We start from the raw sequence: 288,358 nt of genomic DNA on the forward strand, positions 1-288,358 counted from the left end.
TTAGCTACTTTGCAACTAAACTCAGCAAAACAGGATCCCTGTCTAACCAAGATAATTTGTAAAAATTCAAAGATCTTCATTGTAAAGGGTTTTAAAACTTTCCCATGCTTGTTCAATGAACCATAAACAATTAATGAAGATGCACCTGTGGAACGGTCGTTAAGACACTAACAGCTTACAGATGGTGGGCAATTAAGGTCACAGTTATGAAAACTTAGGACACTAAAGAGGCCTTTCTACTGACTCTGAAAAACACCAAAAGAAAGATGCCCAGGGTCCCTGGTCATCTGTGTGAATGTGCCTTAGGCATGCTGAAAGGAGGCATGAGGACTGCAGATATGGCCAGGGCAATAAATTGCAATGTCCATACTGTGAGACGCATAAGTCAGCACTACAGAGAGACAGGACAGACAGCTGATCGTCCTCGCAGTGGCAGACCACGTGTAACAACACCTGCACAGGATCGGTACATCCGAACATCACACCTGCGGGACAGGTACAGGACGGCAACAACAACTGCCTAAATTACAACGGGAATGCACAATCCCTCCATCAGTACTCAGACCGTCCGCAATAGGCTGAGAGAGGCTGGACTGAGGGCTTGTAGGCCTTTTGTAAGGCAGGGCCTCGCCAGATATCACTGGTAACAACGACGCCTATGGGCACAAACCCACCGTTGCTGGACCAGACAGGACTGGCAAAAAGTAATCTTCACTGAGGAGTCACAGTTTTGTCTCACCAGGGATTTGCGTTAGTCGAAGAAGGAATCAGCATTACACAGAGGCCTGTACTCTGGAGTGGGATCGATTTGGAGGTGAAGGGTCCATCATGGTCTGGGGCGGTGTGTCACAGCATCATCTGACTGAGCTTGCTGTCATTGCAGGCAATCTCAACACTGTGTGTTACAGGGAAGACATCCTCCTCCCTCATGTGGTACCCTTCCTGCAGGCTCATCCTGACATGACCCTCCAGCATGACTCGATAGCCATTTCACACCAGTTACATTCACCCCCCTTTTGACCTCCTCCTTTTCTGCAGCAACCAGTGTTCTGGGTCACGGCACCAATGTAACAGTATAGCTTCCATCCCTCTCCTCGCTCCTACCTGGGCTCGAACCAGGGACCCTCTGCACACATCAACAACAGCCACCCTCGAAGCATCGTTACCCATCGCGGCCCTTGCAGAGCAAGGGGAACAACTACTCCAAGGTCTCAGAGCGAGTGACATCAACGATTGAAACACTATTAGCGCGCACCCCGCTAACTAGCTAAGCTAGCCTTTTCACACCGGTTACATGTAAATTCGTAACATATTGTACAAATTGCAATTCATAACATATTGTACAAAGGTTGCAGGTATGCATTAAGGTGACATACCTCAAGGACATTTAGGTGCAGTAAACTCGGGAGAACAAGGTCTCTGTAAGTCTACGTTTCCTTTTGAGGTAGGTTATTGAAAGTGCTGCTTGTGCCAATGAAAAGCATTTGAGTATATTTGGAAGAGGGTGAAACTACTGTAGACGGTATCCTTGCAATGTGAACTATTGTGTCTAACAGTTTAGTCTGATCTGTGGTTTGTGAAAGTTTCAGTAGTGAATCACAATGTTGAGGTAAAGGAAGAGCGGAGTGAGGGAGTTCACTGCTTTGTCAATAGGGAAAATGACAGACAATGGCACATGTATTTTTTATTTCGTGAATGTAAAGTTCCCCAGCAAAAGAAGATAGAAGATACGATGCTGTAATAACATGATGCAAGAGTTCTGTATGGATTGGTAAAAAAGACATGCCTGGCGAAACTGAATGTATGATCTATTTAAGTGATAATACCCTCGAAGCCGGTGTTTGGAGCATATATTGCCGGCCCTTGACTTCGTCTCAGGCCTAACAACACCTGTGCCGATATATCTTTCAAACACCTGCTTCTCTGGCATTATCTCTTAAGTTGAAACTGGCTAAACTGAATGCAAAGTTAATATTAAAGAACAGACTAAATGTGTACTGGGAACGTTCTTGCAACATCAGGCAAATGTTTTTACTCAGCATTGGGAACATTAATATCCACATCAAAGCCTTTTGTAACACTCACAATCAAAGAGCATCAGAAATGGAACTTTTCTTGGATTCCTTTTGAAATAGTAAGAACAAATGCATTGAGCAAAAGTTTTGAGCTTTTATATAAAACTGCCGCGGCTCAAACAGACAAATGCCCGCAGAGTATGTCCTGGTGGTTGATAGTCTTTTAAGGGTTATTCTAGTGGTATTTTTTACCAATCCATACAGAACTCTTGCATCATGTTATCTCAGAACCTCATTTCAATTGGAACTCATTGGGTTTCAAACCACTACAGTATGGCTGGAAGCGGGGACCAGTAGCCAACTCACATATTTTTACATACTGAGCAGGCGGTCATGTTCAGCTTCAGGGTTCGCTAATGACAGAATGTGGAGCCATTGACCCCCGCGTCAATTACAGTACAAATAAGAAGCCAGCAGCCAGTATATCATCTTTGGTGTGAGTGCTGATCCTTGTTGTCTATAGGCTATGATCAGGAACAAGAGGGTAAGGCTTACAACAGAAGGGCCTACAAAAGGACCAGCTGGGTTCAAATCACATGTCTGCATACCAACACAGATCCCCCGTTGTTATCTTACAAAACCGGTAAGTTCAATGTTGATAGATTTTGGAATGATTGGATCCTTTTCATACCTTAAGAAGGATTAATAACTTCGGGCTACATTAGACAGGCATGGTATAACTGATGGACGGGCGGTGATGTGACACGAAGTAATGATTTATACTCCATTTCATTAAAATCTCATTAAAGCCATGTTCATTCCTACAATAATTCAATCATTCTTTACAGTTGCCTCTGTAAATGTTGATATATTGATAATTCTTTAGAAGGCTTGGTCCCATTACATCACATAGCCCTATTGGGGTGTGTCCCAAATGGCTCTCTATTCCTATATTTCCCTTGTCTAAAGTAGTGCACTATAAAGGGAATACGGTACCATTTGGGAGGCACATTAGATGCATGGCAGTGGTTTAACCCTAGTAAAACTGACTATCCTACCGATCCTCGACTTCGGCGATGTCATCTACAAAATCGCTTCCAACACTCTACTCAGCAAACTGGATGCAGTTTATCACAGTGCCATCCGTTTTGTCACTAAAGCACCTTATACTACCCACCACTGCGACTTGTATGCTCTAGTCACCTGGCCCTCGCTACATATTCGTCGCCAGACCCACTGGCTCCAGGTCATCTACAAGGCCATGCTAGGTAAAGCTCCGCCTTATCTCAGTTCACTGGTCACGATGGCAACACCCATCCGTAGCACGTGCTCCAGCAGGTGTATCTCACTGATCATCCCTAAAGCCAACACCTCATTCGGCCGCCTTTCGTTCCAGTACTCTGCTGCCTGTGACTGGAACGAATTGCAAAAATCGCTGAAGTTGGAGACTTTTATCTCCCTCACCAACTTCAAACATCAGCTATCTGAGCAGCTAACCGATTGCTGCAGCTGTACATAATCTACTGGTAAATAGCCCACCCATTTTCACCTACCTCATTCCCATACTGTTTTTATACTGTTTTTATTTATTTACTTTTCTGCTCTTTTGCACACCAATATCTCTACCTGTACATGATCATCTGATCATTTATCACTCCAGTGCTAATCTGCAATATTGTAATTATTCACCTACCTCCTCATGCCTTTTGCACACATTGTATATAGACTCCCTTTTTTTCTACTGTGTTATTGACTTGTTAATTGTTTACTCCATGTGTAACTCTGTGTTGTCTGTTCACACTGGTATGCTTTATCTTGGCCAGGTCGCAGTTGCAAATGAGAACTTGTTCTCAACTAGCCTACCTGGTTAAATAAAGGTGAAATAAAAACAATTAAAAATAAAAATTAACGTGAAATTGGCATTTTTTCATCCCCAGCAAATGTTCAATCACTGCATCCCAAATGGCACTCTGTTCCCTATATAGTGCACTACACTCTTAGAAGTAAAGGTGCCTGGTATAACTTTTTGGGTTGCCACACTGGCGGAACTTTTGCAGTTGAAAAACAATCCTCAAGGAACCCCTCTGAAAAGAGTCTTCAAGGAACCCCTGTGTAAAGCTTAAAATCTGAATGATTTTGTAATGGGAGGGGTTCAATTTTGAATATATTGTAGAGGTGGTAGCCTATCAGATCGAAGGTGTGGCTTATTGGAGGAGTCGCTTTAAGATAGTTATTTTATGGACACATCTGATGGGACTTCAATAAATGCAGAAAATAGCATTGACAATGTTATTTTTGTGAAGCCTATTTGATTCTGAGTTCAGACATACAATACCTCAGGAAAGTATTCAGACCCCATGACTTATTCCACATTTTGTTACGTTACAGCCTTATTCTTAACCTCTCTAGGATAGGTGACATGCTCACATCCCACCAGGCCAACATCCAGGGAAACTGCAGAGCTAACATTACACCATTCGTTGTTTTAAACATTCTTGTAAATACATGTATCTTACATAATTTAAAAGATAAACGTCTCATTAATCCAGCCGCTGCGTCAGATTTCAGAAAGCCGTTACTGTGAAAGCAAACATGCTATTTTCTGAGGATGACGCCACGCACACACAAGTATTGCTAGCATTTTCCAACAAAGCATTAGCTTCATGAAAGTCAGAAATAACAATAAAATAAATTGCTTACCATTGAAGATCTTCCTCTGGTGGCAATGCCAAGTGTCCTAACTACACAGTGAATGTTCGTTTTGTTTGATAAAATCTATTTTTATAGCCTAACATTAAACATTTGTAAACCGCTTGCTTCATGATTTCCTTCTCATTCAACTTTGGAAGATGCATTCGTGGTAATTACACACACTAAACAAACATTTATCCAGTCATGGTTGGTTTCATTGCAATCCTCTGGTTGTTACTAACACAACCATAATTGATGGGTCTTTTCCCGGGACACATATACCGATTTGAAGACACCAATCAATGACATCATTGCGCACCAATGGTAGGACAGGTCTATCGTTGATTGACTGTATTTTGACCCAATGACCACTGTTCATCTTGAAATCTAGCTTGGAAGATAGCCAATGAGCTGAGGTAAATGGCAATATGTAATGGTTATACGTTTGAAGACCAGCCTTTGTCGTAAACTCTGGCGTAAAAGAAGTTCATTCACCATTGCAAATCCTACTTGACGGAGCCACGGGTGTTACGCATAGCAGTACATATTTAATAGCATTTTCAACAAGTTTATATATTTAAAATATAAATCAGGAAAAGCTACAACAAAATCTAGGTATACGGATTTAACCCAAATTATAGAGGAAGGACTACAACAAGAGCATGGGAGGTGTGGACCTGTCAGACGTGCTGATAGAATACTACAATGTTCTCCACAAGACCATGAAATGGTACAAGACATTTTTCTATCATTTCATTGACATTGCTGTGGTGAATGCCTTCATCCTCCAGAAGGAAATGGCTAAGCTCTGTGGACAGCCCCCCATCTCACAGCTAGCCTTCAGGGAGCTGCTCATCCAGGAGCTTGCTAGCTACAGCAAGTCCACTGTAGCACCTTCTGTCCCCTCTACCTCTGTTCCTTCTGCTCCAACCAGTGGTGTTCACCTGCCCAGATTCAACTCTGCAGGCATGAATGTGCCTCAGGTCAAAAAGGGCACAGTAGGGAGACGTCGCTGTTCCCTTTGTCACAGGAAATGCCCCATCAAAAACGCCTTTGCTTTACACCAGAAAGAGACTGCTATGGGCCATGGCAACAGCAGCACAATATTGTCTAGAGGACGGAGGTCTTCACAATATTGTAAATAGAAAATATGTAAATAGTTACCCTTGCTAATTGTTTGTATTATTATTTTTTAAATATATATATATTGTGTTAGAATAGCATTTATGTATTTTGTATATAATTATTTCCTTCAAAATGTATCACTGTACCAATTCGGCCACTTGGGTACATTTGGGTACATTTGTGTGGGACACCTGGGTGACTTCATGCTCAATATCATGTAGCTCGCTCATTTTTAAAGTTATCTGTCCAAAGCTTTGCTCAGATATTGTTGCCATCTTATGTTCTTCATTCAAATCATCCACAGCATCCCATCTGTATGTTTGGCTGTTGTTGGTCATTTGAAAGATTATGCAACAACAATAAAAAACAGAAAATGTATGTTTATTTCCTTGTATTTTCTTCTACCAAATCTATTGTGTTATATTCTCCTACATTCAATTCACATTTCCACAACATTCAGAGTGTTTCCTTTTAAATTATACCAATAATATGCATATCCTTGCCTCTGGGCCTGAGCTACAGGCAGTTAGATTAGGGTATGTCTTTAGGCGGAAATTGTGAAGAAGGGGGGGTACCCCAAAGAGGTTAAATTGATTAAATAAATAAAAATCCTCATAAATCTGCACACAATACCCCATAATGACAAAGTAAAAACAGTTATTTTTAGAAATGTTTGCAAATAAAAAATTTAAAAAATACAGAAATACCTTATTTACATAAGTATGCAGACGCTTTGCTATGAGAATCAAAATTGAGCTCAGGTGCATCCTGTTTCCATTGATGATCCTTGAGATGTTTCTTCAACTTGATTGGAGTCCCCCTTTGGTAAATTCAATTGATTGGACATAATTTGGAAAGGCACACACTTGTCTATATAAGGTCCCACAGTTGACAGTGCATGTCAGAGCAAAAACCAAGTCATGAGGTCAAAGGACCTTTGCTTCATACAGTTATACATATGCTTTATTACACAATTTAATTTATGGATTTTGGCAATGACATTTCAGCTCGAGCTTTTGTTGCGAGTGGCATGTTAATGACTGATCGGTATCTCAATTCATTCTTATCTCAATTCATTCAGTGTGCAGACCTCCACAATCAATCTGATACCCCAAATAAACAACTTTGGATATGCCTAAATGAATTATGGGCATGGTTGACCACTCCCTTCCCTCCCGGCACTCATTCTTCTGGCATTCAGTTTGTCCTCCCAATCACACATGTTCAAAGTGAATGGCCCTTGATAATGTCTCTCCCTGAACCATCACTGTTGTTCTTTACAGTCTATTATGTCTTGTCCATTTTCCTACCAGTACACCAGCAACATGAAAAAGCTTGGACGGGATCTCTCTCCACACTCACTCTAATGGACTCATGTCGCACTTCTGAGAGAAATGGTGAAGGACCAAACTGAAAACCATTGTTGACATTACTTCAGCCACTGAGTGGTTTACATTGGGTTCTTCAGTACATTTCTTACCAAGAGAATTTGCATGTGTGCAACCAAAACTTGGACATTAAGATACCTCACATTTTAATTTGTGTGCCCTTTAAAGTGCATCCATTCCTCAGGAAGTCTTTCAAAGGGGAGAGATACAGAATCATTATTAAACATGTCAACAAGAGAAACGTGGTAGCGGACATTCCATAAGTCCTGGAAGAAAGAAAACAAACATCTTAATCTTTTTAACGTGTTGCATTGACATGTGTTCCTTTGGCAACTAGCCAACATATGAAACCTGTTGTTTAAAGAATTTGATAGTATCTTCAAAAAGTTGCTGCTTGATTAACAGCTCAATAGTCAGGACTAAAACATGTACTTGGATCTACTTCAATTCTGGAAATAGTTCTACATAACGGAAACAGATTTTTTTTTAGATGACATTACCGTCTTACTTAATTCAATGGTGCTACTCAAACTATAGCATTGAGTTTTAGTCATTGGAAATTGTCAAAAACATCTCTTACCCTTATCATTCATACCTCTGTCCCAAATTTCCCCACTGTGTCCTATATCTCTAACCCAAACACCAGATGGCAGCCTTTAATTTAATATCAGTACCAATGCTCAATCCCTCTGTTCGTCATGTGACCTTATATTGAAACATTTACTTCTTCAAATCACTAAGACATTGCATAATTAGAGAACTATCTGAAAGCCAATTACTATTCACTTTGTTACTTCACACTTATTACATGTCTATAAGATTCATATGTAATGCTTTGGAGCATTAGTGAGGTCAAGCTCTGACGTTGGGCGATTTGGCCTGGCTTGCATTTGGCATTCCAATTCATCCAAAAGGTGTTCAATGAGGTTGAGGTCAGGGCGATGTGCAAGCCAAGCAAGTTCTTCCACACCAATCTTGACTAATTATTTCTGTATGGACCTCGCTTTGTGCACATGGGCATTGTCATGCTAAAACAGGAAAGGGACTTCCCCTAACTGTTGCCACAAAGTTGGAAGCACAGAATTGTCTAGACTATGATTGTATGCTGTAGCGTAAATATGTCCCTTCACTGGAACTAAGGGTCCTAGCTCGAACCATCAAAAACAGCCCCAGACCATTATTCTTCCTACACCAAACTTTACAGTTGGCTCTATGCATTTGGGCAGATAGAGTGCCTTGCGAAAGTATTCACCCTCTTGGCATTTTTCCTATTTTGTTGCCTTACAACCTGGAATTAAAATAGATGTTAGGGGGGTTTGTATCATTTGATTCACACAACATGCCTACCACTTTGAAGATGGAAAATGTTTGTTGTTGTCGTGAAACAAACAAGAAATTAGACAAAACAAAACAGAACTTGAGCATGCATAACTATTCACCCCCCAAATTATAGAAATTATAGCTGCAAGTCTCTTGGGATATGACTCTATAAGCTTGGCACATCTAGCAACTGGGATTTTTGCCCATTCTTCAAGGCAAAACTGCTCCAGCTCCTTCAAGTTGGATGGGTTCCTGCTGGTGTACAGCAATCTTTAAGTCATGCCACAGATTCTCAATTGGATTGAGGTCTGGGCTTTGACTAGGCTATTCCAAGACATTTAAATGTTTCACCTTAAACCACACCACTCGAGTGTTGCTTTAGCAGTATGCTTAGGGTCATTGTCCTGCTGGAAGGTGGATCTCCGTCCCAGTCTCAAATCTCTGGAAGACTGGACCTCAGTCCCAGTTTCCCAGTCCCTGCTGAAGACAAATACCCTCACAGCATGATTCTGCCACCACCATAACTTCACTCTGGGGATGTTGTTCTCGGGGTGATGAGAGGTGTTGGGTTTGTGCCAGATATAGCGTTTTCCTTGATGTCTAAACAGGACACCAAGCGACCACCTGGTAGATGTAGTCTCTTATGGTCAATCTTCCAATGATATGCCTACAAATACGTCACAATGCTGTCGACACCTTGGGGAAGCGACAGAAAGCCTAAGCTCATTCATGGCCCATTCACAGCCATATAAGGAGTCATTGGCATGAGGCGGTTTCAAAAAATGCGGCACTTCCTGATTGGATTTTTATCTGGGTTTTTTCTGTAACATCAGTTCTGTGGCACTCACAAACAATATCTTTGCAGTTTTGTAACGTCAGAGTGTTTTCTTTCAAAAGCTGTCAATTATATGCATAGTCGAGCATCTTTTCGTGACAAAATATCTTGTTTAAAACGGGAACGTTTTTCCATCCCAAAATAAAAATAGCACCCCCTATATCCAAGAAGTTAACAAAGGGCCCCACTGGACTGAGGGGCAGCTCCGGACGGAGGGACAGCTCGGGACTGAGGTAGCTCGGGACTGAGGGGTAGCTCGGGACTGAGGGGTAGCTCAAGACTGAGGGGTAGCTCAAGACTGGGGGCTAGCTCAAGACTGGGGGCTAGCTCAAGACTGAGGGGTAGCTCAAGACTGAGGGGTAGCTGAAGACTGAGAGGTAGCTCAGGACTGAGAGTAGCCCAAGACTAAGAGCTCTGGTGGCTCTGGCAGACCCTGGCTGACTGGCGGCTCTGGCAGATCCTGGCTGACTGGCGGCTCTGGCAGATTCTGGCTGACTGGCGGCTCTGGCAGATCCTGGCAGACTGGCGACTCTGGCTGACCCTGGCTGACTGGCGGCTCTGGCGGCTCTATGCAGACTGGCAGCTCTGGTGGCTCCTTGCAGACTGGCGGCTCTGGCGGCTCCTTGCAGACTGGCGGCTCTGGCGGCTCCTTGCAGACTGGCAGCTCTGGCGGCTCCTTGCAGACTGCCGGCTCTGGCGGGTCATGACAGACTGGTGACTCTGGCGGCTCATGACAGACGGGAGACTCTGGCGGCTCATGAAAGACGAGAGACTCTGGCGGCTCATGACAGACGGGAGACTCTGGCGGCTCATGACAGACGGGAGACTCTGGCGGCTCATGACAGACGGGAGACTCTGGCAGCTCATGACAGACGGGAGACTCTGGCGGCTCATGACAGACGGGAGACTCTGGCGGCTCATGACAGACGGGAGACTCTGGCGACTCATTACAGACGGGAGACTCTGGGGGCTCATGACAGACGGGAGACTCTGGCGGCTCATGACAGACGGGAGACTCTGGCGGCTCATGACAGACGGGAGACTCTGGCAGCTAATGACAGACAGGCAGCTCAGGCGGCGCTGGGCAGACAAGCAGCTCAGGCGATGCTGGAGAGGAGGAAGGCTCTGACAGCGCTGGACAGGCGAGGCGCACTGCAGGCATGGTACGTGGTGTCGACACTGGTGGTACTAGGCCAAGGACACGCACAGGAAGCCTGGTGCGAGGGGCTGCCACCGGAGGGCTGGTGCATGGAGGTGGCACTGGATAGACCGGACCGTGCAGGCGCACTGGGGCTCTTGAGAGCAGGGCTGGCACCAACCACCCTGGCTGGATCTTCAGCCTAGCCCGGCAGATGTGGGGAACTGGGATGTAGCATACCGGGCTAAGCACGCGTACTGAGGACACTGTGCGTTCCACCGCATAACACGGTGCCTGACCAGTACCACACCTGCTACGGTTAGCACTGCTAGGAGCACTGTAGCGCTGAGCTGGCACAGGACGTGCAAGGCTAGGGATGTGCACAGGAGGCCTGGTGCGTGAGGCTGGCACAGTATTCACCAGACGACTAGCACGCACCTCAGGACGAGTATGGAGAGCTGACCCAGGTGCCATCAAATCCCCGAAAATGCTCCGTCGGGTGAATGCCGTGCCTCATGCACCAACACAGCAACTCCCTCATAACTCTCTCCTCCAATTTCCCCATTAACTCCTTCACGGTCTCTGCTTAGTTCACCTCCAACACCAGCTCTGGTTCTGGTTTCCTCCTTGGCTCCTTACGATAAGTTGGCTCAGGTCTGACTCCTGACTCTGCCACACTCTCCCTGTGCCCTGTAATAAAGACAAAAATGTAAACACTATACAAATACAAAATAAGAAAACGTGGCAAAACCGAAACAGTCCTAACTGGTACCAGAGAACACAGAGACAGGAAACAACCACCCACCAGATACCTAAAGAATATGGCTGCCTAAATATGGTTCCCAATCAGAGACAACGATAAACACCTGCCTCTGATTGAGAACTACTCCAGGCAACCATAGACTTACCTAGAACACTCAACTGAACACAACCCCATAGACAACAAAGCCCCTAGACAAAACAAGACACATAAATCACCCATGTCACACCCTGGCCTAACCAACATAATAAAGAAAACACAGAATACTAAGGCCAGGGTGTGACACTTGGTCTTCATGGTGTTGCTTCCTTGGTGGTGCCCCTTGCTTAGTGGTGTTGCAGACTCTGGGGCCTTTCAGAGCACGTGTATATATACTGAGATCATGTGACAGATCATGTGACACTTAGATTGCACACAGGTGGACTTTATTTTATTAATGATGTGACTTCTGAAGGTACTTGTTGCAACAGATCTTATTTAGCTGCTTCATATCAATGGGGGTGAACACATATACACACACCACTTTTCTGTTGTTTCTTTCTTTGAATTTTTTGAAACACGTTTTTTTTTTTCATTTCACTTCACCATTTTGGACTATTTTGTGTAGGTCCATTACAGGAAATCCAAATAAAAATAAATTACAGGTTGTAATGCAAGAAAATAGGAAAAATGCCAAGGGGGCTTGAAAACTTTTGCAAGGCACTGTAGCGTTCTCCTGAATTGTAGGCTTGTGTGCTTGCGGTTGCTCGGCCATGGAAACCCATTTCATGAAGCTGAGCCATGTGTTGTTCCTAGACGTTTCAAATTCACAATAACTGCACTTACAGTTGACTGGAGCAGCTCTAGCAGTGCAGAAATTTGATGATGCGACTTGTTGAAAAGGTGGCATCCTATGACGGTGGCACGTTGAAAATCACTGAGCTCGTCAGTAACGCCATTCTACTGCCTATGTTTGTCTATGGAGATTGTATTGCTTTGTGCTCTATTTCATGCACCTACTGTATCAGCAATGGGTGTGGCTAAATTAGCCAAATCCACTCATTTGAAGGGGTGTCCACATACTTTGTATATACAGTATAGAGTTTATCTTAAAGCCATGCCCCTACTAAGCCACACCTCCACTCTAGGGTTCCTCCAGGAACCCATTGCTACATTGAACCATTAAATGTTCCCCCAAGAAGCCCTGAACTAACTGAAGGTGCAAATATGAACCATTGAGTAGTAATGGTTCCTTGAGGATCTCCAGGGTTCCTCGAGTCATCAATAGTTCTAAGAGTGAATGTTTGACAAGAACCCTATGCTAATAGGGTGTCATCTGAGGCACAACTTTGGTTATTTTCTATAGGGCTTGGAGCCCTTTGGAGGGGCAGTGGTTTTAGCCATCTTGACCACAACAATACCACAATATATTCAAGTTTGGAGGTCATTGGAGGTCATAGAACCTGTGGATACTGTCTTATTCTCCCATCCACTGCTAATTTATTATAGATATAGGACATTCTGCATATTTCTGTGTCTTAGGGTTTTCTGTGATGTAGGCTTGTCTCTAAAATAAATTGGTAGGCTGCATTCAATTTTGAAATGTTCAATGTGTTATAATTTTTCATCTTTTGGCTGCTTCTTAAGACTTGGGTTGATAAACACCTGGTGTCTTTTTTCAAATCTCAAACATCCATCCATCCCTCCCTATCCTCCTCCTCCCGCTCCCTTTATCCATCCCTCTCCACCAGACTCTCTCCTCTTGGCGCTGGTTGTGTTTTCCCACTGGGAATAGCGTAACTCCCTGCCAAATCCGCCCAATTCATCCTATTGATTCAACCCTGGGCCTTCTCTGCACGCACACTAGAGCTCCATTTGAATGCCCCAGCCCAGTACAGCACTCTGCCGTCAGACTCGACTCAGCCGCCAGCTATATGCCATCAGACTCGACTCAGCTGCGGAGCGGCTCGTTCAGATCTAGTCGCGTCTGTTTCATGTTGGCTGTCATGAGACAAATGAGACATAAATGAAACTGATGATAAGGTTGTTTCATTCTTGGGCATGCAGCGATGCAAGCATTGCGCACAGGTCTACAACATAGACCTATAACAAGCCACACCTCAAACTGCTATCTCCGACAGACAGTTTAAAATATGCTTTCTTTTTCTTGACAGAGGATGATGTCTGGATCAGCGGACGAGCTGGCCAATCAGTGGTCTATTCACATGAATTATTTTCATGACCAGTATACGCCACACAGTTCTGCTTTTGTTGTATGCCAACACCATTCCAACAAAGAAACATAGGCCATTCAAATAAATCGAAGGAGAACTATTTCAGTCATATTGTAATTGTAATTTCATGGAAATCTGGAAACACTGGACGGTTACTTTAACACCTTTTCTCAAATAACAACACGTTAATAACTGCACAATTTATTTAATGTTCTGATTGTACAAACATTATTTTTCTTCGGCTGCTGATCTTTAAAAAAGACCATTGCTTTATTGCGCTAATAATTCCCTCTGTGTGCATATTAACCTTTATGTCATGGCATAATGGAACGTCTAATTGGCAAGAGTCTAAGGTGTCAGAGCACCCGCTACAAGTGATTTAGATGCATTTCAGGAAATACGGTTTGCTTTGGACAGGAGTACATTAAAAACCGATTACTTTGATTCGGGTTAATAAAAATAATGAGTTCTGAAGCACTGTGAAGAATATAATGTGTGGGAAATCCTGGTCCATAATCACATCAAGCATCGTTATACAATGACACCATTGATTTGACTTTGATATGAACATCGTCAAAGGTTATCTCTCTGCTGAAAGCTAAGTTGAATAGGTCTTTATCGGTCATATCATATTCGATTATTAGTGGGCTTTCACAACCAGTGTGAAAGCCACCGCGCATCTCTCTCTCTCGCTCTCTCTCCCGTTCTCGGCTCTCGCTCTCGTCTCTCTCTTGCGTTCGCGTTCTCTCACAGTATTCCTCTCATCCGGGCGCACATTCGGCAGCTCGGCTTCGATACAGCTCCTCTCCTATGTGGTGGCTCCCGCGACCAGCTCCTTGAACGTGAACAGTTTAGCCGAAGGGCGCTTTTCCAAATACCACGAAATTCTCATCGACTTCGGGGGGAGTTGGTCCTCGGTTGGATAAGGTTTCGCCGTTCCGTGCGTTGGACCCAAATCTCTAACTATACCAGCAATGGATACTTGGCTTGGCTTCTGCCCAGGTTTGCACTTAACTCTGTGTACCTGGTTTCTGATCTCCGCTCATACCCAGCTAAATGCCAAGGCGGAGATAACTTGCGCATTGTGCCAATCGCCGGTCCAGCTACACCTGGAGGAATTACAGCTGGATACCGGTACGCACGCGGCTGAAGGTACGAGGCATGCGGCCAAAGCTTTGGAACAGGTCCGACTGGAGTACCAGCTACTCGGAGTTACTGACAAAAATACTGGAGTACCAAGCGACACCCAACAGGCAGGTGTTCTCGTGGATGAGCCGAGATTCACTGACGATGGAGTTACCCCAAAAGTCGCTCTGGAAGATTTAACCGGGTCTAGTGAAAACGAAGAAAGGTACCGTGGTGAATATAATATTGGGGTGGATGATTTGGGTAAGGTCAAGGATGGTGCTGAGGATGTTGCGTTACGGAGAGCGAAGCGAAGCGGTCCCGAACCCCCCGAGTTTAGGGAGAGCCTTAATACATCGGATGAGAGAAGGAGTCCTGGTCCGTTACTGGACGGACACAGACTGGGCCGATCCGAATTCAAGTGGAACAGGGACGAGGGTCGAGGGACTTCCAGAGGAGATGAACCCAAACTAAGCAGCACTACTTTCGCCTTGACCGGGGACTCAGCGCATAACCACGCAGTGGTTTACTGGTCGGGGCAAAACAGCAGCGTAAGTGATGATTATTCACCATTTGTCATGTGTATTTGTTTTTCACAAAATAAACAATGTTATATGATGAAGCACTACGTTTCGTCAATGACTGTAAAGGCCTATTATATCCAAACTGTGCTGCGCACAGAAATATTCGCTTGCTTTAGCGAGTTGTTTGGCCACTGTAACAGGTGCAGCGGTTCAGTTGCGCACAGCAGGGCACTATATCCCACATAGGTTTCAGCACCTCCAGAAGCATTCGGGGTCCGGTTGGACTGGTTTTGGCTATTGCACACGGAGATATGCTTGATTGCAGCAGACTCCGTGCCCGTGCCATACCGATAGCAGCATTGCTTCACATAGCGGTTTGAAAACACTCACTATACTTGGGCATATAGGTTACTCTGACAGGTGAATTCCAATAGTTTTAGTTTATTTATATGGAATGAATACGACTGAAATAAATTATAATCGTTAACGTGTCCTGTATTTTGCAATATGTTTTGTTGCAGGTCTTGTATACGTAGCTTTGGATTTTTTTCATGCAATATAGGCTAATTGATTGGGCAGATTTGTAAATATTTTTTAGGGTATATAAATTGTTTGAATTCTTTAATTGTAATAACGAAATTTCGCATCGAATGAAAGCAAGCCTATGTGGTCCTCTGAATTGCTGGCTTGTTCCTGTTGCTTCTATGTTCACAATTCGTTTACAATAGGCATACATTTAATAGGCCTAGTTTAATAACTATATTCTATACCTACGAATTATGTGGACTTTATATGCATGTTTACCATTTATATGGATTTAAAAAAAAAAATTAATCTGCCAACTATCATCATGGCAGAGTAAATTATATTCAGAATAATGCCTCGCTCCCCAAATTAGTAATCGGTGCACTTGTTACCTGCACTTACACAGACACTCCAAAGGGTGGCGTACAATGTACGAGAGACTATCATTATGCCTCTTAAAAGCAGCATCTGCAATTGTGTATTATTGTAGGGATACAGAGTCTGAGACAATGGTGTCTCATGGAATCAGGGGCAATGAAATCATCCAGGGAAGGGCCCTTGTGAAGCCTCAATATTCCTAGCAAACATTCACAGCACTTAGAACACTGTTCTTAATATGCCTTGGCCTATGCGATCAATACCTATGGTGATGGTCAATAATACAATTTCATTGATTGGCAGGCTATGAGCCTGTAATAGCAGCTTTACAACCGCACAGAGGAGAACTGGTAGGTCATGTATCATTTTGGTCTATGAATGTTGCTCTGCCACCAAAGTCTGTCCGTCTACAAAAGGGTATTCATTGGTGATGCAATACAACCTGTCTCATCCTCTGTGAGTGAAGACAGCTTGTACTTTAACTGAGGTCACAATGGAACGTGTAGGTCATGTTAATGATAAGACATGTCCTTGTTCTGGCTAATACCTCAGGCTACTAATACATGAATGGCTGTTATGACACAGATGAATCATTTTCATGTAGCAGCCAGATCATTCCATCCCAATCTTATTTTGAAACGGCTGGAATACTGACATGATTTCATCCCCCCCCCCCCGAAAAGGGCTTAGAGTCCTTCATTTGAAACAGAATAATATGGTGAAATGAATAAAAGCAATTTCCACAACCATGCAGACTCAGAGCAGAGAAAGCCACTGGGCTCTTTTTTTGTAATTATTCTTACATGTTTCTTTTGTTGTTGTGGCTGCCTCTTTTTTGCTTGATTTCATTTGGATGAGAAAAAAAAATGAATCCCTCAGTTTCAATCCTCTGTCTGAAGTTATTATGACACGCTGCATGAACTTGTTTTTTTAACTCGCAGTGATGGCTGCGGCGGTTTGGGGACGTTTGTGTATGTGTGTGTGTGTGAGTGTGTGTGTATGTGCTTGGCTCTGTGTGTGTGAGACAGGTTTTCTGGGTGTATTGTCTACCTCAGCCAGCCCAACTCCATGTCTCCGTTTCCCCCTAGCTGTACATCTGTAAGAATGATCTTGAAGACGGAAACAGGTATCCATTTTGAAATATTCTCTTCTTGCCACATGAGGGGGATTGACTGCCTACTCAAGCATGTTTTCTCCAGCTCTCAGACACTAGTACTGGACTACTTTATCTTCATTGGGCTTTAGCTCCTGATTGTATGGGTGATGAATTAAGCCCTCAAGGACGGCCTGATGGAGCCTGAAGTGCTCTAACTCTAATTTAACCACAGCAGTTGGGGTTGGTGTGTGTGTGTGTGTGGCGGGGGTGGGTGGCTGAACGAGTCTACTCTGGCCTCACCCATGCATTCACTCACATGTCGTTGTGCCACCACACTCCCTTTCCTTCTTTATTTTTACATTTTTTAATATATATTTTTTTACTTCTACCCAGAATGCTATGCGTGTGTTGCCTCAGCCGCGTTGTGCCCTGTGCCACTACTCTAGGATGACATGGGTAGAAGTGGTGTTACGTTCCCCAAGGCAGGTTGTACCCTCTGAGGCGTGTAGAGAAGGCTAATGTGGTCTCTTCTCTATTCCTGTCTGCCTGCCTGCCTGCTGTCTGCCTGCCTGCCTGCCTGCCTGTCTGTCTGTCTGTCTGTCTGTCTGTCTGTCTGTCTGTCTGTCTGTCTGTCTGTCTGTCTGTCTGTCTGTCTGTCTGTCTGTCTGTCTGTCTGTCTGTCTGTCTGTCTGTCTGTCTGTCTGTCTGTCTGTCTGTCTGTCTGTCTGTCTGTCTGTCTGTCTGTCTGTCTGTCTGTGTGCCTGAGCACTGGGTGGATATTAGCCTAGCCTAGACTCCCTATGGGCAGAGTGTCGAGTTTCTCAGTCTCAGTGGTGTTTATGAATATAATGGCAGGGTTCCTTCTTCTTGCCAATGTGGATACAAAATGGCCGCCATTATTGTGCATGCTGATCATTACTATCATAAAAGCCACTTTCGTAAGTGATTTTCAAACATGATAATGTATTTCATCCATCCACTCGCTTTTGATGTCGATGCTTCCAGTAATGCACTTTGCTGGTAGTAAATATCTACATATACGTCAATAGTGCAGGAAAGTCTGCCAGCCTTGGCAGGATCTATGGGCATTTTTTAATCTTGATGTTTTTTCTTCATGATGCAATACATGGTTTTCTCTTTGTTCTTCATACATCCAGTGGGGGAAATCTAAATATGCATTTGCTTAAGATGCAGAGTGGGACTCTGTGAGTGGTCTTTAATGGAAGAAGAGTTCATTATAAATCTGGCAGGTTATCAACGTAGTGAGCTGATCTTTTGAGATGCCTACATCTTTTTCAGAGAGCTTATAGGCAAAACACACACACACACACACACACACACACACACACACACACACACACACACACACACACACACACACACACACACACACACACACACACACACACACACACACACACACACACACACACACACACACACACACACACACACACACACACACACACTAAATTGTATAAGAGACCCATTTTGTAAGGCTACAGTAATGTACTGTACAAGTGGAAGTATTTCATAAACAATTAGTAACCGTACTGTAGGCATATCGTACAGACCATAATTCGAGACATTTAATTTCTTCAATATTTGCAGTACATTTAGTAGACTCAAGCACCTGACTCTTCAACCTGAACACAGGAATACACATGGATTCTTCCCCTCGAAATAAACTGAACTAAACTGAAATGAATTGAACTGAAATAAAATGAACAAAACTGAAATTAACTGAACTCAACTAAACTGTAATTAACAGAACTCAACTGAAATTAATTTTACTAAACTGAATTTAATTGAACTGAAATGAACTTCATTATTCAACAACATCCGCTCATCTTGAAGAATATGGTTGTTCGCCAACCCCCTTACTGCACTCACCAACAGTGAGGAGAGGGTGGCGTAGTTGGTTGGCATAGCTGAACACAGCTCTGGCATCCATGCATTGGCTTGGAACATGATTTAGGAGGTACACAGGGGGCTTGTTCCTAGCCCTGTCTGTGTCTCGTCTCACCCCTTGTTCCTAGACCTGTCTGTGTCTCGTCTCACCCCTTGTTCCTAGCCCTGTCTGTGTCTCGTCTCACCCCTTGTTCCTAGCCCTGTCTGTGTCTCGTCTCACCCCTTGTTCCTAGCCCTGTCTGTGTCTCGTCACACCCCTTGTTCCTAGCCCTGTCTGTGTCTCGTCTCACCCCTTGTTCCTAGCCCTGTCTGTGTCTCGTCTCACCCCTTGGATGGCTTCCCTTCCGTTTAGTGATGCTAATGGCTTGTAAAGTGCCACCATTTTGCTACCTACCGCTATGGAGGAACTAACTGCTCTGGAGGAAGAAGGGAAGAGAGGAGGATAGGGTGTCATAAATAATGCCCTCTTCCAAAGGCACTCTTCCTCTTTTCATACCTCCATCCCCTCTCCTCTTCGTCTACTTTGTGTTTACAAATGTGTTTTCCCAGCCCCTGTTTCCTCTCCGCAGTGGAAATAGTGAAGCTTGGTGGCAAGAAGCCATGCGCCGCCACGACTAGACGGAGGATACATCTTGACTTGAGCTAACTTGGCCCGACCTTTTCAGGCTAGCGCCGAGCTGTGTGTTCGTGTTTAGCTCCTTGTTTAGTTGCTTTATCAAGATTGACTACATGCTTGTCATTTATTATTTAGTTAATGGACTGGATTGAGAGAAACATGTGAAAGGAGATGGAATAATAACTAGGGTCCTCGTTTTACCCTGGTGAACTTTCCCTGGTTGGGCCAGGTCATGAAACCCCTTGTGAAAACTGCTCTCCAAGACCTACCGATGAAGGTAGTTTAACGTAACTACAGTTGGCTTATCAGCGTTTGATAGCCACACATTTACCCAGTATGCCTGCACTACAACACATTCAGGGTCAATTACAATGTCATTACATAGCACATGCTGTTGTAACAGAGCAACATCTAAAACCACAGAAGTCACTAAAAGCCTTGAGACTCATGTCTCCTGCATGGCTCACCCATTGGATGAAAGGTTCTGAAAGCAGTCAATCATCAAGCTAATGGTCTCATTGTGTTTCCTGTACCATCACCACGGTAGCAGTACTAGACTAGGCCTTGGTGGAAGGATATGTTAAGACTGTTTGACTTGAGTGTAATAATACTCTTGGCCACTGATCCATTTCTGCTGTACAAGGGTGTCGACAGAGCACCGAGCCGCATGTCTGTGTGTGTGTGTGTGTGTGTGTGTGTGAGTTTGTGAGTGTGTGTATTAGAGAGAGTCTGTGTGTAGGTGTTAATAACATTAATATAAAATTGTGTCAAATGTGATTTGGTTTCATCTTCATTCTATTATTAAACCTCTTTTTCCACGGGAGGTATCTCAGAAGAAAGGTATCTCAGGGGCCGACCGTGACATTGTCTCTGGCTCTCTAGCAGCTGATCCCAGTACAGTTTGGATGGTAGTGGTTGGACTGGCGTAGTCTGACTGTCTCTAGTTCTCTAACAGCTGATCTCAGACCAGTTTTGCATGGTAGTGGTTGGACTGCGTGGTGCAGTGTAGTAGGTAGATCGAAGTAGGTGGTATATGCAGCATGCTCCCCCTGGGCATAGAGTCTTGACCTTTACCACCGTTTTTTAGGCAAAGTGGGATACCTTGTAACGTTGATCTCTCTTGGCATTTCCTGAACATTAGCACATTAGGCAGAACGCATTGACTAAGTAATGATGTCAGAGAGGATGTTGAGGGGGGAGATCACCTACCGCTCTCTCTCTCCCTCACACTCACTCGCTCTCTGTCTCTACCACACACGCAAATACTCTTTCCCTCACCCCTTCCTCTTTCTGTCACTCTCTCCCTCTCTTTCTCACTCAGTCGGGTGAATGGTGTCACAGTTTTGAAGGGTTGCCGTTGATGCAGACTAATGATGACATACTGTTTTATACCCCAGGACCCACACTCAATTAACACACTGTCTAATTAAAATGATCTAGCGGTTTATCTATGAAAAAGACTGCGAATGGCCGTAAAACGGGGCCACGCCACATTAACTTCACTATCCCCTTCTCCTTCCCTTTTTATTCCCATTTTGATTTTAATGATAATAACCTGATTAAACACCGGCCATTACCAAACATATTGTGTAAGCATCTTTCATTTAGTGGAGGGAAATAGATGTGGCTGGATGATGGGAGATTTGCTAACGGAGTCAGTCTGGGGAAGCAAGCAGTACGTGACTTTAAACTCCCGTCTCTCCATTGTATTTGCTAAAGGAAGACTATTCCTCTCTCTCTCTCTCTCGCTCTCACTCTCTCTCGCTCTCTCGCTTTCTCGCTCTCTCGCTCTCTCGCTCTCTCTCTCTTCATCTTTGAGCTTGACTATCCTCATGAAAGTAGCCTCTAATGATAGTCACCCCCTCTACGCATTCACACATTTTAATTTGTAATAACGCTTTAAGAAAAGTAAAGACGGTCTTGGTTTGAAATCTAATAATATAACTGTGCTCAGTAAAACAGAGAGAGCGAGTGTTCATAGATATCAATGCATTATTCATTTGCCTTCTTTCTCTTTAGAGGAGTTTTGCTGAGTGGGAGGGGCATCAAAAAATGAGCTAGCTAGGTTTGTTTTTACACAATGTTTTTACACAATGTATGATTGTTATGAATGAAAAGGGCCTGGAGTTATCCCTGACCGGGTATCCCAATCAGGAGATACTTTGGGCCCTTGTGATAGCCTATACTTAGGGCCTGAGGTAAAACTCTCAGCCCAGTATACATGAAGATGGTCTTAAGTTTATCCCTGACCGCGTGACCCAACCAGGAAATACTCTGGGTGCTTGTGATAGCCTATAATAAATAGGGCCCACAGTTTAATCAAGTCAGGAAACGCTCCAGGGCCTAGTCATGAAAACATTTCAACGCTAGACAGGCGTTGTCAATGTGAATCTTATGAAGGCCTTGTGTGGGCAATGCCCTTAGGCAAGGTGTTAATTGCTTCTTAAGCTCTTTGATACAGTATGTAGGCTAGCACCTGTCTGCTCCATTGAACAACAGCCTATTTCTACCTCCAGACAGTTTACTTAAACACAGAGGGGTTGTTACTGCTTTCCTTATGTATCTGGTTATTGGCTGCGTATGGCTGGGTCCCACATGGCACCCAATTCCCTGTGTAGTGCCCATATAGCTCTGGTCAAAAGTAGTGCACTATATAGGGGATATGGTGTCACTTGGGACTCATTCTTGCAGGCGTAAATAAAGAGATGAGGAAATAAAGAGATGAGGAACTTGAAGTTTCCTCAGTCCCCAGATTATGAATAGCTACTACCACTGTCTCTATTGAGATGTGAGGCCATAAGTGGGAAATGATGATGCAACTTTGTCTTAATGAGGGAATGTGATTATACAGCTAAAGCATTACTTAACAAGTTTGGTGGTAAATTGCTGAATGAGAGGTTGGCACAAACACACACACACACACACGCACTGTAACGGTTTTGACTTGAGGTTATTATTTATAGGGGTGCCAGGTAGGTTGTGCCTACCAGAGAAAACATTAGTTTCTCCTTTTAGTTTGGGTGGGAATGAGTCCCATCTGGTCCGTCAAGTCTACACCAATACAAAGGACGTATGTAAAAGTCAGGATGGAAATAAACTTTTCATAAACCCTTAAAACATTGAAAAGAACTTCAAAAACAATTATATTCTGTTGCGTGGGTTGTATTAGCAACAACAATGATTACACACATATATAATAATATCACAATGAGTTCTGGTTCCTCCAGAAATGTCCTGTACCTCGGGCCTAAAAAGAGTCCTGCCCGGTAAAGGAGTTCAGTGAACTCAAGTGACTTTTGTCACGCGATGTTTGTCCGTTCGTTCCGTGTAGCGTAAACCCAGTATTAAACATACAATCAATATAACAATTACTTTACCACAGAACCTTAAAGCGGATCAACTCTTAATTAAGTCCTCAACTACCACTAACTACCCAAATCACAGTATACATCACATCCAAACAAATGAAATACCGTATACAAAAAGGTGGTAGTCAGTCGGTCAGTCAGACAATCCAATCCGCCAATAGATCTCCAGCGGAGAAAGGCCACGAAGAACGGAGAGGTGTAGTCCAGGGACGCAAAGAGTGGATCCGATCCTGGGTAAACTCTCTTAGGCAACAAAACACACGTTTAACGGCAACAAAACAACGGAATAGAGAAGCTTCGGGAACTGAGGGTTGAACACATCCTCAGTCACGTCTCCATCACAACCCCCCCTTTCGTGCAGCTGATGCTGGCTATTTAATTGGGAATTAAAGGGAAAGCGCCCTATTGGAAGGAGCTGCACTGAGACGGTTCAGAAAAATTCAGGGCCGTCACACACCCCCTCCCCTGGAAAAAGCCGACCATTGCCCTGAAAGGCACATCTTGGTCGGGGAAACCGAGAAAGGTCTCCTCATCACTTTCCTCTACAAAAAGATTCATTACTTTTTGGAGCTCACGCTCCTCAGCTGAGGAGTCACAGGCCTTAAGGTGCGAGACTTCTGGGTCTGGGAATCCGAGAAAAGTATCCTCACTATCCTCTTCAAAGATATCCAGGACCTTGCGGCGCTCAATCGCCTCCATTTCCTCAGCCGAGGGGTAACAGGCCTTAAGGCGTGAGACATGAACAACGCGCATATCTTCACCTGTGTCCTCTTTCACCACTCGGTAGTTCAAAGGGCCCATCTGCTCCACAATCCTATATGGTCCTTGCCATTTAGGAGCGAGCTTGGCCGAGAAGAATTGTTCAGCTTTCGAGTAAGGATGAGAGCGAAGCCACACCCGATCACGAAGCTGGAACTGCATGTCTCGTCTGTTCTTATCATAATTTCTCTTCTGCTTGAGTCGAGCCTGGATCATGTTCTTTGAGACAAGAGCTCTCAAGTCATGGAGATGGCCTACCTGGTCATAGCAAGCAGCGTCTGGAGTAAGCTGCTGGGGCTGTAGCACCATATCCAAGGGTCCTCGGAGAGGACGACTTAGGTTCAGCTCTGCAGGTGTGACTCCAGTGGACTCTTGCACAGCAGAATTCAGGGCAAATCGAAACTCATGAAGGTGCTTGTCCCAGTGTTTGTGCTGGGTCCCTACATAGGAAGCAATCATTGTCTTCAAGGTTCGATTTACTCTCTCAGTGAGATTGGTCTGTGGGTGATAGGCCGTGGTCAACTTCTGCCTCAGGTTCCATCTTTGGCAGGTCTCCTCAAAGAGATCAGAGACAAATTGGGAACCTCGATCAGACAGGATGTAATCAGGCACTCCCCAGCGAGTCAGGATCTCTTTCGTAAGGATGTTAGAGACGGTCCTTGCTGTGGCCTGACGCAGGGAAAAGAGTTCCACCCACTTTGAATAGTAATCAACAAAAACAAGTATGTACACATTCTGATTGGAGCTTCTAGGAAATGGACCCATCAAATCCACTCCTAACATTTCCCAAGGTCGGGTAACCACCGTTTGCTGCAACTTGCCAGCAGGCTTTCTACCTTCTGGTTTGTACATTTGACAAACCTGACAATTTTGGATGTGTGACTTCACATCCATGCTCAGATGTGGCCAGTAGAGTAACGCTTGCAACCGCTTGTAGGTTTTGAACCTGCCCAAATGACCAGCTAATGGGTCTTCATGGAAATGTTGAAGCAGTTGTAGGCGTAGAGTGTCCGGTATGTACATTTGGTAGAGTGTTCTGTGAGGTAGTTGTACGACTCGGTAGACTTTATCTTCAATGATGGTCAGCTTTGTGGTAGGATTGACCATCTTTTCTCCATCTTCCAGGATAGTCTGGTACAAAGCCTGTACTTCTGGATCATCCTGTTGAGCTTTCCATATTGCCTCATCAGAGATGGGAAAGTCTGTTTTGGGCAAGTCTCGACTGCTTGACAGGACAGTAGCACATGTAAGATCAGGGCCACCGTTATCACAAGTAGGAGCTCTGGACAAGGCATCTGGCACAGTGTTGTATTTTCCTTTCCTGTATTCCACTGCAAATGTGAACTCTTGCAACCGTAGAGCCCATCTTATGAGTCTGGTGCTTGGTTTGTTGGTCTTGAACACCCACACAAGGGAGGAATGGTCAGTGACCACAGTGAAGTGTCTTCCCTCCAAGTAGTACCTCCACTTTTCCAAAGCCCAGACCACTGCAAGGCACTCTTGCTCTGTTGTGGAGTAGTTCCGTTCTGCTCCATTCAATGTCCGACTGGCGAACGCTAGCACTTCTTCAGTGCCAAGTCCAGTCTGTTGGACTAGGACAGCACCAAGTCCAACATCACTTGCATCAGTGTAAACAACAAAAGGGCAATCAAAGTTGGGATGACCTAAAATGGGAGGTGTGACGAGATGTCGTTTCAGGGTTTCAAAGGAAGTCTGGCACTCTGCCGTCCATTGGAATTTCGCTCCTTTTCGCTTCAACGCGTTGAGGGTTCTGCCACCTGGGAGAAGTTCGACACAAACCGATGGTACCATCCAGCCATACCAAGGAACCGTTGAAGGGCCTTGAGTGTGGTTGGCACAGGGAAGTCTTGTACAGCCTTTGTCTTTTCAGGATCCACATGAATGCCGTCGAAAGACACAATATGGCCAAGGAACTTCAGGGAGGTTTGGCAGAAGTTGCTCTTCTTCATATTTAAGGTCAGACCAGCTTCTCTTAGCTTGTCCAACACTGCTTGAAGATCTTGAAAGTGTCTTTCTCTGTTCTGAGAGTAGATAATTATATCGTCCAGGTAGACGAAACAGATCTTCCCTTTGAGCTCACCTAACGCAATCTCCATGAGTCTTTGGAAAGTGGCAGGGGCATTCTTTAATCCAAAGGGCATCACCTTAAAGGAAAACAAGCCCTCAGCACAGACAAAAGCAGTCTTATCCTTGCTTTCCTGGTCCATCTCAACCTGCCAATAACCACTATTGAGGTCAAGGGTAGTGAACACAACAGCGCCAGACAATGACTCCAGGATCTCATGGATGGTAGGAAGAGGATAGGCATCAGTCTGAGAAACATTGTTGGTCTTCCTATAGTCCACACAAAATCTAAGACCACCAGTCTTTTTTGGGATGAGGACAACAGGAGCAGCCCAGGGAGAGGAGGAACGTTCTATTATATCTTGTGCTAACATATCATTTTTGAGTCCCTTTTGGATGATTAGCTTCGCTGGGGACAAACGATATGGCTTTAGCTTGATCGGCATTTCCTGTGTAAGGAATATTTTGTGCTTCAGGAGCCCGGTGCGTCCTAGCTTTGAAGTACATACATCAGCATTATTCTGCAGCTGTTCCAACAGCCGTAACTCCTCTGGCTGTTCCAGCTGAGCTCTTCTCACAGCCTGTAAAAGGAGATCGTCAGAAGGATTATCAAGGGTTAGTGGTACCGGAGCAACGGCAGAGAAGAGTGCCACATTTGAACCCCAATCATGTAACTTTTTAGCTTCTGATTGGTGCGGTATTAACTGAAAGGAAGGGGATGTCGATGGGGGCGTAGGCAGTGACTCTTGGGGTTTCAGCTCTGGTTAAAGCACCCAGAGAAGGATGGTCATTGCTGCGAAGAGAGTTAGGTGTGTTGGCCTGTTGTGATTTGTGGTTTCTGGAAGGGTTTACTTGATACGGTCTTGGACATCTAGCTGAAGAATGTCCCTTTTGGCTACATCTCCAACAGAACATGAGAGAGGTCTTGGCTGGAGACTCTGGCTGTTGTTGATGGTCTGTCTTGGGCAACTGTTTGGGTGTCTGTTTCTTTCTCTGGTCATATTGCTGTTGGCATTCTCTGTCCTTCTCAAACTGCTGTCCCAAGCGAACCAGTCCATCGACAGTGGTGACTGTAATGGCCTTGTCTTGGCTGTTCAGAGGTGCCAGCTTGGCCCTCAGTGGTCTGAACAGAAGTGGACACCAGAGAAACTCTGTGTAAGGAGTTGTGCCTAATGGAGGCCATGTCCACAGACAAGTCATCCAACATTTTAACACAATTAGAGAGTTCTCTCTGCAAGTGGCCTACAGTGTTAACCATGGGAGAAAAAACAGAATTAACATCCTTGAGGACCTCAGTGTGGTGATGTTGCAGGCGCCATTGGAGAGTGGCAGTGAGTTGGTTTCGTTGGTAGTCAAACTGCCTGTCCATGGCACCAGTAATTTCCCGTCTTCCACTCTCACTGAGCTCTATCAGCATGTGGGTTAGAGTGTTCATTGAGTTTCTGAATTCCATGGCACTCTGTTGTTGCTCTTCCCTTAGACATTTGAAATTATGGTGGATAAGAGTTTGGAGATGTTGTTGAGTCCGACGAATATCAAGGATGTCCTTGAAGTTGTAAAACCAACCTCTGAGACTATTTCTTTTTTTTGACCGTTTACACCTGTTGTTTTGGGTCATCCCTGAAGTTGTGAGATAACCCAGACAATGGAGGAAGGTTGGGTGTCAGAGGGAGGGCTAGCTCAGTACTTCCACACAGATCCATGTCAATAAGTGAGTAACTGGTTAGACCTCCTGTGGCCTGTGGCTCAGACAGAGCATTCAGATTCCCAGGGCTCTGGCCCAAATCAACTCCATTATCTCCATTCACATTATGATTTGTGTTGTCAGCTTGATGGTCAGAATGGCCCTGTGTATTCCCATTGACAGGTATGACATGGATGAGCACATTATCTTGGGGTGAATCAATTGTTTTAATTCCACACAAAATATTTGCTTTGGTTAGTTCTCAATGTTGAGCTGTCCCATCTGGGGTGCCATTTTTTATGTAACGGTTTTGACTTGAGGTTATTATTTATAGGGGTGCCAGGTAGGTTGTGCCTACCAGAGAAAACATTAGTTTCTCCTTTTAGTTTGGGTGGGAATGAGTCCCATCTGGTCCGTCAAGTCTACACCAATACAAAGGACGTATGGAGGGAGTTCTGTCGTCCTGCCGGTGCGTATGTAAAAGTCAGGATGGAAATAAACTTTTCATAAACCCTTAAAACATTGAAAAGAACTTCAAAAACAATTATATTCTGTTGCGTGGGTTGTATTAGCAACAACAATGATTACACACATATATAATAATATCACAATGAGTTCTGGTTCCTCCAGAAATGTCCTGTACCTCGGGCCTAAAAAGAGAGTCCTGCCCGGTAAAGGAGTTCAGTGAACTCAAGTGACTTTTGTCACGCGATGTTTGTCCGTTCGTTCCGTGTAGCGTAAACCCAGTATTAAACATACAATCAATATAACAATTACTTTACCACAGAACCTTAAAGCGGATCAACTCTTAATTAAGTCCTCAACTACCACTAACTACCCAAATCACAGTATACATCACATCCAAACAAATGAAATACCGTATACAAAAAGGTGGTAGTCAGTCGGTCAGTCAGACAATCCAATCCGCCAATAGATCTCCAGCGGAGAAAGGCCACGAAGAACGGAGAGGTGTAGTCCAGGGACGCAAAGAGTGGATCCGATCCTGGGTAAACTCTCTTAGGCAACAAAACACACGTTTAACGGCAACAAAACAACGGAATAGAGAAGCTTCGGGAACTGAGGGTTGAACACATCCTCAGTCACGTCTCCATCACAACCCCCCCTTTCGTGCAGCTGATGCTGGCTATTTAATTGGGAATTAAAGGGAAAGCGCCCTATTGGAAGGAGCTGCACTGAGACGGTTCAGAAAAATTCAGGGCCGTCACAGCACACACGCACACACGCGCACACGCACACGCACGCACGCACGCACGCACACACACACACACACACACACACACACACACACACACACACACACACACACACACACACACACACACACACACACACTAGATAGTTGTCAGCTAGTTAGCCACTGCTAGCGGTCATCAGTCAACTCTCGCCAGTCTGCACAGCGTGACTCAAACCAGAGCAAATCAGACTTATTTTTCTCCATATCTCCGGATTCCTAGCATGCTCTGAACTTTATTTTTTTGTTCACCTGATCATCACAGTTAGCTAGCTGCTATTCGAGTGGCCACTCAAATCAAATCAAATCAAATGTTATTTGTCACATACACATGGTTAGCAGATGTTAATGCGAGTGTAGCGAAATGCTTGTGCTTCTAGTTCCGACAATGCAGTAATAACCAACAAGTAATCTAGCTAACAATTCCAAAACTACTACCTTATAGACACAAGTGTAAGGGGATAAGAATATGTACATAAGGATATATGAGTGAGTGATGGTACAGAGCGGCATAGGCAAGATACAGTAGATGGTATTAAGTGCAGTATATACATATGAGATGAGTATGTAAACAAAGTGGCATAGTTAAAGTGGCTAGTGATACATGTATTGCATAAAGATGCAATAGATGATATAGAGTACAGTATATACATATACATATGAGATGAATAATGTAGGGTATGTAAACATTATATTAGGTAGCATTGTTTAACCTGTTACTCCTACCCCCTACTTTTTCGTACATTCTGTTAAAAATCACGCAACATTTCAGCGCCCTGCTGCTCATGCCAGGAATAAAGTATATGCATATGATTAGTATGTGTGGATAGAAAACACTCAGACGTTTAAAAAACTGGTTAAATCACGGCTGTGACTATAACAGAACGTGCGTTTCATCGAAAAGTGCAGGAAAATCTGATCACTGAAAATGGAAAAATATATCCGTGCGCCACTTCAACCGATTGATAAAGGTGATCCACATTAAATGGGGACGAGGTTGCAATACCTACAGCTTCCACACGATGTCAACAGTCTTGTCATTTGCCTAGGCTTTGTTTCTTGGTCAAACGAAGAAGAGACAGCCCATTTCTTCAGGTCTGCGACCGGATATTTTGGTTGAGATTTACCCGGACATTATTTCCAGACGTACAGCTATAGAATATACATCGCCTCCTGATCAATTTGATCGCTTATTAACATTTACTAATACCTAAAGTTGCATTACAAAAGTATTTTGAAGTGTTTTGTGAAAGTTTATCGTCAACTTTTTTTATTTTAAAAAATGACGTTACGTTATAAAACGCTATTTTTTTCGTTGATCACACAGTCTTCATAGATCGATATCTAGGCTATATATGGACTGATTTAATCGAAAAAAAGACCCAATAGTGTTTATGGGTCATCTAGGAGTGCCAACAAAGAAGATGGTCAAAGGTAATGAATGTTTTATATTTTATTTGTGCGTTTTGTGTAGCACCGACTATGCTAATTATTTTGTTTACGTCCCCTGCAGGTCTTTTGGGGTGTTACATGCTATCAGATAATAGCTTCTCATGCTTTCGCCAAAAAGCATTTAAAAAATCTGGATGCCTGGATTCACAACGAATGTAGCTTTAATTCAATACCCTGCATGTGTATTTTAATGAACGTTTGAGTTTTAACGAGCGCTATTAGCATTTAGCATAGCGCATTTGCATTTCCAGATGTCTAGATGGGACGCCTGCGTGTCAGGTAGGAGCAAGAGGTTAAAGTGGCTAGTGATATATTCTACATCATTTCCCATCAATTCACATTATTAAAGTGGCTGGAGCTGAGTCAGTGTGTTGGCAGCAGCCACTCAATGTTAGTGGTGGCTGTTTTAACAGTCTGATGGCCTTGAGATAGAAGCTGTTTTTCAGTCTCTCGCTCCCAGCTTTGATGCACCTGTACTAACCTCGCCTTCTGGATGATAGCGGGGTGAACAGGCAGTGGCTCGGGTGGTTGTTGTCCTTGATGATCTTTATGGCCTTCCTGTGACATCGGGTGGTGTAGGTGTCCTGGAGGGCAGGTACTTTGCCCCCGGTGATGCGTTGTGCAGACCTCACTACCCTCTGGAGAGCCTTACGGTTGTGGGCGGAGCAGTTGCCGTACCAGGTGGTGATACAGCCCGACAGGATGCTCTCGATTGTGCATCTGTAGAAGTTTGCTTTTGGTGTCAAGCAAATTTCTTCAGCCTCCTGAGGTTGAAGAGGCGCTGCTGCGCCTTCTTCACGATGCTGTCTGTGTGGGTGGACCAATTCAGTTTGACTGTGATGTGTACGCCGAGGAACTTAAAACTTACTACCCTCTCCACTGCTGTCCCATCAATATGGATAGGGGGTGTTCCCTCTGCTGTTTCCTGAAGTCCAAAATCATCTCCTTAGTTTTGTTGACGTTGAGTGTGAGGTTATTTTCTTGACACCACACTCCGAGGGCCCTCACCTACTCCCTGTAGGCCGTCTCGTCGTTGTTGGTAATCAAGCCTACTGTTGTGTCGTCCGCAAACTTGATGATTGAGTTGGAGGCGTCCGTGGCCACGCAGTCGTGGGTGAACAGGGAGTACAGGAGAGGGCTCAGAACGCACCCTTGTGGGGCTCCAGTGTTGAGGATCAGCAGGGTGGAAATGTTGTTGCCTACCCTTACCACCTGGGGGCGGCCCGTCAGGAAGTCCAGTACCCAGTTGCACAGGGCGGGGTCAAAACCCAGGGTTTCGAGCTTGATGACGAGCTTGGAGGGCACTATGGTGTTAAATGCCGAGCTGTAGTCGATGAACAGCATTCTCACATAGGTATTCCTCTTGTCCAGATGGGTTAGGGCAGTGTGCAGTGTGGTTGAGATTGCATCGTCTATGGACCTATTTGGGCGGTAAGCAAATTGGAGTGGGTCTAGGGCAGGGGTCCCCAAACTTTTTCCTGTGAGGGCCACATAACTTTTCCCTTCTCTGAAGGGGGGCCGGTGTCAGTTTGTAACAGAAAAAGTGACGATCATAGGGGAGCTTAAAATTTTTATTGTTTTCCAGAAAGCCACACATAACCAAATAACCCTTTCCAGGTTCTTTACAGAAAAAAAGTCAGGAAACAAATAATAACACTATTAATGAAATAAATAATAACTAAATAACCCTCTCTGAGTTCTTCACAGAAAAAACAGGAAATAAATAATAACTAAATAACTCTCTCTGGGTTCTTCATCGAAAAAAAAGCCATGGAACATTAACTTTCTGTCGTGCCATGCACAATCTTAACAGATAAAAGTTCAGCTCAGTTGTCAGAGCAGAATCTCTCTGACACATATGAGCAGTCTCTTAAAGTTCTTGTGTTCCTTCCTTATAATCCTTTTGTAGGTTCCAGTAGGCTTGTAGACACCGCTGTTTGCAGCTCTCTCTCATCAACTTCCCTGTGAAAACCACAAAAGAAGCAGGTTGAGAAACTGAACTAAGTGATACAGCACCTACACAGCACAATACATTTCACTACCAGTATGGTTGTAAAGATGGATTTTATCCCAGTAGATTTTATTATGATTATATTTGTTTATGCTCAGAATGACTTTTTTTTGCGCTTTTTCACTTGTTCCAAAAGCAGCGCTAATTTCACCTCAAATGCTTTTATGTGTGAATACATGTCGCAAATGAGTTTCCCCTCACCTTGTAGCTGCAAGTTAAGGCTGTTAAGTATTTCTGTCACGTCTGTTAAAAATGCGAGGTGCCATTTCCATTCTGGGTCGATCAGCTCTGGGACAGTTTTGTCTTTTAAATGAAGAAATGCGTTAATTTCGGGTAGCAGCTCGTAAAAACGCCTCAAAACTCTGCCCCGGCTCAGCCATCGGACCTCTGTGTAGTACAGCACATCTCCGTGCGTAGACTCCAGTTCAGACAGGAATTCTTGGAACTGCCTGTGTTTAAGTCCCTTTGCTCTGATGAAGTTTATGCACGACACCACAACCTTCATTACAGAATTCAACGCGTCTGGTGATTGTACTCGCCGACAGACTTACGGCATTAAATGCATCTTTCTTCTCGGGACACACCTCCTCCGCGACAGCATCCATACATTTCTTAACAAACTCACCGTCAGTGAAACGGATGCCTGGTTCAGCTGAGCTTGGCGTACAAATGTATTCTGCTGAGATAGTAGTCCACTTTTTAGCTTTGAGAGTTTGTCTGCTCGTATTTGGCCTTGCAAGCTATCGTACTTGTCTTTGTGACGGGATTCATAGTGTCGGCGAAGATTGTATTCTTTGAATACCGCCACCGTCTCTTGACTAATGAGACAAACAGCCTTTTCTTTGCATTGAACAAAAAAAATTATCGTTTGTCCACTGCAGGTTAAATACCCTGCATTCTGAATCAATTTTTCTCTTACCTAACCTTTTCGCCATTATTCCGTTCTCTCTTTGACAGGGCCGGGCCTAGGATTTTTTTCTGGAGGCCAAATAGGAAAAAAATTTGATAGCGTCTCTGGTATTGTTCAGAGGGCCGGGCCAAATGTGCTGACGGGCCGTATCCGGCCCGCGGGCCGTAGTTTGGTGACCACTGGTCTAGGGTGTCAGGTAGGGTGGAGGTGATATGGTCCTTGACTAGTCTCTCAAAGCACTTCATGATGACGGAAGTGAGTGCTACTCCTGGCTAACGTCACTGTCCCGAAGCAAGAACCAATTAACCTGGAGCTAGCCTTGCTAGGCCCATCTCCCGGCTAGCCAAAGAGGTCCATCAGCCACAATACCTATTTGCCAACTGGCCTGAACCCCCGCCGACCCATCACGACTGTTCCATCGACGTGATTCGCCCGATGGGGTTTTCTCAACTGGCTCTGCCGTCGCGTCGTCCCCTGAATGCCCATCCGCTAGCATGCTAGCCGCGGCCCGCTAGCTGTCCAGGGCACAGTTAGCTGAAGAGGCCCACCGGGCAAATTATTTGGCCACTATACCTATTTTGCCAATTGGCCTGGTTTACCACACGGAGCCCTGCTGATCCGTCTGCTAACGTAATAGCACGAGGGGGCCACAAAATACTTTTTCCGTAGCGACGTCCCTCCAAGGCCCTTCTGTTAGCTTGCTAGCCCCGGCCCGCTAGCTGCCTGAAGTCACTCACTGGACTCCTATGATCACTCTGCTACGCATGCCTCTCGCTTACGTCAATATGCCTTGTCCATGGCTGTTTTGGTTAGTAATTATTGCCTTATTTCACTGTAGAGCCTCTAGCCCAGCTCAATACGCCTTATTTAACACTTTAGTTCCGCCTAGCACACATGCGGTGACATCACCTGGTTAAATTATATTTCTAGAGACAATATCTCTTTCATCGTCACTCTATGCACATGTTTACCCCCACTGTATTCACATCCTACTATACCTTTGTCTGTACATTATGCCTTAAATCTATTCTACCTTGCCCAGAAATCTGATGACCAGTTATTTTAGCCTTTAGCCGTACCCTTATCCTACTCCTCCTCTGTTCCTCTGGTGATGTGGAGGTTAATCCAGGCCCTGCAGTACCTTGCTACTGTCACGCCCTGACCTTAGAGATCCCTGTTTATTCTCTATATTTTGGGTAGATCACGGTGTGACTAGGGTGGGTACTCTAGTTTTGGTATCTCTATGTTTTATTTTTCGTTGTTGGCCGAGTATGGTTCGCAATCAGAGGCAGCTGTCTATAGTTGTCTCTGATTGGGGATCATACTTAGGCAGCCCTTTTTCCCACCTTCAGTTGTGGGATCTTGTCTTTGTTTGGTTGCATGTATTTTTGCACGATGAAGCATTTTGTTGGATGTATTGTTTATTGTTTTTTTGCTGGTTCACATTTCAATAAAATATGATGAACTCAAATCACGCTGCGCCTTGGTCTAACCTTAACAACGAACGTTACAGCTACACTCGCATTCCCCAGGATGCTATCATTTGTTGACTTCTGTAACCGTAAAAGCCTTGGTTTCATGCATGTTAACATTAGAAGCCTTCTCCCTAAGTTTGTTTTATTCACTGCCCTAGCACACACTGCCAAGTTGTCCTAGTTGTGTCTGAATTCTTTCTCAGGAAAACCACCAAAGACCCTGAAATTTCCACCCCTAACTCTAACATTTTCCGACAGGATAGAACTGCCAAAGGCGGTGGTGTTGCAATCTACTGCAGAGATAGCCTGCAGAGTTCTGTCTTACTATCCAGGTCTGTACCCAAACAATTCAAGCTTCTACTTTTAAAAATCCACCTTTCCAGAAATACGTTTCTCACCTTTTCTGCTTGCTACAGACCACCTTCTGCCCCCAGCTGTGTCCTGGACACCATATGTGAACTGATTGCCCCCATCTAATATAATATAATAATATATGCCATTTAGCAGACGCTTTTATCCAAAGCGACTTACAGTCATGTGTGCATACATTCTACGTATGGGTGGTCCTGGGAATCGAACCCACTACCCTGGCGTTACAAGCGCCATGCTCTAACTATCTTCAGAGCTTGTGCTGCTAGGTGACCTAAACTGGGACATGCTTCACACCTCAGCCATCCTACAATCTAAGCTTGATGCCCACAATCTCTCACAAATGATCAATGAACCCACCAGGTACCATCCCAAATCGTTAAACACGAGCACCCTCATAGATATCATCCTAACCAACTTGCCCTCCAAATAGACCTCTGATGTTTTCAACCAAGATCTCAGCGATCACTGCCTCATTGCCTGCATCCATAATGGGTCTGCGGTGAAACGACCACCCCTCATCACTATCAAACGCTCCCTAAAACACTTCAGCGAGTAGGTCTTTCTAATCAACCTGGCCCGGGTATCCTGGAAGGATATTGCCCTCATCCCGTCAGTAGAGGATGCCTGGTCATTCTTTAAAAGTGCTTTCCTCACCATCTTAAACAAGTATGCCCTTTTCAAAAAAAATTGAACCAGGAACAGATATAGCCCTTGGTTATCTCCAGACCTGAATGCCCTTGACCAGCGCAAAAACATCCTGTGGTGTTCTGCATTAGCATCAAATAGCCCCTGTGATTTGCAACTTTTCAGGGAAGTTAGGAACCTTAGCATGCCAGTATGTCTACTTGCACATTCATATTCTGCACATCTACCATTCCAGTGTTTAATTGCTATATTGTAGTTACTTCGCCACCATGGCCTATTTATTGCCTTACCTCCATTGTATTACTTAATTTGCATTCACTGTTCTAGACTTTTCTTTTTTTCTACTGTATTATTGACCGTATGTTTGTTTATTCCATGTGTAACTCTGTGGTGTTGTATGTGTCGAACTGCTGTGCTTTATCTTGGCCAGGTCGCAGTTGTAAATGAGAACATGTTCTCAACTAGCCTACCTGGTTAAATAATGGTGAAGAAAACACGCAGAAAAACAAATAAACACACACCTCTCCCCCTGTTAATTAAAGTATGTAAAAATTGTTACACACAGACTCTCTTCCTCTCTCTCTCTAATCTAATCTCTTCTTTCTTTTTCTCTCTCTCTTTCTCTCTTTCTCTTTCTCGCTGTTACTGTATTATAAAGCCTGAGTTCAGACAGAGTTGAGCTGAACACCTGCAGTAATGTTGAGTGATGAATGGTAACAAGCGTGTAACTAAAATAAATACTTACCCCGACACATTTCAGGTGTTTCAGCTTACACACTACTTTTTGCTCTTCTGGCTGCTACGGCGACAACACAGCAATTTTCTGCAGCGAGGCCCATAGAGCTGAACACAGCACATCAACAGATCCTGGCTATGGTTCTCTCTCTCTCTCTCTCTCTCTCTCTCTCTCTCTCTCTCTCTCTCTCTCTCTCTCTCTCTCTCTCTCTCTCTGTCTCTCTGTCTCTCTCTCTGTCTCTCTGTCTCTCTCTGTCTCTCTCTGTCTCTCTCTCTCTCTCTCTCTCTCTCTCTCTCTCTCTCTCTCTCTCTCTCTCTCTCTCTCTCTCTCTCTCTCTCTCTCTCTCTCTCTCTCTCTCTCTCTCTCTCTCTCTCTCTACTCTCTCTCTCTCTCTCTCCCCTGCTCTCTCTCTCTTTCTCTGCTCTCTCTCTCCCCCCTCTCTCTCTTTCTCAACTGTTTTTGGAGGGGGGCTCTTGAAAAATAAATGGGGCATCTCAAGAGATTTCATCCTGCAGACTATCAAATAAATAAATGCATCTCTCTCTCTCTTCTTGACATAGCTTTTATTGTTTCCCTCTCTTTATGTCTCTAATATATCTATTTTATCACCCTCACTATGGAAAGGTTTTAATACGCAGGAGGAACACTAGGGCAAGAAGTCTGCTTTATTTCATTGTTATCCTGTGTCCCAACAATGATACTCTTGATACCTGGATAACAGTAAATAACAGTAAATAAGGAAATACTGAAAGCCTTTACGTTCCTCTTCCCCACTGAGGTATAGCTAGCTATCAGTTACAGTCACACCTACCAACAGCTACAGTTGCCTGCTAGTGATCTTGGCTAATGCTATTGTAAGCCTCAAACAACATGGGTAACATACTTAAAAATAATATGTGTATGAATGCCTTTGTGTCTGTGTAACATTGTTTCACTTAAAATCCAAAGTGCTGTAGTACAGAGCCAAAACAACAAAACATGTTTCACTGTCCAAATACTTTTGGACCTCACTGTACATAAACTCATTACGTCTCCAAATGTGAGATGACAGCTAAGTTCCTAGTGTGTTCAGGGATTCCCTTGCACTCTCTTTAACAGTGAAAGTAAGTCGATTTTATAAAACATATGAAACATTTGAAAGAAAATCATTTTATTTGTCCATTAAAATAACATCAAATTGATCAGAAATACAGTCTAGACATTGTTAATGTTGTAAATGACTATAGCTACAGCTATAGCTGGAAATATGGAATATCTACGTAGGCGTACAGAGGCCCATTATCAGCAACCATCACTCTAGTGTTCCAATGGCACATTGTGTTAGCTAATCCAAGTTTATCATTTTGAAAGGATAATTGATCATTAGAAAACCCTTTTGCAATAATGTAAACACTGCTGAAAACTGTTGTACTGATTAAAAAAGCAATAAAACTGGCCTTCTTTAGACTAGTTGAGTATCTGGAGCATCGGCATTTGCTGGTTTGATTACAGGTTCAAAATAGCCAGAAACAAAGACTTTTCTTATGAAACTCGTCAGTCTATTCTTCTGAGAAATGAAGGCAATTCCATGTGAGAAATTACCAAGAAACTGAATCCCTTCACAGAACAGCACAAACTGTCTCTAACCAGAATAGTAAGAGGAGTGGGAGGCCCCGGTGCACAACTGGGCAAGAGGACAAGTAAATCAGAGTGTCTAGTTTGAGAAACAGACGCATCACAACTCTTCAACAGGCAGCTTCATTAAATAGTACCTTCAAAACACCAGTCTCAACGTCACCATTGAAGAGGCAACTCCTGGATGCTGGCCTTCTAGCCAGAGTTGCAAAGATAAAGCCATATCTCAGACTGGCCAATAAAAATGATAGATTAAGATGGGCAAAAGAACACAGACCCTGGACAGAGGAAGTCTGCCTAGAAGGCCAGCATCCCGGGAATCATTCTTCATCCATCGTTCTTAAATGGAAGAAGTTTGGAACCACCAATATGCTTCTAAGAGCTGGCCGCCCAGACAAACTGAGCAATCGGAGGAGAAGGGCCTTGCTCATGGAGGTGACCAAGAACCCAATGGTGACCCTGACAAAGCCCCAGAGTTCCTCTGTGGAGCTGGGAGAACCTTCCAGAAGGACAGACATCTCTGCAGCACACCACCAATCAGGCCATTATGGTAGACTGGCCAAACTGAAGCCACACCTCAGTAAAAGGCACTTGACAGCACGCTTGAAGTTTGCTAAAAGGCATCTAAAGGACTCGTATACCATGAGAAACAAGATTATCTGCTCTGATGAAACCAAGATTGAACTCTTTGGCCTGAATTCCAAACGTCATGAATCCAGGCACCATCCCTACCGGGAATATGGTCATAGCAGCATCATGCTGTGGGGATGTTTTTCACAGGGAGACTAGTCAGGATTGAGGGAAAGTAAACAGAGCAAAGTAAATAACCTGCTCTAGAGCCCTCAGGACCTCAGACTGGGGCGAAGGTTTACCTTCCAACAGAACAATGACCCTAAGCCAAGACAATGCAGGAGTCTCTGAATGTCCTTGAGTGGCCAAGACTTGAGCCCGGATTTGAACCCCATCAAACATCTCTGGAGAGACTTGAAAATAGCTGAGCAGCGACGCTCCCCATCCAACCTGATAGAGCTTGAGAGTATCTGTAGAGCAGAAGGGTAGGAACTCCCCAAATAAAGGTGTGCCAAGCTTGTGGAAGCTTGTGGAAGACTCAAGGCTGTAATCTCTGCCAAAGGTGCTTCAACAAAGTACTGAGTAAAGGTTCAGAAAACGTACGTAAATGTGGTATTTAGTTATTTTAAAACACTTTTTTAAACTTAAATACATATGCAAAAATGTCTAAAAACCTGTTTTTGCTTTGTCATTATGGGGTATTGTGTGTAGATTGATGAGGGGGAAAAAACATTTAATCCATTTAAGAATAAGGCTGTGACGTAAACAACAGGTTGAACAAGTCAAGGCGTCTGAATATTTTCTGAAAAGTATGTGTTTGCGTGTGTTTGGGGGTGTGTGTGAAATTAAGCCTAGCCAGTTTTGAAGGGAAACCTGCGTGTGGTGGATTGCGTCAGCTGATATCGCACCAATTGGATTCACACTCTAATTACATACGGCCTATTTAGTTGACCAGTTCTACACGTGCTTCCTCGATGCCGGATGTCACAGTTAGCAGTGGGAACAGCACATTATCACATACATTCTTGCCGGTGAGGGCAGTCTCTTTGAGTATGTTGTGGATGGCCACATTCACAGTGCCTGTTGGCTCTTCCTCAGCAACTGCCTGTGTCCATCACTAGAGGGAGTGTTCAGTATGGGGAAGATTAATACTAACATGGGTCAACTAACAGGATGAGTAGATGGAGCTGGATTGGTCTGAGACAGGGAGAGAGAGGGTGAGGAAAGAGGTTGGGAGGAGAGAGAGAGACAAACAGAGAGAGATAGAGACACACACACAGACACACACACACAAACATACACACACACACACACACATACACACAGACACACACAGACAAGCACACACACAGTTCTCATCAACATGTATAGTATAATCACTCATACTGTACTGTACTGTGAAGGTTCTAGTTCTCATCAACATGTATAGTATAATCACTCATACTGTACAGTACTGTGAGGGTTCTAGTTCTCATTAACATGTATAGTATAATCACTCATACTGTACAGTACTGTGAGGGTTCTAGTTCTCATCAACATGTATAGTATAATCACTCATACTGTACAGTACTGTGAGGGTTCTAGTTCTCATTAACATGTATAGTATAATCACTCATACTGTACAGTACTGTGAGGGTTCTAGTTCTCATCAACATGTATAGTATAATCACTCACACTGTACAGTACTGTGAGGGTTCTAGTTCTCATTAACATGTATAGTATAATCACTCATACTGTACAGTACTGTGAAGGTTCTAGTTCTCATCAACATGTATAGTATAATCACTCATACTCTACAGCACTGTGAGGGTTCTAGTTCTCCCTCTCTCCTGCATTTGGCCACAAGTTCTCATCAACATCACATCTCATGTCTTCTCTGGCGATGCATCTTGGAAAGTATTGTCTGGAGTGTCTAATCCAACCCTGCCACTCTTCTTTCCTTACCAACCTCTCTTGATCCATGTTTCCAAACTAAATCATTCCGAAGCCATCCACTTTTGTCTGGTTGCCATCTAGACTAAGGACACTTGGGTCGGCTTTCAGTTGAAATTCAATCTGCTGTGTTTGGAATGATTAAATAATCTGCTGAAATGTTCTATTTGTTTCAATCTGGTTACTGCAGTAATGCACCACATTTGCCATCATTCTGTTTTGAATGTGTTTTTAACAGTTGTGGAAACAGTGTGTTAGCATTTGAAAACATGCTGCAAATATATGGTTTTGCAGGTGGTGGAATATGAATGAGAAAAGAGTTCATGGATTTCAGAGAATGTGGTCATTGAATGCATTTTGTGTGAATGCAATGAAAAAATGATTCACAGTTTGGTCCACATACACTTCTGTTTTGCTAACTGTGTGAAGGGTTTTGACAATATGACTTCAGTTTTGACCAATGCATGTGTCACGACTTCCGCCAAATCGGCCCCTCTCCTTGTTCGGGCGGCGTTCGGCGGTCGACGACATCGGCCTTTTCATCCACTTTTCATTTTCCATTTGTTTTGTCTGTGTCTTACACACCGGGCTTCACTTACCTAATTACTTGTTTATTATTTAACCCTCTGTTCCCCATTGTTCTTTGTATATCGGTCTGCTATTTTGGGCTCGTATATTTGCCTTGTATTTTTGTATTTTGAGTAAAGTACCATTGATTACTAATTTCTGCTGTCCTGCGCCTGACTCTCAACACCAGCTTCACACAGGACCCCATTACAGCATGTTAGCAATTGAAAAAAACTGTAATATCCCTAGTCTGACTTGCCTACTTAAATTAAAAATAGTCTCTACCACCACCGTCTCAGTCTCGGCCTCAGTCTCTGTTTAAATAGCTTTCTCTTTCTCTCTCCTGTCTCAGTCTCAGTCTCGGCCTCAGTCTCTATTTAAATAGCTTTCTCTTTCTCTTTCCTGTCTCAGTCTCAGTCTCGGCCTCAGTCTCTATTTAAATAGCTTTCTCTTTCTCTCTCCTGTCTCAGTCTCAGTCTCGGCCTCAGTCTCTATTTAAATAGCTTTCTCTTTCTCTCTCCTGTCTCAGTCTCAGTCTCGGCCTCAGTCTCTATTTAAATAGCTTTCTCTTTCTCTCTCCTGTCTCAGTCTCAGTCTCGGCCTCAGTCTCTATTTAAATAGCTTTCTCTTTCTCTCTCCTGTCTCAGTCTCAGTCTCGGCCTCAGTCTCTATTTAAATAGCTTTCTCTTACTCTCTCCTGTCTCAGTCTCAGTCTCGGCCGAGGTTGTTCGATACCATTCCCGTTCACAGCTCGCTTGCCACACGTGAAAATGTTTATGTGGGCCTAATTGAATTTAGTGATACATGGCTTGACAGATAAGGAAGCATTTGTAGAGCAGGTCAGCTATGAAAGATAATGTAATCTAACCGGTGAACTCTCTGTATTTTTCATTCATATTGTAAGCAGTGTTTCAGCAAGTGCAGTTTGAATGGATTTGGTTTGTTTTTGAATCTGTATTGCCGTGTGATTATAGAAACACAGCAGGCTCTCTCTCTCTCTCTCTCTCTCTCTCTCTCTCTCTCTCTCTCTCTCTCTCTCTCTCTCTCTCTCTCTCTCTCTCTCTCTCTCTCTACCGCACCTGCGATCTTGACCTCTGGATGCTCGGCTATGAAATGCCAACTGACATTTACTCTTGAGGTGCTGACCTGTTGCACCCTCTACAACCACTGTGATTATTATTTGACCCTGCAGGTCATTTATGAACGATCTGACCTTATTGGCCATGTAATCTTATAATGTCTACCCAGCACAGCCAGAAGAGGACTGGCCACCCCTCAGAGCCTGGTTCCACTTTAGGCGTCTTGCCTTTCTAGGGAGTTTTTCCTAGCCACCATGATTCCACAACTGCATTACTTGCTGTTTGGGGTTTTCGGCTGGGTTTCTGTATAAGCACTTTGTGACACCTGCTGATGTAAAAAGGGCTTTGTAAAAACATTTGATTTGATTATAAGAACACAGCAGGCTTTGTGTGATTGAACAAACTGCAGACATTTGTTAGTATGACAGCATGGCTATAGTGTGTCTATGCTTGACTTAACCTGTATGTAATGTAAATGTACTACATGTACTATACATACATGCAAAAGTCAAGCTACACTTAATATTAACACTGCCTGACATTTGACAAGCACCCTGTAGAATAGAGATTAGTCAAAGCAGCTATGATTGAAACAAAAAAACGATTCTGCTACTGTAACGACTCAAGATTAACCTAGCAGAAGACAGAGGTATCTACCTTTTCTTATTAGTCAACAGGAAAGGCATTCAAATATCTTCCTTCCTGAGATTAAATTAATATAATATTTTATGTCATCGCCATGCCAGCTGCAATATTCATGAAATGTATGAGCCGCCATTGCTGCAACTTGAGCGTGTCCGAAGTTGTCAACAACATTTTAATTGAAAAAATGTTTGTTGTTGTAATTTTACCCCTTTTTCTGTCCCAGTTTCGTGATATACAATTGCGATCCATTTGTGGTCTTGTCTCATCGCTGCAACTCCCCAACAGGCTCGGGAGAGGCGAAGGTTGAGTCATGCGTCCTCCGAAGCTGCTTCTTAACACCCGCTTGTTTAACTCTCCACACCAATTTGTCGGAGGAAACACCGTCCAACTGACGACCGAGGTCAGCATGCAGGCACCCGGGCCTCCACAAGGAGTTCCTCGAACGCGAGGAGCCAAGTAAAGCCCCCTGACCAAACCCTCTCCAAACCTGGACACAATGGACCAATTGTGCGCCGCCCTATGAGACTCCTGGTCACGGCCGGTTGTGACACACCCTGGGATCGAACCCTCAGCTGTAGTGACGCCGCAACACTGCGATGCAGTGCCTTAGACCGCTGCGTTACTCGGGAGGCCCGGGAACGACAGTTACCCCCGTCCCCAAGCTAAGAGAGATGGGCACCAAAGAGCTGCTGTGATGTCAAACCATTCACTGACATGTCGAGAGGGGTTGGGAGCATCACAGTGTAGAAAACCTCAGGAGTGTGTCTAATACTAAAGGCTGGCTATTATAAATACTGAGCTATATCGTATGCTAAAAACTATTAAACTATATTAAAATTACATTATTCTATACAAAATACAAATGCTCAGAGAAATACATTTTGTTTAACTAATAATTACATTTTAATCATAAAGGTAAGGGGTAAACATTTTTGAAACCCCTAAAGATTCTTATAAATAAAGTAGTCAAGAGTTTAATATTTGGTCCTATATTCCTGGCACAAAATGACTACATCGAGCTTGTGACTCTACAAACTTGTTGGAAGCAATTGCAGTTAATTTTGGTTGTGTTGCAGATTAATTTTGTGCCCAATAGAAATTAATCGTAAATAATGCATAGTGCCATTTTGGATTTAATTGTATTGTAAATAAGATTAGAGTTAGTTTCTAAACACTTGTGGATGCGACCATGATTACGGATAATCCCGAATGAAGCGTGAATAATGATAATTGAGAAAGTTAAATAGGGTCAAAGATCAAAGAGAGACATGTTAACCTCCCCCTATTGTAATGGTGAGAGGTTAGCATGTCTTGGGGGAATGATCTTTGACCCTCTGTAACTTTCATATTTGTTAAAGTGGTTAGGACAGTTATTTGATTTTTTATGAAAGTCTTAATCTATAATCTGCGGATACACAATTATACAATTAGGGTGCCCGTCCAAGGTGTTATGATGCTGTTGTAGGCCTGCTGTAGGACTTCATAGAAATTGATTCTAGTGTGTTTTATTGCTACAAAGACGTAACGCTGAACACGGTCGATACAGAAGTCTAACTAGCAAACATTTATAGTCAAGCCAGTTTAACAGAAAAACTGAAAAACTAAACATTTCAAACCAACAACAGCCCCCCTCATAGAGCTCACAGAGCATCCGATGCTTACATTTGATCAAAATAACTTTTTTTTTAAACAGTCAAAGAGAGAACTATCTTATTATTTATCTAATGCTTATCAAGAGGGAAGTCTTTGAATCAAAAAACTACTGGTGTCCTGAGGAGGGCTGTGTGGGGCACTCGGACTACACACACACATACAGAGACAGACACACCCACTCACGCACAGACACACACACATATGCACACACATACAGAGATACAGACACACGCACACACACAGACACACGCGCACGCACACACACGCACGCATGCACGCACGCACACACGCACACACACACAGAAACCCCACAATGCCTCAGCCATAATCTACAATTAGATATTAAGTGCTTAAAAGTGACTGATTGGGAAGTAGAGGGAGCTAAGGAAGAACCATGCGGGTTGAATCTAGATGTAGAATCTCTGTAACTACGGTATCTGTCTCAATCATCTCTATTTCTCACATGTCAAACCCATGTGTTGTCTAAATGATCAGTCATATGTGTCTGTCAATACATATGTAGCCTACAGAGTGTGCAGGAATTCAATAGAAACAGTGTCTGATAAAGAATGTTGATGAAATATTACATCCATAGATAATGTAGTCCAATTGGTTCATGTTCCACGGTAATTGGTGTCAATGGATCTCATTATCCTGAAACTTTCATGATCTAAACATGGAATATTGTTTGTCAGTTTCCATAAAACCTTTTAAAAAGCATTTAGAGTAATGCAACAGTTATGTATCATTTTGGGCAGTTGTATCAGTTGATATTTAGAACATTGTCATTAACTGAATAGACAGTCATCTCAGATGTAATGTGTGAATTGCATTTTGAAATGGTAATACTTTGATGTTAAGTTGTGTCATTTTGGACAGGTGATTTTAATTCAATGAACAAAGGATCTTAGCTTTATGTGTATTGTATACAAGCAATTGGAAAAAAGTGTTAGAGTTTTGAAAAATGTGCATTTTGATCATTGGTTGTGAGTTTTGTGTCTAGTGTTTTGAAAATGTGCATTTTGATCATTGGTGGTGTGTGTGTGTGGCCATAACTTAGTGTGTACTTGTGTGTGTGTGTGGCCGTAGCTCAGTGTGTGTGTGTGTCTGCGTGCGTGCATGCGTGTTTGGCCGTGGGTGTGTGTGTGTGTGTGTGTGTGTGTGTGTGTGTGTGTGTGTGTGTGTGTGTGTGTGTGTGTGTGTGTGTGTGTGTGTGTGTGTGTGTGTGTGTGTGTGTGTGTGTGTGTGTGTGTGTGTGTGTGTGTGTGGCTGTAGATCAACGTAGCTTTGAACAGCTTCTGGTCTGAAGTCATTCACTCCCTTCTATCTCTCATTTCAGTGTGGTTCCTGTTGTTGTAAACCTCAACAGACTGTTTTATCAAACTGACTGTCTTTATACCAGATTGTTGAGGGTGGATAGGGAGTTGCAGACAGTGAAGCTATTTGGATTTACTATATTTGAATAGTTCACATGCTGTGCAATGTTCACAGTTCTTGGATCCATTTTTCATTGCATGTTTATTAGATAGCTGTTTGCATAGTTGTCAAATAATACAGGAGTCTGTATGTGACACAAGGGACCAATACGATACTCCTGAATCCATTCCTTTCATGCTGAATTAAGTCAATGATCTCTTCTTGGAAGTAAACATTACAATTAACATTCGTCATGCACAGTCTTCTAACTCTTTCACAAATGCTTGCCAGTATAGCACAGTAGTCTGCCATGTGACAGAAATCCAGAAAGGTTAAGCAGCAGCATATGGTTCCTAAATTGAAAGAGAGAATCTGTGTGAATTGGCTGTACTCTCCAAGTCTCCAGATGGATCCAAGTCTCCAAAAGGACGAGGAACTCAAGGAATTATTGAATTCAATCTAATTTTGCCTCCCTTTCCTTCCTCTCTCCTCCAAGTGTCCCTTCCATCAAATCAAGCAACTCGTCTGAGGGATTCCATCTTTTTCCTGTTTTTCTCTCTCCTTTTATCCTTTTCTTCACTTCACTTCACTTTTTTAACGTGACAGACCGGCGGCCATTTTCTCCCAGGGTATCGTGGGTAAATTAGCTTTCAAAACAAGGACGTATATAACTCCAAATTAAGTACTACAGTAGCCACTAAAAGCCAATGTATTTAGCACCTTGCCTGAGGCTTCTGCTGGCCAATCTTTGCTTTGTGTTTGCCTGTCAAGTTTGTCCTAACGTGTGGCTTGCTTTACCGCACAGTCAACGACAACGCCATCCGATATTATCAATAGCCTTGAAGCAATTGCAATATAGGTAATTCAACTTACGAATTTGAGCCATATTGTGAAATATGCCATATGTGGGAAAATAGGGCCAGAGAGAGAAAGAGAGAGGTTGAGAGACCTGTTGGACAAACCTGTGCCTCAGGTTCTTGTTTCGGTTCATGTCTAACAACATCCATACATGTGGAATAAACATTGCATGCATCGCAAAGTCTATGTTGGGAGCCTCCCCCAGTTCAACAAGTCATTAATCTCTGGTCATTTCTCTTCAGGCCTCTGGCAACTATGTCATCATAAATCCACTATTGGGATGAGAGATGAATGCTACATTAGGGAGCCAAGATGGAGGCGGCTAAGCAGTCTTCCCCCACAATGCATGGGTCATGGGTCCTAAACCTTAAGTTCCAATTAAGATTCCTGTATGGAATACACATCTTCATGTCTAAAATGGAATAAACTGCTTTATTTCTGTGCACCCTTCCCAGAGGGCAAAACTGGTTTTGATTACGTCATTACAACAGTCATTATTACATTTGTTCAACCAGTATTCCATAGTTTTGCCCACTGGGTTTCTTCTAAGAGTGTGGATCCTTTTCTCTATTTAATCAGTTTCCATGTTGTAAACATGTATGACAAAACTGGATTTCTGGACTCCGAGAGAAAGAGAGGGGGACAGAGAAGGAGGAGAGAGAGAGAAAGTCAGGTCACATTAGAAATGCTCTCCAATGGCTGCGTTTACACAGGCAGCCCAATTCTGATTTTCTTTCCCACTAATTGGTCATTTGACCAATCATGTCAGATCTTTTCACATCAGATCATTTTCCAGAGCTGAACTGATATAAAAAAAATATAAGACTTGGACTGCTTGTCTAAATGCAGCCATTGGGGGATCAAATCAAATGAAATTGTATTTGTCACATGCTTCGTAAACAACAGGTGTAGACTAACAATGTAATTACTTACTAACAGATCCTTTGCCAACAATGCAGATCATTTTTCTTTGTTGAAATAATAGAGAAATAATAACAGAGGAATAAATACACAATGAGTAATGATAACTTGGTTATATACAGTACACGGGTTGATGTGCAAGGGTACAAGTTAATTGAGGTATAGTAGATATGTATATATAGGTGGGGATAAAGTGACTAGGCAACAGGATAGATAATAAACAGTAACAGGATGCGGTGTACAATCTGTCTCCGTCCCGGGAGGCTGTAGTGGCGTAGGATACTGGCTTGGGGCATGATCACTGAGGGAGGAGGGAAGATTGTTTTGAACTGTCCTGGTAATTAACCACCATCATACAGAGGAAACCTCTCTCCTTTTCTCTGCTCAGCTCCTCTGATCATCCCTCCCCTCTGATGTCTTTCTCTTTCTCTTCTGTTCTCCTTCTTCTTCTCCACTCTCTTTCTCTTCTGTTCTCCCTCTTCTTCTCCACTCTCTTTCTCTTCTTCTCTTCTGTTCTCCCTCTTCTTCTCCACTCTCTTTCTCTTCTTCTCTTCTGTTCTCCCTCTTCTTCTCCACTCTCTTTCTCTTCTTTTCTTCTGTTCTCCCTCTTCTTCTCCACTCTCTTTCTCTTCTGTTCTCCCTCTTCTTCTCCACTCTCTTTCTCTTCTGTTCTCCCTCTTCTTCTCCACTCTCTTTCTCTTCTGTTCTCCCTCTTCTTCTCCACTCTCTTTCTCTTCTTCTCTTCTGCTTTTGGTCTTTTTAACTTTCTCTCTTTCCCTCACTTTTCCACCCTCTTTCTTTCTCTATTTGTTTCCCCTCACTCTCTCATTCCGCTCTCCCTCTCTTTTTCTAAGTGGGGAAAGAAAAGGAGGCCAAACAAAGGATATTAATCTGGCTTTGTAATTAACGAGGACCTTCAGGTTTTCACTGGTATATTTGATACATCTTCAAATTCAATAAAACTCCTGCTTTTGCATAAAGGTACCTTGCAGTTAATTAGTGCAGGTTAATTATTTTGGAGTTAAACTTCACAATCTTTCGATCAAGGTCAGTGATTGATATATTGGGGATACTGGTGACTTAAATGTCACCACGTTTTTTAATCATGCAGCAATTCCTGCAATTCCTCTACATAATGGTGTGCTGTAGTCAGGGGAATTCGGCCCAGGCATTTTATCCACATCAGCCTACGTCACAATCTGCCCTACCAACTCACAGTGAGTGAGGTGACAATGTAGAATGTGCTCTTTCTACTGTACGTTTATCGGCACCCTTTCAGGTTTAAAATACATGATATTGTCTATCTGACTGATGACAGAGTCGCAGCAGGTCTCTTTGCTGATGCCATGTCACAATTTTGTTTTTTTATATGCCATTTTTTTGTGTGTGTGTCAATTTCAACGAGCCCACCCACCTACAAAATGGTCCAGCCCATTTGGCATTTGGCAGAATTGCTAGATGGCCCTGGCTGTAGTATGTTTACGTGGTATCTTGATGATATTGATGTTGTATTTCGGTTATAGAGTACTGCATGATATCCACATATGTCATGCTTGTTTCTACTGCCTACAACTGACTCTAACAAGATGCATGAATATACGAATCTGAGTATAGGCCTAGATTCTTGTGTTTCGGGCCATAGCTTACAATATGATGCTACATTTTCATGTTATCCAGCCAATGTAGGGAAAAACTGGCATTGCGGCAATATACTCGATCCAGTGATGTTCCCTCCTTGATGCCATAGCAGTACAAGACTGTTGGTACTCAGAACTTCTTCAACTGTACTTATGAAGGAAGGAGAGAGAGGGAAGGAGTAGGAGAGTCCTGTGGGAAATAGCGAGGGAGGTTGTAGCTGATAGTTCCTCTACCCCCCTCGGCTAGCTAGCTAAAGGTCTTCCTGTGGTCAAAGAGAATGCTGACGCACAATGAAACTCCTCTCATCTCCTTTCATGTACCTACTGCTGCTGCCTGCAGTACAGTTACAATGTTGGCAATGTGGCTTTTCACTTCTGTTGTAAACTGTACTGGTCCACATATAACATCTTAGATAAAGGATGATATTACAGGAGATCTTACATTCCGTAAGGGTTTCACTCGGTCTGATCAGTGTTATGTAATCCTGGTCCTGGGGACCCACAGTATGTGCAGGGTTTTGCTCCAGCCGAGCACTAACACACCTGAGCACTAACACACCTGCAATAACATCTAATCATTAATCATCCAACCCTTGTAATGTTGAATCAGGTGGTAGTGCAGGTCTGGAATAATAGTCTGTATGTCCCCATGGCCAGAATGGGACAACATTGATCTAGATAGTACACCATGGTAATATATTCATACATGGAAAGACATTTTGGTATTTGTTCAAAACACCTGGCTGACACTAATGCAGTTTAAACCACACAGATGTTGCATATTTGTGTCATTTGAACCACTGTGGTATTACTCTACGTTAGACTCAGATGTCTATGTGGTATATTGATGATATTGATGTTGTATTTCGGTTATAGAGTACTGCATGATATTCACATATTCCATAAGGGTTCTTTCCGGTCAAAAGTAGTTCACTATGGAATAGGGTGCCATTGGGGACACAGTCACAGTGTGACTAGTTCATCTCTTTCTGAATCAGTGGGCTGATTCATGCGTTTTAGTTGGTAGTTTGAATTGGTTGATGCTGTGACATGAAAAGCCTACGTTAAAGTCCTATGATCTTCAAATTGGCAATATCAACAGTAGGGCAAAGCTTATGCTATATGATGTAAATGCATATGGGTATTGGGCAAGGGCATCTGAATGGACTTGCCCAATGCCACATAAATGATGTGCCAACAAGCATTGTAAAGACCATCTAGTACTTCACACACACAATATGTTTATACTACCGTTCAAAAGTCTGGGATCACTTAGAAATGTCCTTGTTTTTGAAAGAAAAGCAATTTTTTTGTCCATTAAAAAAACATCATATTGATCATAAATACAGTGTAGACAAGGTTAATGTTTTAAATGGCTATTGTAGCTGGAATATCTACACAGGCGTACAGAGGCCCATTATCAGCAACCACTACTCCTGTGTTCCAATGGCCTGTTGTGTTAGCTAATCTAAGTTTACCATTTTAAAAGGTTAATTGATCATTAGAAAACTATTTTGCAATTATGTTAGCACAGCTGAAAGCTGTTGTACTAATTAAAGAAGAAATAAAACTGTCCGCCTTTAGACTAGTTGAGTATCTGGAGCATTAGCATTTGTGGGTTCGATTACAGGCGCAAAATGGCAGAAACAAAGCACTTTCTTCTGAATCTCGTCCTTTACCACTGGCCACATGGCTGTCATCCGCTCCATCATCATCTCCACATGCTCTTCCACGCTGCTTAAGGGGGTCGGCTGGGCTTCCCACACCGTCAGTCTATTCTTGTTCTGGGAAATGAAGGCTATTCCATGTGAGAAATTGCCAAGAAACTTAAGATCTCGCACAATGCTGTGTACTACTCCCTTCACAGAACAGGCCTTCTAGGCAGAGTTGCAAAGAAGAGGCCATATCTCAGATTGGCCAATAAAAATACAAGATTAAGGACACATACACTGGACAGAGGAACTCTGCCTAGAAGGCCAGCATCCCAAAGTCTCCTCTTCACTGTTGACGTTGATACTGGTGTTTTGCGGGTACTATTTAATGAAGTTGCCAGTTGTAGACTTGTGAGGTGTCTGTTTCTCAAACTAGACACCCTAATGTACTTGTCCTCTTTCTATTCTGGTTTGAGCCAGTTTACGCTGAAACATGGAGTTCTACCAAACGAGATCCTGCCAGACCAACGTACTGAGTTTATGTCCCACCTAATGAAAGATTTGTGTACTCTCCTGCAGATCAAGCAGATTCGGTCCTCCGTCTTTCACCCGCAGATGGATGGGCTTGTTGAGCGGTTCAATACAGCGCTCAAATGGAAGGTAATTGAGAAGGACGGGAAGAACTGGGAACCCCACCTAATATTCTCAATCCGAGAAGTACCCCAGTCCTCCACTGGTTTTGCCCCTTTCGGACTCCTTCACGGGAGGAGGCCACGCGGCCTACTGAACCTTGCCAAGAAGGTGTGGGAAGCCCAGCCGACCCCCTTAAGCAGCGTGGAAGAGCATGTGGAGATGATGATGGAGCGGATGACAGCCATGTGGACAGCCATGTGGGTTGACAGCGAACCCCAGCGAACCCCAAGAAATGCAAACTAGGGTTCGAGGAGGTGGAGTACCTGGGGAATTTGATCGGATGGGGGAATGTCCCAGGAGAGAAGGTTCATGCGATACTTGACTGGCCCATTCCATGCACCAAGATACAGGTCCAGTCCTTCCTCAGACTGGCAGGATACTATAGCCGGTTTATCCCCAACTTTGCGGATATAGCTTCCCCCCTCACCGATCTAACCAGGGCCCACCTCCCGAAAACAGTGAAATTGATTTTTTTATTTATTTCACCTTTATTTAACCAGGTAGGCAAGTTGAGAACAAGTTCTCATTTACAATTGCGACCTGGCCAAGATAAAGCAAAGCAGTTCGACAGATACAACGACACAGAGTTACACATGGAGTAAAACAAACATACAGTCAATAATACAGTATAAACAAGTCTATATACAATGTGAGCAAATTAGGTGAGAAGGGAGGTAAAGGCAAAAAAGGCCATGGTGGCAAAGTAAATACAATATAGCAAGTAAAACACTGGAATGGTAGTTTTGCAATGGAAGAATGTGCAAAGTAGAAATAAAAATAATGGGGTGCAAAGGAGCAAAATAAATTAATTAATTAAATACAGCCCGGCCAATAGGAAGGGCTGGTATGTGCCGCTCCTGGCTCTGCATCCGCACTGGAAACACCGCGCGCTCCATAGCATAACACGGTGCCTGCCCAGTCTCTCTAGCCCAACGGTGAGCGCAGGGAGTATGCGCAGGTCTCCTACCTGGCATAACTATTCTCCCTTCTAGCCCCCCCCCCCATTAATTTTTTGGGGCTGCTTTTCCGGCTTCCAACCGCGTCGCCGTGCTGCCTCCTCATACCTGCGCCTCTCCGCTTTAGCTGCGTCTATTTCATCCTTGGGACGGCGATATTCTCCCGGCTGCGCCCAGGGTCCTTTTCCGTCTAATTCCTCCTCCCATGTCCAAATCTCTAAGTGGTGCAGCCTCTCCCACTGCAACTGCTCTTCACGATTAACAGGGAGAGTAGGCTCAGGTCTGACTCCTGACTCAGCCACTCTCTCTCTGCGGTCTCCCCCGTTACTTTCGGTTTTCGCTCTGCGTCGCCGTGTTTTCCTTTTTGACTCCATTAGCCTGTAGCCCTCTTCGCACTGCTGAAGCGAATCCCAGGCGGGCGCCTGCACTCTCTCTGGGTCGGCCGCCCACCTGTCGATTTCTTCCCACGTCTTGCCTGGAGGGTTGTTAACACAGTGTCCAATGGACGAGACCAAAGCGGCGTTCAGGCGCCTGAAGGAAGCGCTGTGCTCCCATCCGATTCTCGTAACGCCCGATTTCCAGGTGCCAATGTTGGTCCAGATGGATGCATGTGACACCGGACTAGGGGCGGTTCTGTCCCAGATACACAATGGGGAGAAGCCCCCGATCATGTACACAAGCTGAAAACTGATACCCAGAGAGAAAAAGTACTCTACTGTTGAGAAAGAGTGTCTAGCGGTGAAGTGGGCGCTAGACACTCTCAAGTATTAATTGTTAGGTACCCACTTCACCCTGGTCACGGACCATGCTCAAGGGACACAAACAATCGGGTCACCAGGTGGTTCTTGTCCCTTCAACGCTTCTCTTTTTCTGTTGTGCACAGGTCAGGGGCGAAGCATGGAAATGCAGATGCCCTATCGAGAAGGGAGACATACATTTCACTGATGACATTACCCTCCCAGACAGAGCTAATGGGGGGTATGTGTGGCGTACAGCAGGTCAGCCAGCAGGGGGAGACTTGTCGAGGTCTGGTAACAGATGGAGTATACATCACGTGGCGATGGCTCCCTCTGCTGGTTGTGTCAGGTCTCAACGGACTCTCCGGCCAGGACTAATTGGAGCTGATTGTGGTTGGTGAGTCATCAAGGGCTGATTGCTCACCAGCTGAATGGGTCCCATAAAGCTGCCAGAAGGGAAGCACACGGAGGAGGGGCTGGGTGAAGAAAGGTTAATCCCTTAGAGTTGGGGACGGTTCCAGAGGTAAAAGGAGGGAGTTCAGTTTTTGTCCCCCACAGGATGCAGCAAGACCTGCAGCACAGAAGACTTCTTTTCTTTTGGTTTGTTTTTCAAATGAACACCCTTGAAACCGATCTAATCCTACTCTGTCCGTGTGTCATCTGTGTAAACATTTTGACCAAACCCCCTGGTCTGCTACAGGGACTGTGTATTTATATGTATTTGTTTTACAAGTACCATGCTTCCTAAACAATGTCTACTGTCATTACTCTTGTTCGGCACAACATAACAGCATGTGAAGCAAAATTACACACCAAAATGCTTTTTAACATTAAACCATTGTTCCTTTGAAACAATAGCCAACAATAACATCCTCTTAATACCTAGAATAATGCTTTTGCCTTTAGCTTTTCCTTTCTTATCCTCTCATTTAATTAAACCTATAAACAACTTTCCTCAAGAGTTCATTCCCCATGTTTACAGATAAATACCCCAAGCAATACAAACTGCATGCAGGCTTTGAGGGAAAAAAGTCTGGTTGGGTAGCTTTACATTGTTGTCCTTTTGTTATGTATACCAAACAAAATGAATGCTCCCAGGAGAACACGCTAGTAACAACAGGGGGATGTCTGCCCTTGGGGACAGAATCCTCATGACTTGGAACTAAATATATCATATAAATGTATATAAATATATAATGTGATCTTTTCATTTATTGTAGCAGGCAGCCTGCAGAGACGAGAGTGTTTCCTCTCACATCGTACCACCGCTGCCACCCTCTCTCTCATCATATGGGAGGAATTTGAGGAAGGAATGGAGGTCTGATGGAGAGGGTGTGTGTGTGTGTGTGTGTGTGTGTGGTAGTAGACTCATTGGCACATTGGCTCATCTCTGGAATGTGTCATTCATCTGGATATTTCTACCTGTTGAAAAGGTTGTTTATTATGCTGTTATGAAGTGTCAGTGTCTGGGGTATTGATTGTAGATACTCTACGGGGTATTGATGGTATATACTGTACTAAATGGGGTATTGATGGTAGATACTGTATGGGGTATGGATGGTGGAGATGCTTTAAAGATGGAAAACGTAGTGACAACATTGGGAAATGTGCAGAGATATACATAGAAAGGTCTAACTCTGCCAACGTCTGCCCTGATTTTCATCGTTCAGCCATTGTTGTCATCAGTCTGACATTGCTGTCATCAGTCTGAAATTGCTGTCATCAGTCTGACATTGCTGTCATCAGTCTGACATTGTTGTCATCACAAAGTGCTCGAAGTTCAGTTGGTGCCCTCTATCTACAGCTAAAGCAGACCATAACACTATCAGTATGATGTACTGTAGCCTAACGGTCTAAGTGACCCAGGTCACACATTCACAAAGCGACTCAAGCACAATGCTGATCTAGCATCAGCTCCCCCCTTAATCATTGTGATTTAAACTGATCCTAGATCAGTACTCATACTCAGTGGTGTAAAGTACAGTACTTAATTAAAAACAATTTAAAGTACTTAGAACATGGTGTAGTTTTTGGGGGTATTGGATTATTAAAAACATAAAAAAATTAAATTAATAATTGTGCTGTCAGGTTATGTTAATTTAAGGAATTTTCAATGATTTATATTTTTAACATTGATTCTAAATGTATAATTTAGAAATATAATTTACTTTTTATACCTAAATATATTTATAACCAAATACTTATAGACTTTTACTCAAGTAGTACTGGGTGACTATTACTTGAGTCATTTTCTATTAATCTCTTACAGGAATCCCTACTTTTTTCAATTTCCGCCTGAAGACATACCCAACTCTAACAGCCTGTAGCTCAGGCACAGAACCAAGGATATGCATATTCTTGGTACCATTTGAAAGGAAAACACTCTGAAGTGTGTGTAAATGTGAAATGAATGTAGGAGAATAACACACAATAGATCTGGTTTAGATAAAACAATGAAAAAAACATACATTTTTTCATTTTATTGTCGCATCATCTTTAAAATGAACAAGACAAAACAAACATTCAGATAGGATGATGGGGACAATTTCGGTGAAAAACACAAGAGGGCAACAGTGCTTGTGAAAAGTTTCAGAATGATACCTTATAAAATGAGTGTGCTACATGACATTTATTATGAAGTCACCCAGGTGTCCCACACAAGTAGCCCAAATGTACCCAAGTGGCCAAAATACCAAAAGGGTAATCTAACACACACACCCCAAAAAAAACAAAATGGAGAAAATACCTGAAGAAAAAAATATATACATTTACAAAATAACACTTTCAATATTTGGAAGACCCTCAGTCCTCTACACAATATTGTGCTGCTGATGTCAGGTGCCATAGCAGTCTCTTTCTGCTTTAAAGCAGAGGGTCACCAAGCATGTGGTGCAGGTGATGGGGGACTTCAGAAGGGACAGAGGTAGAGGAGGGACAGAGGTAGAGGGGCCAGAACGTGGTGCAGTGGTGCTGTGGAGCTGTAGCCAGCAAGCTCCTTGATGAGCAGCTCTCTGAAGGCTAGCTGTGAGATGGGGGGCTTTCCACAGCTCTTAGCCATTTCCTTGTGTAGGATGAATGCATTCACCACAGCAATGTCGATGAAATGATAGAAGAAGGTCTTGTGCTGTTCTTTGCATGACATTTTAATATTTGATTATTAACCAATGATATTAGGCTACTCTTGGCCATGATTACAGACACCTGTGTCTTTTGACACTATATAAACGAGTCATCCCGCAGTGTTTGTGATTATACCCTGATGAAGACAGCTTGGCTGTCAAAATGTTGGTAATTAAATGTTTGCATCTGAGCTCCTAGAGTGTGCGGCTGTCTTTTATTTTCAAGAAGAAGATCTTGTAACATTTTATCGTCTCATGGAGAACATTGTAATAGCCTATCAGCACATCTGACAGGTCCAAACCTCCCATGCTCTTTTGTAGTCCTTTATTGCAGTTGGAATGGGGACATTATTTGCGGTCCATGCCCCAGTAGTGCTGAGACAACAGGTGTCCGGCTGGATGAACCAGCTTCAGTTCATCCATGGACACCTTGGCACTGGGGGTTCCCATTCGGAGTCAGTGTCACTGTGAAAGAAAATGTTCAGTTAGAATAGTTTCACAAATGATCCCTGTATCAACAGGTATAATAAACAGATATATATAGAGTACAGGGAACATAAGGTTGAATATATTATGACAGACCAGCTAGATCTACTTTCTTTATTATATTACAACAGACCAGCTGTATCTACTGTCTCCATTTAAGAAATATGTAACTTTCACACATTAAAACCTCTTAAAGCTAGGGGGCAGAATTTTCACATTTTGATAAATAGCGTGCCCAATTTCAACTTCCTGCTACTCATGCCAAGAATACACAGTAAGATATGCATATTATTCATATACTTGGATAGAATACCCTCTGAAGTTTCTAAAACTGTTTGAATCATGTCTGTGAGTATAACAGAACTTATGTAGCAGGCAAAACCCTGAGGACAAACTGTTAAGATTTTCTTTTAAATTTCCCCCCCTCTCTGTTCACTATACTGTCTTTGCCATTGGATATTTAATAGGAACCGATTTTCATTTCCTACCGCTTCCACACAATGTCGCCAGTCTTTGGAATATGGTTGAGGTTATTCCTTTGTGCTATGAACTAGTAGGCCAACTCGGAACTGGGGACACTTTTGTGAGTTGCACAAGACTTGAAAAGCAGTGCTGGTTTCTTTTTGTTACTGTATTGAATACAGATTTCCCCGTCTACAATTGGATCGATTATTAACATTTTAAAATACCTTGCGTTGTATTACAAAAGTAGTTTGAAATATTTTGGCAAATTTTATAGGCAACTTTTGAAATATTTTGTAGTGACGTTGCGTTTTTGTAAGCTGTTTTTTCTGGATCAAACGCGCTTTATAAATGGACATTTTCGACATATATGGACGGAATTAATCGAACAAAAGGAGCAATTGTGATGTTTATGGGACATAAACAGAGGTTTTAACAAGTCCAATACAGCAAATGAAGGATAAACATCTTGTTAATCTACCCATCGTGTCCAATTTCAAAAATGCTCTACAGCGAAAGCACAACATATGATTATGTTAGATCATAGCCACGTTGAAAAAACAGCCATTTTTCCAGCCAAAGAGAGGAGTCACAAAAAGCAGAAATATAGATAAAATTAATAACTAACCTTTGATGATCTTCATCAGATGACACTCATAGGACATCATGTTACACAATACATGTATGTTTTGTTCAATAATGTGCATATTTATATCCAAAAATCTCAGTTTTATTCCTGTGCTTACAGACACAAAATGCCATACATGTATAATACAATTCTAAGGAAATCTGCTGGAATCGGAAACCGTCTTGGCAAGTTATCTGCTTTTTTCAAGAGAAATCACACTGTGTTTATGAGCGAACTCGGGCTTAGTGGCAAGATTGTTTGATTTTATTTGTTGTTGTTGACCTTGATTGCCATTTATGCTTCTGAAATTGTCCCCTATTAACTATATGGTGCGCAACTTTTTACCATGGCCCAAAGGGATCTGAAAGTAGTGTAGGGAGTCATATAGGGAGTCATTTTTGACACAAACCTTTGACTGAGAACACATTTGTATTTACAGCAACGACCTGGGGAATAGTTACAGGGGAGAGGAGGGGATGAATGAGCCAATTGGAAGCTGGGGATGATTAGGGGGCCTTGATGGTATGAGGGTCAGTTTGGGAATTTAGCCAGTACACCGGGGTTAACACACATACTCTTATGATATCTATAGTGAGAGTCTGAACACCCATTTATGGTCCCATCCGAAGATGGCACCTTACACAGGGCAATGTCACCAATCACTGCCCTGGGGCACAGGGATCTCCTGAGACCAGAGGAAAGAGTGCCTCCTACTGGCCTTCCAACACCAAATCAAGCAGCATCTGGTCTCCAATCCAGGGACCGACAAGGACCAGCTCTGCTTAGATTCAGAGGCAAGCCAACAGTTGGATTACTCAGTAAGTCACCTCAGTGGACTTTTAATTGTCCCATTATGCTTGGCAGTGCAAATGCACACAGAGGACTAACAATGGCATTCCAATGACTCCCCAATTTATTAGCTTGATCATTTAATTCAAATGGAATAATCACCAAAAATAATATGCAATTAAACACAGTATTTTGAAGTACTGTATTTAATTTAAATTTTTAAAAGCTTTTAATTGGTACACAAAAGCAGAATCAGATGTCTAAGCATATGTAGGCAACAGTAACATCATACCATAATTCAAAATACTGCAAACAGATATAGTATCTTAATGTGACCACTTTGTTGTTATTGTTAATTTTGAGCTTTGTGATTTACATAAGCTAATTGAAAATCCACACTAACACATGCTTATATTAACAGTACTTTTCATGCAGCATTCTTTTGGCCAGATTATAGCTAACCACCGATCAAGCAACATTGTGGACTAAACGTTCAAATCCTGTTTATGCAGGATTGGTTTGCTGTGACTGAATATTGGTCAAATTAAGATCCTACATCTGTATGGAATCCTTTGATGACGACATATAGTCTTGATGTTTCTGATACTGCACTAAAGTAGGTTGTAAATGTCTTTACTGAGGCAAAGTTTGTTTGATTCCAACACATCCAGTACATCTAGTATGACACACAGAAAGCTGTAACCTTATAAACCCCTTCTCTTGTCTAAACTCTTGCGCAATCCTCCTCATTAAGCCAACAGCAAGTGGTACATGAGCTGAGTTGGATCAGGCTTTCATTTTGCACCATGTTCTAAGGCAAATCGCTACATCAAGGACTTGATGGTTATATAAGGTGGTTGATGGTTACATTTGCCTTGGCTTGAAAAGTTTGTATTTTTCCCCCATCAGTTTGTAGCTTTTTTATTCAGAGTGGTGGAGGGGTGGGAGGGAATTGTTTAACCCTCTGTTCTTTCGAGTTGCTGCATAGTACACTATATCTGCCATTTTCTGTTTCATTTATGCGTTGCGATGGCTGTAGCGCTAGACATTTTTATTTTATTTTACCTTTATTTAACTAGGCAAGTCAGTTAAGAACAAATTCTTATTTTCAATGACAGCCTAGGAACAGTGGGTTAACTGCCTGTTCAGGGGCAGAACATTGACAGGGGAGAGTATTTTCAGACTGCTCTTGAGGGGCTACAATTGAAGAACTCAACAGAGACAGAGGATAGAAGAAGAGCAAATCATTTACCCTCCTGCGTGCTTGCACGTGGGTCATCCTTTCTTTCTTTCTTTCTTTCTCTCTTATCCTCCTAATCTTCTTTCTTTCCCTCTCTATCTGTCCCCCTCCTTCTACTTCTCTTCTCCTAATTCTATGTGGTTAAAAGGATCATACAGACATTAGCTCCCATGCAGTTTTGACTGAACACTCCCCACTTTGATTGTTTGGCACAGGCCGGGTTCTTTAGAATTATGACAACTTGGCTCATTAAAAGTACGACTAGACGACTAGAAGATATGACTCAACTAGGCTGCAGGTCTGGCCTGGGCTGCAGGTCTCTACTCTAGAGAGAAACATATCTCTATCTCTCTGTATTTCTCACTCTCTGTTTCTGTCAGATCGGCCCTCTCTGCTCCCATTCATCTAGGTACGAAGTAGTTGTGATTATCCTGGACTTTCATGTTTCATCTCCTCCCCCTCTGTAGGCCCGAGGATAAGCCTAGTTTAGAGCTGTGTGAGGTGAATGGTGAAATCTAAATGGTAAATCTAAATATTTTAAAACCAAGAGACAGAGACAGGCACTTCATCATTAGATAACCACTGACGAGGGACTCATGAAATAAAGAGATAGAAATCTAGTTTCCTCCCTCTTTCTAAAATAGTCCAAATGCAGTTCAACCCGAATACTGTTCGGTCCCCAGTACCGATTCAGTTTGTACCCATAGTCAAGCCCTCTGTCGTATATGATATAGGCCTAATGGAGTGGGTATGAAGTTGACATGAAATAAAACAATGGAAGTGGTGGTCATATTGACAACATCATGTTCAAGGATGATGATCTTGCAAATGATGCTTTCTATGAGTTCCTTGCACTTGTATGTTGCGGTTCAGCAATGCTGGACAAAATACTGTCCTTCCTATAGCACCTCATATTCATTAGCTAGTATCAAGCAGAACTAATAAAACCCGGCCATGACCCCAGTCTTCGGGGGTTCCTCAGGGAAAGTGGGATATGCAAAAAACACATTTCCAATCACGTGTATTAATACACTAGTACATGTGTGAAATAGGACGAATATAAACACCCAAATTATTATTATTATTATTATTATTATTATAATATCTTGTAGAATTAGATACACTGTATTCTTAACAGTTTATTCTATTCCTTTCACTGGAGAAAAAAATCCAACTGGCCTTGAAATAAAAATTGATGAGGTGGATATTGAACCGTGGCCTCCCCTGAGAGAGCACAGAGGTCTGAGGATGACTTAAATACCTGCAGTGTATTGATGACTGGATGTAACGGCTCTCCGTCTTCTCTGTCTCCAGGTGAGTACATTAATCTGTCAGGGTTATGATGTGATTTTAACCTCTAGAAATATACCAATTACACCAGACTCAATGCTGACGTACAGTATCAAGTGTAAAACACGTATAGGTGATTATGTTGGTTCAGAAGCACAAGTCGGCACCACAAGAGGAAGTGTTTAGTTATGATGTTGAATTATTTGAAGTACCATAAAGCAGGGTTTCCAAAACGCCCCCTGGATGTTCTGAGGAGAGATATAGTTTGTCTGGTGCATTTCCTCAAATGTTAGTGTTAGTGGGGAAGCATCTGCCCTCTTAGAAGTCATGTAGCTATGTACTTTTGTCACTAACTACTACGTTATTACCCTTCAACTACTATCGAAAGTTTGGAAACCAGATGAGTAGGTGTGCTCACTTAATCTGTTTTTCAGGAGTCATTTCACTGGACAATCTGTGCCGAAGTAGCTATGAACGCCTGAACCTTTGGGATTGGAGCCCAGTTAGTATCCAATTTATATGATTTGACGGTGGAAGGGAAGCTGTACAGAGAGAGAGAGAAAGTCTTGCGGTACAGTTCAGTCCCTGTTGTCAGTTTGTTGTCAGACGTGTCTGTCTGTCTGTCTGTCTGTCTGTCTGTCTGTCTGTCTGTCTGTCTGTCTGTCTGTCTGTCTGTCTGTCTGTCTGTCTGTCTGTCTGTCTGTCTGTCTGTCTGTCTGTCTGTCTGTCTGTCTGTCTGTCTGTCTGTCTGTCTGTCTGTCTGTCTGTCTGTCTGTCTGTCTGTCTCAGTTAATTGCCAAGAAGGGTAGAAAGTGCCTCACAGATTTACACTATCCAGGAGGACCAACTATAATGATGCTGTCCTGTGTCATTGGTCCATGTTTTTCACAGACAGTCATAGAGAATGTTTCATAACATTTCAAATTATACTCCCCCTTGCCCCTCTTCCCCCTAAAAAGCACAAAAAGCATAGCAGTGATCATGTCACCATGTGTCAATGTGCAGTGACAAAAATGTCTAGTAGCCAAGTGTTTAATATACCATCTGATTCCATTCTTATATTGTGAAAGATATTTTGCAAAACATTTTTACGTCCAATGGTTAACTGTACATTTTACGCAGGTGTCACTTGCCATGTAATCACGTTGTCTCTCTTTAATGCTTGCTAAGTAAAAATGCCCCTGAATCACAGTCATTATATTCCATCATTAAACACTATGTGTGACAAAGAGAGAATCGAGACACGAGAAACCGTAAGGTCTCAGACAGTTTACACCATTGTACTGTCATCTTCTCCACCCCTTACAACCCTCTGTGCAACATTATGCAAATTCAAATTCAAAACAATGAATCAAAAGAACACAACACAGCTCTTGATTAGTAGATTTGAAGCAGAACTTTTATTTTGGAATAATATTCAGCAGCATTAATGTACTCCGGGATCTAAGAAGAGTACGCCATGAGAGACAAATCATGCTCCGGTGTTCATTGCCATGTCATGCTAATTGCTAATGTTTTCCAACCATGTGAATTAATTAAACACACACATTAATTGAGCATTAATGGGTGCTTCAATGTTGTATAAGTAAAGCTGTCAGCAAACATTGCAGGTGTCTATGCATGCACTCTCAAAACTAGGGTTATGTTAATTAATGATGGAGGTTTTTAAGCGCACAAGGCTCACCATAGTGGAGACGGCTTCCGTCTTTCCTTTAAACATCTAGCGGTATTATCTCATTACTATGTATCTCATGTGTCGACCGTCCGTGTTTCTTTTAAGCAATTACAAACTGAGAATTAGCCATGTTCAACATTACCTCATCACTTATTGATAATGTCAAAGTGTGTCACAATGAGCTGGAGGAGTGCGTTATGATTGGCTGGCCATCATGGAGAATATGCCAATGAAACCCCTTGCTGACAAGCGGTTGATGAACGCCGTTAGTAAATGAGAGAATTGCAGTGACATTCATCTCCTCACAGCCATTTGTCCACATGTTCATTTTAATATGTTTCCCCACGGAGTCAAAAGACAAGATGCCAAATTATATAGATTATTGAAAACATGATGTCCAGCTGGAATATAACCCAGGAACCAATAAGGACATGAATTATATAATCATCAACTAAATTATTGAGAGACGGTTGACATTACCCTCCTAAGCCTATTACTTCTCTGCTCAAACCTAGAATAAGTCCCACAGGAGGTTTTGAAGGGAAAAACATTAATAGAGAGTGAAGATTTTTATCTTTTAGAAATGTGGTCCTAAGTGGTCAGGACACAATGTTCATGGGCCATTTAGTTGTAAACACATCACTTCTGATGCCATCTGTTCTCCTTCACAAATAAATAAAATCCCACAATGCACTGTAATCAGACATGGGGAGAAAGTCCCCTGCATCGCTTGTGTTTGTGAAAAATAATACATATTAAGATATCCACAGGAGGCCTGTACTCACATGGTATGGGTTCTCATGTCATCCTGTCATCCTGACAGACTTGATCTAAAGGACAAATATTGTCAACAAGTCATTTAGACAACTTTCAAATCTGGCCTACTTCAAATCTGTTTCACAAATCTAGTTTTCCCTAAATCATCCGTGGCTGATCAGCCAGTTGTCAAGTTAATATGTAGATCTGAATAAGCAGTTTCTTTTTCATAGTCAGAGTTTCAGTTCACAATACCAACTATGACTGGTGAAACATGGGGGAAAAATGAATACCAAAAACCCAGCGGAGGGTCAAGGGTTAAAGCGCTGACAGGAAAGAGTCAGTTGAAAATTTTCACAAAGTGGTGCAGGAACGATAATTTCTGTAGCCAAAGAATGTGAATAATAGTCATTGTTGCAGTGAAAGATGAGGAGGAATCATCATCAGAAAGTGAAAAACAAGTGGGGAGAGGGGAAACGGAAGTGGAGGAGGTGGTGGTATAGCGGGGATGAAGGGAAAAGGGGAGGGAGGAGACGGTTGGGGAGATGAGAGAAGAGAACAAATTGGATTGCGCCTCCGACGGGTATTGATGGTTCAGATTGTGTACGAGTTGGGAGAAAGTGTGAGGATTTAAGTGCTATGGTGTTGAGATGTGTGATGAAGGAGGGATGATGAGGGGATCTGGAGAGATGGCAATCAGAACTGAAGGGAGTTCTTTGGATCTCCTGCATTTCGGTTTCAGAGGGAGTGCAGCCAGTCTGCCGGCTTCCAACTGGCTGAGAGTGGGAGCAGGAAACAGAGGTGTGAAAAGCTAAATAAGTATTTTGAGGATGCAGGGAGAAGACCACATTGGCTACGCCAAAAGTGTGAGAACACCAACGGTGAGGATATTTTTTATTTTATTTAACTAGGCAAGTCAGTTAAGAACAAATTCTTATTTTTAATGACGGCCTAGGAACAGTGGGATAATCTGCCTGTCCAGGGGCAGAAGGACAGATTTATACCTTGTCAGCTCGGGGATTTGAACTTGCAACCAACACTATAACCACTAGGCTGATAGGAACAGATATAGAGGGGGAGAGTGGGCTGGGGTTCAAGATGGATACTTGTGGCAAGAAAGTCAATTAAAGTGTTTTGACATTAGAAAAATGTGATGTAACATTGTCTTACTCTGTTGGATGGAGAATGAACTGAAGGAAACAATTAACTTGTTAAAAACAGTACATTACAGATTATGAAGATGCTAAAATAAGAAATGATATAACTCATCAGCCATTGAATGCCTTCACCATATGACCCCGATGGATTTGAATTCACAATACATTTTGATTCCTTCTCTCATCTCCTTTGTACAACCACAAAGTATAGTGCTCTTACACACTGAGAGATAGAATCTTGGGTCTCAGCAGTTGTAACATAAAAGTTTTTTGAACGTAATGGACTCATAATTTTTCTTACTCACATTCAAGCCAAAGGCAATGTTTACTCACTTCGTTAAAATGGGACACAAACGGACAGTCCTGTAGTTTTTTCTCCATTTGACTCTGAGAATTTCAGCTGGCATTGTCCTACTCGAGCTACACTAAAGATCCATTGTCTTTGAGATTCTCTACTCGAGAACAATGTTGATGTGAAATTATCACGACGCATGAGAGAAATAAAGCTAAACAGTTCATATCTACAGTTGAAGTCGGAAGTTTACATACACTTAGGTTGGAGTCATTAAAACTCTTTTTTTCAACCATTCCACAAATGTCTTGTTAGCAAACTATAGTTTTTGCAAGTCGGTTAGGACATCTACTTTGTGCATGACACAAGTAGTTTTTCCAACAATTGTTTACAGACAGATTATTTCACTTTTATAATTCACTGTATCACAATTCTAGTGGGTCAGAAGTTAACATACACTAAGTTGACGGTGCCTTTAACCTCTTGAAGCTAGGGGGCACTATTTTTATTTTTGGAAAAATAACATTCCCAAAGGAAACTGCCTATTTCTTAGGACCCGATGCTAGAATATGCATATAATTGACAGCTTAGGATAGAAAACACTCTAAAGTTTCCAAAACTGTAAAAATATTGTCCGTGAGTATAACAGAACTGATATTGCAGGCAAAGTCCTGGGGGTTCCAAGAGTTTAGACAGCTTGGAAATTTCCAGAAAATGATGTCATGGCTTTTGAAGCTTCTGATAGGCTAATTGACATCATTTGAGTCAATTGGAGGAGTACCTGTGGATGTATTTCAAGGCCTACCTTCAAACCCAGTGCCTCTTTACTTGACATCATGGGAAAATCAAAAGAAATCAGCCAAGACCTCAGAAAAGAATTGTAGATCTCCAAAAGTCTGGTTAATCCTTGGGAACAATTTGCAAATGCCTGACGGTACTACGTCCATCTGTACTATCAATAGTACACAAGTATAAACACCATGGGACCACACAGCCGTCATACCACTCAGGAAGGAGACGCGCTCTGTCTCCTAGAGATTAATGTACTTTGGTGCAAAAAGTGCAAATCAATCCCAGAACAACAGCAAAGGACCTTGTGAATATGCTGGAGGAAAGTCCTATGTTGCCATATCATGAAAGGCCACTCAGCAAGGATAAAGCCACTGCTCCAAAACTGCCATTAAAAAGCCAGACTATGGTTTGCAACTGCACGTGGGGACAAAGATCGTACTTTTGGAGAAATGTCCTCTGGTCTGATGAAACAAAAATAGAACTGTTTGGCCATAATGACCATCATTATGTTTGAAGGAAAAAGTGGGAGGCTTGCAAGCCAAAGAACACCATCCCAACCGTGAAGGACAGGGTGGCAGCATCAGGTTGTGGGGATGCTTTGCTGCCATGAGGGAGGAAAATTATGTGGATGTATTGAAGCAACATTTCAAGATATCAGTCAGGAAGTTAAAGCTTGGTTGCAAATGGGTCTTCCAAATGGATAATGACCCAAAGCATACTTCCAAAGTTGTGGCAAAATGGTTAAGGACAACACAGTCAAGGTATTTGAGTGGCCATCACAAAGTCCTGTCCTCAATCCTATAGAAAATTTGCGGGCAGAACTGAAATGCATGTGCGAGCAAGGAGGCCTACAAACCTGACTTAGTTTCACCAGCTCTGTCAGGGGGAATGGGCCAAAATTCACCACAACTTACTGTGGGAAGCTTGTGGAAGGCTACTCGAAATGTTTGACCCAAGTTAAATTATTTAAAGGCAATGCTACCAAATACTAATTTGGGAATTTGATGAAAGAAATAAAAGCTGAAATAAACAATTCTCTCTACTATTATTCTGACATTTCACATTCTTAAAATAAAGTGGTGATCCTAACTGACCTAAGACAGGGAATTGTTACTAGGATTAAATGTCAGGAATTGTGAAAAATGTAGTTTAATTGAATTTGGCTAAGGTGTATCTTCCGACTTCAACTGTATATGTGGAGAGGGATCTATTGTCTTCAAAATTGTCAACTAAATAACTTAGCTAATATGCTCAATATATGAGTAAACAGCATTACAGTGGCTTGCTTGAGGCTCTTTACTGAATAACTCTGAATGAGTTATTTACAATCATTTACTGAATGATTATTTAAAATAACCACGACTCTCAGCTTATGAAATATTGAGAATGACATGAAAAAGCGTACTTCTGTGTACGCAGAGTTCATTATGTCTCCGACGATTCCACCTTTTCCTATATGTCAGGGAGAAAGGAATGCATTGACATTCCCAGTTCCAACACATTAGTAAACGGCTCACACCATCTGTTCCCAACTCCAATGAATTACCTTTCAGGGGAATGCGTGATGAAGTGCCATGGCTCCCAGTTTTCCAGAGGCACTGCGCATACAAAGCCTTTCTCCCCATGTTCCTGGCATGGTTTGGGCAGGAAGCTGCCAGTGACAGAACGTTGGTGTATGGAAGGGGGGTGGTTTCATATCTCTCTCTGAGAGAATTACTCTCAGACTATCAGATTGGATTGTGGAATTGTTTTGGGGGTGTGAGGCTGTGTTAGGCCATAGACATGCTTGCTAACTCCGCCCTTGATGTTGTCTCGATGTTAAGTTTATCCTTCTCTGAAGCTTCTCATCATTAAAATAAACATATATTGTGTGTTGTCAAGATGCATCTCAAGAACATCAAATGTATCTGAACTTGTAAAGAGACTTCTAAGAATGTGCATTGATGTGCGTACCACTGGAGAAATATAGAGTGGGTTGAAGGTCATTTTCAACTCTGGATGGAGATATTATTTTGTGATATTTAATGCATTAACACAATATTCACTCTTTGAAATTGTCAAAGGAGTAAAGGGGAAGGGATTAACTACTCAGAGAGGATGTAAATGTTGTTTAATGTGCGAGAGGAAAGCAAGGAGTTGGAGGACACCCTCGGGTGGTTGGCAGAGACTAACAGGAGGAGATGAGTCTGTGATCAGCATGATAGAGCAGAGAAAGGAAAAAATGTGAAGAAGTGCACAAGTATCATCTGCATAGGAGTGATAGGAGGCAACTGGGAAAGGCAGGGAGATGGCCCAGAGAGTGGGCGTCGAGTGAGAAAAGACAGAGGGCTGAGAACAGAGCTCTGGGGTACGCCAGTGTACTGAGGTTAATGAACAGAGCAATACTCTCTAGGAGGCCATAGGAAGTGAATGCCATTGGAAGAGTGGAGAGGAGAGCAGGCCTGCATATAGCTAACTGGCGGGTTCAGAGATCTGCACCACAGTGGGATGTTGAGAGCAAAAAAACAAAAATAGTAATTTTTTAGGTTTTCAAAAGGAACGGAAATATGATTGTACTGTACCCCTTATATGTTCAAAGACATAGGGGTCAATCTCACTCTTGGATATTTCCCCCCAGTATTAAAGTGATGAATGGCAATTGAATCACTGAGATTTCATGACACTACATGTAAATTCATCCACAACAACAACAACAGCAGCAACAAAGGGATGAAAACATGAATTATATTCGTGTTTCACACACAGTTGTGAGTAGGACCTATTTTGCCACAGTTCCGGACTGCTGCTGTAATATACATGCACTGAATGTGTGAAGAAGCATTTGTAAATGAGCCCTGTCAGTCATTTCTTGTTTACTCTGCATGTTCACACAGTGAGTTCATATTGTCATGCTAACATTCCAGCTACATTTAATTTTGCTGTGGTTAAATGTGAGATCAAGTCACCCAGGGTGAGCCATATGAATTGGGTCCCTTTCTTATCTCTTTCTGTCACATTTAACTCATAAACAGTGGTTGGGGAAAGTATTGACCCCCTTGGCATTTTTCCTATTATGTTGCCTTACAACCTAGAATTAAAATATACCTTTTGGGGGTTTGTATCATTTGATTTACACAACATGCCAATCACTTTGAAGATGGAAAATATTTTATTGTGAAACAAACAAGAAATATAACAAAAAACAGAACTTGAGCGTGCATAACTTTTCAACCCCCCAAAATCAATACTTTGTTGAGCCATCTTTGCAGCAATTACAACTGCAAGTCTCTTAGGGTATGTCTCGATAAGCTTGGCACATCTAGTCACTGGGATTTCTGACCATTCTTCAAGGCAAAACTGCTCCAGCTCCTTCAAGTTGGATGGGTTCCTCCTGGTGTACAGCTATCTTTAAGCCGTTCCATAGATTCTCAATTGGATTTAGGTCGAGGCTTTGACTAGGATATTCCAAGACATTTCAATTTCTCCACTTAAACCACTTGATTGTTGCTTTAGCAGTGTGTTTAGCGTCATTGTCCTGCTGGAAGGTCAACCTCCATCCCAGTCTCAAATCTCTGGAAGATTGAAACAGGTATCCCTCAAGAATTTCCCTGTATTTTGCGCCATCCATCATTCCTTCAATTCTGACCAGTTTTCCAGTCCCTGCCGATGGAAAAACATCCCCACAGCATGATGCTGCCACCACCATGCTTCAATGTGGGATGTGGTTCTCGGGGTGATGAGAGATGTTGGGTTTGCTCCAGACATAGCGTTTTCCACGATGGCCAAAAAGCTCATTTTTAGTTTCATCTGAGCACAGTACCTTCTTTCATATGTTTGGGGAGTCTCCCACATGTTCGATAATTTTTATTATTTAATCAATGGCTTTTTCTTGCCACTCTTGTGGTCCTTCTGTAGCTCAGTTGTTAGAGCATGGCACTTGTAACGCCAGGGTAGTGGGTTCAATCCCCGGGACCACCCATACGTAGAATGTATGCACACATGACTGTAAGTCGCTTTGAATAAAAGCGTCTGCTAAATGGCATATATTATTATTATTATATTATATTATCTTCTGTAAAGCCCAGCTCTATGCAGTGTACGGCTTAAAGTTGTCCTATAGACAGATAATCCAATCTCCATTATATCAGGGTTATCTTTGGTTTCTTTGTTCAATCAATCAAATTTTATTTATATAGCCCTTCGTACATCAGCTGATATCTCAAAGTGCTGTACAGAAACCCAGCCTAAAACCCCAAACCTCTCTGATTAATGCCCTCCATGCCTGGTCTGTGAGTTTTGGTGGGCGGCCCTCTCTTGGTAGGTTTGTTGTGGTGCAATATTCTTAAAATATTTTAATAATGGATTTATTCGTGCTCTGTGGGATGTTCAAAGTTTTGGATATTTTTTTATGACCTAACCCTGATCTGTACTTCTCCCCAACTTTGTCACTGACCTGTTTGGAGAGCTCCTTGGTCTTTGTGGTGCCGCTTGCTAGGTGGTACCCCTTGCTAAGTGGTGTTGCAGACTCTGGGGCCTTTCAGAACAGGTGTATATATACTGAGATCATGTGACACTTATATTACAGTTTTTTTGATTGCTAAATGACAGTGGGCACAACTGGAGTCACATGTGCAAAACTCTAACTACAGTCTGCACTACCAACAGTCACCTGAGCTAAACAGTTCACATCACCTGCAAAACTCATTCCAAGCAACACAACTCTTTTAACACTTGGCTCAAAACACGCTCAGTGCAGCCAAACACTATGCACAACCCTCACTGAGATAACACACACTGTCACTCAGAACACACTGAGAGTAAAAACACTAGCATCATTTCAGTGACTTCATACAAAGTAATATTTTCTTCAAAGAAAAGAGTGACATTCTTTCACATGATTTATTCAAATTTTTGGAACATAACAATTCTTTAAGGTAAATGAAAATTAGCAGTTTGCTTCAATAGTCTGTAGTAATTTACGGAATTACAGTAAGGAGAAAAAAAAGGTAGAAACTAAAAGTACATACTGTAAATCGAACAAATAATTGAGGGGCTAATCCTGCCTCTCTCTAGCATCAGGCCACAGGTTTTCTTCAACATCACATCTAATGTTTTCTCTTGCCATGCACCTGGGGAAGAACCTTCTGGAGTGCCTTATCCATCCCTGGCAGTCCTCTGGACTCGTGTCCTTACATCCGGCACGCATGGCTTCCAAAAGAGACATTTGGTCATGTGGGTGGTGACCAAACACTTTCCACCTCCAGGCAGAGAAAAACTCCTCTATTGGGTCGACGAAGGGTGAATATGCAGGCAGGTAAAAAACAATAAATCTGTGATGTGCTGCAAACCAAACTGTGACAGCTGCAGAGTGGTGAAAAGCAACGTTATCGCAAACTATGACAAAAACATAGGGGTTTCTTACTGGCTCCCCCTGTTCTGCTGGCACTAGCTGAGCATAGAGCTGTTCTAGGAAAGTTATAAGCCTTTCTGTGTTGAATGGGCCAATGAGTGGTGTGTTGAGAAGCAAACCATCATTGGCCATTGCAGCACACATGGTGATATTTCCCCCCCTTTGGCCTGGAACCTCCACAGTGGCCCTTTGACCTATAACATTCCTTCCTCTGCGCCGTGTTTTGGCAAGGTTAAATAAATACAAATGAATAAATACAAATGAATAAATACAAATGAATGTGGTCTTTCCAGTGCTTCCACCTCCATTACTCTCTGAAAAACAGTAAGTGCACAGTTTTACTGTAGAAATGCTAGTGTTTTTTTTACTGTAAATATTTTGTATAGCTGTGTACGTAACCTCAGACGTCTTACCTGGACATATTGGTATCTTTGCTCTTTTACCCGTTGACTGTTTCTCTCGAACGGTACAGTGTATAACTGTTTCATTGTAACTTGGTGTTTCTTTAGGACTCGAGCAATAGTTGTTGTGCTGACAGAATTAACATTTTCAAATATATCATTATCAGCCAGCACTCTATCTTGAATCTCCCGCAGTTGTATTGCATTGTTGACAACAACCATGTCAACAATAGCATTTTCCTGCGCATCTGAAAATATTTTTCCTCTTCCCCCTGTTGGGGGCAGCCTTTGGGTCCTGTTGTAAAAATATATTTTACAGTCAAATTTACTGTAATATATATCTGTGTAAATATTCTATAATTGCAATACAAAATAGATTCCTGTAATGTTTTCAGTTACTGTAAGGATGTAACTCTCACCTGTTTGCATGATGGAAAATTTGCATTACAGATGCCACTGTGGATCTTTGCAGATTGGGTTGCACCCTCAACCCTGCCTCTCTCAATGAGAGACCATGGTTCACGACATGGTCTATAATTGTAGCCCTTATTTCATCTGAAATAACAGCTCTTTGTCTTCTTTGTCTTCCTCCACGCATCCGCCCTCTCCCTGCCACCCTTCTCCCTCCACGAACCCATCTTCCCTGTTCCATTTCCAAAATGAGTCTTTCTGAGCTCTACCTATATATACTGTAATATGTGTGTGTGTTCACGAACAAGTCTAAAACAAGACACCTGCTTAACCTTTCAGCTGAAATTGCAATCAGCAGTGTTTGAAAGGCACAAGGCTGAAATCTATTCCGTTTTGAATGTGTGGTTCACAGTTTTGACAGCAGCTGTTTTTTAGCATTTGAACAAAGTGCTGTAAATCCACAGTGTTGTGCAGGTTGTGGTTCAAGTCATGGGATAAGTGTGTAGAGTTTTGAAAACTGTTTTCAAGCAATGAAAAATGAACTAGAGTTTGGTCCACATGAACTGCTGCTGTGCAGACTGTAGTTTTGCACATGTGACTCCAGTTGTGTCCACTGTCATTTAGCAATCGGAAAAAACTGTAAACACAGGTAGACATTATTGAACTAATTATGTGACTTCTGAAGGTAATTGGTTGCACCAGATCTTATTTAGGGGCTTCATAGCAAAAGTAGTGAATACATCAAATCAAAGTTTATTTGTCACATGCGCCAAATACAACAGGTGTAGTAGACCTTACAGTGAAATGCTTACTTACAGGCTCTAACCAATAGTGCAAAAAAGGTGTTTTGTGAACAATAGGTAAATAAAGAAATAAAACAACAGTGATGCTATAAAAGTAGCGAGGCTACATACAGACACCGGTTAGTCATGCTGATTGAGGTAGTATGTACATGTAGATATGGTTAAAGTGACTATGCATATATGATGAACAGAGAGCAGCAGTAGCGTAAAAGAGGGGTTGGTGGGTGGTGGGTGGTGGGACACAATGCAGATAGTCCGGTTAGCCAATGTGCGGGAGCACTGTTTGGTCGGCCCAATTGAGGTAGTATGTACATGATGTATATTTAAAGTGACTATGCATATATGATAAACATTTAGTAGCAGCTGGGTAAAAAGAAGGTTTGGGGGGGTACACATTGCAAATAGTCTGAGTAACCATTTGATGACCTGTTCAGGAGTCTTATGGCTTGGGAGTAAAAACTGTTGAGAAGTCTTTTTATCCTAGACTTGGCACTCCGGTACCGCTTGCCATGCGGTAGTAGAGAGAACAGTCGAATGCTGGGGTGGCTGGGGTCTTTGACAATTTTTAGGGCCTTCCTCTGACACCGCCTGGTGTAGAGGTCCTGGATGGCAGGCAGTTTAGCCCCAGTGATGTATTGGGCGTACGCACTAACCTCTGTAGTGCCTTGTGGTCAGAGGCCGAGCAATTGCCGTCCCAGGCAGTGATGCAAACAGTCTCGATGTTGCAGCTGTAGAACCTTTCGAGGATCTCAGGCCCCTTGCCAAATCTTTTTAGTTTCTTGAGTGGGAATAGGCTTTGTCGTGCCCTCTTCACGACTGTCTTGGTGTGTTTGGACCATTCTAATTTGTTGTTGATGTGGACACCAAGGAACTTGAAGCTCTCAACCTGCTCCACTACAGCCCCATCGATGAGAATGCGGACGTGCTCGGTCCTCCTTTTCCTGTAGTCCACAATCATGTCCTTAGTCTTGGTTACGTTGAGGGATATGTTGTTATTCTTGCACCACACTGCCAGGTCTCTGACCTCCTCCCTATAGGCTGTCTCATCGTTGTCTGTGATCAGGCCTACCACTGTTGTGTCGTCTGCAAACCACTTTTCCATTCAGAAAACAAGTAATTTTTTTAATTTCACTTCACCAATTTGGACTATTTTGTGTATGTCCATTACATGAAATCCAAATAAACATGCATTTAATTACAGGTTGCAATGCAAAAAAATTGGAAAAAATGCCACTGAGGATGAATACTTTTTGAAAGACACTGTAACAATAGACTGGGAAACAAAATAAAAAAAAACACAGTATGGCAAGATGGACAATGTTTTCTCACCCCTTCTTCTGCTCGGTTGCCAAAACAGATAGTTACCAAATTGTTGAAGCATGAAGTGCTCAGGGCTAAGTTCAACCTTTTCACTCTAGAATGGGGAGAGATATCTGTTGAATTCCTCATTGTTTATAGGCCTAGTCAGTGAGGAGATTAACTGGGAGCAATCTGGCTTGGTGGAACAAGGGAGAGCCACAGGGGTGAGAATCTAATTTACTCTGCAGGCAAATCGCCCCATTGTTCCTACCAGCAAAATATTCTGCACAAATAGACCTACTTTTTAGAAAATGAATTGGTCATCAAATGGTCATAAATACATGATATTTGTTCAATTCAACATTTTTATCAGGGCATATTATATTATTGGTCATAATCTTCACAATCTTAAAATGACATTCATTATTTATTTTCCTTTTAACCAGGCACTGATTCAAAGTTAGGGACGGTGCACTGAGGTATGATATCACCATCAACGTCCACATTGAGATGAGAATATGATCAACGCAAATGACTAAATGACAGAGCGGAACATATCCCTTAAACCTCCTGTGGGGACAGGTGTTAGCTTGAGTGACAAGTAACAATTATACACTGACGAACAAGGGACACTCACCCAGAGTAGAGCTAATTCATTCCTGGGAGATATCAGATCAGGTGAAAAGGAATGAAAACCAAACCTAAAACACATTTTATTCTGTGAAAGTCAGTCACTGTTAATGTTAGATGTTAATCACGGTATTGAAAGAGTTTTAGTGGCAACAAAACCTAGACATTACTCTAAAACTCTTCAATCTAATTGAAATACCTGCAGCCTTCAACACACTTTTGTTGCCTTCTGAAAAAACCAGCAAGGTTGTCTCAGGTTGCGATTGCACTCATTGTGATGCAACCAATTCCTATTGATGCAACCAATTCCTATTGATGTCAGCTGACTTGGAAGTGTCGCAGACTCACAGTCACACTTAAGACGCTCCTGTCTTTCTGTCTCTGTCTCGTACACTTGGAAAGCAGGTAATTGACAGCTGTTGGGTCTAGCTAAGTGATGTTAAGAACGCTCCACATGTAACTGCATTCTTCCTCCTCTTCTGAGGAGGAGTAGCGAGAAGGATCGGAGGACAAATGCGCAGTGGGGTAAGTGTCCATAAAGTTTATTTTAAGACATAAACTGAACACTATGAAATACAAAACAATATACGTGAACATGAACGAAAACTGAAACAGTACCGTGTGGCAACAAACACACACACGGAAAACAAACACCCACAAACCAAAAGTGAAACCCAGGCTACCTAAGTATGATTCTCAATCAGAGACAACTAACGACACCTGCCTCTGATTGAGAACCATACTGGGCTGAACTCAAAACCCCAACATAGAAAAACACACAGACTGCCCACCTCAACTCACGCCCTGACCATACTAAATAAAGACAAAACAAAGGAAACAAAGGTCAGAACGTGACACCACATCCTAGTAATGAGGTACATGAGAGGGATTGTGTCCTTCATTTGACTTTAACACAAAAGTATTTGAACAAAACTGTTTTGATTCTGTCTGGGTTTTTCTTTGTTTCTTCGACTTTGAGGCTAAACAGTAGCAAGTGTCTCAGAAAGGTCTCTTAACGTGTTCTTTTTCATTGCCTTTCATCTGTTTCTGGTCTTTTTCATTGCCTTTCATCTGTTTCTGGTCTTTTTCATTGCCTTTCATCTGTTTCTGGTCTTTTTCATTGCCTTTCATCTGTTTCTGGTCTTTTTCATTGACTTTCATCTATTTACCCGTCTGTTTGAATGTACACAATGTGTTTTTCAGTGTACCTTTCTTTGCTGTGTTTCCAGACTAGAAAACCAGTGACATTTAAATTAGGCGATCGTGGGAGATTGAATGGCTGTTTTGTGGATAGTATGGGCTTATGGGTAATGCCATTGACATAAATCTCTGATCCACATCAAAAAGAGAATAATCTATCCGTCATACTGCATAATACACCCTTAGTTATAATAGGTGGAAGTGTCGAGTGCTGTTATAATGTAATGGACATTTAAATAACTAAACAAACTCAACCCTCATCACCAGATCTGTGGTTACGCAACCCTAATTATTCAAATAATTACATTACACATCATTACACTTAGTAATTTGAATCCAACCGGGCATCTACAGTACAACAGATTCTGCTTTGTGGAAGTAAATAAAAACAAACGATAAAAAAACTAAAAAACAATATCAGATTACTGTATCTTGGCTAATCATTGATGGAGCCTGGTTAAGAATGTATGATGATAGAGGAGAGTCCCAGATGGTTTCTTTGTGAAACGGTGATTGTCTGTGACGTATGTAGTCAGATGAGGATACACACTAAGTGGTTTCCAAATATCTCAATGGCTCGTACATTTATGTCACGTTGGTATAAAGGGTTCGGGAGACAGGCGCAGGAATTGCATAATAGGGTTTTTTATTGACCCAAATTACGGCTTGCCGTCTAAGGCACGGGGAAGAAGACCAAACAAACACTAAACAAAACACAAGGTAGAAACCCCCCAAAAAAGAGCGAGGAGTACCTCGAATGAATAACACTCGCGCACAATGATTAACACAGGGGACGAGACCTGTAATCATCTGCTTAATCCACAATGGCACGATAGCCAAAATACGCAGCACAGGTACTCACACTGACCAACGGATATTGTAACAATAATCGACAGCCCAATGGAAACCAGAGGGCACACTTATACAAGTACTAGTCAGTGGAAACAGGGGACAGGTGTGCGTAATGAAAGTTCCAGAGGGATCCGTGGCATTGTAGATGTCAAGGACTAATGACTGAAGGTGATTTAGCTTCAGGCTCTTGAGTAACTAACACTCCCTTACCACTGTTGGTTATTTTAATATCAAATCTATACACTCAGACTTCCTTTAGTATTTGGAGTAATCATTCATTGTTAGTCGTTAAGGGGTTTTAATTATTCATAACGTGACAAACACATGCAAAGAATATTGTTTGAAAATGACATTGAAAGTGATGGAGTTGCCCTTTAACTCTCGATTTATTATCAAAGGCCAAAAGTACAGGGGGAAGGGAGAGAGAGAGAGAAAAGGGGAGATGGAGGAGGATAAGAATAATTATTTTGTTGGGGACACCATATGGCACACACCTAACACGAGTGAACATAAGGTGTATAAAAAACACGTCTTCATGATTTCATTTGTTTTACCGAGAGGTACTGGAGCTTGTTATGTTGTTAATGGTATCCACTCTGGCTCTCTTTGCTCGCGGCGCTGTTTTAGCTGAAGAACAGTTGGAATGATCCATTTAGTACTTGAGGGTGGGTTCACAACCTCATTCCTCGTATAGTCCGGCACTCTCCCCATCAACCGCCCACTGTGGAGTGGTCAAGGTTTGCGGCCTTGGTCAGGGGTCTGTTTTCCTAGCCTCTGGTCCAGCAGAGTGTCCCCGACCGATGGAAGGTTGCCAAATTGGATTTGTCTGAATACCCCTTTTGTGCTGTGCTGGTGGTTTCGGGGCTAGCAGGGAGTTCAAAATAAAGTAAATGACCAGGATGGTTCTGTTACCATGGAGTTCTGCTAGTCTCTGTATTGTGAAGTCTCAGAGGAATTTAAATTGCCTGAGCAGATGGGGGTTATGTAAATTTGTTGGGACTGAGAATCTAAGAATGGAGGTGGAGTTGGAATCAAAATTACAGAGATAGTTTGTTTCTGAAATAGTTTTGTTACCTGCACATAGCCATTATAAATCCATGTTCTGTGATTGGTAGCTGTCTTCAAGTGATAATATACACTTGGGTGAACATAAGGTCATCCATCCCCTCTCTGGTAGGTATTTGAAAACCTTTATAACTCTGAAAACAACATGATTGGGACTCATTGTTAATAAGACTAAATAAAACATTCAGTCTATTCTCTTAAGACTGTGTTAAGACTGTTGTTTAATTAAGCAACGTATTCATAGCTAATTACCGCAGAACACCTCACAAAACAACACGATTGCCATTCAAGTTTAATAAGACTGCCAAACAGATACTGTTTTTTTTAGCCCCATGTTACATGTCCCTAACACTAACTGTTCTGCCGTTGTAACAGTATAACTTTAGACCGTCCCCTCGCCCATACCCGGGCGCAAACCAGGGACCCTCTGCACACATCAAGAACAGTCACCCACGACCCTTGCAGAGCAAGGGGAACTACTACTTCAATGTCTCAGAGCAAGTGAAATCACCGATTGAAACACTATTTAGTGCGCACCGCTAACTAAGCTACCCGTTTCACATCCTTTACACTTTTCATTTTCCATCAGCAGTGATCTGAATTTCACTTTCAGACTAAAGTTCAGCCCAGAAGCTGGTAGGAGCTTGTAGTCCATCAGGCTTGATGAGGTGTCATTAGAGAGAGTTAGAATGATTGATATCTTCAAATGGAAGTGTGGCGGTGAGAAAAGGCAACGTTTCCCCCTCAGACAGACGTCTGTATTAATAAAACATTAGTAGGAATAAATCACCAGCTCTGTCTGTGCCCTCAGAGGGACTTAATGATTGTTGTTTTACCTCACGTAGGTATAAGTGTTCAGATGCAGTACTAGCACTTCTAAAAGTTTTCGAAGGAAAAGCTCCTGTGTCACATTTCAACAAACATCTGTTCCGTCCCTGATTGCTCGGCTACAACACTTCTTCTGTGTACAATTATTTTCCCCCCTACAGCAACTATTTCAAATACAACCATCTGAAATATCAATCATTTGTCACTTGTTTCTAAAACCATGTTCATTAATTTGGTTGTGAGTTAGATCATTATGGTGTTGGGGGAGTTTTGGCCATTACCTGGCGGTGATATTGCGGGAGCTTGTCGTTTTGTTTACCGGGAAGTCATCTGGAGGTAATTAGTAGTGCAAATATTTCCAATTTAATCTACATGCATTGACCTGTCTTTGAATTGCGCCTTTGCATGATAAACACGATGAGGAATTCAATTTTGTCCGCACAGCACCATTCTGAATCTAAAGCAGCTGTAACAATTAAAATGTGAAATTGTCTAAAACGTCTAATTCATGTGTAGGCTACACGTGTAGCCGAGCTATGTTTCCCACACATTACACAGGACCATTTCCTTTCCTCTATGGATAAGGTGGACTGTGTATCCTGTATGATAATGTTTTTAAAGTAATGATCAAGGTACTGTAATAGAGATCCATGTGATTCTAAAGCATTTAATCAAAGGCTACAATAGAAATGGACAGTGTGTACCCTCAACACTCATGGGAGAACATATCTTGATCAGCTAGGAACGTCATGCGAACGGCTACGTTACATTGTAAAGAGGAATGACAACAAAACAAACTCTCTCCTCATCACTCCATTCATTTGGAGCATGTTATACTGTATAATTTTGTCAACATTTGTGTTTATCAGGCCTCTCAAATCCTCGGTGACAGAAAATGACTCCCACTGGTCTCTCTGAAAGGATGATCGTCATCAGAAGTTTATCACAGTGTAATGATGGGGATGAGAGTCGGTACGAGGCAGGGAGGAGGGAAGCCATAATAGAAAGAGATTGGAGTGGTGGCTATGGTGGCAGAGCTCACAGCTTACCGTAATGTAAAAAGGATAATGTTGGAGAACTGCCACCATACATTAAATAAAGTGCAATCCTGTACACACTCACTGAGTGGGTTAAAAAGGCAATCTTCATGAGGAGGGGACCGTGGCAAACCCCCATGTGGGAAAACAATGGGCCTCATTCAAATCCATCCCAATCATAGAAGCCGTAAACCAAACACTCGCTCGCTCGCACACACACACACACAAACACACACACACACAAACACGAACACAGACACAGACACACACACAATCTGAAAAGCCTTGAAATGGCATGTAGCTTTGAGTTTTACCACGCCATTGAAAGGGAGGTGGGATGGTGGAGAGAGAGGGATGGTGGAGGAGAAGGGATGGTGGGAATAAGGACATCTGCCAATTGTACTGCTGGGAATTGCCAGGATAAGGATTTCCATATGGTGCCAATCACTGTCAGTCACTTGGCTAGCGGAGGCTATTCGCCCCTTGTCACAATGTAACGATTCCATTGAGTTAAAACTAATAACAGCTGATATCTACAGTGCATTCTGAAAGTATTCAAACCCCTTGACTTTTTTCACATTTTGTTACATTTACATTTTACATTACATTTAAGTCATTTAGCAGACGCTCTTATCCAGAGCGACTTACAAATTGGTGCATTCACCTTATGACATCCAGTGGAACAGTCACTTTACAATAGTGCATCTAAATCTTAAAGGGGGGGGGTGAGAAGGATTACTTATCCTATCCTAGGTATTCCTTAAAGAGGTGGGGTTTCAGGTGTCTCCGGAAGGTGGTGATTGACTCCGCTGTCCTGGCGTCGTGAGGGAGTTTGTTCCACCATTGGGGGGCCAGAGCAGCGAACAGTTTTGACTGGGCTGAGCGGGAACTGTACTTCCTCAGTGGTAGGGAGGCGAGCAGGCCAGAGGTGGATGAACGCAGTGCCCTTGTTTGGGTGTAGGGCCTGATCAGAGCCTGGAGGTACTGAGGTGCCGTTCCCCTCACAGCTCCGTAGGCAAGCACCATGGTCTTGTAGCGGATGCGAGCTTCAACTGGAAGCCAGTGGAGAGAGTGGAGGAGCGGGATGACGTGAGAGAACTTGGGAAGGTTGAACACCAGACGGGCTGCGGCGTTCTGGATGAGTTGTAGGGGTTTAATGGCACAGGCAGGGAGCCTAGCCAACAGCGAGTTGCAGTAATCCAGACGGGAGATGACAAGTGCCTGGATTAGGACCTGCGCCGCTTCCTGTGTGAGGCAGGGTCGTACTCTGCGGATGTTGTAGAGCATGAACCTACAGGAACGGGCCACCGCCTTGATGTTAGTTGAGAACGACAGGGTGTTGTCCAGGATCACGCCATGGTTCTTAGCGCTCTGGGAGGAGGACACAATGGAGTTGTCAACCGTGATGGCGAGATCATGGAACGGGCAGTCCTTCCCCGGGAGGAAGAGCAGCTCCGTCTTGCCGAGGTTCAGCTTGAGGTGGTGATCCGTCATCCACACTGATATGTCTGCCAGACATGCAGAGATGCGATTACATTACAGCCTTATTCTAAAATGGATTAAATAAACACATCTCATCAATCTACACAAAACCCCATAATGACAAAGCGAACACAGGTTTTTATGTGTTAGCAAATTTATGACAAATAAAAAACAGAAATACCTTATCAAGTTCCTTGGTGTCAACATCACCAACGAACTAACATGGTCCAAACACACCAAGACAGTCGTGAAGATGGCACGACAAAACCTATTCCCCCTCAGGAGACTGAAAAGATTTGGCATGGGTCCTCAGATCCTCAAACGGTTTTATATCTGCACCATCGAGAGCATCCTGGGGCATCCTGGGGGAACATCACCGGGGCCAAGCTTCCTCCCATCAAGGACCTCTATCCCAGGCGGTGTCAGAAAAATTGTCAAAGATTCGAGCCACCCTAGTCATAGACTGTTCTCTCTGCTACCACATGGCAAGCGGAACCAGAGCGCCAAGTCCAGGTCCAAAAGGCTCCTAAATAGATTTCTACCCCCAACCCATAAGACTCCTGAACAGCTAAATGGCTTCCTCTCTGGAACGCTGATGCTACTCTCTGTTATTATCTATGCATAGTCAATTGAATAACTCTACCTACATGTACATATTACCTCAATTACCTCAACACCGGTGCCCCCACAAATTGACTCTGTACCGGTACCTCCTGTATATAGGCCCTCTAGTGTTATTTACTGCTCCTCTTTAATTATTTGTTATTCTTATCTACTACTATTTTTCTTTGGGAGGGGAGGTGTATATTCTTGAAACTACATTGTTGGTTAAGGTCTTGGAAGTAAGCATTTCACAGTAAGGTCTACACCTGTTGTATTTGGCCATGTGACAAATAACATTTGATTTGATTTATTTACACAAGTATTCAGACCCTTTGATATGAGACTCGAAATTGATGTCAGGTGCATCCTGTTTCCATTGATCATCCTTGACATGCTTCTACAACATGATTGTGGAAAATTGATTTAACTGGACATCATTTGAAAAGGCACCTGTTTATATAAGGTCCCACAGTTGACAGTGCATGTCAGAGCGAAAATCAAGCTGTGAGTTCGAAGGAGCTGTCTCAAGGCACAGATCTGGGGAAGGGTACAAAGAAAATTCTGCAGTATTGAAAGTCCTGAAGATCACAGTGGCCTCCATCATTCTTAAATGGAAGAAGTTTGGAACCACCAAGACTCTTCCTAGATTTGGCCGCTTGGCCAAACTGAGTAATCAAGGGATGTGACCAATATCCCGATGGTCACTCTGACAGAGCTCCAGATTTACTCTGTGGAGATGGGAGAACCTTCCAGAAGGACAACCATCTCTTCAGCATTCCACCAATACAATTAAATGTATTTGTCACATACACATGTTTAGCGTATGTTATTGCGGGTGTAGCGAAATTCTACATCTGGTCTTTATGGTAGAGTGACCAGATGGAAGCCAATCCTCAGTAAAAGGCACATGACAGCCCGCTTGGAGTTTGCGAAAGACTCGCAAACTATGCATTCAACATTCTCTTGTTTGATGAAACCAAGATTGAACTCTTTGGCCTGAATGCAAAGTGTCATATCTAGAGGAAACCTGGCACCATCCCTACGGTCAAGCATGGTGGTGGCAGCATATTGCTCTGGGGATGTTTTTCAGCGGAAGAGACTGGGTGACTAGTCAGGATCAAGGGAACGATGAACAGAGAAAAGTACAGAGAGATCCTTGATGACAATTTGCTCCAGAGCGCTCAGGACATTAGACTGGGGTGAAGGTTCACCTTCCAACAGGACAAAAACCCTAAGCACGCAGCCAAGACAACCCAGTAGTAGCTTCGGGACAAGTCTCTGAATGTCCTTGAGTGGCCCAGCCCAATCGGAAATCTCTGGAGAGACCTGAAAATAGATGTGCAGCGATGCTACCCATTCAACCTGATAGAGCATGAGAGGATCTGCAGACAAGAATGAGATAAACTCCCGAAATACAGTAGTTCCAAGCTTATAGCGACATACCCAAGAAGACTTGAGGCTGCAATCACTGCCAAAGGTGCTTCAACAAAGAACTAAGTAGATGGTCTGAATACTTATGTAATGTGATATCTGTTTTTATTTAGTACATTTGCAAAAATTTCTAAAAACCGGTTATTGCTTTGTCATTATGGGGTATTGTGTGTAGATTGATGAGGGAAAAAACTATTTAATCAATATTAGACTAAGCCTGTACCATAACACAGTGTGGAAAGAGCCAAGGGGTCTGAATATTTTCCGAATGCACTATATATACTGTACCATGATTTGGGGCCATGAATGTTTCCTGACCACAAAAAATGCAGCGTCTGCTGTGCTTTGATCTGTAAAATACTATCCACGTCCCTGTGAACACATGGCAATTCCCTCTCTCTATACAGAGCCATCGGAGTATTGCTGTGTCATGAACATTCACATTTATGCTGGAAACATTGACTTCTCACTCTCCAAATGGAAAAGTCTAGGCCTAGTATATCTCTACTGGGGATGGTGAGAACAGCTTGTTGGACACACACACACGTACACACACCAGGGTCCAGTCTATCAGGCCAGTGTCCCCACAGCGATGCTCTATTCTCTCTAGGCTCCTTATCTGAGATAACATCATGCAGTAGATTTGGCACGGCCACAGAGAAGTGTCCCTCACTGTGGGATAAAGAGCGGTGTAGATGAACCTCAATCCACAAAGGAGTTCCTTACTGAGCGTCAATAAAGCGGTTTAAAAGGTCTCTCTTGAGGCTTATAAGGTATTCATTTGGAATATAGGCAGACATTTTACACCGTACCCTAATACGTTGTTTAGTTGTCGTGTTAAGCAGACATTTTACACCGTACCCTAATACGTTGTTTAGTTGTCGTGTTAAGCAGACATTTTATACTGTTAACTTTAAGTGTCAAGGCAACATAAGAGGCCTGTTTGCTATTTTGTTCATACAGCAATTTCTTTAAAGGGCAAATGGGATTAGGTTGAGTAAACACATGTCATTATGCAGTAGTGAGTCAACAGTTTACTGTGGAGGGGCTCCTTGGTGAGCTAACATCACATGACATCACGTCTTAATATAAGAGCCAGAGCAAGATCCTCTAATTAATCTTGACATGTTGTATCAACATGGCTGTGCCTCTGACTCTATCTCTCTCTCTTGCTCTCTCTCACACTCTCACACTTTCTCACTGACTCTCTCTCTCTTGCTCTCTCTCTCACACTCTCTCACTGACTCTCTCTCACACACACACACACACACACACACACAGACACACACACTCACTAGCTCCCACATACAGACTCACACACACACACAAATTAACGCAGGCACATACGCACATACGCACACACACACACACGCACGCACGCACGCACGCACACACACACACACACACACACACATACACACACACACACACACAACAGCACTGCATGCAATCACCAACACACACACACACCTTCTGTGTGTCCAGCTTGACTGCTAAGGAATGATGGAATTACATTCAATTTGACCGACTGCTGGACTGTGAGTGTCCGTTAGCCTTGGTCATCTTTCTAGCCCACAGTGAAATGTGATGGATGGATGGATAGGGGAGCTAAGGGGGACGTATGGAAATACCCAAGAAGAAATTCTATGTCTGGGCCTTTGTTTCACAAACTCACTCAAGGCGAATTGCCTACAACAAAAAAATCTCAGCTTCTATTAGGGATGGGAAAAAACAACCTCAATGAGGTTACCGATTGTTTTCAAAACAGAAAACAGAATCTGGAATCAATCTGGATTTTATCGACTGTGAATCATTTTATAGACTGCAAACCATCTCCTCTTTCCCAAACTGCTCCTTAGGTGTCATTTGTAAAGATTCACTGGCTAAGAAAATACATCGAGATGCAGCTGTGTTAAGAGACATCTGTTCCTCATTTGTAGGCAGAAACAGTACGGATGGTCACCCATGGCGATGAGCGGGGTGGTGTCTGTGATGGCAAGCGGTGGACATTAGGTTTGACAAAGTGGGTCATTGTTTGTGACGAAGTGGCAGCCGGTTGGTCACTGTATTTGCCAACACCATGAGTCAGTTAGATCCATTCAGGAAAATTGATCTGGAGGGTGTGGTGTATTATATGTGTGTGTGTGTGTGTGTTGTTGTGGTGGTAGAGAGCGAGAGAGAGAGAGAGAATACTGCTAATGTCAATGTACACTTGCATACATGTGTCAATGTGAAACTCGGAGTGTGTGAGTTGTGTCCACTACTTCCATGAGATCTGGCTTAAGACAGAGCTAACGTGATGAGCCTACGGTAGTCTTCACATGGCAGGCTGAGGTTAAAAGGGTGACTGGGGGTTGGCGTGTGTTATCCGTCTTCTAAAAAGAACCCTTGACAAGCACTTCTTGGTCGCCTTATCTTTCACATTTCAGATAAAAGGTTCATGCCTCTGTGTTAATCATGAAACCTCAGAAAGAGATTTTATATTTTTAATTGACCAGATAACCTTTGGTGAAGAGATGTGCAGACGAGCTATATCATACAAAGGACATAAGGAAACTGTTGATGGGTCATGGTTTGGGTGTAGATAATCAAATCAAATCAATCTTTATTTGTCATGTGCAACTATTACAACAGGTGTAGACCTTACAGTGAAATGCTTACTTACAGGCTGTAACCAACAGTGCAAAAAAGGTACTAGATGAACAATAGGTAAGTAAAGAAATTAAAACAACAGTAAAAACAACAGTGAAAAATAACAGTAGTGAGGCTATAACAGTAGCGAGGCTATAACAGTAGCGAGGCTATATACAGTAGCGAGGCTATATACAGTAGCGAGGCTATATACAGTATCGAGGCTATAACAGTAGCGAGGCTATTACAGGTACCGGTTAGTCGGGCTGATTGAGGTAGTGTGTACATGTAGATATGGTAAGGTTTGCGGGTGGTGGGTGGCGAGACACAACGCAGATAGTCCGGTTAGCCAATGTGGTGCACTGGTTGGTCGGGCCAAATGAGGTAGTATGTACATGAATGTATGGTTTTAAAGTGACTATGCTTATATGATAAACAGAGAGTAGCCGCAGCGTAAAAGAGGGGTTGGGGGGGCACACAATGCAAACAGTCTGGGTAGCCATTTGATTACAACTATACAAATAGTCCGAGTAGCCATTTGATTGGGGGTAAAAACTGTTGAGAAGTCTTTTTGTCCTAGACTTGGCACTCCGGTACCGCTTGCCATGCGGTAGTAGAGAGAACAATTTATGACTGGGGTAGCTGGGGTCTTTTATGGCATTCCTGTGACACCGCCTGGTATAGAGCACCTGGATGGCAGGCAGCTTAGCCCCAGTGATGTACTGGGCCGTATGCACTACCCTCTGTAGTGCCTTGCGGTCGGAGGCCGAGCAATTGCCATACCAGGCAGTGATGCAACAGTCAGGATTCTCTCAATGTTGCAGCTGTAGAACCTTTTGAGGTTCTCAGGACCCATGCCAAATCTTTTTAGTTTCCTGAGGGAGAATAGGCTTTGTCGTGCCCTCTTCACTACTGTCTTGGTGTGTTTGGACCATTCTAGTTTGTTGTTGATGTGGACACCAAGGAACTTGAATCTCTTAACTTGTTCCACTTCAGCCCCATCGATGAGAATGGGGGCATGCTCGGTCCTCCTTCTCCTGTAGTTCACAATCATCTCCTTAGTCTTGGTTATGTTGAGGGATAGGTTGTTATTCTGGAACCACCTGGCCAGGTCTCTGACCACTTCCCTATAGGCTGACTCATCGTTGCCGGTGATCAGGCCTACCACTGTTGTGTCACCTGCAAACTTAATGATGGTGTTGGATTCGTGGCTGGTCATGCAGTCGTGGGTGAACAGGGAGTACCTGAAGGGACTGAGCACGCAGCCCTGAGAGGCTCCAGCATGGCAGATGTGTTGATACCTACCCTCACCACCTGGGGGCGGCCCGTCAGGAAGTCCAGGATCTAGTTGAGGAGGGAGCTGTTTGATCCCAGGATCCTTAGCTTAGTGATGAGCTTTGAGGGTAATATGGTGTTGAATGCTGAGCTGTAGTCAATGAATAGCATTATCACATAGGTGTTCATTTTGTCCATGTGGGAAAGAGCAGTGTAGTGTGCAATAGAGATTGTATCATCTGTGTATCTGTATGCAAATTAGAGTGGGTCTAGGGTTTCTGGGATAATGGTGTTGATGTGAGCCATTACCAGCCTTTCAAAGCACTTCATGGCTACGGACGTGAGTGCTATGGGTCTGTAGTCATTCAGCCAGGTTGCCTTTGTGTTCTTGGGCACAAGGACTATGGTGGTCTGCTTGAAACATGTTGGTATTACAGACTCAATCAGGGACATGTTGAAAATGTCAGTGAAGACACCTGCCAGTTGGTCAGCACATGCCCTGATCACACGGCCTGGTAATCTGTCTGACCCCGCAGCCTTGTGAATGTTGATCTGTTTAAAGGTCTTACACACGTCGGCTACGAAGAGCGTTATTACACAGTTGTCCAGAACAGCTGATGCTCTCATGCATGCGTCAGCGTTGCTGGCCTCGAAACGAGCATAGAAGTGATTTAGCTCGTCTGGTAGGCTTGTGTCACTGGGCAGCTCGCGGCTGTGCTTCCCTTTGTAGTCTGTAATAGTTTTTGCAAGCCCTGCCACATAAGACGAGCATCGGAGCCGGTATAGTACGATTCAATCTTTGCCTTGTATTGATGCTTTGCCTTTTTGATGGTTCTCACAGGGCATAGCAAGATTTCTTGTAAGCTTCCTAGTTAGAATCCCGCACCTTGAAAGCGGCAGCTCTACCTTTTAACTCAGTGCAAATGTTGCCTCCATGGCTTCTGGTTGTGGAATTTGGGTACAGTCATTGTGGGGATGACGTCCTCGATGCACTTATTGATAAAGCCAGTGTACTCAATGCCATCGGAAGAATCCAGGAACGTGTTCCAGTCTGTGATAGCAAAACAGTCCTGTAGTTTAGCATCTGATCATCTGACCACTTTTTTATAGATTGAGTCTCGTGCTGGTGCTTCCTGCTTTAATTTTTGCTTGTAAGCAGGATTCAGGAGGATATAATATTGGGCAGATTTACCAAATGGAGGTCGAGGGAGAGCTTTGTACGCATCTCTGTGTGTGTAGTACAGGTGATCTAGAATTGTTTTCACCTCTGGTTAAACATTTAACATGTTGATAGAAATGAATTAGAACTGATTTAAGTTTCCCTGCATTAAAGTCTCCGGCCACTAGGAGCGCCGCCTCTGGGTGAGCAGTTTCCTGTTAGCTTATTTCTTTATATAGCTGACTGAGTGCGGTCTTAGTGCCAGCATCTGTCTTTGTTGGTAAATAAACAGCCACGAAAAGTATAGCTGAAAACTCTCTAGGCAAATAGTATGGTCTGCATTTTATCACAAATACTCAACTTCAGGCGAGCAAAATCTAGAGACTTCCTTAGATTTCGTGCACCAGCAGCTGATGTTTTCAAATATGCACAGACCGCCCAACCACGTCTTACCAGAGTGTGCTGTTCATCTTGCCGGTGCAGCGTATATCCTGCTAGCTGAAAATCAATGGCATCATTCAGCCATGATTCCTTGAAACATAAGATATTACAGTTTTTGATGTCCCGTTGGTAGGATATTTGTGATCGTACCTCGTCTAATTTATTGTCCAATGATTGCACGTTGGTGAGTAATATTGATGGTAACGGCAGCTTTCACACTCGCCTTCTGCAGATCCTTACGAGGCACCCCGCTCTGTTTCCTCTGTACCTGCGTCTCTTCCTCTTGCAAATAACTGCGTTGTTGGCCTTGTCGGGTGTTCGCAGAATGTCCTGTGCGTCCTGCTTGTTGAAGAAAAAATCTTTGTCTAGTCCGAGGTGAGTGATCACTGTCCTGTTATCCAGAAGCTCTTTTTTGTCGTAAGGTACGGTTACAGAAACATTAAGTACAAAATAAGTTACAAATAACGCGAAAAACCCCCACATAATAGCACAATTGGTTGGGCGCCCGTAAAACTGCTGCCATTTCTTCCAGCGCCAGAACCTATTGTAATTGGTCAGATGCTCGATTAAATTCCAGATGCTCGGTTAAGTCCATACATGGTACATTTGTGAAATCTTGATTTGTCTAAAAATAACCAGTGGAACAATGGAATCAGGATATTTTCCCACTTCTCAAAGTAAAGACCTGGGTCCATCTTTAATTGACCCCCATAGCTTATGAGGTTTCAAGGTCTTTACCAGATTCATCTAGAAAGTTTGTTAAGATGTGCCTCTGCTGCCTCTGCTCAAAGTAGTTTCTGTAATAATATTGTGAAGTGCATGGATGCACTGTGTTTTGAAAGCCAACTGGGGAGATGGTTGGTGCCCTGCCTTAATGTACCATATAGGAAACAAATAAAGGTTTTATGGTCCTATTATTTTAAACTCTGCCTGGTTTCACTGGCTGGTTTCATGGCTTTGGAATAAGGATGAGGTTGCCTTGCCAAGCGTTATAAGATTATATAAAGTTAATATTTGACTGGTTGCAGTTTTTTTTGTCTGAAATGTAGTCATAGGAGGGACATTTTTAGTATTTTGAGTTTGACCAAAGTATGAAGAAGCAATGATAGCAAAAGCCAACGCTTCCTCACTCCAATATACTGTATAATCTACCAAGATTCCACTCTGCACTCCAACATTGAATAATTGTAAACGCAGTTTTGCTGTTATCAGTAATATGCCGTCTTAAATCCAACACTGATTTTGGTTTCAGTTTATGGGTAAATGAGAATACATATCTGCCATGCTGAGTTTTGTGCTTTTGCAGTTCGTTTCCTCCACACTCCAGTGCTTCTGTTTAATTGATTCCCTCAATGTACATTCATTTATTTTGACTTCCGGCATTCCGGTTGAAACAACAGAAAGGGATGTTGCATCTCCTTCGTCAAACACAGTGAGGTACATGTAAAATGCATTTAAAAAAGGGACCATTTGTCAGGCATATGTGTATAGGTGGCAGGGAAGTCAAGCGCAGGAGAGTCAGACGGAGTGTAAAATGGAGTCTTTTAATAATGTCCTAGTAACATGCTCCATAACACTAAACAGGAAAAAGAACATAAACAAAATATGGGTACGAAGACCCGTCGCGCACCTATACAACAAACAACACTACACTGACAAATAAACAATCTCTGACAAAGACATGAGGGGAAACAGAGGGTTAAATACACAACAGGTAATGAATGGGATTGAAAACAGGTGTGTGGGAAGACAAGCCAAAACAAATGGAAAATGAAAAATGGATCAATGATGGCTAGAAGACGGGTGACGTCGAACGCCGAGCACCGTCCGAACAAGGAGAGGCAACGACTTTGGTAGAAGTCGTGACAGAGTCACAGACCCTTATTTGGGGACAGTATGTGACAGATACATACATGACTCGCTGACTTCCGTTGACTCTCCTTCTAAGGTTGGTCTCCCCTCTCCTAACATTCCTCTGCCTTCTCCCCTGTCATGTTCCCAGTGATAAGAGCAAGCGCAGGACCAAGACGGTAAAGAAGAGCGCTGGGCCCAAGTGGAACCAGACAGTACCCCCCCCCTGATGCGCGGCACCAGCAGCACGTCGACACCGGCCTCGGGGACGACCCAGAGGGCGAGGTGCAGGGCGATCCGGATGGAGACGGTGGAATTCTGATAACATGGAAGGATCTAACACGTCCTCCACCGGAACCCAGCATCTCTCCTCCGGCCTGTACCCCTCCCAGTCCACGAGGTACTGAAGGCCCCTCGCCCGACGTCTCAAATCCAAAATGGATCGAACAGAGTACGCCGGAACCCCCTCGATGTCTAGAAGAGGCGGAGGAACATCACGCACTTCAGCCTCCTGGAGCGGGCCAGCCACCATCGGCCTGAGGAGAGACACATGGAACGAGGGGTCAATACGGTAATTAGTGGGCAGTTGTAACCTATAACATACCTCGTTCACTCTCCTCAGGACTTTAAACGGCCCCACAAACCGCGGACCCAGCTTCCGGCAGAGCAGGTGGAGGGGCAGGTTTCGGGTCGAGAGCCAGACCCTGTCCCCTGGTGCGAACACTGGGGCCTCACTGCGGCGACGGTCTGCGCCAATTTTCTGATGCCTTATGGCACGCTGAAGGTGGAACGTGGGCTGCCTCCCAGGTTTCCTCAGCGTTCCGAAACCAATTGTCCACCGCAGGGGCCTCAGTCTGGCTCTGATGCCAAGGAGCCAGAACCGGCTGATACCCTAATACACATTGAAAAGGAGTAAAGTTAGTGGAGGAGTGACGTAGCGAGTTCTGAGCCATCTCTGCCCAGGGCATGAACTTCGCCCACTCCCCCGGCCGATCCTGGCAATAATACCGCAGAAACCTACCCAGATCTTGGTTAACTCTCTCCACCTGCCCATTACTCTCGGGGTGAAAACCTGAGGTAAGACTAACCGAGATCCCCAGACACTCCATGAACGCCTTCCAGACCCTTGATGTGAACTGGGGACCCCGATCAGACACTATATCCTCAAGCACCCCATAGTGCCGGAAAACGTGTGTAAATAGGGCCTCTGCAGTTTGTATGGCCGTAGGGAGACCGGGCAAAGGGAGGAGACGACAGGACTTTGAAAACCGATCCACAACGACCAGGATCGTGGTGTAACCCTGTGAAGGTGGAAGATCAGTCAAAAAATCCACCAACAGCTTACCTCTGGACAGGTGTCTAGGAGCCTTGCACTGGGCGCACACCGAGCAGGAAGAAACATAAATCCTCACGTCCTTAGCTAAAGTGGGCCACCAGTACCTCCCTTCAAGACAGCGCATCGTCCGACCTATCCCAGGATGACCAGAGGAGGGTGACGTGTGAGCCCAATAGATCAATCGGTCGCGGACAGCAGACGGAGCGTACAGACGACCAGCTGGACACTCAGGGGGAGAGGGCTCTGCACGTGATGCCCGCTCAATGTCCGCGTCCAGCTCCCACACTACAGGCGCCACCAGACACAAAGCTGGGAGTATGGGAGTGGGATCCATGGATCGCTCCTCTCTGTCATACAGCCAAGACAATGCGTCTGCCTTAACGTTCTGGGAGCCTGGTCTGTAAGAAAGAGTAAACACAAAACGAGTGAAAAATATGGCCCACCTTGCCTGGCGAGGATTCAATCTCTTCGCCTGCCGGATGTACTCCAGATTGCGGTGGTCAGTCCAGATGAGAAAAGGGTGTTTAGCCCCCTCAAGCCAATGCCTCCACACCTTCAAGGCTTCTACGACAGCTAACAGCTCTCGGTTCCCCACATCATAGTTTCGCTCCGCCGGGCTGAGCTTCTTCGAAAAGAAAGCACAGGGGCGAAGCTTCAGTGGCGTACCTGAACGCTGAGAGAGCACTGCTCCGATCCCAGCTTCGGATGCATCCACCTCCACTATGAATGGCAAAGAGGGATCCGGATGAGCCAGCAGAGGCACCGAGGTAAACAGAGTCTTCAGGTGCTCAAAAGCCCTGTTGGCCTCAGCCGACCACTGCAAGCGCACCGGGCCCCCCTTTAGCAGTGAGCTAATGGGAGCTGCCACCTGACCAAAACCCCGGATAAACCTCCGGTAGTAATTGGCAAATCCCAAAAAACTGCTGCAACTCCTTTACCGTGGTTGGAGTCGGCCAATTACGCACGGCTGTAATGCGGTCGCTCTCTATCTCCACTCCTGAAGTGGAAATCCGATGCCCTAGGAAGGAGATAGATTGTTGGAAGAACAAGCATTTCTCAGCCTTGACATATAGATCATGCTCCAACAGGCGACCAAGCACCCTGCGCACCAGGAACACATGCTCGGCGCGTGTAGCAGAGTACATCAGAATATCATCGATATACACCACTACACCCTGCCCGTGCAGGTTTTATTTTTTAAATCTATTTTACCTTTATTTAACCAGGCAAGTCAGTTAAGAACACATTTTATTTTCAATGACGGCCTTGGAACAGTGGGTTAACTGCCTGTTCAGGGGCAGAACGACAGATTTGTACCTTGTCAGCTCGGGGGTTTGAACTCGCAACCTTCTGGTTACTAGTCCAACGCTGAGGTCCCTGAAGATCTCATCTACAAATGATTGGAAAACTGATGGAGCATTCATCAACCCATATGGCATGACAAGGTACTCATAATGACCTGAGGTGGTGCTAAATGTCGTCTTCCACTCATCATCCTTCCGAATACGCACCAGATTGTACGAACTCCTGAGATCCTATTTTGTGAAAAAACGTGCCCCGTGCATTAACTCAATAACCGTATTGATCAGAGGTAGCGGGTAACTATATTGCACTGTGATTTTATTAAGACCTCGATAATCAATGCACGGGCATAAACCGCCATCCTTTTTTTTCACAAAAAATAAACTCGAAGAGACGGGTGAAATGGATGGCCGAATGAACCCCTAATGCAGGGATTCAGAGACATATGTCTCCATAGCCTCAGTCTCCGCTTGCGACAGGGGATACACGTGACTCTTGGGATATGCAGCATCTACCAGGAGATCTATCGCACAATCCCCCCGTCGATGAGGTGGTAATTGAGTCGCCTTCTTTTTACAGAATTACAGCCAAATCGGCATACTCGGGGGGAATGCGCACGGTGGAGACCTGGTCTGGACTTTCCACCGTAGTAGCACCAAAGGAAACCCCTAAACACCTACCTGAGCATTCTTGCGACCACCCCGTGAGAGCCCTCTGTGGCCAAGAAACAGTGGGGTTATGGCAAGCTAACCAGGGTAGGCCTAGCACCACAGAATACGCAGGAGAATCAATAAGGAAAATACTAATCTTCTCCTTGTGACCCTCCCGCGTTATCATACACAAAGGTGCGGTTACCTCTCTGATAAACCCTGACCCTAATGGTCGACTATCTAAGGCATGAATAGGGAAAGGCATATCCACAGGAACAATAGGGATCCCTAAACTATGAGCTAGACTTTTATTAATGAAATTCCCAGCCGCACCTGAATCTACTAGCGCCTTATACTGGGAATGCATTGAAAAATCAGGAAAAGAGACCAAGACAAACATTAGTGCAGCAGAGGGCTCTGGTTGAGAATGGTGCCTACTCACCTGGGGTGATGCCAGAATGCCCTGCCTGCCTTCTCTATTCCCAGAGGAACCAACCCGGCACCGACCAGCAGTGTGCCCTCTGCGACCATGAATGGTGCTCGAGCGAGAACCCCCTCCGGTCTCCCTGCGCACCATCCCTCCCAATTCCATAGGTTGCGGGAGGATGGAACCAGACCCCGATCTAGACGTCCACGAGTAGCCAGCATGTTGTCCAGCTTGATGGACATGTCCACCAGCTGGTCGAAGGTGAGGGTGGTGTCTCTACAGGCCAGCTCCCGACGGACGTCCTCGCGTAGACTACAACGGTAATGGTCGATCAGGGCCCTGTCTCTCCATCCATCCGGCAGCCAAGGTCCTAAACTCCAAAGCAAACTCCTGTGCACTCCTCGTCTCCTGCCTCAGATGATAGAGGAGCTCCCCCGCTGCTTTGCCTTCAGGTGGATGATCGAATACTATCCGGAATTGGCGGGTGAACTCCTCAAAATGGTCCAACGCCGCATCCTCCCTTCTACACACAGCACTGGCCCATTCCAGGGCTTTCCCGGTGAGGCATGAGACGAGGGTGTAACTCTTCTCACGGTCAGATGGTACTGGGGAGGCCGTGGCTAGATATAAGTTCAGCTTAAGGAGGAAACCCTGGCAGCCGAATAGGACAAAACGTTCAAGGGAGATTCCGGTTGTGGTGGTGGTGGCGCTGGAGAAACTACCTGTCTTTCCCAGCGATCCATATTCTGGACAATGCGATCCATGACGGAGCTTATACAGTCAAGCTCCCTCGCTTGTTCCTGAACGCGTTCCTCCAGCTCCATGAACATAGTGTCCTCTCCTGCTGACTTCATATAGTAGGGTCAGAGATTCTGTCAGGCATATGTGTATAGGTGGCAGGGAAGTCAGACGCAAGAGAGTCAAACGGAGTGTAAAATGGAGTCTTTTAATAATGCCCGAGTAGTGTTACGCTTGACAAAAAAGTCATTACTCAAATGTATTTAAACATCTCTTTTCTTCCATGTATCCTATTTCAACAAATCTTCCCTAAAGTGTAGATGATATTGTCTTAACAACACTGCAATGGATTTAGAGTTATACAGTTATTTAGATCTGAAACTTCAGTCAGACAGAACCAACCTGGTTAGAGCGTCGTGCCTGTAACCCGGAAGGTGGCTGGATCGAATACCCGAGCTGACAAGGTCAAAATCTGTCATTCTGAGCAAGGCGGTTAACCCACTGTTCCCTCGGAGCTGAAGACGTGGATGTCGATTATGGCAGAGGGGTTGGGTTAAATGTGGAATACACATTTCAGTTGAATACATTCAGTTGGACAACTGACTAGGTATCCCCCTTTCCCTTTCAGACCTGGGAACTGAACCGTTTTTTGCATTTTGCATCTGAAAATATCTGCAGTGGCAAGAACCAAATTCACCTTCCAGAGCCAAAGGCTGGAGCAGAAGAGATGGGAAAGAAAACAAACAGGAATCCACTAAAGCAGCTTGTGCCAAGACTACGGGTCACCTTTTAAATGTTGATGATCATTGAATAATTAGGACGAGGTGACAATGCCAATTTGTGTACGTGCCTTTTACACTCTACGGATGCACTGCACTTTCAGCACCAACTGTTAGTAATAAGGTTGTTGTCAGGATAACTTGTTTGGTTTTAGTTGTTCAATAGATGACAAATATGAGAGCCTAATGATGTTGTCGGCAATTCCTGAGAGTAAAGTATGACGCACACACTAAATAGGTATTTTTCTGTCTTTTTCAACCAGGGAGTTGTCTGAAATGTCCGAATTTTACAAGATAATCAAAGTATAATACAAAACGCCAACATTGTATTTCTTAACATTGCAGCAGGTGACACTGAATGAATGAAATCTCTTTATTAACAGTGTATCCAACACATCACAAGGCTACCAGCTACCTGTACTCCACAGAAGAGCACCCACCCACTCTCAATTTACAGACTGTAACCCTTGACACTCTGAAGGCAAGGTGCCAGTTCTAATTCACTGCAGTCTGCAAACCGTCTGATTGGTTGAGAGAGAGAGCGAGAGAGAGAGAGAGAGCGAGAGAGAGAGAGCGAGAGAGAGAGCGAGAGAGAGAGGGCGAGAGAGCGAGAGAGCGAGAGCGAGCGAGAGAGAGAGAGCGAGGGAGAGAGAGAGAGAGAGAGAGAGAGAGAGAGAGAGAGAGAGAGAGAGAGAGAGAGAGAGAGAGAGAGAGAGAGAGAGAGAGAGAGAGAGAGAGAGAGAGAGAGAGAGAGAGAGAGAGAGAGAGCCCTGGGAACAAAATCACTGAAGAAGGTGTTGATCTTGATGAGTGAGAAGTACAGCAATGTCCTAATTGAGCTGGCTTTGAGCCTCTGCACGGCTAACTTACACCTGAACTGAAAGTTGTCTGAAGGCATGTCAACACTATGCCCACACTCGTGTGCCTCTGCAAAAAGCGTTCAACCCACATGTATTCCTTCCCTGATAGTGAGGCCTTTCCTTGGAATGATGCGTTACCCTTAATGGATACATAGACGTGTTGCCATAGCTGTCATTCTTCAATGTGATTGTGATGCTTTGACAGCTTTATTAACCTGCATGTTTGCCTGAGTTTCTTCTATTTTTAGTCAATGTACCTTAGTAGAAGAGCAGAAGGAGAGGTAGTCAGAGGTGCAGAAATAGTCAGATACTGTACTGTAGCTACAGCAAGACAAGTTAGATTCTTTGCTGTTTCTAACAAATTATTGAAAAAGAGGGCATTATTAATAAGCTGTATAATACTAGACTTCTTTGGTTATGAACAAGGCAATGCCAAGCGTTAGTTGTGTTGTGTTCTCGCTGTTGTCATGAATAAAAATGGCTGCTCATGTAAAAGTTATACATCTTCTTGGCATTTGTGGGATATCCCTGATGTTGGTCTATTCCAAATGGATGTTTTTTCTCTCTCAATAAATCACGCTTTGTGGAGTGCATCCATTGTATTAACAAAGCTTGTTGCGAATGGTGCATAACCCCCGCCATCTTCATCGGATTAAAGGGATTCTTTGGCATTTTAGCAACGAGGCCCTTTATCTACCCATCCAGAGTGAGATGAACTGGTGGATACCATTTGTCTGTCTTTGTGTCCAGTATGAAGGAAGTTAGAGGTAGTTTTGCCAGCCAATGCTAGCCAGCATTAGCGCAATGACTGGAAGTCTATAAGTATCTGCTAGCATGCTAGTGCCAAACTCCTAAAGTATCCATTTAAGAAAATAGGGTTTCATGGAAAGCATTGAGTGCGTCTGACAAAGAGAATAAATGTGCTCCCTAATGTAATGATGACCCAAACCCAGTGGCCTTATCTCTGTAGCATGCTGAAAACCAAGTAGCACAGCACACAGGCCCATGTGGACTGAATCACAGCCACTAATGAGACTTAGTAGTCTTAATTTGCCTCCCTCAATAGGACATCCTTTATTTTCTAGTCCACACTTAGAGCTATAAAGTTGATTAGACCCTCACAACAACAGGAGGCCTGATATTTAGGTATTTTGATGTGTAAATGGAGATAATACCAGCTTGTAGGATTGTGATTTGGGCCGGTTAATTGTCGCAGGCATGTTTTTTACATTTACATTTACATTACAGGTACTGTATATGAATTGTTCTAAAACACAATAAATTCATTCTTCTTTTATTTTTATTCAAAGCTTTATGTGTACTTTGAAAAATATTTCAAAACAAATTGGCAAGATGATTATAGAAAATTAAATGTATTTTTCAAAGTACATATACAGCTTGGAATAAAAATAAAGAATACTGATTTTTCATGTTTTAGAACAATTCATATACAGTACCTGTAATCTTTCGTTATTCAACACTAGTAAACCATACTTTCTCAAATTAGTATTTACGTTCTTTTAGCGCCAATTGTTCTCGTCAGCAAAGTAGAAAATGTCCAAGCTTTTAATTATTACCTAACCTCTGAAATAGTCACATTTTCGTTTTTTAAGTGCTCTATTGAGAATAAAGAAAAGCTACTTAATGTATACACATTGTCAAGATCCTTCAGGGTCCCAATCTGGTTAATAAACCCATGTTCCTCTCCTCTCCACGGCATAAATCTCAGATAGAGAGATGGAGAAGAAAGGAGCAGAGCTCTCACATTGTCTTTTATCATGCTGAATTTAATTGCTCAGTAAAACGTCTGATGATCAAAATTAGAACATGGGCCCATTTCGTTTTTTTCTTTTCCCCTCCAAGGTTGTGACCCTTTAGACTTCTAATTGGTTAATACATTAAGAGTCTCTCTAACACAGAAGCATTGCAACTTCACTAGATGACTGTTCAGTTAAAGTACTGTAAACATACCTGAGGTTCAAATTACCTTAATATAGAGTGCATATGTTCTCTTGTAGGACCAACACTTTGCTAGACAATTCAAGCAACCTTCTGTATCAAGGAAATACATGTTTTAAAATGTTCATAAGACCTTTAGTGCTCATAGGCCTACAGTTTGGGTAACCCCTATCTCCATAGCTCAATGGTGTATGCATATACAGTATACAGTTCAGCTAACCCTATTTTTATTTTGATGCTGTTGTGATGGATCATATATTGAACCTTGGTCATCCGCATGACTCAAGAGCAGACTGCCTAGCCTTTAGCTCCAGGGGCTAACTAATTAGTCTTTACTGGCTGTCCCCACTACACTGTAGGTATAACTGACCTCAAATCTCACCAAATCACCATAGCTCTTTCTGTGAATCTCCATTGTGATTGCCCTACAACCCCGCGAGCGTATCCCAGGCTCAGTCCGCTTTTCTGGGGTGACTCATCGGATGTGCCCTGTGAGGTCGCTGGATGACCATGGATTTCTGAATGAATCATACTATGCAACGGATGGCAGTCATATTTCTTAGGGCTGCCTGAGACAGGGTGATGCCGACTGTATATAAATGACCCATGCCAGACTTGAATTAGCAAATGGATAGGCCTTCAGAGCCCATGTTCAATCATGACAGCTGAAGTGACTTTCTGCATGACAGTTTTTCCATTTTACATCAACTGTATGTATATATTACCTAACATCAAATTGTCACTAATCTACAGTATGCTGTCCTAATAAGGACACCGTAATAATACTCAGTATAATATTTTTGTTTGATTCTGGCTTAGTTGTGTTTTTAAGAAGACAAAACAGCACTCTAATTGAACAATACATTCGATGACTAATATAATTAAATCTCCTAAATCCTAATTAAAAAACATTTTTTCGTTTTCTTATTCTCAACACGCCAAAATTCAACTAATTTATTTAATAATTCCCAGGTCTATTTGAACCAAAAGGGATCTTTTGAATTGTAAATATGGAGTTAGATATTCATTTTCTGGCATTTAAATAACTGACTGATTCGCCTTCAGGACCATGTCTCTCAGCAGCGGAAGATAATGGAAATGAATCTGTGACAGACAGACTATGTTACAGTAAGTGTAAGTGTATTTAACACGCAGTTTTCATCACTTCTGGCTCTGTGAATCGCTGACATCTCTCCTCGTTTACTCTGGAAAAACATCAATCGTAAAAAGTGCAGGGAGCAACAACTTGTTATGCAGGTGAATGAGGACCCAAAAGCGACTTGGCGAAAACAGAGTCTTTAATCCAGTAAAGTAAATCTACAATCATAAAGCATAATTCCACTCGTAATGACGAGAACCGACTGGAGACTCGATCATAACTGCAGGTTGCCTCGGGAAGGCACTTGAACGTAGCAGACTCAGACACCTGCTCACCACGCAGCATCTGAGGGAAACACGACACGACAGGGCGATACACAGACACAGCACGGTGAACAATAGACAAGGATCCGACAGGGCAGAAACGGAAAACAAGGGGAGAAATAGGGACTCTAATCAGGGGGAAAGATAGGGAACAGGTGTGGGGAGACTAAATGATTGATTAGGGGAATAGGAACAGCTGGGAGCAGGAACGGAGCGATAGAGAGAAGAGAGAGAGGGAGGAAGAGAGAAAGAGGGGAACGAACCTAAAAAGACCAGCAGGGGGAAAACGAACAGAGGGAAAAGCAAAATGACAAGACAAAATAAGACAAAACATGACACAACTGCCAAGCGATTCTCCAAAATGGCTGATCAATCATAAAAAGTCCCGCCAGCCACTGGATGGCGTCGTGGCTGGCGGGATGGTGGGAGAGGATTGGCATGGTAACACACACCAGCCGTCTACCACCAAGACACTGCCATATCAGGATGTTAATGCTGGCGGGTGGCCCCCGCCAAGTCGAGCTGCGTTATTGGTGGGCCGTATCACATTGAGCCAATGGATCACTTGGTTGATGGATGACAGCGACCATTCCCCCTGTGTCAACTGCTGAGGGAGAAAGCATATCTCAACGCAGGCCACTAAAAGGACAACATATTGCATTTTTAATTGTACCTGACAGATGTTATGACTCGGCACACTATCTGTAACACTCCATTTTGAAAAGGGTTATCTTCATTTTTTTAACACCTCCTCCTCCATATTGGACACATCAGTCTCCTGCACCAGGAAGGCGAAAGGAAGGTGACTGACAGGAAGATATTATGAGATGCCGCTCAGAGTTAATCAGGTGCTGTCGCCTCATCGTGTCACCTCTGAGGAAGATTCACAATGACACACATTGGTATGCCTGTGGTGAAGAAAGACTCCCTCCATTCTTCTTTCCCTCTCCTCTTCTGACAGGGGGGAAAAAAGAGAAACATACCAGAGCTGTGAAAAAGAGAAAGAAAAAGAGGAGAAGATGAGAAAAGAGTCCAAACTAATTCCTGTCCCTCACTGGATGAATAAAGTAGAATATGTCTCAGTCACCACAAATGGTATGTCAGTGGTTAAATTAAATGGAAAGGGCAAGTGTTTGGGATTTATTGCAGCGGGTAGAGGAGGTGTTCAGTCAGAGAAGATGTTTAGACCATTCACTTATCTTGCTACTTCTATTGTAGTATACTCTCCACTTATGGACCTTGTTCTTAGACACTAGTCTACTTATGTCTTCTACACTGATGAACACTGTGTATTAGACCATACCAAAGCCCCAGTATATCTCCAAACCTGGTCTCACATCACATCATCCTGCATTTTCTCTGTACCCTACTCCTTTACTTTCTCGTATTTTAGTCCTTTACTACTTTTAGTAGTTGTCCAATAATAATGTACAGTACTGTGAGAGACATTGAAGTCTCTGGCCAGAGGTTCACGGTTCAACGCTGAAGAGAGAGAAGAAGGAAGGAGATATCTCACCACTCAAGACTGGAGACAATATGGAGTCAGAGAGAGGGAGAGTGTCTGGGTCCGCCAGGCCTGGCTTGTGCTTTTATCCTTCTTCTTCAGTGTGCACGTTCAAACCCCCGCCAAGGATTCTCCTGGGCAGCCAGATAGCGTTTGATTCGCTTGACTTTCTCCTTGGGCTAGCGCCAGCCTGAGAGACAGTTGCACCATGGGAAGGGAAAAAGGGCAACTGTAATGTAATGCAAGAGAAGGATACTCTGCAGCTTGTGCCCTCACTGGAAATGTCAAACATATAGTGCAGGTATATGGAGCATTGACAGAACACTTTTGATGACACTTTAAATTAGAATTAAATTCACTTTTACAGAGTTCATGTTTGCCAGGGATTAGGGTTGTATTAGTCTGACTCTGATTTTTGGTGCTGTATAGTGAGCTCATATGTTTGTTGTGTTGTTATACCTAGCATTTGATCTATGTCTGTGTCTGATGAGATGCTGATTAATGAAGAGACATATTGGATAGAACATAATTTATGAAACCCTATTATGACAATCCAGCACAAATCATCATGCTTTGGTCCGACATGTCAGACCACCAAATGATGAAAGCATGTCTCCAGTTTGGACGATAGGGTACAAACTGGTCATGGTGACTTTAGTTGTGAGCAACAGCAGCTGTGACCCAGTCTCACCAAACGTCATGGTCTGGAAGAGAGTTGTATCTGTCCTAACACCAGCTGTGCATGGTTAAATGTTACTCTTTGGTTTCCAGAAAATATCCATCCAAAATGGCGCCGGGAAGAATCATTCTGTCCCTGTGAATCTACAGGGACATTGCAGCAATATTTAAGTTGTTATGGTTGCACTCTTCTATCGCTGGACTTTGAAGTTGAAATGGGAAAGTGTTTCTGACAGGTGACTATGAAGTGGAATGCCATCACATAAAGACTTCAGATAAGATAGAAGAATGCCGTATAGGAATGTGCCACATAATGGGAAGATATGGAAACCAGTGCATTTCTGTTGGTGTGAAAAGTAACATCTTCCAAATGTACGAAAAGCAGCAATTTCTCTTTTTTTTTATTTTAATTTTACCCCTTTTTCTCCCCAATTTCGTGGTATCCAATTGTTGTAGTAGCTACTATCTTTTCTCATCGCTACAACTCCCGTACGGGCTCGGGAGAGACGAAGGTTGAAAGTCATGCGTCCTCCGATACACAACCCAACCAAGCCGCACTGCTTCTTAACACAGTGCGCATCCAACCCGGAAGCCAGCCGCACCAATGCGCCGGAGGAAACACCGTGCAACTGGCCACCTTGGCTAGCGCACACTGCACCCAGCCCGTCACAGGAGTCGCTGGTGTGCGATGAGACAAGGACACCCCTACTGACCAAGCCCTCCCTAACCCGGGCGACGCTAGGCCAATTGTGCGTTGCCCCACGGACCTCCCGGTCACGGCCGGTTACTGCAGAGCCTGGGCGCGAACCCAGGGACTCTGATGGCACAGCTGGTGCTGCAGTACAGCACCCTTAACCACTGCACCACCCGTATTGCAAATGTATCTTTTTTTAGTTAAATGAAAATTAATATCGACTGTGTTGTGTATGTTTCAGGTGAATTTGTGTAATAGCCTATGACAGTGGTGTGATCAATCGATCACGTTTTAAAAACCAATAGCTATGATAGGTGAGAACTCTCTCACTGCATTTCATGGAAGGTAATTTCATTCAAAATCCAAACAGATAAGTACCACCTTTCCGGTTTAACGAGCATTCAGTAAATATACATTGATTTGAATTAGGCCTCCTCCTTGGCACTGTATAACTAACTCAACTCCCTTCTGCTGTAGGGAGAGAGAGAGAGAGAGAGAGAAGAGAGAGAGAGATGGCGTGAAGAGAGAGAGAGACAGAGATAGGACACGGAGAGAGAGAGGAGGGGCAGAGAGAGGGGGAGAGTGGAGAGGAGGAGCGAAGAGGGAGTGAGGGCTGTGGAGTGATAGACACAGGTGTCCTTCCTAACTCAGTTGCCAGAGAGGAAGGAAACCACAGGGATTTCACCGTGATGTTAATGGTGACATTAAAACAGTTACAGGGTTTAATAGCTGTGATAGGAGAAAACTGAGGATGGATCAACAACATTGTAATTACTTCACAATACTAACATAATTGACAGAGTGAAAAGAAACAAACCTGTACTTAACCTGTCCAAAACATGCATCCTGTTTACAACAAGGTAATAAAGTAATACTCCCAAAAATGTGCCAAAGCAATTAATATTTTTCCTGAATACAAAGTGTTATGTTTGCATCATGTTATGGGTATGCTTGTAATCGCTAAGGCCTGGGGAGCCTTTCAGGCTAAATAAGTAACTGAATAGATCTTGTGGTGGAATATTATATTCAAGTGAGAGAGACTTTTTCAATATCGATTATTACAGTAATGAAACCATTGAGTTGGGCTGAGAACCTACCCTTTACAGACCACGTGTTCCTTATATACAGTTGAAGTCAGGAAGTTTACATACACCATAGCCAAATACATTTAAACTCAGTTTTTAACAATTCCTGACATGTAATCCTAGTAAAAATTCCCTGTCTTAGGTCAGTTAGGATCACCACTTTATTTTAAGAATGTGAAATGTCAGAATAATGGTAGAGAGAATTATTTATTTGAGCTTTTTTTCTTACATCAGATACCCTGGTTCAGAAGTTTACATACACTCAATTAGTATTTGGTAGCATGTCTTTAAATTGTTTAACTTGGGTCAAACATTTCGGTAGCCTTCCACAAGCTTCCCACAATAAATTGGCTCAATTTTTGCCCATTCCTCCTGACAGAGCTGGTGTAATTGAGTCAGGTTTGTAGGCCTCCTTGCTCGCACACGTTTTTTCATTTCTGCCCACACATTTTCTATGGGATTGAGGTCAGGGCTTTGTGATAGCCACTCCAATACCTTGACTTTGTTGTCCTTATGCCTGCATTCCTTTGTTCTCAATTTCCCGCCTGAAGACATACCCTAATCTAACTGCCAGAGGCAAGGATATGCATATTCTTGGTATCATTAATATATATAAAAAAATATATCTGACATTTCCACCTGAATACATATGAACAGCTTATGGGCGGCAGGGTAGCCTAGTGGTTAGAGCGTTGGACTAGTAACCGAAAGGTCGCAAGTTCAAATCCCCGTGCTGACAAGGTACAAATCTGACATTCTGCCCCTGAACAGGCAGTTAACCCACTGTTCCTAGGCTGTCATTGAAAATAAGAATCTGAGTTGCCTAGTTAAATAAAGGTAAAATAAAATTAGCCTTTCACCCTGTCATCTCAGATTTTGAAAAGATGCTTTACAGCAGGGGTCCCCAAACTTTTTCCTGTGAGGGCCACATAACTTTTCCCTTCTCTGAAGGGGGGCCGGTGTCAGTTTGTAACAGAAAAAGTGACGATCATAGGGGAGCTTAAAATTTTTATTGTTTTCCAGAAAGCCACACATAACCAAATAACCCTTTCCAGGTTCTTTACAGAAAAAAAGTCAGGAAACAAATAATAACACTATTAATGAAATAAATAATAACTAAATAACCCTCTCTGAGTTCTTCACAGAAAAAACAGGAAATAAATAATAACTAAATAACTCTCTCTGGGTTCTTCATCGAAAAAAAAGCCATGGAACATTAACTTTCTGTCGTGCCATGCACAATCTTAACAGATAAAAGTTCAGCTCAGTTGTCAGAGCAGAATCTCTCTGACACATATGAGCAGTCTCTTAAAGTTCTTGTGTTCCTTCCTTATAATCCTTTTGTAGGTTCCAGTAGGCTTGTAGACACCGCTGTTTGCAGCTCTCTCTCATCAACTTCCCTGTGAAAACCACAAAAGAAGCAGGTTGAGAAACTGAACTAAGTGATACAGCACCTACACAGCACAATACATTTCACTACCAGTATGGTTGTAAAGATGGATTTTATCCCAGTAGATTTTATTATGATTATATTTGTTTATGCTCAGAATGACTTTTTTTTGAGCTTTTTCACTTGTTCCAAAAGCAGCGCTAATTTCACCTCAAATGCTTTTATGTGTGAATACATGTCGCAAATGAGTTTCCCCTCACCTTGTAGCTGCAAGTTAAGGCTGTTAAGTATTTCTGTCACGTCTGTTAAAAATGCGAGGTGCCATTTCCATTCTGGGTCGATCAGCTCTGGGACAGTTTTGTCTTTTAAATGAAGAAATGCGTTAATTTCGGGTAGCAGCTCGTAAAAACTCCTCAAAACTCTGCCCCGGCTCAGCCATCGGACCTCTGTGTAGTACAGCACATCTCCGTGCGTAGACTCCAGTTCAGACAGGAATTCTTGGAACTGCCTGTGTTTAAGTCCCTTTGCTCTGATGAAGTTTATGCACGACACCACAACCTTCATTACAGAATTCAACGCGTCTGGTGATTGTACTCGCCGACAGACTTACGGCATTAAATGCATCTTTCTTCTCGGGACACACCTCCTCCGCGACAGCATCCATACATTTCTTAACAAACTCACCGTCAGTGAAACGGATGCCTGGTTCAGCTGAGCTTGGCGTACAAATGTATTCTGCTGAGATAGTAGTCCACTTTTTAGCTTTGAGAGTTTGTCTGCTCGTATTTGGCCTTGCAAGCTATCGTACTTGTCTTTGTGACGGGATTCATAGTGTCGGCGAAGATTGTATTCTTTGAATACCGCCACCGTCTCTTGACAGATGAGACAAACAGCCTTTTCTTTGCATTGAACAAAAAAATTATCGTTTGTCCACTGCAGGTTAAATACCCTGCATTCTGAATCAATTTTTCTCTTACCTAACCTTTTCGCCATTATTCCGTTCTCTCTTTGACAGGGCCGGGCCTAGGATTTTTTTTCTGGAGGCCAAATAGGAAAAAAATTCGATAGCGTCTCTGGTATTGTTCAGAGGGCCGGGCCAAATGTGCTGACGGGCCGTATCCGGCCCGCGGGCCGTAGTTTGGTGACCACTGCTTTACAGCCAAAGCAAGACAAGCATTTGTGTAAGTTTATCGATAGCCTAGCATAGCATTATGCCTAGCTAGCAGCTGGCAACTTGGTCACGAAAATCACAAAAGCAATCAAATTAAATAGTTTACCTTTGATGAGCTTCTGATGTTTTCACTCACGAGACTCCCAGTTAGATATCAAATGTTCCTTTTTTCCATAAAGATTATTTTTGTAGCCGAAATAGCCCCGTTTGTTCTTCACGTTTGGCTGAGAAATCGACCGGAAATTGCTGCCAGGACAAATTAGATCCATAATATTTACAGAAACATGGCAAACTTTTTTGATAATCAATTCTCAAAGTGTTTTTCAAATATCTATTCGATAATGTATCAACCGGGTCAGTTGGCTTCTTAGTAGGAGCGAGAGAAACAATGGCCGCATTTGTCTATTACGCACATATCACTCTGAGAGCCACCAGCTGACCACTGACACAATGTTGTCGCTCACGCTCATTTTTCAAAAATAAAAGCCTAAAACTATGTCGTGACACGAGACACATTAGGGAAGCCATAGAAAAAGGAATCTGGTTGATATCCCTTTCACAGCTCAATAGGGATGCATTGGAACGCAGAGGTTTCTAAATAGGAGTCACTTCCTGATTGGATTTTTCTCAGGCTTTCGCCTGCAATATCAGTTCTGTTATACTCACAGACAATATTTTTACCGTTTTGGAAACTTTAGAGTGTTTTCTATCCTAAACTGTCAATTATATGCATATTCTCTTATCTGGTCCTGAAAAATAGCCCGTTTACTTTGCGAACAATATTTTTCCAAAAATGAAAATAGTGCCCCCTAGTTTCAAGATATTTAACTAATTCAGAGGACGCCCCCTGAGCACAGGCAGGAACCGGCGTCATGGGACAGACCTTTTCTATGTTCCAAATAAAAACCCCACCTGGGTTTTCCCACTTCAGACCAGCTTACCTATATAAACGAGAGGGCTAAGGTTTGAGATCAGAGGGAAATATGGTTTGAGTAGATTGCTAAATCTTTTAACCATCCCAAATGGTTAAACTCTTAGACTATTGATACCGACAGAATAAGAACAAGTCTTTGATATTAATTACTAGTCTGCAGCTAGGAATTCTGTATCATTGAAAGCGAAGACCGACAACCGCCGAAACAACTATTCTATAATGACATTAGCGAATGTTACCCTGAATTATCCATTCTAACCACGGCTGAGAGAAGGAGGACGGACAAACTCTCCAACAGAAACAAACTTTTCAACACACTGAGCGTAAATATATATACATATATATATTGATTGCAATTATTCCCAAATGAGTGAGCGTTCATGTGCCGCCATGCTGGTTTAGCCAACTAGGGCACATTCCCCTATCATTTCTTTGTAACCATATCTATTGTTTGTTATGCATTTCTGTGATTACTTAGTTAGTAAATAAATTATTTTAAGACAATTGATGTATGGATGACTCATAGTGAAGACGGTTTGTGCAGATAACCAACAATTTACGAGGTTTGGAATGAGACTAATGTGAGGTAAAGAATAATTCATTAATCAGAAGACTAAGTGATCAGATATTAAAATATCTGAAAGTTATATTAGGAAAATTATAACTTTGTAATCTGAATATTTTCCTTGGTGCCCTGGCTTCCTAGTTAATTACAGTTACATGTTTAAGTAGTTTAATTACGTAATAATAATTAAAGATAATTTTTGATAAAGATTCATCTTCAGTTTAATGATGCCAAAGACACGACAACACATATGTTTTCTTCTCATTCATTCATCTTCACAGGTTCCATATATGACGTAGGAAATGTTAGGTGCTCACATTAATTAACCCCTCGATGTGCGTTTCCAACAACTCTTGATGCATACACTTCCAGCGGAACTCAAAAATGTTTGTTTTCCTAGACACTGCTCTATAGGTATAATACTCTACACCTATCCTCAACAATTCCTTAGACTTCCAGAAATTATACACTTGCCGGATATTGTTCTAAAATAACATCCCAGTCGCAATACCATCCGTGATATTCTATGATTGGCAGTGATGGACGAAACCCCAAGATACCACTACATATCGAAACGTATTATCCAAATTGAAATCTGCTTATTATACACATTTCTTATCTTATTATCCAAACTCCAGATGAACCCTTTTTCCACACTCACACAACTCTCATTCACATTCATACAGTACTGTTCCCTAAACATACTTAACTAATTAGTTGTTTTCCACAATATTCTTTATAACGTGCAGAAATATTTTCACATTTCTAAGTCCTGAGAAAACACATTTACATCTTACAATACTAACCCATGGTACAGGATCTCATAACCTTAAAACAGAAGTAACTTCACAGTTGCGCCTTACTATTTTATACTATTCATTATAATGCATTCTCTAATGCATTCTCTAATATTTGTATAGCGCTTTTGAGTCCACACAGGGTCTCTCACCCACACAGGGTTTTTAACCCACACAGGGTTGTTGCTTTAGAGTCTAGTTTCCATCTAGCCCACATAGGTTAGGATGTTAATGTCAGCTGGCAGTCGCCTAAAAAAAAAAAAATTGTTTCCAGAAATGTCAGACCCTATTTATCTGTCTCTGTTCGGTCACCATAACCACCTGCCTGACACCCTGCACCAAGGTGGGCCACCAGTATTTTTCAGAGATAGATTGGGCAGTGTGATAAATACCTAGATGTCCAACGACGACAGCTGTGTGTGCCCAAGCCAGCAGCCAATCCCTTATCCCTGTGGGAATGTAGATGCACTCAGGAGAAAAGTTATTGATTGTAGGCTCCCTCTCCAGAGCCTGGCGGATGTCTACATCCATGACCCAGACCACAGGGCCTCTGACTAGTGAGGATGGGATTATAGGTACATTCTGGACACTTTCGCGAATCGTAGAGACTGGACATGGCATCGACCTTGGTGTTCTTTGAACCTTGGCGATAGGTCAGCGTGAAGTCCACCTTGCTTGGCGCATCTTCAGCCTCCTTGCTCTCCGTAGGTACTCCAGGTTCCGATGGTCATTGAGGATGACGAATGAGTCCTTGTCGCCCTCCAGCCAGTGTCTCCACTCCTCTAATGCCTCCTTTGCTGCCAGTAGCTCTCGATCACCGATGTCGTAATTTCTCTCTGCAGGGGACAATTTATTCTAGTAATATGTACACGGATACAATTTCTGTGGACTACCCTATTGTTGAGACAGAATTTCCCCCACGCCCACCTCTGAAGCGTCCACATTCACCCCAAAGGATATAGTGAGATCTGAGGGTGAAACGTCCCTTGAGTAGACGGAAGGCCTCGTCGGCTGCTGGACTCCACACCAACCTACAGGGACCACCCTTGAGGAGATAGGTGAGAGGAGCTGCGACGGAGCTGAAGTTCCTGATGAAACGGCTGTAAAAGTTGGCAAACATCAAAAACTGTTGTAACCCCCTTATGGTGGTTAGGAAGGGCCATGACCTGACCACATCTACCTTCTTGACATCCATTCTCACTCTCTTTGGGCTAATTTGGTAGCTTAGGATGGAGACAGCCTTCTGATGAAACTGGCAGCCTTGACGAACAGGTGGTTAGCCAGGAGGCATTCCAGGACTGCTTGAACGTTAGCGATGTGATCCTCCAGGGTAGCCGAGTAGACCAGGATATCATCGATATACATGACCACCTAGCTTCCGAGCATTTCACTGAACACCTCCATAATGAAAGCCTGGAACACTGACTAAGCATTGGCTAGGCCAAATGGCATCAACAAGTAATCGTAGTGACCAGACATCGTGCTAAAAGCCGTCTTCCATTCATCCCCCTCCCGGATATGGATGAGATTGTATGCACTCTGCAGGTCCAGTTTGGTAAAGAACTGTGCCCTGCGGAGCTGTTCGATGGCTGCCGGGAGAGGTTAATGGTACTTAGTGGTGATTTCATTGAGTCCTCTGTAATCAATACATGGACGCAACCTCCATCCTTCTTGGCCACGAAGAAGAAACCACGAACGTGCGGATAAAACCTTGTTAGCGCGCCTCTTGGATGTACTCCTCCATGGCCTGGGTCTCAGCCACCGACAGAGGGTAGATGCGTCTGCGCGTGGGTTCAGAACCTGCAAACAGGTTGATGGCACAGTCCTAGGGGTGATGAGGCGGAAGACAGGTGGTGCGGGTCTTGGAAAATACCTCCTGCAGGTCCTGATATACTTCCAGGATGTTGGGCTGAAGAGGACTCTCAACCGATGTGGAACCACAGGGGATGGGGAAGCAGGTCCTGCGGCATTCGGGCGACCAGTCTGTGATTCTCATCCTCGACCATGAGATGGTGGGGTTATGGCATTGAATCCAAGGGATCCTGAGGATGATCTTGTGCAGTGGTGATGAAGAAGGGGATGTGCTCCTGATGAATGTACTCCACAGTGAGGGTGAGTGGCTGGGTGAGGTGTGTGATGGTTCCGGATCCTAGTGGCCGATTATCAAGGGCTTGAACCGGGAAAGGAGAGGAGAGTGGTATGAGATGATGTTAAGAGAGGAGGCAAGGGTCTATTCAATAAAGTTCCCCTTGGCACCGGAATCCAGTAACACTGTGGACACAGTACATGAGGGACAGTCAACTAGTGTGATGGACACCAAAAAGAGTTTAGCAGAAAGTGATGAAGACGGAATTCTCCCTCCTGCCCCAGCAGGTGGAAGATCATGTGACCGTCCCTCTACTCTCATGGATCCCAGGTTGGAAAGTAATGGACACCACTGGAGCTGGTGCCCTCTTTGACCACAATTTCCCCATCTGTCTCCGTCTACATCGCTCCGCCGCGGGTATGTGTGTGACCCCTACCTCCATGGGTTCGGGCTCTGATCCAGTGTTCACTGAGGGAAGGAGAAAAGCGATGAGAGTACTGTCTTTACTTGATTTATCATTACATTGAAGACTTAGTTTTATCAAAGATCTGTAATTAGTATTATGCGATCAAACTGATTAATCATATAACTGTAATTGACTAGGAAGTCGGGGCACCAAGGAAATATTCAGATTACAAGGTTATATTTTCCTAACATAACCTTTCAGATATTTTAATATCTGATCCATAGTCTTCTGATTAATTAATTATTTACTTTACCTCACGTTAGTCTCATTCCAAATGTCGTAAATTGTTGGTTATCTGCACGAACCCAGTCTTCGCTATGAGTCATCCATACATCAATTGTCTTAAATAAGGAATTTATTAACTAACTAAGTAATTCACAGAAATGCATAAACAAACAAACAAAGTCAATACAGTTAGAAGAAATGATAAGGGAATGTGCCCTAGTGGGCTAAGCCGGTATCGCGGCTTGGTGGACAAAATGGGGAGTGGGGGTCAGCTGAGAAGTCACTACAGAGTTGATAATTATAACAATTGAAATGCTAATCCTTTGCACATGAACACTCACTCATTCGGGAACAATTGCAATCAATATACATGTATATATATTTACGCTCAGTGTGTCGTCTTGATCGCTGGTGAAAAGTTGTTTCTTTGGTAGAATTGTCCGTCTCTCTCTGTTGTGGATTGTTCAGAGTGACATTGATTCATTCGTTATAGAATGGATGTTTTGGCGTTTGTCGTTCTTCGCGTTCAATGATACCAAATTCCTAGCTGCAGACTTGTAACTAATATCAAAGACTTGTTATTATTCTGTCGGTATCGATAGTCTAAGAGTTTAACCACGTGGTATGGTTAAAAGATTCAGCAATGGTCTACCATTGTGCTCCCGTGATTGAGAGAAACATGGTCTGATGATAATTTCTCAAAGTTGGGTTTTATTTGGAATTGCAGAAATGGGGCTGTCCCAGGAGGCCTGACACTAACTGGGCTCAGGGGCGGTCCTCTGATTCAGTTAAACTCAGAAAGGGAATTGGTGTTTCATTCATTAATAAACAGTCCAAAATCACATTGTAAAATTGTGTAAACAGTATCGTACTCACTCATTCATCTTATACAACAATTAGATGTAAAGCTCATATCTGAGGCTATTATATAACAGCGTTATGGTAATGTGGCCACGCCGTCTCTCATGAGCTTCCCCAAGTTGTAACAAACGGACCAGTTCGTAGCTGGATTCACTGATCTTTTATGCTTTCTCCGGAACATGAAATTTGTTCGGACCTCAAGTTCTGTGAGGTGGAAGAATTTCCTTTGTTCTCTATGAAGATTCACTCTCTCTTATACTGTGTGGCCATGTGGCAGGGTCTTCTCCTCGGGAATTTACTACCGTTCTCTGACCACAGAAGCCTAATTGAAGGAGGAAAGGGAGAGGCAAGGGGAGGCAGGGAGAGGGGGATAGGCTTGCTTTGCCCAAAGAGGGCAACGTCATGACAGTACCGACTCTCCCAAAGTAGGTTATTCAGATGGATAGCCATCGAGAGGTCCAAGGAGAGGGGTGTCCAATCAGAGGTTGTCATCTCGACAGGCCAGTTCCGTCTGGACCTCCTCGCACATACCTCTTCTGAATAGCTTACGAAGCGCCGGCTCATTCCATCTGCTGGCTGCTTTTACTGTCTGGAAGGAGAGCGCGTACTCGTCAGCCGCCGGGTACCCCTGCCATAATTGGAGTAGAAGCTCACCTCCGTCTCTGCCCTCCTTTGGATGATTGAAGATACATTTGAACAAAGCCATGAACCCTTCATATGAATCCAGCTCCCCCTTTCCTCCCTCCCAGATGGCCGTGGCCCAATCCAACGCCCTCCTAGTGAGCAGAGAAATAAATGTGGCAACCTTGTACATCTCGGTTGTGAGGGTTCCCATCTGGTGCGCAAAGTAGAGGGAGCAATGAAGTAGGAAGCCATGGGATTTAGACGGGGTGCCATCATATTTATCTTCAAGGGACAAACGAGAATCGCTGACCTGAGCAGGTTGCTGAATGGGCTGTTTTGCTGGCCTCGCAGCTGACTGGTTGTACATGATCCTTCGCTAGTTGACGGCAATGCCTCCTTGGTATATTTGACACGTTGCACACTGCAAAGAACCTCTTCCATAGCCATTCCCACTTGTGCCAGCTGGTCGTGGTGTTGAGGAAGAAGGTATCCCTGCTTGTCAACGGATACTGTTTTCCTGCTGCTTCCACCGTGTGAGTCAGTATTCTGTAACAAAGACGCCGAGAGTCTAGAAGCAGGTGCAGATGGTACGTTTAATAAAACAACAAACATGGAACTAGACAATACAGCAGTAGCGTCTACACATAAACACATAAACAATACTGACTGGGGCAATAACCTAAGGTAGTGAGGTAAGGGAGTCCAAGTGTGATGGAGTACAGGTGTGCGTAATGATAGATGCCAGTGGTTACTATCGCGGTGATGTTGAACGCCGGAGGGTAGGAGCGGGAGTAGATGTGACATCACTTTGTCATTATGGGGTATTGTGTGTAGATGGCTAAGAAAACATATATTCAATGCATTTTGAATTGAGGCTGTAACAAAACAAAAATGTGGAATTAGTCAAAGGCTATGAAAACTTTCTGAAGGCACTGTAGCTAAATTCTAAGTGTGCAATCAAGTAGAATAGTTACAGGCATCTTTGAATGAGAAGAATCATTGTGTAAACCGGCAAAGGTCCCATAAAACCTCTCTAGGATAGGGGACGCTTGCGTCCCACTTGGCCAAAAGCCAGGGAAAATGCAGCGTGGCAAATACAAATAAAATTATATAAAAATCAAACTTTCATGAAATCACACATGTAAGATACTAAAGTAAAGCTACACTCGTTGTGAATCCAGCCAACATGTCAGATTTTAAAAAGGCTTTTCGGCGAAAGCATAAGAAGCTATTATCTGATGATAGCACAACAGTCAACAAAGAGGGTAGCATATTTCAACCCTGCAGGCGCTACACAAAACGCAGAAATAAAATATAAAACATACCTTACCTTTGATGAGCTTCTTTTGTTGGCACTCCAATATGTCCCATAAACATCACAATTTGTCCTTTTGTTCGATTAATTCCGTCCATATATATCCAAAATGTCCATTTATTTGGCGCATTTGATCCAGAAAAAAACAGCTTCCAAAATGCGCAACGTCACTACAAAATATCTCAAAAGTTGCCTATAAACTTTGCCAAAACATTTCAAACTACTTTTGTAATACAACTTTAGGTAATTTTAAACATTAATAATCGATCAAATTGAAGACGGGGTCTATCTGTGTTCAATACAGGAAGACAACAAACCAACGCTACTTTTCAAGTCTTAATCAGCAAATGGTCAAATACTGTAGGTTCCCTACAGTACATTTATGTTTTATTGCTTATTCTTTGACATGTGCCATGTTCCATAACGCCGCTACTGTATGGTTATTGCAACCATGATGCAACACTGTGGTCGCAATGCTGCGCCGGTTATCCACAATGACACAGACATTCTGAAGTGTTCTTTTTATTAGCCAGGCGTTTCCGGCATGCCACACTGATTCAACACTCCTGAGGGACTAGATATTCATTCAGTATTTTAAAAAAGCATGTTTAATTTAGTGTCCTTGTTACCGGCCACATAGCATTGACCCCGGCAATAGATACCAGCAATTCGCAAGGTTAATACAATTAAACTACTGACTGGCTTGGAGGAGAGATGAACTGTTTTCTCAAAGTCATTAGTGACCTATCATTAGCGCACCACAGAGCAAAATCAGCATTCAAAATTATGTTTGCCACTTTAAATTGGGTCTTTGTGGACATGGGACATTTAGTTATGCTAATAATATATTTTCGCCACAGTTGGTTAATTGCGAGGCAACAAGCTGACATATTCTTCCATGCATTGCAGGTCAATTGGGGTTTTCGAAGAGGGGAGAATGTTCTTGAAAAATGGCCACCTAGTGAAACTTAGTTGTTTACAGTTTGTGTCATCCGTATTGCATTGAATCCATTGTCAGTCGACAAAACAGGACCAACAAAGGTCAGCATTATATAAACAAACTTGACAATATGTTACAAGGACTTGCTGAAAGTTCAGCATTCTTTGCAACCGCCCCTCATTTAATGCTTTCACCGTTTGTATTTCTGTTGTTTTTGGGCGACCAAGGCATTTTCAGAGACATGATTAAGATTTTCATGACGATGATACAACCTGACAGGACAAAAGTATTCTCTGGGATTTCAGGTGGTGCCCCAGTTATTCAATGTGAATATTCAATTCATTCTGTCATGGAGGGGGACTGGTCCCTGTCTGTGTGGTGCCACCCCCTGGCAGAGGAGAGCGAGCTTGTCTGACAACATCAGACCCCTGCAGGATCCTCCACACACACATACACACTCTTAAGCAAGAGCATGCAAGAGCACAGACACACAAAATACCAACACTCCAAGAAAAACTCATGAATCCAATTTTCTTCTTCAATGTTCTTCTTCTTCTCTGTCTACATTGCCCTCTCTGGCAGTGCAATCTTGCCTGGCCCAAACCATCTGCTCACATTCTAAGGAGGAGGAGTGGAGCCCCGGGGTGGTGGCACCATCCCTCACAGAGAGCCCTCAGTGGCTCCCCAGGGAGGTCCAGGCCAGTCCTTGGGGCTCTTAAGGGCCAGCCAGGCTAGTGAAGCCAATCAATGAGCCTGTACACATGAACATCAGAGGTCAAGTCTAACAACTGGTGTTGGCTTTATTAATTTCTCCCTCCTGAGTTCCATATTCCTGATGCATATCTCTAAATGTAGTCAGGCAAGACAAATAGAGAATGCAGCGAAGTGACTCAAGTCAGGCTTGTCTATTCACTTTAAGGTAACATACGCTTGGCGCAAAGAGGGGGACACTAAGAAGTGACAAGTATGGAAATAAATATAAAGCCAGATTCTATTTAGTTTGTAGCGTAATATAACAAAGCGACTGCTGTGAAAATAGCATTTATTATGTAAAAACCCTCCCCTGTGCGCACTTTCAAGTCATCTGTGTCATGACAAAGGGTAAATAATTAAGGTTTGATTCATTCTGTTCCATGTTCTTGTATTTTAACAAATTCCAGCGTCAACCTCGGAGGTGGTAATGTAAATCGTTAATAACACTGTGAAAATCTGGCTGTTTATATAAAGACAGTGTTTTCTTCCCAGTATTACTCCTTGTTTGTCTCCTCCACAGACGGCATGTGTGCCCAGGCCGCATCAGTAGCCTACCACTCAGAGGAGCATACGCTGAATTCCAAATCAATCCCTTGGCCCTTTCTACCCACTAGAATCTCCTGTAGATCTAAGCTAACTGGATAGGTTTAAGCAGAATGGTAAAAACCTTTTAACAATTTGCCTTCTAATAGGCTGAGGGGGGAATTCAAATTTGACATTTCAAAGTGGGAATTGCAAACTTCATAAGCCTTTTTGAACATTAAATACACTACAAGTTTAACATTTCCTACAGGACAGCCTAGGGAGGAGTTGGGGATTTTGGATTCAGTGATAGATGTCACTTCAGGCTTCACAGAGTCAAAAAAGACACTGAGTTCTCTGGTCCTCTGTTTTGATATCAAATCTGACAACTGGGTCTCTAGAATATGGGTGGCCATCTTGGTCTGTGATTCACCCATCACCTTGTTCAGTGTGTTATCAAAGACCCCCTTCCCTCCTCTCTCTCTCTTTCCCGCTCCTCACACCGCTCAGACCAAAGCAATGGGAACAAAGGGACTGACTGCAGGATCATGCTTGTAAGGGGCCAAGCCTGACAGCACTGAGGGAACAAGAGAGAGAGGGTTCAAAGTGGACATACAGGCTGGCGTAGTGCCCCTTGACAAGTGTTGTATTGGGGACGGAGCCAAAGGGACATTCATAACATGCCAATGTATCGACAAACACCTTTTGTTGTTGTTAACGCTGGTTTTGATTTTTATGGAATACGTAGGTTGGTGTTCTTCTAAGAGAATATAGATTAGTTTGCCCAGTCTGTCTTGTCTTCTAAGAGAATATAGATTAGTTTGTCCAGTCTGTCTTGTCTTCTGAGAGAATAACCTGTGGCATTCTTAAACATTTCTGTTTATTATCTAATAGGTTTGAGTCATTTCATGGCTTATTACATATTTATAACACATGTTATGTCTGTTTTGTTTCCAGGTGATCCTGATTCTGACCAAACTTTATGACTTTCACCTGGGTAGTGTTACAGAGAGCACCTTGTGGAGGTAAGACAGTAGCCTTCCTTCAGCTCTCCCTCTCTGTCTCCCTCTCTGTCGCTCCCTGCCCTGACACATATTCAGATTCATCATAGGAACAATAGTGCAGTCTCTCTCCACTTTCTTTCTCTTTTCTACTCTCTCCCCCTTCATCTTCATCTCTCCATACCCCTTTTCTCTTTCCCTCTTCCTCACTGCTTTGTACAAGACTGCCGCATGCAAAGCAGCATTGCACTACTGAGCATTGGGCAGGGTGCCCCAGGTGAACGATGACTGGTCTCTACTCTTGTGTAAACTGACTCCATGTTTAACGTGATGTACCTTGGATGTACCTCTGTCCCCTCTGTTCACAGGGAGACTAGCATCAAACAACACAGAGTAACAACACAAAGTGCATTAAAAATACACTGACTGAAGGAGAGGTATACAAGTCCCCTTTGAGTCAATGGGAAGCTATGAGCATAACCACCGTCAAGATGTTTTAGTATCGGACAGGTTTTCTTCATTCATTACTTTAGCTGCCGTTTTTCTTGTTTTGCTTGTGGTAGATTGTAATAGGGACACAGTAAGAGCATGTGGTCCTTTCATGCAATTTGGTGTGTCAATACAATGAAAGTTAAATGATTATTGTGAGATTATAGTGATGCGGCTCCTGCGTGTGTTTGTGGGACCCAGATAGACTGTGACGTGTGTAGATCACTCTCCTGTTGAGTGAGTCAGGCTGACAACAAGGGAGAGAGAGGGAAGGAGAGAGGGGGAAGGAGAGAGGAACTCAGTAATTTTGTTTAGGATGTGGTGGTGGAGAGAGAGAGAGAGAGAGAGAGAGAGAGAGAGAGAGAGAGAATAAACAATGAACAGGCGTTTCCTAAATTACACATACTACTGCACCATGTTTGACTCCAGTACAGACTCCAGTAATTGGGCTTGTATAGATTGCCAGCAACAAGACACACTATCCAGGGTTCGGTAGGATAGTTTCTAAATGTAATCTGTTACAGTTACTAGTTACCTGTCCAAAAGTCTAATCAGTAACATAACTTTTGGATTACCCAAAGTCAGTAATGTCATGACTCTCCTGTGAAGATCTGAAGAATCAGATTACAGTGGGTCCGCTCTAAATCAAAAATCAAATGTATTTATATAGCCCTTCGTACATCAGCTGATATCTGAAAGTACTGTACAAGGAACCCAGCCTAAAACGCCAAACAGCAAGCAATGCAGGTGTAGATGCACGGTGGCTAGGAAAAACTCCCAAGAAAGGCCAAAACCTAGGAAGAAAGCTAGAGAGGAACCAGTCTATGTGGGGTGGCCAGTCCTGTTCTGGCTGTGCCGGGTGGAGATTATAACAGAACATGGCCAAGATGTTCAAATGTTCATAAATGACCAGCATGGTCCAATAATAATAAGGCAGTTGAAACTGGAGCAGCAGCACGGCCAGGTGGACTGGGGACAGCAAGGAGTCATCATGTCAGGTAGTCCTGAGGCATGTTCCTAGGGCTCAGGTCCTCCGAGAGAGAGAAAGAAAGAGAGAATTAGAGAGAGCACACTTAAATTCACACAGGACACCGAATAGGACAGGAGAAGTACTCCAGATATAACAAACTGACCCTAGCCCCCGACACATAAACTACTGCAGCATAAATACTGGAGGCTGAGACAGGAGGAGTCAGGAGACACTGTGGCCCCATCCGAGGACACCCCCGGACAGGGCCAAACAGGAAGGATATAACCCCACCCACCTTTCCAAAGCACAGCCCCCACACCACTAGAGGGGTAAAGTGACTGTTCTACTGGATGTCATAAGGTGAATGCACCAATTTGTAAGTCGCTCTGGATAAGAGCGTCTGCTAAATGACTTAAATGTAAATGTAAATGTAGAGGGATATCTTCAACCACCAAGTTATCATCCTGAGACAAGGCCGAGTATAGCCCAAAAAGATCTCCGCCACGGCACAACCCAAGGGGGGGGCGCCAACCCAGACAGGATGATCACATCAGTGACTCAACCCACTCAGGTGACGCACCCCTCCCAGGAACGGTATGAGAGAGCCCCAGTAAGCCAGTGACTCAGCCCCTGTAATAGGGTTAGAGGCAGAGAATCCCAGTGGAAAGAGGGGAACCGGCCAGGCAGAGACAGCAAGGGAGTTTCGTTGCTCCAGAGCCTTTCCGTTCACCTTCCCACTCCTCTACAACACCCTTTCTCTCCTGCAGAGGAGGAGAGGGGTGAAGTTGGCCGTTTTATGACGATCGCAAATACCTTGTAGAAACTCTCCCTTTGGGTTTTGCAGGAGGAGGGAAAAGAAACCTACTTTTACAAAGAGGTTCCTCCCGCCAAAAAGCTGACATCAAAAGGTTGAATAATGAAACAATACTTCTGTAATGCAAACAGATGGAATAGTCTGTTGGTACTGAAAGAACAATTATGTCAGATCAGTTGTTGTTTGGGATCTCATTAAGGATGGTATAACAACATAAATGTATCTCTGAATGTGTATATTTCCCAGTCATCAGATTTACAACTGAATGTGTGGAAATTATATGATTAAATATGAAACTATTTGTGAGAAGATGAAATGTGATGTTAGGCTTCTAAATGAAAATTGTTTTTCATATACAGTTGAAGTCGGAAGTTAAATACACCTTAGCCAAACACATTTAAAATCAGTCTTTCACAATTCCTGAAACTTAATAATTATTTATTTCAGATTTTATTTCTTTCATGACATTCCCAGTGGGTCAGAAGTTTACATACACTCAATTAGTATTTGGTAGCATTGCCTTTAAATTATTTAACTTGGGTCAAAAGTTTCTGATAGCCTTCCATAAGCTTCCCACAATAATGTAGCTGAATTTTGGCCCATTCTCATGACAGAGCCGGTGTAACTGAGTCAGGTTTGTAGGCCTCTTTGCTCGCACACGTTTTTTTCAGTTCTGCCCACAAATGTTCTATATGATTGAGGTCAGGGCCACTCCAATACCTTGAGTTTGTTGTCCTTAAGCCATTTTGGGATTATCCATTTGGAAGACCCATTTGCAACCAAGCTTTCACTTCCTGACTGATGTCTTGAGATGTACCTTCAATACATCTACATCATTTTCCTACCTCATGATGACATCTATTTTGTGAAGTGCACCAGTCCCTCCTGCAGCAAAGCACCCCAACAACATGATGCTAACACCCTCGTGCTTCACGGTTGGGATGGTGTTCTTCGGGCTTGCAAGCCTCCCCCTTTTTCTTCAATCATAACGATGCTCAGTTCTATTTTTGTTTCATCAGACCATGTGCAGTTGCTTACCGTATTCTGGCTTTTTTAGGGTGGTTTTGGAGCAGTGGCTTCTTCCTTGCTGAGCAGACTCTCAGGTTATATCGATATATGATTCATTTTAGTGTGGAAATAGATCATTTTGTACTATCCTACAGCAGCTTCACAAGGTCCTTTGCTGTTGCTCTGGGATTGATTTGTACTTTTTGCACCAAAGTACGTTCATCTCTAGGAGACAGAACGCTTCTCCTTTCTGAGCGGTATGATCGCTGCGTGGTCCCATAGTACGCAAGAATAAACCCTATCATTTGTACAGATGAATGTGGTACCTTCAGGAGTTTGGAAATTGCTCCCAAGGATGAACCAGACTTGTGGAGATCTACAATTTATTTATGAGGTCTTGGCTGATTTCTTTTGATTTTTCCATGATGTCAAGCAAAGAGGCACAGAGTTTGAAGGTTGACCTTGAAATACATCCACAGGTACACCTCCAATTGACTCAAATGATGTCAATTAGCCTATCAGCCAACATCATTTTCTGGAATTTTCCAAGCTGATTAAAGGCACCGTCAACTTCTGACCAACTGCAATTGTGATACAGTAAATGTAAGTAAAATAATCTGTCTGTAAACAATTGTTGGAAAAATGACTTGTAATCATGCACAAAGTAGATTTCCTAACCGACTTGCCTAAAATATAAATTGTTAATAAGAAATTTGTGGAGTGGTTGAAAAATGAGTTAATTACACCAATTTAAGTGTGTGTACATTTCCAACTTCAACTGTATTTTGGGTTCTCAGGGAATGTGACAGTTGAACTAAACTCATGAGGCATTTAAGTTATATTGTTCAATAATCAATGGATAACTGTCACACAATCTGTAGTTGCTACATCCATTTTAGGACTTATAAATTATTTATAAGTCCAAAAATAGATGTAGCATCTACAGATTGCCCCTTTAATTCTACCAAAAGTGTGCAATTTTGAGCATGTATCTATTAGTCCTATGGATTTATTTTATCATCGTGAATTAGATTGAGCAATAAAAGCCCCAATTTTATTCCATAGTGTCACACCCTGACCTTAGTATTCTTTGTTATTTTGGTTAGGTCAGGGTGTGACATGGGTGATGTATGTGTTTCACTTGTCTAGGGGTTTTGTATGTTTATGGGTGTGTTTTCTATTCTAGGTGTTTTGTAAGTCTATGGTTGCCTGGATTGGTTCTCAATTAGAAGCAGCTGTCTATCATTGTCTCTGATTGGGAACCATATTTAGGCAGCCATATTCTTTGGGTATTTGGGTATTGGGTGGGTATTGGGTGAATGTTCCTGTTCCAGTGTTTAGTGTTGACGTTACGGAACTGTTTCATCTTCGTTCCTTTTGTCAGTTTTTTGTTTTTGTTCATTGTTTAAGTTTCCTATTAAATATGGATTATCATCACGCTGCATCTTGGTCCTCCTCTCTTTCACCCGAAGACAATCGTTACACATAGGCTTGGATCTGTACTATGCAGCTGTTGCAAGAGCACATTTCTCACTTGCTGTCCACTGGTTTCAAAAACAATGATTGATAGGCAGCTTAAACTTCTTGAATTCAACCATTAAACAATGGTATAATAATCCAACAGGGGCAGGCAATAGACAGGTCAAGGCAGGCAGGGGTCAGTAAACCAGAGATGGGGAGACCAGGAGGGCAAGAAAAGGAGACAGGACTAAGCAGGAGCTTAGACAAAACCGCTGGTTGACTTGACAAACAAGATGAATTGGCAACAGAAAAACAGAGAACACAGGTATAAATACACCGGGGATAATGGGGAAGATGGGCGACACCTGGAGGGGGTTGAGACAATTACAAAGAGAGGTGAAACAGATCAGGGTGTGACAGTTATATTGTGTTCAAATACACATTTAGATCTGTGAACAGCCGTCCACAACATCTGCAATCCGTAAAGTGCAAATAGCTACATGGGAGAGCAGCAGTGTGATTTGGCAGGTACAGTTGCCATCGTGGTTAGAGCGTTGGGCCGAGTCTGGGCGTTGGGCACTGGATCGAATCACCGTGCTGACAAGGTAAAAATCTGTTGTTTTGAGCAAGGCAGTTAACCCACTATTCCCCGGGTGCCGAAGACTTGGATGTCGATTATGGCAGCCCCCCGCACCTCTCTGATTCAGAGGGGTTGGGTTAAATGTGGAAGACACATTTCAGTTGAATACATTCAATTGGTCAGCTGACGAGGTATCCCCCTTTCCCAATGCGCTATGTAGATATGAATAACAAGTGATATCCGTATCGTCGTGAACAACACCATTGCTGTCATCCTTACCTCTAAACATTTACTGAAGTTGGATAATCTTTGGATGCCAACAGCAGCCGCACCATTGGAAGACATAGTTTAGATAGTAGCATACAATAGCCTATTCCTGCTCTTTTCCCGCGATCCATCAAACACATTTGGTGTGTCATCATAGTGGTCTCTGACTTGTAGTCATACTTTCTCAGGTGGAACAAACTGAAACTTGTGCCTATTTATAAATGCTGATTTGAATGTCATTGAGAAAACAGAGAAGTGTCAAAGATTTGACATCACAAACATCCTTTCAGAATTTCAAAGTAATCCTCAAAGTAATCATCTAGTTTTTCAAAAGTATCTGTAATCTGATCACAATTTTTTTGCTGGTAATGTAACAGATTACCCTGACTTTATCTGTATGTAGCTATGTGATTCCAAGGTTAATACCTCTCTTCAGAGCACAAAACAAATCCACCGTTCATGTCTGAGGAGGTTTGCAGAGAAATTCTGACTAAAATAAGTCTGACAATGACAACTGGTGTGTCCGGTTTTTCCTTGAGTCTAGAGAAAGAAAGCTGGTTTACTCTTTGAATATCTGCGAAGATTAGCAATGTCCTTTAAATGGTCCTGGTACTGTTGCATGTAAAGCTATGAGTCAGTTGCTGGGAAATCAAAGTGACAAATTTTTCAGGAAATAATTCAAACAAAATCTTACAAAATAGATATCCAGTATCTAACCTAAGACATTGTTCAATCTCAAAGCTCCTTTTAATTAGTTACAGAGCAGTGAAAATTCTGCTTCTGCGAAAAAATAATCCAAAATGAATTGTCTTAGAAAATAGATATTTCAAAATCTAACAAAATACATCATCCAACAGTGAAGCACTTCAAAATGAGTTAAAGGGCAGGGAAAATGCTAAATAAGCTAGGTGTTGTGTCAGTGTGTAAAGTAATTGAAGACAGGTGTAGTTATTAACTTCTCTAAGGTAGGGGGCAGCATTTGGAATTTTGGAAGAAAAGCATGCCCAAATGAAATTGCCTTCTACTCAGGCCCAGAAGATAGGATTTGGATTTGGATAGAAAAAACTAAAGTTTCCAAAATTGTTAAAATAATGTCTGTGAGTATAACAGAACTGATTTTGCTGGCGAAAACCTGAGAAAAATCCATTCAGGAAGTAGGATTTTTTTGTTATTGTAGTTTTCTATTCAATGCTATTACAGTATCCATTGACTTAGGACTCAAATGGAAGTTCCTATGCCTTCCACTAGATGTCAACAGTCTTTAGAAATTGTTTCAGGCTTGTATTCTGAAAAATGAGGGAGTAAGAGCAGTCTGAATGAGTGGACCCTGCCGTGTCACAGAGCTTTTTCATGTGCACGACCAGAGAGAATGCCTTTCTCATTTACCTTATATATTGACAACGTTATTGTCTGGTTAAAATATTATTGATTATTTAGGCTAATAACTACCTGAGGACTGAATGTAAACATTGTTTGACATGTTTCTATGAACTTTACATTTTTTTGTCTGCCTGTTGTGACTGTGTTTGAGCCTGTGGATTACTGAAGAAAACGCTTGAACAAAACAAAAAAAGGTTTTTGGATATAAAGAGAGACTTTATCGAACAAAAGGAACATTTATTGAATAAATGAATGTCTTCTGAGTGCAAACATATGAAGGTCATCAAAGGTAAGTGATTAATTTTATCTCTATTTCTGACTTGTGTAACTCTTCTACTTGGCTGTTTACTGTTTGTAATGATGTGTCTGCTGGGCTATGTTCTCAAATAATTGTAAGGTATGCTTTCGCCGTAAAGCATTTTTTAAATCTGAAACCGTGGTTTGATTCACAAGAGTTCATCTTTAAACCTATGTTTAATAATTGTATATTTTCTGAATTTTTATAATGTATATTTCTGTATTTGAATTTGGCACTCAGCAATCTCACTGGATGTTGGCTAGGTGGGATGCTAGCGTCCCACATACCCTAGAGAGGAGAAAATAGTCCTGTGTGTTAGAACATTGACATCCCAAAGCCTCTGAGATGTGCCCTGGCATTCACTCAGCCAAGTCATATCCCTCCACTATAAGAAGGCAGTTAGAGTAGTAACCCGTCCGTTGTATGGGACCTGTCCTGCTTTGCTGCGTTTCTTATACGTCACTGTGACGGTTGCCACAGTGCTGGGATTCTGTATCAATGAAACAAGGGCGCAAAAGATCATATTCAATTTTGTTCAAATGAGACCTAGTGGGACCGAGAAAGGGTGAGGGATGTAGGGAGAGAACGAGTACAAACAGAAAGTTAGAGAGAGATCAATCTAAATACTAGTCAGAAACATCCAGAACGTTATAGTTCATACTCAAGAATCAAAAAATGATCGCAGCCATAACATTTACAGTCTCTGCATTTGATTTGCTCTGTTCCTCTCTGTCCATAATATTACTTGTTAACTGAGATCACAGCTCTGCTAAGAAGATTTTGGGGCCGGAGAGACCGTTACTCTGTGTATATGTCAGGACAGATGCTGACTTTTCAATAAAGGTCAAGACACCCACCAACGCCTTCATGTATCTCAAAGTCAGCCTGTCAATTTTAATGAACGCCCTGACCTTAAACAACGGAAGCATATCAGTAATTCCTGTGAATAATATCCAAAGGAGCGGTCCCATATCTCAATTGGATGCTTAGGGATTAAGGATATGAGCGAAATGAAGCCAGACTGTTTACCGTGTACCATAAATGATATTTGATCTCTTGCAACAAGTTATTCAGATCTGCCTCCTCTCTTCATCTATGTATTCTGAGTATCATCCCTTGGGGGTTGAGCAGTTTATTGCTCATAATTATTCAGGCTTAGCAAATAGGTAGATAGGTATAGAAACACAGCAGTTTGATATGTCTTCAGCTGTGCTACTGCAGCAGAGCAATGTGAGGTAAAATTACGGCCTGCCTGGATGCCAGATGCTGAAACGTCTTGGAGATGAGCCTGTCTGTATGTATCCAACTTCACACATCATATCCCTGACCCCAATACAACTCAACAGGACCAGCATATCGTACATATAGAGGCTGCGAAAACACAACACATGCAATATACAATAGCTAGACGGAAACGTAACTCTTAGCTTTTGACTGCTCAAATCAACATATCTTCTCGGAAACTGAAATGATTCTCACACAACGTTCTTGACTTAACTTCAACTCAACAAGACCAGTATCTTGTAGAGAGGTTGCGAAAACACTTAGCTAACATAACACAACATTCTCAATGTAACAATGTATCAATGTATATTCTTAATCTATGTATCTTCTTTGTAATGTCATCTCTGCTCGTTTTAGTCTTTCAGTCTCTCCAGTTCATTAACACACATTTTCACACCAAATGATCATAATTGGCCTCATCCTTGCCTCGAGTGCAATTTCTCCCTCCGTCTGATAATGCAAGCATACTCCCCGCTCCTCTTCCCTCTCTATCCCATTATTAGACGCTTCATTGGGGTCTTAATGATGTTCTGTATGGTGAAGTCATATTATGATAACTGACATGAATTAGTGTTGACAAAAGTGACATTATGCAATATTATAATGATCTGAAATGGGATTGCACTGTACAAGTGGATCTCGAAAGCAATGGATATCGAGTCTGGTAATTATTTAATGTTGTGAGAGGCGTGATGTGGTATTGTTAGGTTAGACTAATTTTGTTACTATGAAATGAAGTGTAATACAACATACTGTCACGCCCGCTCCCGCTCTTCCCCTGCCCTGCATTACGAACTCCTGCCACCGTTTACGCACATCTGCCTTCCCTCGTCACGCGCATCAGCGGTATTTGACTCACCTGGACTCACTCAATCACCAGTTTATTACCTTCCCTATATTTGTCAGTTCCCCAGCTTTGTTCCCAGCTGCTGCATTAATTGTCTCATGTCCGTGTTACCCGTGTTCCGACGCTGTTCCTGTCTTGTTTCCATGTCTGTTCCCGAATAAATCTCTGACTCCCCGTACCTGCTTCTATTGTCCAGCGTCATTCTTAACAGAATTCAGCAGCCATCACACAAAGCATCGGGGAGTAGTGGCATTCCGGTTGGTGGTGACGTCAGTCCTGGGTCGCCAACGATGGAACCCGGGGTGCCAAGCCAGCTCGTCGGGCTTCCACGTCCTAGCTGGCTCGAGAGGTTTCCTTGCCTTGGTTGGCTCGGCAGGTTCCCATCCCACGTCATGCCTCCGCCGGATCATTGGGCTTCCACACCGCAGCGGGATCGACGGGCATTCATGCCTCGTGCTGATCGTCAGGCTCCTATGCCTCAGCCGGCTCGTAGGGAGTTTACCCCAGGCCCGCTTGCCCAGCGCCCATGTCTCGGCCGGCTCACCCAGGTGGGATGCCGGGTGGCGCCCCTAGTGGGGGGGGGTTACTGTCATGCCCGCTCCCGCTCTTCCCCCCTGGCGCTCGAAGGCACCAGGCTGCCCTGCATTATGCTCTCCTGCCACCATTAACCCACACCCACCTTCCCTCGGCACGTGCATCAGTGATATTGGACTCACCTGGACTCACTCAATCACCTGTTTATTACCTTCACTATTTGTCAGTTCCCGGCTGCTGCATTAATTGTCTCATGTCCATGTTACCCATGTTCCGACGCTGTTCCTGTCTTGTTTCCTTGTCTGTTCCCCAAAAAATGTCTGACTCCCCGTACCTGCTTCTCCTGTCCGGTGTCGGCCCTTACACATACAGTTATTTCCTTCTGTAGCTCAGTTGGTAGAGCATGGCGCTTGTAACGCCAGGGTAGTGGGTTCGATCCCTGGGACCACCCATACGTAGAATGTATGCACACATGACTGTAAGTCGCTTTGGATAAAAGCGTCTGCTAAATGGCATATATTATTATTATTATATATTATTATTTTCTGGGCATTTGCATTGCTTACTCTCTCTTGTAGTAGTACATTTACATTTACATTTAAGTCATTTAGCAGACACTCTTATCCAGAGCGACTAGTAATGTTCTCATGTCACACTTTTCTATGAACTGTATACTTTCCCAACTGAAATGTATCATAGTTCAAAGGTCAGCACATTGTTACGCTCTCCTACTGTGAATTAGTGGGTGTCAATTCGCTCCTTAAATGGTCCTAGAAAGAAAGAAATCCTTTAAAAATGACTGGATAGGCTGCTATCAGACAGGCTGCTCTGTCGACTGAGAAAAAGGTGGCTACTGTACGAGGAACTCAGAATGCATCAGTGCCACGGTGAAGGGTATATACTCTGAGCAAAGCTCTGGCTGACTAGACATGCAGGTCTTCTGAATGTAACATCCAGTGAGTTAGAGTTGAGGGGATTCCTCTGCAGTCACTCAGCGGAATAGGGACAGAGAGACAGAGATGAGCGAGACAGTAGATACAGAGAGAAAGACAAGAAATAGAAAGACAGAAAGAGAAAGGTTGATCTGGGACATCACTTCCATCTCTCCATCCCCATTTAAACCCTCCTTCCCCCCATCCCCCATTCCAAATGTGCCACTGTGGGGTCAGGCAGGGGTGAGGAGTCACATTCTTCAAATTACATATTTTTGCTGAGCTCACTCACTCACAGGCTGGCTGATATTTCACGGGTCAGTGCCTATAATGAGGCCTGTGTCTCGGAGAGAAGGGGACCTACCTGATGTCTCTGACATATTACAATTGGACTTGGACGTTACCTAAAAACCACAGAGGTGCTATAGAACTTTATTGGAGTCTCAGAAAAGGGCCATGACTGAGATCTGATTTTGATAGTCATATACATCTGACAGTATAGGTTTTCAGATCGATTCTCAAATATTGTAGAATATCTGTGTTTATCATACTGTGTTATCCTCAAGTCAAGGCCCATACAGTATATTCCATATTCATAAGCAGATGTCATACTGGACTTGGCTCAAAACAAAGCATTTGCCAACATAGTCCTTTGCGTCAACAGATAGGCTTTAGTCCATGGCATTTTAACGATTTGAAAGGATACATTGATATAGAATATCTACATCTTCTGTTTTACAGTGAAAGTGCTATGAAAAACACTCTCACAATTTTGCTCTCCAAATAGGATTTCTAGTCATTTCAACGGGCACGTTCTTCTCCCCTCCCATTTCATGGGGTCATTCTATTAGAGAAGAGGTCATTTATATAGCTCCTTTCTCTCAATATTTAAATTCGTACATTTTTAATTACATACTCTTGGGTTTTCCTCTCATATCCTGAAGCACACTCTAATTTACATTCTGTCATAACAGTAAATAGTTGGATTTCATCACCAGCTCTAACCGCCAGCAGGCTTATATTACACATTTTCAATCCAAATGCGACTCGAGCAGCTCCCTTTTAAAGCCGCAGCTCTCAGTTTTGTTTATGGTTATCAAGTTAAAATCTCATCAAGCCGCCTCGTGTCAGTAATAAAGGAAAAATGATTCCTCCTCTTGAGTGAGAATTCTTAATTGATTGTTCTTTTATCGTGCGGCACAGAAGTTGTCATTCGATTTCTACGACCCTCTACCTCGTTGTTGTGATACCTGGTTTGTTTTGGGGTTTCTACCTCACTGGACTGGTCATGAATCTAAATTGGAAATGTGGACTTTATCATTCGATGTACAGGCCAGTGTGTACTAGTACAAATTGCACACTGACCAGTGCAAGCAGACGGTACCGTACATGTTGCCTCAGACATGATGATGCAATGTATTGTTAGTCTATCTGGCCTAGAAGTCATGCTGTGTGTGGCCTTAGAAGTCTTGAGTACACCACTGGTTTTCTGACATAAATGACATAAATACTACAGAAAAGGCTTCTTTCTGACAACCCTTGTGAGGGGTCCTGATTGGTTGCATATGGTTGCTAGCTGACGAGGTGGCCCTAAGTGCATGTGTTGTTTTTAGTTTGCCTACCAATTGCCCCTACCACAGTGAAACCACAGAGCTGTCATGGATGCCAATGGCTTAAATCCATTTAGATTATGGATGGACTTTTGCGAACTCTGTGACAGAGTTCTGAGAATATTCTGTGGACTGAGAGAAGGTGACAGGGATGTTGCAAAAGAGAACAAGAAGAACTGCCTTCAATGCCAGCCGGACTTATCTGATTCCTGTGAACCTGGCCTGGAAAACAACATTATCCATTTCAATGAAAAAGATAAGGCAGAATGTATCTTCTTCACCCTTCTCTTCCTGAAGTTTTGGGAAGTTTTTTACCCTTCTTCCTTATTTTTTCTTTACTTCCTCCTTCAGATCAACTCAGCCCATCTCCTCATGCCTGATTTTTTTTCTCTCCATAATATTGGCTCTGAAACTACTTATAGAGAGGATAGAAGGAGGAAACAGACAAAGGATGTAAAAGGTGGAATATGGCTTCCTTACTTCCACACTCTCAGAGTTCTCCTTTTTTCTACGTCTCTTTGGAGAGTTTCTGGAAACAACTAAACACATACCCTTTGAGGGGAACGCAGCAGGATGTATGGCAGCAAATATGTTTGATAGTACACTATCAAATCTTTGTTATTCAACCCCAGATCCCAGCCCCAAAAAACAACCCTGGTTGCAGTTAAACAAATGCACGTGTGCAATTTATTCCACAATGTGATTTATACCCAACAGTGAGGGAAAATGTGTATTTGGGGAGTTTCTAACTTATTTTCTGTAGAATCACTCAAGCTGTGTCAGGTTGGATGGGAAGCGTAGCCGCACAGCTATTTTCAGGTCTCGACAGAGATCGGGTTCAAGTCCGGGTTCATACAGAGACTTGTCTCGAAGCCACTCCTGTGTTGTCTTGGCTGTGTGCTTAAGGTCATTGCCCTGTTGGAAGGTGAACCTTCGCCCCAGTCTGAGCGCTCTGGAGCAGGTTTTCATCAAGCATCTGTCTGTACTTTGCTCCGTTCATCTTTCCCATGATCTTGACGAGTCTCCCTGTCCCCGCTGCTGAAAAACATCCCCATAGCATGATGCTACCACCACCATGCTTCACCGTAGGAATGGTGCCAGGTTTCCTGCAGAAGTGACACTTGGCAATCAGGCCTAAGAGTTTAATCTTGGTTTCATCAGACCAGAGAATCATTTTTCTCATGGTCTGAGAATCCTTTAGGTGCCTTTTGGTAAACTCCAAGCGGGCTGTCATGTGCCTTTTTCTGAGGAGAGCTTCCGTCTGGCCACTCTACTATAAAAGCCTGATTGGTGGAGTGCTGCAGAGATGTTGTCCTTCTAGAAGGTTCTCCCATCTCCACAGAGGAACTCTGGAGCTCTATAAGAGTGACCATGGGGTTCGTGGTCACCTCCCTGACCAAGGCCCGTTCCCTCCCGATTGCTCAGTTTGGCCGGGCAGCCAGCATTTGGAAGAGTCTTGGTGGTTCCAAACTTCTTTCATTTAAGAATGTGTTCTTGTGGACCTTCAATGCTGTAGACATTTTTTGGTACCCTTTCCCAGATCTGTGTCTCAACACAATCCTGACTCGGAGCTCTATGGACAATTCCTTTGATTCCATAGCTTGTTTTTTGCTCTGACATGCACTGTCAACTGTGGGACCTTAAACAGTTGAAGTCGGAAGTTTACATACACCTAGGTTGGAGTCATTAAACTCGTTTTTCAACCACTACACACATTTCTTGTTAAACAACTATAGTTTTGGCAAGTCGGTTAGGACATCTACTTTGTACATGACACAAGTAATTTTTCCAACAATTATTTACAGACAGATTATTTCTGTTATTACTTATAATTCACTGTATCACAATTCCAGGGGGTCAGAAGTTGACATACACTAAGTTGACTGTGCCTATAAACAGCTTGGCAAATTTCAGAAAATGATGTCATAGCTTTAGAAGCTTCTGATAGGCTAATTGACATAATTTGAATCAATTGGAGGTGTACCTGTGGATGTACAGTGCCTTGCGAAAGTATTTGGCCCCCTTGAACTTTGCGACCTTTTGCCACATTTCAGGCTTCAAACATAAAGATATAAAACTGTATTTTTTGTGAAGAATCAACAACAAGTGGGACACAATCATGAAGTGGAACGACATTTATTGGATATTTCAAACTTTTTTAACAAATCAAAAACTGAAAAATTGGGCGCCCTGCTCTCTACGTTTATTAAAATATTTATTCTGGAAAAGAGCTTTCTGGAAAGTAGAGAACAGGGGAGAACACGAGGTCAAGCTAAGACGCTTGAAGATGCACAGTCAGGAGTGAAAGGGGAATGTTGAACGTGACAGAGATATCCACGAGACAGTATGTGAGGTCACTTAAAAACTTCCTCCAAATGTCAGCGTTTCTTCCGCTATAGTTCTTCAAAGCACTTCAAGAGTGCATTTGTGAATGAAAGCAGTGACATGCATTCATTCCATGAAGGCCATGCTTAAAGTACCATGAAAGAATTACTTAGGTCCATAGTGAGATGTAAACTTTCATGTCTCTTAGTTTTCCCCCTGTGTTCAGTAACTTATGACAAATGTTGTATCTTGTGCTCACACTTGGTTGTTAAATGTGTACAGTTCCATGAAAGTTAAGGTTAGGTACATTGGGAGATTGAAACATTCCTGTCTTATGGCATTTCTCCTCCGCATTGTGCTCAGTAACACTTGACAAATAGTAATAATACACATAGGGTGGTGCTTTTATTTGTCCTGTTACAAGTGTGACATGGAAACGTGTTTCTTGCATATTCCAACTCCCCCTGAGACATCTGCAGGGAGTGGGGTTACGGGCAGGGTCACTATTGCCCTGTGCCCCTGGAGCAATAGTGTTCAGGGCCCAGCAACAGATATGTCACCTTGTTGGCTCCAGGAGTCAAACCAGCGACATTGCCCAATGCTGTAAACCTCGAGGCCACCTGCAGTAACTATACAATACCTAGAGTGCTTACTCTTGGTTCTTATCTAACATCTTCATTTCGCACAGTGGGAATATTCATTGATCACCTAGTTTATTATAAAAAACAGACAGTCTAGGTGGTGTAGTGAATATGTTTGTGCATCAGACACATTTCCCTGTTCCTGCTATTGTTGTTTTGTTTCATGCGTGGACTGTTTCATATTTCATTTTCCTATCTCTGTTCCTTGTTTCTCATTTCTCAAGCTCACTCCAAGTGTCCATTGGACCCCATCTGTACATGTAAATGTTTTCCCTCCATTCAGTGTCATTTGGAGCCTGGTTTTTGCATTGAATTCAGACTGGTGAGGAGCAGCTTGAGGACACCATCTCCATAGAGGCCTATGGTGGTAAGGCATCGTGGAACCCAAGCCACTTCTTTAAGTAGCCTTGACTCTCCTCCTCCACTGTTGAGATTGGAACCTGTGCTCCACAACACCCGACAAACTATTCATTCACGCTTGAGTTTCCACCCTCCTACTACACCTGCAAATATCTTTCTGTACCCTTAATGTGGCAATTCTCCAAAAGTAATTTTCAATGATGCTTCAATGGATTCTGTTATTAGAGGAGAGATTTTGCTGCAGATAATGTACCTTAGGGGTGACAGGTGTGTGTGTGTGTGTGTGTGTGTGTGTGTGTGTGTGTGTGTGTGTGTGTGTGTGTGTGTGTGTGTGTGTGTGTGTGTGTGTGTGTGTGTGTGTGTGTGTGTGTGTGTGTGTGTGTGTGTGTGTGTGTGTGTGTGTGTGTGTGTGTGTGTGTGTGTGTGTGTGTGTGTGTCTGACTGCTTCTGCATTGTGTATATGTTCCAACAGATAAACACTATGACAGCTTGTACAATGCTTGTCCCCTTCCTGAGATAAGGTATGCTGAGGGTAGCAGAGATTATTAAAAGCTAAATTTGCTGCCTTTGCTCTCGACACCTTCCTCTACTGATGCATTCTCTTCATTATTTTTCTCCCTCTTCATTTTATCCTCCCTTTCTTTCTCTCTCTCTGTTTCTCTTTGGTTTGCAAACACTAGCGGAATGGATTTTCACAGGCATCATAAAACTTTCAGCTCAGCTACTGTCTCTGAACTCAAAATGACGGCAGTTTGCTAATGGGAGGCTCTTGTGATTTATCCCAGAGATGTGATTGTTAATGGTGTATATTAAGGGTTGAGATTAGCCTGAGACAATGTGTTATCCCAGTCCCTTTTACTATAAGCCTTATTATCAGTTTATTGTTTCTGTATGGGCCCCCAACTCTATAGGACATTTTCTACCACATTCTCTGTGTTGACGGCATTTCTCTAAGTTGCTTTTCAAGAGGGTAGAGATGGTTTTCTTCTTCTTAAATTTAAAACACTTTTATTCCAGCATCTCACAATGTGATCTGCTATGAGGATGGATAATGAAGAGTTAGAGCAGTTTGGGTGTTGAATAGTTCCAGTCAGCTTTTCCCCCTCAACTATTCACTTATTTCCCTTCTAGTCCGTTATTGCATGACCTTTTCATATGACCTCTTATTAAAATCTGTCTCTTATTAAAATCTCTGGTCCCACAGTCTCTCTGCTTTCCAGTACTATCTATCAGAGCAATGTTTGTAAGGCATAACACAATTCATGCTCATTGCGGTTTGCCTTTGCCAACCAAATCTCAGTTGCTAAACTCTCCTTTCACGTGCTGTTCAGAGGTCTCAGCATCCATCCATCCAGATTCATCGGGGTCTTGAATCTGGTGTTTGGACCCATATGGCTGCTGTCATTCCCCTGCGGGAATTTCAAACGATAGCTGTAGAAATGTTTCATAGTGGGTTCAGACGTCGTGTTCAGACCCCTTTAAGGCTGAACGCCAGGGTTTCATTCAGAATAATGTTTAAGCATATCAATTAAAGGAAAGATCATGTTTAGAGCCTGTAGGCTTGATCTTGCCTCAGGGTCTTCAGCTAAGAACTTTTTTTCCTGTTTTTTTCTCATCTCTCTCTCTCTCACAGTTGCAATGTCAGATAAAGTTGTTATTTTCTGTTAATCCCAAATCTGACACCAACAGCCCGACCATGTTAAAAAAAAGTGTTTGGTGTCTTAGTTTTGCTATCACCCAGTTACTATCTCTTTGGTTTGGTCAACTGCCAACCAAGTCAGATGCAAGAGCCCGAGAGAGACCTCAGTCTGTCAGCTAGAAGTGCAAGACAGATCACCAACCTTTAGTTTCCCTGCTGGATCAATACAGGAATTGGACCTCTGAGTCAGTTGTGCTCCTGAACACCCCAGTCTTTATCTCTTTTGTTTTGTGTGTTATGACAGACTGAGGTGATTTGGTTTGGGAGTTTGGTCCCACTCTCGGATTTGAAGCACTGTGCTTTTCCCTCTCTCACCAGAGCCTGGTCTCCACACAGTGCCTGGTCTCCACACAGTGTCTGGTCTCCACACAGTGCCTCTGCACACCAACCACTTAATTGTTCTGCTTTACAAGCAGCCATCTGGCAAAGGCTCACAACAGTGCCTAATGCGATTTCTGGTCACTGAACATCCGGGATTTTGATATGCAGTATGAGGTACATGGTTTTAGTGTTTACGAAAACTCTCTACATAAATCTTCAAACAAGATTTGGCCTGACTCTGTCTTTCTTTTTTACTGTGTATTACCCCTCGGTGTTTACTATAACACAACAATATTACTTATTACTTAGATACTAATCTCTTTCACTGTAGGTGTATTGTATTCTGAAGCAACTGCCTTTCATTGCTTGGAAAATAAAGTTATTAGATTGAAGCTCCAAGTAAATCAGAGTTTAACTCTAGGATATGAGAGATGTTTTCTCATGCCTCAAACTGTGTACAATTGGAATGGTTGATTAAACTGCTTCAAGCTCTCTTATTTACCTTGAATAACTAACTTCTTTACTATGAAAATAAAATATATACACTGCTCAAAAAAATAAAGGGAACACTTAACCACTTGCTCCTACCTGGCACGCAGGCGTCCCATCTAGAACTCTGGAAATGCAAATGCGCTACGCTAAATGCTAATAGTATTAGTTAAAACTCAAACGTTCCATAAAATACACATGCAGGGTATTGAATTAAAGCTACACTCGTTGTGAATCCAGTCAACAAGTCAGATTTTTAAAATGCTTTTCGGCGAAAGCATGAGAAGCTAATATCTGATAGCATGTAACACCACAAAAGACCAGCAGGGGACGTAAACAAAATAATTAGCATATTCGGCGCTACACAAACCGCACAATAAAATATAAAACATTCATTACCTTTGACCATCTTCTTTGTTGGCACTCCTAGATGTCCCATAATCACTATTGGGTCTTTTTTTCGATTAAATCAGTCCATATATAGCCTAGATATCGTTCTATGTAGACTGTATGATAAACGGAAAAAAAGAGCGTTTCATAACGTAACGTCATTTTTTAAAATTCAAAAAGTTGACGATAAACTTTCACAAAACACTTCGAAATACTTTTGTAATGCAACTTTAGGTATTAGTACACGTTAATAAGCGATAAAATTCATCAGGAGGTGATGTAACTTCTATAGATGTCGTCTGGAAAAAAACATGGCCGAGAGAGCTCGACCAAAACATCCGGTCGGAGAACGGAGGGAAGGAGTTCCCTTGAACCGGTTAGACCAAGAATCAATTGCGAATCAAATGACAAGACTCTAGACAAGGTGTGGTAGCTGTAGGCGCTGAAACCTCGGTCTCATGTAATTCGGTTCACTTTGAACAATTCCTGGAAGTAAGCGCAAGGATATTTATTTCCATTTTCAGTGATCAGGTTTTCCTGCGCTATTCGATGAAACTCACGCTCTGTTAAAGTCACAGCCATGATTTAACCAGTTTTAGAAACGTCAGAGTGTTTGCTATCCACACATACTAATCATATGCATATACTATATTCCTGGCATGAGTAGCAGGGCGCTGAAATGTTGCGCGATTTTTAACAGAATGTTCGAAAAAGTAGAGGGTCGACTTAACAGGATAACCTCTCTAGGCTAGATGGGATGCTACGGTCCCACCTGACCAACATCCAGTGAATTTGCAGGTCGCCAAATTCAAACTACAGAATTGTAAATATTTAACATTCTTGAAAATACACATGCAATATGTCAAAATAAATCTTAACTTCTTGTTAACCTCTCTGCGCACCGAAATTCGACAAGATACGGCGATCGCTACATAAATAGTCATATTAAACATTTCTGAAAATACAAGTGTCTCACATGGGTCGAAAGTCTAGAATCTTGCTAAGCCAACTGCGTTGTCAGATTTAAAAAAGGATTTACTGCGAAAGAATACGATGCGATTATCTGAGAACAAAGCCCCATAAAAAACTATTTCAACCAGCACAGGCGTAACACCATCACTAATTGCAATTAAATAAATTGTTTTCCTTTGACGATTTTCCTCTGTTTTCAATCCCAATGCTCATTGTTACACAATGAATGGTATTTTGTTTGATAAGATCAATTTTTATAGCCTAACACAAAACATTTTGTGAACCGCTTGTCGTGAATTCCGTCTCATTCCATTTTCGATGACACATTCGATGTAAATGCACAAACTAAACGTGACTTTTCCAGTCATGTTTGGTTTCATTGCAAACAACTGGTTTGTTGTTTGTAACACAACCAAACCTGATAGGTCATTTTGCGGGACATATTGACTGAAAGAAATCGATTTGAAGACAACAAGTAATGACATCATTGTGCACCAATGATATGACCGCTGTTTCGTTGATTGACTGTACTTTAACCCAATGACCACTGATCGTCTTGAAACTCCGGCGTAAAGCGGTTCATTCGCCATTGAAGATTCATACCGGAAGGAACCACACATGTTACGCACAGCGTTGTTTTGGTAAAGCGCATCTTCAGCTGTTTATATATCAATCAGTATGGCGACTAAGTCAGGGAAAGCTAAATCTAAGTCTAAATATACAGATTAAATTAATAATATAAAATATTAGTTGTGAAATGAAATAGCCTATTTGAGGCTGTTGAGGGGAGAGCAGGCCCACAACAATGGCCAAAGTGAAATGGAGACAGTAGATACAGCTGGTCTGTTGTAATATAATAAAGACAGTAGATCTAGCTGGTCTGTCATAATATAATAGAGACAGTAGATCTAGCTGAAATGTCATAATATAAAATAGACAGTAGATCTAGCTGGTCTGTCATAATATAAATGAGACAGTAGATCTAGCAGGTCTATAATAATATATTCAACCTTATGTTCCCTGTACTCTATATATATATATATATATATGTATATGTGTGTTTATTATACCTGTTGATACAGGGCTCATTTGTGAAACTATTCCAACTGAACATTTTCTTTCACAGTGACACTGACTCTGAATGGGAGCCCCCAGTGCCATGGTGTCCATCCCCCACTGAAGCTGGTTCATCCAGCTCCTGCCACAAGTGGTGTTCATCTCCCCAAATGTATTTCTGCAGGCATGGATGTGCCTCAGGGCCAAAAGGGCACAGCATGGAGGCGTCGCTGTTTTCTTTGCAAAATGAAGTCCCCATCACCTGCACCACATGCTTGGTGACCCTATAACTTCACCAATTTGGCCACTTGTGTGGGACACCTGGGTGACTTCATGATAAATGTCATGTAGCACACTCACTTTGGAAGTTATCAGTATGAAACTTTGCACAAGCACTGTTGCCCTCTTATGTCTTTCACTGAAATCGTCCCCATCATCTTATCTGAATGTTTGTTTTGTCTTGTTCAATTTAAAATGATGATACAACAATACAACTGAAAAAACGTATTGTGTTATATTTTCCTACATTCAATTCACATTTACACAAACTTCAGAGTGTTTTCTTTCAAATGAAACCAAGAATATGCATATCCTTGGTCCTGGGCCTGAGCTACAGGCAGATAGATTTGGGTTTGTTTTCAGGCGGAAATTGAAAAAAGTAGGGGGGTAATGTTAGAGGTTAATCAAAAAGGCTTTACTGCGAAATCAAACCAGGCAATTATCTGAGGACAGCACCCCATCTAACAAACACAGACAATCATATTTCATTCTGCCAGGCACGACACAAAACTCAGAAATAACGATATAATTCATGCCTTACCTTTCAAGAACTTCTCTGTTGGCACTCCAATATGTCCCATAAACATCACAAATGGTCCTTTTGTTCAATTAATTCCGTCGTTATATCTCCAAAAGTTTGATCCAGAAAAACACTGGTTCCAATTCACGCAACATGACTAAAAAATATCTTAAAAGTTACATGTAATCTTTGTCCAAACATTTCAAACAACTTTCCTAATACAACTTTAGGTATTTTTTAACATACATAATCAATTAAATTTAAGACGGGATAAACTGTGTTCAAAAGCGGATAAAAACAAAGTGGAGAGAGTACAGGTCGCACGCCCCAATCACGTCAGTACACTAGACTCGACCCTCATTCTGAACAGCCCTACTTCTTCGTTTCTCAAAGGATAAACATCAACCAATTTCTAAAGACTGTTGACATCCAGTGGAAGCGATATGAACTGCAAACAAGTGCCTTAGAAATCTAGATCCATATAGAAAACCCATTGAAAAAAGAGTGACCTCAAAAAAGAAATTCCTGGATGGTTTGTCCTCGGGGTTTCGCCTGCCAAATAAGTTCTGTTATACTCACAGACATCATTCAAACAGTTTTAGAAACTTCACACGTCTTGATTTTTGACCAATGACCAGTCATCAGCAATGGAGCACAAAGGTGGGTCCACATATCCAAATTAGTGACCAAAATGAACGTGCATAATGTATTACATTTTTGCCTGATAAAAACAGAGTAGACCTACGTTTATCATCCATATAAAATACAGTTTATTGATCAACTACTGACTCATCTTTTCCACAACAGGCTACCTGATAATTTGATTGATCTAATTTCATATTTCAGAAAGTCCTAGTTTGGGTGCCTATTGAACATAGTATGCCAAACATTACGAACACCTTCCGAATATTGAGTTGCATCTCCCCCTTACAGCCTTAAATCGTCAGGGCATGAACTCTACAATGTGTCAAAAGCGTACCATAGGGATGCTGGCCCATGTTGACTCCAATGATTCCCAGAGTTTTGTCAAGTTGGCTGGATGTCCTTTGGGGGCTGGACTATTCTTGATACACCTTGGAAACTGATGAGCTTGAAAAACCATAAGGATGCTGGCCCATGTTGCCTCCAATGATTCCCAGAGTTTTGTCAAGTTGGCTGGATGTCCTTTGGGGGCTGGACTATTCTTGATACACCTTGGAAACTGATGAGCATGAAAAACCAAGCTGCGTTGCAGTTTTTGACACAAACCGTTGCGTCTTTGTCCTACTACTGTACCATACCCTATTGAAAGGCACCTATATTTCATGCCTTGCCCATTCACCATCTGAATAACACACATATACAATCTCAATTGTCTCATGGCTTAACAATCATTTTTTAACCTGTCTCCTCCCCTTCATCTACACTGATTGAAGTTGATTTAACAAGTGACATCAATAAGGGATCATATATTTCACCTGGATTCACCTGGTCAATCTATGTCATAGAAAAAGGAGTTGTTTTTAACATTTTGTATACTCAGTGTATGAATAAAGATAAACAGCTGTAACATAGCACTGCTTTCAATATTATGGGATGAAGATTTAAGATTTTGGCCAATTTATTATGACATTTGTGAGGAAGACACCCGGCTGGCAAATAGCACTCTGCAAGTGTGCTGCCCTCCAAAGTGATGGCAGGGTGCAGACAGAACATGCTTTCCATATGATCCTGCAACCTCCGCTAAAAATAGGCCATATGATTTTGCTTGCTCTGGACTCCAGAGAAGTGACATAATATATCCCAAGTTGATATTCGCTGCTAACACATGAATGATTTTCACTTTCACTAAATGCATGTGTAAAAGTTCATTTCAGATTATTTCTGTAACCTCTCTTATGTTTTGAAAATGCATCACCGTTTATGGCTGTATAGACAGGGTACATTTTTGCACTTATTGTGTGTGCATGTTCACATGAGCCTAAGAATAGCTACCATGTCCCTGTGATTACCTAATTATTTGTGTCTGAAGACTGTGTCACGTTCTGAACTTTATTTTTTGTTGATTTTGTCATTATTTAGTATGGTGAGGGCGTGAGTTGGGGTGGGCAGTCTATGTTTGGTTTTCTATGATTTTGTGATTTCTATGTTTCGGCCGAGTATGGTTCTCAATCAGAGGCAGGTGTCATTAGTTGTCTCTGATTGAGAATCATACTTAGGTAGCCTGGGTTGCACTGTTTGTTTGTGGGTGATTGTCAAGGTTAGTTTCTTGTGTCAGCACAGGTCTCATTTATAGCATCACAGTTGTTATTTGTTTATTGTTTTTGTATTCAGTGTTCAGTAATTTCTTTAATTAAATATTCATCAAGAACTCATACCACGCCGCATTTTGGTCCTCCGATCCTTCTCACCTCTCCTCTTCAGATGAAGAGGAGGACGACCATGACAGACTGCAAAAAGTCCACACCCACTCAGCATTAACCTGTTGAGTGTAGGGGGCAGTTTGTACGAAATACGTACCCAAATTAAACTGCCTATTTCTCAGGCCCAGAAGCTAGAATATGCACATAATTGTCAGAATAGGGTAGAAAACACTCTAAAGTTTCCAAAAGGGTCAAAATGTTGTCTGTGAGTATAACAGAACTGATATTGCAGGCGTAAACCTGAGGAAAATCCAACCAGGAAGTGCCTCTTATTTTGAAAGCTACCTGTTCCATTGCATGCTTTCCCTACATTTAAAGGGATATCATCCAGATTCCTTTCCCTATGGCTTCCACATGGTGTAAACAGTCTTTAGACATAGTTTCAGCCTTTTATTCTGATAAATGAGCAAGAATGATCACATCGCGTCAGTGGATGGCTGGGTGCCAGCAGAGTTTTGCATGTGCCAACAGCTTGGAGCAGACATTTTCTCTCTCTCTCCTATTGAAAAAGCTACGGTCCGGTTGAAATATTATCAATTATTTATTCTAAAAACAACCTGAGGATTGATTATAATAAAAAAACGTTTGACTTTACTGATACTATTTGGAATTTCCGTCTGCTCCGTCGGTATCGCTCGAGCCTGTGGATTTCTGAACATAACGCGCCAACCAAATGGAGGTATTTTGGATGTGAAAATAATCTTTATAGAACAAAAGGAACATTTATTGTGTAACTGGGAGTCTCGTTAACCCCCTTCGGATGTGCGGTGCAACTTACAGTATGTGTGTGGAAAGACGAATGGGAACATATTCTTATTTTATAGCTCTTCTGGTTTTTTTTTTTCTTCTAATGGCGTAGTCGGCAGAGAGTAGTGCAGCTCCGCCAGTAATACAGTTTCGATTGAAATTACAATAAGATCTTTCTTCATTCCAGTGCCGGGGAGAGACGGTCACGATGATTACAAAGTAGAATAACGAGAGAGAAAGACACTGCATGAGAGCATGGTGACAGCTTCTACAGGATATTTAAAAAGAGTTGTAGAATTGAACGGGTGATGGGAGTGGGAAATATGATGTGGAACGGGCCTCCGAGCACTGGGAAGCTCCCAAGGGCTACGTTATATTGTTGGAGCCTTCTCATGTCCGCAGCAGGCAGGGACATTACAGACCAGACACAGACTGCTGCCTGCCTGAGTGGCTTGTCAAGTATAAACTGAAGAGATATATAGCTGTTGTATTGTATGTAGGCTATGCATAGATTTTACTTTTCACCTCTTAGTTCTATCCTCAAGTACTAAGGCTCTGGTGAGAGAGTGTCACAGACAGACTACAATCAGACAGAAATGCATTTAATCAAACCTCCGAACCATAACGCATATGCTTCCTACAGTTAATCTGATTTCTGAGGTTGCTTTTTTGTTAATCGAAAACCTAGAATGACTACATATTCATGAGTGTCTGTGGGGAAGGAAGCTGTACTCATAATTAGCATTACATTGCTGTTTTTAAACCTGGCTACAGCATCAAAAAATAGGCACTTCTCCTTATTCAGTAATTTCTTCCTCATCAGCCCCTGTCTACCGAGACGGTTGTTTATCTGGTGTTTGGTGTTTCTGTCTAGGTAATATACAATGTGTAGAGGGACAGTGAGAAAGAGAGAGCCAAAGGCACTGTTGCAAGTGAAGGGAGATTCTGAGAAAAAGACAAAACGTCATTTGCCTTCAGAATATCAATTCTGAGCGAAACATAACTGAAGGTTCTTCTGCAGCACAGTAGAGAGTTAATAGTCACTCTTGCTGTTGGAGTAGCAAGCAGTTCATGAAATATCACATCACTTCCCAGGCATCTGAAACAAATGTGGTTTTGGCTTGCTGATAGAAGATAGCAGCAGTCTGAAATATTACTTGACTATCAGAGGGGGTTAGGTACTTCAGTAGTTGCACTGTCTGCTGTTGTTGTGTCTGCCTGCATCGAGGAAGAAACCCTGAGGTAGTGTGGATACGCCCCCCTCAGAGGGAGAGACACAGCTTAATGTGAGCTCATCCATTTTTCTTTTCTTTTTACTAAAGGATAGATTTGGAGTTAGATAAACTTGGATATTTTGGCAGGTACTTACACAGGATGCTACCCTCCACAGCATTGCCTTCGCTCCAGATCAAAACTCCAAATACAAATCAAATCAAATTGTATTTGTCACATACACATGGTTAGCAGACGTTAATGCGAGTGTAGCGGAATGCTTGTGCTTCTTGTTCCGAACATGCAGTAATATCTAACAAGTAATCTAACCTATCAATTTCACAACAACTAACTTATACACAAGTGTAAAGGAATGAATAAGAATATGTACATAAACAAATATGAATGAGCGATGGCCGAACGGCAAGATGCAGCAGATGGTATAGAGTACAGTATATACATATGAGACGAGTAATGTAAGGTATGTAAACATTATATAAAGTGGCATTGTTTAAAGTGGCTAGTGATACATTTATTACATCAATTATTCTTTATTAAAGTGGCTAGAGATGAGTCAGTATGTTGGCAGCAGCCACTCAATGTTAGTGGTGGCTGTTTAACAGTCTAATGGCCTTACAGATAGAAGTTGTTTTTCAATCTCTTGGTCCCCACTTTTATGCACCTGTACTGACCTCGCCTTCTGGATGATAGCGGGGTGAACACGCAGTGGCTCGGGTGGTTGTTGTCATTGATGATCTTTTTGGCCTTCCTGTGACATCGGGTGGTGTAGGTGTCCTGGAGGGAAGGTAGTTTGCCCTTGGTGATGCGTTATGCAACCCTCACTACCATCTGAAGAGACTTGTGGTTGTGGGCGGAGCAGGTGCCTTACCAGGGGGTGATACAGCCCGACAGGATGCTCTCGATTGTGTAAAAGTTTGAGAGTGTTTTTGGTGACAAGCCGAATTACATCAGCTTCCTGAGGTTGAAAAGGCGCTGCTGCGCCTTCTTCACCACGCAGTCTGTGTGGGTGGACCATTTCAGTTTGTCGAGGAACTTCTCTACTACTGTCCCTTCGATGTGGAAAGGGGGCTGCTCCCTCTGCTGTTTCCTGAAGTCCAAGATCATCTCCTTTGTTTTGTTGACATTGAGTGTGAGGTTATTTTCCTGATACCACACTCCACGGGCCCTTACCTCCTCCCTGTAGGCCGTCTCGTCGCTGTTGGTAATCAAGCCTACCACTGTAGTGTTGTTTGCAAACTTGTTGATTGATTTGATTGATTTGATGTGCATGGTCATGCAGTCATGGGTGAACAGGGAGTACAGGAGAGGTCTGAGAGGGTCTCGAGCTTATAGACTAGTTGGGAGAGTACTATAGTGTTAAATGTTGAGCTGTAGTCGATGGACAGCATTCTTACATAGGTATTCCTCTTGTCCAGATGGGTTAGGGAAGTGTGCAGTTTGATTGCACCATCTGTGGACCTATTGGAGCAGTAAGCAAATTGGAGTGGGTCTCGGGTTTCAGGTAGGGGGGAGGTGATATGATTCGTGACTAGTCTCACAAAGCACTACATGATGACGGAAGTGAGTGCTACGGGGAGATAGTCATTTAGCTCAGTTACCTTCGCTTTCTTGGGAACAGGAACAATGGTGGCCCTCTTGAAGCATGTGGGACAGCAGACTGGGATAAGGATTGATTGAATATGTCCGTAAACACACCAGCCAGTTGGTCTGCGCATGCTCTGTGGACGTGTCTGGGGAAGCCGTCTGGGCCAGCAGCCTTGCGAGGGTTAACACTTTTAAATGTTTTACTCAGGTTGGCTGCAGTGAAGGAGAGCCCGCAGGTTTTGGTAGCGGGCCGTGTCAGTGGCACTGTGTTGTCCTTAAAGCGAGCTAAAGTTGTTTAGTTTGTCTGGGAGCAAGACATCGTGGCCGCGACAGGGCTGGCTTTCCTTTTGTAGTCCGTGATTGACTGTAGACACTGCCACATACCTCTCATGTCTGAGCCGTTGAATTGCGACTCTACTTTGTCTCTATACTGATGCTTAGCTTGTTTGATTGCCTTGCGGAGTGAATAGCTACACTGTTTGTATTCGGTCATGTTTCCAGTCACCTTGCCCTGATTAAAAAGCCGTGGTTCGTGCTTTCAGTTTTGCGAAAATGATGCCATCAATCCACGGTTTCTGGTTGGGGAAATTTTTTATAGACGCTGTGGGCACAACATCACCGATGCACTTGCTAATAAACTCGCTCACTGAATCAGTGTATTCATCAATGTTATTGTCCGATGCTATGCGGAACATATCCCAGTCCACGTGATCAAAGCAATCTTGAAGCGTGGAATCCGATTGGTCGGACCAGGGTTGAACAGACCTGAGTACGGGCGATTCCTGTTTTAGTTTCTGTCTATAGGCTGGGAGCAACAAAATGGAGTTGTGGTCAGATTTTCCCGAAAGGAGGGCGGGGGAGGTCTTTATATGCGCTGCGGAAGTTAGAATAACAATGATTAAGGGTTTTGCCGGCGCGGGTTGCACATTCAATATGCTAATATAATTTAGGGAGCCTTGTTTTCAGATTAGCCTTGATAAAATCCCAGCTACAATAAATTCAGCCTCAAGATATGTGGTTTCCAGTTTACATAGAGTCAAATTAAGTTCTTTCAGGTCCGTCAATGTGTCTGATTGGGACGGGATATACACGACCTACAACCTAATTTTGACCAAAATTAACCTGAGTGATTACTGCTTCCAAGGTTATATTTTTCCAAGCTATATGGAGGGTGCTCTAGCCAACAAACAGCAGAGACCTGAGGACACCATTCCAACCTGGAACTGAGCCAGATACAAATTCAAATAGCACTAAGGTGGGAACTAAAATGCCTTTGGGCCCAAAAGTGTCAGGCGTTTTTGAAGCGTCCTCTGAAGCTCACTCCTGCTGTTCAAGACCATTCACTTTCATTTTCTCAGATCTCGGAGATTGTCTGCATCCGCAATTGGTCTGTGGGCAGACGACCACCCGTCATCACTGTCAAACGCTCCCTTAAACACTTCAGAGAACAGGCGTTTCTAATCGACCTGGCAGGGGTATCCTGGAATCACATTGACCTCATCCCGTCAGTAGAGAATGCCTGGTTATTAATAAATAAATACAGGCAGTTAGCAAAGCTAAGGCAAGCATTTTCAAACAGAAATTTGCATCCTGTAGTACAAACTCAAAAACGTTCTAGGACACTGTAAAGTCCATGGATAATAAGATCACCTCCTCCCAGCTGCCCACTGCACTGAGGCTAGGAAACACTGTCATCACGGCTGGCCATGCTGGCCATGCTTTCAACCTGGTTACTCCTACCCTGGTCAACTGCCCGGCATCCTCCACAGCAACCCGTCCAAGCCCCCACCATTTCTCCTTCACCCAAATCCAGATAGCTGATGTTCTGAAAGAGCTGCAAATCTGGACCCCTACAACTCAGCCGGGTTAGATAATCTGGACCCTGTCTTTCTAAAATTATCTTCCAAAATTGTTGCAACCCCTGTTACTAGCCTGTTCAACCTCTCTTTCGTATCGTCTGAGATTCCCAAAGATTGGAAACCTGCCGCGGTCATCACCCTCTTCGAAGTATTGTATTTTTTGTACACGTGTTTAATATGTCATATTTACACACTTTATTTGAATATTTATGAAATGCATACTGTTATATTTGGTAGAACTTATTTGTTTTTCCTTCGCCATCTACCCCTTTCGATGCGTGGAACGGATGTGGGTGGGGCTAGGTCTACATAAGGGTGCCATTATTTTTTTTTAAAGCTCTGACGAGGGCCGCAAGGCTGATATGCAAGCTTATTAAAGATTAGTGATACTATCAAGAGCAGTGTGCGGTATCCTATTTCCTTCATCTTGTTCAACTTTTACCTTGCAACTGCAATATAGATTGCTCAGATGTGCGAGTGCCTTTTGAAATTTGAAAAACAAAAAAGACAAAAAATGTATAAAACCAACAAAAAAAATGGTTGTGGGGCAAAATTATACTACCACTGAAAAGGGCACTTTGAAGACTGAAAGGGCAAAGGGGCATGTGCTCTGCACAGGTAGAGCCATATCTGTTCACGTGCCTGTTAGCTATAGCTACATTTTTCCAGCCTCCTGGATTCCGGGCACATCCACATGTTTATGCATTCGTCACATTTCATTTCAAAGTAGTCATCAATTACTAAAGGTGTTAGGCCCCCAGGCATCTGTGAATGGTTTGTTTCCATTAGCACCTATCAATGACTGATTAACCTCTTTCTTTATGCTGGTGTTATAACACAGGAATGGTTTTTGCTCTGTGCAACATGGTATAATTAGGTTGCATGTTATAGAATCAAAGGCCCTTGAGAACTCTAGATTCCTGTAGTAATAAGGTGGAGAAAGCCCAGTACTGTAAGATGTACAATAACAGGGCTATTTCACCTGACATGGTTCAAAGCCAAGATCATTCAATTAGGTCATAAACCTACCTTAAGAGGTAGTTGTGGTTGGAAGCAGGTGTTGGGACATACCCGCTGTCTATAAGTCTGTACGTCTGTCTGTCTATACATTGAACTGCCTGTCTGTCTTTATTTAGCTAAATTGTAATTACTTGCTACTATGGCCTATTTATTGCCTTACCTCCTCAGTCCATTTGCACACACTGTATATAGACTTTTTTTTCTATTGTGTTATTGACTGTACGCTTGTTTATTCCATGTGTAACTCTGTGTTGTTGTTTGTGTCACACTGCTTTGCTTTATCTTGGTCAGGTCACTGTTGTCAATGAGAACTTGTTCTCAACTAGCCTACCATGTTAAATAAAGGTAAATAAATCAAATACAAATATTTCTCTCAGTCTAAACACATTTCCTTCATTTACAGATCAACAGACTATGGCTCCACCTATGAGAGAATGAATGACAAAGTGGGATCTAAGACTGTGCTCAGTTACCTGTATGTCTGTCCATCCAACAAGAGAAAGGTAAGACAAACTTCAAAAGAGTGATTTTCAATAACACAGTAATGACTAAGACTCAGAAGGACTTAATTTCATTTAGTTGAGTTAAAGTGGAACTGAACTGTTTGTTGTCCATCCTCTGCTGCTGCTGTTTGTTCTTTCTGATCAAATCATATGTTAAGGTTAGATGGTAGACTCAAATAAATATGGTTTGAATAAATATTTTCTTTCAAAGCATTTAAATGTTTTTGTAGTTCGTGAAATAACCAAAGTTTAATGACCACATTTAGCTTACATTGCCTTATACTGGCAGTTTGCCTGGACTTACAAAGTCAATCCAAGATTGTTACCAAGCAACACTTACTCATACTGTAGTTATAGCCTCAGAACATTTACCGTGACACAACACAGAGACCAGAAAGACAGAACGTGTTCAAGGAAGAAACTTGTTGGTTTGTGGATAAAGCGCTGAAGTTAAACTAATTTCAAAAAGTAGGTGCACCTTTTTAAGGGTCATGTTAAGGTCCCTCACTAGCAGACCGTCCATGAATAAACTTTGCTCTGTTGGTAATGTGAGGGGAAAAGGGCCCCAGCTGGCTTACTGGGCCTCCCGAAGAGAGTCAAATCCGTTCATAGATCACTAGTGCTGACTCTGAAAATGCCTCCATGGAAAGAGAGAGTTTGTGGGATACCGAGCTGATGGACTTAACCTGTGTCAGCCTTGGACTCAGTAATACCTAGGTCTGACCCTGTGACTATTTTCCCACTCACCGGCCAGACTTAGTGATAGAGCCTATAGTCTAGTTGAAGGTAGAGTATGCCCATCAAGCACATTTCCAAGGTACAGGGATATAGGCTAACCAGTCCAAAGACACAAGATACGTGGACAGGCAACAGTTTTGCTGCCAAGGGCCTTATCATCTCCCATTCATGGTGATAACTGCAAGATCCTCAGTCTTTCTTCACCCAAGTTTGGGAATTACGTTGTAGTAGAAGCTAGCAACAAGATCCTATCATGTCCAGATGCCCACTATTGACCTCTGGCTTCCACCGATCTACAATGCTCCTCACCTTATTTCTTATCTCATTATCGATGGATGAGCCCAACTCTCTACTGGATAAGCTGGGCCATTTTCTTCCCATTCCAGTGGCCAAGCATAACATATGTTTGTATAGCATGAAAAACACGAAGAGGATTATCTCTGTATCTGTTGAGATGAGGCAGTAATGACCCTTAAATCATTGTGACAATATATTTGTGTATTTAATGCCTCAAGGGTGTTTTTTCTCCCACGTGAATATAGCATGACAATCGATTGTTTTTCTCACAAGATTCTGTTAACGTCACCGACTATATTCTCACATGATGTCTAAAGGAACAGATCCAGAGGCTTGACCTTTCTAAGAGCAGATAATAGATTAGAATGATGGTGCTGACATTTATCTTCAAGCTTGTAAAGAAAACACCCCATCATGAATTTCCCTTATGCATGTTCAGCCTTATTTCGAGGTCTTCTGCACAGTTTTACTCACAAACACTTCTAATAATGAAGAGTCTATCATTCTAAATATATAAATAGAATGAATAGACATAGAATGAATAGACATTATATTTCTATGGTTGTAAATCGATTGATGTCCCAATTCACCAGAATTGAGCCTTTTTAAACCTTTCCTACAGAGCATTCACTCACAGATAGGCCACAATTGATCTGTGTTTGACAAGATTAATCTGCTGTGAGAAATCCTCTCCTCCTCTCCTCCCCTTGTTTGTGGTCATCAGATGGCACGAGAACCGTCCAACAGCAGGCCCCTCAGACAACACAGCAATGGCTATCGCTCTCCTCTCTTGATGATTAGCCTGGTTGCTGGACTCCCACCAACTAGCTGAACATCAGCAGATAACATGCAGAGGTTATCCCTCCAACCTGTATTGATCTAAGCTTTGTTACCAGCCTCACTCCCCTTTGATCCCGGGAGACGCATTGGTGATCAATTGCCAAGTGGATATGGAGCAAAATCTTAATTACCCGGCGATGCGATGGTATATTTGATGATGTGAAAGTTATTGACGATGCTGTGGGCTGTTATGTAAGCTCCCCTTGTGGAACTTAGTGCCCGTTAAACTGATTCAGGAACAGATGGACATGCCCATATCCATATGAGCCACATAAACAATCTCTGAAGGGAAATTCATTAAATCTACTGAGAGATGGGTTACGAGAAGGCTTTTAGTCCGGTTATGGTATTTGTCCAATACATTTTTCTATATTTTGTAAGATAAATTATGTTTGAACAGGGTTTATTCTTGAATATGTCACATGGCAAACAATATTTACTGTGCAGGAAATTAAATAATGCGGGTTAAAGATTCATCGTCTTTGGCAGTTAATACATTTCCAGACTTCTCCAATTCCTTTTACTCTCAACATATAAAGTGTAATATTACACCTTCTGAAAAATGCAACAGTGATACAGGGGATATACAGAGTACAGCTATACACACAGCTATACAACAAGCCCTCAATAGAGATAGGTCTTAATATGCAGTGTACTGCAGTAAATATAAAGGAAGCCTGGTTGAAAAGGACTCACCTAAATTATTATTAGAGAGCTGAGAAATGCTCAGTGTCTCCCTGTTCAGTGGTGAAGACACACAGATCCACCCAGACCCTTCAAGGACTTCCAGCATTTCTACATTCCCCTCTAAGTGGTGAGACAGAGAGAAAGGTTCTGACAGAAGAATAAAAAAAAACGCAAGGATGAAATACAATTTCTACTCATAATAAATGCTTTTGCTTAATACAATATTATGAAAAATGATTAGGCCTGACATTAGAAACTATTTAAATGACACGTGACAAAGCCCTAAGACACTGGGAGAAATAGACGGGGCCCTTCGCAGTCCCTCGGTGAGGACAATGAATGGCAAAATTCGAAGGTCGGCAAACAACAATAAATTGAAGGAACATTGTTTTTTTTGTTGCTTTAATGAAAAACAATTTATCTAAATCAACCACCAGGGAGATTCCTAGTTAAAACTTGGGAAAGAGGGGTGGGGTGGATTCCTAGTTAAGCTGGGGAAAGAGGGTGTTATTTTTGTCAGTGACAAATGCGCTGCTGTTCCTTCCTATTCAAATCTGTTGCAGGGAAAGAAAACACAGCAGTTTAGGCTGTGGCGCTATCCAAGTCACGCTTTTCCCATCTCCTTTTCTGTCCGGGTTTAGTAGTTAAATATCATTAAAGCCAGGTGTCAGGTTAATGTCTTATTGCATTGAATCACAAAGAGAAAGCATATTTGAGCTATGTATGTCTCATTAATCAATACATCTATGGATTATTTTGAGATAATAGGCCCTGGTTCTATATAGTGGAAATGTTTTTTAGGGATATTTCTGTTTTGAGCGTAATGAACTGTGATAAAAATGTCTGCTTTACTTCCCCTCACAAATAAATCATATTATACCAAGATATAGATAGTACACCAATAAGGTCAGATTTTGTTACAATGTAGCCAATGTAGTCTTCATTTTTTTTAAATATCATACAGGCTTCCAAACAAATGGCTTTTGTCACGGATCCCTCCGGAACTGTCATTACGCACACCTGGTCCCTATTCCCTTTTGATTAGTACTTGTATAAGTGTTCCCTTTGTTCACCATTGTCTTTGTCGGTTATTGTTACAATGTCCATTGGTGCGTGTGAGTACCTGTGCTGTGTGTTTTGGGATTTCTTGCCCTTGTCGATTGCGCAAAGGATTATGGTCTTGTCCCGTGTGTTAATCATTGCGCGCTTGTGTTATTAAATCAAGGTACTCATCGCTCTTTTTGTTTGGGTTTCAACCCTGTGTTTTGTTTAGTGTTGTTTGGTCTTCTTCCCCGTGCCTTTAATTTGGGCTTTAAAAAACCTATTACACATTCCTGTGTCTGTCTCCCGAATCATTCATGCCAACGTGACAGCTTTATCTTAAATGAGTTGTGTCAATGGTGTGTACTTTCACAGAATCTTAGGTTTTATACTATGAGCATGTACTCTTCTTTACAGAATTATACTTAATATGTACCATACCTTTGTGTTCCTATTATGATTTTAGTTTTACAGATCTTGCTCTGTTGTTCCTTTCTCATGAGGCTCATTTCAAACAAATATGCAACAAAACTTTTACGTTTTCACTGAATTCATGACAAAATGAAAGTAGAGACTGTATTATTCCTAGCATGGAAATATAATTGCTTCCTCTGTGGTGACATTGAGCTCTGTGGTAACACTAAGACAAGACATTTCTTATCACAGATTTAGATATTGTTCAAAACAAAACTTGTAGTCATGCTTGGTAAACGGCAAGTTGTGGAGTTCTCTCTGGCTACACAGGTGTATTACAGAATACCATAGCATAACAGGCTATTGATCAACAGTATATTCTTAAAACTTATCCTATTCATAGCAACTTATTGTTGTAGTTGTGTTGTGGCCCCTCATGGTTGACTTATAGGTCCACAGGGGCATTCTGAACCACCTCTATCTCATTAAAGGGAATATATCTGGAGAGAGGTGACTGGAAGCCAAAGTGCACCAAATAACAGACCTGTGAGTGCACTGGAAGAGGCCAAAAAACCATGGCAACAGAACGCGAGAGGCACATTTGTCAAATTAAGTTTAAAACAAAGTGAAGGTGTAGCGCTAGTAGCAGCACGTTGCATGCCAACCACCAGACCTCTCTCTCTCTCTCAATCTTCCTCTCTTACCCTCACCCCTCTTCTCTCTCTCTCTCCATCCCACCCCCCTCTCCCTATCTTCCAGATAATGGTGCTGACAGACCCTGAGTTTGAGAGCAGTGTGCTCATCAGCTCGGATGAAGGAGCGAGCTACCAGAAATACCGCCTCAGCTTCTACATTCTAAGCCTTCTGTTCCATCCGACACAGGAGGACTGGGCTCTAGCCTACAGCCACGACCAGAAGGTGAGCTCCATGTTGTTTTTTCACCACAGTTGGTTGTTTGATACAGTATGCTTTGGATTTTGAACTGCGTTACACAGTCGGATAAAGCTCCAAGCTGTTGATGTTTTAACTTAATTCCATCCCTGTTCCAACGGTGCCGTATTGGTTAGTTGAATATTCTTCTGCCGTGATTTAATGATTTATTTACCTTCTTGAAGTTTTGATTAGAATTTTGATTATTGTTATCCATTTGATGATACTTTAGTTAGATATTACCTTATTTAATTACCATTGGAATTTGAGTTAGATGCAATGAACATGTTTGTGTTATAACATGATTACAATTACACAGTAACTTTACTTGTAACTTGTAACGGCGTTCTTCGTTTGTCAAAAGAGAGTCGGACCGAAATGCAGCGTGGTGGTTACTCATGACTTTAATGAAAAAAGTGACACATGAAATAACTATACAAATACAAAAACAACAAACGGAAAGAGAAACCTAATTACAGCCTATCTGGTGAAACTACACAGAGACTGGAACAATCACCCACGAAATACACAGTGAAACCCCGGCTACCTAAATACGGTTCCCAATCAGAGACAACGAGAATCACCTGACTCTGATTGAGAACCACCTCAGGCAGCCAAGCCTATACAACACCCCTACTCAGCCACAATCCAAATACTACAAACAATACGAAAATACAATATATAAACCCATGTCACACCCTGGCCTGACCAAATATATAACGAAAACACAAAATACCATGACCAAGGCGTGACATAACTGCTATGGAACATTCTAATATTCATTAGAAGATGTCAGCACAATTGGTCTGCAAACCACATACATTGACAATGCAGTCCTATACACCAGTGCTCTCATCTGTAACCTTCCCTGTACAGTGGTCTCATGTTGAGGAGAGCTCTGTACCCCCCATTCACACACAGGTCATATCCCATATAGCTTCCCGTGAAGAAGACTTACCATTATGGCCAATGAGTCTTACCTGGCTACCAAGATGGCTATCACACAGGGAAGACTACAAATAGCTTTGTGGACATGAAACACTCTCAAATAAATCGTTTTGTGGACATGGAACACTCAGAATAAATAGCTTTGTGGACATGGAACACTCTCAGAATAAATAGCTTTGTGGACATGAAACACTCTCAGAATAAATAGCTTTGTGGACATGAAACTCTCTTTTTTTCTATATTCAGACAGCTCTGTCATGGGATTTGGCAGATCACTTTAATATTTGTCTTCAGTCTTTTTGTATTCAATGCAGGTCAACATCTATCTCTTTACTCACTGTCAGGAGTAAGCTGTTCAATTTAGAGTTATTGAACTCTGGATGACCTCTCTTGACTCTTATCTCAGAATGTGTGGGCAGTGTAAAGACATGATTACTATCGATGTAGCTGCTCCTCTCTCTCTCTCTCTCTCTCTCTCTGACTGAGGGCGATACAATTAGTGTCTGTGACACTTCTCAAAAAAGTATGAGGGTGGAAAGCACTTGAAGAACTCAACATAATACAGAACTTTTTTTCTTATTATTCCTCTGGGGCTTTTGAACTGTTCAAGTCTCCTAATTGACTTCAGTTTTCGAGCTGCTTGTCTTATAAATCTTTTGACAAGAGCTGTTATGCTAGACAACGTCAGGCCCAAGTTTTTTAGTGCAGTTCAGTTGTTCATTTCACACCCTCCCTGCCGTAAGATTCAAAGTGAGAAAGCAAAGATTATATTTTTCTGAATGCATTTATAGTCTGAGATTTATAGGGTTGGGGGGGGTTAGGAAGCTAGTGGTGGAAGTTTCAAGGGAGAAGTGAAGACTGACCTTTTAAAAAAACTAAAGTCCCCTCGATTTAAGTTATTTTCCATTCTTAACATTTTGCATGTCGGCTCACACACCTCGTTGGACCTGCGAGACAAAGCCTTGGGTCGCTAATGGATTGTGTAACGGATATGTTCATCAAAACGTTAACTTTGTGGGAGCGTTGAGTTCAAGTATTCAGTACCCATTGCAATTAATGTGGTCACCTGGGGATATGTGGTTTTGGTTTCATTATGTAGTTGGAAGTGTTAATGAGAGCAGACAATTTACCTCAGAAGAAGCTGCTAGTGTAGATAAAATGACATTAGCACAGACAGACATAAAACATTGATTCTGAAAAAAGGATGAAGCCTAACAATATCTAGCCTGTTTAAGTTCAAACTTAACTCCCTTAGCACCAGTCTGTTAATACAAGTGTTCCCTGTGTTTAATGACACCCTTACACAGGTTTCTGGTGTTCAAATATTTTAGTTTTGTGTATGTCAAGAGGAGAACCCCAGGTGGCTGACATAACTTTGTTTTTCCCAAATAATGTTCCTGTCAGCCACCTGTATTCTCCCACTCAGACTCAAAATGTCAGATGAAGAACGTCAGTCTACCGCATTCGTTACAACAACCAAATCATGCTGCTCTTAGATAGTTGACATGTTGGAGATGTATTTATTCACACTTCCTTTCAACCTTTGAAAAAAGTGAGCAAAACACTTTTCACTTCAGATGTATCAACAGAAACAAGTCACATTACTTCACACGGTCAAACGAGTTCACAGTATCCAACGTTCCAAGATAAAAAATAATAATAACTCACAACAAATTCATTTGGATCACCTGCATACACCATTTGCAGCCTAGTCACCCGGCACCACCATAACATTGCAGGCAACCCAAAACAACGCCTAAGTCCCATTTGAAGCGAACATCACCAACTCATTATGTGGTTATTTTTAATTCTTACCACTGGGAGAAACAATCAGTATAGCCAGACAGCGCCACTAGAATAAAGCCTCAGTGTATCTCAGGTTTATTTGTGACTTCTCCGGTCTCTAACTCACTTGCCCTACAGTGTGTAAAGGGATTTGATTAGCCCCTTGTCTGCATTTGGTTTGTTGTCTGTTACAGATAGCAGGATTAGTGTCATTAGTCAGGTGGGGGAAGGATGGCTTAAAGCCCAAAAGATTATAATACAATTAACTATAACTAAATGGAGTTGTGGAGTGGGTTCTTCCTGGTGAGGACAAAGCTAGAGAAGGTGTTGTGGAGGGGGCTTTTCCTGCTCAGGATAAAGCTGGAGAGAGTGTTTTGCAGTGTGGTGTTCCTACTGAGGATAAAGCCGGATAATGTGTTGTGGAGGGGGGTCTTCCTGCTGAGGATAAAGCTGGAGAATGTGCTGTGGAGGTGGGTCTTCCTGCTGAGGATAAAGCTGGAGAAGATGTTGTGGAGGGGGGTCTTCCTGCTGAGGATAAAGCTGGAGAAGGTGTTGTGGAGGGGGGGGTCTTCCTGGTGAGGATAAAGCTGGAGAAGGTGTTGTGGAGGGGGTATTCCTGGTGAGGATAAAGCTGGAGAAGGTGTTGTGGAGGGGGTCTTCCTGGTGAGGATCAAGCTGGAGAAGGTGTTGTGGAGGGGTCTTCCTGTTGAGGATAAAGCTGGAGAAGGTATTGTGGAGGGGGGGGGTCTTCCTTCTGAGGATAAAGCTGGAGAATATGTATTGGAGGGGGGGTCTTCCTGCTGAGGATAATGCTGGAGATGGTGTTGTGGAAGGGGGGGTAGTCCTGCTGAGGATACATCTGGAGGTGTTTGTTTGGAGGATGTATACATTGTCACAATTGCAGATGGATGGAGGTGTGCTGTTAAATAGAGAAAGGACTGAGGAGACCATGTGCCAACATCAAGGAAACAGATTGTTGCGTGTTTGAGAAACACAACTTTTTGTCGTTGCTCAGCCTTTCTTGCCATACACCTGTGTTCCTTTGGTGATATGGTGGAGGTGTGACATCCTTTTGGTTTTTCATCATGTGATGGGCAATTTATATTGAGTTTAAAGCCCCAGTTGATGGACTGCCACTTCAATTCACACCACAGATTGTAACCACCATGTAACCAACCATTAATGAGTTTTCATGTGTGCTTGAGATTACTATCTTACTAGAGATCCACATGCGGCCAAGTTTAAGCCTCCAGCCAGAGACAGACATGTTTTTTGCTACAATGTCCTGATACTGGGTAAAGTTCATGATGCGCTGACCTTAACGAGGACCACAGGACCAGTGGAAGACAAATATCCCCATAACGTCAAAGATCCACCACCATATTTTACAGGTATGGGGTATTTCTCTTCATATGCATCTTTCTTTAGACACCAAACCCCCTACTTGTGTACGTGGCCAAAGACCATCTTTTCATCTTATCCAACAAATGTAAATTCCTAGAGATTGCTAAATAGAATTGGCACCTGAATTGGAAGCTGTGCTACGGTCAGGTGACATGAACATTTAGCTCATTAGCCATGCAAACCATATCATCTACTTTTTTTTTCATTGCTCAGTATTTTGTATTATTTGTTGAATATAGTATTTTTTGATCATCTTTCTCAAAAGGTGTCAACTATTTTGGAACTGACTGTATGTGGGTTTGGCATCCTTTAGTCTTTTTACAATGGGCAGCTTCTGTATTGCATTCCAAGCCCCAGTTGCAAGGCTAAGGCAGGCTACCTTCATACAGATACTGAGTTATTGTGTATTGGGTTAAGTCTTATGACATAAGGTATTGGGTATTGGGCTATGCCCTTGGTGAAGACCACACGTCCACAGGGTGTATTTAGAATTCCTATCCACTCACCTGAAGGCTTTGATATTTCAGGATCGTCATAACCTTTATGTGGGGGAGCTGTCAGTTTATTGGTATTTTGCTGTCAATTCATGTGGGTGGGATACGGTGTGTGTGTGTAGAAGGGTGTGTGTGTGACAGGGAGTGGGAGAGAAGATGATTAATTAAAGTTTGTTTACCTGGGGCCTCCAGAATATTCTCACTTCTTTCCCTCAGTTTACCCTCCAAACCCCCAACTATCTGAGATCTCTTTTACACTGGGTCAAAATCGCCTAATTTTAATGAAACAAATTGGCCCATATTACAGTGACAGTGAGGGAGAAAACACGGTTTGCATACATCCCTTCCCTGAACTTGCACTGATGGTGATCTGACACTTTATTACTCTTCTCCCACTTCCTCTCTTGTTTCACCTTGTCCCTGCTTCCTGTGTCGCAGACAAGTTAGAGTGTGTATCTCAGTATCTCGGCCAGGGACAACGCTGACATTTACCTCTGCAAATAGGATCAGCTGGGTATCAGTGCCAGAGCTGCCACCCATCCAGCATTTTTCTGTGGGGAAGAAGTAATAGTCGATGTGATGGATTCTGCTTCTTGCTGAACCTCGCCTCTTAACGACACTCCAACAACCTCGTTCTGTGGCCGGCTCCACTTTCACATGTCACTAACATGACCCGGTCTGCATTCTTTTCTTGTTTATCAGTATAATAAAGTCTCTCTCTGAGGGAGAGCGATAGTGAAAGGGATGGTCATTTTGAAACCATTAGTGTTTATGGTCATTTGAAGCTGCCAGCCAACAGTATTGGTTTCCTCATCATCTGTTAGAAATAGGGGATTATCAAAGCAGCTTCCTCTTTCAGTGGAATGTTGATGTGGACTGGAGTTGGTCTATACTGGAGTTGGACTATACTGGAGTTGGACTATACTGGAGTTGGACTATACTGGAGTTAGACTATACTGGAGTTGGTCTATACTGGAGTTGGACTATACTGGAGTTGGACTATACTGGAGTTGGACTATACTGGAGTTAGACTATACTGGAGTTGGATTATACTGGAGTTGGTCTATACTGGAGTTGGTCTATACTGGAGTTGGACTATACTGGAGTTGGTCTATACTGGAGTTGGACTATACTGGAGTTGGTCTATAGTGGAGTTGGACTATACTGGAGTTGGACTATACTGGAGTTGGACTATACTGGAGTTGGACTATACTGGAGTTGGACTATACTGGAGTTTGTCTATACTGGAGTTGGACTATACTGGAGTTGGACTATACAGGAGTTGGACTATACAGGAGTTGGACTATACTGGAGTTGGTCTATACTGGAGTTGGTCTATACTGGAGTTGGTCTATAGTGGAGTTGGTCTATACTGGAGTTGGTCTATACTGGAGTTAGACTATACTGGAGTTGGACTATACTGGAGTTGGACTATACTGGAGTTGGACTATACTGGAGTTGGACTATACTTTGTCGATACAGACTACTGTACTTTTTCGCAGTAGCGCAGGTCTGTGCTAAATCTTCCAATAAGATACCAAATCTGGGCGATTCTGCCTTATACCGTAGATTTGGACAGCAAGCCAAATTGTACCCGCAAAGGTGTACTCCACATTATTGATATTACTTTTCCAGAGGGTCAATTCCAGTATATCTAGCCTGTAGTGTTATACTACACACCTGGGAGTAATTATCTACCTACCCCTTGACATTAATAACCAAACACAATTAAATGCCAGGAGAATACTTTTTCTTTTTCATTATCTCTCCGCTGCAATTCCTTTCCCATATATATTCCACTTAGACATGCATTCAGTGCCAGTTTTATTTGGATGGGAAACCTTTGATGCCCTTGAGGCTTAGAACTTATTTGTTTAATGTGGCCCGGAGATTGGCTCTTTAGGACAACATTAGTATTGTACTAATTGGAGTGTGAAATTATATGGAGTCGTCATTGCACGAAATGCCATTGCACAAATAGTGCGGAGGGAGGATCAAAGATCTATAGTTCAAAAGTGCTGTGTTGATGTAATTTCCCTTCCACCTACCCCCAGCTCTACTTCCCCACATATTCCCTAATTATCGTAACGTGCCCAGGAGCCTATAAATCGGGTACAGTAGTGAAACTAAGTGTCTCATCATTATGCGGTCTCCACCTATCCTCTCTCAGAGAAAATCTACCATATGTCCTGAGGAGTAGTGGCACAATATTGATTCCGTAAGCTTTTTATGAAAGAATTTTCATTTATTACGTCCTTGTGCCATTTTGTTGTCTTTGGCATAATGTGGTAAGTTGAATTACTCTACCAGTTGACTAATGGTAATGAGTGACTGAATATGACAGAGCCCATTTTGGGTTGTGGTATAATGATGTTAGTTCATTCCCTATGTGTTAGGAAATCCCATTGGAAGTCCATGGCAAGACAGTTGTCACGTTAACAACTGCATGTGCATTCATAACATGCATGTTGGGGTTTTAATATGTTCATTGTGCCACCATGGCGATATAAACCAGAACGTCTACAGTATACTGTATATAGAAATATATAGTCCAAAGCTTCTTGTAATGCTGAACTCCCCATAAGGAGAAGAAGTGCCACTGTTCCACCCAGCACATTTGTTATTTATTTTGTTTAGTTGAAGTAACAGAGGAGAGGAACATCCAGCATCGCAGTAAAAATAAATCAAAGTACATCATCTGCTGTTCTATTGTGCGGGCAATGTTCTCAGAAAAAACTAAACGGTATTTGTTGCTCGAAGTAACTTTGATGTTGTCATACACAATGTTTCTTTCCATGCTCAATACAATACGAAACATAAGAGTGCATGGGATATGCCATATTGAAAGGTTGATGTTGCTATATAGTATTTTGTACGGCAGACTACTAAACGATAGGTTCGTATCTAAATCTGGAATGACGTAACTGCCATGTCCATTTGCAACATTACAAATGGTACAGCCTACTTTGTAGTGTACCAGTTTGTGTGATGCAGGTCATTGCTGGAAGGGAATATCCTCTGAAACCCAATAGGATACGACTTGTTGTTCAATTGTACGGTACACTAACTTAGAGACCAAGGTCACCTGGAAGTATAAGAATAGTGATTTTAAGAAACAACAGTGTGCATTTTGGATGGGGAGCAAATTAAAGTCATGGGGGCTAAATAATGAGAGGGAACAGCCTGAAATGTACATTGTACCTTTTGTCTCATCCTGAGTAGAGTGATAGATGGACCCCTATCCCCCCTCCCCCTCCTCCTATCATCCTCTCTCTGTTATTCAGATAAAGCCATGAACCGGAGTTGAGTTCAGCCCAGAGCAAACCATACACTCCAAGGCCAGGTGAACATTTCTGAAGGATAGTTTGTTGGCTGCTCCTGGTTTCACAGAGAGCATACTTGAAGAGTTGTGGCCCACATCTGGACAAACCCATCGTCAGTCTGTCAGGGTCTTAGGATTTGGAGGTATAATCAGGCTGGAGAGAGAGGCAGGCTGGGAAATGTGAAAATCACAGTCTGATTGTTGAGGGAAATGGGCACATAACTTTTGTGGCAGAACTAAGTTGTGTAAACGGAGAAGGCTCAGGGAGAGGTAAAATGTTGCTAATCGCTAAGCTGTTATATCATCAAAACAACATGTGTGGTCGTTCTCTTGACACTTTCTACCTCATGAACCTTGTCGATTAGGTTTCTCCAACATTTGTTGCTTGCCATTGTTTTTGCTTTTCAAAACACTCAGGCCACAAATATATGTAACGAATGATGGCTGTTGGCACTTAGCTGAATGGATCATTTTTCTCCATTCTGTTCTCCCAGGGGGGAAGCTACCAAAAACAAATCAGGAAATAGTAGGAATCAGCCTTGTTGAGCGTGCCACACAGTCCCTCCAGTCCTTCTTTAAGCAAACACTGCTTGACTAAATCCACGCTAATGATGCAAATGTATGTAATTATTACTTTCTACACAGAATTGTATCGCCACTAAACGATAGCCCAAATGCAACGAGGGACATCTGTCTCAATAACGTATGCAGAGCAAGAAAATACATTTAAAAAACGTTTTTTTCTGTCTTCATTTGAATTAGATTTACTGTTTAAAAATGCATAAAACGTATATTCTGTGGTAATAATAGTCATATTTGGGATATTGCATTTTTGTGGATGGGTTTCAGCTCTTGTCGTTGGAGGAGTCTCCTTCAGATAAGCTGGTTTAAATCAATCCTTGTCTGATAGGAGTCAGTGAATTTATAAATCCCAGAGTGCTTTCACTTACAGGATCATCTCTTGTCATTGTAATCCGCGGCTGACACCTTTCTGCTGCCAATGCTGATTCTTCATTCTAAAACCTCCCGTTTCTGTCATCGACAAGACTTAAATAGATGTACTGTTATACAGAGAGAGCAGTAAACCATTTTTCTGATTAAAGAGCTTGTGTTGTGTTAGCAGAAGCAACAGCATTTGCCCTGTTTGTGTGTTCCCAGACCTGTAGCCAGGTAGTAAAAGTTTAGTATCCAACTGTGGTTGTATTATATAATGCGGTGCAGACCCTGCAATGGAACACACTGTATGACAAAATGACTTCCTTATGTCAGCAGTTTCACTTCTCCTCATAAATTGATCCTGGAAGGTGATGTTGATCTTGAGCCAAAATGGCCTCCACAGTCTCCAACACCGCAGTGCATAGGCCCACTTTGTCATGATCCGACCAGCAAGGTGCTGTGGAGTCTGACCCCAAAATGGTTCCTCCACAATAAAAACACACTCCTGTCCATTAATTTACTAACAGTATGTGCTGATCTAAATCCAAAATGGCCACCACCACCGAAGTGTCTCCCTTCTCCCACCCACCTTAGACCTGGATGAGACCCTGCAAGGTATTGCTGGTCCAGAGACAAAATGTCTGCTCCTCCTCCTCCTCCGCTGTTGGTGCATTTCTCAGCTCAATGCCCCTCCAGATGGCAGGTATCTTTAGTGCTCAGCCCATATGTCAGCTAAAGCTGCAACAAGTCGACTCCCCTTGTGGTTCACTGGACCCAGCAGGTTATCTCAGGACACCTTTAATGGACTTTAATTTGAAACACACTCATGACAATGACAATGCAGACCTGCATTTTGCCTTTAACAATTGACTAATAAGTGCCCATATTGCCTTTAGCAGTGAACTAATAGTGTCATTTTCTCTGCGTTTACCTCATAGCACTTCACAGCGCAATTATGCCTAATTGGATATCAATGCAGACATACCGAGCCTAAGTACTTAGTTGGGTATTATTAATTAGCATTGTGAATCACCACATTTTTTTTCACAGTCTAGACATTCAAAAGTAAATATACTTATATATACAATATACTTACATCCACACACATTATTCAAACACAACATGGACCTTTTTAAAATCTCTTTACACACCACTAAACTACACCAATAAAAGGTGGATGGGTTTCTAGGTGGAGGTTGTTGTTGATGAGTTTGCAGAGCGAATCCAACCGAGCGGAATAGATGACTGAGCTCAACAGCCATCATTCCTCCCCACCAGAGATGACATATTTGGTGACATTGTGAACCAAAGCAGTTCAGGGCCGTTTTAACGCTGCTATCATTTGTTATTGTACAGCGGTAGTGCAGATGTTTGCCCCGTTAAGATCCAAGGGGACGGTGGTGGGTAATACGTCACTGTAATGCGAGAGGGAATTGGTATTGGTTTATAGTAAAGTGGGTTCCATTAGAGTTTGAAGTTCATCTCATGAGATATTTGTTTTATTTGGCATGTGTATACTACTAGCAACTTTAGATCTTCCACTTACATGTTTAGTGATACGGTATGCTTTATGAGAATACCTGCTGTTGCCGTTGTTGAGTGTTTAATTTTTATGTGAAATCAAACTCTGAAGATGATTACTTTCTAGGTTAATTCATGCTGTGCTGTAATATGTATTACAGGTCTATAAGTCTGTAAGACTGGGATTTAAACATTATGCAATTGATTTTGACACATCAGCCTACACAATATTCTTACTTCCGTGACATCATGGCACCTAACAAACGTGATGGACATCCATACAGTATCATCAGGTCTAATTCCATTTCCAGTATTGTTCATCAGTTTCAAACATAACTGTCAAATTAACTACATCATTCTCTGGAGTTCATTACAGAGTATCAGCTCTACTGTACAGTATAAGGACATAGTATACATCCCAAAAGGCACCATATTCCTCATGGAGCTCTGGTCAAAAGTAGTCCACTATGTAGGGAATAGGGTGCTATTTGGGACTGAACACAGTCTTATTTCTATAGAACATACAAGGGGTGACACGTGATGCCGTAGATTGTGCTCCGGATCAGAGACCTCTTATTCCCCAACACCCAGGCAGTTCAAACAATCCAGATGGTTCATTTGCATACACTTTCACATACTCCCCCCATAGGTTCGTCTCCAGCACCGCCGCATTGCGTTCTCCTGGCTCCATAATTTCAGAAGAAGTTGTCCCATCACCTCCTCTTCCGCTCTAGTCAGAGCCAAGGCACTGTCAACCTGTGCGGTTTGATTTAGAGCACTGTACATAAATGCTTAAGGAATTCATATGAGACTTAACTAGGTGTTGTAAAAGTGACTTATAGTAATTGCTCAGGACACAGGGTCTATAACACGTCATTACCATTTCCATAGCTCCACATGTCCGATTTCAGTTGGGAGGAGATTCTGCCATTATGTATTAGGGTGCTATTGGGGTGATAAAGGACCAATCCAGTCAAAAAGGTGATTTATTTATGTTTTATATATACAGTATGTCCACGCTATTGAATAATACTGTGAAATTGTGAAAATTATGATAATGTACATTTAATGTAAGAGCTGTTTCAATAGACTTCCTGAAACTTAAGCACGTTGTGGTGGGATGGAGTTTTGTCCTTCCTGGTGACATTGAGATAAAATGGCTGCATTGGACCGTTAATGAATGAGGATGTTTTGGTGGCGAAAGAGAGGTCAGTTGTGATATCTAGCTTCCAGGGTTCAGATGAAAGAAGGCAGTAGGATATATAATAAGAACCTCAGATAACCTTTCTGTGACTACAGTCTTGTTTTTCCTACATATCTTTGACCACAGGAGCAAGAACATTAGTGAAAAAAATATTTAAGTTTAATAGCTAAAGTTTAATGAAACCCAAAAACAACTGAAGTATGTAGCCTAAAGTACGGCACCATCAAACGTAACAATCAAATACTATTGGCTTGAAATCCAATTTTAGATCCTTCTAAAAGTGATCTCCTACTCTATGAAGTCAATCAAACACGTACAGTTGATTGTTGCCCTGCAGCATATGTGACCAACCGGTTCGATTCGGTCTTATGTAGCAACATTTGAAATTGTGTTTTTTACATTGCTTAAAAGTAGAGACTCAGACCTAGAAAATGGTACATCATAGACTACAGAGGAACATTGGGAAAGTAATTCTGCTTTGAAAGGTGATACACTTGTAACCTCACTTTTGAGAAAATGGCCCTTGAATCTTTTTGTACCTACTGGAGAACCTTTCTTTGTCTACATCCATTCAGCACTGTTCACACCCTTTTAAGCTTTAGCTCCAACCATCTCTTTAAGGATTCACATGTGAGGCTGTGTGCTAAACAACAAAAGATTTCAAGACTAATGGCTGGTTTATACAACAGGTGTGTTTCTAAATTTAAGTGTGTGCTCTGGGCGAGTGTGCTCTGGGCGTTCGTAAACTCAGAACGTTGTAAACTCAGAGTGTTGTCAGATTGTCCGTTTGTAAATTCAGGGCATTTTGCTCTCGGAGAGCACACTGGACACTCTGGCTGAAAAGTAGGGATGATCCAAGAGTTCTGAACTAACAACAGCGGTCAATCACCAAAGCTAACTGGCTACCGTTGGCTAGCTTGCTAGCTACTTCCAGACACAAACAGCTCACTCGGACCATTTTACTCGCCCTAGGAAAGCTGGTTAGGCACTTTTTATGCTATCCAGAGTTTTGGTGACTGCAACTGTGCTGCTGTAACAATAAAACATTTTTTTGCCAATGTTTACTGACACCAGCCATATTCAATGAGTGTTGAATGGTCATAAATTTGTCAGCTATTCTGTGCTCTGGAACACACAGATGAGAGTGCTCTGAAATCGGAGTAGATAGCCAGAGCGAATTTACCAGCTACATCTATCAACAGTTGTCGCAGTGACATCATAAACATTCTATTGAAATGGTTACTTGCATAGTGGAGTCTTTTGTTTGGACAGGTAGCTAGCTGGCTAAACAATTAACCATAATCCCAACTCATGACATTACTACCCTGCATGAATCTGCAGGTAGCTAACCAATGAGGTTCAATGTTAGCTAGCTAACATTTGGTTATAACTAGCAATGCAAATGGCTCTGAGATACAAATAATATTACTACACAGATCATACATGTAATGTTAGATAGCTAGCCAGCCAGCTAACATTAGCTAGTTAGCTAACAGCACACTTTAACTTTAAATGAAAACGACTTGCTGACAAAATTTGAAATGTGTAATATCTGAAAATGTAGCTAGCTACACTCTCTTACCCATGTACATGGATTGACGCTTCTCCCCCTCTTTGTCACGGTTGCTATGGTTGCCCTTAGTTTGAAGATGTAATCCGGAGCCTTCTGTGTTCTCGTTTCGACTCCGTCTGCATATTTGCAATCAAACGCCAGAATTTCTCAATTTCCTTAGCTATCAAATCTAATTCCACTGATTCTAAAACTCGGTCCTCTAGAAAGTGGAGAGCAGCACTTAAGCAGCTCTACTATCTGATATCTTTCAAAAAAGCCACATTAGAAAGGATTACCTACACATACTGTCGTGCTCATATTATAGGCAGAAGCCTGCTACAGGACAGACCAATTCAAACTCATCTCTCTGCATGTCCAGCCCACTCATTATCTCAGTTAATCATGGCTAGCGGGAAGGTTGCTGACTTTTTCCATGGCAAAACCAACTTGGCTTGTAATTTAACTATTTTATTTGGATTTACAGATGGCATACAAGTTTGCACATGAAAGTTCACATGTTCCGGAAGGCATTTCTGCCAAAAATATTTTGATAAAAAAGGTTTACGTTCAAATACTGCTCCTGTGAAGTAGTGATGCGCGACATACGCCAAGTTTCTTGAAACGAGTCACATATTGTAAAGTATTGTTCAGGCTTCAACTCACTTATGTAGCCTGAAGTATGGCACCAACATGACAATCCCTGATACTATTAGCTTGAAATCCCATTTTAGTTCCTTCTATACTTGATCTGCTTCTGTGTAAAGTTAATAAATATGAGTTGCCCTGTAGCACACTGTAAATGTAGTGTCCTGTTACTAATATGAAGCACAAGTCAAACACATTCTGCTATCTGCCTTGCAAATGACTGCCATTTTAGCCCAGGGCTCATCCAGAGCTCACAGTAGGCTAAACATTCACAAGACCCAGACTGTTGTCAAATGATGCCACTCTGTTTCCTCTGTCAATCAGGATCCAGACATGACGGACAGAATGACAGTCATCTTAGTCATCACATCATATCCACTACCATAATGAATAGGTAGTGATAGTACAGTGTTCAAAAGCATGTGTTGGTGAAATAATGTACTGTATCTATGTACAGCTACTAAAAGAGACCATGTTGAAGGGATGGCTGTCAAGATTGACCACATACTGTATACAGTAGTACAGCTTTTATACAGGTTCACTTTGGCCAAGACACTGTCATTGTGTCCAAGACACTGTCAGACTGGTGAAAACACTATCAGACTGGCCAATACAATTTCAGACTTGCCAAGACACTGTCATATTGGCCAAGGCAATGTCTGACTGGCCAAGAGACTGTCAGACTTGTCAAGACACTGCCAAACTGGCCAATAGACTGTCATACACTGTGCTAAGAGGTGATGAACTTTACCTTGTGGATACATGACTTACAGCTTTTGATGTATCAGTCACAGAAATATGCTCATGTTCACTCATAAAACAAATCACCTCCAGATATGACATTGAATATTTTTATCTAAATGATATCAGTCATATGGACAATGGTAAAATAAAGCCCATTTATTCCTTCCCTTAATGACAAAGGCATAAGATTGAAGAAGGCGCTGGAGAGGATGGCTGACCTTCTACATACTCCTAACCAACTGTGCAATTTGTATTTTTTTGCATTGTTTGTAACTTATTTTTAAACTTATTTTGTACACAATGACCAAAAATAACTTCTGGACATCAGAACAACGATTACTCACCTCGTACTGGAAGAAGCTATTTCCTTTTATGAGTCTGGCGAGAAGGATATACTGCTTTAAAAAAAAAAATGATTTCACCTTTATTTAACCATGGAGATTAGTTGAGAACAAGTTCTCATTTGCAACTGCGACCTGGCCAAGATAAAGCATAGCAGTGTGAGCAGACAACACAGAGTTACACATATGGAGTAAACAATTAACAAGTCAATAACACAATAGGAAAAAAAAGTGGAGTCTATATACATTGTGTGCAAAAGGCATGAGGTAGGCGAATAATTACAATTTCGCAGATTAACACTGGAGTGATGATAAATGATCAGATGGTCATGTACAGGTAGAGAGATATTGGTGTGCAAAAGAGCAGAAAAGTAAATAAATAAAAACAGTATGGGGATGAGGTAGGTAAAAATGGGTGGGCTATTTGCCGATAGACTATGTACAGCTGCAGCGATCGGTTAGCTGCTCAGATAGCAGATGTTTGAAGTTGGTGAGGGAGATAACAGTCTCCAACTTCAACGATTTTTGCAATTCGTTCCAGTCACAGGCAGCAGAGAACTGTAACGAAAGGCGGCCAAATGAGGTGTTGGCTTTAGGGATGATCAGTGAGATACACCTGCTGGAGCGCGTGCTATGGATGGGTGTTGCCATCGTAACCAGTGAACTGAGATAAGGCGGAGCTTTACCTAGCATGGATTTGTAGATGACCTGGAGCCAGTGGGTCTGGCGACGAATATGTAGCGAGGGCCAGCCGACTAGAGCGTACAAGTCGCAGTGGTGGGTGGTATAAGGTGCTTTAGTGACAAAACGGATGGCACTGTGATAAACTGCATCCAGTTTGCTGAGTAGAGTGTTGGAAGCATTTTTGTAGATTACATCGCCGAAGCCGAGGATCGGTAGGATAGTCAGTTTAACTAGGGTAAATTTGGCGGCGTGAGTGAAGGAGGCTTTGTTGCGGAATAGAAAGCCGACTCTTGATTTGATTTTCGATTGGAGATGTTTGATATGAGTCTGGAAGGAGAGTTTACAGTCTAGCCAGACACCTAGGTACTTATAGATGACCACATATTCAAGGTTGGAACCATCCAGGGTGGTGATGCTGGTCAGGCGTGTGGGTGCAGGCAGTGAACGGTTGAAAAGCATGCATTTGGTTTTACTAGCGTTTAAGAGCAGTTGGAGGCCACGGAAGGAGTGTTGTATGGTATTGAAGCTCGTTTGGAGGTTAGATAGCACAGTGTCCAAGGACGGGCCGGAAGTATATAGAATGGTGTCGTCTGCGTAGAGGTGGATCAGGGAATCGCCCGCAGCAAGAGCAACATCATTGATATATACAGAAAAAAGAGTCGGCCCGAGGATGGAACCCTGTGGCACCCCCATAGAGTCTTCCAGAGGACCGGACAGCATGCCCTCCGATTTGACACACTGAACTCTGTCTGCAAAGTAATTGGTGAACCAGGCAAGGCAGTCATCCGAAAAACCGAGGCTACTGAGTCTGCCGATAAGAATATGGTGATTGACCGAGTCGAAAGCCTTGGCAAGGTCAATGAAGACGGCTGCACAGTACTGTCTTTTATCGATGGCGGTTATGATATCGTTTAGTACCTTGAGCGTGGCTGAGGTGCACCCGTGACCGGCTCGGAAACCAGATTGCACAGCGTATAAGGTACGGTGGGATTCGAGATGGTCAGTGACCTGTTTGTTGACTTGGCTTTCGAAGACCTTAGATAGGCAGGGCAGGATGGATATAGGTCTGTAACAGTTTGGGTCCAGGGTGTCTCCCTCTTTAAAGAGGGGGATGACTGCGGCAGCTTTCCAGTCCTTGGGGATCTCAGACGATATGAAAGAGAGGTTGAACAGGTTGGTAATAGGGGTTGCGACAATGGCGGCAGATAGTTTCAGAAATAGAGGGTCCAGATTGTCAAGCCCAGCTGATTTGTATGGGTCCAGGTTTTGCAGCTCTTTCAGAACATCTGCTATCTGGATTTGGGTAAAGGAGAACCTGGAGAGGCTTGGGCGAGTAGCTGCGGGGGGGGGGGGCTGTTGGCCGAGATTGGAGTAGCCAGGCGGAAGGCATGGCCAGCCGTTGAGAAATGCTTGTTGAAGTTTTCGATAATCATGGATTTATCAGTGGTGACCGTGTTACCTACCCTCAGTGCAGTGTGCAGCTGGCAGGAGGTGCTCTTGTTCTCCATGGACTTCACAGTGTCCCAGAACTTTTTGGAGTTGGAGCTACAGGATGCAAAATTCTGCCTGAAGAAGCTGGCCTTAGCTTTCCTGACTGACTGTGTGTATTGGTTCCTGACTTCCCTGAACAGTTGCATATCGCGGGGACTGTTCGATGCTATTGCAGTCCGCCACAGGATGTTTTTGTGCTGGTCGAGGGCAGTCAGGTCTGGAGTGAACCAAGGGCTGTATCTGTTCTTAGTTCTGCATTTTTTGAACGGAGCATGCTTATCTAAAATGGTGAGGAAGTTACTTTTAAAGAATGAACTCCCATTGCCATCTGTCATTTGCATGAATAAAAGACGGAGAAAAAGGGGGTGGAGGTCGGGCTGCTTCTGAGAATCCGTAGGCGAGCGAGTAAACTCCCATTGCCATCTGCTCTATTGACCAACGTGCAATCATTGGAAAAATATTATCCTACCAACGGGACATTCCACCATAATTTGCAAATAAATTCATAAAAATTTGATTTTCTGCATTTTTTTTCTCATTTTGTCTGTCATAGTTGAAGTGTACCTATGATGAAAATTACAGGCCTCTCTCATCTTTTTAAGTGGGAGAACTTGCACAATTGGTGGCTGACTAAATACTTTTTTGCCCCACTGTATATTATTCATAGCCGTCTATTTACCACCACAGACCGATGCTGGCACTAAGACCGCACTCAAACAACTGTATACGGCCCTAAGCAAACAATAAAATGCTAATCCAGAGGCGGCGCTCCAAGTGGAGGGGGACTTTAATGCAGGCAAACTTAAATACGTTTTACCAAATTTCTGTGCAACCAGAGAAAAAAAAAACTCTCCACCACCTTTACTCCACACACAGAGATACATACAAAGCTCTCCCCCGCCATCCATTTGGCAAATCTGATTCCTGCTTACAAGCCAAAACTAAAGCAGGAAGTACCAGTGACTCAATACGGAAATAGTCAGATGACGCGGACGCTACGCTACAGGGCTGTTTTGCTAGCACAGACTGGAATATGCTCTGGGATTCATCCAATGGCATTGAGTAGTATACCACCTCAGTCATTGGCTTCATCAATAAGGGCATCGATGACGTCATCCCCACAGTGACCGTGCGTACATATCCCAACCAGAAGCCATGGAGTACAGGTAACATCTGCATCGAGCTAAAGGCTAGAGATGCCACTTTCAAGGAGCTGGACATTCATCCAGACGATTATCAGAAATCCTGCTATGCCCTCAGACGAACCATCAAACAAGCAAAGCGTCAATACAGGATTAAGATTGAATCCTATTACACCGGCTCTGACGCTCGTCAGATGTGGCAGGGCTTGAAAACTATTACAGACTACAAAGGGAAACCCAGACACAAGCTGCCCAGTGACGCAAGCCTAACAGACGAGCTAAATGCCTATTATGCTCACTTCGAGGCAAGCAACACTGAAGCATGCACAAGAGCAGCAGCTGTTCTGGCTGAATGTGTGATGATTCTCTCAGTAGCCGATGTGAGCAAGACCTTTAAACAAGTCAACATGTACTCAAAATATGCGCTGACCAACTGGAAAGTGTCTACACTGTCACTGACATCTTCAACCTCTCCCTGACCGTGTCTGTAATAACTACATTTTTCAAGCAGACCACCATAGTCCCTGTGCCTAAGGAAGTGAAGGTAACCTGCCTAAATGATTAATGCCCCGTAGCACTCATGTCAGTAGCCATGAAGTGCTTTGAAAAGCTGGTCTTAGCTCACATCAACAGCATCTTCCTGGATACCCTAAACCCACTCCAATTCGCATACCGCCCCAACAGATCCACAGATGGCGCAATCTCAATCACACTTCACACGGCCCTTTTCCACCTGGACAACAGGAACACCTATGTGAGAATGCTGTTCATGTGACTACAGCTCAGCATTCAACACCATAGTATCCACGAAGCTCATTACTAAACTAAGGACTAAACACTTCCCTCTGCAACTGGATCCTGGACTTCTTGACGGGCCACCCCCAAGTGCTAAGGGTAGGCAACAACACGTCTGCCACGCTGATCCTCAACACTGGGGCCCCTCAGGGGTGTGTACTTAGTCCCATCCTGTACTCCCTGTTCACCCACGACTGCATGCCAAACACAGTTCCAACACCATCATTAAGTTTGCTGATGACACACTGACAACGATGAGACAGCCTATAGAGAGGAGGTCAGCGACCTGACAGTGTGGTGCCAGGACAACAACCACTCCCTCAGTGTGAGCATTACAAAGGAGCTGATCGTGGACTGTAGGAAGGGCGGGATGAACAGTCCCCCATTAACCTGTTAGTCCTACCCACACCGTATTCGGTAGCGTAATCATAGCCTCAAGCTCATTACCATAACGCAACGTTAGCGATTTCTAAAAATCGCAAATGAAATGAAATAAATATGCCTATCCTCAAGCTTATCCTTTTCTTAACAATCCTGTCGTCTCAGATTTTCAAAATATGCTTTAGAACCAGAGAAAATCAATAATTTGTGTAAGAGTGGTGATAGCTAGCTTAGTATTTAGCGTTAGCATTTAGCACGCAACATATTCACAAAAACCAGCAAAGGGATCAAATAAAATAATTTACCTTTGAAGAACTTCAGATGTTTCAATGAGGAGACTCTCAGTTACATAGCAGATGTCCAGTTTTTCCTGAAAGATGCTTGTGTAGGACACAACGTTCCGTTTTGTTACTATGCATTTGGCTACCGAAACTAACCGAAAATTCAGTCACCTACACGTCAAACTTTTTCCGAATTAACTCCATAATATCGACTGAAACATGGAAAACGTTGTTTGAATCCATCCTCAAGGTGTTTTGTCATATATCTCTTCATTGAAATGCCATTCCTGGAAGCCTGCATTGTTATCAGATTCGGATGGAAAAATACTGGTAGGTGACTTTTGCGCACCAATTTCCACGCAGACACCGTGCGGGACCCCTGGTAAATGTAGTCTCTTATGGTCAATCTTCCAATGATATGCCTACAAATACGTCACAATGCTGCAGACACCTTGGGGAAACGATAGGAAGTGTCCGTTCATTCCTGTCGCATTCACAGCCATATAAGGCGATCATGGAAAACGTGCCATCAGAAATCCTGTTGATTTCCTGGTCGCTCAAACATCTTGGTTTTGCCTGTAGGTTTTGTTCTAAGGCACTCACAGTAAAAATCTTTGCAGTTCTGGAAACGTCAGAGTGTCTTCTTTCCAAAACTATCAATTCCAAGCATAGTCGAGCATCTTTTCGTGACAAAATATTGCGCTAAAAACGGGCACGTCTTTTTATCCAAAAATGAAATACTGCCCCTAGAGTCTTAACCGGTTAACATCGACGGGGCTGTAGTGGATCGGGTCGAGAGTTTCAAGTTCCTAGGTGTCCACATCACCAATGAACTATCATGGTCCAAACACACCAAGACAGATGTGAAGAGGGCATGACAATACATTTTACAGCTCAGGAGACTTGGCATGGGTCTCCAGATCTACAGCTCTATAGCTCTCCACTTCTACAGCTGCACCATCGAGTGCATCCTGACCGGTTGCATCACCAACTTATGTCAGAGAAAAGCCCAAAACATTGTCAGAGACTCCAGTCAAAAACTCCATGATAATGTTCTGCCTTTATCAGAGCGGAAATCTGACATTCAACTTCGAGGCCAACAATCATCAAACAGACCAGATACAACTTATCCATATTTACTACATGCAAACCAATTGTTATGCACACACACAATAGTAACTGGCATCATCAGGATCATCCTGTTATTTATCACTGGCTTGGTACCAGATCTGATCCTATAGTTAAACCATCAGTAAATAAATAGCAGTTCCAAGCCATGTTCCACCTTATTAGGATCCTGCATGTGGCAGGCAGGCGGAGCCATGTTCCTCCCAATAGCAGTCTGTGGTGGCAGGCAGGCTGAGCCAGGCAGCCGGTAGTTAGGCCGGGCAAGTCTCTTATCACTCTGGACAGTGACATAAAATGCCACTGGCTGAGCTCAAGCTGCACTCATTGATCAGGCCAATGACATTTTTATTCTAAAACTCAGAGCTGTCACAAAGTGAGCTTCATAGTTTTCCAGTCACGTCAATAAATCAAAACACCTGCAGGATCCAGAGTCACTGATGAGGCTGCCCGTCGATAGCCAAGAGACTGAGAGAGGAAGAGCTGTGCTGGGAAACCTGTCTAAATGGTGGTTGAAGGATTGAGGATAACATTTGTTGGTTCCACTCATCTATTCATGTTGACGGATGATTTCAATTTCAATCTATATGGCGGCACGTACGTCATTGTGTTCTGAGGCTTGTTTATCTGTGTACTTTAAAATGCAAAATGCTGACACCAACTGCAGAATTTTAAAAGTAGAACATGTGGTTTACCAGGAAAGGAGAGACGGAAAAAGAGAGTCATGATTGTGCCTAAACTAGGTAGGTAAAAAATGCAAGCTTTTGAGAACATGTCAAGCAGACTACCGAAAACATCTGATTATGTACAAGAACAAAAACATCAAAAGGGCATGAGGGCGTCGCACAGCATGTGTTTTGTGTCTTCATCTAAAGAATAATTTATTCTAATGTAGATTAAGGGAAAACACAGAACCTTATGTACAAACATTATAGCTGATGCATATGGTGCGTTGCGGCCCCGAAGTGTGGGCATCCAGCAGTCTGAATCACAGTCAAGGCTCAAAGATCTTATACAGGCCTTTTTTCCAGACAACAGCTTTTATATTGTCTGAAGCCAGCTAGTGAGAACGTTTACAGCTATCAAATCATATCAAACTTTATTTGTCACATGCGCCAAATACAACAAGTGTAGACCTAGCTCTGAAATGCTTAACCCTTCTTTGAACTGCACTGTTGGTTAAGAAAACATTTACCAAATAAACTAAAGTAAAAAATAAGATAAAGTAACACAATGAAATCATACGGTGGGTACCGGTACCGAGTCAATGTGCGGGGGTACAGGTTAGTCGAGGGAATTTGTACATGTACAGGGGTGAAGTTACTAAAAAATTAATAGCGAGTAGCAGCAGTGTACAATGTAGGGGGGGTGTCAATGTAAATAGTTCGGTGGCCATTTGATTAATAGTTCAGCAGTCTTATGGCTTGGGTGTAGAAGCTGTTCAGGAGCCTTTTAGTCCTGTGCGATATCAGAGAAAACGGTCTAAGGACTTGGGTGACTGGGGCCACTGACTCTGTCTGTAGGACTAAAATAACAATACAAACAGCCAGCAGGAAGCAACATCAGTAGCATCAATCAGTGTAATGGAACAAAATGCATCCTGTCATTATGCACCCAGGAAGTGGAAAATATAATTATTAAATTAAATTAGGACTTTTGCAGTACTACACCTGATCGTCAACAGGGCAATATATTTATTTTGGGATGTTCTTAATTTACAGTAGCATTCTGGATTTGTATTCTTCCTCTATAGGCGTTGGTTTCCATTTGTTTGATACAAAACTTGATATACTGTATAAGCACTCCACTTCATTTGGTCACCAAGAATCCACCAAAGGTTTTGATGTTTGAGGAAAAGCAAACTATAATGTTGAACCTATTTTGCAGCGAACATATTGGACTTGAAGTGCTTTATCTATACCTCGTGCTAATTTAAAATTGGAAAAGGAAACAGGATAGGGCCTATATGTAATTTGGGAGCCTATATGTTAACATGAATGGTCTGAGTTATAATGATGATGTCAGTTTAAGGTAATGTCAGACTATCTAACGTGTCACGCTTTATTGCCCTGGGTACGCTCTTCCCGCGCATTATCCTGCCATGACTCAAGCCCACTGTCACTTTACTCTCTGTCTTGTTTTAAGTAGACTGACATGTTCTCTATTTCTCTTTTCTTTCTCTTTTTATGTTCTTCATCACAGTTGTACACCTCCATGGACTTTGGGAGAAAATGGCAGCTGGTTCATGAGCATGTGAACAGGTTCTACTGGTGAGTCATTCGCTTGTCTTCTTTCTTCTCATCATCTTTCGCTTCCTCTCATCCTCTCTGTTGTTCTGATCTTTTCCTTTGTTTACTCAGACTCTCCTCACAAACTGTATTGGAGCATCACTAGCAGTGTGTGGAACATGTTGTTTGCTTTCTGCAATGCAAGAGTCTGTGAAGGATATTGATAATACGTTTCAACAAGATATCTGAATGACTGAGTGTTGCTGGTGGGAAATTCTGTGTACCATTCGGCTCATTTCCACTGTTGATATGATTGGACTGTGATAAATCTACATCCACAGTGTCACCATTTCACATTCTGCCTCTCACATGTCACATTCTGGTTCATCTTAACAATCCTTACTTTTTCATTAGGGGTTATCCATACGTGCTGTGCATTCATAAAATAGGAAGATACTGTGTAATAATCGCCTCTCATCTAATCACGTCGGCCCTCCCCATTCTGCGGAAGTACACACTCATCACAAATGTAGCTCAGAATTTATTCTGCCTCATTGCTTTCCTTCCTAGAGATGTAGGGGATGCTGTGTGTGTGTGTGTGTGTGTGTGTGTGTGTGTGTGTGTGTGTGTGTGTGTGTGTGTGTGTGTGTGTGTGTGTGTGTGTGTGTGTGTGTGTGTGTGTGTGTGTGTGTGTGTGTGTGTGTGTGTGTGTGTGTGTGTGTGTGTGTGTGTGTGTGTGTGTGTGTGTGTGTGTGTGTGTGTGTGTGTGTGTGTGTGTGTAAATGTCGAGCTGCTGACAGCTTTGCCCACAGCAACTTGCATAAATCATCTAGGTAGCCTAGTGGTTTGAGCTTTGGGCCAGTAACTGAAAGGTTGCGAGATCTAATCCCCGAACAGAACAAGGTAAAAATCTGTCATTCTGAACAAGGCAGTTCCTAGGCTGTCATTGTAAATAAGAATTTGTTCTAAACTGACTTGCCTACTTAACAAAAACAATATTTTCTAGTTCGTCCACTATACCCAATACAATTATATAATACAGTTTGGTGATTCTAACTTTAATTATGGGGCACAGCCTTGCCGTTGTACAGTGCTGGACAATATAAATACCATATGTAGGTTGTTGTGTATTTACACTTTTGTGACAGATACCACTTTTTGGTAAAATAACAAACCCACAGCATCTGGTTGTTTCTGTGCGGGTTGCTAAGGGTAATGTGACATTTTGTCACACATCCCTGGGGAGAATGTCCTCACATGGGATTGTATTGCTATTTTATTGCCATCAATGTTGAGACAACACTTACATGAGACTTCTAAATATGGAGTGGGGAAAACCTCTGCTGAGACTCATCTTCTGTTTATTGTCTTTTTCCCTCCTTCTCTTCCCTCCTCCTCTCCTCCTCTTCCCTCCTCTTCTCCTCCTCTCCACTTTTCCTCCTCTCCTCTTCTTCCCTCCTTAATTTCCCATCTCCTCTTCTCCTCTCCTCTTCTTCTCTCTGTCTTCCCTCCTCTTCTTCCCTTTACTTTACCCCTCCATCATCTTCCTCCTTCCTTCTCTCCTCTTCTTTAATCCAGGTCTGTAACGGGTCTAGACAAGGAGTCAGATCTGGTTCACATGGAAGCACACACCCCCAATGGACGTGAGTAGCACACACACACACACACACACACACACACACACACACACACACACACACACACACACACACACACACACACACACACACACACACACACACACACACACACACACACACACACACACACACACACACACACACACACACACACACACACACACACACACACACACACACACACACCTCTCTTTTTCTTTCTCTCTCTCTGTAACCCACTGCAGAGAAATGCTCCCACATTTGCAGTCCAATTATCAGCCCTCAAACGATAGAAGAGAGTGAGAGTCTGTCAAGGAATAAATTCCACCCTGGTTTTAGAGCGTTGTGTCCCAGGGGAGAGACAGTGGATTTACCCCACTGATAAATGCAGTGCATGATACTTGATTAATATGGCCTTTCCCTCTTATCCCTCTCACCCTGGGAGTGTCAGCTCTATAACTTGCCACGGCAATGCCACCCAAGGTCATCCATAGGGGAAATTGTGAGATTATTTATTCTAGCTATGTGCTGCTGCTGTTGTTAGAGTCCCAGAATCAGAGAGAGTTTTGTTTTCTGTACACAGAGAATGATCATAGTTGATCATGTTGAATAGTGACAAATCTACAACTTCACGTATTGCATGTATGAACCAATCACCATTATAGAATGCAAATCACAACATACTGGTCAAATTACAATTATATACATACACAGTCAGTATATTTTCACAAGTGTAATGCTGTCTCCTCTATTGCATGTCAATCACAAACCATGCAAAAGTTCCCTCGAGTTCAATTCATACAGACATATAGCCTCGGTTTCCAGGCATCCTCACCTTCCCGAGAATAGGTGGCCTGATCCTGTGGTGGAAATTCTAACCAAAAGGAGAGAGACTCTGTATTCTTCAAAACAACCTTACTATAAGATCTACAACAATGGAGCAGCACACTATGCACTTCAACAGTTGTTGCAGTTGAGGCCCAACGAACAGTGTCCGGTCCCAGCTTTTATACAGAGGTACATCCTTTTTGTACACGTGGCAGTCAGCAGATAGTGTGTAAAAAGGCAATTAGTTGTCTGTGCAGATTTAGATAGCACAAGGTTGACAGCCCGAGGGCTCAACCGTCTAACTGCATTCACAACAGCAAACTCTATAATGTGCTCCTCTCTGCAAGTTTCTGTACAAGTGACTTCCTGTAGATAGTAAACCCACAGGATGCAACATGCTGTGTTCGCACCCATATGGATCTTACGTTATACGCCCAGTCTTATGGCGAAGTCACACAAAGACAAGTTTGTATCAGGTTAGAAACACACTAGCATGTAAAAAGAGACTATTCTTATGCACTAAAACACAGGATAGAATGACTAATTATGTAATTTTCCACGATCTCCTCATCTGGCAGGTATACAGTATGTAACATGCCAGGCTCTCACTTGCTCAGAGGCCAACAGAAACTACCCCTTCCCTGGGTACATCGACATCAGCTCACTGGTGGTCCAAGATGACTATATGTTTATTCAGGTAATGCTCTGTCTGAGAATAATATATTGTACCATATTGTATCTAGACCATGATGCATTGCATAGGATAAGCATCGTTAGCATTCAATATTATGGGCATTTGTTATGTGTTACGCACAACTTGGTTTGGCTAGGACTGGGAGGGGATTTGCATATTTTACAGCACCGCATGCAACAACTGGTTGATCCGCAGGTTTGAGAAAATGGTATGATAAATATTAATATTTAAGATTAATTGTTATGTTGATACATTGTATTAACGGCAGTATGTTCTTGATTAGGATAGATTTGGGGACCATTGATAATTGTTGATTTTGCCACATTTTGGTACGTTACAGCATTATCCTAAAATGTATTAAATCATTTTTTCCCTGATCAATCTACACACCATAACCCATAATCACAAAGCGAAAACAGGTTTTAAATTGTATTTGAAAATGTATAAAAAAACAAAAACAGATAACTTAAACACATACGTATTCAGACCCTTTGCCATGAGACTCGACATCGGCTCAGGTGCATCCTGTTTTTATTGATCATCATTGAGATGTTTCTACAACTTGATTGGACTCCACCTGTCGTAAATTCAATTGATTGGACATGATTTGGAAAGGCACACACCTGTCTCTATAAGGTCCTACAGTTGACAGTGCATGTCAGAGCAAAAAATAATCAGTGAGGTCAGTAATCCGTAGAGCTCCGAGACAGGATTGTGTTGAGGCACAGGTCTGGGGAAAAGTACCAAAAAATGTCTGCAGCATTGAAGGTCCCCAAGAATACAGTGGCCTCCATCATCCTTAAATGGAGGAAGTTTGGAACCACCAAACTCTTCTTAGAACTGGCCGCCCGGCCAAACTGAGCAATCGGGGGAGAAAGACCTTGGTGAGGGAGGTGACCAAGAACCTGATGGTCACTCTGACAGAGCCCCAGTGTTCCTCTGTGGAGATGGGAAAACCTTCCAGAAGGACAACCATCTATACAGCACTCCACCAACCAGGCCTTTATATTAGAGTGGCCTGACGGAAGCCACTCCACAGTCAAAGGCACATGGCAGCCCGCTTTGAGTTTGCCAGAATACACCTAAAGGACTCTCAGAACATGAGAAACAAGAAAATCTGGCCTGAATGCCAAGCGTCACGTCTCGAGGAACCCTGGCACGTCCCTATGGTGAAGCATGGTGGCGGCAGCATCATTCTGTGGGGATGTTTCTCAGCGGCAGGTAGACTAGTCAGGATAGAGGGAAAACCTGCTCCAGAGCCTCAGAAGGGGGGCGAAGGTTCACCTCCAATAGGACAAAAACCTTAAGCACACAGCCAAGACAATGCAGGAGTATGAATAATTATCCTTCCAATCCAATCCAGTCAAGTACAAAAAAAATGCATCCAAATTTAACTCCAAAGGCTGTATTTCTATTAGAACATGAGTTAGGGCCAGAAGGTTTTCCAGGTCAGGTCACATGGTCAGGGAAAATTCCTGGTCCTAACTATTTCAATTAGAGCCAAGAGTTTTCCCTTGAGAAAGGGGCTGACCAGGAAAATTCTAGGCTCTAGTATTCTATGTCAGGAGTTCCGGAAAAACTTCCAGCCCTAAACCTGATGCCTTTGAAAAACTCTGGCGTCTTGTTACAGCCCACGCAGGGCCAAGACCTCTTCAAAGTCAAGTCACATTTTCAGGTAAAATACAGGTTCTACACATGATTGGCTTCATTCTGCCAGAATAATGGAAATTAAGATTTCTAGTGTCTTGCAGTGCATGAGGCGTCACGACAGACACGGGTTCGATCCCGGGCTGTGTCACTCCCGGCTGTGTCTGAGAGAACCATGAGGCGGATTTCCTTGTCCCATTGCGCTCTAGCAACTCCTGGAGGTGGGCCAGGTGCCTGCACGCTGACTTAATCCGCCAGTTGTGCGGCGTTTCCAGAAACAGTGGTGTGGCTGGCTTCCGGGTTAAGCTGCAGTGTGTCAAGAAGCAGTGCGGCTTGGCAGGGTCATGTTTCAGAGGACGCATGGCTCTCAACCTTCGCATCTCCTGAGTCTGTACGGGAGTTGCAGCGACAGGACAAGACTGAACTACCAAAAAAGAAGTTCTGTGGTCTAAGAGATCCCTCAACTATGTTTGACCACACTCATACGTTTCCCTAATTAAACCCACAAATACTCAACCTAATCCTCCGACCGCATCTTCAATTTTTCTCGCGTTGCGTCACAATTGAATGAATTCTATGAAAGTTGGTAAGGAAAAATCAATCATCCAAATATCTTTTTCAGTTCAAAACTCCCTCCCTCCCTCCCTCCCTCCCCCTCCCTCCCTCCCTCCCTCCCTCCCTCCCTCCCTCCCTCCCTCCCTCCCTCCCTCCCTCCCTCCCTCCCTCCAATTGAAGTGCACTTAGAAGCACACTAAGAGGCCTGATTAGTTCTGTAATATAATAATGATCCTATTTCACCTCCCCCATTTCCAACCCAGAAAGCCAGCAGCTTGTTTTGTGGATGAATTCTTGATTAAAGACAGTACTGTGCAGCCGTCTTCATCTGGCCAAGGCTTTCGACTCTGTCAATCACCGTAGTCTTATCGGCAGACTCAACAGCCTTGGTTACTCTAATGACTGCCTTGCCTGGTTCACTAACTACTTCTCAAATAGAGTTCAGTGTGTCAAATCGGATGGCCTGTTGTCCGGACCTCTGACAGTCTCTATGGGGGTGCCACAGGGTATAATTCTCGGGCTGACTCTTTTCTCTGTATGTATCAATGATGAAGCTCTTGCTGCTGGTGATTCTTTGGTCCACCTCTATGCAGACGACACCATTCTGTATACTTCTGGCCCTTCTTTGGACACTGTGTTAACAAACCTCCAAACGAGCTTCAATGCCAAACAACATTCCTTCCTGCCTCCAACTGCTCTTAAATGCTAGTAAAACTAAATGCATGCTCTTCAACCGATCGCTTCCCGCAACTAAATCTAATCTAGAATCGGCTTCCTATTTCTCAACAAAGCCTCCTTCACTCATGCTGTCAAATATACCCTCGTAAAACGGACTATACCTCCGATCCTTGAATTCGGCAAAGTAATTTACAAAATAGCCTCCAACACTCTACTCAGAAAATTGGATGCTGTCTATCACATTGCCATCAGTTTTTTCACCAAAGCCTCATATACTATCCCACCACTGCTCTTGTTGGCTGGTCCTCACTACATATTCATCGCCAAACCCACTGACCCCAGGTCATCTATAAGTCTTTACTAGTTAAAGATCTGCCTTATCTCAGCTCACTGGCCTATGGCCACCTTTCCTTCCAGTTCTCTGCTGCCAATGACTGGAACAAATTGAAAAAAACACTTCCACAAGACGGTTGAGCTAACGTAGGCTAATGCGATTAGCAGGAGGTTGTAAGTAACAAGACAATTTCCCAGGACATAGACATATCTAATATTGTCAGAAAGCTTAATTTATTGTTAATCTAACTGCACTGTTCATTTTACAGTAGCTATTTCAGTGCTCTAATTACAGGTTTCTAGCACTTTCTTCCCTGCTCGTGGTGTTTGTAATGCATAGGCTAACAGCAGCTAACACCTCGAATGTTTGCTTGCCGAGGCGCTGGTATCATTAAGGATGACTTTCCTAAGACAGGCCACTGAGCATTGCTTGGGAGAGTTAAAGATTTCTCTTGACAGAGAATAATGAGGCTATTGATTGTCCTTACCAGATATTTACCCAAGTCTACCTCCAAAACCACAAAAAGCATCGACAACAGGAGAGGATGTAAGAGGAGCAGTTTCTGCTGTATGCTAGCCAGGAGATTTTATTGTTATTTTCTCAATAGAAACACCTGTAAATAGGCATTTAAAAACCTCATGTTCCTCTGACAATAAAGTATACAGTGGGACAAAAAAAGTATTTAGTCAGCCACCAATTGTACAAGTTCTCCCACTTAAAAAGATGAGAGAGGCCTGTAATTTTCATCATAGGTACACTTCAACTATGACAGACAAAATGAGAAGAAAACAAATCCAGAAAATCACACTGTATGATTTTTAATGAATTTATTTGCAAATTATGGTGGAAAACAAGTGTTTGGTCAATAATAAAAGTTTGTCTCAAAACTTTTTTATATACCCTTTGTTGGCAATGACAGAGGTCAAATGTTTTATGTACGTCTTCACAAGGTTGCTGGTATTTTGGCCCATTCCTCCATGCAGATCTCCTCTAGAGCAGTGATGTTTTGGGGCTGTTGCTGGGAAACATGGACTTTCAACATTTTTATGGGATTGAGATTTGGAGACTGGTTAGGCCACTCCAGGACCTTTAAATGCTTCTTACGAAGCGACTCCTTCGTTGCCCGGGCGGTGTGTTTGGGATCATTGTCATGCTGAAAGACCCAGCCCCGTTTCATCTTCAATGCCCTTGCTGATGGAAGGAGGTTTTCACTAAAAAATCTCACGATACATGGCCCCATTCATTCTTTCCTTTACACGGATCAGTCGTCCTGGTCCCTTTGCAGAAATACAGCCCCATAGCATGATGTTTCCACCCCCATGCTTCACAGTAGGTATGGTGTTCTTTGGATGCAACTCAGCATTCTTTGTTCTCCAAACACGACAAGTTGAGTTTTTACCAAAAAGTTATATTTTGGTTTCATCTGACCATATGACATTCTCCCAATCTTCTTCTTGATCATCCAAATGCTCTCTAGCAAACTTCAGACGGGCCTGGACATGTACTGGCTTAAGCAGGGGGACACATCTGGCAATGCAGGATTTGAGTCCCTGGTGGCGTAGTGTGTTACTGATGGTAGGCTTTGTTACTTTGGTCCCAGCTCTCTGCAGGTCATTCACTAGGTCCCCCCGTGTGGTTCTGGGATTTTTGCTCACCGTTCTTGTGATCATCACCCCACGGGGTGAGATCTTGCGTGGAGCCCCAGATCGAGGGAGATTATCAGTGGTCTTGTTGTCTTCCATTTCCTAATAATTGCTCCCACAGTTGATTTCTTCAAACCAAGCTTCTTATTCAGTCTTCCCAGCCTGGTGTCCTTTGACAGCTCTTTGGTCTTGGCCATAGTGGAATTTGGAGTGTGACTGTTTGAGGTTGTGGACAGGTGTCTTTTTTACTGATAACAAGTTCAAACAGGTGCCATTAATACAGGTAACGAGTGAAGGATAGATGAGCCTCTTAAAGAAGAAGTTACAGGTCTGTGAGAGCCAGAAATCTTGCTTGTTTGTAGGTGACCAAATACTTATATTTACCATAATTTGCAAATAAATTCATTAAAAATCCTACAATGTGATTTTTCTGGATTTTTTTTCTAATTTTGTCTGTCATAGTTGAAGTGTACCTATGATGAAAATTACAGGCCTCTCATCTTTTTAAGTGGGAGAACTTGCACATTTGGTGGCTGACTAAATACTTTTTTGCCCCACTGTATATCTTTACATCATAAACAAAGTCATGCATGTTCACTTGGGTGAGGGTTGCAGCATGAGTAATGATCGATACATTTATGAAGTTTTTAGATTAATCCAAGTAGTTAATTCATGTGATGTGTACTGTAGCATGGACAAATTATACACTTGAACAAAAAGGGAATACTCAGTGTCTTGGCTCAATGTGTTCCAGGTTACTACAGCAGGACAGGCCAGCTACTATGTGTCCTACCAGAGGGATCCATTCCTCAAAATCAAACTGCCGAAATATTCTCTGCCTAAAGTAAGCAACATTCACTTTTACAGTGATACACACATGCCTCCGGATACACAGTTCATGCAGTAGATCAATTATTCAGATTGAATACTTTTTTTATTCTTACTTTTCAACTCTGCATTTTTGGGAAAGGGCTCGTAGGTAAGCATTTCACGGTAAAGTCTACACCTGTGGTATACATAGAATGGGACAAATCCAATTTCATTCGAAGTAACTAACAATTTCCCCCCTTGTTTTCTCCCTTCAACAACAGGATTTAGCTCTCAAAATATCTGTTGCACTACTACACAACGATGTGTATTCTCATAGTGTGTACTCTCACTCTTCTATTGCAGCTGTTAAAAGACACTATATGTTGTATGGAGAACATTGGCAGCTATAGTGTTAAATATTCAATACGCACACCAGACCTGATCATGTGACACCCAACACGTACTCAGTGGCATGTTACAACCCCAACCCATAAGATCCGTTATCTCTTTATAAATCCTCAAACCTCTCCAACCATCTCATCCGCTGTCACCAGGACCTCCACATTGTCAGCACAGACGAGCACCAGGTGTTCGCGGCAGTACAGGAGTGGAACCAGAACGACACATACAACCTGTACCTCTCCGACACCCGGGGCATCCTCTTCACCCTGGCCATGGAGAACGTCAAGACCACCCGTGGCCTGGGGGGCAACCAGATGCTGGACCTGTATGAAGTAGGTGTCCTCAGCATTCTGTGTGTGTGTGTGTGTGGGGGGGGGTGTTGTTATAGCCTTGTTAGTAGGTCTCTATGTCATTAAGATTCGTTGCGGATCGTCCCCCCTCCTTTTTCTCCTTCTTTCTCAGGATGAATTCCCGATTTATCACCCAGACACTGGCAGGTGTGATGGAGGGAGGCAGGGGAGTGAGATATGGGTCTGATCTTCAGAGTCAGCAGTCATTAACAATGTTACTACTACTGCTGTTCCTTCTAACATGTGTGTTAATGGTTTACAAAAACGGAATTAGTATTCAAATGAATGGTCATACCCAGTGGGTAAAACTGGTTAAAGTTACACCAATCCAGTTTTGTATGATGTTGTTTTAAGTAGTTTAACCCTTTGGGTATACATGCATGTTCTAGTCACAAACTATTGTAAACTGAAGTTATGCTGTATGTCTCACTTTAAAGTTTCTCTTCATTTTTTTTTTTTTTTTTAAGAGGCAGACTTTTGCTCTGAGTTCCTCTGAAAAAGACTGTAGATATAACTCTGACCAAAGTACTTTGTAGGAGTCCCAAGTATTGTTGTAACAAACCCTTGAGTGTTGGGCTTCAGAAGGCCAATGGCCTCAAAGACTTGAGTGAGGAATCATTCACTAAGTACTTTGAGCTCAACAGGGAACAGAGAGACTGCGTGAACGCAACAGGCTTTTACTCTTCTCCTTGGATTGTCAAATAATGAATTGCCTTTCGTCAGTATTCTCTCACTTTCTCTTTCTCAGTCTTTCTCTCTCACAAATCAATTATTTTATTCACTTGAATAAAACACATTTTTTCCCCACTTTAGACTGATGGGAGTAACTTGAGTGTCAGTTGGATTCAATCTGGACAATCTTCCCTTCAATCAAAAGTTTTTCTCTAACTCCCAGTCGAGTTAATCAGCCATTTAGTGTTAGGTTTTTTGATTCAATCCATCTCCCAGAGGTATGAACTTCCACATTGAATATTACAGAATATCCTAACTTGCCTAACACAATTAATACTCAGAGTGGTAGGCCTACAAATCAACAATAGCCCAATTATGAACTACCTGATTCCCACCTTACTCAGAGCTATACATACCTGTAGCTTTTGAATGAGTGACTGGTACAGTAGGAGGGAGAGAAGAAGAGACAGAGGGCTGGAGGGAGGGAAGGATAGCTAGATGATTTAGGTAATGTAATGGTTATGATGATGATGCTCCTTTCTGTTAGCCTAGCATTGTGTGAGTGTGTGTATTAGCTCTCTGACAACTCTCTTAACCCCTCCCTCCATTTCCCCCCTATTCGGAGCCTCTGATTCCCTGATTCAGCATTGGATCCATAGTTCTAATATATTGTGGAAAGCTTCATTAATGCATATTGAGAGATTGTAAAAGGCTGTCTGCAGGGAGACCGAGTGCATGTACTGGGGGAAGTCTGGTATCTCAGTGATCGTTTATCATACTAGTCTCTACTGTGCTGAAAGTTGTTGTGTTGTTTGTTTTGTCTTTGTAGATGGATCCACATGCATTCATCAGTCTATATTTAATATTACTGTCGGGACGATAGATAACTACCGCTGTGATTGACAAGTCTGGTCAGGGGAGGGAGGGGCCCCGTCCTGCCTCACTAGCCGTGTCCATCCCGGGTGGACCTTTTTCTATGACCATGTCAAACGTGGCGCCTATTAGTGCCACTTATACTGGTAAGGTGATACAACTGAGGGCCCTCAATGTCTGCTGCAGTATGGGTCGTATTTAAAGCACAGTCGTCGGGTCTACCCCCATCACACTTCCATCCTGGATGGGTTATCACAGGAAGACAGTTTGACTAAGGAGGCAAGGAGCCATGACACACTCTCTCTCTCTCTCTCTCTCTCTCTCTCTCTCTCTCTCTCTCTCTCTCTCTCTCTCTCTCTCTCTCTCTCTCTCTCTCACTTTTTGTGAGTGGGTGTCTCGTGGATGTGAAAGTTTATCAGTTTTAACGTCCAGCGTTGTAATGTAGTCACAACAGTGGTGGGCAGTTGATCGGGACGCAATTCAAGGGAGATAATTGAAGGAAAAGGAGACTGGTTTGTGACCAGTCTGATGTCTGTCAGCATAGCCGTGGCAAGATATTTGGGGTTTGGGGGTGCTGAGGACTTTTTGTCGACTGTGGGGTTGCGGGGATTATTTTTGCCTGCGCTACAGACAGCTATAGCAGCCAGCTAATACAGTACTATTAAAGGCCCAGTGCACTACTTTTGTGAGAATAAAAAACAATATATATAATTATAATTTCCCCGCGCTACAGACAGCTACATCAGTCCGCTAATACGGGACTACTAAAGGCTCAGTGCACTACTTTTGTGGAAAAATCCAATTTTATATATATATACAGTATATATACACTACCGGTCAAAAGTTTTAGAACATCTACTCATTCAAGGGTTTTTCTTTATTTTTACTATTTTCTACATTATAGAATAATAGTGAAGTCATCAAAACTATGAAATAGCACATATGGAATGCAGAGGATAATTTCATTTGAGATACCAGCCTCAGAAATTCCAGCAGAAATAAATGCTTCACAGAGTTCAAGTAACAGACACATCTCAACATCAACTGTTCAGAGGAGACTGTGTGAATCAGGCCTTCATGGTTGAATTGCTGCAAAGTAACCCCTACTAAAGGACACCAATAAGAAGAAAATACTTGCTTGGGCCAAGTAAAATGAGCAATGGACATTAAACTGGTGGAAATTTGTCCTTTGGCCTGGAGTCCAAATTGGCGATTTTTGGTTCCAACCACCGTGTCTTTGTGAGACGCGGTGTGTGTGAACGGATGATCTCTGCATGTGTATTTCCCACCATACAGCATGGAGGAGGAGGTGATATGGTGTGGGGGTGCTTTGCTGGTGACACTGTGATTTATTTAGAATTCAAGGCTCACTTAACGAGCATGGCTACCACAGTATTGCATGCAGGGCTTAGTGGGACTATCATTTGTTTTTCAACAGGACAGTGACCCAACACACCTCCAGGCTGAGTAAGAGCTATTTTACCAAGAAGGAGTGTGATGGAGTGCTGCATCAAATGACCTTGCGTTCACAATCCCCCAACCTCAACCAAATTGAGATGGTTTGGGATGAGTCGGACTGCAGAGTTAAGGAAAAGCAGCCAACAAGTGCTCAGCATGTGTGGGAACTGCTTCAAGACTGTTGGAAAATAATTCCAGGTGAAGCTGGTTGAGAGAATACCAAGATTGTGCAAAGCTGTCATCAAGGCAAATGGTGGCTATTTGAAGAATATATTTTATTTGTTTAACACTTTTTTTCTTACTACGTGATTCCATAGTTTTGATGTCTTCACTATTATTCTACAATGTAGAAAATAGTAAAAATAAAGAAAAACCCTTGAATGAGTATATGTTCTAAAGCTTTTGACGGGTAGTATATATATTTGTATTAGTATATATATATTTTTTTTCTGGGTTGTTGCAGCACCCTCAACACCCCTACTTCCCGTAGCTATGTCTGTCAGGGGGCATTTTGGGTACTGTTTAGTGCTTGAAAAATACATTTAAGAAAATCATGTAATCTGTTTTGGTGGTTGGATTTGGCTAGTTTTAGTGTCTGTTTTCGAATTTGTTCTCTATTTCTCCCTAGGTAGCAGGTATCAAAGGCATGCTGATCGCAAACAGGAGGCTAGACAACCAGGTGAAGACCTACATCACCTACAACAAGGGTCGTGATTGGCGGTTACTACAGGCCCCGGCGACAGACCTGGCTGGCAATGACATCCACTGTATACTGGTGAGTTATACTGAAGCTAACAGGGAAGGCTCATCGTTGTGGTGATCATGCATGATCTAAGACTGCCTGAACTCTTTCATGTGCTTTCCTAGACCCAGATTAAGCCTAGTCCAGGAGATTAAAAACACATACCCAATAGATAATCTCCAATGACAGTTTATTTTAATCCAGGAATATGTGTTCAGTTCCCTTCAAGTTATGTACATCAATGATAACAGTCGTGTTACATCACACACTCAAGGGAGTTTGCTTACTCATCTTAACTGAAAGGGAATTACTTTATGTAATCACATTTAAGCTATGATATCAGGATGAACTGTGTACACACTCCTTGTCATCTACAGTTCTTATTATTTTAGGTGCCCTATCTCTCATTTCATCCCACGTAAAGGATGACTATGTAGACAAATAACTGTGAGACATTAGCAGTAAGTGTTCGTACTGTTTCAAAGCCAAGGGAGGCAATTGTGGGGGCTGCACGCTGTGCGCTGAGTGGGCTACAGGTTGAATATGATTGTGCATTTATGTGATATTTTAATTACAGATTATATTTGATTACCCTGTTAAATCCCATTGCCCTTGGTGTCCTTACAGCAATGTCATACTATGAATTGGCAAAGATGAAAGAGCAATTATTATTATTTTTTTTGGGGGGGCGGGGCTCTTTGAACAGATATAATTGACTTTAGTTGTCGGCTTGCCCCTGAGACTTGTTTCATTACTTTCTTTTTTGTTTAACCTTTTTTTAACTAAGAAGGTCAGTTAAGAACAAATTCTTATTTACAATTACGGGGGCTGGGTACATTTAAAAAAAATATATATATATAAGACAAAACACACATCACGACAAGAGAGACACCACAACGCTAAAGAAAGAGAGACCAAAGACAACAATATAGCAGGGCAGCAACACATAACAACACAGGATGGTAGCAACACAACATGACAACAACATGGTAGCTCCACAACATGGCAGCAGCACTACATGGATGCAGCACAAAACATGTTGCAAAAATTATTGGGCACAGACAGCAGCATAAAGGGCAGGAAGGTAGAGACAGCAATCCATCACACAAAGCAGCGACAACTGTCAATAAGAGTGTCCATGACTGATTCTTTGAATGAAGAGATTGAGATAAAACTGTCCAGTTTGCATGTTTGTTGCAGCTCGTTCCAGTCGCTAGCTGCAGCGAACTGAAAAGACAAGTGACCCAGGGATATGTGTGCTTTGGGGACCTTTAACAGAGTGTGACTGGCGGAACGGGTGTTGTATGTGGAGGATGAGGGCTGCAGTAAATATCTCAGATAGGGGGGGAGTGAGGCCTAAGAGGGTTATATAAATAAGCATCAACCAGTAGGTCTTGTGACGGGTATACAGAGATTACCAGTTTACAGGGGAGTATAGAGTGCAGTGATGTGTTCTATAAGTGGCATTGGTGGCAAATCTGATGAGAGCAACTTTACCTGCCGATCTATAAATGATGTCTCCGTAATCTAGCAAAGGTAGGATGGTCATATGAATCAGGGTTATTTTGCAGCTGGGGTGAAAGAGGAGCGATTATGATAGAGGAAACCAAGTCTAGATTAAACTTTAGCCTGCAGCTTTGATATGTGCTGAGATATTCTCTCAAGTACTTGTATGAGGTGACTACCTCAAGCTCTAAACCCTCAGAGGTAGTAATCACAACTGTGGGGAGAGGGGCATCCTTCTAACAAAAACACATGACCTTCGTTTTGGAGGTGTTCAGAACAAGATTAAGGTTAGAGAAAGCATTTGGACACTAAGAAAGGTTTGTTGTCGAGTGTTTCACACAAAATCCGGTGAGGGGGCAGGTGAGCATAAGACTGTATCATCTGCATATAAATGGCTGAGAGAGCTTCCTACTGCCTGAGCTATGTTGTTATTGTAAATTGAGAAGAGCATGGGGCCTAGGATCGAGCATTGGGGTGCTCCCTTGGCGACAGGCAGTGGCTGAGACAGCTAACTGTATACACTGCACTCCTTGAGAGAAGTAGTTAGCAAACCAGGCCAAAGACCTTCAGAGACACCAATACTCCTTAGCCGGCCCACAAGAATGGAATAGTCTACCGTATCAATAGCTTTGTCCAAGTCAATAAAAATAGCAGCACAGCATTGCTTAGAATCAAGGGCAATAGTGACATAATTGAGGACCTTTAAGGTTGCAAGTGACACATCCATAACCTGAGCGGAAACCAGATTGCATACCCGAGAGAATACTATATACCTCAAGAAAGCCAGGGCAAAATAGAAATAAGCATAAAACAGTTAGGATCAGCTTGATCAAACCCTTTAAATAAAGGACTCGCTGTGGCTGCCTTCCAAGCAATGGGAACCTCCCCCGAGAGGAGAGACAGGTTAAAAAGGTCAGAGATGGGCTTGGCGATTATAGGGTAGAAAGATAAAAATAGAAAGGGTCTCTAAACCATCTGACTCGGATGTGTTTTTGGGGTCAAGTTTTTAAGGAGCTCCTTTAGCACCTTGGACTCAGTGACAGCCTGCAGGGAGAAACTTTGTAGTGGGGCAGGGGAGAAAGAGGGAGGAGTATCGGGCCTTGTCGCATTAGTTGGGGTGGGAGATGTGGAAATGTTGGACAGGCAAGGAGGCATGGCTGAGTCAAATCGGAATCCTGACTTAATGAAGTGGTGATTAAAGAGCCATGTGCTTCTTGTTAGTAACAACCACATCATCTGCAATAAGGGAGAAGGCAGCTGTGAGGAGGAGGGTTTATTCTGCAGGTCATTTTCTTTATGGGGGCGTGTTTGTTAACAATACCACTGAAAATATCTAAAATGAAGGTCCAAGTGTCTTCAACAGAGGGGGATCAAGCTGATTCTATTCCAATTTACAAAGGTCAGGTCATTAAGTAAGGCTTGCTCATTACATTTTTTTAGCAAGTGTATATGCCCTTGATTCTAAGAACATGTTGTACAGCAATTTCAATCAGGTAACATGAATAGAAAGCCGGCGAGAGGTGGTCAGAAGAGGACGGGAGGCCAAAAGTCTGTGTAACCAATAGAGTCAGAGTCCTGAGTGTGGGAACAAACATAGTCTGTCCCACGGTTGGGCAAACAAGAAAGTTCACAGTAAACAAAGCATGCAGGAGTCATGAGGCAAATAGAAAAATAGCTAAATGCACAAGAAAAAATATATAACAACTTGGGGCTAGCCATTGTAAGTTCAGAGTCATTTGCCCCAACAGTACGTGTGAGGTGGGGGTACCTGTACCAGACAGGGGAGACAGGCCAGGGCGAACAGATCTCCAGGTAGAATCCAGGCAGCAGTTCAGCAGGTAGTGGGAGTAGATGTCACACCCACTTGGGAGAAGCCTTCATTTCTGGAGGCAGATTTCTTGTAGAAAATACCAGTGGATGATCTCTGAACAGCGGGAGGGGGCTTCAAAGGCATCTGGATGTAGGTGGGGTAACCTGTGAGACTCCTGCCATTTGTTGGACTTAAAGGCTTTGACACCTCTCACTTCACACCTCAGTGCTCATTGAAGTTGTTTCAGGTCCGTCTCAGTCCCAGGGCAGATGGTCTCTGCTGTTTGCTTGCCAGGGCACTCTCTGTACAGCTTGGAAAGATGAATCATTGGTAGTAATAATCCTTCCAGGAAATGTTGTCCAATATTAGGTTGTAGGTTTGGAGTTTTTAATCTGGAGTGAAGGTTATGCTGTGGAGGGTAGCATCCTGTATAGGTCCCTGAGAAATAATCCACGTTTGTGTAACTCCAAATCGATCTTTTTTGTAAAAAAAAAAACATGTTGACAAATGTGAGCGCTCACATGCAGCCGTCTCCTTCTCTCTCCCTTGACTTAATGATTTTATGTAAAGTCCCTCCCTGTATTAATGACTGATAATTAAGATAAACTATGGAGAGGCAGTACGTTTTTTTCAGAGTGAGGCTTTGGGAATTTTCTTACTTGTGTTTAGTTTGTTTCATGTTTTGTTAACCAAATATAGTTTGTTGTATAGTTAACTGCCTATGTTAGCATTGCTATTAAAATTTGGTGTAAATGGAAGACTTCAGAATTCAAAAGTTTCTATTAAGCTCTATCTTCAGGCTTTCTGAGATGAAATCTTAATAAAGACCGCATGGCAGCTTTTCTTTCTCTTATCTAAAGGACCTTCTCTTGAAATCAAAAGCACATGCTTTGTGCACCTTTTAAAGATCAACCCTGTAGTGTTCTATGTAACACTGGGGATTTGATTGACCAGTGTATAATGGCTCCGTCAAATATAATGGACTGTCTGTCATTTCTCAGCCCTTCTGTTCGCTCCATCTCCAACTGCAGACGTCTGAAAACCCCTACCTGTCAGGCAGCATATCAACCAAGGCCTCAGCACCGGGAATCATAGTGGCCACAGGTGAGAGAATACAGAATGAACATTTGATAGATAACATTAGATTAGATTACCTTATTGTCCACTTATGTGAAAATGTATTTGGCTGAATAGAGAGACATCTGTTCAATTTAGGTAATGGTACAAAAGGAGAATAGCTGTCTATCCTTTCCAGGTCAGTTCTGAAATTGCATTTGATTGTGAATATTATGATGGCTATTCAATCCCTAACATTACTGATAGGGATATGCAAGCCCTGCTATAAACAACTCATCTTCAACTGTGTGGGAAAATATTGTATCTTAGCAAAAACCACAAAAATGGCCTACATCCATGAATATGCTTTCTTGATCTCTGTCCTCAAACAATATTTGCCCTGTCCCCTCCTCCTATCCTCAAATCTCTTACTGGATCTGTGAGATCCCTAAGCCACTGTGAGCCTGTATAAATGTATTGAATATGTCCAGAGACACACTATAGCACTTTTGATGTTGTCCTTACTGACATTTTGGTGATACAACGTCACCCGGTTTATTTAAGTGGGCCAGTGCAGACTGAGGACACAACATATTATGTTTGGTGACCCTGACAAACACGATGCAGCTCAAAACTCACGCCTGACACTGAACAGTGGAAGGGAGACATCACAAGGCATCAACAAAGTGGAGAGATATGCTCAGAGATTAACATGTTACATCATTGCTTAAGAAAAACTGAGCAACATCCATCTAAGCATGAATGGTTGTTCTTCTCTGCTCTGAATCTATTCTTCATTGTAATTTACACCATCTTCACATTTTCAGCATCATTTGAATATTTAACTAATGCTTTGTTGCATTTTTATCACAGGGAATATTGGGTCTGACCTGTCTTACAATAACGTTGGAATGTTCATCTCATCTGATGCTGGTAACAACTGGAGACAGGTGAGTTTAGGCTGAATTTGGGGGTAAAAGCTAAGGTATTCTCTTCTCAGGCATTCTAATAATATATTTTAATATTGTAGTTTGGAGAATAAGTATTTTGTACTGCTGTCTCTGCCTTTTGATCAAAAGGTGTTTTGAGACTCAGTATTCAGCTAGATGTGTACAAGGTAACTGTATGTAAATCATATATTATATTGAATTGCCTGTGTGTCCTCTCAGATATTCGAGGAGGAACACAACGTCTGGTTTCTGGATAAAGGAGGGGCCCTTGTCGCTGTGAAACAACCAACCGTCCCCACTAGACATTTACAGTAGGTTTAAATCTAATTCAGTGTTTGTATCTCTATAAACTGGTTGCTATAACATGTTAGTACTTCTATTGATGTCAATAAAAGTTTTTTTGTTTATATATGATTAAAGGCAGTATTCAAGGTTTGAACAACTTGCAAAGCACAAACATAAGCAATAAAGATACAAACATGTTGTCAAAAAAAAGCTAAATTGGGGGAAAGTGTTTTTCTTCACCAAGTCCCCATGTTAGTACTTTTAACACTGACCATTCTATTGTAAATTGGAGCGCCCACGTTTTGCCTCAGTTAAGACCAACACACCTGAAACCACATCTCTATTCTTATATCACTTTAGAAAAACATTTAGAAGGTACTTTTAGCACCAAGGTGTGCAGGATTCCTTCCTTCCTGGTTGTGTCTCCTAGATTATTTAAGTGCACTAGTGGAGGAAAGGAACACAGTAGAAGCCCTCATATCAAACCAGGTTTCAAATAGTATTGTTTTCTTTCAGTATTTAATTGAAACATGTAATTGTCTCAGACGGATGGGGTTTGCACTTTTGGGCCAATTTCATTGGAACCATTAGGCCAGGTAACGGGCAGCTAAAGTATTTGAAAGATGGCAAATGCTATTTGAACCCAGGCAAGTGCTGTAGGAACCAATCCCCCCCCTCTCTCTCTCTCTCTCTCTCTCTCTCTCTCTCTCTCTCTCTCTCTCTCTCTCTCTCTCTTTCTGTCTCTGTCTCTCTCTCTCTCTCTCTCTCTCTCTCTCTCTCTCTCTCTCTCTCTCTCTCTCTCTCTCTCTCTCTCTCTCTCTCTCTCTCTCTCTCTGTCTCTCTCTCTCTCTCTCTCTCTCTCTGTGTCTCTGTTCTCTCACTCTCCTCCCAGCTAGTGTAACATTTCCTGACCCTCGTATCCTCTTAATATAGGCGTATAAATGCTTTGTCTGTTGTCTGAGTTTATAGCCTGATGAAGGCATGCTGACTGACGGAGGTTTAGATGGAAGCTGCAACAAGGGGGCTGCTGCTTCTTGCATCCCCGAGCAAGACTGTGCATTGTTGAGTGTTGTTCCCAACCTTGTCACACACAGTACTCCAGTGTTCTCACATCTGAAGTGATGTTGATGAGATGTCAGAATCAATAGAGAACAGGCCTGGAGGATGAAAGTTGCCCAATCTCGTTATAAATTTTTATTTGTCTCCCCACACATGTCCGCCCCTGTTTTGTAGTTATTAGAACATGAAACAGTTCTATTCTGGTTTGTTTTGTGTGTTGTGTTTTTCCTTCTACATCACTTCACTGTAGACTGTTAGTAAACTCAAGACCTATGACGTTGTTGTTTTCCCTTGAAGTTGTTCTACCTCCACGCTTTGATAGTCAAACACAGTTCTGTTGTTTTATTCTTCTTCTATTCAACAGAACGTTTGTTAACTGTAGTCAATTAGACCCAACCTGAGATTCAGCGACTGACTGTCTATGGAGAGGACTCACTCCAATGATCTTCCACGAACCCAGTTGACACACTGTAATTGAGAGCATCAGGGCTCGTATTCAAAGTAGCAATGCTGATTTAGGATCAGATCCCACCGGTCTGTATAATCTCATTCCGTATGATCTAAAAGGTCAAAATTGATCCTAGATCAACACTCCAAGTCAGAATTACGAATATGGGCCTTGTTGTTACTGCCAGTCTGAGATGTGAATGGTTGCATCACAAATGACATCCTTTTTCCTAGTAGGCTTCAGTACTTTAGACCAGAGCCCTATAGGCCCTGGGTGCCATTTGGGATTCATTCAATGAGTCATTGTGTTGTGACTCTGTTACAGGATCAGTTTTGATGAGGGGCGGCAGTGGACCAGACACAGCTTCTCCTTGGTGCCTCTGTTTGTGGATGGGATGCTGGTGGAGGCCGGGACAGAGAACCAGATCATGACGTGAGTCGGGACAATAGAGTAATCGAGGGAAGACGCGCCGTGATGAATGATCTATAGACGGGGGATGGCATTCTTTTGTCCTCTGTAGAAAGTCTTAGAGAGATGGAGAAAAGGAGGGATTTAATTTTTCTGTCTTCCATTGCTTTGGGACTCTGTTCCTTTTGGTGAAGGGGATGAGATGGATGAGATGAATTTGTCTCCTTCTCGTTCTCTTGGGAACCCTGTTCCTCTTGGAGGGAAGATATGAGGGGATGGGGAGGAATTTTAATTCAACGAATGCTGATGTCTCGTCTTTATTAACAGACGTTTAAATGGGAGAAAATATTTGATTCATAAGGGTTGTCAGTTTGTTAGCTTAGGACTGATTTCCCCATTTGATTGACATTTAACTAGGAAAATGTAATTACTCATAGACTTAACGTAATTGATGAAAACTCGTAGCGCTGAAAACCCTTGTCGAGTTATATTAACTTGTGTATCCATCCTTTGGTTTCTCAAGGTTTTTTGGACATTTCAGCCATAGGTCTGAGTGGCAGCTTATCAAGATAGACTACAAGTCCATCTTCAACAGGAAATGTACAGAAGGAGACTATCAGACGTGGCACCTTCACAACAAGGTAAGAGCTCTTAAACAGGAAGTCGGTCCAACTTATCAATATGTGACCTTGTTACCACATAACAATGAATTTACATGGTAGTTTGGGACTGTACATTATTTATAATGACAATACCTGGAGAAAATCGGACCTCTCCGAAATGAAAATGGATGGCCCTTCCTTCAGTAAAATATATTTTTAATGGTAAAAATAAAAAACGTGGCCCTCCCCTATACCCAAAATAATAATAAAAACATAAAGTGGACAGCAGAGAACATGAAAACCATTTAACATCACTCATAGGACAGAACAGAGCCTTTGTATTGCAGTTTTAGAAACCGTTCTTCATTTTATTAGATGGCAAAGTAGCTAGAAAGTTGTGCGTTCAAAGACTACCGCGGACAAGGGTAGTGGTGAAAATATATCAATTAAATTAACAAAAGCACTGAATGAATCTATCAATTTATTTGCTTTCCCCCAAAAAAGCCTTTTTATTAACACATTTCATGCAATTCTACATAATTTTACATGACTGGAGATGACTAAGGTCTTTTTAAATAGTAAAATAGAGCATGATGACGAATGAGCGCATGCTGCAGCACCAGAGATGTTTTGATTTCTCTACAGGCTATTGTTAAAAATAGAGGATAGTCTAAGTATGGAACAACGCTAAAGTTGTCTATCAACTGTAAAAAGTGAGCACAACAGAAACAGTTACAACTGAAGTACATGATCATCAATTCATTTGAGAAAAAGCCGTTAGTTGTTTAACACAGCAAAAATATATATATATTTGGGGAAACTATCATTTTCTATTTCATTCCATGATATTATCAGGAATCTTGGTAAGACCCAAGTGCAGACTGTGTGAGGGAACAATGTTAATTGTAACAACAGGGGCAGGCAGACGACAGGTCAAGGCAGGCAGGGGTCGATAATCCAGAGGAGAGGCCAAGGTACAGGACGGCAGGCAGGCTCAGGGTCAGAGACAGGCAGTGGTCAGGCGGGCGGGTACAGGGTCAGGACAGACAAGGGTCAAAAACCAGGAGGATGAGAAAAAGAGAGACTAGGGAATAACAGGAGCTGAGACAAAATGCTGGTAGGCTTGAACAAACAAGACGAACTGGCAACAGACAGACAGAAAACCTAGGTATAAATAACCAGAGGATAACCGGGAAAGGTGGGCGACACCTGGAGGGGGTGGAGACGAGCACAAGGACAGGTGAAACAGATCAGGAAGTGACAGATATTGTTGCTGCAAAATAGATTTGTGTAGAATGGGATTAGGGCATGGGAGTATAAGTGCATCTGCTGTGCTAAATTAGCTCACCTCATGATCCTCAAACTACAGACTAGTCAAACTCGTGTTTCTATTTAATTCAAAAGAATGTATTTTATTTCATTTTATACAGCCTAAATCAAAATGTACTATATAGGCATGTTGGTGAAGTGCTGTTGTTGATGTGTTGTTAAAATGCTGTGCACCTGCCGGCCTGTAGCATGTCACAAATGTTTCTCAATTAATTTCCTAAATGATAGGCTAAAGCCTGGAAATAATAATAATAATTTATCAATAATACATTATTGTTCCTTCTTAAGCGACCTGGCTTGCTGCTGACTGCTGCTAGCCTGTTGGAATGTAGAATGTCAATTGATAGACAAAATAATATCACACATTACTTTCCAAAGAAAGTACTTTTTTTGTCTCCATGGTTGTAGAAGGTAGCAGGCTCTACATGTCATAGAGACAAACCAAAGATATCCCATATGCATCAGTCTCTTCTTTCCCCAGCAATTTACAGCTTGTTTCTAGCATAAAGAATTGCGGATTAAAAGTGTCCTTACAATATCACTTTATATAATCAGGTCCATACACTTTTATTTCCAAAGTAACAAGCTAACAAGGGGGTAGGCCTATGCTTTTAGCCATTTTCTTTAATTAACAAACGCCACAATACCTTCAAATACCCCCTGAATTCGAGCCCTGGTTTTAACTTAACATACCAAGCTCTCCACTGACACTGAGATATTTAAGGAGTGTAATGGTGTCTGAAGGAAATGGCTGACAAAGTCTATGGAAGGTAGACTATAATTTCATCTGTCAAACAGGTAGGCCTACCTCTTATTTCTTGAATAGGAAGAAATAGGCTTCAACACAAAACCCTCTTGTTGTTAGAAGCCTAAAGTAAAATGAAACTGCTGCTGCTTCAATATGGCTTATTGTGAGGTCAATAACTCTGATAAATAGCTTCATTATGGGCAACAAAACATATGTTTTTTTATTAAAATCAAATCTATTAGTAGCAAGTTCCCCTCGGGTCTTCCTTTTCATCTTCGTTCTCTCCCTCTCAAACTGACCAGGGCATCAGTAGACCTAGTCTGCACGCACATATATATATACTCTTTTGGAGAAAAAAAAGAATGGAATAAGTCTTTGACTCGCCTCCTGAAGTGCCACCTTACACAGCACAGTCATTTGTTATGCAGCACAAAAGTGTTTACATCAGCAAGAGCAGGGCAGGCCGGGTCTCATGATTGGGAACGCCTATCCATTGCAGTGTGTAATGCCGTGTAACCTAGTTTTATATACACCATCCCAGCAGCTCAAAAACTCAGGAGGGAAGTACATTTTCTAAGAAATATAACTTTGCCCTGTGCTTCTCCTAGCCTACTCTTCATAGAGCCTAGGCTTATAGCATATAGTATAGTCTATGGATCATTTTATTGAGACCACAGTAGTGGCACTTGATATTGCTCGCCTAGCAGAGAATCAGGGATGAGGGGCATCATCGGGCACACATTGAGATACTATAATAAGCAACTAATTCTCAAAACCTGAGCAATTTGACATTTAATCAATTACAAATTACCTGACCCTCCCCTGGCCAAAATGTTTTAAGAAAACATAAGAAACCCTCCCCCTGACTGATGTTAAAAGATGACCCTCCCCCATGACCCTCCCCCATTTTCCTCCAGGTACCAATGTTTTTACAAGGTAGATGCAGTGTACTTACAGTGTTTGGGTAGTTCCAATAAGCTCAATAGGTTAACATAATAATGGTTTGACTTGCTGTTCTATGTTAATTTGACATTTTAAAATGATATAATGTAATCCCATGTGCGTTCACTATATGGATTAATATCCTGTATGTGTTTCACAGGGCGAGCCGTGTGTGATGGGCCAGAAACAGATCTATATGAAACGCAGACCAGGAAACTATTGCATGCTGGGAAAAGACTACGCCAAAGTCCTCTCTGCTGAGTCGTGTATCTGTCGGGCCCACGACTTTGAATGGTAATTATAGTATACTAGTATAATAACTCACAATTGCAGTAAAATAGAAGACATGAAAACATGTCCTTTTATCTCAAATCTAAACATGAGTAGATCAACAGAGGTTTCATTGTCCATAAAAGAGAAATACATGTTGTATGTTGTCCCATTTAAGTCATTTTTGGATTTATTACACTATTTCAGGATCCCATTCATTTGGTTCATTTTCTGTGTCAGTGCTCCAATTATCAGATATTTTGGGGAATAATTTGCTCCCAACATCTGTCTCTCTGGCTGAGCTCGTTTTGCTATGCTTATAATAAAGTAGAGAAGATGAAGGGTGTTAATAGGACTGTAGGTTGCTGTTGTTTTTTGGCAGGGAAGAGAAAAGGAAAGATACGTTTGTATATTAATGACAGCGGTGTATGACAAAACTGTATTAGTTTTAATTAGAATCCATTCATCTCCAGGGATAGTTGTTTTTAATTATTTTATGATACAGTTCACAAATGTCGTGGCCTCTCTCTCTCTCTCTCTCTCTCTCTCTCTCTCTCTCTCTCTCGCTGGTGACAGAGACAGTAAAATTAAAAAACAATCTCGTTGAGAAACTTCAACATTCAGAGTGAACAACAATAAAACTTTTAATTGACTTTGAAGTGTACACAAACGTCAAGGTCTGAAATGTTTACTGATTCTGTAAAGCATAATAGGGTGACACTGCACCGGCACGTTGTTCTGTTTGGCTGTGAACAAAAGGTCCAGAGGTTGATTCCAAAGTGGGACAATGACGAGACTGAAACCAGAGGTTATAAACTGAGCAAAAATATGCAACAATTTCAAATCATTTACTGAGTTGTAGTTCAAATGAGGAAATCAGTCAATTGAAATAAATTCATTAGGCCAGAATCTATAGATTTCACATGAAGCATCTGTTGGTCAGATAACTTAAAATAAATTGCCTTCACAGTGGGCCTCAGGATCTCATCACAGTATTTCTGTGCATTCAAATTGCCATCGATAAAATGCACTTGTGTTTGTTGTCTGTAGCTTATGCCTACCCATACCATAACAGTCCAGCTTCCATGGGGGCGCAATGTTCACAACGTTGACAGAAAACCGCTTGCCCACACATTGACATACATGTGGTCTGTGGTTGTGAGGTCAGTTGGACATACTGACAAATTCTCTAAAACCATGTTGGAGGTGGCTTATGCTAGAGCAACAAATATTAAATTCTCTGACAAAAGATCTGGTGGACTTTCCTGCAGTCAGCATGCCAATTGCACAATATCTCAAAACTTGAGACATCTGTGGCATTGTGTTGTGTGATAAAACTGCACATTTTAGAGTGTCCTTTTATTGTCTACATCACAAGGTGCACCTGTGTAATTATCATGCTGTTTAATCAGTTTCTTGATATGCCACACTTGTCAGGTGGATGGATTATCTTGGCAGGAGAAATTCTCACTAACAGCGAAATAGTATTGTTGTACCTATGGAACATTTCTGGGGATCCTTTATTTCAGCTCATGAAACATTGGACCTACACTTAATGTGTTGTATTTGTATTTTGTTCAGGGTAGATACATAGATATAACACTTGATATGTTATATTAATAATAAGTGAGGAGAGATTAGTATTAATGTGTAACCAAAACACGCTGGGAGTCTCCACAACTATAATGTACTAAACTGGACACCATACTTTTCTGTGACTTACTGGAAAGAAATGTGATCTTTGCATTACCCAGGCTGTGATTCAGTGGTGCGTTAATGTCCTTAACTGGACACTGTACCTTCATTGGACTCACTTGTCCCTTATAACTATTATCCCGACCAACCATAACACCATAATTTCACTTGACAGCCTGTCAATAAATTGGGGGAGGTTCCTAATCACACTGAGGCCAGACCAGGCCATAGGTAGTCATAGACGGACCTCAGGCTTTGTTGCATCCTGTTAGTTCTGGCTAGGTAATTAATTGATAAATCAATGACAGCGTCATTATTAGAATGGGCACTTGCCTAACCTGCTTTGCCCGATGTAAATCACTTTGTGAATGGGAGGTAGCTAACATCAGCAGTTGGAAGTCAGCCAACCCTAACCTGGCTGGCTGTATTGACATGGAGTCCCCCAGGGCTCAGTCTTCCTACCTCTGCTGATCTGGAGCTTTTGTCAACCGCAGCCCAATCAATATATAATAATTATGGGTTGCAATGCAAAAAATATCTATTATATGTATCGTGCTGAGGGGATAGGAACAATTAGCTGTAACATAACACAGGAATACCGTATGTCCTTTGGATCAAAATCAAATCAAATTGTATTTATCACTTGCTTCGTAAACAGCAGGTGTAGACTAACAGTGAAATGCTTAATTTTATGGGCCCTTTCCAACAATGCAGAGAATAAAATAGAAAAAGAATAATAAATACACAATGAGTAACGATAACTTGGCTATATATACGGGGTACCAGTACCAAGTTGATGTGCAGATGTATGAGATAATTTAGGTAGATATGTACATAAATGAAAAGCCAACTGACATTTATTTCTGAGGTGCTGATCTGTTGCACCCTCTACAACCCTGCTGTTCATCTATGAACATTTGAACATCTTGGCCATGTTCTGAGGACTGGCCACCCCTCATAGCCCGGTTCCTCTCTAGGTTTCTTTCTAGGTTTCAGCCACCGTGCTTCTGCACCTGCATTGCTTACTGTTTGGGGTTTTAGGAGGGGTTTCTGTACAGCACATTACGACATCAGATGATGTAAAAAGGGCTTTATAAATACATTTGATTGATATACAGTAGGTTAAAGAGTTAAAGTGATGGTATTGATCACATTCTGTATGTGATTTGTTATAGTGATTATGGCTATGAACGGCGTAGAGAAGGGAACTGTCTACCAGCGTTCTGGTTCAACCCAGCTGTTGTATCAAGGAGCTGCAGCCAAGGACAGAACTACCTCAACAGCACAGGGTGAGTTGCACATAAGGACACTATTTTGTAGCGTTTCTATGTTGTCTATTCTAAGTGAAGGCAACCCTGCTGTATATTTCTGCTCAATGAAAGGTCAAATATTTTTCCTTCAATGTTTTCCATTTTGTAAAACATTATGATGGTTATAATATGATCCATGTTAAAAAGCCTGAATAGGTATCACACATATCAAAAAGAGGTACAAAAACACATTAAAACTTACAGTGGCTACAGTATCTCTCTGTATAGGTTGGCCAACGCTTATCATCTTCCCATCTTCCCACTGTAATGAAACACTGTCAGGGTGTCACACCCTCTGGCACGGCTCCTAGTGTGAATAGTGATATTGGCTATTTAGACCTGAGTCATTCACCAGACAGTAGATCTATACTGCATGAGATGGTCTACTTCTGAGAGCTACAAAGCACTTTCAGGAATCCTAGGACACAGATTAGGACGTCTCAGGATGGCTAAGGTCTTGTCTCGGAGGTTGTCTCGGTCTTGTCTCGGAGGCTAAGGTTTTGTCTCGGAGTCAGTAAGCATGTTCGAGTTTTGTCAGTGTGAAATTAATATTTTAATTAGGGATCACTAAGCAATTTTAAGATTAGTCAAACAATAGCAAGTCTTGTTTACTAGCTCAGTCACTTCCGCAATCACTTTGAGGTTAAAAATACATTTTTTGCAATTTCTTGTCAAGCCTCATTGATGAACATGACCAATACCTTAGCCTTGTTAACTAGTAGTGTCATGAAGCCATAACCTCAGTAAAACATACTAAACATGTACTAAATCATTCAAATGGTATCTTCTTAAGGTACCGAAAAGTGGTGTCCAACAACTGCATCAAGGGAGTCAAGGACATGTACACACCCAGGAAGCAGATGTGTCCCAACAGGGCTCCAAAAGGCCTTTCTCTCTCCACCAGAGAGGGCAAGCTTACCACTGACCTGCACACCAACGTCACCTTCCTGGTGCATCTGGATGAGGTAGGACTGGGCCAAAAGCCAAAATGGCCTCCTTTTTGTATATCATTCTTATGGGCCTGTAGGAGCCCAAATGGATGCATTTGTATGCATCACTGTTATGAGTTGCATTGATTTTCACTTTAAGCCATGAAATGAAAAATCTGTGTTTTGTATTGCTATGCATGGTTGTAAAAGTAGTCCTAGCATGTGGTGCACAACTCACTCACTCTAGGCCTGTTACTGAGTGAAATATGGATTTTTCTCCAGACATATGCCTTCAATTATTTCCCTGTTTTATTATCCCATACACACCAACTGCTGAAAGTGTAATAGTAACTTGCAACACAACATCACCCACACACAGTTACAGGCCCCAAGCACCGAGCTGAGAGACAGAGTCAGAGCTAAAGACCTTAGAGAGAGATGCACCCCTGGAGACCCTGTTATAGAGTGATAAACTCAGAGTAGCCTCCTTCTAGGACCAGGGCCTTGCCTCGCTCCCCTCACTCCCTAGACACTGTTCAACCACCTCACATTAAATTCAGGTGGAAAAGGTGCGGTAGTGCTCTGCTCGTTGCGGCGGTGCTTTCCCCCTGCACTGCAGCTAAGAAGTAAGTGTCTCTCCCACAAGGTCTCCCCCGGGCCCAGCTGTCATATTACAGTGTGATGAGTTGAGGAAATGATAATTGATTTAGTTAATTAAGAGTGTCACGGCCGTTGTTAGAAAATGACCAAGGTGCAGAGTGGTGAGCGTACATATCTTTTTATTTTATATAATGACGCCAACAAAACAAGAAATAAAGAAACCACCGTAAAGCTTAACAGGGCTTTAGAGCCCCTAACAAAGATAACTACCCACAAAGACAGGTGGGAAAAGGAGCTGCCTAAGTGTGGTTCCAAATCAGAGACAATGATAGACAGCTGTCCCTGATTGAGAACCATACCCAACCAAAACAAAGAAATACAAAACATAGAAAATAGAACATAGAATGCCCACCCCACATCACTCCCTGACCTAACCAAATAGAGAAATAAAACAGCTCTCTAAGGTCAGGGCGTGACAAAGAGAGGCATCCTCTGATAAGAGAGACATATGCCATGTGGTCAAAAAGTTTCAGTCCCAAAATAATTAAAAACAACTATCACACGAGACTAATGGAGGTGAAGAATATTCATGGTGTCGGGTCTTATGCATTAGGAAAATCCTTCGCTCCTGTTGAATTCAGACTTTAATTTATTTTCATGAAGCCCAAGATGGTAGAATTTCTTGGGGAGAGCAAATGGGCCTAAATATTTAATTTGTGGTACTGCTGGGTAGTAAACATGGCGGTTCAGAAAAATACATATTAAGGAGGGAGGTGGAAGAAAGTTTGATGTTTTGAGATAGGGATGAGATCTGTAGTGTCACACGTCAAGGTTTCATTATCCCAAAGTGACCTTATAGCATTTCATGTGTACACCAACCAGATTTACTCAACATTAGCATGTCATGTTTACACCAAACATATTTACCCAACATTAGCTACATTATAGCATGTAATGTGTACACCAACCAGAACCAATGGAATAGTCCCAAAGGTGCAAATCCATCAATCTAGCTCTCCAGGCAGGCTCAATCAAACGCTCAAAGCATTTGAAAGAAAGTGAAAACTATTTGAACCCAGGTATGACACACCATCAACATGACAGCACTGACTTCACACCGTTTATACCATCCTTTGTGTGTTGACATTCACCTGAACAAGAGTCCTGTTCACAGTCCTGTGTTTGGACCTGAACTAACAAAACCCATTATTGTCAACCAGTACTGCTGTCCAGACCATGACACTTACCCTATTATGCATTTTGGATTTGGAGGCCCTCTGAGTCACACATGGAGCCATGGACACAAAGCTTGACATTTAGCCAGCATCAGTCTCATGCAGATTTGCTATCGATCCCAGGACACCTCGATAGAGAACCAGAAGTGTCCAGAGAAAGTGAACAGAGGACACCAACAGAATCCTGAATGACATCGGCGCCACTACAGTTCCACACAATAGCTGACACTGTTATCCCTTTTCTTCCATTCTATTCTGCCTTTCTTTATTTGGCTTATCCATAGTTTATCAATTTCAGTGTACAATGGTGTGAAATATACCCCCAGAAGCTTCTCCTGTTTTCATACTCTGCTGTGCTTGAAAATAAATTAAACGGATTGTGAATAAGGAGAGAGAGAGACACACACACCTCATTTTAGGTAACAGGCAAACACACTGCTCTCACAGTGGGGCAGAATATGATGCAACCCCAATGTTGGGCTTGTGCTGACTGCGAATGTAGCCCAGCAGTCTGTTGACTAGTGTACCTGCCACCCTACTATCTCTTGATTACAACACTGCTTCGACCTCCCTGTGATTCTCTCTCCATCACACACACACACCACAGGGACTCATTTCAGACTCAGGATGCACACTGATGTAGAGTTGTCACAACACAATCTGTTGGACTTCTGACAGAAACAGACAATGATGTCCTGCCTGGGCCCATGTATGCTTACTGAATGGTACTGTGGATTTGAGGCATTGTATTGAACCCCATTTTTTAAAAAGATTTATTTAACTAGGCAAGTCAGTTAAGAAAATATTCCTATTTATAATGACGGCCTACCAGGGAACAGTGATTTAACTGCCTTATTCAGGGCCAGAATGACATAATTTTACTTTGTCCGCTCGGGATTCGATCCAGCAAACTTTTGGTTACTGGCCCAACACTCTAACAACTAGGCTACCTGCCGGCACAAAACAATGACATGCATTTAAGTCTAGAATAAACAAAGTACAACTATCTAGCTGGGCTCTGAAAAACAATGGAATTGTTACATATATATTTATAATAATGATGAACTATATCTTTTTTTAAATATTTTTTTTGTCTTTATTTCTGTCTTTTCTGTCTTTCTTTCATCTGTCGTCCTCACTTGAGACTTTACTTGTTTTGCAGGGTGACTCAATGAGAACCAACATCCAACTGGATTTCGGAGATGGCACGGCAGTCTCCTACTCCAACCTGAGCTGGATCGAAGAGGGTATCAGACATGTTTACAAGACGGCTGGGATATTCCGTGTCTCAGCCTTGGCGGAAAACACCCTGGGCTTTGACACTACCACGTTGTACCTTCATGTTACATGTACGTCACCTCTATACATTCATCTATTTTGTCAGGAATATTCAATTCCCGCCATCTAGGAATGAAGTACTTCTGGTTTTACAATGGTCCCAAGATGGCGTAGCAGTCGAACGTCTTGTCGTGTCGTGTCCCTTGTATATATCGTTTTTTATATTTTTAAACATATTTTCTTCGCATATCTTTTAAAACATTTTGTTAAACCTCAACTTCTAAATACTCTCCTGCAACCCGCCTCACCCAATGAAGCTATTTTCTTCTAAAGTACTTATATCTACTTTGGATCCGAAACCCCTCAACTGAAGCTAGCCAGCTAACTACCAGCTAGCTACCAGCTATCAGTCAGCAAACCATTGCTAGCGGTCTTCAGCTAACCGGTCATCAACTAACCTTTAGCTCGGAAATCTCTCGCCAGTTCGAACAACGTGACATAACGGACCTATTATTTTTCATCCCCGGATTCCCACCGGATTCCCACTGCAAACAGAACATTTTCAGCTGGATTCTTCACAACTAGCTATCTAGCTAACCACAACCCCAGATGATTACTCCTGGCTAGCGTTTCCACCCACTTAGCTTGAAGCTAGCCCGGCCAGAGCTCCTGTGCTACCACCGAAGCATACTCCTGGGCTACAATATCTGGACCCTTGACCGGTCTATCGATGTCACCGCATGAAGAAGAATAAACAGACTCACCCCATCGCGACGTCCTTGATTGCTTGCTAATTCGGCCTGCTAACTGCTAGCTTGTTTAGCCTGGTCCGCTAACTGCTACCTTGTTTAGCCCTGTTAGCTTGTTTGCACAGGCCTGCTAACCGTCTGAATCGCCGCGTCCCAAACACTCACTGGACCCATATTTACTTTCTCTTTTCGATTTTTTATTTGTTTATACCTTCCGGTAACCTGCCTTACCCAATGTGATACGGAATCGCCATTATTTTTTTTTTTTAGAACACACTCAAGAACCTCCAGAAGCTAACCAGCTAACTAGCTACAAGCTATTTAGTCATTGTTAGCCACTGCTAACTGTTTTTAACCTGGATAACACTCGCCAGTCCAGCTTCCCTGCCCCATCCACCGTTGCCCCCCTGGACACTGATCACTTGGCTACATAGCTGATGCGTGCTAGACTGTCCATTAATCACGGTATTCCATTCTGCTTGTTTATGTTTTATCGGTCGGCCCCAGCCACACTCAGGCTCTGTGTATAGTTAATCCGACCCCCTGCCTAGCCTACGCCATTTTACCCGCTATTGTTGTGCTAGCTGATTAGCTGTTGTTGTCTCACCTACTGTTTTAGCTACTGTTTTAGCTAGCTCTCCCAATTCAACACCTGTGATTACTGTATGTCTCTCTCAAATGTCAATATGCCTTGTATACTGTTGTTCAGGTTAGTTATCAGTCTTTTAGTTTACAATGGAGCCCCTAGATCCACTCTTCATACCCCTGATACCTCCTTTGTCCCACCTCCCACACATGCGGTGACCTCTCCCATTACAACCATCATGTCCAGAGATACAACCTCTGTCATCATCACCCAGTGCCTGGGCTTACCTCCGCTGTACCCGCACCCCACCATACCCCTGTCTGCGCATTATGTCCTGAATATATTCTACCATGCCCAGAAATCTGCTCCTTTCATTCTCTGTCCCCAACACTCTAGGTGACCAGTTTTGATAGCCTTTAGCCGCACCCTCATACTACTCCTCCTCTGTTCCGCGGGTGATGTGGAGGTAAACCCAGGCCCTGCATGTCCCCAGGCACCCTCATTTGTTGACTTCTGTGATCGAAAAAGCCTTGGTTTCATGCATGTCAACATCAGAAGCCTCCTCCCTAAGTTTGTTTTACTCACTGCTTTAGCACACTCTGCTAACCCTGATGTCCTTGCCATGTCTGAATCCGGGCTCAGGAAGGCCACCAAAAATTCTGAGATGTCCATTTCATTTTATTTCTTTTTATTTCACCTTTATTTAACCAGGTAGGCTAGTTGAGAACAAGTTCTCATTTGCAACTGCGACCTGGCCAAGATAAAGCATAGCAGTGTGAACAGACAACACAGAGTTACACATGGAGTAAACAATTAGCAAGTCAATAACACAGTAGAAAAAATGGGCAGTCTATATACAATGTGTGCAAAAGGCATGAGGAGGTAGGCGAATAATACAATTTTGCAGATTAACAATGGAGTGATAAATGATCAGATGGTCATGTACAGGTAGAGATATTGGTGTGCAAAAGAGCAGAAAAGTAAATAAATAAAAACAGTATAAAAACAGTATGGGAATGAGGTAGGTGAAAATGGGTGGGCTATTTACCTATAGACTATGTACAGCTGCAGCGATCGGTTAGCTGCTCGGATAGCTGATGTTTGAAGTTGGTGAGGGAGATAAAAGTCTCCAACTTCAGCGATTTTTGCAATTCGTTCCAGTCACAGGCAGCAGAGTACTGGAACGAAAGGCGGCCAAATGAGGTGTTGGCTTTAGGGATGATCAGTGAGATACACCTGCTGGAGCGCGTGCTACGGATGGGTGTTGCCATCGTGACCAGTGAACTGAGATAAGGCGGAGCTTTACCTAGCATGGACTTGTAGATGACCTGGAGCCAGTGGGTCAGGCGACGAATATGTAGTGAGGGCCAGGCGACTAGAGCATACAAGTCGCAGTGGTGGGTGGTATAAGGTGCTTTAGTGACAAAACGGATGGCACTGTGATAGACTGCATCCAGTTTGCATCGAACAGTCCCCGCGATATGCAACTGTTCAGGGAAGTCAGGAACCAATACACGCAGTCAGTCAGGAAAGCTAAGGCCAGCTTCTTCAGGCAGAAGTTTGCATCCTGTATGTCCAACTCCAAAATGTTCTGGGACACTGTGAAGTCCATGGAGAACAAGAGCACCTCCTCTCAGCTGCCCACTGCACTGAGGCTAGGTAACACGGTCACCACCGATAAATCCATGATTATCGAAAACTTCAACAAGCATTTCTCAACGGCTGGCCATGCCTTCCGCCTGGCTACTCCAACCCCGGCCAACAGCTCCGCCCCCCCCCCCCCCCCCCCCCCGCAGCTACTCGCCCAATCCTCTCCAGGTTCTCCTTTACCCAAATCCAGATAGCAGATGTTCTGAAAGAGCTGCAAAACCTGGACCCGTACAAATCAGCTGGGCTTGACAATCTGGACCTTCTATTTCTGAAACTATCCGCCGCCATTGTCGCAACCCCTATTACCAGCCTGTTCCACCTCTCTTTCATATCGTCTGAGATCCCCAAGGACTGGAAAGCTGCCGCAGTCATCTCCCTCTTCAAAGGGGAGACACCCTGGACCCAAACTGTTACAGACCTATATCCATCCTGCCCTGCCTATCTAAGGTCTTCGAAAGCCAAGTCAACAAACAGGTCACTGACCATCTCGAATCCCACCGCACCTTCTTCGCTGTGCAATCTGGTTTCCGAGCCGGTCACGGGTGCACCTCAGCCACGCTCAAGGTACTAAACGATATCATAACCGCCATTGATTAAAGACAGTACTGTGCAGCCGTATTCATCGACCTTGCCAAGGCTTTCGACTCGGTCAATCACCATATTCTTATCGGCAGACTCAGTAGCCTCGGTTTTTCGGATGACTGCCTTGCCTGGTTCACCAATTACTTTGCAGACAGAGTTCAGTGTGTCAAATCGGAGGGCATGCTGTCCGGTCCTCTGGGAGTCTCTATGGGGGTGCCACAGGGTTCAATCCTCGGGCCGACTCTTTTTTCTGTATATATCAATGATGTTGCTCTTGCTGCGGGCGATTCTCTGATCCACCTCTACGCAGACGACACCATTCTATATACTTCCGGCCCGTCCTTGGACACTGTGCTATCTAACCTCCAAACGAGCTTTAATGCCATACAACATTCCTTCCGTGGCCTCCAACTGCTCTTAAACGCTAGTAAAACCAAATGCATGCTTTTCAACCGTTCACTGCCTGCACCCGCACGCCTGACCAGCATCACCACCCTGGATGGTTCCAACCTTGAATATGTGGACATCTATAAGTACCTAGGTGTCTGACTAGAATCTAAACTCTCCTTCCAGACTCACATCAAACATCTCCAATCGAAAATCAAATCAAGAGTCGGCTTTCTATTCCGCGACAAAGCCTCCTTCACTCACGCCGCCAAACTTACCCTAGTAAAACAGACTATCCTACCGATCCTCGACTTCGGCGATGTCATCTACAAAATTGCCTCCAACACTCTACTCAGCAAACTGGATGCAGTTTATCACTGTGCCATCCGTTTTGTCACTAAAGCACCTTATACCACCCACCACTGCGACTTGTATGCTCTAGTCGGCTGGCCCTCGCTACATATTCGTCGCCAGACCCACTGGCTCCAGGTCATCTACAAGTCCATGCTAGGTAAAGCTCCGCCTTATCTCAGTTCACTGGTCACGATGGCAACACCCATCCGTAGCACGCGCTCCAGCAGGTGTATCTCACTGATCATCCCTAAAGCCAACACCTCATTTGGCCGCCTTTCGTTCCAGTTCTCTGCTGCCTGTGACTGGAACGAATTGCAAAAATCGCTGAAGTTGGAGACTTTTATCTCCCTCACCAACTTCAAACATCTGCTATCTGAGCAGCTAACCGATCGCTGCAGCTGTACATAGTCTATCGGCAAATAGCCCACCCATTTTTACCTACCTCATCCCCATTCCTTTTTTATTTATTTACTTTTCTGCTCTTTTGCACACCAATATCTCTACCTGTACATGACCATCTGATCATGTATCACTCCAGTGTTAATCTGCAAAATTGTAATTATTTGCCTACCTCATGCCTTTTGCACACAATGTATATAGACTCCACTTTTTTTCCTATTGTGTTATTGACTTGTTAATTGTTTACTCCATGTGTAACTCTGTGTTGTCTGCTCACACTGCTATGCTTTATCTTGGCCAGGTCACATTTGCAAATGAGAACTTGTTCTCAACTAGCCTACCTGGTTAAATAAAGGTGAAAAAAATAGTTTGTACTGTACCTGATAGATAATTGGTCAGTTCCTGTGACGTCGGCCATTGATTGGCCAGAGTGGTCGCTCACCTGGTGACCCAGGTCTGAATCAGTCCCTGATTGGAGGGAAAGGATGGAAAACAACAGTGCTGTGGTTCTCAAGGATCATAATTAAATATCTCTGCCTCATATTTTTCTCTAAATTACCACCTTACTAAATATACAGCTGTGTTCAATGGAGCCAGCTAAAGGCAAAGTACCAGAATGCTTTCAACATAGTACAGCACATTGATGCTCTCTCTCTTTTCATCTTGTAATGAACAAGCCAGCCAAATGTCAAGTAAATAATAGTGACAAATATAACATGCTTATGTCTAAAAGGCTTCAAGAATTATTCAGCTCTTTGAGGTGCAGTGTTTGAATTGCCCCCTCGGCTCTTGATTTGAACAGGGAGGCTTTCGTCAATTAGTGAAGGTGCCATTTAAATGTTGTCTCTGGTCACCACGTCACTTTCAATCAGTGTACTTTGATATTATTGATGTCATGGATTCTGCTGGTGTTTTTTCCTGGTTTGCTACAAATTATTATACTTTTTTTTGTACTTTCACCCTTTTTTCTCCCCAATTTCATGATATCCAATTGGTAGTTACAGTCTTGTTTCATCGCTGCAACTCCCATACGGTCTCGGGAGAGGTGAAGGTGGTGAGCCATGTGTTCCCTCAAAATATGACCCTGCGATGCAGTGCCTTAGACCATTGCACCACTCGGGAGGCTGTTTGGCACATTTTGAGGGAATTTACAGGGGAGAGAGTGTGCAGATAATGCTTTTAGCAATGTGCCAATCACGATGCCACCACATATTTCAAATTGGAATATTTTTAACACTAGACACAGTTTAGGGAGCCTGACCAAATGACTCACATCACACACACAACACACACACATATGCACATCCGCATAGACACAAACTTAAAAGGGGAAGACATACAAATACGCACACTTTCTCTCTCTGTCACACACATCACACACACACACAGACACTAACACACACACATACATACACTGCATGCGTTTGAACGATAGGATAAAGATTAGTCTCAGTTAAAGAGGATAAGAGTTAACCGAAGCCCAGGCGGAGACGTACAGTACACACCAGAACGCCAAGTCACACCACTGTCAGCCGGAGTTTTACTGTTAAAATAGCGTGTTATATCTCCACTATAGGAAACTTCACCACTTCGATCACGGTAATGCTGCATACACCCACGTCAACTCCCATTACGGTGTCAGCATGTCAGACCACAGTATTACTCACAAGGTATCAAATCATAAACATGATAACGTCAAGTCGAGAATAAATCTTGTTCTTCAACTAAATTCCATCAAACTATAAAACATTTTGATAGTTATGATAATTGTTGAGTAAGATTTCATTCACCTTCCCTTTTCAGCTAAAGTAGTCTTATTGAAAAGAAGGCTCCACACATTACCCCAGTGATAATGATAAATGATACTGGCAAGCGCAGTGTGGGAGATCTTGTTTTCTCTAATTCTTCATTTAAGAAGGTTTCTATTTTTTTTTTCCCACACAGCTGTAAATGATCTTCGGTTGTGCCCGTGCTTTTCATATATTAAAACAAAAAATGATCTAAAAATAATATTTTGATGTGCGAGTGATTTTCATATTGTGTAGTTAGGCAATCTCAAGCAATGTCCATGTAATTACAATCATATATGGAGTCTGAAACATCCAATACTGAGTCTGAATCACTCAATACTGAGTCTGAATCATCCAATACTGAGTCTGAATCACTCAATACTGAGTCTGAATCATCCACTTCTGAGTCTGTATTATCCAATACTGACTCTGTATAATCCAGTACTGAGTCTGAATCATCCCATACTGAATATGAATCATCCTCTGTGTTTGTATCAGGTCCTGTGGAACATGTCCAGTTGCTGGCTCCATTTGTGGCCATCAAGAACAAGGAAGTAAACCTAACAGCAGTGGTCTGGCCCATCCACTCAAGGACCCTCACCTACTTCTGGTGGCTGGGGAACAGCACTGAGGTAAACTAGACTTAAAACACTTGGTCTACAGGGAAGAGGGCCTATAACCTGAGCCCTGTGGGACTCCATTGTTGTGTATAGTATTCAGTATATGTAACATTAGTAGAGGTAAACTGACACTATTCAAAAGGGGTCTTACCCTATAATGCCATATAGTGTACATGTACTGCAGTGGTGGCTGGTGTAACTGTAAGTAAATCAGAGGACAGGCTTATTGTAATGGCTGGAGCAGAATACATGGAACAGCATCGAACACTTCAAAGACATGGTTTCCATTCCAGTTCCATTCCACTTCAGCCATTATTATGAGCTGTCCTCCCTTCAGTAGCCTCCACTGATGTATATATGGCTTATACATGATGTCTATTGTATTACGTACATTGACCACTTCTATTACTGAAGATGACAGTGGTAGAGGCGGAGCAGTCTCTGATTTTGTATTTTTATCAAACATCATATTAGTTTGTCATGAGTTATTACCTTAGCTGCATTGGTTCTAGGTCTTGGAGGATGTTTTTTGTAGGGTTTTACTCAAGTCAGAAGCTCCAACTACTCTTAGTGAGAAGTTCAAGGAGAAGTTGTTATCATCTGAAATGGGTTTCTTTCATGTTCCGGGGTTTTAGGTAAATGTTTTAGGTGAAGGGATTATTACCTTATCAAAGTGTGATCATCCATTTTGTCCATGTTTCTTCTTCCTCCAGCCAGTTATCAGCTTAGATGGGAGCATCTCGTACACCTTCACCAGCGAGGGAATGAACACTGTTACGGTCCAAGTGTCTTCAGCCAATGCCATACTGCAAGACACTAAGACGATAGCAGTCCAAGGTAAGGATCAGTACTCTCTCTCTCTCTCTCTCTCTCTCTCTCTGATCACCTTATTCAAATTATTCAGCTTGATGTAATGCCAATTAGCACATCTAGCAGGCATCTGACTTGGTATGCAACGTTTGAGGATACTTTACATTTGGTTATGTCAGGATATGCGAAAGGGGACATTTCCCCAATTATCTAAGAAATCACTTGTGCAAGCAATCAACTCCTCTTGTCAAAACATGAGCACATGCATACTGTACACACACACACCAACATCTCTGTCAGCTTTCCCACCCATCAGAAGACAGTTAGAGGGACACAACCAGAACGAAGGACAGTGAGGAATGGACAGGATACCTTGAGAATAATTCACCGAGATCAGGAGCTGAATTAACGGTCTGTTTCTGTTTCTCCCCTGGGTCTCTCTCTCTTTCTGACAGAGTTCTTCAAATCTCTGCTTTTGTCTTTCTCCCCTAACCTGGACGAGTACAACCCTGACGTCCCCGAGTGGAGACAGGATGTGGGGAGAGTCATTAAGAAGGCTCTGCTCCAAGTAAGTGTGAATTCCTTCCATCTCTCTTTTTCTCTTTCTCTCTCTTGTCTCTTTCTATCCTCTCAGACGCTTTGGCATTCACCCTCGGGCTGTCCTATGATTCGTTTTCACACAGGTGCGAGAGTCTCGGCTTCTTCTTCCCCCCTCGAGGCAGCTTTATTAGCACAAACAGAAGTTGGAGCAATGAAATGCATTTTTCGGGAATTAGCCTGGAAGGAAGGAGATCTAGGCATTATCGTGACATTGGATGTGCGTAGTATCTGTGGAGGAGAGCTAGCACTGATATGTCATATTTAAGTGTGTTGTTCTTCCACTTTGTGTATTGGTTTAGGCCTTTAGTGTGATAATTGTGGTCTCTCTGTGTTTTCACCAACTCCACAGTTGATTTGACATGAGAGGCGCCTCAGGCGTGTTAGTCTGAGAGCCAGTGGAGGGAGCTACTGTGATGAAGGACAGGGTGAAGCTTTGTGAGGGATAAAGTGTACCTTATCACCTGGCATTCTGGGAGCCACATACTATGTTCATGGCAGTATAGTATAGCACCAGCCAATTGAATTGTGTTAAACAGAGGGGCACAGTCAGTTAAAGTTATATATCTAGCTTTGGCTATTAATTGCTAGCCTCAATCGGGATTTACAGCAATAGGGGGTTACAGCACCACTTGTCATACAGAAGGTTTTGTTATACAACCTTTTAGGACCAACATACATTTTACGGTATCTAATGAGTTTATGAACACTAACTAGTCCATGTGTCATGTGCTCCTCCATATACAGTTTAATCCTCATTTCATCTCTTTCACCCTTTCTCTAAAAGAAAATCATATTAAGGCCTATTGGTCCATGTACTGCTAGCGTTGTCATAGGGTTCATAGCCGAGATATTGTGCAGAAATCGTCATACAAAGTGTTATTAGAATTTTTACCTTCATTTATTTTTTTGAATTTTCTGCGGTTCACGTTCAGTTCACCCTCAAAATGAAACATATTCTATTGTGTCAAGGTAAACAACTCCTCACAATGAGGAAAAGGAGAAGGTTCAGCAAAATTGCAATTAAAGTCAGGGTCCATTAAACTGCAGTGTTGCCGTACTACAGTACAGCTCTACGGTTGACAATAGTGAGAGTCAGGCAGGGCTACACTGTTGCTCCTCAGCTGAGTCCAACCCAATGCCTAATAGAGGTTTGAATGGGGAGTTCAGTAATAGAGGCTATTTTCAAGTTATTTTCCAGAATCATTCCATCTCTGCTTTCTCTGGCTTCTTCTTTCCTCCCCCTGCGGAACATGGAAGATGTCGAAGGCTCACTCTCAAGTTCCAGACAGTGACTGTCGGCAAATTCATATCATTTTCTATGTTTCGCGGAAGCCCCCCCTGGTTTCACCACCAGCTGTTAATGCATCTATCTGTGTGGTGAAAGAGTTTAACATGTCCTCTCCCCCCCCCCTCCCCCGGGTAACGACTGTACTTGACTTCACAGAATAAAATCATAGATATAGGTGAATCATCATAACATATTTATAACAACATTGTTGGAAATAATGCACTATGGTAGGGGTTATGAAAATAGTATAACCCAATATTGTCAAGTTCATGACGAATGAGAAACAGAATCCACGTCTTGGTGTGTTTACAATAGTAATTAGTAATCAACCATAGTTTCATCTTATTTATTTAGCTTTGCATACAGTAAGATTGTGAGGAAGCCGCTCCAAATGTGTTTGCTGTTAAAATATTAAAGCGACAAGATACAGTCTTGAAAAGGTGGTTTTTCAGCCAAATTTGGGCATGGACAAAGTTCCTTCCAAAACACTCACTCATCTGACTCAGTCTGACTCACCCACTCTCCTCCCTTAACCCAGATAAGATTTTTCACTCCAGAAAATGAGTTTTGGGGGCACAAAATGCCAGCGCTACCTAAGCACACAGAGCCCGAAGGCTTTTTAGAGTAATGAGTGATCGCAAAAAGAACATTTGTGCTGAGTGTATTGATTTTTACAGGTGCTATTGTATCCTATCCCCTTCCATCTCCCATTCCCTCTGCCATTCCATACCTCTTTCCCCTCATTGCATGTCATTCCTTTGCTCTATATTTGTCCACTACTTTTCTACTCAAATAGTGATTTTAAGGCCTGATAATTGATGTGCATTAAGTGTATGTGACTCACCGACTACGCCACTCCATTGTCCGCCAGTAGCCAAATAGAGTACCCATACAAACATGAGTGGCTTTTTAAATGAACACTGATTTCTGGTTGGAACCCTGTGCCTAGCTGGAAATCTAAAGTGGATAAAGGACATTATGAAGAAAAACATTTAGTAGTAGCTATTTAGAAGTCATGGAAAAACAGATGTTTTGCAAGACATACTCTTCTCATCAAGAAAGAAATACACTTTTTGCAAAAACATGGAGGTTGAATTTGGATTGAAAAAAGTTCAACACTTTATTCAACACCTAGGATCATATCATGTTATGTCACAGTCATAGTCATGTCATAGTTTGTCATTAAAGCTAAAACAACTTGTCTTAAACTGTTGTGACATTGTGTTATTTTAAGGCTGGTTATGACATCTACACAAGAGTGTCAAAACCCACAAAACCCACCACACAAAGCAAACCATATATTTATGTTGTATTGCATTTTCTAAAATTGCCCACACATTGATGTCAGACATGTACCTACCCCAATGCACTGTTGCTCTGGACTGGGATGAATGCAGGATCAGATTTCAGAAGTAGGCCAAGACACCCTCTTTGTGACTGATGTCTGACATAGGTCTATCATGTACATGCCCTTATCTGTTTTATATCATTATGATGGTCATAATGCTTCTTGAGTGTCAAAGTACATTTTCTTAGTCCAAGTAAAGTGACAAAGATGGTCATAATGCTTCTTGACAGTGTCATAAAGTGTATTTTCTTAGTCCAAGTAGAGTAACACAGGATGTATAATGTGTATTTTCATAAGTTATATGAGGACAAAATACATGATCATAAAGAATTCAGTACAACAACAACATCAAAGAATTTACAGTGGGGCAAAAAAGTATTTAGTCAGCCACCAATTGTGCAGGTTCTCCCACTTAAAAAGATGAGAGAGGCCTGTAATTTTCATCATAGGAACACTTCAACTATGACAGACAAAATTAGAAAAAAAACAGAAAATCACATTGTAGGATTTTTTTATGAATTTATTTGCAAATTATGGTGGAAAATAAGTATTTGGTCACCTACACACCAGCAAGATTTCTGGCTCTCACAGACTTCTTCTTTAAGAGGCTCCTCTGTCCTCCACTCGTTACCTGTATTCATGGCACCTGTTTGAACTTGTTATCAGTATAAAAGACACCTGTCCACAACCTCAAACAGTCACACTCCAAACTCCACTATGGCCAAGACCAAAGAGCTGTCAAAGGACACCAGAAACAAAATTGTAGACCTGCACCAGGCTGGGAAGACTGAATCTGCAATAGGTAAGCAGCTTGGTTTGAAGAAATCAACTGTGGGAGCAATTATTAGGAAATGGAAGACATACAAGACCACTGATAGTCTCCCTCGATCTGGGGCTCCATGCAAGATCTCACCCCGTGGGGTCAAAATGATCACAAGAACGGTGAGCAAAAATCCCAGAACCACACGGGGGGACCTAGTGAATGACCTGCAGAGAGCTGGGACCTGCTTAATCCAGTACATGCCCAGGCCCGTCTGAAGTTTGCTAGAGAGCATTTGGATGATCCAGAAGAAGATTGGGAGAATGTCATATGGTCAGATGAAACCAAAATATAACTTTTTGGTAAAAACTCAACTTGTCATGTTTGGAGGACAAAGAATGCTGAGTTGCATCCAAAGAACACCATACCTACTGTGAAGCATGGGGATGGAAACATCATGCTTTCAGGCTTTTTTTCTGCAAAGGGACCAAGACGTCTGATCTGTGTAAAATGAAAGAATGAATGGGCCATGTATCGTGAGATTTTGAGTGAAAACCCCCTTCCATCAGCAAGGGCATTGAAGATGAAACATGGGTGGGTCTTTCAGCATGACAATGATCCCAAACACAACGCCCGGACAATGAAGGAGTGGCTTCGTAAGAAGCATTTCAAGGTCCTGGAGTGGCCTAGCCAGTCTCCAGATCTCAACCCCATAGAAAATCTTTGGAGGGAGTTGAAAGTCTGTGTTGCCCAGCAACAGCCCCAAAACATCACAGCTCTAGAGGGGATCTGCATTGAGGAATGGGCCAAAATACCAGCAACGGTGTGTGAAAACCTTGTGAAGACTTACAGAAATCGTTTGACCTCTGTCATTGCCAACAAAGGGTATATAACAAAGTATTGAGATAAACTTTTGTTCTTGACCAAATACTTATTTTCCACCATAATTTGCAAATAAATAAATTAAAAATCCTACAATGTGATTTTCTGAATTTGTTTTCCTCATTTTGACTGTCATGGATGAAGTGTACCTATGATGAAAATTACAGGCCTCTCTCATCTTTTTAAGTGGGAGAACTTGCACAATTGGTGGCTGACTAAATTCTTTTTTTGCCCCACTGTATCTCTAAATTGCATTATTTATTATTTATTTCTTCCCTGCCAAGAAGCTTCCTTTTTCCTTTCTCCATGTTTCCACTGGGCTTCCCTTCCTGCTTCTCTTCTTCCAGCGTATGAGACTCGCACTGCATTTAACAGTTTCATTGTCTCCCCCTAGTGGTACCCGCAACATATACATGTATATAATGTTGTGAACAAAATAAGTTTGATTCCAAAATCTGGAACATTTCTGTTGTTGTAAGGGTAATAATATAAGCCAGATATGCTTATTACATACATAACCGCCAGTAATAAGTTCCAAAGAGGGTGTTTTGTCCTTCTCCTGTTTTCATCCCAGTCATCAGTGGCAGAGCATTGGGCTAGGCACATGTTTGGCATCAATGTCTGCACAATTAATAAAATGGACAATTTTAAGAATTGTTATATAACATTTACATTTACATTTAAGTCATTTAGCAGACGCTCTTATCCAGAGCGACTTACAAGTAGAATGGATTGGTCTGCCTTGTGTGGTAGTTTTTTGTGTGCTCTTTAACACTCTTACATAGATGTCATAACCAACCGTAAAATATTGTAATATACAATACCAGTCAAAAATGTGGACACAGTTTTTCTTGATTTGTACTAGTTTCTACATTGTACAATAATAGTTAAGACATCAAAACTATGAAATAGCACATATGGAATCATTTAGTGACCAAAAAAGTGTTTAACAAATCAAAATATATTTGAGATTTGAGATTTTTTTAAGTAGCCACCCTTTGCCTTGATGACAGGGCTATCTTCTGTACACCAACCCTCCCTTGGCACAACACAACACAACATATTGACTCGAACGCATTAGGAAGGAAAGAAATTCCATAAATTAACTTTAAACAAGGCACACCTGTTAATAGAAATGCATTCCATGTGACTACCTCATGACGCGAATGACAAAAATGTGCAAAGCTGTCATCAATGCAAAGGGTGGCTACTTTGAAGCATCTAAAATGTGAATATATTTTGATTTGTTTAACACTTTTTTGGTTACTACATGATTCCATATGTGTTATTTCAAAGTGTTGATGTCTTCACTACTGTTCTACAATGAAAAACCCTTGAAAGAGTAGGTGTGTCCAAACATTTGACTAGCACTGTATGTCACAACTTGTCTAAATATATGTGTCACAACAGTGACAATGTTATGTCAACTGTTATGACATATGGTTAAAACCGTGTCGTAACGTGTTATGATGCTAGGTGTCAAATAAAGTGTTACCAAAAAAGAAAAGTAGTATTTATGCTGACTTGTCATCTACTGGTTTGGTGACAGATTGTAGCATTGTTTACATGGAGGTTGTATTGGTTATTAACACATCTTGGTCAAGCCCAAATCTTTTTCATAGTCACCTCCCTCTCCTTTGATTTCAAAATATGTTAAATATGTATATAATCTAAGGGCAGTTTTTTAACTGTAGACTAAGAATACCATACAAGTATGAACATATTGCAACAGTATTGTCCATTGTCAACAGGTGTCAGACTTTCCAGAGGATCAGCTATTGGTTGCAGTGTTTCCAGGTGTGCCAACGGCCGCTGAGCTCTTCCTGTTACCACACAAGAACCAATCAGAGGGCCGGAAAAAGAGCGAGAAGGAGCTAGAGCAGGTATGGGATAGTTAGATTGGACAATGACATTTTGAGTGTCATTGTAATTCTGTCATGGCAAGTATGACAAATTGTTTCCAATCCTTCATGTCAATTCACACAATAGGATAAATGCATTGTCATGGCTGAAATGACACACACATGCAGACATTAATTTTATACTTCTAGTCCGACAATTGATACAACTGAACCAATGTGGTGGGTGTCATGACGAAACAGCAAATGCTATTTAATTATGCAGTGTGTGTGAATTGAAAGAGCTGTAAAGGGTGATAATTGTTTGACTAAATGATTCTTCTTTCATCTCCTTCAACAGATCTCTGAGATACTTGCCAGCGCTCTGAACCAGAATCTGGTGGAGTTTGAGCTAAAGCCAGGAGCAAGAGTAATCGTGTACATAACACAGCTAACTTTGGGTAAGGAAATAAGTTAGTATCAAGATAATTACATATATTAACTGCATGTACTTGCATGAAAAATCATTATTTTCTCTACATATTCTCCTGCTTTTCAGCTGTGCTTGTTTCTTTTTGTGATGTCATAAATGCAATGTCATTTACTGGAGCTAACGTCTGCATATTTGTATAGCATAAACCAAACACATTTTTTGTTCTCTATTTAGAATGCCTTATATGTTTGTCACCATCTTGGATGTAGAAAGATTGGAGGAGGACGTGGGAGGAAAGGGAGAATGGATTTTATTTTAAGTGGAACTCCTTGAGAAAATTCATATTTTTTATCTACCATCAAGTCGCCCAACATCTGTTCACTGTCTTGAACAACCATCCAACCACAAAATGAGTGTTGCACTGAGTAAAATTTTGTTGAGTATTTTTCAGTCCTTGAGAAAATGACAAAAAAGAGAAGTTTGTTTCACAATGCATGCAAAAATCAGAATCGCCAAAAAATAATCAACATTACACCAGTTGGAGTATTGGCTCAAAATGAGACAAACAAATAACTACTCTTGGCTGCAATTAAAATGCTTTACCAGCGTCCACCCCAAAACAACAAAATCCTCTTTCACAATGGAAAAAGAGTCTCAGTAGAGAGTATTGAATGGATAGAGACCATTAGTCCAGCCTTCTACTACAGTATATACTCATACAACACCACACGTACGACAGCAGCTGGGTCCACATGGAAGAGTTGACGGTTAAAGTTGGAAGTGCCCTTATGGAAAGTCCACATGATTTCACGTGTGGAAAATCAGATAATTTCACGTAAAATGTAACTTCTTGGAACTCTTCACATGTTGTTTTCTCTGTAAGGGCGGAGGTGGAGGTTGGAGAGAGGATTTGCCAGGTTTGACAGGTCTAATAGTACATATTCTGACGGTTCTATAAACCACATAATCCCAGTGAGAACACATAGCCTTGAGCTGGCAGTCTGTGGCTTAAAGGACTAGGTATACACAAGCAGGTCTGCGGGTGCTGGACCATAAAGTGTGTGTGTGTGTGTGTGTGTGTGTGTGTGTGTGTGTGTGTGTGTGTGTGTGTGTGTGTGTGTGTGTGTGTGTGTGTGTGTGTGTGTGTGTGTGTGTGTGTGTGTGTGTGTGTGTGTGTGTGTGTGTGTGTGTGTGTGTGTGTGTGTGTGTGTGTGTGTGTGTGTTTTGTGTGTCAAGGTTGTGTAATACTACAGAGTGAGGTGTTAAATAGTATAATCAGCACCACATACTTCCAGTTTATTCCACAGTAAGTGTTGCTGTGTTGCACTTCATTTGTGACAGTTGTAAAAGGCTTGTTTTAACCACAATTTAGCATTTACATCTAAATATAAATGTTGCTGTGCTTGTTTAAAGCCAATGTCTTTTAGTTGGAGAAAAGGTAATTACACGCAATCACAGCCTTTTAAATTTGGGATATTAAAAATGCACTATCATTGCCTTGGATCGACCCATAATACATAGCCAGATTCATTTACCTGAATCAACAAATTGATTCAAGTAAAGCATATTCATTGACTGTATGTAGCCCTACTGTAGCAGACTATTTTGAAGCCAAATATATATCTCAACTGTACTCCATGGGTGTTATTAGTGATACAATATTATACAGTATAGGATCAATATTGGCAATGAAGCAAGTAAATCTCTGAGGCATTCCCAGATTAGCCTTTATTGTGTTGGTCTGTTCTTGTTATGTTTAACGTTCATCGTCCACCACCCTCTGTTACAGCACCATTGGTGGATTCCATCCCGAGACACAGCAGTTCAGCCATGCTGATGCTCCTGTCAGTAGTATTCCTTGGTTTAGCAGTGTTTCTCATCTACAAATTCAAGAGGTACGTATGTACAGTACTTTATGATTATATCTTTGAACACTGTATCGCAGCACTGCTTGGATAACCTGCTATCATCATTAATAATGCACAGATTGGTAGGGCCGGCATCAACCAACAATTAACTAATGACGTTTCTTTGAAGTAACTTTTCAAATTTCCTTTATACTGTAGATGCAGTAAACTGATTTAGAGTGATTTGGATGCATGAGGCACGTGTGTGAATCAGTGATGTTATGTTAAGAAAACTATCATTCAATTGCTTAATATGCTGTTGCCATACTTTGGCTATTAGTAGCTGAATTATTAAAATGATTATCATGGAAAAGTCTGCTGAAAACGCATCAATTATGGATATGGAAATTCCCGCATTAATCTAAAGAAAAAACAGATTTATTGAAATGTCACACACGACAAAGCAAAACAATTAAGTAACAAAATAACTTGTAATTGGAAAGAAATTGAAGTACGAGTGGATGAAACAAATTTCTTTTCATAAATATAAATGGGGAAATATTTTTCTGAGATTAGGCAAAATGTATATGCATCAGGGTTACAGTCTTATATCACTACATTGATGTCAAATGTTAGTTAGATATCTAGTGGCTTCATGATAATAGGGGGATTAATATACACTGCTCAAAAGAATTAAGGGAACACTTAAACAACACAATGTAAATTCAAGTCAATCACACTTTGTGAAATCAAACTGTCTTACTTAGGAAGCAACACTGATTGACAATCAATTTCACATGCTGTTGTGCAAATGGAATAGACAGCAGGTGGAAATTATAGGCAATTAGCAAGACACCCCCAATAAAGGAGTGGTTCTGCAGGTGGTGACCACAACTTCTCAGTTCCTATGCTTCCTGGCTGATGTTTTGGTCACTTTTGAATGCTGGCGGTGCTTTCACTCTAGTGGTAGCATGAGACGGAGTCTACAACCCACACAAGTGGCTCAGGGAGTGCAGCTCATCCAGGATGACACATCAATGCGAGCTGTGGCAAGAAAGTTTGCTGTGTCTGTCAGCGTAGTGTCCAGAGCATGCCGTAGGAGGGCAACAACCCAGCAGCAGGAATGCTACCTCTGCCTTTGTGCAAGGAGAAGCAGGAGGAGCACTGCCAGAGCCCTGAAAAATTACCTCCAGCAGGCCACAAATATGCATGTGTCTGCTCGAACGGTCAGAAACAGACTCCATGAGGGTGGTATGAGGGCCCGACGTCCACAGGTGGCGGTTGTGCTCACAGCCCAACACCGTGTAGGACTTTTGGCATTTGCGAGAGAACACCAAGATTGGCAAATTCGCCACTGGCGCCCTGTGCTCTTCACAGATGAAAGCAGGTTCACACTGAGCACATGTGACAGACGTGACAATCTGGAGACGCCGTGGAGAATGTTCTGCTGCCTGCAACATCTTCCAGCATGACCGGTTTGGCGGTGGGTCAGTCATGTGTCATGTGTGTGTGGGGTGGCGGTGGGTCAGTCATGTGTGTGTGGGGTGGCATTTCTTTGGGGGCCCGCACAGCCCTCCATGTGGTAGCCTGACTGCCATTACGTACCGAGATGAGATCCTCAGACCCCTTGTGAGACCATATGCTGGTGCGGTTGGCCCTGGGTTCTTCCTAATGCAAGACAATGCTAGACCTCATGTGGCTGGACTGTGTCAGCAGTTCCTGCAAGAGGAAGGCATTGATGCTATGGACTGGCCCGCCCATTCCCCAGACCTGAATCCAATTGAGCACATCTGGGACATCATGTCTCGCTCCATCCACCATCGTCACGTTGCACCACAGACTGTCCAGGAGTCGGCTGATGCTTTGGTCCAGGTCTGGCAGGAGATCCCTCAGGAGACCATCCGCCACCTCATCAGGAGCATGCCCAGGCATTGTAGGGAGGTCATACAGGCACATGGAGGCCACACACAATACTGAGCCTCATTTTTACTTGTTTTAAGAACATTAAATCAAAGTTGGATCAGCCTGTAGTGTGGTTTTCCACTTTAATTTTGAGTGTGACTCCAAATCCAGACCTCCATGGGTTGATACATTTGATTTCCATTGATCATTTTTGTGTGATTTTGTTGTCAGCACATTCAACTATGTAAAGAAAAAAGTAGTTAATAAGAATATTTCATTCATTCGGATCTAGGATGTATTATTTTAGTGTTCCCTTAATTTTCTTGAGCAGTGTAGTTTTGTCAACATACCAACTCTGAACAAAAAGTGTAATATACATGCTGCCAATGGGACGGACCATCATCGAATAGTCATTCCCTGTAAAATGGCTTATGTCTGTCTACATTTACCAATCTGTAGAAAAATCCCCTGGATGAACATATACGCGGAGGTGAACCAGGAGAAAGAGCAGGAGATGATCGGTTCGGTCAGCCAGAATGACAGCACGCCTAAGACCACCCTCAGTGAGTTCTCTACGCCCAAAGAAGTCATGGAGAAGGAGATGGACGCCAGGGTTAAACGTAAGATACATACATAGTCTGGTCAATCGTTTTTGAATAGCAAATTACTTATTTGGTGACTGAACTTCCAACAATATTTCACATACTTTGTCCAAATTAATTTTATTGGACTAAAACACATATGGGTCATATCTCCATGTATAAAATGTTGACTTTTGACCTGCAGTGTATACACTACATTGTGTTATAAAGTCTACATTGTGTCTTCACATGGAATTAACTGTTAGGAAAAAGGAGGAGTAGAGAATCTTCAGAAGAAAACAAGGAAACAAACGAACCAATGGGTCAGCCACTAATGTCCCACATATGAAACAACAGCTTAAGAGCTTTTTGATAAGACACCATAATGAAACCCCAGTAATTAACAGGCAGTATCAGTGTCAAGGTAGGTATTTGTTTCACAGACATCAAAGCCTCTACTACCAGTGGACTAACCTATGTTGTTCGTATGTTGTGTTTTTTTTCTCTCTACCCCAGGGCGAATTGGAAATGCCTGCGAGAGCACAAGGGAGATTCCTAACTGTACTAGCGTGTAAAGCCAGGGAAGGAATGCAACAAATGTGTACAGACTTAAAGTATTGCCATTTTGAGGGTTCACTCTTTTCTGGTTTGTTTTGTAATTTCTCAAACACAACCCCAATGTTAATAGTTTTCTAAGGACCTCATTTATACTGAAGTGCATGGGTGTCTTGTCTGATAGCATCTATGCGGCAAATTGGAACTCAATCCACTAAATAAGACAAGTTTTAATAACAAGTATAAGCTACATAGGCCTACTGTAACACAATTTGGATTATGAAGAAAGGTTTAATTTTCAGTCGGTAATTGTCTTATTTCATTGACTTTTCTCAAAGACTTTATCAAAACCTATGAAGAGAGTAATGTACATTTCTTAACATTTTAGTTTTCATGAGGTATACAAGTTTTTGTCTGTATGGGCCATTAGGTCTAGGTCTCCGATCTAACAGGGAATATTATTGAAATTGTACCATATTATCTTTAGATATCTGTTATCGCTCTGTATATAATATATGTATATTTACTTTTCACACGCTTGTAGTAAACGTACAATGCCGAACACAGGAGATCTAGTCATGGCCTGTTATCAGTTCTTAAAAGTTTGTTAAAAAGAATGATGTTACTTATAAAGAGTCCAACTTTGTTTTTAATGAGGTCCTTGACTTGTGCATGTTATTATTACATACGAGATGTATGTGTTGTAGATAAGGAAGTGTTGTAAATAGTTATTTTCTATTAATTAAAAGAGCTCAGTCATTTTTAAATACAGTATGTGTAAAGACTTGCATATTATTAATTTAGTTAATTTATGGCTATATAATTTATCTGTCTTGTACAAAGGGTTTAACTGTTAAGATGGGCATCATTTTCTAAATATCAAACCAGGTTTACCCAACACCACCCCTGCTTGAAAAAAAAAAAAAAAAAAACACAATCATTGGTGGTAATTTTTACCTGCATCTCAACAGTTAAACTCTTTGTAAAAGACAAAACTAGCCATAAACATTATGGGATTATTTCTAATGTTTGCCCTTTGAATGTAACGAGAAAAGTGGAATCGACCATTTATGGTCCGTGGATATAATCTGTGTCTGACTCATCAAGATGATCCCACATTGTTGTAGATGTCAGTTGTTATTACTGATGAGTATATTGTATAAGGCCCATCAGCGTGACAAGGACAAGTAGTTTCGGGTAGTTTGCAGTGATGCATTTGATCATGTCCTTTGCTGGCATCTATTCATAGTGTTCTATCTCTGTAAAGCATATCAACTCTCATAGAGTTTCATGGTAATATCCTCAAACATTATCTCTCAAACAATATTTCCGTACAAGAAGGGAACAAAACAACGTTGTGGTGACTTTCCACTCATCTGAGGTGGTGTCTAGAGTAAAAACTACACAGCAATGATTTTAAACCACCACCCCATCCATATGAGTGTTATCAAACGATTCCACTATCAACACATTTAATCAGCTTCATTTAGAAGTTAGAAACCAACTGTTGAGTAAAGTTCCACCACTTGAACTCCCTACTGTAATGAAATACTGTACACACAATAGTGTGCATGCTATCTAGTAGCTAGGTTCCTCCACTACACTGCTGTGCACTGCAGTCCTTCGAAAGCTGTCACTAGCAGGAGTAGCAGGTAGATCCAGTCACGCACAGGTCCCTGGCAGCAGGTGTAGCCAGTCTGGCAGTAAGCGGAGATGGGTGGATGATTAAGCAGCGAATTCACCATGCCGAGCTATCCCACACTGCCGTGCCTGAAGTCAGCACGTGATGACACACAGGAGAGTGAGACGAGAGAAGGACGGGAATGTTTAGAGAATGTTGCACAAGCTAAGTGATTCCCATGATCGTGTATATAAGTGTGTTCAGTAGTAAAGGAAAGAGCATGAGCTTCTGTATCTATAGTCCCTTGTTACATTGTAACAAGAGTGGTGTTACATTCTAATAAGAGTGTTATAGCAGTTGTCATAGCAAACTGTTGCTGTAGCGACATGCTAACATTGTTATGATTTGTCAAACTCCATCTGCAGAGGCATTCTTCCTGACAGGACATAACAAAGCAACACATTGTTTTGTGGTACGTACGATAATTGCATCATCCTCACACATCTGACTGTCCCTGTTGTGTTTGTTGTTGACAACTCATTTTAATGTTCTCAATGTCACGCCGGCTTTGTTCAAATACTTATTAAAAAGAAAGATTAACGTAGTGACAGATAACGGGAACATTAAAGTGTTTTTTCTTTGTGTCATCTCTGCCACCTCCAGTTCCTACGGCAACTCCTCCACTGCCTCCACTGGCAGACAAAGCTGAACGAGCTGAGGTAAAAGGTCACTCGGAGTTCATCCACATGTATAATTCCTTCGGAAAGACTTTCCTTTGGCACGTAAGGCCATTAGAACGGTGGATTACAACCATTCATCCCGTGAGCCTCGAAGCTCCTTTTGCCCTATGAGCGGGAAACATGCGTTGACATTTTAGCCTTGGTCGTCGATCATTCAACAGTGCTGTTCTTCAGACATACTTCAGAGCCAAGACCTGTTTTGAAAATGTATTTTTCTGTACTGCTGCAGGTTTGTAGGGAAAGTAATAGGGTTTTGTTACATTTGTTTCAGTTTGTGTGGTTATTTATTGGTGTAGATATTTTATTCTGCAACATTCGTTTGAGTGGTTTTCTCTTGTGTTCGTTGCTTTACATACGATTCTATTGAGCTGGTTTGATTATTTTTTTGCTGCAAATGTTGAATAAGATTATCTATGAAATCTGAAAGGGAAACAAAATTGTGGGAAAGGGAAATCTTAGTGTACATAGATGCATAAATGAGGTCAGTGGAATTTGTCTACATTTAGGCTATTGTTTGTATGTGTATTTCACACTATGTTGAGGTGGAAATCGGAGTATAATGCTTGTATGGATGTCATCGTGACCCATCAAATGCATAACAGTTAAAAACGACTTTGACTAACACCACCGATTTCTGTATAATAGCTATGCTACCAGCTTATACGAACGGGAGTTAGCATTTAGCAGTCACTTCTTCAAACCTGAAAAGGGAAAACTTCTAATTGTTATGCGGCCAAACATACGCAAATCTTACTTTAGTAACCACTTAGTGGGCCTGTTACAGTATATCAATCATGGCAGGTTTGACTATCCACTTTGTTAGGTCAGATTTGCTGAATGTGCGCTAATCCCCACGGTATGCGTTCCATTGACCTCTTTACCACATGCATTATGGTTCTAAGGGCAGACCATTGTAATACTCTTCATTGCACAAATGCATGCATCCTCAGTACTGTTCCGTTTCATCTTTATTTCAATATTTCTACTGTTAAGAAACTGTCATTTTGAAATTGTTTCAAATAAATGTATTTTTCTACATTAAAGCATTTCTCTCTGTGTCATGGAATTCTTAAAACTCTGAGAAGGGTAATAGGAGGTGGTCTGCACTGCACAATCAACTGACTTTCTTATTGCTATATCCCACACGTTACTGTGTGTGTGTGTGTGTGTGTGTGTGTGTGTGTGTGTGTGTGTGTGTGTGTGTGTGTGTGTGTGTGTGTGTGTGTGTGTGTGTGTGTGTGTGTGTGTGTGTGTGTGTGTGTGTGTGTGTGTGTGTGTGCGTGTGTGTTTCGATCCTCTGTTTCTCTCACTCTCTCTCTCTTTCACGCACTTGCTGTCTCGACCTCTGAACGTTCGGCTATGAAAAGCCAACTGACATTTACTCCTAAGGTGCTGAGCGGTTGCACCCTCTATAACCACTGTTTTTATTATTTGACCCTGCTGGTCATCTATGAACATTTGAACAGCTTGAAGAATGATCTAGCCTTTGTGGCCATGTACTCTTATAATCTCCAACCGGCATAGCCAAAGGAGGAGCCACCCCTTAGAGCCTAGTTCCTCTCTAGGTTCCTGCCTTTCTATGGAGTTTTTCATAGCCACTGTGCTTCCACATCTGCATTGCTTGCTCTTTGGGGTTTTAGGCTGGCTATGTGTATAAGCACATAGTGACAACTGCTGATGTAAAAAGGGCTTTAAAAAATAAATGTGATTGAGTGATGCGTGTTAAAATGACGTTTTGCAGGTCATTCCTGCAAAACATTAGTTGTCCAAGTGTTACAGTGCTAAAACAGTGTAATGAAAAATACAGTTTTGGGAAAACCAGTGTTGAAAAAAACATTGTCAACCGTGTTGTGGAAAAAAAGTGTTCAAAAAGCCCAACTTCAGCAGATACCTTTACTCAAAGTATAACAACTCCGGTTTCTCCTAGTTTATCAGCACTGAAGTCGTTAAGGAGCCAGCAAACCGCATCACTGTACACTGTCTGACAAACCTTGATACATTACACCAGCTTCAGCCAGCTGCAGAAGCTATAGCCAGGAGCTAAAGTGTACACAATGCTCTCCCTAGCACCAACACTGCAGATCAGAATCAGCCATCACTTACTTTCACTGCTGCAGGCATTTAGACAATATACTGCTGTATTCCTGTCTGTCACGATGTTACTGTGTGGAAAATGCATTATCAGAAGCTATTAGGTGGATATGTATGTGTCTCTAGTGATGGGCATGTCATTAACAAATAGCAGCTACAACAGTGTATGTAAAATACTTATGGTAAATGCAAAGGTTGCAAGACAAATGTCGAGCATGAATAATGTTAATATGATTAATATGATAGTTTGTGAATTGCTGTCACCGACACTTGATCAGAAATTATAAAAGCAGTTGTGTATTTTGTGTAAGTTAATCTTACGATACTGCAGTCATGTTATACAGCAAGTCCCTGTTAAAGCTACTGTATCTTGTTACTGTAGATACTATACTGTATCTCATTATTGTAGATACTATACTGTATCTTGTTATTGTAGATACTATACTGTATCTTGTTATTGTAGATACTATACTGTATCCTGTTTTTGTCGATACTACACTGTATGTTGTTGTTATAGATACTATACTGTGTCTTGTTATTTTATTTCTTTGGAATATTTTCCCAAATTCCTCTATGGTAGCGAGGTCACTGAGTGTCTCCTTCCTGAACCCGCCTGTAGACGGTAAGAGCGGACAAAGCGGTGAAGAATTGATTGGAGGCAGAATATTTGCACTTGATAAAAAGCCTTGTCAAGAAAGATGGCAGCATTGTCATCTGCGAAGCCACCGTGCCGTCAAGGGATTGGGCCTCCACCAGACAGTAAAAGTACTCTGTCACTTACCTCTTGAGACTCTGGGGGCAGTATTTCATTTTTGGATGAAAAACGTTCCCGTTTTAAACAAGATATTTTGTCACGAAAAGATGCTCAACTATGCATATAATTGACAGCTTTGGAAAGAAAACACTCTGACGTTTCCAAAACTGCAAAGATATTGTCTGTGAGTGCCACAGAACTAATGCTACAGGCGAAACCAAGATGAAACTTCAAACAGGAAGTCAGCCAGATTTTTGAGGCACTGTGTTCCAATGTCTCCTTATATGGCTGTGAATGCGCCAGGAACGAGCCTACACTTTCTGTCGTTTCCACAAGGTGTCTGCAGCGTTGTGACGTATTTGTAGGCATATCATTGGAAGATTGACCATAAGAGACTACATTTACCAGGTGTCCGCCTGGTGTCCTCCGTCAAAATTGGTGCGTAATCTCCAGCTGCATGTATTTTTCCATGTGATTCAGAGGAGAAACCAAACTTCCACAAATGATATATCATCGAATAGATATGTGAAAAACACCTTGATGATTGATTCTAAACAACGTTTGCCATGTTTCTGTCGATTTTATGGAGTTAATTTGGAAAAAAGTTTGGCCTTTTGATGACTGAATTTTCGTTTTTTTTTCTTAGCCAAAAGTGATGAACAAAACGGAGCAATTTCTCCTACACAAATAATATTTTTGGAAAAACGGAACATTTGCTATCTATCTGAGAGTCTCCTCATTGAAAACATCCGAAGTCTGGATTACTGGATTACTGCAACTCGCTGTTGGCTGGGCTCCCTGCCTGTGCCATTAAACCCCTTCAACTCATCCAGAACGCCGCAGCCCGTCTGGTGTTCAACCTTCCTAAGTTCTCTCACGTCACCCCGCTCCTCCGTTCTCTCCACTGGCTTCCAGTTGAAGCTCGCATCCGCTACAAGACCATGGTGCTTGCCTACGGAGCTGTGAGGGGAACGGCACCTCAGTACCTCCAGGCTCTGATCAGGCCCTACACCCAAACAAGGGCACTGCGTTCATCCACCTCTGGCCTGCTCGCCTCCCTACCACTGAGGAAGTACAGCTCCCGCTCAGCCCAGTCAAAACTGTTCGCTGCCCTGGCCCCCCAATGGTGGAACAAACTCCCTCACGACGCCAGGACAGCGGAGTCAATCACCACCTTCCGGAGACACCTGAAACCCCACCTCTTTAAGGAATACCTAGGATAGGTTAAGTAATCCCTCTCACCCCACCCCCCCTAAGTTTTAGATGCACTATTGTTAAGTGACTGTCCCACTGGATGTCATAAGGTGAATGCACCAATTTGTAAGTCGCTCTGGATAAGAGCGTCTGCTAAATGACTTAAATGTAAATGTAATGTAAATTATTTTACTTGAATGCTTTTCTTGTTTTTGTGAAAATGTTGCCTGCTGAATGCTATGCTAGCTATCAATACTCTTACACAAATGCTTGTTTTGCTATGGTTGAAAAGCATATTTTGAAAATCTGAGATGACAGTGTTGTTAACAAAAGGCTAAGCTTGAGAGCCAGTATATTTATTTCATTTCATTTGCAATTTTCATGAATAGTTAACGTTGCGTTATGGTAATGAGCTTGAGGCTATAATTACGCTCCCGGATCCGGGATTGCTAGTTTCAAGAGGCGAATAAAGGCTCTCCTTCGATTACAGTTTATTTCACTTTCGCAGTCTTCTGTCGTAGATAGTTAGCAGATGGACCGACTTGGACATGAAATGGTTACCGCTGGACGGCAAGCCTGGCATAAACAAGGGCCATTTGTTCCTTGTCCCTTTGAAAGCCTTCAGAGCAGCCTCATTATACCTAGGGTTAGATTAATAGTGGAGCCTTTCTCCCTCTTTCACTTTTGGACCCATCACAATGTCTTACAGGTATCTAGTCTGTGTTTACACAGGCAGTCCAAATCTGGTATTTTTTCCAGTAATTGGTCTTTTGACCAATCAGATCAGATCTAAAAGATATCTGATGTGATTGATCAAAAGACCAATAAGTGGACAAAAGATCAGAATTTGGCTGCCTTTGTAAACACAGCCTTAGAACCCCAAACACATACTCTAATGATTGGCGAGGGTTGCTGATAGACCTGTGGGTTGGGTAATACATTTACATTTAAGTCATTTAGCAGACGCTCTTATCCAGAGCGACTTATTCAGAGCGACTTACAAATTAGAATCTTGGTTCTATCTTGGTTCTAGTCTAAAGTGTATTTACACATTGTTTTAATGTGAGCTGGGCTGCCATGCATGTGCAAACCTCCCACACATAGGTTGACACTGATATTGGTTAGGTTGACACTCCTGTGAAGAGGTGGTTTGCTCATAAAGATGTACATTTTGTCAAGCCCACCCAGGTCCCGAGACTGTGTTTTATGGTGCTTAGGATAGATGATTATGAGTAAACATAATTATATTTTCAACAGCTAGTTTTTCTGTGGTAAATTATTTTATGATTACTCCATATCTCCCACAAAAAAATGACTTGCGTTTCCGTGTAATCACTCAAACATTGACATCAGAGAAAATGGTGCCGGAAGAAATGGCAGCAGTTTTAACGGCGCCCAACCGATTTTGCAATTCTATTTTTTTTGCGTTATTTGTAACTTATTTTATACATAACGTTTCTGCCACCGTATCTTACGGCAAAAAAAGAGCTTCTGGATATCAGGACAGGGATCACGCGCCTTGGATTAGACAAAGAGCTTCTGGATATCAGAACAGCGATCACTCACCTCGGATTAGAAGAAGAGCTTCTGGATATCAGAACAGCGATCACTCACCTCAGATTAGACAAAGAGCTTCTGGATATCAGAACAGCGATCACTCGCCTCGGATTAGACAAAGAGATTCTGGATATCAGAACAGCGATCACTCACCTCAGATTAGATAAAGAGCTTCTGGATATCAGAACAGCGATCGCTCACCTCGGATTAGACAAAGAGCTTCTGGATATCAGAACAGCGATCACTCACCTCAGATTAGAAGAAGAGCTTCTGGATATCAGAACAGGGATCACTCACCTCAGATTAGATTGATTTTTTTCTTCAACAAGCAAGACGCACAGGACATTCTCCAAACACCCGACAGGGCCAACATCCCCGTTATATGCAAGAGGAAGGAACGCAGGTACAGGGGTCACAGATTGGGATGCCTCATGTGGACCCGCAGAAGGCGAGTGGGAAAGCTGCCGTTATATTTTACTCACCAACGTGCAATTATTGGACGAGGTACGATCACGAATATCCTACCAACGGGACATCAAAACTGTATTATCCTATCTTTCACACAATAGTGGCTGAATGACGACATGCATATTCAGCTAGCGGGATTTACTCTGCATCCGCAAAATAGAACAGCACACTCCGGTAAGACGAGGGGAGGGGGTCTGTGCATATTTGTAAACAACAGCTTGTGCACGAAATCTGAGGAAGTCTCTAGATTTTGGTGACCTGAAGTACAGTATATTGTGATAAATTGCAGGCCACACTACTTGCCTAGAGAGTTTTCAGCTAAACTTTTTGTGTTTGTTTACGTACCACCACAGACAGATGCTGGCACTAAGACTGCACTCAGTCAGCTGTATAAGGAAATAAGGAACTCTAGAGGCGGTGCTCCTAGTGGCCGGAGACTTTAATGCAGGAAAACTTAAATCAGTTCTACCAAATATCTATCAACATGTTAAATGTGCAACCAGAGAGAAAACAATTTTAGATCACCTGTACTCCACACAGAGAGATTTGGTAAATCCGACCACAACACTATCCTCCTGACAACTGCTTACATGCAAAAATTAAGTCAGGAAGTACCAGTGACTCGGGCGATAAAAAGTGGTTAGATGAAGCAGATGCTAAAGTACAGGACTGTTTTGCTATCACAGACTGGAACATGTTCCGGGATTCTTCCAATGTCATTGAGGAATACACCACATCAGTCACTGGCTTTATCAATAAGTGCATTGGAAACTGGAAACACTTATCTCCCTCACTGGCTTTAAGCACCAACTGTCAGAGCAGCTCACAGATTACTGCTCCTGTACATAGCCCACCTATAATTTAGCCCAAACAACTACCTCTTTCCCTACTGTACTTAATTTATGTATTTATCTTGCTCCTTTGCACCCCATTATTTTTATTTCTATTTCTATTATTTTTATTCTTCCATTACAAAAATCTACCATTCCAGTGTTTTACTTGCTATATTGTATTTACTTTGCCACCATGGCCTTTTTTTGCCTTTACCTCCCTTATCTCACCTCATTTGCTCACATCGTATATATACTTGTTTATACTGTATTATTGACTGTATGTCTGTTTTACTCCATGTGTAACTCTGTGTCGTTGTATGTGTCGAACTGCTTTGCTTTATCTTGGCCAGGTCGCAATTGTAAATGAGAACTTGTTCTCAACTTGCCTACCTTGTTAAATAAAGGTGAAATAAAATAAATAAAATAAATAAAATTGTGGACGTCGTCACCACAAAGACTGTACGTGCATACCTCAACCAGAAGCCATGGATTACGGGCAACATTCGCACTGAACTAAAGGGCAGAGCTGCCACTTTTAAAGTGCAGGACTCTATCCCGGAAGCTTACAAGAAATCATGTTATGCCCTGCGATGAACCATCAAACAGGCAAAGCTTCAATACAGGGCTAAGATTGAATCATATTACACCGGCTCCGACACTCGTGTTATGTGGCAGGGCTTGCAAACTATTACAGACTACAAAGGGAAGCACAGCCTTGAGCTGCCCAGTGACACGAGCCTACCAGACAAACTAAATCACTTCTATGCTCGCTTCGAGGCAAGCAACACTGAGGCATGCTTGAGAGCATCAGCTGTTCCGGTCGACTCTGTGATCACGCTCTCCGTAGCCGATGTGAGTAAGACCTTCAAACAGGTCAACATACACAAGGCTGCGGGGCCAGACGGATTACCAGGACATGATTACCAACAACATGCTCAAGCAGTAATCAAGTGGATTTCCCTCATTTCCCTCATTTCCAACTTGCAGACTTGTTTACGTGTTGCCTTCTAATTGCAGTCACTCAACTCATAATACACAGGAGAACAATCACCTTATGGCGAGGATAGCTGTGCTGCAAGCCCAGCTTCAGACACAATCGTTAGGCAAGGATAATTTCAGTGTAGGGAAAGGATGAAACAGCATCTGTGCCACCAGTAAGTAAAGATAGTAACATTAGTATAAATCCCCTAGCATGGGCCCTGCAGCCGGACAACTTTCTCATGGCTTCTGGATGGAAATGCTGTAGGAATGCTCAACCAGTGTCGCTCATTCAGCCGACAGAAACTTTCAACCGGTTTTACCTATTAAGCAGCGAGTCAGAGTCTGAGGCAGAGCCTTCTCTTGTCTCTCCTCCTCCCGTTACGGGGTCTGAGATGCCGAAGGCTCCCACCATTAGCTCTGACAAATTGAAAACCATAGTCTTTGGCGACTCCATTACCCGCAGCATTACCTGCAGACTTAAAACGAATCATCCAGCGATCATACACTGTTTACCAGGGCGCAGGGCTACTGACGTTAAGGCTAATCTGAAGATGGTGCTGGCTAAAGCTAAATCTGGTAAGTGTAGAGAGTATAGAGATATTGTTATTCACATCGGCACCAACGATGTTAGGATGAAACAGTCAGAGGTCACCAAGCTCAACATAGCTTCAGCGTGTAAATCAGCTAGAAAGACATGTCGGCATCGAGTAATTGTATCTGGCCCCCTCCCAGTTAGGGGGAGTGATGAGCTCTACAGCAGAGTCTCACAACTCAATCGCTGGTTGAAAACTGTTTTCTGCCCCTCCCAAAAGATAGCATTTGTAGATAATTGGCCCTCTTTCTGGGACTCTCCCACAAACAGGACGGCTCAGCTCAGATATCCCCATTGAGACAGTGTCTGTGCCGTGACCTAGGTTGGGCAAAACTAAACATGGTGGTGTTCACCTTAGCAATCTCACGAGGATAAAGACCTCCTCCATTCCTGCCATTATTGAAATAGATCGTGATACCTCACATCTCAAAATAGGGCTACTTAATGTTAGATCCCTCACTTCAAAGCCAGTTATAGTCAATGAACTAATCACTGATCATAATCTTGATGTGATTGGTCTGACTGAAACATGGCTTAAGCCTGATGAATTTACTGTGTTAAATGAGGCCTCACCTGATTACACTAGTGACCATATCCCCCGTCATCCTGCAAAGGCGGAGGTGTTGCTAACGATAGCAAATTTCAATTTACAAAAAAATAAATATGTTTTCGTCTTTTGAGCTTCTAGTCATGAAATCTATGCAGCTTACTCAATCACTTTTTATAGCTACTGTTTACAGGCCAGCTGGGCCATACACAGCATTCCTCACTGAGTTCCCTGAATTCTTATCGGACCTTGTAGTCATAGCAGATAATATTCTCATTTTTGGTGATTCTAATATTCACATAGAAAAGTCCATAGACCCACTCCAAAAGGCTTTGGGAGCCATCATCGACTCAGTGGGTTTTGTCCAACATGTCTCTGGACCTACTCACTGTCACAGTCATACTCTGGACCTAGTTTTCTCCCATGGAATAAATGTTGTGGATCTTAATGTTTTTCCTCATAATCCTGGACTATCGGACCACCATTTTATTACATTTGTAATGGCAACAAATAATCTACTCAGACCCCAACCAAGGGGCATCAAAAGTCGTGCTATACATTCTCAGACAACCCAAAGATTCCTTGATGCTCTTCCAGACTCTGTCTGCCTACCCAAGGACATCAGAGGACAAAAATCAGTTAGCCACCTAACTGAGGAACTCAATTTGACCTTGCGCAATATTAGATGCTGTTGCACCTCTAAAAACTAAAAACAATTGTCATAAGAAACTAGGTCCCTGGTATACAGAAAATACCCAAGCTCTGAAGCAAGCTTCTAGAAAACTGGAACGGAAATGGCGCCACACCAAACTGTAAGTCTCCCGACTAGTTTGGAAAGACAGTACCATGCAGTATCGAAGAGCCCTTACTGCAGTTCGATTATCCTATTTTTCAAACTTAATTGAGGAAAATAAGAACAATCCAAATTGTATTTTTGACACTGTCGCAAAGCTAACTAAAAAGCAGCATTCCCCAAGAGAGGATGGCTTTCACTTCAGCAGTAATAAATTCATGAACTTCTTTAAGGAAAAGATCATGATCATTAGAAAGCAAGTTACGGACTCCTCTTTAAATCTGTGTATTGCTCCAAAGTTCAGTTGTCCTTAGTCTGCACAACTCTGCCAGAACCTAGGATCAACATTTACATTTACATTTAAGTCATTTAGCAGACGCTCTTATCCAGAGTGATTTACAAATTGGTGCATTCACCTTATGACATCCAGTGGAACAGTCACTTTACAATAGTGCATCTAAATCTTAAAGGGGGGGGTGAGAAGGATTACTTATCCTATCCTAGGTATTCCTTAAAGAGGTGGGGTTTCAGGTGTCTCCGGAAGGTGGTGATTGACTCCGCTGTCCTGGCGTCGTGAGGGAGTTTGTTCCACCATTGGGGGGCCAGAGCACCGAACAGTTTTGACTGGGCTGAGCGGGAACTGTACTTCCTCAGTGGTAGGGAGGCGAGCAGGCCAGAGGTGGATGAACGCAGTGCCCTTGTTTGGGTGTAGGGCCTGATCATAGCCTGGAGGTACTGAGGTGCCGTTCCCCTCACAGCTCCGTAGGCAAGCACCATGGTCTTGTAGCGGATGCGAGCTTCAACTAGAAGCAAGTGGAGAGAGCGGAGGAGCGGGGTGACGTGAGAGAACTTGGGAAGGTTGAACACCAGACGGGCTGCGGCGTTCTGGATGAGTTGTAGGGGTTTAATGGCACAGGCAGGGAGCCCAGCCAACAGCGAGTTGCAGTAATCCAGACGGGAGATGACAAGTGCCTGGATTAGGACCTGTGCCGCTTCCTGTGTGAGGCAGGGTCGTACTCTGCGGATGTTGTAGAGCATGAACCTACAGGAACAGGCCACCACCTTGATGTTGGTTGAGAACGACAGGGTGTTGTCCAGGATCACGCCAAGGTTCTTAGCGCTCTGGGAGGAGGACACAATGGAGTTGTCAACCATGATGGCGAGATCATGGAACGGGCAGTCCTTCCCCGGGAGGAAGAGCAGCACCGTCTTGCCGAGGTTCAGCTTGAGGTGGTGATCCGTCATCCACACTGATATGTCTGCCAGACATGCAGAGATGCGATTCGCCACCTGGTCATCAGAAGGGGGAAAGGAGAAGATGAATTGTGTGTCGTCTGCATAGCAATGATAGGAGAGACCATGTGAGGTTAGCCAAGTGACTTGGTGTATAGCGAGAATAGGAGAGGGCCTAGAACAGAGCTCTGGGGGACACCAGTGGTGAGAGTGCGTGGTGAGGAGACAGATTCTCGCCACGCCACCTGGTAGGAGCGACCTGTCAGGTAGGACGCAATCCAAGCGTGGGCCGCGCCGGAGATGCCCAACTCGGAGAGGGTGGAGAGGAGGATCTGATGGTTCACAGTATCGAAGGCAGCCGATAGATCTAGAAGGATGAGAGCAGAGGAGAGAGAGTTAGCTTTAGCGGTGCGGAGCGCCTTCGTGATACAGAGAAGAGCAGTCTCAGTTGAATGACTAGTCTTGAAACCTGACTGATTTGGATCAAGAAGGTCATTCTGAGAGAGATAGCGGGAGAGCTGGCCAAGGACGGCACGTTCAAGAGTTTTGGAGAGAAAAGAAAGAAGGGATACTGGTCTGTAGTTGTTGACATCGGAGGGATCGAGTGTAGGTTTTTTCAGAAGGGGTGCAACTCTCGCTCTCTTGAAGACGGAAGGGACGTAGCCAGCGGTCAGGGATGAGTTGATGAGCGAGGTGAGGTAAGGGAGAAGGTCTCCGGAAATGGTCTGGAGAAGAGAGGAGGGGACAGGGTCAAGCGGGCAGGTTGTTGGGCGGCCGGCCGTCACAAGACGCAAGATTTCATCTGGAGAGAGAGGGGAGAAAGAGGTCAAAGCACAGGGTAGGGCAGTGTGAGCAGAACCAGCGGTGTCGTTTGACTTAGCAAACGAGGATCGGATGTCGTCGACCTTCTTTTCAAAATGGTTGACGAAGTCATCTGCAGAGAGGGAGGAGGGGGTGAGGGGGAGGAGGATTCAGGAGGGATGAGAAGGTGGCAAAGAGCTTCCTAGGGTTAGAGGCAGAAGCTTGGAATTTAGAGTGGTAGAAAGTGGCTTTAGCAGCAGAGACAGAAGAGGAAAATGTAGAGAGGAGGGAGCGAAAGGATGCCAGGTCCGCAGGGAGGCGAGTTTTCCTCCATTTCCGCTCGGCTGCCCGGAGCCCTGTTCTGTGAGCTCGCAATGAGTCGTCGAGCCACGGAGCGGGAGGGGAGGACCGAGCCGGCCTGGAGGATAGGGGGCATAGAGAGTCAAAGGATGCAGAAAGGGAGGAGAGGAGGGTTGAGGAGGCAGAATCAGGAGATAGGTTGGAGAAGGTTTGAGCAGAGGGAAGAGATGATAGGATGGAAGAGGAGAGAGTAGCGGGGGAGAGAGAGCGAAGGTTGGGACGGCGCGATACCATCCGAGTAGGGGCAGTGTGGGAAGTGTTGGATGAGAGCGAGAGGGAAAAGGATACAAGGTAGTGGTCGGAGACTTGGAGGGGAGTTGCAATGAGGTTAGTGGAAGAACAGCATCTAGTAAAGATGAGGTCGAGCGTATTGCCTGCCTTGTGAGTAGGGGGGGAAGGTGAGAGGGTGAGGTCAAAAGAGGAGAGGAGTGGAAAGAAGGAGGCAGAGAGGAATGAGTCAAAGGTAGACGTGGGGAGGTTAAAGTCGTCCAGAACTGTGAGAGGTGAGCCGTCCTCAGGAAAGGAGCTTATCAAGGCATCAAGCTCATTGATGAACTCTCCGAGGGAACCTGGAGTGCGATAAATGATAAGGATGTTAAGCTTGAAAGGGCTGGTAACTGTGACAGCATGGAATTCAAAGGAGGCGATAGACAGATGGGTAAGGGGAGAAAGAGAGAATGACCACTTGGGAGAAATGAGGATCCCGGTGCCACCACCCCGCTGACCAGAAGCTCTCGGGCTGTGCGAGAACACGTGGGCGGACGAAGAGAGAGCAGTAGGAGTGGCAGTGTTATCTGTGGTGATCCATGTTTCCGTCAGTGCCAAGAAGTCGAGGGACTGGAGGGAGGCATAGGCTGAGATGAACTCTGCCTTGTTGGCCGCAGATCGGCAGTTCCAGAGGCTACCGGAGACCTGGAACTCCACGTGGGTCGTGCGCGCTGGGACCACCAGATTAGGGTGGCCGCGGCCACGCGGTGTGGAGCGTTTGTATGGTCTGTGCAGAGAGGAGCATACAAACGCTCAAGATAGACACTCAAGTATTTTAGGACTATTGCTCTTGGCACAATGATGAAAATATGTGTGGCCTCTAAACTCTAAACTACTGAAATAGCTGCTTCCTGTGCTTGGCATTCCTATGTTGAACATAATAAACGGCTCTCTATCCACCGGATGTGTACGAATTTCACTCAAAGTGGCAGTAATAAAGCCTCTCTTGAAAAAGCCAAACATTGACCCAGAAAATATAAAAAACTATCGGCATTATGTTAACTTTCACTGCTATGCGGATGACGCACAGCTGTACCTTTCAATGAAACATGGTGAAGCCCCAAAATTGCTCTCGCTAGAAGCCTGTGTTTCAGACATAAGGAAGTGGATGGCTGCCAACTTTCTACTTTTAAACTCGGACAAAACAGAGATGCTTGTTCTTGGTCCCAAGAAACAATGAGATCTTCCGTTGAATCTGACAATTAATCTCGATGATTGTACAGTCGTCTCAAATAAAGCTGTGAAGGACCTCGGCGTTACTCTGGACCCTGATCTCTCTTTTGACAAACATATCAAGACTGTTTCAAGGACAGCTTTTTTCCATCTACGTAACATTGCAAAAATCATAAACTCTCTGTCCAAAAATGATGCAGAAAAATTTATCCGTGCTTTTGTTACTTCTAGGTTAGACTACTGCAATGCTCTACTTTCCGGCTACCCAGATAAAGCACTAAATTAACTTCAGTTAGTGCTAAATACAGCTGCTAGAATCCTGACTAGAACCAAAATCATGGATCATATTACTACCGTGCTAGCCTCCCTACACTGGCTTCCTGTTAAGGCAAGGGCTGATTTCAAGGTTTTACTGCTATCCTACAAAGCATTACATGAGCTTGCTCCTACCTATCTTTCTGATTTGGTCCTGCCGTACATACCTACACGTATGCTACGGTCACAAGACGCAGGCCTCCTAATTGTCCCTAGAATTTCTAAGCAAACAGCTGGAGGCAGGGCTTTCTCCTGTGGAGCTCCATTTTTATGGAATGGTCTGGCTACCCATGTGAGAGACGCAGACTCTGTCTCAACCTTTAAGTCTTTACTAAAGACTCATCTCCTCAGTGGGTCATATGATTGAGTGTAGTCTGGCCCAGGAGTGTGAAGGTGAACAGAAAGGCTCTGGAGCAACGAACCGCCCATGTTGTGTCTGCCTGGCCGGTTCCCCTCTCTCCACTGGGATTCTCTGCCACTAACCATATTACAGGGGCTGAGTCACTGGCTTACTGGTGCTCTTCCATGCCGTCACTAGGAGGGGTGCGTCACTTGAGTAGGTTGAGTCACTGACGTGATCTTCCTGTCTGGGTTGGTGCCATGGCACAGATCTTTGTGGGCTATACTCGGCCTTGTCTCAGAATGGTAAATTGGTGATTGAAGCTATCCCTCTACAGGTGTGGGGGCTGTGCTTTGGCAAAGTGGATGGGGTTATTTCCTGCCTGTCTGGCCGTGTCCGGGGGTATCATCGGATGGGGCCACAGTGTTTCCTGACCCCTCGTGTCTCAGCCTCCAGTATTTATGCTGCAGTAGTTTATGTGTCGGGGGCTAGGGTCAGTCTGTTATATCTGGAGTACTTCTCCTGTCTTTTCTGGTGTCCTGTGTGAATTTAAGTATGCTCTCTAATTCTCTCTTTCTCTCTCTCGGAGGACCTGAGCCCTAGGACCATTCCTCAGGACTACCTGGCATGATGACTCCTTGCTGTCCCCAGTCCACCTGGCCGTGCTGCTGCTCCAATATCAACTGTTCTGCCTATGGCTATGGAACCCTGACCTGTTCACCGGATGTGCTACCTCTCACAGACCTGCTGTTTTCAACTCTCTAGAGACAGCAGGAGCAGTAGAGATACGCTTAATGATCGGCTATGAAAAGCCAACTGACATTTACTCCTGAGGTGCTGACTTGCTGCACCCTCGACAACTACCGTGATGATTATTATTTGACCATGCTGGTCATTTATGAACATTTGAACATCTTGATTTGATTTGATGTGCTTCGGGCATGTGCTGACCAACTGGCAGGTGTCTTCACTGACATTTTCAACATGTCCCTGATTGAGTCTGTAATACCAACATGTTTCAAGCAGACCACCATAGTCCCTGTGCCCAAGAATACAAAGGCAACCTGCCTAAATGACTAAAGACCCGTAGCATTCATGTCCATAGCCATGTCGTGCTTTGAAAGGCTGGTAATGGCTCACATCAACACCATTATCCCAGAAACCCTAGACCCACTCCAATTTGCATAACGCCCAAACAGATCCACAGATGATGCAATCTCTCTTGCACTCCACACTGCCCTTCCCCACCTGGACAAAAGGAACACTTATGTGAGAATGCTATTCATTGACTACAGCTCAGCGTTCAACAGCATAGTACCCTCAAAGCTCATCACTAAGCTAAGGATCCTGGGACTAAACACTTGCCTCTACAACTGGATCCTGTACTTCCTGACGGGCCGCCCCCCAGGTGGTGAGGTTAGGGAGCAACACATCTGCCACGCTGATCCTCAACACTGGAGCCCCCCAGGGGTGCGTGCTCAGTCCCTTCCTGTACCATCATTAAGTTTGCAGACAACACAACAGTGGTAGGCCTGATCACCGACAATGACGAGACAGCCTATAGGGAGGTCAGATACCTGGTGCCAGAATAACAACCTCTCCCTCAACGTAACCAAGACTATGGAGATGATTGTGGACTGCAGGCAAAGGAGGAATGTGTAATCCCCCATTCTCATCGACAGGGCTGTAGTGGAGCATGTTGAAAGCTTCAAGTTCTTTGGTTTCCACCAACAAACTAGCATGGTCCAACCAGACAAAGACTGTCATTAAGAGGGCTCGACAAAGCCAATTCTCCCTAAAGAAACTAAAAGGATTTGTGCATGGGGTCCTGAGATCCTCAAGAGTTTCTACAGCTGAGAGCATCCTGACTCTTTGCATCACTGCCTGGTACAACAATTGCTCGGCCTCCGAACGCAAGGCACTACAGAGGGCAGTGCGTACGGCCCAGTACATCACTGGGGCTAAGCTGTCTGCCATCCAGGACCTCTACACCAGGCGGTGTCAGAGGAAAGCACTAAAAATTGTCAAAGATCCCAGCCACCCCAGTCATAGACTATTCTATCTACTACTGCATGGCAAGCGGTACCGGAGTGCCAAGTCTAGGACAAAAAGGCTTCTCAACAGTTTTTACCCCCAAGCCATAAGATTCCTGAACAGGTAATCAAATGGCTACCCGGACTATTTGCATTGTGAGCCCCCTCCACCCCCCAACCCCTCTTTTACGCTGCTGCTACTCTCTGTTATCATGTGTGCACAGTCACTTTAACTATACATTCATGTACATATGTACTTACTACCTCAATTGGCCCGACCAACCAGTGCTCCCACACATTGGCTAACTGGGCTATCTGCATTGTGTCCCGCCACCCACCATCACCTCTTTATGCTACTGCTACTCTCTATTCATCATATATGCATAGTCACTTTATCCATATCTGCAGGTACATACTACCTCAATCAGCCTGACTAACCGGTGTCTGTATGTTGCCTCGCTACTTCTATAGCCTCGCTACTGTATATAGCCTCCCTACTGTTTTCTTTACTTACCTATTGTTCACCTAATACCTTTTTTGCACTATTGGTTAGAGCCTGTAAGTAAGCATATTGCTGTAAGGTCTACAGCTGTTGTATTCGGTGCACATGACAAATAAACTTTGATTTGATTTGATTCATCCAAACACGTATCAATATAGGCCCACTGTGGTATTGCAGTGATGTCATGTGATGTGCAATGGTGTGGACTTGCTTGAAATCTGCAATATCATCATCTTGTGTCTCCCATTGAGCATAACATAGAGGAAAACAACCTCCATAAGCGTCTATTGCCTCTTACTTCGGGTTATTTTCCTCTGCTAACAACACGCAGGCTAGAGGACAGCTTTCCATTGTCTTACATCCCACAGGGACCGGAAGAGGACAGGAAGCCATTACAGGGGTGGCTTATGCATATTGTAATAATAATAATCCATTTATTAAATCTACCACCCCTCATAGCCTGCCTGAAGCCTATTACATAAACAGAGGCACATAGCTAGATGAAAAGCTCAAGAGAATAGACATCAACCTCTGTAGACTATCATACGAGAATCGGTTTGATATCAAATCCCCTTAAATTAGCTCAGAAACCTTTTGACTCTTCAAGTGGGAGTAAGCTTGTACATTTAACATTAGAGATTATATTAATGACAAATGTGATATGAGTGTTAGCCCATAACAACAACATACTGTATTAAGTATTCCTTCTAGGGTCCTACTACGGACTGAAGAATCTGAGGAGAAGTACTGCTGTCCACAATATTTGAACAATATCTCTCAGAGTTTAGCATAAATAAATTTACAAAATCACGTAAAATGAGTAATGAAACATTAATTGTATAATATTTTTTTTAAACAAGGGAATAACTCATTTACTTATTTATGATTTCACACGCTCGGCAGATTATACAACAACTATGCATTATCTACCTCTCGTCAAAAGGGAGCTGTCAGATATGCAGGCGTATTTCATCAGTTAGCACAACAAACCCGGAGGCTATTTGCTGTAATTCAAAGGCTGAAAATGTATCATCGTACCCATATCTAGGTAAACTTTAGTATGAAAAATCATCTGCACTTACGCATTTGGACATGAGCTCCATCTAAAGCAAAAAATGAAATACACTATGTTCTAGTTTAACTTTAATTTATGAAGGTAATATAATTGGCTAAGCCTGATAGCAACTCTATGACCTCATGATACCAGGGTCATGGAGGAGCATGGTTGAGCAGAAGGTCCAGCTTCACTGCAGAGATTTAGAAAATAGATAAATAAGGTAGATATGGAGAATCCGTTAGGTAGATAATGAGCTTATTGTCAATGTCATTATATTGATCATACTGTAGATATTTGGATTAGCAATAACCATTAAAAGATAAGGGTATGCAAGGCACATGCATAAACTTTTGTTTGTAATATTCTCTCATGCATGTATTTTAGAGTGAGAGAGGGAGGGAGAGAGAGAGAGAGAGAGAGAGTGTGAGTGAGTGAGTGAGTGAGTGAGTGAGTGAGTGAGTGAGTGAGTGAGTGAGTGAGTGAGAGAGAGAGAGAGAGAGAGAGAGAGAGAGAGAGAGAGAGAGAGAGAGAGAGAGAGAGAGAGAGAGAGAGTGGGAGAGAGAGAGAGAGAGAGAGAGAGAGAGAGAGAGAGAGAGAGAGAGAGAGAGAGAGAGAGAGAGAGAGAGAGAGAGAGAGAGAGAGAGCCAACTCACTGGGGGCACTCCGTTGTTACGTGTTGTGGACAAAACTCTGAGGGTGACTTCCAAAGATTGGCAATGGGATCAATAAACCCATCAACTTCGGGACACACTCCTGACTTGAATAATGAAATTCCTGTTCCACTTTTAAATAATAAAACTAGCATGAAATTCTAACGAACAAATCCCCCACTGTCGTTTAATATTTCATTTGGGAAGAATTTCATCTGTTACATGTCAAGTCTCAAAATCAATATTTGTATGATATTGCGCAAACTTCAAACATGGCATTGTCTGCTGGGATTGCACTTCGCACTGAGTCTGGCAGCCTTTCTGGTTTGGTTGAGGTGGCTATCTGAGGGTCTAGTTAACCCCTACACCCTCTCTAATTTAATATGGAATAGCTACTTTTCATTATTGGGCCAACTAGATAGTTGGTTCATTGCTAGTTCAAGGACAAATCCCTGTACATTTGTGTGAAAGAACCAGCACACACTAATGCTGCACATTACACTCTAACATTGGACTGTGGAGACAAGATAACATAACCTGTTTTCAATTGCTTTCCCCCGATGATATGAATTGACTCACCTTAGAGAGAAAAGATAACTGATACCTTATGTAAGTGGGGTTGTCAGCACTCGCCTGCAGTGAACAACATACACACAATGGTTTGGTATTTCGTGACACTTTTTAAACTATTTGAGGAAGAGTGATCCCCGAACGTACGAAGACAGCATCTGTGCTTTCATTTTCAATTTCGCCGCCACCAAAGGTCCATACTGAATGTGTCTAAAGCTATTGTGTCTGAAGGTATTGTGTATTCAGATCATCGATCTTCTTACACAATGCCGCAAGGTTTCACCTCTGAGTTTTAGCATTGCACCTTCTTAGTGCGCCAGACACATAACCAATTCAGCGAGGCTCATAAATACAAATGAATATCAGTTGAGCTTTTGTTTTTGCTTTTTATCTGTGAGTCTCAAGAGTGGAGGCAATTTTAGTGGAGGAAAATACAGGTAACTGACAAAATAAGGAAACACCAACATAAAGTGTCTTAATAGGGCGTTGGGTCACCACAAGCCAGAACAGCTTCAATGCACCTTGGCATAGATCCTACAAGTGTCTGAAACTCTATTGGAGGGATGCATTACCATTCTTTCACAAGAAATTCCATCATTTGGTATTTTATTGATGGTAGAAAACGATATTTCAACCGCCACTCCAGAATCTACCATAGGTGTTCAATTAGACTGAGATCTGGTGACTGAGATGGCATACGGTTTACATTGGTGTTGTGCACCTCAAACAATTCAGTGACCACTTATGTCCTGTGGATGTGGGCAATGTCATCCTTTGGGGGCATAGCCATGGTAGCCAAAATAGTGGCATGCCCAGCAATTGCTTCATTAAGTCAGGTACCACACCTGAACCCATCCACCTGTGCTGCTGAAGATATACACTCAAATGGCTCTATTCAACCTGTAGTGCTGAAGATACTCTTTAAAGGACGATTGACAATTAAAGATCCCCCTGTGTGCTGGTGTCTATAGTTGATGTGATGCCACAAATGCCATCACATCTCCCCAATTGACACACATCTCCATTTTTGGTTTGAAATGACAAAACAACTTCTGTGGGTGGAACACTTTTAATACCCTTTGATATACATATGAACACACTCATGTATTCTTTTGACCTATTACTACTGATTCAAGTTTCAAATATGGCCTGCTGGCCTGTTGATTATTTTACATTATCTGTCGATTTCAGATGTCATAATAAAAAGTGTTTATTTATTTCAAATTAACGTGAAAGTCATTAACATCAAACATCAGGGATCGGGGAAATGAATTTACAATTCCAGCATTCTTGGGATTGACCGGAAACGGACTATAAAACTCTGGCCACTTAAAGGGGCACTTTGGAGTTCATTGGATAAAATACTACTTGTATTTGGCAAATAAAATATTTGGACAAACAATTGATGTGAGACAGTGATTATTATTATTTTTCAGAAGCCTGGAGGTTGGTTTTATTAATTTAATATTTCACCTCAGAATGGCGATAACTGGAATGAAATTAAATGCAGAGGTATTCATGAGTAATGTAAATTGTCAATTTCTTCAATGGCAAACAAACCCCAATGTCCACACTGACACTGGGGTTTGGGATATTTACTTATTAAACAGTTCTATTGAGTATGGCAGTGCTTACCAACCCTGATCCTCAAGTACCCCCAACAGTACACAGTTTCGTTGTAGCTCTTGATAAACACACCTCATTGAAGGTTTTATGATTAGTTGACAAGTGGAATCAGGTGTGCTTGTCCAGGGTTCTGTTGGGGGTACTTATTGACAGACTCAACAGCCTTGTTTATTCTAATGACTGCCTCGCCTGGTTCACTAACTACTTCTCAGAATGAGTTCAGTATGTCAAATCGGAGGGCTTGTTGTCCGGACCTCTGGCCGTCTCTATGGGGGTGCTACAGGGTTCAATTCTCGGGCTGACTATTTTCTCTGTATATATCAATGATGAAACTCTTGCTGCGGGTGATTCTTTGATCCACCTCTATGCAGACGACACCATTCTGTATATGTCTGGCCTTTCTTTGGACACTGTGTTAACAAACATCCAAACGAGCTTCAATTCAATACAACACTCCTTCTGTGGCCTCCAACTGCTCTTAAATGCTAGTAAAACTAAATGCATGCTCTTCAACCGATCGCTGCCCGCACCCACCCGCCCGACGAGCATCACTACTCTGGACGTTCCGACCATATGGACAACTACAAATACCTAGGTGGCTAGACTGTAAACTCTCCTTCCAGACTCATATTAAGCATCTCCAATCCAAAATTAAATCTAGAATCGGCTTCCTATTTTGCATCAAAGCCTCCTTCAGTCATGCTGCCAAACATACCCTCGTAAAACTGACCATCCTACCGATCTTTGGCTTCGGCGATGTCATTTACAAAATAGCCCCCAACACTCTACTTAGCAAATTGGATGCAGTCTATCACATTGCCATCCGTTTTTTCACCAAAGCCCCATATACCACTCACCACTGCGACCTGAATGCTCTCATTGTTGAATGGTCCTCGCTACATATTTGTCGCCAAACTCACTGGGAATGCATTACATATTTTACAGAAATATAGGAAAGGAGTTTAGTATTTCATTGGCCACAGTCTCACAGTTCCATTTTCAGAGTTTCTGTGGAAGTGCCTGAACATGTATAGCCTGAAATACCAACCTCCCGACTCATAATAACTACATCATGATATAGGATCAAATGAGAGGGTGCTCTGTTCCATACTGTTTGTTTAGTCACTACAGTATTGTAGGGCCCTCTGTTATTTGCAATCATATGAATAGCTATAAAACAAATCTATCTTCACTCCTCAAATTTTGTCAGGCTCAGTCAGAATCTCTGTAATGGATACTCCACAAACCGTTGCATTCCCTATTTCTCTAGAATGTCCCTCTTAGCTAGACGAGAGGAGCTATTTCCGATATGGCAACTGTCAAATCTGAGAAAAAATAATGAGTCCCTCTCACCGCCACTTCACCCTCACCTACCTTGACACACAATCCTCCAATGAGAAGTATTTAATAGTTAGCATTAGCCTTTGTCTGTGTACTAATACTACCTCTTGTATCCTCCAAGTCCAGAGTTCTCCATGCAACAGCAGGGACAGCTGCCCTCGTTCACAGCTCATTTGCTTCTGCTTGTCTTCTGTGTATGAATAATAACTCCGCTGAGACCTACTGTTTTTGTCCTTCTACATCGTGCCATCGTTATCAGCTGTCAGGTATTTCTGTCAATAGCCTCGTGAAAGGAACACCGTATTTTGCGGAGTCACACAGTTGGACATATTTGTAAACATTTGAGAGTGGACTAAAATAAAAACTGTCATAAGTGATAATTCTCTGTGTTTAAAAAGTATTTTAATTTAAATTCATTATATAATCAAGGAAAGACTGATAAGGGGGACACGGGGGCTCAAATTGGTAATTATTCTCAGAGGTGATTGATGCTTGCTGGGTCAGCATTCCAATTTCCATCTTGTCAATAGTGTGCCTCCCAAATTTCATTCATTAAGATGGAGAACGAGCGACCGAGCCTTTTAAAGGTAAGTACCGACTTCAAAAAGAACCAGGAGACTTACATTACCATGCAGGGAAGATAAACATAAAACGTCTATGGATATTTTAAATGTGTGTGAGGGAAAATGAGAGTCAACATGTTTGTAGTGAGTGGTAGGGTCTTCTCACTGGTGCTCTGAGAGGTTTGTCAGATAGAACTATACCACATGTGTTTGGTATGTTTGTTTGCAACCTGTAACATTTGTGGGAAGAGGGAATAGCATTCAATGGCATCCTACTTACTTACCATAATCACAGGGGTATCCTCCTGGATAACTGGGGAATTCTAAGATGTTTATTCAAGTCAGCTTCCCATCCATATAGATCGATAGACCAGGGGGTATGGATTCATTCCTGTTAGGATGAACTTAATAAGGGATCAAGCTGTAACCCCCTATACGTGGCAGCAAACCCACCCATAGTGTGTTCTCTGTCTGCAATCTCCATGCCCCTGATTCATCTCAACACTAAGGCCCTCTCTGCCCTAGTCCTCTTCCCTGTTCACACCCTCTGGGCATGGGTGTGAAACTGAGGAAAGGGTGAGGTCAGGGAACATAGCCCAATGCTGTCAACAAACACAACAAGCATGGCGTGCTGACCACCATGGGTGTAAAAGAGAGAAAAGGGAAAACAGGTGAGAGGGCAGAATAAGTTATTTTGTCGTGGCAGCAGACTACGATTAATTCCTTTCTATTCTATTTCTTTCAAGATTTGTTAATACCTTTCACAAAGCTGTTTTATACTGCAAATAAACAATGTAATTATCTTTAAATGCAAATCGAACTAAATTAATGGTGATTGCGTTTAAAATGTACTTCTAAAATGGCATTAAATGTAACAAATTAAATGAAGTGTTACAAAAATAATCTATTTTGAAGAGGAAACATGGTGAGATGTCTAAGATCATCATGTCATGCAGTATCTATCCTGTAATTAGACTGAGGGGTCCATCAAGATCTTTTAGATCATCCTATTGAGCTCCATTTCACTTTATGGATGTTGATGCTGAGAATAAACTGTACATACTGTAATCATACATGAATCCACGTGATTCCTACAGCTACCATTTCGCAATGGCCTACGATCTGAGAATATGGTCAGTGTATAACCTCTCAATAATAATAATATTAACACTACATAGTTAATACATCTCTTCCTATAGCCTGTACATGATAAATTACTCTCCACAATTATAGTAAATTGGCTCCTGAGACAATGCGTCTTCTCACAGCCATTGTACCTATTTCTGTAATTCATGCAATCGGGTAGCTATACCGAGGCCATTTTTAGCTGGTGAGTGTGGAGTATCAAGGCTGATACTTGAGACTTTGTTTTCCATCCACATTTTAGATATACATGATCACACATTACACATTTCACACTGAGTAGCTAGTCAAGAGCTCCTAACCACATTAATCATTGGGGATAAAACAATGCTACAATATTAGACATGACTTGGTTTATTTCCATTGACACGCATAAAACAATAGTCTAATTCAGCCCCATTTCCACAATGATTCTAAGAAAGGACAGGATGCAACCATTAAAATAGTCAACTGGGACACAACGTAAATGACTATAAGAAGTCACAGCTCGTTCCTGGTGACAATAACACATTGTCGTCCACCACCTCCAGCTGTTATGGTCTACAAGCACATCCACATTTCATGTTTCAACGTGAATAACATCTCATGCGGATTTCCTTTTTTCTGTGCCTTTCCATACATCAACATCATGCGTCTCTATTCAGTTAATGCAAGTGTAAAGGGCAATGTGATTGTGATTAAGAGGAGTAGGACGGTTTATGTCTACAAAGATTCAATCAGAGTAATTAATGTGGCTTTCAAATTACTTTCAAAACATTAGAACCATTTTTAAAACTGAGACACTGAATCCATGATTTCCCCTGGGTTGGGCCACGGACTCTGATCACAGAGCTCAAGGTGAAGGAAAAAAAGAAGAAAAACAAAAGTCCTTATGAAAATCCCCTTATAGCTTGATACTATTGTTTTCTGTTCAAGTCTGTGAAATCTAACAAATGATGAATGGTAATGATGTGGTAATACAACATAAAAGGGAGTCTGGGGTGTGCTGTTGTTGTGAGAATGGCTTTACCTTGAGATTACCTTGTTGAGTTCTCTCTTTGATTCTCAACCCCTTGCTGCATATTGGAGAGTATGGCTATTAGCTACACAGCAAATATCGGGAGTAATTGCATTATATACAAGGGAATTGTTGGTCTCATAATGCAAATGAAACAGTGCTGTAATATAGTTACAAAGTAAAAAGCAGTCACCACAAGCAGTCATACAGGTCACACAACAACACGCTTTTTTTATATACAGTGCCTTGTATAAGTATTCACCCACCTTGGTATTTTACCTATTTTGTTGCATTACAACCTGTAATTTAAATTGATTTTTATTTGGATTTCATGTAATGGACATACACAAAATAGTCCAAATTGGTAAAGTGAAATGAAAAAAATTACTTGTTTAAAAAAATTAAAAAATAAATAAACGGAAAAGTGGTGCGTGCATTTGTCACGCCTTGGTCATAGTGTTTTGTGTTTCGTTATATATTTGGTCAGGCCAGGGTGTGACATGGGTTTATTTTGTAGTATTTCGTATTGGGGTTTTGTAGTTATTGGGATTGCGGCTGAGTAGGGGTGTTGCATAGGCTTGGCTGCCTGAGGCGGTTCTCAATCAGAGTCAGGTGATTCTCGTTGTCTCTGATTGGGAACCGTATTTAGGTAGTCGGGGTTCACTGTGTATTTCGTGGGTGATTGTTCCTGTCTCTGTGTAGTGTTCACCAGATAGGCAGTAATTAGGTTTCACGGTCCGTTTGTTGTTTTTGTATTTGTATAGTTTTTCATGTATCGCTTTTTTCATTAAAGACATTAGTAACCACCACGCTGCATTTCGGTCCAACTCTCTTTCGACAAACGAAGAATGCCGTTACAGCATTTGTCTTCACCCCCTTTGCTATGAAGGCCCTAAATAAGATCTGGTGGAACCAATTACCTTTAGAAGTCACATCATTAATTAAATAAAGTCCACCTGTGTGCAATCTAAGTGTCACATGTTCTGTCACATGATCTCAATATATTTACACCTGTTATGAAAGGCCCCAGAGACTGCAACACCACTAATCAAGGGGCACCACCAAGCAAGCGGCACCATGAAGACCAAGAATCTCTCCAAACAGGTCAGGGACAAAGTTGTGGAGAAGTACAGATCAGGGTTGGGTTATAAGAAAATATCAGAAACTTTGAACATCCCACGGAGCACGATTAAATCCATTATTAAAAAATGGAAAGAATATGGCATCATAACAAACTTGCCAAGAGACGGCTGTAAACCAAATCTCACGGACCAGACAAGGAAGGTATTAATCAGAGAGGCAACAAAGAGACCAAGATAACCCTGAAGGAGCTGCAAAACTCTATAGCAGAGATTAGAGTATATGTCCATAGGACCACTTTAAGCAGTACACTCCACAGAGCTGGGCTTTCTCAGGTTTGGAAACTTTAGAGTGGTTTCTATCCTAAGCTGTCAATATATGCATAGTATATGCATATTCTAGCATCTGGTCCTGAGAAATAGGCAGTTTACTTTGGGAACATTATTTCCCCCACCCCAAAAAATTCTGCCCCCTAGCTTCAAGAGGTTAAACTACTACTTAAGTACTTTACTTTACTATTGATATTTTTTTACTTTTACTTCAGTACATTCCAGAAAAAAATGTTTTGTTTTACTCCATACATTTTCCCTGACACCCAAAAGTACTCGTTACACTTTGATTGCTTAGCAGGAAATGGAAATGGTTGAATTCACGCACTTAGAGAAAATCCCTGGTCATCCTTAATGCATCTGATCTGGCAGACTCACTAAACACAAATGCTTTTTTGCTTGTAAACCAGATGGCACAATTGTCTTATTTTTGAAATGTGCTCATAGACACACTCAGACATAATAATTATGGCTATCTGTAAATTTTAAAAACAAGAAAATCATGCCATCTGGTTTGCTTAATAAAATTAATTTGAAATTATTTATACTTTTACTTTGGATACTTATGTATATTTTAGCAATTACATTTACTTTTGATACTTAAGTATATTTAAAACCAAATACTTTTTTACTTTTACTCAAGTAGGATTTTACTGGGGGACTTTCACTTTTACTTGAGTAATATTCTATTAATCAAGGTATCTATACGTCTACTCAAGTATGGCAATTGGGTACTTTTTCCACCACTCCACCTTAACAAAAATGTCCACTTGTACACTTTGATTGAGGGGATTGTCCGGATGTACTCTCTCATTCTTTGTGATTGCCGGGTCCAAGACAAATTATCTAGAATTGGTCAGTTCTGGGTACTCTGACCAATTGGAAAGAAATAACATTTTTAGAGCGATTACAATGCAAGGACCTACATCTGTCACTGTCTATTGTACAATAAAATCCTCACATCTGCCTTACTCCACTAATGTGGGTAGTAAAGTTCAACTTGCATATTCTTAATTGCAAGAGATATATTTGTACAACATTACGTAGCACATGAAGAAGGTAATGGTGAATGACGTGTCATCTTAACATTTGAAAACCCTATCTTTGGATCACTCACCCATTGATCTTGCCATCCCATCAATGAGATGGGTAGCAACTCTGTGGCCGTAAATAAAGCTCAGTATTTGGTGCACTGTTTTTGTCATCTCATGCATAAAACATGAGTCTTTACTCTTCTGTTGCATCTTTAAATTCCTCATCTGGTACCTCATCATAAATGGTCCAAGGAGAGATTTATCATTTCACCTCCTGTCAGATGAGGAACATATTAGAAGTGGACCATCCATGGAGGTTCAGCTTCACGATAAATACCATATTTATAATGCCTGGGGAAAGATGATGGCGGCTGATAATTTGCTCCCTTGATGTCTGACCCTATGTTGACTCCTGGTTGGGGGTAGTGATAGATGTTTGCAAAATCCATAAGGGAGAATGTAGTGATTATTAATGTGTGAAATACTATGGAGACGAGTAGTGTTACTGCGATAGCTAAAATAAAGTTGGGTTTGGAATAGCTTTCCTTTTTTCTGCTGATGTGGAACAGGTCTTTGCTGGCTTACCTCCTACAAAATGTATTAATTGTCTAGTGTATGATTGATGACTTCAGCTTTAGCGTCCTCGCTCCCATTCATCACCAGCAATGTAGTAGGATGTGATTTAAAAATATATATATTTTTTTTCCACTCCCTTCCTCTTTCCTCTGTGACATGAACAAAGTCAGAGTGACGTTATGTGCCAGAGCTTTGTGAGGTAGTCACAAAAACGCTTGTTGATGCTTTTGTTGATTTGATCGAGTCGGGCTTGTTGGTTAACATACTGTTGTTGTCCTGCAGAGGCAGTGTATAAATCACCGCCAATGAATCATGTGCTGTCATATTATTTATGGTATGAATTATGTAGAATTAATGTATCTGCTGTAGCAGTATTATTTTGGGCTGACAGAGAAATGCAGGGATACATTTGTCACATTATACGCACTTTGTAATAGGTATAATACAAGTGTTTACTAATGATTTATAACAGTTACAGAATCAAATTATACCAAGTCGTGATATTACTGAAGTTATTAAATTGTGTGGATTGGCAGTTCAGTATATAGCAACCTGGACTCAGCGATAGACGTAACATAGTAAATATAAATCTGTCTCTCTCCATTTTGTTTGATATGTATGGTATGTATTCATTTGTAGATGTTCATCATACACTTTGTATAATATGTTACGAATTACAATATGTCTGATATATTATGAATTAGAATTTGCTGTTGCAAATGTTAGCTATATGGCTAGGTGGCTAACATTAAGCTAGGCTAGGGGTTAGGAGTTCGGGTTAAGGTTAGGGTTAGGAGAAGGGCTAGCAAACATGCTAAGTAGTTGAACAGTAGATACAATAGTGTATGTAGTTGTGAATTTACTAATTAGACTAAATGTCTGTGATGAGATTCGAACGTGCAACCTTTGGGTTACTTGACATTTACATTATATGTCTACCCATACACCCTAACCCACCACCCTCCTTCTGTTTTATGTAACCATACCGAATTTAACCTATTATTCTCATTTGAGCATTCTGGATATATAGGTTTACTATGTTACGTCTAGTCTACAAGATCAGGCTGCATATACAGACCAATAGGGAGGTAGTTAGCCCAGTGACCTTTTTTTTCTTTTTTTTTCTCAAGGTTTAATTCTGGTTTAGTTCATCCACATTTCAATATGTCATAGCACAACAATTACAAATCGGGGGTCTGTGAAAGCAGTTCTAAAATCCCACGCTGGTGTTGGAACCCTGATTACAGTAGTGCTGTATAGATTATTATACTGTTGATTCCCTGATTACAGTAGTGCTGTATAGATTACTATACTGTTGATTCCCTTCTACTCATCCAGACACAACACACAGTACCTTCATAAACTATTCACACCCCTTAACTTTTTCCACATTTTGTTGCGTTACAGCCGGAATTTAAAATGGATTAAATTGAGACTGTGTCACTGGCATACACATAATGTCAAAGTGAAATTATATTTTTTGACATTTTTACAAATTAATAAAAAATGAAAAGTTGAAATGCCTTGACTCAATAAGTATTCAACCGCTTTGCTATGGAAAGCCCAAATATGTTAAGGAGTAAACATTTAGTTAAGTCACACAAATTGCATGGACCCATTGTGTGCAATAAGAGTGTTTAACATGATTTTTGAATGACTACCTAATCTCTGTCCCCCACACATTCAATTATATGTAAGGTCCCCTCAGTTGAGCATTGAATTACAAACACAGATGCAACCACAAAGACCAAGGAGGTTTTCCAATGAGTCAATGAAGGGCACCTATAGGTAGATGGGTAAAAAAATAGCAGACATTGGAATATCCCTTTGAGCATGGTGAAGTTATTTTTATTTTTTATATTTTAATAATATGTTTATTATTTTACAATAAAAAATCAAATAAAAAAGACAGCAATACTAACAATGACATTCATTGTACTGTTGAATGGGATGGCCAATTTAGAGGACAAAACAAAACTTAACTCACACATACACAAAATAAAACAAAATCCTATTAGGTGGTACATGTATATGAAGACAGCATATAGTCACTACAAGCAGTGTAGTTAAGCCAAAAATAAATGTTGAGTGAAGTACAGCACAGAGTAGCAGCAGATCGTCAACCCAGTTATGAAGCGGGACTAGACCATTTATCCAGTATCGGCTGCCATATTTTGTAAAACATTGGACTTCTATTGGAGGTATTGCATCAAATCTTTTCCATATGTTTTGCATTCCCTAAATCCCGTAACCACAATTCAAAGGTAGGTACAGTCTCCAGTTTCCAAAATTGCAATATGAGCCTTTTGGCTAATAGAGTACAAAGAGAGACAGCTTTCGTGGTTATTCCCATCAACTGTACCAAACAGAGCGGTCAATGGGTCTGAGGCTAGAACACCATCAAAGGCTCTAGATAAATAATCAAAAATGAGAATCCAGTAAACATGTAATTTAGGACATGTCCAGAATAAGTGGGTCAACGTCCCCTCATCCTGCTTGCACCTAATATAATAATAATAATATATATTTACGTTAGACCACCACAAAATATAATAAAAAACAGCCATTTTTACCAGCCAAAAATAGTCACAAGAGCAGAATTAGAGATAAAATGAATCACTAACCTTTTGATAATCTTCATCAGATGACACTCATATGACATGTAACACAATACATTTGTTTTGTTCGATAATATGCATATTTATATCCACAAATTTCGGTTTACATTGACGCCATGTTCAGAAATGCCTCCAAAATATCCGGAGGAATTACAAAGAGCTTCGCCAGATAACAGAAATACTCATCATAAACTTTGACGAAAGATACATGTTCTACATATAATTAAAGATACACTGGTTCTTAATGCAACCGCTGTGTCTGATTTTTAAAAAACGCTACGAAAAAAGCCTACCATGCAATAATCTGAGACAGCGCTCAGACGTAAATATATTTCTCCGCCATGTTGGAGTCAACAGAAATACGAAATTATATCATCAATATTCCCTTACCTTTAATGATCTTTCATCAGAATGCAGTGCAAGGAGTCCTAGTTCCACAATAAATCGTTGTTTTGTTCCATAATGTCCAATTAGCTGCATTTGCTAGCACTTTCAGCACACATGCCCAAGGAGAACTCGGACGAAAACTTAAAAAATATATATTCCAGGTCGAATAAACTGCTGAAACTAAGTAGAGAATCAATCTATAGGATGTTATTTTCATATATATCCAATAACGTTCCAACCGGAGCATACGTTTTCATCTGCAGCCAAAATGGAACGATGGTGACATCCACAGACAAATGTGCCACAGGGAAATTGCATTCTGCCAGGACAATGACTATTTTCCCTTCCATTCGGTCAAAGTTCACACCAGAGGTTCCATTCCACATTCTACTGAATGAGGACATCTAGTGGAAGGCGTAGGAAGTGCCACCAGATCCATATCTTATTTGCAAGTGAATAGGCGATGACTTGAAATTAGACACGCATTCAGAATTTCACTTCCTGTTTGGGAAGGTTGCCTGCCCTATGAGTACTGTTATACTCACAGACATAATTAAAACAGTTTCAGAAACTTCTGTTTTCTATCCAATAGTAATAATAATATGCATATATTAGCAATCTAGGACAGAGTAGGATACAGTTCACTATGGGCATGCAATTCATCCAAAGTGAAAATACTGCCCCCTATCCCCAACAAGTTTTAAGAGTTACTGTCCAATGGGTGTCAAGGTGGATTTAAAATGTTTTTTTTTACCCCCTGCTTTCACTACCTCAGATCTGTCCACTTACCGTAGCAGTCCTTCCAGGATTTCACAACATTCTTTGGTGATTTCTGCGGCCAAAAATGCTTGATATTGCGTCAGCTTTTCTGAAATTCTGCAATACATTCTGAGAAAACAAATTGACGTTAATTTCTTATAAAGCAATAAAAAGTCATTATGTACTCCGTTTTAGGACGATTTTAAGTAGAATACATCATTCAAAAAAAAATTGAAACGACTAAAGAACTCAATTTTGTTTATTTTCCTGAACAAACAGCTCTGTCCTAATCCACTCACACATTCACTCACACAAACCTCTCCTCTCCATCAGGCTTGAGGCGTGTTATCAACATGAGATGCACCTCCCATTCCCAGGCTCTCTCTCAAAAAACAAATAAATTCAAAGCTGATCAATCGCTTTCAATTTGAGGACTGATATTCATTTCGCATAAATTTTCTTCAAAATACTTGAGATTGTGATTTTTCTCTGAAAGGGTCGTAAGGGAGATAAAGAACAGAAAACAAAAGGCGAGTATTTTGGTTGATATGCACTTTTAAAACAATATTACCATTTCTAAAAAAAATCCAGAAAGATTGTGTTTTCGTGATCCATATTAAGCTTTACAGAGAGTTTAAAACAGCAAAGCTAACAAATTGCACTCGGTGCTTTGAGTAGTGCTCTCCATAGACAGACTGGGGAGAGCAGAGTGCCGACCACCCTGCTGAAGCCAAGATTAGCGGAGTAAAAGTTTGAATAAAATGCCACTCACCTTGATTTGGAAATTGTTTTGCACAGTCTTTAGCTGTTATTTCTGTTGGCAAATGAGATTGATTTCTGTTCATTGTACTACCTGTCAGCCATCAACAATCCTTCTGTAGCTCAGTTGGTAGAGCATGGCGCTTGTAATGCCAGGGTAGTGGGTTCGATTCCCGGGATCACCCATACGTAGAATGTATGCACACATGACTGTAAGCCGCTTTGGATAAAAGCGTCTGCTAAATGGCATATATTATTATATTAACAATCCCCCATCATCTTCGCATGTGAATAAGCTGACAGCCAGGGGGAAATAACTTTCTTCACTTGTGGTTGGATTGGGCCATTTTCCACGATAACAGTGCAGTAATTGGTCATAATTACGAACCAAATTTTGATATGCACTAAAAGTGTGGGGATTGGTCAAAATATGCGCTGATTTGTTGATTTTGCATTGAATTATGTGATCGCAGAATCGCGGAATCCTAGAGGGACTGACTTAGGAAAAGCTAAGAAAGGGAAATAGAATGAGATGCAGCTATTTAAGAGTATTGGGGCATAGCTGCTCTAGTTCAATGACAACTAGCGTGAACTCCATAGTCAAATTAAGTTAGGCCTTTTAATTACAGAGTTGGATGACACGGCTAATGATTATCTGTTAGCGCTGCCAATGTGATATAGATTGAGTTAACCCCAGACACAGGGCGATAATGCATCTGTCTGATGACTGTGTAGACGTGGAGAGAGGGCTAGCGGCCACCTCGGTAGCAACGGGGGGGACATAAAAACACATACATCTGATACAATGAACATGCAAAGACCTATGTCACTGCAGACAATATTGTATTGGCTTCTGTATGTCAGTTGTTGATATGAATCAGCTGTGGGATAAAACTAGAAGGAGTTGAATGATATGAAGATGTTGGTAGGGTTGGGAATTAGTAAAAAAATATGAATTAAACATGAAAGCTGACTTCATTGCGTGGTTCACGTCGTTTTACAGTGACAACAAAACAATACACCTGGGTCGCTAGCGTGGAAGGCAAACGCTCTGCACATCACCCCAATAGTGTTAACCCAATTGGTGTGAATTCTAACTTAGCTCATATAGCAAGTATCAATACAATACGTTAGATGACAGAAACATTATTTTTTATTATTTGCATTCAATTAATTGAATAATGCTTCAAAATAAGTTATCGTATGATTTTAAATCATCTTTAAAAAAGCTGTTCTATGATGGAATATGACAGATGCACGTTTGTTTTTCGAGCTGTGCAATCCAAGACCTGTTGACTTTAGCCACTTTCAGTCTGAGTTTTGACCGCTTGTATAGAATATTCTGACGTTTTCTTCTCTGGGTGTCAAAACAAGATTCATAACTTTTCTCTAACCTTTGCTTTCCGGCAGCCCACCAAATTGACTTCACCCTACTTGGGGATGTATGCTCAAAGTGAAACGTATGATGGTGCATTTTTATTGATAGTAATTATCTAATAGTAATTATCTAATCCAAAGCACTGTAGGCAATTTGGTCTACTGCTAATTAGGTTTTCCTTTTAATAAATGGGGAAGCCAAAACGACTGCAGATTAGCTGGCCAACCCTCTTTGTACATACCACTGCCAAATTAATGTGTAAAGGTCACTAACTCTAACTACAACAATTACTTCATAGAGTGTAAGAAAATGTGTACCATTGAAAATTTCTAAAGGAAACCCTGAGTAGACGGTAGCTAGATACAATTCCTTCCTTTTGTCTTGTTGCAAAGGGAGTGCAAGGAAGGTGGATAGCTAGCTACACTCATTATTTCCCTCCTTTAGTCTTAGACAATGTGTACCATTCAAAAGGAGGAAACACGGTATCCCACTCGTGGTCAGTTTCCATGTTCAAAGGGAAAGTCCATGCAGCTAATGGATCATGAGGCGGTGAGTCTTTAATGGTGGTACAGCGGTGAATGATACAACCTATCTTAGCCTGCGCGTTCATTTGACATGTATATGTAATGATGCCAGGTTTTACACAGAACAAAAGACTCCTCACCAAAGCGAGTTCGATTTGGGACGTGATAGGCTACATGGGAACTTCCACCAATTAGGCTCCCTCATTCTTCTGACCTTCCTCTGTCCAATTAACATATCTCCATCTTCCTTCACCTGCCTTACTGGGGCCTTAATTGGAACTTGGCAATGGGAGAAAACGCCTGGTCCATTATTTCTCTCCACACTGGTAAAAGAGATGACACCTCGATTTCACATCTTTCATTAGATTAGATGTCAATCATGTATAGTAGTTTCTGTCCTCATATATTTGGGGTGTACAGTATGTTATAATGATCTAGTGCCAGCTACTGGGACGATATGTTCAGGTTAATGGTAGACATGGTTCTGTATTCTGAATGTGAGGGTGTTAATTGAGGACCTTGTAGCTGAGGCTGTAAATATTTTGTATTTGTATTGTGTTTTGTATTAATTGCTGTTTTGTTTTACATTGTATTGGTTGTTTTATTGCTGTGACTAAGGCACCCTTGGGAATGAGACCATGGTCTCATTGGGTTTTCTCTGAATAATTAAATAAAAATAAATAAAACTAGCAATATTGTTTTCTGAAATTATTATATTTTTCAGTACTGCTGCCTGTGACACAAAAGACATTGGAACTAATGGTTACATGCTGAAGTCATAATGACATGCTTTGGTGCCGGGTGGTAAAGGCGTACAAAGCCTTTATTTAGCTCAGTCTCTGTTGTCTGTGATGGACCCTGTACCATCAACCATCAATAACCTTAAAGACAGATGAGGGAAAAGGGAAGAATAATGATACATATCTAAAAGATGGTCATATTTGTAGAAGAATGTTGCCATTATAGTGCTCTGCGTTTGACTCCCGGTGAGAGAGATAATTACTCTAGACTGCACGGTGCAAGGACATGTGCAAATAGCCTGTTAGTCGCCTCTCCTGTGGCAGCATCTCACCTTGCTACTGTCATTGTAGCCTCGCTAATGCAAATAAGGAGACGTTTGAAGTTATCACCGCTTCTCAGAGTAAGATCAAATAGCTAATATCCAATCACAGAAGACACCGGTAGAATAGCTTTAGAAAGGGAAATTGACAGAAAATGTGTAAAGGATGGAGAGAGAGAGAGAGAGAGAGAGAGAGAGAGAGAGAGAGAGAGAGAGAGAGAGAGAGAGAGAGAGAGAGAGAGAGAGAGAGAGAGAGATTTTCAATTTTTGGTATACACTACAATGTAAAACACCCACGCATAGTTGCTGTCACAAACTACAAACACCACACAGTTGCCACTGACTAGTTGAATATTAATTTTACAATGAGCAAACAATTTCTGTACTTACAGCATTCATTCATTCCGCAGCAGAAATATAATCCTATTAATGACATTATAATTCATGAACATTTTTGTAGGGGGTGATGCATCATATTTCAACATTTCTAAACTCAAATAAACTACAAGTTTAACAATTCCTACATTACATTACAGGAAAGTTCTCCTGTGACAGGGTGATCAAATTAAGATCCCACATCTGTATTAGCCTTATCAAAGTCCATTCTGCATCCATTCTGAGGGACTCTAGTTAAACATTTTCTTTATAGATAGTCAGCAAACCTGGGTTTAAATACAATTTGAAATCAAATAGCTGGGCTTAATTTAATTGAGCTTGTCTGTTGCAGTGGAACTATTAAAGTAATTGCAAAGGTGTAAATCCCACCCATCTTGCACCATCTTGCACTGCTGGTAGGCTAAAATAAACAATATATGTATTTGAAAGCTTTCAAATAGTATTTGAACCCAGATCTCACAGTCAGGAAGCATTGGGCCAATGACAACACCATATACTAGGACCACATGAGAGAGAGAGAGAGAGAGATCTGGGATTCCCTTTGCGTCTCTAAATTATCTGAACACATGATACTGTCCCTGTTGACGTTTGTCCTGATTCAAGCTTATGGAGTCGGCCTAGCTAATCATGGGTGTTGAGCTAAGGTTTGCATTTGTTTCATTGCTACCAGACTGTACTATGTAACTTCAATGGGGTTGTCATAATCGAATACAAATTCACTATTATTAAGGATCTGCCCCTTTCTTCAATTTTCACCTAAAATTACATACCCAAATCTAACTGTCTGTAGCTCAGGACCTGAAGCAAGGATATGCATATTCTTGATACCATTTGAAATGAAACACTTTGAAGTTTGTGGAAATGTGAAATTAACCTGTTGCGATGAGCAATCCCGTATCTGGGATCGTAATTATAGCCTCAAGCTCATTACCATAACGCAACGTTAACTATTCATGAAAATCGCAAATTAAATGAAATAAATATATTGCCTCTCAAGCTTAGCCTTTTGTTAACAACACTGTCATCTCAGATTTTCAAAATATGCTTTTCAACCATAGCAAAACAAGAATTTGTGTAAGAGTATTGATAGCTAGCATAGCATTAAGCCTAGCATTCAGCAGGCAACATTTTCACAAAAACAAGAAAAGCATTCAAATAAAATAATTTACCTTTGAAGAACATCAGATGTTTTCAATGAGGAGACTCTCAGTTAGATAGCAAATATTCAGTTTTTCCAAAAATATTATTTGTGTAGGAGAAATCGCTCCGTTTTGTTCATCACGTTTGGCTAAGAAAACCCCCGAAAATTCAGTCATCAAAACGCCAAACTTTTTTCCAAATTAACTCCATAATATCAACAGAAACATGGCAAACGTTGTTTACAATCAATCCTCAAGGTGTTTTTCACATATCTATTCGATAATAAGTCATTCGTGGGAGTTTGGTTTCCCCTCTGAATCATATGGAAAAATACATGCAGCTGGAATTTACGCACCAATTTCGACGGAGGACACCAGGCGGACACCTGGTAAATGTAGTCTCTTATGGTCAATCTTCCAATGATATGCCTACAAATACGTCACAATGCTGCAGACACCTTGGGGAAACGACAGAAAGTGTAGGCTCGTTGCTGGCGCATTCACAGCCATATAAGGAGACATTGGAACACAGCGCCTCAAAAATCTGGCTCACTTCCTGTTTGAAGTTTCATCTTGGTTTCGCCTGTAGCATTAGTTCTGTGGCACTCACAGACAATATTTTGCAGTTTTGGAAACGTCAGAGTGTTTTCTTTCCAAAGCTGTCAACTATATGCATAGTTGAGCATCTTTTCGTGACAAAATATCTCGTTTAAAACGGGAACGTTTTTCATCCAAAAATGAAATACTGCCCCCAGAGGTTCAAGATGTTAATGTAGGACAATATAACACATTAGATCTGGTAAAAGATGATACAAAGAAAATAAATGCGTTTTTTAGTATTTTTTGTACCATCCGTTTTGAAATGCAAGAGAAAGGCATTAGTGTATTATTCCAGCCCAGGCCAAATTTATATTTTGACCACTAGATGGCAACAGTGTATGTGCAAAGTTTTAGACTGATCCAATGAACCATTCAATTTCTATTCAAACTTTTGTGTCAAGATTGCTCAAATGTGCCTAATTGGTGTATTAATACATTTTCAAGTTCATAACTGTGCACTCTCCTCAAACAGTAGCATGGTGTTCTTTCACTGTAATAGCTACTGTAAATTGGACAGTGGAGTTAGATTAACAAGAATAAGCTTTCGCCAATATCAGATATGTCTTTGTCCTGGGAAATTGTCTTGTTACTTACAACCTCATGCTAATCTCATTAGCCTACTTTAGGTCAACCGTCCCGCGGGGGGGGGCCCACTGATCCTGTAGCTGCAAGAACGTCTGTATGAGAATGAGATTGTATGAGAATGTTGAATGTATGAATAACCCAAATGGGGAATGGTGATACAGAATTCTTGATGGCCGCTCATTTTGAGCATATACATTTCAGGGGTATTTTGCAGATGTATTTACTGCGTATTAGTCACAGCTTTTGTTATTCAGAAGGGGGCAATAATTCAATGGCATCCATTGAACCTAAACCACCTGTTTTAAATCATTTGGAATGTCTATTAGTTATATTCTGGAAGGGCTACAGAATAAAAAAACCTGCATAGCTAGATCAACACTTATAGTCAGGTCCATAATTATTGGCACCCTTGATAAAGATGACCAAAAATGAATATATAAAATAAATAATACAAACACTGAGCTATATTCTGTGCTAAAATGCAATTGGGAAATTATATTATTTTAGACTAATACAATTTCTATAAAAATAAATAAGGACAGTCACTCAATATATATACAAGCTACCAATAATTTATTGGGTATACCTCCAACATTTCAGCATCACTGTGCCTTCTTCAGGGTAATGTCATGAATATGATTCGTCTTCATCTTCCTCAGCGTTATAGCTGCCTGTAAATTAATTATCACCGCAACATTGGGTTTATTTGTCACGTGCGCCGAATACAACAGGTGTAGACCTTACAGTGAAATGCAAACTCTGACCAACAATGCAATTTTTAAGTAAAAAAAAGGTATAATGGTGAAGATTAGATGAGTATAGAAATAAAAACAGCAGTAAAAAATACAGTGAAAAATAACAGTAGAGAGGTTATATACAGGAACTGGTTAGTCGGCCTGATTGAGGTAGTATGTACATGTAGGTATGGTTAAATTGACTATTCATATACAGTGGGGCAAAAAAGTATTTAGTCAGCCACCAATTGTGCAAGTTCTCACAAAATGCAGAAAATCACATTGTAGGATTTTTTATGAATTTATTTGCAAATTATGGTGGAAAATAAGTATTTGGTCAATAACAAAAGTTTATCTCAATATTTGTTATATACCCTTTGTTGGCAATGACAGAGGTCAAACGTTTTCTGTAAGTCTTCACAAGGTTTTCACACACTGTTGCTGGTATTTTGGAAAATTACAGGCCTGTATGACTAAATACTTTCTGCCCCACTGTATGATAAACAGAGAGTAGCACTAGCGAAAGAGAGGGGTTGGCGGGTGGTGGGTGGTTGGTGGCGGGTGGCGGGACACAATGCAGATATTGTGGGTAGCCAATGTGAGAGGGCATCCGTTAGACGGGCTAAATGAGGTATCATGTACATGAATGTATAGTTAAAGTGACATTGCATATATGATAAACAGAGAGTAGCAGCAGCATTGGGGGGAGTACACATTGCAAATAGTTCGGGTAGCCATTTGATTACCTGTTCGGGAGTCTTTTGGTCCTAGACATCTGCAAACTTAATGATGGTGTTGGAGTCGTGCCTGGGCACGCAGTCGTAGGTGAAAAGGGAGTACAGGAAGGGAATGAGCATGCACCCCTGTGGGGCTCCAGTGTTGAGGATCAGCATGGCTGATGTGTTGCTACCTACCCTCACCACCTGGGGGTCCAGGATCCAGTTGCAGAGGGAGGTGTTTGGTCCAGGATTAGCTTAGTGATGAGCTGTGATGTAACTATGTTGTTGAAGGCTGAGCTGTAGTCAATGAATAGCATTCTCACATAGGTGTTCCTTTTGTCCAGGTGAGAAAGGGCAGTGTGGAGTGCAATAGAGATTGTGTCATCTGTGGATCTGTTTGTGTTGATGTGAGCCATTACCAGCCTTTCAAATCACTTCATAGCTACGGATGTGAGGGCTACGGGTCTGTAGTAATTTAGACAGCTTGCCTTTGTGTTCTTGGGCACAGGCAATATGGTGGCCTGCTGAAACATTTGCTATTACAGACTCAATCAGGGACACCTGCCAGTTGGTCAGCACATGCCCGGAGCACAATTCCGGGTAATCCGTCTGGCCCCGCAGCCTTGTGAATGTTGACCTGTTTAAAGGTCTTACTCACGTCGGATACGCCTCAGTGTTGCTTGCATCGAAGTGAGCATAGAAGTGATTTAGCTCATCTGGTAGGCTCGTGTCACTGGGCAGCCCACAGCTGTGCTTCCCTTTGTAGTCTGTAATAGTTTGCAAGCCCTGCCACATAAGAAGAGCGTCAGAGCCGGCGTAGTACGATTCGATCTTTAGCCCTGTATTGACGCTATGCCTGTTTGATGGTTTGTCGGAGGGCATAGCATGATTTCTTAGAAGCTTCTGTATTCGAGTCCTGCACCTTAAAAGCAGCAGGTCTGCCCTTTAGTTCAGTGCGAATATTGCCTGTAATCCATGGCTTCTGGTTGAGGTATGTATGTACAGTCATTGTGGGGACGACGTCCTCAATGCACTTATTGATAAAGCCAGTGACTGATGTGGTGTACTCCTCAATGCCTTCACGATTCTGTGAAACATAAGATCTTACGGTTTTTGATGTCCCGTTGGAAGGATATTCGTGATCGTACCTTGTCTAATTTATTGTCCAATGATTGCACGTTGGCGAGTAATATTGACGGTAACGGCAGCTTTCCCACTCGCCTTCTGCGGGCACCCCGCTCTGTGTCCTCTGTACCTGCGTCTCTTCCTCTTGCAAATAACTGGGATGTTGGCCTTTTCGGGTGTTTGAAGTATGTTCTCTGTGTCCTGCTTGTTGAAGAAAAAATTATCTGATCTGAGGTGAGTGATCGCTGTACTGATATCCAGAAGCTCTTTTGTCTGTGGAACAAACAGTGTGTACAATGACAACCACTACTCAACCTTATCATCAATTGACTAATTTACTTGTGGAACAGGGCATGCAATCAGTGCAATGGGAAATAGATGCATAATAAACACTATTAAGTCACAAGACCAATTTGAAATGCCACCACTGAACGTGCTCACAGTCTCAAGTCAGAATTAGACTTTCATCTATGTTTCTTAAATGTCAAATGTCGTATTTTTAAGGATACGGTTAGGGTTAAGTTCATGCACTAACTCCGATATCTCTTCAACCTATGGGGGCGCTGTGTCATTATTGGATAAAAAGACGTGCCCGTTTTAAGCGCAATATTTTGTCACGAAAAGATGCTCGACTATGCATGGAATTGACAGCCTTGGAAAGACAAAATTCTGACGTCTCCAAAACTGCAAAGATATTCTCTGTGAGTGCCCCAGAACTAATGCAACAGGCGAAAACAAGATGAAGTTTCATACAGGAAATGCCCCAGATTCTGAAGGCGCTGTGTTCCAATGTCTCCTTATATGGCTGTGAATGCGCCAGGAATGAGCCCGCGCTTTCTGTCTATTCCCCGAGGTGTCTGCAGCATTGTGACGTGTTTTTAGGCATATCATTGGAAGATTGACCATAAGAGACTACATTTACCTGGTGTCCCGCCCGGTGTCCTGTGTGCGTAATCTGTAGGTCCATGCGCGTTCCATTTCTTCAGAAGAGAAAGTAAACTGCCACGATGGATTTTATCGTCAATAGATATGTGAAAAACACCTTGAGGATTGATTCTAAACATCGGTTTGCCATGTTTCTGTCCATATTATGGAGTTACTTTGGAAAAAAGTTAGCGTTTTAATGATTTAATTTTTTTTTCCCTTACCCAAACGTGATGAACAAAACGGATTGATTAGTCGACAAAAAATAATATTTTTGGTAAAAACGGAACATTTGCTATCTAACAGAGTCGCCTCATTGAAAACATCTGAAGTTCTTCAAAGGTAAATGATTTTATTTGAATTCTTTTCTGGTTTTTGTGGAAAATGTTGCATGCTGAAATAGAGTCATAATACAATGCTAGGCTATCAATATTGTTACACAAATGCTTGTTTAGCTATGGTTCAAAAGCATATTTTGAAAATCTGAGATGACAGTGTTGTAAACAAAAGGCTAAGCTTGAGAGCAAATAGATTAATTTCATTTCATTTGCGATTTTCATGAATAGTTAACGTTGTGTTATGCTAATGAGCTTGCGGATAGATTTACACAATCCTGGATACAGGTTTTTTTTCGTAGCTAAACGTGATGCAGAAAACGGAGCGATTTGTCCTAAACAAATAATCTTTCAGGAAAAACTGAACATTTGCTATCTGAGTCTCCTCATTGAAAACATCCGGCGTTCTTCAAAGATAAATGATTTCATTTGAATGCTTTTTCTGGTTTTTGTGAAAATGTTGCCTGCTGAATGCTAACGCTAAATGCTACGCTAAATGCTATGTTAGCTATCAATACTGTCACACAAATGCTTGTTTTGCAATGGTTGAGAAGCATATTTTGAAAATCTGAGATGACAGTGTTGTTAACAAAAGGCTAAGCTTGAGAGCAAATAGATTAATTTAATTTCATTCGCGATTTTCATGAATAGTTAACTTTACGTTATGGTAATGAGCTTGAGGCTGTAGTCACGATACCGGATCCGGGATAGCTCGACGCAAGAAGTTAAGGTAAGGCATTAACTCTGAATGGTTAAGGTAAGGGTTAAGGTTTGGGACAGGCCAAAAACTAAAATTCCAAAGACAACTTTCGATCGCTGGATTCAAACATGCAACCTTTAGCACCAGAAACAGAAACCAACTTGAAGGTAACAACGTTCACTATTGCCCCTAGTGTCCAATTTCTACATCATTTCCCGAAGTCCTCGGACATGGATAGACATTTAACACTGACTTGTATCATGTGTGACCTGGCTGGACATCCATAAGCATAGCATGATTTCTAAGTTTGGGGAACCTATTTTTTTCACCACCAAATTGCAACTTGATAAAAAAGGATTCAATGCATCTATCATCTCATTTGCAGGCTAATGTAAGATAGGCTACTAATCCCAATGTAATGACTGGATTGCGTAGTCATATTTGACTCTAATAATATAACTGCATCACTGTTAGCAAAACAGACCATTCTGAACAATGAATGCCTGAGCATGTAGTGACATACAGTGCATTGGAAAGTATTCAAAGCCCTTTACTTTTTTCACATTTTATTACATTTCGCCTTATTCTGTAATTGATTAAATTGTTTTTCCCCTCAACATTATACAAACAATACCCCGCAATGACGAAGCATTAAATAAAATGTTTTTATTATTTTGCAAATTTATTTTAAAAAAAATGAAATATCACATTCACATAAGTATTCAGACCCTTTACTCAGTACTTTATTAAATGCTCTTTGGCAGCAATTACAGCCTCAAGTCTTCTTGGGTTTGTCACTTCAAGCTCCTCTTTCCCTCGATCCTGACTAGTCTCCCAGTCCCTACCACTGAAAAACATCCCCAGAGCAAGATGCTACCACCACTATGCTTCACCATAGGGATGGTGCCAGGTTTCCTCCAGGCGTGTCACTTGGCATTCAGGCCAAAAAGGTTAATATTGGTTTCATCAGACCAGAGAATCTTGTTTCTCATGGCCTGAGAGTCCTTTGGCAAACTCCAAGTGGGATGTCATGTGCCTTTTGCTGAGGAGTGGCTTTTGTCTGGCCACTCTACCATAAAGGCCTGATTCATGGAGTGCTGCAGAGATGGTTGTCCTTCAGGAAGGTTCTCCCATCTCCACAGAGGAACTCTGGAGCTCTGTCAGAGTGACCATCGGGTTACTGGTCACCTCCCTGACCAATGCCCTTCTCCCCCGATTGCTCACTTTGGCCGGGCAGACAGCTCTAGGAAGAGTCTTGATGGTTCCAAACTTCTTCCATTTAAGAATGATGGAGGCCACTGTGTTCTTGCGGACCTTCAATACTGCAGAAAAATTGTTGTACCCTTGGTTTTTTCTCTGACATGAACTGTTAACTGTGGGACCTTCGATAGACAGGTGTGTGCCTTTCCAAATCACGTCCAATCAATTGAATCTACCACAGGTGTACTCCAATCAAGTTGTAGAAACATCTCAACGATGATCAATGGAAACAGGATACACCTGAGCTCAATTTCAAGTCTCATAGCAAAGGGTCTGAATACTTATATAAATAAGGTATTTCTGTTTTTGATTTTTTATACTTTTGCAAAACAATTCAATTTACACACAATATGTGGTATTGTGTGTTGATTGATAATTAACTTTTTTTATTTAATCCATTTTAGAATAAGGCTGTAACGTAACAAAATGTGGAAAAAGTCAATGGGTCTGATTAGAGCAATATCTTCTCCTTCCTTTGCACAGGGAAAATGTGGAATTTTAGAAATACATTTCATGCAATTCTACTACACTTTATGTGACTGGGAAAAAAAGCAATATACTTTTTCAGAAGATACAAATTAGTAGCCTACTATGCTGATACTGACAAACAGATCAGTAAAAGTAAAAGCGACCTTGTCTTGAATGAAACCATTTAATCTAGTCCTCGAAAAGGGGAGAAACAAAATGTGCTATATGATCACCATCTAGACAGGAAGAGGACATTATTGTCATTCAAAAAGTTTTCCAGTGGTACTGGTCTAATGATAAGGACTGTGATTATATGCGCACTCAAAAGAGATATGGCCTGCGGGCATTTACCAGGAATATGGCCTGCTGACACTCACCAGGGATATGGCCTGCTGGCACTCACCAGGGATATGGCCTGCGGACATTTACCAGGGATATGGCCTGCGGGCATTTACCAGGAATATGGCCTGTTGGCACTCAACAGGGATATGGCCTGCGGGCACTCACCAGGGATATGGCCTGCTGGCACTCAACAGGGATATGGCCTGTTGGCACTCAACAGGGATATGGCCTGCTGGCACTCAACAGGGATATGGCCTGCTGGCATTTATCAGGAATATGGCCTGTTGGCACTCAACAGGGATATGGCCTGCTGGAACTCAACAGGGATATGGCCTGCTGGCACTCAACAGGGATATGGCCTGCTGGCACTCATCAGGGATATGGCCTGCTGGCACTCAACAGGGATATGGCCTGCGGGCATTTACCAGGAATATGGCCTGTTGGCACTCAACAGGGATATGGCCTGCTGGCACTCAACAGGGATATGGCCTGCTGGCACTCAACAGGGATATGGCCTGCTGGCACTCAACAGGGATATGGCCTGCTGGCACTCAACAGGGATATGGCCTGCTGGCACTCACCAGGGATAGGGGCACTCACCAGGGATGGCCTGCTGGCACTCACCAGGGATATGGCCTGCTGGCACTCACCAGGGATATGGCCTGCTGGCACTCACCAGGGATATGGCCTGCTGGCACTCACCAGGGATATGACTCACCAGGGATATGGCCTGCTGGCACTCACCAGGGATATGGCCTGCTGGCACTCACCAGGGATATGGCCTGCTGGCACTCACCAGGGATATGGCCTGCTGGCACTCACCAGGGATATGGCCTGCTGGCACTCACCAGGGATATGGCCTGCCCTGCTGGCACTCACCAGGGATATGGCCTGCTGGCACTCACCAGGGATATGGCCTGCTGGCACTCACCAGGGATATGGCCTGCTGGCACTCACCAGGGATATGGCCTGCTGGCACTCACCAGGGATATGGCCTGCTGGCACTCACCAGGGATATGGCCTGCTGGCACTCACCAGGGATATGGCCTGCTGGCACTCACCAGGGATATGGCCTGCTGGCACTCACCAGGGATATGGCCTGCTGGCACTCACCAGGGATATGGCCTGCTGGCACTCAACAGGGATATGGCCTGCTGGCACTCACCAGGGATATGGCCTGCTGGCACTCACCAGGAAGATGGCCTGCTGGCACTCACCAGGGATATGGCCTGCTGGCACTCACCAGGGATATGGCCTGTTGGCACTCACCAGGGATATGGCCTGCTGGCACTCAACAGGAAGATGGCCTGCTGGCACTCACCAGGGATATGGCCTGTTGGCACTCACCAGGGATATGGCCTGTTGGCACTCACCAGGGATATGGCCTGTTGGCACTCACCAGGGATATGGCCTGTTGGCACTCAACAGGGATATGGCCTGCTGGCACTCAACAGGGATATGGCCTGCTGGCACTCACCAGGAAGATGGCCTGCTGGCACTCACCAGGGATATGGCCTGTTGGCACTCACCAGGGATATGGCCTGTTGGCACTCACCAGGGATATGGCCTGTTGGCACTCACCAGGGATATGGCCTGCTGGCACTCAACAGGGATATGGCCTGCTGGCACTCACCAGGGATATGGCCTGCTGGCACTCACCAGGGATATGGCCTGTTGGCACTCACCAGGGATATGGCCTGTTGGCACTCACCAGGGATATGGCCTGTTGGCACTCACCAGGGATATGGCCTGTTGGCACTCACCAGGGATATGGCCTGCTGGCACTCACCAGGAAGATGGCCTGCTGGCACTCACCAGGGATATGGCCTGTTGGCACTCAACAGGGATATGGCCTGTTGGCACTCACCAGGGATATGGCCTGCTGGCACTCACCAGGGATATGGCCTGTTGGCACTCACCAGGGATATGGCCTGCTGGCACTCACCAGGAAGATGGCCTGCTGGCACTCACCAGGGATATGGCCTGCTGGCACTCACCAGGGATATGGCCTGTTGGCACTCACCAGGGATATGGCCTGCTGGCACTCACCAGGGATATGGCCTGCTGGCACTCAACAGGGATAGGGCCTGCTGGCACTCAACAGGAATATGGCCTGCTGGCACTCACCAGGGATATGGCCTGCTGGCACTCACCAGGAATATGGCCTGCTGGCACTCACCAGGAATATGGCCTGCTGGCACTCAACAGGAATATGGCCTGCTGGCACTCACCAGGAATATGGCCTGCTGGCACTCAACAGGAATATGGCCTGCTGGCACTCACCAGGAATATGGCCTGCTGGCACTCACCAGGAATATGGCCTGCTGGCACTCACCAGGGATATGGCCTGCTGGCACTCAACAGGGATATGGCCTGCTGGCACTCACCAGTAATATGGCCTGCTGGCACTCACCAGGGATATGGCCTGCTGGCACTCACCAGGGATATGGCCTGCTGGCACTCACCAGGGATATGGCCTGCTGGCACTCACCAGGGATATGGCCTGCTGGCACTCACCAGGGATATGGCCTGCTGGCACTCACCAGGGATATGGCCTGCTGGCACTCACCAGGGATAGGGCCTGCTGGCACTCACCAGGGATATGGCCTGCTGGCACTCACCAGGGATAGGGCCTGCTGGCACTCACCAGGGATATGGCCTGCTGGCACTCACCAGGGATATGGCCTGCTGGCACTCACCAGGGATATGGCCTGCTGGCACTCACCAGGGATATGGCCTGCTGGCACTCACCAGGGATAGGGCCTGCTGGCACTCACCAGGGATATGGCCTGCTGGCACTCACCAGGGATATGGCCTGCTGGCACTCACCAGGGATATGGCCTGCTGGCACTCACCAGGGATAGGGCCTGCTGGCACTCACCAGGGATATGGCCTGCTGGCACTCACCAGGGATATGGCCTGCTGGCACTCACCAGGGATATGGCCTGCTGGCACTCACCAGGGATATGGCCTGCTGGCACTCAACAGGGATATGGCCTGCTGGCACTCACCAGGGATATGGCCTGCTGGCACTCACCAGGGATATGGCCTGGCCTGCTGGCACTCACCAGGGATATGGCCTGGCACTCACCAGGGATATGGCCTGCTGGCATTCACCAGGGATAGGGCCTGCTGGCACTCAACAGGGATAGGGCCTGTTGGCACTCACCAGGGATATGGCCTGCTGGCGCTCACCAGGGATATGGCCTGCTGGCACTCACCAGGGATATGGCCTGCTGGCGCTCACCAGGGATATGGCCTACTGGCACTCAACAGGGATAGGGCCTGCTGGCACTCAACAGGGATATGGCCTGCTGGCACTCACCAGGGATATGGCCTGCTGGCGCTCACCAGGGATATGGCCTGCTGGCACTCACCAGGGATATGGCCTGCTGGCGCTCAACAGGGATATGGCCTGCTGGCACTCACCAGGGATATGGCCTGCTGGCACTCAACAGGGATAGGGCCTGCTGGCACTCAACAGGGATATGGCCTGCTGGCACTCAACAGGGATAGGGCCTGCTGGCACTCAACAGGGATATGGCCTGCTGGCACTCACCAGGGATATGGCCTGCTGGCGCTCACCAGGGATATGGCCTGCTGGCACTCACCAGGGATATGGCCTGCTGGCACTCACCAGGGATATGGCCTGCTGGCACTCAACAGGGATAGGGCCTGCTGGCACTCAACAGGGATAGGGCCTGCTGGCACTCACCAGGGATATGGCCTGCTGGCACTCACCAGGGATAGGGCCTGCTGGCACTCAACAGGGATAGGGCCTGCTGGCACTCACCAGGGATATGGCCTGCTGGCACTCACCAGGGATATGGCCTGCTGGCACTCACCAGGATATGGCTGCAGGTGCCAATAAAATAGGCTACTGTTCCAGACAGATTAGAGTTATTTCTTTGTCTTTTCTTTGCTTTCTAAACTGTTTTTCCTATGATCGTATTTTCAAATATTGCAATAGGCCTGGGGCTATTTAAATGAGAGCTTTGACTTAACAATCAGCTATTTGTCAGGCATGCTGGGCAAATTGCACTCATAAAACAATCCACAACTAATTTTTTAAAACCTAATGATCCTCTGTGGCCAAATCATGCTCTCTGGTGCAGTAATTACAATTGAAGTCGGAAGTTTACGTACAGCTTAGCCAAGTACATTTAAACTCAGTTTTCACAACTCCTGACATTTAATCCTAGTAAAAATTCCCTGTCTTTGGTCAGTTAGCATCACCACTTTATTTTAAGAATGTGAAATGTCAGAATAATTATTTATTTCAGCTTTTATTTCTCTCATCACATTCCCAGTGGGTCAGAAGTTTACATACCCACAATTAATGTTTCGGTAGCCTTCCACAAAATAAATTTGGTGAATTTTGGCCCATTCATCCTGACAGAGCTGGTGTAACTGATTCAGGTTGTAGGCCTCCTTGCTCGCACACACTTTTTCAGTTCTGCCCACAACTTTTCTATGGGATTGAGGTCAGGGCCTTGTGATGGCCATTCCAATACCATGACTTTGTTGTCCTTAAGCAATTTTTCCACAACATCGGAAGTATGCTTGTGGTCATTGTCCATTTGTAATAGACCCATTTGCAACCAAGCTTCAACTTCCTGACTCATGTCTTGAGATGTTGCTTCAATATATTCACATAATTTTCCTCCTCATGATGCCATATATTTAGTGAAGTACACCAGTCCCTCCTGCAGCAAAGCACCCCCACAACATGATGCTGCCACCCCTGTGCTTCACGGATGGGATGGTGTTCTTTAGCTTGCAAGCCTCACCCTTTCTCCGCCAAATATAACGTTGGTGATTATGGGCAAACAGCTATTTTTTTGTTTCGTCAGACCAGAGGACATTTCTCCAAAAAGTACGATCTTTGTCCCCAAGTGCAGTTGCAAAATATAGTCTGGCTTTTTTATGGCGGTTTTGTAGCAGTGGCTTCTTCCTTGCTGAGCGCTCTTTCAGGTTATGTCGATACAGGATTCGTTTTACTGTGGATATAGATAATTTTGTACCTGTTTCCTCCAGCGTCTTCACAAGGTGCTTTGCTGTTGTTCTGGGATTGATTTGCACTTTTCGCACCAAAGTACGTTCATCTCTAGGACACAGAAGTCGTCTCCTTCCTGAGCAGTATCACGGCTGCGTGGTCCCATGGTGTTTATACTTGCGTACTATTGTTTGTACAGTTGAACGTGGTACCTTCAGGCGTTTGGAAACTGCTCGCAAGGACTTGTGATTGTCTGCAATTTTTTTCTGAAGTCTTGGCTGGTTTCTTTTGATTTTCCCATGATGTCAAGCAATAGGCACTGGGTTTGAAGGTAGGCCTTGAAATGCATCCACAGGTATCCTCCAATTGACTAAAATTATGTTAATTAGCCTATCAGAAGCTTCTAATTTTCTGGAATTTCTCAAGCTGTTTAAAGGCACAGTCAATTTAGTGTATGTTAACTTCTGACCCACTGGAATTGTGATACAGTGAGTTTTAAGTGAAATAATCTCTCTGTAAACAATTGTTGGAAAAATTACTTATGTCATGCACAATGTAGAAGGAATTAAACCCTAAACAGCAGTGGCATTTTATTAGAGATTGAAATTAAAGTAAATTATTACTTTTTGTAGATTACTTTTACAATGTTGGTCTGGATCTGAGATTGGCATGGCCAACTGACGCCCCTGCTTGCACTTAAATCTGTGTACCTGGCTTCCGATCTCCGCTCATACCCAGATAATTTGCGCATTGTGTCCGCTCATACCCAGATAATTTGCGCATTGTGTCCGTCACCAGTCCAGCTACACCTGGAGGAATTGCAACTGGATACCGGTACGCGCGCAGCTATGTCCGAGCAAGGCTGCCAAAGCTCTAGGACACGTCCGGCTGGAGTACTAACCAAATACTGAAGTACTAAGCGACACCCAACGTGTATGTGTTTACGAGGATGAACCGAGGTTCCGACGTTTAGCGAGTCTGAGGACCGGTGGCCACGATTTGGAAAGAGAGACCTCGGATGAGAGATGGAGTCCTGGTCCCTTACTGGATGAAAAGATTGGGCTGATCCGAATTCAAGTCGAACACGGAAGAGAGGAGAGGGACTTCCAGCAGAGAAGCCTCAGCCAGCAGAGGAGATGATCCCAAACTAACCAGCACTATTTCCGTCTTGACAGGGGACACAACCATGCAGTAGTTTGCTGTTTGGGACAAAACAGCAGCGTAAGTGATGATTATTCACCAAGTTTGTGTGGTTTTATATGATGACTAAAGCACTACCTTTCGTGAAGCAATGTAAAGGCTTATCATATCCTGATGTGTTACGCACAGAAATCTCGCCTGTTTTAGCTAGTTCTTTGTCCACTGTAACAGGTACATTTGTTCAGTTGGGCACAGCAGGGCACCTACCCCAAATACTGGGTTTCACCACCTCCAGAATAAAGCATTCGGGACTACGTTGGACTGACATTGCTATTGCGCACGAAGGGATGCTTGCTTGCTGCAAAGCGGTTGAAAAACACTCACTATAGGTTGCGCGTAGGCTAGTCTACTCTGACAGGTGAATTCCAATATTAGTTTCAGTGTATTTATATTTAATGAAAACGTTTGCAATGAATGTTCATAATTAACTTGTCTTATGTTTAGCAATATATATTTTTGGCAATAGACTACATCAAGTAAACCTCGCTTCCTACCCGAAACCATTCATCCAATTTAATTGACTGGTCAGAGTTGTACATTTATTTGTCGGGGCTATACATTCTTCGAACACTTTACTTGTAATGACATTTCATTGAGAAGGAAAGCCAATATGGTCATCTGAATTTCTGGCTAGTTCTTGCCACTTTTACCTTCACAATTCCTTTACAAAAGCTATAGATTAGGCCTAATTGAATTATTCGATTCTATGCCAATGAATAATGTGGACTTTGTATGAGAGTGTCATTAGGTTTCCTTAATGCAGCATCTGCCATGGTGTATTATTGTAGGGATACAGGGCCTGAGACAATGGTCTCTAATGGAATCAGAGGCAATGAAATCATGTAGTGAAATATCCAGTCTTAACTTGATTAGCAAAACATCAACAGCACTTATAACACTGTTGTACCTATGCTTTCATAGGCCTAAATGATCGATCTGATGGTCAAGAGTGCAATTAAGTTGATTTCCAGGCTATAAGTCTGTAGTAGTATGCTTACACATTCAAACGGAAGCATTGTTAGGTCATATTCGATTCTGGTCTGTAACTGTTCTGACATCAAAGTCTGTCCGTCTACAAAAGGGTATTCATTGGTGATGCAATACAACCTGTCTCATCCTCTGTGAGTGAAGACAGCTTGTACTTTAACTGAGGTCACAATGGAACGTGTAGGTCATGTTAATGATAAGACATGTCCTTGTTCTGGCTAATACCTCAGGCTACTAATACATGAATGGCTGTTATGACACAGATGAATCATTTTCATGTAGCAGCCAGATCATTCCATCCCAATTTTATTCTGAAAAGGCTGGAATACTGACATGATACTGAACTTATTTCATCCCCCAAAATGGGATAGAGGGCTTCGTTTAAAAATAGAGTAATGAGGCAAAATTACTAAGTCATTTCCACAACCATGTAAAGCCACTGGACCCTTTTATCATTCTTATATGTTCATTTGTTGTTGTGGCTGCCTCTTTTTGCTTGATTTCATTTGGACGAAGGAGGAAAAAAGCAAATCCAGAAGTTTAAATCCTCTTTTCTGAAATTATGACATGCTGCATGAACTTGTTTTTTTTACTGTCTACCTCAGTCTACTTCCCGGCCTCCGTTTCCCCTTAGCTGTAAATCTTGAAAAATGATCTTAAAGATGGAAACTGGCATCCATTTTGAGATATTTTCTTATTGCCAGGTGAGGGGGACTGACTGCCTACTCAAGCATGTTTTATCCATTTCTCAGACACTAGTACTGGGCTACTTTATCTTCATTGGGCTTTAGATCCTGATTGTATGGGTGATGAATTAAGCCCTCAAGGATGGCCTGATGGAGCCTGAAGTGATCTAACTCTAACTTAACCACAGCAGTTGGGGCTGGTGTGTGCGTGTGTGTTTGTGTGTGCGTGTGCGTGTGTGTGTGTGTGGCTGAACGGGAGACTGAGTCTACTCTGGCCTCACAGATGCATTCACTCACTTGTCGTTTTGCCATCATTGCTTTTCACTCCTTTTCTCTTCTATTCCATACTTTTCCCAGAATGCCCTGCTGTGCTTGTGCTGGCCGAGCTGTGTTTTACCACTATTCCCTCTAGGATGACCTGGGTAGTGGTGTTACGTTCCCTAAGGCAGGTCGTGTCCTCTGAGGCATGAAGGCAAGGTTAATGTGGTCTCTTCTTTGTCTGTCTGTCTGTGTACCTGAGCCCTGGGTGGATACTAGTCCTGCCTAGACTCCCTATGGGGAGAGATTTGGGCTGAGTGTTGAGTCTCCCATTCTCAGTGGTGTTTATGAATTTAATGGCAAGGTTCCTTCTTTCTGCCAGTGTGGATCCAAAATGGCCGCCATGATTGTGCCTCATGCTGATTGTTATCATAAAAGTCACTTTCCTAAGTGATTTTCAACCTTGATCATTTATTTCATCCATCAACTCGTTTTTTAAGTTGATGCTTTCAGTAATACACTTTGCTGGTAGTGAATATCTACATATCAACAATATTGCATGAAAATCTGCCAGCCTTGGTGTGATCAATGTAAATTATTTTCTCTTGGTGTAATTTTTTCTCTTTGTTCTTCATACATCCAGTGGGGAAAATCTAAATATGTATTTGCATGAGATGCAGAGTGTGACTCTGTGAGTGGTCTTTAATGTGAGGGACGTCACAGAGTTCATTATATATCAGGCAGGTTATCAATGTTGTGAGCTGGTCTTTTGAAATACCTACATCTCTTTCAGAGAGATAATAGGCAAACACACACACACACACACGAGCACCCACACAAGCACACACACGCCCGTGTGCGCACACACACACAAAGTGGAATAAGAGGCCAACTTTGTAAGGCTACAGTAATGTATGAGTCTACTAAATGTACTTGATAGACCATAATTTTAAGACATTTTATTTCTTCAATAATTTCAGTACATTTAGTAGACTCATGCACGTGGCTCCTCAACCTGAACAAAGGAATTTCCTGGTTCAAATAGATTCTTTCCCTTAAAATAAACTGAACTTTATTTATTACGAACTGAAATTCAATGAACTGAACTGAATTGAACTGAAATAAACTGAACTAATGTAACGACTTCCGCCGAAGTCGGTTCCTCTCCTTGTTCACCGGTCTTCTAGCCATCGACCTTTCATTTTCCATATGTTTTGTCTTGTTTTCCCACACACCTGGTTTACATTCCCTCATTACATGACGTGTATATAACCCTCTGTTCCCCCCCATGTCTGTGTGTGGAATTGTTTGTTTTATAGTTTGTTGTTTATGGGTGCAGTTTGTTTTGCCTAATTTAAAAATATATATATATTTTATTTTACCTTTATTTAACTAGAAAAGTCAGTTAAGAACAAATTCTTATTTTCAATGATGCCTGTTCAGGGGCAGAACGACAGATTTGTACCTTGTCAGCTTGAACTTGCAACCTTCCGGTTACTAGTCCAACGCTCTAACCACTAGGCTACCCTGTGCCCCTGTTAATGTACAGTTGAAGTCGGAAGTTTACATACACCTAGGTTGGAGTCATTAAAAATCTGTTATGGCAAGGCGATCCCCTAGGGGAACTACCCCCCCCCCCAACCCCACCATTCAGCTGAAAAGGTGGCGCAGGGAATTCAAAAATATTATTTCGAAATATTTAACTTTCACACATTAACAAGTCCAATACAGCAAATGAAAGATAAACATCTTGTTCATCTACCCATCATGTTTGATTTTTTAAATGTTTTACAGTGAAAACACAACATATATTTATGTTAGACCACCACCAAATAAAAAAAAAACACAGCCATAGATAGTCACAAAAGCAGGATTAGAGATAAAATGAATCACTAACCTTTTGAAAATCTTCATCAGATGACACTCATATGACATGTTACACCATACATTTATGTTTTGTTCGATAATATGCATATTTATATCCACAAATCTCGGTTTACATTGACGCCATTTTCAGAAATGCCTCCAAAATATCCGGAGGAATTATAGAAAGCTACGCCAGATAACAGAAATACTCATCATAAACTTTGACTAAAGATACATGTTTTACATATAATTAAAGATACACTGGTTCTTAATGCAACCACTGTGTCAGATGTTTTTAAACGTTACGAAAAAAGCCTACCATGCAATAATCTGAGACAGCGCTCAGACGTAAATATATTTCTCCGCCATGTTGGAGTCAACAGAAATACGAAATTACATCATAAATATTCCCTTACCTTTGATTATCTTTCATCAGAATGCAGTGCAAGGAGTCCTAGTTCCACAATAAATCGTTGTTTTGTTCCATAATGTCCAATACTAGTGTCCAATTAGCTGCATTTGCTAGCACTTTCAGCTCACGTGCCCAAAAGCTGACGCTGGTCCAGAAGAACTCAGACGAAAACTAAAAAAATATATATTCCAGGTCGAATAAACTGGTCAAACTAAGTATAGAATCAATCTTCAGGATGTTATTTTCATATATATCCAATAACGTTCCAACCGGATCATACGTTTTCATCTGCAGCTAAATGGAACTACGATGACATCAACAGACAAATGTGCCACAGGGAAATTGCATTCTGCTAAGACAGTGACTATTTCCCCTCTGATTCGGTCAAAGTTCACACCAGAGGCTCCATTCCACATTCTACTAAATGAGGATATCTAGTGGAAGGCGTAGGAAGTGCTAACATATCCATATATTATTTGGAAGGGAAGGGGCGATGATGGCAAATTTGACCCACATTGAGAATTTCACTTCTTGTTTGGAGGATTGCCTGACCTATGAGTTCTGTTATACTCACAGACATAATTCAAACAGTTTTAGGAACTTCAGAGTGTTTTCTATCCAATAGTAATAATACTATGCATATATTCGCAATCTAGGACAGAGTAGGATGCAGTTCACTATGGGCACGCAATTCATCCAAATTGAAAATACTGCCCCCTATCCCCAACAAGTTAAAACTCGTTTTTCAACCACTCCACACATTTCTTGTTAACAAACTATAGTATTGGCAAGTCGGTTAGGACATCTACTTTGTGCATGACACAAGTCATTTTTCCAACAAATGTTTACAGACAGATTATTTCACTGTATCACAATTCCAGTGGGTCAGAAGTTTACATACACTAACTTGACTGTGCCTTTAGACAGCTTGGAAAATTCCAGAAAATGATGTCATGCTGTAGAAGCTTCTGATAGGCTAATTGACATAATTTGAGTCAATTGGAGGTGTACCTGTGGATGTATTTAAAGGCCTACTTTCGAACTCAGTGCCCCTTTGCTTGACATCATGGGAAAATCAAAAGAAATCAGCCAAGACCTCAGAATTGTTTTAGACCTCCACAAGTCTGGTTCATCCTTGGGAGCAATTTGCAAATGCCTGAAGGTCCCACGTTCATCCGTACAAACAATAGTACCCAAATATAAACATCATGGGACCACTCAACCGTCATACCTCTCAGGAAGGAGATGCGTTCTGTCTCCTAGAGATAAACGTACTTTGGTGCGAAAAGTGCAAATCAATCCCAAAACAACTGCAAAGGACCATGTGGAGATTCTGGAGGAAACAGGTACAAAAGTATCTATATCTACAGTAAAAACGAGTCCTACATCGACATAACCTGAAAGGTCATTCAGCAATGAAGAAGTCACTACTCCAAAACCGCCATAAAAAAGCCAGACTACGATTTGCAACTGCACATGGGGACAAAGATCAAACTTTTTGGAGAAATCTCCTCTGGTCTGATGAAACAAAAATATAACTGTTTGGCCATAATGACCATCGTTATTTTCGGAGGAAAAAGGGGGAGGCTTGCAAGCCGAAGAACATCATGTTGTGGGGGTGGTTTGCTGCAGGAGGGACTGGTGCACTTCACTAAATATATGGCATCACGAGGGAAGAAAATGATGTGGATATATTGAAGTAACATCTCAAAACATCAGTCAGGAAGTTCAAGCTTGGTCACAAATGGGTCTTCCAAAGGGACAATGACCCCAAGCTCACTTCCAAAGTTGTGGCAAAATTGCTTAAGGACAACAATATCAAGTTATTGGAGTGGCCATCACAAAGCCCTGACCTCAATCCCATAGAACATTTGTGGGCAGAACTGAAAAAGCGTGTGTGCGCAAATAGGCCTACAACCCTGACTCAGTTACACCAGTTCTGTCAGGAGGAATGGGCCAAAATGCACCCAACTTATTGTGGGAAGCTTGTGGAAAGCTACCCAAAACATTAGACCTGTTAAACAATGTAAAGGCAATGCTAACTTTCAATGAGAGGACAGTGGAAATTTCCAGACATGACTCCAGTGTGCAATCGGGGGAGCGCCTTTCTTGTTTTTCCTTTTCTATTGACGAAGCTTTTGTGTGGTTGAAATATTATTGATTATTTATGACAAAACAACCTGAGGATTGATTTTAAACATCGTTTGACAAGTTTCTAAGAACTTTTATGGTACTTTTTTGATTTTCCGTCTGTCTTTTGTGACCACTCTTTGTTCCAATGGATTGCTGAACAAAACGCACACACAAACTGAGTTTTTTTGGACATAAAGATGGACATTATCGAACAAAACAAACATGTATTGTGTAACATGGAGTCTTTGGAGTGCAACCATATGAAGATCATCAAAGGTAAGTGATACATTGTATCGCTATTTCTGACTTTTGTTACTCATCTTCTTGGCTGCTAACTGTTTGTAATGATTTGTCTGCTGGGTGCTGGTCTCAGATAATCG

The 288,358-nt window shown here is 42.5% G+C and overlaps 1 protein-coding gene across 1 annotated transcript; it reads left to right on the plus strand.

Moving 5' to 3' along the window:
• Window positions 1–14,220: 14,220 nt before the first annotated feature.
• LOC124003913 (VPS10 domain-containing receptor SorCS3-like) lies at window positions 14,221–231,803 on the plus strand. Its single transcript, XM_046312563.1, has 27 exons — window positions 14,221–15,161; window positions 117,854–117,921; window positions 148,672–148,771; window positions 153,548–153,706; window positions 176,716–176,783; window positions 178,320–178,384; window positions 179,767–179,885; window positions 185,494–185,583; window positions 186,104–186,283; window positions 189,933–190,079; window positions 194,364–194,466; window positions 195,292–195,368; window positions 195,588–195,679; window positions 197,485–197,592; window positions 198,092–198,209; window positions 201,350–201,483; window positions 204,330–204,443; window positions 205,258–205,429; window positions 208,391–208,577; window positions 215,502–215,635; window positions 216,337–216,460; window positions 216,889–217,001; window positions 223,063–223,194; window positions 223,511–223,610; window positions 225,372–225,477; window positions 227,791–227,951; window positions 228,429–231,803. The coding sequence occupies exons 1-27, from the start codon at window positions 14,460–14,462 to the stop codon at window positions 228,485–228,487; spliced, it is 3,732 nt and encodes a 1,243-aa protein (XP_046168519.1). The 5' UTR covers window positions 14,221–14,459; the 3' UTR covers window positions 228,488–231,803.
• Window positions 231,804–288,358: the final 56,555 nt, after the last annotated feature.

Source organism: Oncorhynchus gorbuscha, linkage group LG18 (assembly GCF_021184085.1).
Source record: "Oncorhynchus gorbuscha isolate QuinsamMale2020 ecotype Even-year linkage group LG18, OgorEven_v1.0, whole genome shotgun sequence".
NCBI classification, from domain to species: Eukaryota; Metazoa; Chordata; class Actinopteri; order Salmoniformes; family Salmonidae; genus Oncorhynchus; species Oncorhynchus gorbuscha.

Excerpts from the sequence above, each read along its gene's own strand:
- LOC124003913 (XM_046312563.1), top strand. The coding sequence starts at position 14,460 with ATGGATACTTGGCTTGGCTTCTGCCCAGGTTTGCACTTAACTCTGTGT. Across the intron at positions 178,385-179,766 it reads AGCACACACCCCCAATGGAC|GTATACAGTATGTAACATGC; the intron begins GTGAGTAGCACA and ends CTCATCTGGCAG. Across the intron at positions 190,080-194,363 it reads ATGACATCCACTGTATACTG|CCCTTCTGTTCGCTCCATCT; the intron begins GTGAGTTATACT and ends GTCATTTCTCAG.